The sequence below is a fragment of the Pelodiscus sinensis genome, chromosome 2, assembly GCF_052426305.1.
Source record: "Pelodiscus sinensis isolate ZL-2025 chromosome 2, ASM5242630v1, whole genome shotgun sequence".
Classification (NCBI taxonomy): Eukaryota; Metazoa; Chordata; order Testudines; family Trionychidae; genus Pelodiscus; species Pelodiscus sinensis.
Window position 1 is genome coordinate 251,969,683 of NC_143053.1, and position 286,872 is coordinate 252,256,554.

Sequence of the window (286,872 nt, forward strand, 5' to 3'; positions counted from 1 at the left end):
GGAGGCCCTCACGGCCCTTCCCATCAGGGCAAACCTCAGTTTTGACGCCTCGCTCGAGAGTCTCGTACCAATCTCCTACCCTGGGCCCCTGTTTGGGGCCAGGCTATCCCTTTTTGCCCATGCATGGGCCATTATAACGTCGAATGCCTGGGTACTCAACATAGTAAAGGGAGGGTATTCTATCCCGTTCCTAGGCCCACCGCCCTCAAAACCCCCTTCTCCGTCCTTTGTAAGGGACACCCCTCACGAACACATCCTGTGCCAGGAGGTGTCTGCGCTCCTCGAAAAAGGAGCGATAGAGGAGGTTCCACCGCAGCTGCGAGGAAGGGGTTTTTACTCCCGTTATTTTGTTGTCCCCAAACCAAAGGGGGGGGTCTGTCCCATCTTGGACCTCCGAGATCTAAACAGGGCGGTGGTAAAACACAAATTCAGAATGGTGACCCTGGCATCGGTCATCCCAGTGCTGCAATTAGGAGACTGGTATGCGACTCTCAACCTCAGGGACGCGTACTTCCACGTGGCAATCAGACCCAGCCACAGGAGGTTCCTCAGGTTTATGGTGGGACAACACCATTTTCAGTTTACGGTGCTCCCCTTTGGTTAATGTACAGCACCAAGGGTATTCACAAAATGCAGGGCGGTGATTGCTGCTTATCTCCGCAAACAAGGGGTGCCCGTGTTTCCGTACCTCAACGATTGGCTGATCCGAGGTCGCTCGTACGGCCAGGTAGAAGCTCATGTGGCACTCACAAGAGCCCTTTTCCTAAGGTTGGGACTCCTCATAAATATCGAAAAGTCGTCCCTAACCCCTCGCAACACATAGAGTTCGTGGGGGCCCTCCTCAATTCAAGGGTGGCCAGGGCGTTCCTGCCCAAAAGCAGGTTTCTCTCCATAGTGGAGCTGATCTCAGGGCTAAATCGGTCCCCTATCATGACCCTGGGCCATATGGTGGTGTGTACGTACATGGTCCGCCATGCCCAGTTGCGGATGAGACCCATGCAGGCGTGGTTGGCGAAGGCCTTCAGCCAGTCCAGGGGTCTTTGGGACTCGGTAATTACGGTGCCCAAAGCAATTCTGGACTCCCTCCTGTGGTGGACCCAGGAACCCATGGTTCGCAGTGGGGTCCCGTTCAATACCCTTCCCTCCTCCCTGACGCTGGTCACCGATGCGTCCGATCTGGGATGGGGAGCACACGTGGAACGCAACAGGACGCAGGGCCTTTGGTCCCCCTCAGAGCGAGCCCTGCACATAAACGTTCGGGAATTGCGGGCGGTGAGGCGAGCCTGCGAAGCCTTCCTGCCAAGGCTCGCCCACTGCTCGATCCTGGTCCGTATGGACAACACAGCGGCGGTCTTTTACCTCAACAAGCAGGGTGGGGCGCGTTCACTTCCCCTCTGCAAAGAGGCCCTGCAACTTTGGCATTTGTGTGTCACACACGACATCACATCTCAAGCGGAATACCTCCCGGGGTGCAAAAACCTGCTAGCAGACACTCTGAGCAGATCCTCTGGAGCCCACGAATGGACCCTCAAGGACTCTGCTCTCCGCCAGGTTTTCTGCAGGTGGGGTTATCCCCACCTAGACCTGTTCGCCTCGGCAAGCAATGCCAAGTGCAGGAACTGCTGTTCCCTGCTGGGGCAATATTCTCGGGGGGATGCCCTGACGACCGTGTGGCCAAAGGGCATACTCTACGCCTTTCCCCCATTTCCCTTGATCTCCAGGGTACTGACCAGGGCGAGGACATTTCGGTCCTCGATCATCCTCATAGCCCCCAGGTGGCCCAGACAGTTCTGGTTCCCCATCCTGGTGGACATGCTGGTCCAGGACCCAATAGCACTCCCTCTAGTCTGGGATCTGCTAACTCAACCCTGGGGTGAGGGAGTCATGGTTCACCCGGATCTCCGGTCTCTCCATCTAACGGCATGGTTTATCCGTGGTTGAACCAACCGGAAAGGGAATGTTCCCGAGAGGTTCAGATGGTTCTCCTCAGTAGTAGGAAACCCTCTACTAGACGGTCGTACGCGGCCAAGTGGCGGCCCTTCTTGTCTTGGGCGTCCCGAAGAGGAGTGCACCCGTCTTCAGCTCCTATCCCAACTATCCTTGACTATCTTTTCCAACTTCGGTCTAGTGGCCTATCTTTCTCTTCTATCAAAGTCCATGTGGCATCTCTTTCCACCTTCCATGTTGGTACGGCAGGAGTCTCCCTTTTTTCTAACCCAGTGGTTAAACGGTTTCTTACTGGCCTGGAGAAGCTGTACCCCTCGGTGAGGGCCCCACTTCCTGCCTGGGACCTTAACGTGGTCCTCCACAGGCTTATGCTACCGCCCTTTGAACCGCTGGCCACGTGTTCCCTGCTGCACCTTTCATTGAAGGTTGCCTTTATCGTGGCCATTACATCGGCTTGAAGGGTGTCGGAACTAAGGGCGTTAACTATAGACCCGCCCTACCTTGTGTTTTCCAGTAACAATGTAAGGCTACGACCTCACCCAGCCTTCCTTCCGAAGGTAGTATCACCATTCCACCTGTCCCAGGAGATCTATCTCCCGGTTTTTTTCCCAAAGCCCCACGCCTCCTCTAAGGAGCGGGCTCTGCACTCCTTGGATGCTAAGCGGGCGCTGGCATTCTACATTGATAGGACTAGACCATTCCGCAAATCACAACAGTTGTTTATTGCATTCGGGGACAGGGTGAAAGGGTCGCCTATTTCCACGCAAAGGCTATCAAGATGGGTGGTGCAATGCATCACAGAATGCTATCACCTGGCTGGTAAAACCCCACCCAGGGTGAAGGCACACTCCACCAGGGCGCAGGCGTCCTCGGTGGCCTTTGGTGCCCAGGTCCCGATCACAGAAATTTGCAGGGCAGCCACCTGGTCTTCCCTCCACACATTTGCAACACATTATGCGCTACCTCAATAGGCCAGGGAGGATGTAAGGGTGGGTTCTGCAGTCCTTGAATCTGTAATGTAAAATATGTAAAGATATACATCTGGTTGTCTTGTTCTGGGTTGGTGACTTGGCTCTGCTTATTGTTCAAATAAATCTGTTTACTGTTCACCTTCCTTTATGACTCTGGTGCAGTGACTGTTCCAACCCCTCATCCTTGGGGTTAGCTTGGTAGTCACCTACTTCGAATGGACATGAGCAACCACTCGAAGAAGAAAAGAACGGTTACTTACCTGTAACTGTTGTTCTTCGAGATGTGTTGCTCATGTCCATTCGACTCCCACCCTACCTCCCCTTCGTCGGAATATCCGGCAAAAATGAACTGAGGTGGGGCAGCACCGGCAGGGGTACTTATGCCCCGCCATGGCGGCGCCACTCCAGAGGGCGCCCTGCCGGCGCTACAGGTACCGCTAGGGAAAACGCTCCAGAAGACACGGTGCACGCGGTGCGCACACCTACTTCGAATGGACATGAGCAACACATCTCGAAGAACAACAGTTACAGGTAAGTAACCGTTCTTATAGACCAGTTAAAAAAATGGGATATTTTTATATCTGGATGCAGTAAAGTAAAACTTTGAGAAAATATGACACACAAAAAAGAAAAAAATATGTTCAAACCAGTGACCGGATTAACATATTGACAGTAATTAATAACTTAGGATTTGCATTTAAACGTGTTGGTCGTAACATAATCAGCATTTAATTTAGCTTTATTGATTTTTCAGAAAGCATGGAGGACTACTGCATATACTGCAACCTTGTCAGTTGTGAAAAGGAAAGTGAGAATTGCACAATGGAAGGAACATAGAATTGTATCTAATGAAAGGGCTTCGTCTCCCCAGAAGCACGTGTATTTTCATGCAGCCAAACTTGTGTCATTGGTTTTCCTGTCACGTGATACAGCAGCCTCAGCTTGTTTCTGCACAGTGGTGCATGTCCTCTTAGGTTAACTGCTTAAGCTTTCTTCATTTATTTTCAATAACATACCCTCTCATTTTCATCTTCAATATGGATAAATGGCTGAAGAATGTGACTGTAAATACAACTAAAAAATGTTTGAATGATGTGCAGACTACTACCAGTGTGCAGCCTAGTACAAGTGAGAATAAGAAGATAAAACTCCTTGGACCCACAATTATTCTGATGAAAGTATTTGAAATTTGGTTTTATAAGTGCTGGTAGTGATAATCACTTGCCATTATGCCTAATCTGTCAAACAGAACTATCCAACGAGTGCATGAAACCATCAAAACTGAAACGCCATTTGGAATGCAAACATCAAGAATATGCGAGTAAGCCCATAGATTTTTTCATAAATAAGAGAAATGAATTAGCTTTTGCTAAAAAAAGCATGAAAAGTGCACTTTCAATGGCTCTTCAAATTAAAACTTTGCGTTGGCTTCATATGAGGTTTCAAAACTAATAGCCGAGACAGGTTACCCGCATACTGTTGGTGAAAGGTTAATACTTTCTGCATTGACTGCTCTACAGCCAAAATGCTTCTGAAATAAATGTAGTCAAACTTTACCAATTCTGGGTCACTGAGAACGAAAATGAAGATTAAAATTGTTGATTGGCTCTAGTTTTCAAGATATGCTATTGGGTCAGTATATGCGACCCTTGACTTGCGAATGGCGGAGGACAAGTGAATTATAAAGGGAAGGGATCTCAGTTTAAACCAGAAATGACTAAAATATATCTTTGACTGGATTTATGAATAAATCTATGACTGGGTTTGGACAGTACTTGCTTTTTAGGCAAAACAATGAATGATGCAATCTGAAGCTGGTATTGCATCATACATGATATGAATTGCATCATGTTATTCCTAGAAGTCATGGATGATGCAATTATAACGAAGCTTACATCACTCTGCTGAACAAATTGCCCTATACCAGCTATAGAAATCATACAGGCTGTGTCTAGACTGGCAAGATTTTCCACAAAATCAGCCGCTTTTCCGGAAAAAGCTTGCCAGCTGTCTACACTGGCTGCTTGATTTTCCGCAAAAGCAATGACGATCTACTGTGCCGAATCAGCTGCTTTTCCAGAAAAGCTTTGCTGCTCCCATTCAGGCAAAAGTCCTTTTTCTGAAAAACTGTTGTGCAAAAGGGCCAGTGTAGACAGCTAGCTAACACGTTTCCAAAAAAGCAGAATAAACGGAAAAAAGCGGTTTGGACGCCTGGAGACCCCGTAGGAGCCCTGGACTTCCTGGTAATCCGAGCTCTTAACACGCAGGCTGCTGAGAGCATGTGGCAGGACAGTGCCTCAGACCTGTGACTGAGGTCTGCCACGTTGCCCCTGCTGTGCCCAGCAGCAATCACAGCTCAGCCATGGCAGCTCTGGGTGGTGAGCCACCTGCACCCCCAGCTCAGGAGGCCCCCAGGGACAGCAAAAGACGGGCTCCGTCCTGGATCCCCAGGGAGCTGGAGACCCTCCTTGACCTCTGGCAGGAGGAGGAGGGCCTCCACGATACACGGTCCCGGCGCCGCAACGCCGATATCTTCGGCCGAATGGCCGAAGCACTAGCCCAGAGTGGACACCCTGCCCCGAACATTGACCAAGTCCGGGCAAAGGTCAAGGAGCTGCAGCTCGGGTACGTGCGGGCCAGCAAGGGCAGGTAGGCAGGACCAGACACCTGCCCACACTATGACCAGCTGCATGCCATCCTTGGCCAGCCAGCCCCGCAAAGCCCAGACGTGCCGGTAGACACCTGCCAGCGCCCCCCTCCCCCCCCCCGGTCATCTGAACCACCGAGGCAGGGGAGGGAGAGGACAGCAGCGGTGCTTCGGGGGAGGAGGCCAGCATTGCCACCCAGAAGGCCCCCTCCAGCAGCTCCTCCGAGGCCGGGGAATGATCCACCGGTGAGTCTTGCATTTTGCACTCACAAGGGCAGGGGGCAGGGAAGGGAGAGCATGTCACTCAGGCCACGTGAGCTGCACGCTGTGTAGCATTAGGCAGCAAGCAGCACGTGCAACCACATGCAGCCTGGTGACCAAGTGGCACGTGGCCGTGGCAGGCAGCTGCAGTGCATGCCTGGGACAATGCTGCTCACACACGTCGGCGGGACCAGGGGGAAGGGTGGATGCCGGCTGGAACCGGCCAGAGCACCAGGGACTCAGCCCAGAGCACACATCTCCGCTAAGGGTGCAGCATGGAGAACGGCACATTGTCCCATGCTTGGCTGTGAGGTACAGCCAGCTGCTCTTGGGTAAACCGCAGCGTCACAGCCCTGTGACCATGGCCCCCACCGAGCCCCTCGCCTGCTCCCGGTGCCTTGGCTGGCTCCCCGAGGGAAGTCCCACTGTGGCCACACATGTCCCTGGGCTACCAGGGTTGTGGGAGGGATAGTGGTAGGGAGAAGGGGGGGGAAGTGCTCGGGCCGCCCTTAGGGCCGCCCTGAGTTTTGCTGCAAGGATGGGACGCCTTCCCCCCCCCCCCAGTCACTCTTCTGGTTCCGTCCAGGAGATATCCCACGCGATGGGGATCTGAGAGCCCAGACCACCTCTGCCAGATGTGCTCCCAGGCACTGTGTGGGGATGCATCTCGCTCCCTGTCAAACACCAGTGATTAGCCCAAGGCTTCACAGTCTCCACCGGCAGGGAGTTCCACAGGTGAACACAACACAAGCACCCTCCCGCCCTCCATGGGGCCAGGACACAGACCGGTGGTTACAATACATGGAGGAGGACCCTACTCCAGGGGCGGTCCTCCTTGCAAACATACAACATGGGGGGCAGGAGGGGAACCGAGTGGGCCCAAGCCACACAACTGTGGGGTCACCTGGGCTCAGGGGTGGAGGGCATGAGGTGTGGGGACAGCGGCCGGCCTGCCTGACTGACCCATCCTTTCTTCTCTTTCCTGCAGGGGGACCAAGCACAAGCCGGGGACCCTCCAGTCCGGCAGCAGCGGCACCCCCAGCTGGCCAACCACGCAAACGCAGGCTCCGCCAGCAGGACCAGCTCCTTCGCCGGCACGTCCAGGCGGTGGAGGCAATACAGGGCTCCATTCGGGAGCACGTCCAGGGGAACCTACAATGGCGGCAGGAGGCCTGGGGCGCCTTCCAGGCCCAGTGCACGAAGATGGCTGACTCCATGGCCATCCTCACATCACACATCACGCACGCAATCCACTACGGCATGGCCGTACCCCATGCCCCCGCCATCCCTCCCGACTATAGCAGTGGAATCTCCTGGCAGGTGATGTTGGGACTTATAACCAGACATCAGCAAATACAGCAACTATAACTGTCCCATCCTAACCCAAGAAAAGAGAAGATAGTGCAGTCCCACACACACAAGGTTATACATTACATAGAACGGCGATTGATGTCCGTGACCTACAACCTCTCAGCTAATTTTAAGCTTTAAGGGAGGACTAACGGAGCGATCCTTTGATATTCGTTGTTTGTCCGGATCCTGGAGCTGCGCGGGTCCTCGCCCTCGTCTGATCTACTGCTCAGGATAAGCACCGGATCTTGTCCGAATGTTAATGTCCAAAGAGCTAGACGTCTGGTTATAAGTCCCAAGTCTCGAGTTATAGTAGAAGGCTTCCCCTACTCTTTAAAATAATATCCCTAAGAAATGGGCAGTCTCAATTCAATCGTAGGCTGGAACCTTGGCCTCCTCAGGAAACACCGACGACACACATATACGGACATAGAAGAGCCAAAGAACATGAATGTTCTTCAAAGGGAGCTTATAAAGAACTTAAGGCGGGAAAATAACCTAGCGAGTGGTGTGCAAAGATAGTGGGCCGGGTGCATAAGGAAAAGGGCCGTGTGCATAAGGAGGGGTGCGCACACAGGGCATAGTGAGGAGTGCAAAGGCTTCTTCCTTCAGGTTTTTGGCGGGAAAGATAATGAGACTCCTCAGACTCCATTTTGAATCTGCAGACCCAGGGTAACAAGCTAATCAATGATTTTATTATTCAAAGCGATATTGAATGGAAAAAGTGTGTTGGACAGAGCAGTGATGGGGCTCAAGTAATGGCAGGGTCTTGCACTGGGTTTGTCTCGCAGATTCGAGATGTAGCGCCTGACTGTGTATGGGTGCACTGCAGTATTCACAGAGAGGCATTAGCTGTGAAAACTATGCCATCACTTTTGAGTTCCACTCTTCAAGAATGTGTGAAAAGTTTATAAATTATATAAAAGCTCGTCCTTTGAATTCCAGAATCTTTACTGCTTTGTGCAACAAATTAGGCAGTGAACATGAGCATCTCTTACTACACTGTGAGATTCGATGGCTGTCGAAAGGAAACATTTTGAAACAAATCTTTGAAATGAAGGATGAAGTTTTATTGTTCTTTGAGCGACACCCTCCATTGGCAAAAGATGTTATATTTACATTTAAAGACAGGTTTTATGAGTTTGATTGGTTAACAATGGTGGCTTACTTATGTGACATATTTTGTCTTTTAAATTATTTAAGTTTGAATTTACAAGACACTAAAATTAATATTTTCAAAGTTCACGAAAAAGTTGAGGCAACAATTAAAAAACTTTGTTGATGGTCACAGCGAGTTAACAAGAGAAACTTTAAGTATTTTTGTACTTTAACTGAATTACAAGAAAAATATGCTGAAACTAGTATCTCAGATGCAATTTCTGCAGCAATCCAAGAACACCTTTTGGGGCTAACATCAAGTTTAAATGAATATTTTCCTCCAATTGATGCCAGTAAAATGTGGATTAAGAACCCGTTTACTATTTACACCGAAAATGAAGAACTGAGTGCATCAGAAGTGGATTCATTAATTGAACTTTCCTGTGACTCTGCCTTAAAAGAGAACGTTGATAAACTCTCCTTGATTGATTTTTGGTTGAGCTGCAGAAATGAATATTCACATTTATCTGAGAAAGCAGTCAAATTCTTAATGCCTTTCGTCACGACATATAAGTGTGAATCTAGTTTCTCGTCTTTGGTTTTCTTCAAAAAAAAATATAGAAATAGATTGAATGTTGAACCAGATTTGAGGATAAAACTTTCTTCTTTTGCTCCTGACAAAGTTGCTATGTGATGCAAAACAACATCACTCTTCCCATTAGTTCTCTTTTTAGTTATTTAAAAGTTATAAAGTGCACACAAATGACTTATATTCAACTCATTCAATTATAAATAAACAAACTTTACAACTGTTAAAATTCTACTGGTTAAATTTTAATTAAGATTTGTGTTATGTACTGTTATTATTGTGAATAAATAATACAAAGTGAAAATGTATTCATTTTTCATTCTTTTTCTTAATATGCATTTATATTTTTGAGCTGCAAAAAACAGTACTAAAAAAATGGATTTCAACTAAAGTAAAAAGTTTGGGAAACCCTGGTCTAGCCAGCTTTCTATCCATCTTACAGTCCACTTATCCAATCCATATTCCCTTAACTTTCTGGCAAGAATATTGTGGGTGACCGTATCAAAAGTTTTGCTAAAGCTGGCACTGATGGCTTCAGGAGGACCAGAAACGTATTTACATATTCATCATTTGCTTAATGAATATGCAGATATGCAAATGAATGTTACCGGTCCTCCAAAAGCTCGTGAATGGATTTACTGGTCCTCATCTCAAAAAGTTTGGGAACCCCTGTTTTATAGGGGAAAAGGCAGTACGCCGCATTTATTGAGAATACAACAGTTGCATATGCTTTTCAATCACTCACACACACAAACACCATGCATACACAGTCCCACCAGATGATGTCATAGTTACCAGTCCAGAGTTTGTATCAATCTAGTGGTCAGCTAGATCAAACGCAGCTACATCAAGGGCCTTTGTCAGTCGATCGATCCGATGCTCCTCTGGAGTTGCGGGGCAAGACGAACTCACAGTTCCATAGCAAAGCACCCTACTTTTATAATCCTTTTCTCTGTTGAAGTCTATGGATTCCGCTGTGTCAGCCTGTGACTGCAGTGTTATCTTTTTGATGTCAGTGTTCCCAAAAACATTTTCCAAAGCTTATCCTGTAATCAATCATCTTTCAGGGACGCTAGCTCCGCTTTAAGGCTATCAATCTGTCAATACTCCAAACATCTTGTGAATAGGGGTACACATTGATGATTATAGATGGTTCTTCCTTGACTCCGGGTTGTCTAGTTTTCACCCATGCTCACCCCTCCTTTTTTGGCCATCTGTTTCTGAGCAATAACTTGCACCTTTATCTCGACACATACATGCTACATTCACACATAAGTAATTGTAACCCCCTTTTTCCTCCCCGGGTTACTCGGGAGCAGGTCACACACACAGGTTTTAACATAAAAGGAGCTCCTGAGCACTCCAGTGGTGGTGTTGTTTAGTTGGGAAAAACCCTATCCACCCCCTTGCTGCAATCCCTTGCTCATAAAGAACATACAATGGCGGTGCTTCCATGTGGCTGGCCTTGTACACACTTACTGGTATGCCTTGAGAGCCTCCAGGAATAAACTCATTCCAGCAATAATCTGGATCTAATTCCAGAACAACAGCTACAAATCATATACATCTAATAGATTACATTAAAATAAACAATCTTTACTTAACTTAAATAAACAGGGTTTAGCAGATTAACAATGAATAACATTAACAAAGTGCACAACAATAATTGAACGTATATATCTAGCATTTGCACTGCCAATATTGATCCCACCCCAGAGTGGTGTGCACACCTCTGGATTCAGAGTCCCAGACTCTTGCTTGCGTGGGCGCGCGTGAAGAACTGCAGCTGTAATGGAGATTCTCGGTAGGCAGTGTGTATGAGGGTCCAAGCTAGGCAGCAGCTCTGTCCCAGGCAGCACTTTCCCAAAAAGGCCCAATTACTTACAGTCTCATGCTGTGCCTATCAGAAGCAGCCTGCTAGATCCCAGTTCCAAAGGCATCTAGTCCCAGTCTGTAGCAGCACTCTAACAGCTCTGGACTCGATCAAACTTCTCCACAGCAGCCTGGCTCCCCTTCTGTTCCAAAATCCAAGGGCAGAGTCCCAGACTGCTAGGCCTCTCTTCTCGTGCACGTGGAGAGACCCCCGATCTCCCACACAAGAGTCACTTCCTTCCTGTTTTTCCCAAGGGCTCGTGGGAATTGTAGTCTGTGAGGCTGAATTGCAGCACACGGGGTCTTCTCATTAAATAAGCAGAGGCACCTTTAGTAAGGGGACTACAGAATCTTTTACAAGGACTCTCGAGGAAGGGCATAACATCAATATCTGCACTGGGCAAAGCAAAGAGGCATTGTAAAGCAAACAAGTAAGGCCTTAGCCTTCAACATTCCTCTAGTCCAGTGTTGCCCAATTTTATTTGGCCACGGAACCCTTTTAAACTCGAAAGAATTTTACAGAACCCCCAATAACAGTCTAATATATGAAGCTGAAAAAGTAGACCACAAATAAGTAAGAATAATAATAAACAAATGCTAAACAAGGTCATGAGATCAACATTTATAGTTTAATTGCATGTATTTAAAAACAAAAATCACATAATATTAATGATTATTTTATTTAATCATAAAATGTTACTGTAATGGAATTTTCTCATGGAAAGCTTATTTTCACTTCACAGAACCCCAGGGTTCTGCGGAACACCACTTGGGAAACACTGCTCTGGTCTCATTAACACAGACATAAGACCAAAACTCTCTCTCTTTACTCACTACACTTTAGAACAAGGAAATATAGGAGATATATACTTAACTAAAAGATTTAACTTACTACAATATTAAATATGATTATATACTACCTTACGTTACTACATTACTAAACCTAAACTCCAAACATAAAAAAAATAAATAAAACTTTCAATCCAAAAGTGGGTTCCATTTTGTGTGACCATGAAAACAGGGAGAAGAGTGTTCCCACCAAAGCCAGTGTTTGCACTCATTCCTCAGCTTTGCACCCTGCTCAAATATTGTGCACTTGCCCCCCAGAAACTGCACATAGCCCTTTTTAGGTGCACATCACCCTGTTGAATCTATTCACACGTCACCAAATTATGCACTCAACACCCATGAACCTTTTACCGTCCAAATGTTAATAAAACCTCTCTGTTCCATTCTGTTCTGATTCTTTGTTCATTTTGTCTCGTTCGCTGGAGTGTTTGGTTCATTTGTCCATTTGGTTCGTCTACCCTGTCTTGTCTGCGTCTATGTACGTATGAGTGAGTGAGATTGGTTAAGTTTTATCATCATCGTGAGTGTAGTAGTTTGGGCTCAGCTGTATAGCTATCCTGTGGGCCACCTGCGTGTGGAAAAGTCCCACATTTGGGAATTGAAGCCGGGGACAATGGCAGTTGAATATTTGTGTCACCGCCATTTGGACTAAGTGAATGTACTGAAGAGTCATTCGCCCCTGGATCCAGTGGAGAACTATATTCCGAGAGGTCAAGGATTCCTGGACGGTCCTGTGTCGGAAAGGCCTGAATACCGGTTTCCAGGGATCTCCTCAGTGATCCTCCGCTAAGGCTTAACATTAGCTGCGGCGTTGCAGGTTGTGAGCAACAACTGTACATCAACCATTTGTAATGTATACTTCCTTCTGTTTGAGGGATTTCCTGTCTCCTTTCTTCTAAGGCTAGGGTGGGTTTGTATTTCTGTTAATCATTTCCCGTTGTCAAAGCAAACGCCTCAGGGTGTGTCTAGACTACATGCCTCCTTCGACGGAGGCATGTAGATTAGCCAGATCGGAAGAGGGAAATGAAGCCGTGATTAAAATAATCGCGGCTTCATTTAAATTTAAATAGCTGCCCCGATCTGCCGATCAGCTGTTTGTCGGCAGATCGGGGGAGTCTGGACGCGATGCCCCGACAAAGAAGCCTTTCTTCATCGACACAGGTAAGCCTCGTGAAACCAGGCTTACCTGTGTCGATGAAGAAAGGCTTCTTTGTCGGGGCATCGCGTCCAGACTCCCCCGATCTGCCGACAAACAGCTGATCGGCAGATCGGGGCAGCTATTTAAATTTAAATGAAGCCGCGATTATTTTAATCGCGGCTTCATTTCCCTCTTCCGATCTGGCTAATCTACATGCCTCCGTCGAAGGAGGCATGTAGTCTAGACACACCCTCACTCAGTTTAGGCGGCTAAACAGACAGTTTTATTGGCCAATAAAAGCAAAGTGAGCCAAACGTGGTCCCAGCAAAGTCGGGCCCAGTAAGGCTGGCTAATACAATCAATCCTAGTATTTTATACCCTTAACCAAACAAGTCTGACGTCAGGGCAAGAAATCAAAGAGAACTTCAAAGAGGAATTATTATCAGCATAGAAAGAAACAGGTTAAAAGGGAGTTCGAGCTTCAGCTCAAAATAGTTCATTAACACATTCCAACAGCGCATCCCTCTGGTCTCTCTTCACCTCGGTGAAGGCCAGTTCACTCCCTCGTGCAGACACAAGAAACTGAAATGGCTTTTGTTATACAGAATGGCTTCTAGCTAAATATGAAGTGGTTTCTACACCGTGTATACTGTTTTTGAACAATTCTGACAATATATGGTTTGGCCCTGCCTTATTTGGCGTCTGCCTGTTTATTAAAGAAATCACCGGTGATTGATACAGATTTATCAGGCGTTCCTCACTTCTGAATCCAGGGACATTTAACAACTTTTAGTCAGAGTGGCCTATTTTAGTCTTAATTAGGTTAAAATTAAACGTTGCAGCATTCCCTGTGCAACACTACCTGGCAAGGTCAGGTGCACTCAGCAGGTACTTTGTTACGAACCACGAGTGGGAACTAAACCCCCGGGTGCTGCATGAAGTCTTTTGCCTCTGGGGCGTACCCTCCATAGATCTATTCGCCACACACCAGAATGAGAAGTGCCAATATTACTGTTTGAGAGCGACGTTGGTTGAGGCTGCCTGGGGACACATTCCTCCTGGACTGAAGCATTCATCTGTTGTATGCCTTTCCCCGACTCCCATGATACCAAGAGTCTTGGAAAAGATCTCCAGGCACAAGGCAACAGTAATCCTCATAGCCCCATTTTGGCCGAGTCAGACTTGATTGCTTTACCTTCTTCGCATGTCACCGCATACACCCTATCACTTTCCCAGACGCCACAACCTGCTGACCTAGGAGTAAGGAACAGTACTGCATCCTCAACCCGACCACCTTTATCTAACAGCATGGTTCTTAGCTGGTTCCGGGACTCGGAGATGATGTGCTCCCAACAGGTGAAACAGATCCTGCTCCAGAGTAGAAAGCCCACCAATGGGTCTACTTACATCCACAAATGGGCGAGGTTCTGCTCTTGGTGCGTGCATAATAGTTTGGATCCGACCTCGGCCCCCATCCACCGCATTCTCGACTACATCCTGCATTTAAGGAATTCCAGTCTGGTGTTATCTTCGCTCACGGTTTACCTTGCTGCGATCACTGCCTTTCGATAGCTAAGACAGGTATTCCGTATTCACTCATCCAATGTCCAGGAGGTTTATGAAAGGAGTAGCAAATCTTTACCCGCCACACAGAGATCCACCTCACCCATGGAACTTAGAACTTGTCCTGGATGTCCTGATGCAACCTCCCTTCGAGCACTTGATGACCTGTCCTCTGTCGCTACTGACCACCGAGGTTGCCTTTTTCTTAGCAATAACATCTGCACAATGGGTGGGAAATCTCACCTCACTCTCTGCCACTCCTCCATATATAATATTTACGAGCCAATGAGTTATACTCCAACCCCAACCATCCTTTGTACTGAAAATTAAGTTGGACTTTCACATCAACGAGCCTATCCTATCATCCTTCCAACTTCTACCCCCAACCACACTCCTCCCAGTGGGACACCACATTTCACACATTAGGGGTATGTCTAGACTACAGGCTTCCATCCACAGAATTTTTGTCGACAGATTCTGTCGACAAAACTTCTGTCGACAAAGAGCATCCAGACTACATCGCTTTGTCGACAAAGCGATCAGCTTTGTCGATAAAGAGAGTCCAGACTGTGGGACGCTCTATCGACAGAAGGCGGCACCTGGAAGTGCTTCTGGAAGGTCACAAGAGCAGCCTTAAAGCCCAGGCACTGCTGCATGGTCTCTGCAGAGATGCGTGCTTAAAGGGATCCTCCTGGACAGCCATTGCTTTGCTCCTGCTTCTGGCTTGCCTATCTCAGAGGGAAAGCAAAGCTGCTGCAGTTTTTTTGGCTCTTGTTGCCCTGCTTTCTCGGACACCACAGCAGTTTATTTTCTGGTTTGTCTGTTTGTTTGGTTTGGTTTTTTGTTTGTATTTTTGTTTTTTTGTTCTTTTGTTTGAGTGTTATTTTGGCTTATTTGGCCATGGAGCCTGAGCTGCCCCTGGTCAGGCGATGGCCCCACACCGTCATGCTGGAAGTTCTGCTGCATGCTCAGGAGAACATGATGACCTTGCCGGCAGAGCTGGATTCTGAGCCCAGCTTTGAGCCCCTCGCTCAGGCTGCAGCTCTGCTGCCCTTAGCCCTGAACTTATTTATGGAAAGGCAAGTTTGGAGGCTGGACACCAGTTCGGACTGGTGGGACCGGCTAGTTATGCAGCAGTGGGACGACGACCAGTGGCTCCGAAACTTCCGGATGCAGAAGGCCACCTTCCAGGAGCTCTGTGTATGGCTCGCCTCTGCCCTGCAACACCAGACTCCCACTTGCGGACTGCCATCCCCCTGGAGAAGTGCATCGCTATTGCGCTGTGGAAGCTGGCCACCCCCGACAGCTACCGCGCCATGGGGCATCAGTTTGTCGTGGGGAAGTCTACCGTCGGGGCTGTCTTGATGGAGGTAAGTCACTCTCAGGGGACAGTCCAGGAGGGCAGTCAGGACCAGGCACAGGGAATTGGTGATGGGGTGGCAGAGATAGAAGCCCTCTCAGCCTCAACCTGCCATGGTGCGGGGGTTGGGGGAGGGGTTGTCTGGGGGGGGGGGGACTCTTGGGTGCGGGGGGGGAGCACCTCTCATCAGCTGAGCCAACCCCTCTAATGTCCTGTTCTGTGTGTTTCTATTTGTCCCTTTCTGCAGGTGGTCACGGCCATCAACTCAGAGCTGCTTCACAGGTCTGTCTGCCTGGGAAACCTGGATGCCATCGTGGCTGGATTTGCGACACTGGGATTCCCCAATTGTGGTGGAGCACTCGACGGGACGCACATCCCCATCCATGCACCGCCCCATCAAGCAGCCCAGTATATTAATAGAAAGGGCTACTTTTTGATGGTGCTGCAGGCCTTGGTTGACCACCGGGGACAATTCACAGACATTTGTGTCGGGTGCTCAGGCCAGGCACATGATACCTGCATATTCCGAAACTCCTACCTGTACTGCAGGTTTCACGCTGGGGCATTTTTCCCAGACAGAAACTTGGCAGTGGGGGATGTGCAGATGCCTATATGCATCGTGGCCGACACGGCCTACCCCCTTATGCCCTGGCTCATGAAACCCTACACCAGTCACCTGGATGCAAGCAGGGAACTCTTTAACTCCTGCCTGAATCGGGCTCGCTTCCAGGTGGAGTGCACCTTTGGGCATCTGAAGGGCAGGTTTAGATGCCTTCTCACTCAGCTGGATGTGGGGAATCACAACATCCCTGATGTGGTTGCAGCATGCTGCGTGCTGCACAACCTTGTGGAGAGGAAAGGGGAGGCCTTTCTCCCTGCATAGAGGACACAGGCTGAGATGGAGGGGAGGCAGTTTGAGCAGCCTCGGACAGCTGCCATCCGGTAAGCCCACCAGTCAGGACTGCAAATCCGAGAAGCCTTAAGGGAGAAATTCTCCCAAGGAGGCCGCTGAGTTTCCCCAGGGCCTTCAAAATGTGGGATTTCCCCATGCCCCCGGTGCCTTCCTCCCCAAAATCCCTCCTGGCCCCACAGTCACACTTTGTACTCATTCCTCACATACTGAGAACGGAGACAGGTGATGGTGAAAACTTTTGTCCAGTTTATTTCACTGTTGTTTTTGGCACAAAATAAAATAAAATAACTCTCTTGTTCAGAGAAAATAAAAAACTTTTTTTCTTAGAAAATAAACTGTGTGCAAACAAAATAAAGTGTGTCCCTCAGTTACTGTCACTGGTGGGAAAGGGGAATGTCAACCAGGAAAGGGGGAGGAAAGCTCAGGGCTGAGGGGGCTGTCTGGAGGAAGAGCCCCTGGCTCTCTGGCTCCGGAGGCCTTACTGCATCCGGCTGTGCGTGCGGGCTGCCACAGCAGGGGGCTGGGCAGGAGGTGGGGCTGGACCTGGTTGTGGGATGGCAGAGGCTGAGGGGGGGCAGGCTGAGGAGGGGGCACAGGACCGGGGAAGGCCATGGCCTCCTGGATTGCAGCGCAGCTGTCCCTGCACTGCTGGGCGAATTCATCCAGCAAGTGCCGGCGCCACTCGGCCTCTGCCTCCAGCCTCCTCTCCATTGAGTCCTGCATCCTTTGCAGAATTCCAACATGCTGGCGCACCAGGTCTAAGTAGGTGTGCCAGTGCCAACAGGTTCCCTGCGGCCATCTGGGTGGTGGGGCAGGTATGGCGCCCCCCTCCTGGTCAGCTGGTCCGGCTGTGGAGGAGAAGAGGGAAAAGCTGTCAGTCATGCATGCTCACCCTTTCCCTGAGAGGGCATGCCTCCTCTTGTCAGCAGGCAGTGCTTGTCCTAGGTTCAGAGGCTGCTCATGTGTGTCTCAGTAAGGCATGGTGTGGCCCGGCCCACAGCCACAACCACCCTGGAGCCCAGAAGGTGTGCAGGCCACCATCCTGCCCCCCAAACACAGCCCATGGCCGAGCAGCACAGACAAGTGTCAGGCCCCGGTTGGGGTTCCCGCAGAGTACTGAGAGCCCTGCAGCTGTGAGGCAATCCCGGCATCCCCGACCCATGCCTGCACCTGGCATCACTGCCTGCAGGAGCAGGTGGTGCCTAGCAGCCCTGAGGGTGCAGGGGTAGGATGGCCCTCCCTGGGTGTGTCCCCTTTCCCCCCCAGCTTTGATCAACCTGACATGTCACAGCACTGCACCCTCCCTTTTGCTCCCGCCTGCCCTGCGTTGAGGCGGACCCTCACAGCAATCACATCCTGATGTTCCTTCCCCGGTGTCCGAAGTTGCCTGGGAGGCCTCCTGGTTTTGGGCATCTGGGTCTGGGTCGCTGTGCTTCTACTGGTGATGGTGTCTTCCTCCTCCTCCTGTTGGGAGCTGCTGGTGTTGTGCTGGGGTGTCACCCTAGAGTTGTGGCCCCTGCTGACTAGGAGTCTCCAGCCCAGACTCACTAGCCGTTCAGGAGGCAGGGGTTCCCCTTTCAGTCTTTCCTCATGGGTCATGCTTTCTAGACCTTTAATCATTTTTGTTCCTCTTCTGTGCTGTGGACCATCTCTAATTTGTCCACATCTTTCCTGACATGTGGTGTCCAGAACTGGACACAAGACACCCTCCTGAACCCTCTCCAAAAATGCAATCAGCGGGATTACTCATCACTGACAATTTTTAAATCAAGATTGAATTTTTTTCTAAAATATATACTCTTGGTGAAGTCCCATGTTCTGTTTTATACAAAAGGTCAGACAACATGATCACAATCCTCCCTTCTGGCCTTGGTATTAAACTTTTCCTTTAGGATGCCTCCAAGAACTTTAAACGTTTCTTCTATTCATAAGTAAAAACCTTACCTCCACGCTCTAATGCCAATGTTGACTTTTAAATGTGGACCTGGAAAAGGTAAGTGAATAGGCAAATTCTCATTGAATACATTAGTAAATTATTTAGAAAATGTTGGGTAAACAGAGATTTGAGTATTATGATATACAGTGAAAAACAGCTTACTTGGAACCTGATGTTTACAATATATTGAACTTTAATAGAAATAGAAATATTATGCACACTGGTGCATGCTGAGCGTTAACATAAGAGTTCTTTTCAGCTGCACGAAAAAATCTGCTTTTGCAGAGGGGAGGAGTTCTCTGGCCTGCTCTGATGACACATCGTCTCCATGGCAACACATCCATGACAACGCAACAGACCAGGGTACTGCAGGCTGCAATTTGAGCTGACTGCCTCAGGAATGCAGTGGTTAAAGGCTGGATGGCGGCTACGGAAGAGCTAGGAAGTCAGCAAATTTTAATAGCTAATGTTGATCAAGTAAGGAATACCCCTGTATGTCTTGGAATAAAATGGATAACTCTTTTGTAGAAGAGGTGGCTGCATCTTTGGTTAGAGAATTTCTCAGCAGAAAGGTAATTTATCTCATTTTGCTCCAGTCAATGCATGTGAATAACCCTAGCAAAGCATTATATGAATAGCTGAAAGAGTTTAAGGGATGTTTGGGGAGAAGAGAGACTTTTCCTAGTTTTCGGGTACTTATATCTAAACTGTAACACGCTATTAGAATACAAACAGTAGACTACATTTCCCATAAGGCATGTCTGTAACAGTAACACTTCCGAATATGTAAGTTGGTTTTTATCTAACTTAAGAAACATGAGTGTGCATAAAAAAATCTGTTTTGTTATAGAATATTTCTGTGGGTTACTGGAAAGTGTCCATTTTGATATTGTCAAAATATTAAGTGTATGGTGTACACTTTCCAAACCTACTAGGTATCAAGCAATAAGAATGGATGTGAAGAACAGGAGAAAACAGAGAAAGAGCACAATCATGCCTAGCAGACTAATCTCATAGCTTTTAAAAAAATCCTATTCTAAATATATGTAGTTTTCAAACATTCATTCAGATCTCCCTGGACAGTTTCAGAAAGGAAAATCTGAAATGTTGATACAGGTTTATTGAAAAAAATTTTTTTTTCTGGAAGCTCCATTTTAAAAATCTACTTCATGTAAGGCATAAAGCTGCCATCTAAATAATGTTCTTGGTGTTAAGACCAAACCTAGGAATAGTAATAAAAAAGGCCCATTTCAGAATCACAGTTAAGGCCTAGTTGGTAGGGATTATAGAAAGCCCCACCTTCATATCTTTCTAGAGTATTCATGTCATAATATTGTCCATGTACACTCATGCATATTAGAGCTATAATTCTACTGTATGGATTGAGATATTTAGGATTTAGGAACCCAAACAGTATTCCCGTCCATGGGAATTAGTTTAAAACAAGTTCTCTATTTGCCTTATGCTATGCAGAAGATATCTGCTAGGATGACAATATACTAAGATGTTTAGATAAAAATATTACATTGCTTTTTAGATTTGATGTGTACAGAACACATAGTAAACCACTATTAAAATGATCAGTTTAAACTGAGCAGGGGAAGAGTGGCAGCATAGACAAACACAGGACTTGCTTCAAGGTCCTTAACATCCAAAACCCAACACCTGTGCCAAATTTATTTCCCTGAATTTATTCTGCCATTTAGGGATGCATTGCAGTTGAGAATCTGCTTTTATTTCATTTCTGCCATAGTGCTTTTTTTGTGTTCATGTGATTTTCCATAAGCTACTTCATAGCTCAGAAGCATGTCAGCAGCACAGAATCATTCATTAGCAGTTTTACCACATGTCTTAGTCCCTTGAAGCAGTCTGAGTGTAACAATCAAGTAGGAATCACATGTTTGGTGAGGACAACGTACTTTGTTTTGCTGGATTTTACCTTCAACCTATTGTTTATACTAAAATTGGGATTCTCCAAACCTAACATTTTAGTGTAACTTTGTGCAGAGTCTTCATAAATTTGGGTGCAGATCTAATATTTGAATCTTTCCCGGGGACTGCTGTTAATCTTTGAGTAACCTTTCAACTTAACCTGATTTATAAGCTCACTAAGTAACTAGTTTAGAAAGTGACTTCATATGAGTAAAAGTGGTGCTTTGATTCTCTTAACAGGAAAAAACCCGTAAAAGTACTTTAGAAGTGTACAGTTTGACATTCTGAATTGTTTTTTAGCCTGCTTTAAAGTAGTTTTGAAAACCCATGTTTTGAAATACACGGTTAAGGTTCCTTCAGATCAAGTGAAACATTTTGTGTTTAACAAAAGATAATACCATACAAAGCAGATTCAAGTTAACATGATTTACTGTAATGACCAAATCCTTTCAAAATACACAACAGCTTGTGCAACACAGGAGGAAAAAGAGGACTTCTAGTCATTACGTGCATACCTGATTGACCTTTGAACATACAATACAGCTTGTTTGCTACAGCTGAGACCTGATCAGTGGAAATGTTTAGACTATAAAAACATGAGCTTCAGTTTCAGACACAGAGTATGAACTCCTAACATCCTCTTGATTTTCAACTAGTACCTAATTACAGTATTCATATTCATACTCACAACAGGCATTCATATTCACAACAGACCCAGCTTCCACTGGGGCTATCAGTTGTTCCATCAGATAGCAATGAAATTCTGAATTCAGTATCTATGGAAAAAGTCAAGCCACTGGTCTACATATTTCATATTTTAAGCTTTATTCGTTTTTTAAATAGTGTGAGCATATAGATTTTTTCCCTGAGGTAAAGTTAACATAGTAGCACCGTAGTCATGCTTTAAGCATCACTTTGGATAATGTAACCATTGTATTTGCAGGCTTCCCTTAGCTAATTATAAAAGAAGTTTAGATAATACAACAGTAATTAAATTATCAAAGACAATAATAGGAAGCTTGAGCACTCTAGCAATATGTGCTCTAGTATTTATAACAAGCTTCCAATTAGGTATGACCATTAAATAAAAATGTAAACTTAAAAGTGTTATTAGGATTCCTGCACTATGTCTAAAATTGAAATTTCTTTCCTCGAGGGTTTAAAAAAGACAAGTGCCATCATGGACAGAGAATTTCCACGTTCTGAATTTAGCATCAACAATAGAAATGAACTGAGAAATGTTTTGCATCTACAATCTTTGTACAAACAAAACAAGGTAAGGAAATTTTCAGTTTTGTACTCTGACCAGAAGTCAGCATCACACGAAGAATTGTATGTTATTACATGTTAAAAGCAATCTTTAAAAAACAAACAAACAAACCTCCCCAAAAAACAGATCAGACAAGAATCATCATTAAGTTGTTACTTTAAAATACAAAGAGCGAATAGTTGGTTTTACTACATGTATCATTTCCTATTAATGGCTATAAAGAATAGATCTGATCTACATTTTTTACTTTAAGGAGGGTCTGAAGTAACAAGATGTTGTGCAAGTTGCTTGCATAAGGTTAAGGGCTGGATGGAACCATGTCTTATTACAACTTCTGTGTATATAAATGTTATTTGAAGAATGGAGTGCAGTTAATTTTCATCAAAGCTAATTCACTTTCTACCTTCTGCAAAAGTCACATATTATGACATCTGGTGATTAATTTTCAGGCACTTTATTATTTATTATATCCATTTTCCAAAAGGAGTTATTTGTAGACCAGAAACTAAGCACAGATAGAATGGAAAGCGAGCATAATCTTGAGTCAGAAGTGGACAATAATGCAACATTATCTGGTGTTAGAGTCACTGTTATCAGATTATGCTTTCAAAACAAGCCTTTTTTTTGTAAGAGTAGGTGCATTAGCATGGCTGCCCTAACTATATTTCAGTTCAAGTAATTTTATGTGCCCAAGATTATCCTAAATGTTATATATCTATCATGTTCAGCTACTTCACTTCTCCCAAAATATTTTGCTTTTGTGTATTTTGCTTCCAGACTTACTAAACTACAGGTATTGCTGGAAGCAGTAAATGGTACACAAGCACATTGGTTTATATTGGTAATAATACATATACTATGTAAAATGAGCAGCAATTATCTTCGTATTAGCATAGTTGCTTGAGGTCTGGTTTTGCTTTTAATGCACATCTTTGTATGGTGACACAATATAGTTTTTCACTGGTTTCAAAGAATAAAAGTTTCTTTCAGTACTGTTTCCTTGTTACATTTACACAGAAGTGGCTGACATCCAGTATTTTTTTTAAATCACCACTTGAGAAATGTAGTTTAATATGCATGATTGCATTTACTTATATCTAACTGTATAGCTAATACTAGCTGCAAAATTCAGACTTTTTTTGAGAAAAACAACAGAATCAAAAGTTGAGTTTTTATTGCACATATTTTATAGTTACAAAATACATCATGGTCATTTTCAAGTATATATGGATATTATAGTAAGAAATATTTCGAAATATGAAGCCAAGAAAAAAGGACTGAAAAAAGAATATTTTGTTTCACTGTCCACCTATTCTGTTTAAAGCTTCTGAGTCTTTAAGAATCTTTAAGGTGATGTCTGGCTACTCAATATTCCCGAGTCATACTTTTTATGAAATAACATGATTTTATATCTACAAAACCCTTCAGTGCATCCTAAAAGACCATGAGCAGATTTAAATCAGTACACTGTAGAACTACAATTTTTTTTGTTCTGTTTTAATTGAAGTAGGTTGAAGACTTTCAGTAGTTGTAAACTAAGGCACTTCCTCCTCTCTTTTCCAGGCAAAGGAGAATCCACTGAAAACAATTCTTGAAGTTATCACCAACTACTTTCTTGAACATTTTGGGACTACCAGATGCATCACAAGTTCTGCATATTCAACTCCACAAGCTAAGAGCTCACAGTCTAGGTGTGTAGAAACATCACTAAATAATGACTACTCAGATGAAGACATGCATGGCAGAACAGCAGCATCTCATACAAGTAAAATTGAGGCTTACAGGTACAGTCTCATTTAACTTTACCTAAATATATATGCACTCTAATCCTTACATTCAAAATTACTTGTATGAAGAGGTTTTAGTTCTTACATTATTTTATCTTTTCATAGTTTAGCTTGCCATGCTATTGAAAGGCTACTATATGATCAATATTCTTTACTGTGACCATCCTTTTAATTGTGTGCTCCTCAAGAAACCTCCACTCTCATACTTTATGTTTGACAATCTCATTTCTAGCCTACATCTTCATTCTTCTGTACAAACTAGCCTGAGCTATAGTGTTCTCTGTAAATTGAGAGCTTGGATGGTTATCCAAGAGAGATTCAAATCCCCGCCACCCACCCACCCAGCTGATTAGCAGTGTCCCCACAGCACCCACAGCCAGCAGCATGAGTTTCTATTAGTGATATACATCCACACATGCCTTGTGCACATAACATTTATTCCTCATATTAATGGAAAAAAACAGAGGGAATATTGCTGAGCTATTAGACCAGATGCGTAAGAAAGTTCAAAGAAGTTCAGATATGAATGCATGCCTTTAAGAAGAGATAATTATCTAGAGAACAAATTTTCATATGTATGTAATAGAAAAATAATACATGGAATCAAAAACAAAAGAGTATTTTTCACCCCCTAACAACAGAGCAGTCTGAAGTATTTGGAACCCCTTTCTACTCATGTTTTGCAGAGTGGAAATTTATACAAATCTTCTGTGACCTATTTTTCTGTAAAGGTTGAAACTCTCTAGTCTGGCACACACTGGTCTGGAATGATTGTAGTTATAGAATAACAGAATACTAGGACTGGAAGGGACCGCGAGAGGTCCAACCTAAACCTGGCTTGCTGCAGTTTAAGCCCATTGCTTTTTGTTCTATCCTCAGAGGCCAAGATGAACAAGTTTTCTCCCTCTTGCTTATGACACCCTTTTAGATACCTGAAAACTGCTATCGTGTCTCCCCTTAATCTTCTCTTTTCTAAACTAAACAAACCCAATTCTTTCAGCCTTCTTTCATAGGTCATGTTCTCTAGACCTTTAATCATTCTTTGTTGCTCTTCCCTGGACCCCCTCCAATTTCTCCACATCTTTCCTGAAATGCAGTACTCCAATTTAGGGCTAACCAGCGCAGAGTAGAGTGGAAGAATGACTTTTCATGTCTTGCTCACAACACACCTGTTAATGCATCCCAGAATCATGTTTGCTTTTTTTGCAACAGCATCACACTGTTGACTCATATTTAGCTTGTGGTCCACCAGAACCCCTGGATCCCTTTCGGCTGTACTCCTTCCTAGACAGTCGCTTCCCAGTCTGTATGTGTGAAACTGATTGTTCTTTCCTAAGTGGAGCACTTTTCATTTGTCTTTATTAAACTTCATCCTGTTTGCCTCAAACCATTTCTCCAATTTGTCCAGGTCATTTTGAATTATGACTGTATCCTCCAAAGCAGTCACAACCCCTCCCAGCTTGGCATCATCTGCAAACTTAATAAGTGTACTTTCTATGCCAATATCTAAATCGTTGATGAAGATATTGAACAGAGCCGGTCCCAAAATAGACCCCTGCAGAACCCTACTTGTTATAACTTTCCAGCAGGATTGAGAACCATTAATTACTCTCTGAGTTATGCACCCACCTTATAGTAGCCCCATCTAAGTTGTATTTGCCTAGAGTATTGATAAGAATATCATGCGAGACCATATCAAATACCTTACTAAAGGCTAGGTATACCACATCCACCGCTTCTCTCTTATCCACAAGACTAGTTATCCTATCAAAGGAAAGCTATGAGATTGGTTTGACATGATTTGTTCTTTACAAATCCATGCTGGCTGTTCCCTATCACCTTACCACCTTCCAAGTGTTTGTAGATGATTTCCTTAATTACTTGCTCCATTATCTTCCCTGGCACAGAAGTTAAACTAACTGGTCTATAGTTTCCTGGGTTGTTCTTATTTCCCTTTTTATAGATGGGCACTATATTTGCCCTTTTCCAGTCTTCTGGAATCTCTCCTGTCTCCCATGATTTTCCAAAGATAATAGCTGGAGGCTCTATCAGCTCCTTGAGTATTCTAGGATGCTTTTCATCAGGCCCTGGTGACTTGCAGGCATCTAACTTTTCTAAGAGATTTTTAACTTGTTCTTTATCTCATCTTCTAAACCTACCCCCTTTCCACTAGCATTCACTTTTAGGCATTCCTTCATCAGACTTCTCGGTGAAGACCGAAACAAAGAAGTCATTAAGCATCTCTGCCATTTCCAAGTTTCCTGTTACTATTTCTCCCTCCACACTGAACAGTGGGCCTACCCTGTCCTTGGTTTTCCTCTTGCTTCTAATATATTTATAAAAAGTTGTCTTTTCTCTTTATTCCTGTAGCTAGTTTGAGCTCATTTTTGTTGCCTTTGCCTTTCTAATCTTGCTCCTGCATTGCTGTGTTGTTTGCCTATAGTCATCCTGTGTAATTTGTCTTAAATTCCATTTTTTACATGACTCCTTTTTTTATTTTTAGATCATGCAAGATCTCGTGGTTAAGCCAAGGTGGTCTTTTGCCATATTTTCTATCTTGCCTACACAGTGGAATAGCTTGGTTTTGGGCCCTTAATGTTCCTTTTGAAAAACAGCCAACTCTCCTCAGTTATTTTCCCCCCTCAGTCTTGATTCCCATGGGACTACTCAGGATGGATGTGGCCAAGTTTCCCATAGCTCCATACAGTGGGTTTTCAAGCACCAATCCTGGGTCTCACTGTTCTGCAGTTATTTAGCTCCGATTTACCCCTAAATGTCTTCTAAGAGCCCAGTAAAGCAGTGGAAATGTTGGCAATGCTGCTAAGCACTCCCAGACCGTGGGAGGTCGGTAAATTCTCTAGCGTGGCACCAATCAGGTCGTGAAGGTGCCAGACTAGACAAGCGCAACCTGTGTGAATGCCCCTTTGTTGGAAAGCTACCTTAGCATCTACTAGACCCTGAGCCTCCACTGAACACTTTTAGCATAAGCTCTTCTATGGGCTGGCTCAATGGAGGGTGCCTGAGACTCTGCCCATTGCAATCCTGCTCGCCCCCTGGCTCCAGTGGCTTTCTAGGCTCCTGCAGCTGCCAGCCATTTAATGGTGGCTCTTTTTGCTAGGTTCATAAGCAGGCAGGCTGAACAAGTGTGTGTGGGGGGGGGTTAAGTGTGTAACCCCCCCCTCCAAGCCCTGGGGGCTCCCTGTGCCGCGGCCCCTCCTACACCCACTCCTGCTTTCAGCCCCGCGAGGGACACCCTTGGCCCGCAGGCAGCACAGAACGCCACGCGCCAGAGCGCCCAGCCCCAGCACGCGCCACGCGAGCGACCGAACGCGCTCCGCCCGCTTCCGTCGCGCAGCGTTCGCCCGCTCTTTCGCGCCCCGCCCCGCGCAGGAGGAAGGAATGATTGACGGGTCAGAGCGCTCTCCGCTCCCGACTCAGGGCGGTCCGGAGCGGCCGGAAGTGGCTCTCGAAGAGTTACTCTCTGTCCTGCGCCGCGCCCGGACTCTATGATCCCCACCCTCCAAAGGCTGACTGCTCTCCGGACATGCGCAGTGTGTGTTCCCCTAGCGGAGGGGGGGAGGAGCGGCCGGCTGTTTTTAAAGGGACACACACGTGTTCTTCCCTCCCCCAGTGGTGGGGGCTGAGGGTGCAGCGTGGGGAGGGGTGACCCCAGTGACATGCCTGGTCTCACCCCCCTGTGGCTAACATAGCAGCCTGAAGTATTTGGAACCCCTTTCTATTTATTGCAGTATGGAAATTGATACAAATCCTCTGTGACCTATTTTTGTGTAAAGGTTGAAGCTCTCTAGTCTGGCACACAGTGGTCCGGCATGATTTCAAAGTATTTCAAAGGGACGTTGTTAAGGGCCCAAAAGCAAACAATTCCGCTGTGTAGGAAAGATAGAAAATATGGCAAAAGACCAGCTTGGCTTAACAAGGAGATCTTGCACAATCTCAAAATAAAAAAGGAGTCTCATAAAAAATGGAAACTAGGACAAATAACAAAGGATGAATATAGGCAAGCAACACGGGAATGCAGGGGCAAGATTAGAAAGGCAAAGGCACAAAATGAGATCAAATTAGCTACAGGCATAAAGGGAAACAAGAAGACCTTTTATAAATACATTAAAAGCAAGAGGAAGACCAAGGACAGGGTAGGCCCACTGCTTAGTGAGGAGGGAGAAGCAGTAACAGGAAACTTGGAAATGGCGGAGATGCTCAATGACTTCTTTGTTTCGGTCTTCACCGAGAAGTCTGGAGGTGTGCCTAACGTAGTGAATACAAGCAGAGAGAGGGTAAGTTTAGAAGATAGGATACACAAAGAACAAGTTAAAAATCACTTAGGAAAGTTAGATGTCAGCAAGTCACCAGGTCCTGATGAAATGCATCCCAGGATACTCAAGGAGCTGATAGAGGAGGTATCTGAGCCTTTAGCTATGATCTTTGAAAAATCATGGCAGACAGGGGAGATTCCAGAAGACTGGAAAAGGGCAAATATTGTGCCCATCTATAAAAAGGGGAATAAGAACAACCCAGGAAACTATAGACCGGTCAGTTTAACGTCTGTCCCAGGGAAGATAATGGAGCAGGTAATTAAGGAAATCATATGCAAACACTTGGAAGGTAATAAAGTGATAGGGAATAGCCAGCATGGGTTTGTGAAGAACAAGTCATGCCAAACTAATCTGATAGCTTTCTTTGATAAGATAACGAGCCTTGTGGATAAGGGAGAAGCGGTGGATGTCATATACCTAGACTTTAGTAAGGCATTTGATACGGTCTCGCATGATATTCTTATTGATAAACTAGGCAAATATAACTTAGATAGGGCCACGATAAGGTGGGTGCATAATTGGCTGGATAACCGTAGTCAGAGAGTGGTTGTTAACGGTTCTAAATCCTGCTGGAAAGGGATAACAAGTGGAGTTCCTCAAGGGTCTGTTTTGGGACCCATACTGTTCAATATCTTCATCAATGATGTAGATATTGGGATAGAGAGTACGCTTATTAAGTTTGCAGATGATACCAAACTGGGTGGGGTTGCGACTTCTTTGGAGGATAGGGACATAATTCAGAATGACCTTAGCAAGTTAGAGAAATGGTCGGAGGTAAACAGGATGAGGTTTAATAAAGAGAAATGCAAAGTGCTCCACTTAGGAAGGAACAATCCGTTCCATACATACAAGATGGGAAGCGACTGTCTAGGAAGGAGCATGGCGGAAAGGGATCTAGGGGTCATAGTGGACCACAAGTTGAATATGTCAACAGTGTGATGCTGTTGCAAAAAAAGCAAATATGATTCTAGGTTGTATCAACAGGTGTGTTGTAAGCAAAACTCGTGAAGTCATTCTGCCGCTCTACTCTGCACTAGTTAGGCCTCAGCTGGAGTACTGTGTCCAGTTCTGGGCGCCACATTTCAAGAAAGATGTGGAGAAATTGGAAAGGGTACAGAGAAGAGCGACAAGAATGATTAAAGGTTTAGAGAACATGACCTATGAAGCCAGGCTTCATGAACTGGGCTTGTTTAGTTTGGAAAAAAGAAGATTAAGGGGGGACATGATAGCGGCTTTCAAATATCTAAAAGGGTGTCACAAGGAGGAAGGAGAAAATTTGTTCCTCTTGGTTTCTGAGGACAGGACAAGGAGTAATGGGCTTAAAGTGCAGCAGGGGAGGTTTAGATTGGACATTAGGAAAAAATTCCTAACTGTCAGGGTGGTCAAATATTGGAATAAATTGCCAAGGGAGGTGGTGGAATCTCCCTCTCTGGAGATATTTAAGAACAGGTTAGATAGACATCTGTCAGGGATGGTGTAGACGGAGCTTGATCCTGCCTTGAGGGCGGGGGGCTGGACTCGATGACCTCTCGAGGTCCCTTCCAGTCCTATTATTCTATTATTCTATGATTCTATGATTCTATGATTGCAGTTATCTGGACAGCCACTCAGCAGGGATGTGGCCAAGTTTCCCATAACCGCATAAAGTGTGTTTACAAGCACCAGTCCCGGCTCTCAGTGTTCCCAAGGCAGCATGAGCAAGGGCTGAGTATGGGGGGTGGGGGGCGGGGGGGTGCGCGGGGCAGGAGCTAGGGTTGCCAGATGGTTTCAACAAAAAATACCGGACACACTTGACATGACATCACAATCTACATTACATCTTATTTAGAAAATACCAGACATTTATATTTTCTAATTTATATTTTCTCAGTTTGTTTCCCGAACAGAAAGCTCAAGTACTGGACTGTTCAGTTCAAAACTGGACACCTGGCAACCCTAGCAGGAGCCCAACACAAACCAGGGGCATGAGCATGGGCATGGGAACCCAAACAGGAGAGAATGGCTGAGCACACTGCCTGCTCTGACTGTGTCAGATGCTTTTTGTAAAGCCCCAACTCTAGGAGTCGTGAGGTTGCCCGAGATGCTCAGAGACTCTCTAGCAGCTGTGGGTGTGAATGACACGGCCCCCGTGTGCTCGTAAGCCTCAGAAACCAGACAGCAAAGACAAAAGTACACAAGCAATGTACTAGTTAAAAATAACAATGAAAATTTGGGGGCATGATTTAGGGCTCATGGTTCTTGCTCGCTCCAGGTTGCTGATGCTGAACGTGGATGCATCTGGGGCTCAAAGCCAATTGGGTGGATGTGCAATGGAAACATAACTTGTGGGTATATTTTCAGCTGGTATAAATCAGTCTAGCTGTACTGACTACAGTGGAGCTGTGCCAATTTACACCAGCTGAGAACCTGCCCATTCAGACTTGACAACAGACTTTGCTGGGCCCTGGCCAAGGGAATGGGTGTTTGGCTCCAGGGCCCCTAAAAGGTTGCAGCATGTTGGGCAGAAGTGGTGAGGCCGGGGGATAGCTCATGTCTCCAGCAGCAATTTAAAAGGCCTGGAGTTCTGTCCACAGCTATTGCTGCAGTAGCGCCAGTGGTAGCCCAGAGCCTCAGGCCCTTTAAAATTACCGGGCCCCAGGGGAGCTGACCCCCCTTTCTCATTGGATACCTTGTGTCTATTTGATTGTTCATCTAATTTCTACTTGACTTCAATGTGACTACTCATACATAAAGATAAGCACCTGCATAAGCCATTGCAGGATGGGAGCCATACAGTGTTCTTAAACATCCTATCGTTAAATATGGAATCAGAACTTTTGGCAATGTGACACTGGCAAAACATGAAAATCTAAACCTCACAGAAACACAATGTGAAATGCAAATCATAAGAATAAAATATTGTAAAGATATTCTTAACTTTAATCCAAAATTCGTTAGTCATTCCATATGAGCGACTCTTGTCAAGCTGCAAAGAAATGGAAATATAATCAGATACTTGTTTGCTGAGACTCCTGTCTACTTTCATGCTGACCAATTTTCACTTTTTCTTGGTATTCCTCCTCTGGTTGGATCTGTCTTGTTTTATACTCAAATTGTAAACTCTTTGTGGCAGGGACTGCCTTTTTCTTCACTGTTAATACAACACATTACACAATGAGGTGTTAGTTCCTGGATGTGACAATAATCCAAATAAGAATAATAAATTCTCAATGATGACAACTAATGGTTTAAAAGCTATTTAGAATTGTATACCTTCTTTCCCCATTAGGATATGATATGTAGTGCATTAAGTAATCCTAACATTAAAATGATCGATTTAATTTATAATTCATTCCAGAAAAATAGACATCATATTAATATATCTTTCCTACCTAATTCACAAGTAGTTCAACCATGTTAGTATTCAATTTTTATTGATAATATTTGTGTATAATTTCATTTTTAAAAATATGCTTCTTCCCCTATAGATATGACATTGATGAGCCACTAGATAAAGTTATTTCATCAAAAAGACACCAACATAAAAGTGAGAAATCCAAGACTGTGGTAGTACCCAATAGTGGCCCATCCACTGAAGGAGATAAAAAGTTAAAAAACAGAGATGATTTGAAAACAACAGAAATGCCTGAGGAGATGAAAACCACAGTGAGAGAGAAGCAAAGGTCCAAGTCTGGTCTCATTGTCAGAGGAATGATGGCTGGACCCACTGCAAGTTCACAAGAGGTGCTTTTCTGTATTTCTAAAGAGATTAAAAAGAGGGTTAAAGTTATAGATTTCTACATTAGCTTTTCTAGTAAAGACATTTGAATATAACATGAGGTTGATTTTGTATATCAAATTATTATTATTATAGTTAGAGTTTTTATCAATGCAGTAATTTAAGGAAGCATTTGTAGTTAGTAATTAAAATAATTTAGATGATTCAGAACAATCAGCCATCATAGAGTTGTGTAATAACTAACCTATGCAATGATCAGGAGCTTCAGGGAGTAGCCAAGTTAGTCTTTTACAGAAAAAAACAACAAATGGTCTGGTAGCACTTTATAGACTAACGAAACGTGTAGATGGTATCATGAGCTTTTGTGGGCATAGCCCACTTCTTCAGATTTACTCCCGTCTTCTGAAGAAGTGGGTTTTGCCCACGAAAGCTCATGATACCATCTACATGTTTCGTTTGTCTTTAAAGTGCTACCAGACCATCTGTTGTTTTTTTCTATGCAATGATGTGATTTTTGATTACCCTGTGTATAGTTATTGTTTCTTTTCCATTCCCATTCTCATTAATCTCTTCAAGGGTTGAATTTTCAAAAGTACTGAAGGAAGTTAGGCATTTAAATCCCAGTGAATTTCTTTAAAAACTCCAACCTAAATCAACACCAGTTCTGAGATCAAGAAATTAAATTTCTGCTAACATTCCCCTGTGTTTTGTACTGTGCTCTTACAGTGAGTATTCTTGAAACCAACACTGAGATTCATGTTTTTGGTTTCTTTCCCTATTCTATTTTTATGTCATTGGGAATTTTGCCTGAGTAAAGAGTTCGAAGTTGGATCCATGATCCCTAACAATGGAGAAATCTCAGAGGGTCAATTTGAATACTTTATGAGATCAGGTAAAATGTGCCTGTGTGTCTGAACTTTCCTATACCACTTTGGTCTGGAAATAGGATTGGATACTTTCCTGTACTTCCTGGTTTCATCTGAGCTGTATAAAATCACAACAACATTTAATGAGCTTTTTAATTTCTGACCCAGGATGAAAAGAAAATGCATGAAAATGCACGACAAGAGAACAAAAATATTTTTATATTGTAGTACCTGGGAACCCTAGTCATAGGCCAGGTAGTCCCTGTCCCAACTGGCTTACCATAAAGTTCTGGCTTAATACTGTTCAAAATTTCAGGTGGATGTGCAAGTTAGTTCTTACTATTATTATCTAAACAGGTTTTCTCCCATGCCTAATAACAGATTAAATGGCACACCTCGGTAGTTAGGACCTTCTGCTTTCTTGTGTGTTTTTTAGAAAGGCTGGAAATCTAATCTGGTTCGTTCTTTTATTGCCAACTTATTCTAGGATTTGGTAAAAAGAAGGCTTCTTAAACGATCCTCTGACATAACCAGCACAATACAATTCAAAGGGGAAGATCATGAGGAAAATTCTTCAGGTGTGCCAGCAAGTGATTTTCAAGAGATTAAAGGAATTTCTGCAGAGTCCAGGAGTTACCTCTCATCACAAAGTGACAGTGCTCTGAAACTAGATATGGAATTTCCATCAAAAATTTTATCAACCCCACACACAAGTTCAGTCAGTGAGAAGCTAAAACATGTACCCAAAGATGCAGCTGACCCAGTTGCCAAACTGCTATCTGAAAGAGAAAGAACCAAGGTTGAAGAAAGGAAATTAATGGCAAGCTTTGATACAGAGACCAATGAAAAAACCTTCAAACTAAACATTCTTCGCAGACATTCAGGAACTGGAAGAGAGAAGAGAGAAAGATCTCCCAAAAACAATGAGATTCGGTTACCAGACCACAGGTAAGATTTTTGAATATCTCTGAAGAATGTCTGTAAGAATTCAGCACTGAAGGGTTCAGGAAGTCTTGTAGTAAATTAACATTGATTGGTGCAGGAACCCTAGATATGATTTCTGTTTACCTCAGAGTCACAAGAAGAGGTGCTCAAGAAAGACACCATGTATGCTTTAAGAACTAGCACGATGAGCTCTAGATGCTGTGAAGAAAGTAATTAAGGCAGTGTTATTTATCCCTTCACATGACCCAAGAACCATGGTTTACCTTACCCAATGAAATTAATAGACTGCAGATTTAACACAAACAAAAAGAAGTACTTCCTAACACAGCAAACAGTGAACCTATGGAATGCATTGCTGTTGGGGATGGTCTAGACAGTACTGGGTCCTGCCATGAGGGCAGGGGACTGGACTCGACCTCCTGACGTCACTTCCAGTCCTAGTATTCTATGATTCTGTGGGATGCTGTGAAGGCCAAAAGTATAACTGGGTTAAAAAAATAGTTAGATAAGCTCATAAAAGAAGGTCTACCCAGTGAGGAATCCAACCTCATTCTCTGAGTATCCCTAAGCCTCTGTTTGCCAGATGCTGTACAAGACAACAAGGGATGGATGGATTGATAATTGCTTTGTTCTCCTGGGCTAGTAAGTCCTTTGCTTTGGCTCAGTAAGGCTGTTCTTGTGTTCTTATGAACTAAGTCCTGTTGCATCTGTGAAGTCCAGGGGCGGCCTGTCCATATAGGCAAACTAGGCGGTCGCCTAGGGTGCCAAGCTAAGTGGGGCGCCAAATGGTGGCGCAATATCATTGAGGGGTTTGGAGCGGGGGTGCTAATTGCATGGTTCGCCTAGGGCGCCAGTTGCTGGCAGCTAGTCTAGGGCCACCTCTGGTGAAGTCTGAGAATATGGCCTCAGAGTGCTCATGAAAATGAGGCAATATAGAAAGTGATCTTCAAGTCTCAATCTAAGTGGAAGGGAGTGTTTCCTTAATCCCATGATCCCCAAATCATTTTGATGGCTTTCCCTCGTCTTCTATTCTCATATGTCACTATCTTCACATGGATTGTAAACTCCTCAGTTCAGGATTTGAGGTGTTTTATTTCTTTGTATATCTCCTAGTGTAATCCACACACCTTCCGGATGTGGTGTGGTATCCCATTTAGTGGCACCGAGACTACTTACAGAGGGAATAATTAGTCTGATATGCAGCCTTAGCTAAGTCAGCTGACTTTTAGCTCACATGGTGGGGGTTCATGTTCTAAGCTCCAGAGGTCCCAGGTGTTATTCCACCCACAGATGACTGTGGTCTGCCAGCATTACACTAGCACTTTGGGACCCTGAGCTGATCAGCACTTCAGGCTGCTAATCTACTATATATTTTAGAAATGTGCATTGTCTGTCTGTCTGTGAGTCCATTTGTTCAAGAAGTCCTCCTAAATGATAAGAACTAGGATTGCCAAATTCAGTATGCAGCTTCCTCTTATCATAACTTAAAGCAAAGTAAGGGTTTGGTTGTGCCAGGACAATCGGATGTGCCTGAAATCAAATTGTTTTCCATAATACAGAAAGGGAGGGGTCTGATAGGCGGAACAGTTATGTTCTGCATTGACCACAGGGGAGCAGTGAGTGTGGGGGGCAGTTAAACTGCAAAATGACCACAAGGAGCAGCCACACCAGTAAGAGAAGGGCCAGCTGGGACTGGGATTCTGCATGTTGCAGGTCACCAACCCGGGCAAGTTGCCCCCTACCCCAAGGCTTCAGGCCAAACCCCTTCCCTTGGCCCTTGGCCTCAGTACCAGATCTGCGGGGGGGGGAGGGGGGGAGACTACATTTCCCAGCAGTCCCACCAACCAATGGCCCCCCTGGAAAGCAGCCGCCAGCCAGGGCCAGGCAGTGCAGCCCCCATTGCCACAGGCCACCCTTCTGGGGGGAACCACCAGCACGTCAATGTAGTCCCAGCCCCCAGGGAGGAGCTGCTGGCTGGGTAGCACAGAATCTGGTACATCTGCTAGTGTACATCTGCAATGCTGGGTACATCTCCTAGTGCAGTGGTCACCAACCAGTAGATCAGGATCTACTGGTAGATCTTGGAGCCTCTGACAGCTGATCCTGATGGGTTTGGCCAAGAGGTTATGAAGTGCCAGCACTTCAGCTGCCCCTTACCCGCACTGCTGCACAGCTCCTGCCCTTTGCCTTGGAGCTGCCCCTCCCCCTGAGAGTCTCCTGCTTTCTGTGCAGGGCAGGGGAGGGAAAAGAGGGGTGCTGATGTCAGGGTTCCCCATTCTTTATCCTTTCTCCACAGAGCAGAGAGGAGGCACAACAAGACTAGGGATGGAGTTTGCTGGCTGCTTTAGAGAGTGGTTCAGGGCCAGGGCACAGGTGAGCCTGCCTTAGCCCCACTGCACCACCACCCAGGAGCCACCAGCAGTGTCCAGATGGAGCCCACATCCCAAACTCCTACCCCAGTCATGAACCCCCTCCTGTACCCAAGCCCTTATCCTAGCTTTAAGCACCCCTGCATCCAAATACCCTCCCAAAGCCTGCACCTAGAACCCCCTCCTACGTCCACCTGCCTATCCCAAGAGCAGCTCAGAGCCCTTCTCACACTACAGATCCCTTCATCCAAGACCAAAGCCTGCACCCCCAACCCTCTGTCCCAGGCTGATGAAAGTGAGTGAGTTTAGGCAAGAGAGGGAGGATAGAGGGAGCAGGGGCGGGGTCTTGGAGAAGGGGTACGAAGGAGGCGGGGCAAGGGTATTTATATATGAGTTAGATCTTGGGTTGCACTTAAATTCAAAAAGTGATCTCGTGCTTAAAAAGGTTGGAGACTCCTGCTCTGAGGACTCTGCCCCATATCCCTATTGCCCCTATGAGAGCCCACAAAAGGTTAACCTGTTTGGGGCGCAGGCTCTGAGATGGAGTTTGGGTGCAGGAGGGGTGCAGACTAGGGCAGTTTGGGGGACGGATGCAGGCTCTGCCCTGGGGCAGGGGATTGCCATACAGGAGGGATTGTGGATGTGTGGGCTCTGGGAGTTTAGCACCTCAGCACAGTACATAAGAGAAAGGAGCTGCAGTGACTTCATGTCGACATAGAAACTAAGGCTATGTCTAGACTGCAGGCTTCTTTCGAAAGATGCTCTTTCGAAAGCATCTTTCGAAAGAGCATCTTTCAAAAGATCGCGTCTAGACTGCAGGCGGATCTTTCGAAAGAAAAATCCGCTTTTTCGAAAGAGAGCACCCAGCGAGTCTGGATGCTCTCTTTCGAAGACGGCCTCTTTACATTGAAGAACGCCTTCCTTCGAAAGAGGAACTTTCGAAGGAAGGCGTTCTTCCTCGTGAAACGAGGTTTACCGCCATCGAAAGAAAAGCCGCGTTCTTTCGAAATAATTTCGAAAGAACGCGGCTTGAGTCTGGACGCAGGGGAAGTTTTTTCGGGAAAAGGCTACTTTTCCCGAAAAAAACCCTGAGTCTGGACACGGCCTAAGAGAAGATGCTTAAATACTCCAAACGTGAGAGGCAGAGTTTGAGGCAGGAACTGGCTGTACAATATTTCACACTTGTACACAGAGAGAGGAACTGTGGTATCTAAGCATTGACGTCTAGGAATTGGGAGGCCTGTGCCTTTAAGAACTCAAGCCCAGGAGCCAGTCCCCTGCTCCGGGGCTGACATGCAGCATCCAGGGAAGAGAAAGAAAAAAAGCCTTTGCACCCCTTGCAACGCAGTATTTACAAAGACATCAGGTGGCTCGTCCTGCGGAGTAACTGTTCCCCCGTCTCCCCCATCCCTAAACGGGAATTTTGTCCACGAAAAGGGTCTGGTAGTGTCAGCCCTCCCCCCCCCGACTTAACCCTGGCTCCCACCCCCCGATTTTTCCCCTTTAGCCCCTCTTCTGACGCTACCTACAGTAGCTTGATCCCCCCAGCCAGTAAATTTCTGCCCCTTGCTCAGACCATGACACCCCCCGCTGCAATTTGCCCCCCTTAATCATTTTAAACCCCTCCAAAGAGGAGGAAGCAAATTCTACGAAGCAGTGAGGGCAGAGAGAGGGCAGCGGCAACAGCGAAGGCTACTGAGTTTGCTCAGTTCGGATGCGCATGCTCAGTGCACCCAAATTCGCAGATTTGGAGAAGTTGGTGTTTCTGTTGTTACACCGGGCCGGGCCATGGGAGGGGGGTTTGGCCCTGGGGCAGAGGGTTGGCCTTGCTGTGGGAGGGGGTTGGCCACGCCGTGCCATGGGAGAGGGCGTTTGGCCCCAGAGCAGGCGCCCGTGGAGGTTTGGCCCTGCCGTGGGAGCGGGGGGTTGGCCCCGGGGCAGGCAAGCGCCGGGTTTCCCTGAGCCACGGGCTGGGGGAGAGTCGGGCCTGGAGGAGGCACATTCTGGCTTCCCTCTGGTGGGAGAATCCTGGGAGGAGGAAGATGCAGGGGATTCTCTGCTGACACTGTCACCTCGCCGCCTGTCCGCACTCCCCGCTCCCCAGACCCCACTCCCCCGTCCCTAGCTACAGAACTCTGTCCCCATTTCCGTCCCCACTCCCCAAACTCTGTCCCCACTCACATCCTGTCCCCAGCTGCAGAAACCTGTCCCCACTGGCACTATGTCCCCTGCTGCAGAACTCTGTCCTCTGCCCTCCCAGCACCCTGTTCCCTCTCCCCTGCCCCCCCGCCGCAGAACTCTGTCCCCACAAAATGTATAATTATAAATGCTTCATTTTAGATTTAAATAGCATGAATAAAAAACAGACCATTTATTTCATAACTATAAACACGTGATTTTAATTGTATATATTGCATAATTTAAAAATAAACTGTTTATCAGAGTGTGTAAGTAAGGGCTGGGGATAGCAAGTGATGGACAGGAGGAGAATAGAGAGGGCGGGGCTTCAAGGCAGGGACGGGGCGGTAGATCTTTGTCTGTTCTGAGATTTAAAAGTGATCTTGGATGTAAAAAAGTTGGAGACCACTGTCCTAGTGTAATATAAATGCACATTGTCTGAATGGGGCGGTGGTCTTGATTAGACCTTGACATAACTCAGGGTTATAGTGCATCAGTTTTAAGCAGGCTGATTTCTGAACGTGTTAGGATATTCTGTATCTGAGCATCAGAAGTAAAAAAGGCTGGATATAGTGTTGTTTGTTCCCTTTTAATGATACTAGGACAGGTTGTTTTTACGCGTTATCTTGCCCGAAGTTAAGATGAAGTTGTCAGTACTTGGTTAAATGTTTCTAGTTTTTTTGTGTCCATTTTCTTTGGCTCATTGCCTATAGCAGTCTATAATTAGGTGCAAAAATAGATGGGCTGAGTTGCAAAGGAATTTTAGTCTACAAAAATTGAGGGTGGTCTGTATGTCTTAATATTAAGAGATTTGGCTAGGTTCATTATTGTGGGTACTGAAGAGTGGCACTAGGCATCTGGGTTTGAAAATATTAGAGTGAATGTAATACTGATCATTGTAATAGTAGATGGGTTTAAAAACACGCTGACCTCATCACTATTCCAAACTGCTAACTTAAATTCTTTCTTTTGGTTTACTGGGTTAGTATGTTTACATTCTGTGGTCTAATGAGCATGGGACATTCTTGACCTCCATTGTAATGCGTTAGGTCCTTCCACCTTCCTTTTCACTGGATTTAAGGAACAGCAAGCAAGAATATGGTAAAAAAAAAAAAACTTTGTCATAATAAGTAAAAATAAAAGTGTTTTGACACTAAAAAAATAATTGCTTTAGGGAATAGAGAGTGTTTTACAGGTTCCCGGAGAAGGCTACAAGTATGGTCCCAGTATTGATTAAATAAAGAGAGTATAGCAGATTATTTATCATGGCTTTGTATTGTAGCAAAGGGCTGACTAAAGCCCATTAGCAGGTTTTGTTCAACAACAAATCAGCTGTAACACCTCCCTGCAGCTGCTGCTGGGCCTGGTGGCACTTACTCTGCTGAATGAGCACCAGAGGGACAGAGATGAAAAGTGGTTGCTGTGCTGAAAGGAACTGGCCATTCTATGCCTAATCCTGCACAATGTATGTATGTCACTGAGCTAAAACAGCTGTTTCCTCCCATAGAAAAAAACGGTTACTTTCCTCATAAGAAAAGATGTTGTCGAGATGTGTTGCTCATAGCCATTCCAGTTAGGTGTGCACGTGCTGTGTGCAGAGATCCCCGAGTATTCTTCCCTTAGCAGTACACATTGGGCCAGCCAGGGAGCCCTCTACAGTGGCACCTCTATATTGGTGCATATTAAGGATGTTAAAGACTAGTCGACTATCTGATAAGCATTTGCTTATCGGATAGTTTTTTGACTAGTCAACTCGTCTATAGTAACTTCCGCATTCCTCCTTTGAAATGTATTCTGAGTCCTCCGCTCCTCCCGGGCTCCATGGCTTTGAAATGCACAAGAGCGCCTGCTGGGGCTCTTGTACATTTCAAAAAAGGAATGCGGAATTCTGTGTACAGCTAGGGGCCAGCGGGCAGTCCCGCTGACTCCGGGCTGCATGCAGGTGCCTTTTTTGAAATGCACAAGAGTCCCCAGCGGGGGATCTTGTGCATTTCAAAGCCATGGAGCCTGGGATCAGCAGGGGACTCAGAGTATCCCACTGACCCTGGGCTCCATGCTATGCTGCAGGCTACTAGGAGCCCGGGGTCAGCTGAGGAGTCCCTAGTTGATCTCGGGCTCCCCACAGCTGCCCCTTTGAATCAAGCAGATGCGTGGTTCAAAGGGACAGCTGATCCGTGGATCAACTGTTTGGCAGCTGTCTCTTTAAACCACGCATCCACATGATTCAAAGGGGCAGCTGCCTGGAGTCTGGGGTCCGCTGGGGATTCCCCAGCAGATCCCAGGCTCCTGCAGTATTTTGCGTTCTGGGGATCCAGAGGGGAATGGGGATCCTGTTTGTTGATATAATTCATTGCTGCTGTGTTGTCTGTCAGTCCTGAGACCACTTTATATCTCAAGTGGAGTAGGAACACCTGACAAGAGGATTTGGAGGCTGGAGCCCTTGACAGGAGCGTGGCATAGGGAGTGGCCACCAACATAGACCTCGACGGTGGCAGACCCTGAGCCTGATGATACGCCCATGGCGTCCAAAATGGCCACTGGGCAGGCAGCTGCCATGTTTGTGCACTGTCGGGCTGTGATGCCGGGATTGGTGTTGAGAATGTGATCGATGCCACAATCTTGATCTATAGGAGGAGGCATTGGAACATACAGACGTGGCCTCTGATTCAGATGAATAGTCTGAGGCAGATCATGGTTGTGCTGACGAATGGCGTGCCTGTCTATGCTGGGCCATTGCCGCTGGCTTTCCCCTGTGGGCTGGTGCTAGTGGGGGCCTCAATAGTACAAGCATGTGGTCAGCAGATATGCGGCCGGTGGTGTGGGTATGGTACTGGAGGCACCACCTGCACTGATATTGTTGAGGCAGAGGAGTATAACGGTGCCGTAGAGGTAGAGAGCCTGACAGAAGAGGATGCCCGCTGTGTTGGACCATTGCTGTTGTTGTACTGGTGGCAGTGTTGAGGCTGGTGCCAACATACATGCCGGTGCCGGTGGTGGCAGTACCAGTGCCACTGTCAGCAGTACCGTTGTCAGTAGCGGTGCTGCTGGATGTCACAGTACCAATTGTTGGGCCTGTTGTAACACTAAGACAGGCTCGGGGCATCTGGTGCCAACCCCTGGTTCAGGCCCGGAGATGATGTGAGCTCAATGAGCTCTCGCTCAATGTCAGAAGTCTCAAGGGTTGATGGTTGCTGGACCGCCTCCACCCTAAGGTCCAGCACTAGACTCTCCTTATGCGTCGAGCTCACCCATTGCTTAGCCACATGACACACCTTGTGGCCGCACCTATCAGGACCGCGCTGTGTGCTGTCTCTTCTTTCTCTGCACCAGACACTGAGAACAGTGCCTCTGGGCCGAACACTTGGCTGTTGCCACCATCAGAGCCGCATTTGCTTCCCACACTGAGGCAGGTGTGCTCCGCACCACTGGTGCAGAGTCTGGTGCCACAGGCTGAAGAACGGACTCCATTAAGATGAACTTCAAACGGGACTCACATTCCCGCTTGGTTCTTGGCTTAAAGTTCCTACAAATCTGTGAGATGACCCACTCCAAGACACTTTAAACATGAGTTGTGCAGATCGCTGCAGGGCATAGGTTTCCAGCACTTGACACACTGCTTGAAACCCTGCAGCCCAGGCATCCCCTCTCTGGGAGTGGAGAGATAAAGGTGAAAACTCTCCTCAGGCTATCTAACAACTATTTACTATTAACTATTTACACTACAAACAACTTAAACAACACTAACACTATATACAAAAGGCTAAGAGTTAGAAATGTAGCCGTGTTAGTCTGGTGTAGCTGAAACAAAATACAGGACTATGTAGCACTTTAAAGACTAACAGGATGGTTTATTAGATGATGAGCTTTCGTGGGCCAGACCCACTTCCTCAGATCAAATAGTGGATTTGATCTGAGGAAGTGGGTCTGGCCCACGAAAGCTCATCATCTAATAAACCATCCTGTTAGTCTTTAAAGTGCTACATAGTCCTGTATTTTGTTTCAGTTAAGGGTTAGACACCCTCCAGCTACCATCACAGGTGGTAAGAAGGAACTAAGGGGTGGAGGGCCAGCAGAGATATATATGCATGGATTTAGCAGCACCACTCCAGGGAGCTCTCTGGCTGGCCCAACAGGTACTGCTAAAGGGAAAAAGCTCCAGGATCTGTGTATGCGGCACACACACACCAGACTGGAATAGCCATGAGGAAGCACTGGAAGAAAAATGAGCAGAAAGAACACTAGAGGGAGTTGTTCCATAAAGAATCTGTTCAATCCTTGCATTGCTATATTAATATAAGACTGCCTGATACAGGGCTCACTGCTACCAGGAGCTTAGAACTCGGCCAAACCCACGTAAGTGCTTGAATGCTTTGAGCACACCAGCTTTCTTTCTGAAGTCAGGAGAACTGCTCATTTGTTTCAAGTTAATCATACGCTTTAAGTGCTTCGCTGGATTTGGACAGAGAGCTTAGCCCTTCAGCTGTGAACTCTGTTAGACAGGGACTGTCTTTTTGTTCGAGGTTTGTACAGTGCTTAGCATGACTGGCTTCTGGTTCATGTTAGAATAACACAGATAATAAATAATAATAACTTTGCAGGATCCAGCTCAGAAAGTATAACAGTCCCAATTTATGTGGGACCAATCTCTGCACCTCTCACACAGTCCCATTGACATCAGTGTCAACAATAACAGTATGTGACCTTTCTCGATTATGATTTGAAATGTAGTTTAGGACTGACTGATGTGAGCTCACTCACATGGGTTTTGTAGTCTATTCTTTTCATTCGTTAGAAAAGTAAAGACATTCCTGCCTTATTTTTCATTCCTATTTTCTTTTCCTTTTTACCCTGGCTTGCCATTTTCAAAAGTTCCCATCATTATTCACCACCCCAGGCATCTTTTGTCTATATATGCACTTGGCAAAAAAAAAAAAGAGAGAGAGAGAGAGAGAGAGAGAAAACCAGTGCTACATCAAAGGACTATCTGAATATCAATGAATAATGGCTGCTGACAGGGCAGACAAAAATACTTGTTTATAAAAATCTACTGGAGAAATATGGATTCCTCAGTATTTGGACTCCCACACTTAAGTATAGGGGAAAGATGAGTACAGTGCTGTGTTCGTTATTTTCTTCCAGCCATTATATAATTAATTAATCTTAGACAAAGGCAAGAATAGGGGGCATAGAAATTAATTAACTTCAGTTTAATAATGTTAATAGTATTACTGATCTCTTATCCTTTTAATCGGGAGGTTTCAAACACATTTACCGAGGTGATGACTATCATTTTACCTTTTCAGATGGAGAAACTGAGGCATAGAGTGATGATGTGACTTGCCCATGCTCACCTAGCAGGCCCATGAATGAGCTGGGACTCTGAGGCAGATTAGGGGTTTGTGGGATCCTGGGCCAGAGAAAGTAGAGGACCCTCCCCACCACTTCCACCTGCAGCCCTTCCCACCTATCCGCCCCCACACTCCTGCCAGGAAAATGGGGTCAAGACATGGGGCTTTGCCCCACCCCCCTTCTCCCCCTCAGCACTCCTGCCAGGGAGCTAGGTCCGGGGACAGGGCGGGAATTCTCTCAGGATCTCTGGAGGGAATGGAATATGCCAGAGCTTGAGGACACCCATTTTTCATTAGGAAAAAGTTCCTAACTGTCAGGATGGTCAAACACTGGAATAAATTGCCCAGAGAGGTTGTGGAATCTCCATCTCTGGAGATATTTAAGAGTAGGTTAGATAAACATCTATCAGGGATGGTCTAGACAGTATTTGGTTGTGCCATGAGGGCAAGGGACTGGACTAGATGACCTCTCGAGGTCCCTTCCAGTCCTAGTATTCTATGATTCTATGATCTGTACCAAGGCCAAAGTTGCATTAGCTTTATCAGGAGTTTGTCTTGAATAAGAACTGCAGGATTTAAAATTATTTTTATAGGCACATTTTAGGCAGGGAGACAAACCAAGTAGACATTTGGATTTCTCTTAAAACCAAAATTAAATGCTCAGCCATTTTGGATGTACGTATAAAGAGGAATGATGAAAGAGGAATGATGAACTTATTAGTCAGTGGAATCCTTCCAAAAATGATCACCTGTAGTTAAAAAAAAAGCACATCTCCAAATATACTTTAAAAAGCAAACTTTGTTTCTATTGGTTTTTATTAGGTAGTTTTTCACAAAATAGTTAACTGAATGTAGGAAAATCAATTAGAAACAAAGGTTATGGATATAACTTGTGGCATTTATCTGATTATTTAAAGGACACCATGTGGGTTCTCTGGATTAAATCTGTTTTATTTACCTTAACAGGTATTCTCCATTTTCTAGGTCTTACAAAGATTCCACCAAATAAAAAGTCTACATTTAATTACATTTTATTACACAGCCACTAGTAATCGTGGTTGACTTCTTAATAGAGACCTCTCTATTTTTCAATACGCTTCTGCTTTGCCATGCATTTCTTTGCATATATATTGCATCTACTGCCATATAATGACTTTTAAAACATCCCTTCAGTCACAGAAGTTAGAGATGGACAAATATCTATCTTAGGATATGTCTACACTACAGCACTAGTTCGAACTAACTTAATTCGAATTAGTTAATTCGAACTAAGCTAATTTGAACTAGTGCATCTAGACCTAAAAACTAGTTTGAATTAGCATTTTGCTAATTCGAACTAGCATGTCCACATTGAGTGGACCCTGAACTGAGGTTAAGGATGGCCGGAAGCAGTGCCGGCAGGGCATCAGATTAGGACTTAGAGCGTGAAGCTGCTGTCTCAGGCTAGCCAAGGGTTGTGCTTAAAGGGACCCGACCCCCACCCCGGACAGACAGTTCTCAGGGGTTTCCCGCTTGCAAAGCAGTCCTGGCTTGGAGTGCCCTCAGTGCCCACACTCGGCACATCACAGCACTCGGCCATCAGCCTGGCTGCACTTGCCGCAGGCTGCCATTCGGCGGAGGGGGGGGTCAATCAGGGGGCTGCAGGAGAGCTTCAACTCCGAGGAGCCCGCAGAGCCACCCCAGTCCTCCCTATCGGGGGCTCATACCCCATTCCTCCCTCACCTCCTTCCACTTATCCCTCCCTAGCCCCCCTTTCTGATGTACAAAATAAAGTACACGTGTGTTCAAAAATAGAAACTCTCTTTATTGAACAAAACTCGGGGAGACTGGGAAAAGGAGGTGGGAGAGAGGGTGGGAGAGGGGAGGGCAACTAAAATGATCAGGGGTTTGGAACAGGTCCCATATGAAGAGAGGCTAAAGAGACTGGGACTTTTCAGTTTAGAAAAGAGGAGACTGAGGGGGGATATGATAGAGGTCTATAAAAGCATGAGTGGTGTGGAGAGGGTGCATAAAGAAAAGTTCTTCATTAGTTCCCATAATAGAAGGACTAGAGGACACCAAATGAAATGAATGGGTAGCAGGCTTCAAATTAATAACAAAGTTCTTCTTCACAAAGTAAATAGTCAACCTGTGGAACTCCTTGCTGCAGGAGGCTGTGAAGGCTACGACTAGAGAAGTTAGATAAATTCATGGAGGTTGGGTCCATGGAGTGCTATTAGCCAGGGGGTAGAAATGGTGTCCCTGGCCTCTGTTTGTGGAAGGCTGGAGATGGCTGGCACGAGACAAATGGCTTTGTCATTGTCTTCGGTCCATCCCCTCCAGGGTTCCTAGTGTTGGCCGCTGTCGGCAGACAGGCTACTGGGCTAGATTGACCCTTGGTCTGACCCAGTACGGCCATTCTAAGCTCAGGGCTCACGGTCGGGGGTCTCACTGGACCACCCTGATTTCCATTCACACCTGCTCCTGGGTGGCCAGGCTGGCAGCTCTCCTGCCCTAGACGGCCACTTTCCTGTGCCTAGTGCGGAGATCGTGGATGAGGTCCACGATCTCCGCACTAGACCAGGTGGGCGCCCGCCTCTTGCAGACCTGGGCAGGCTCCCGGGAAGAGGCGGAGCGCTGGGTGGGAGCGCATGGCTGGTTCGTCCCGTGCCAGGTGCAGGGTCTGCTGGCTGGGTGCTGGCAGGCTTCCACCTGGCACGGGCACCGTAGCCAGACCGTGCCCCTTTAAGAGCTCTGGGGCCGGGAGGGGGGCAGACGAGTTTCCCTGGTGGTGCCCAGAGTGGCCACCAGGGAAAGCTGGGGAGGGCTAGCCTCCCACTAGGTCAAATTAAGTGGCTACACAGCCCTTAATTCTAACTACTTAATTCGAACTAGGCGTTAATCCTCGTAGAATGAGGTTTACCTAGTTCGAATTAAGCGCTCCGCTAGTTTGAATTAAGTTTGAACTAGCAGTTTGCCTGTGTAGCGCCTATCAAAGTTAATTCGAACTAACGTCTGTTAGTTCGAATTAACTTTTTAGTGTAGACATATCCTTATATAGTACCTATCCCTATGGTGACTTGGTGCTTTTGCCCAGCATTAAGGAATTCAAATGAAAACAACAAAGGTGTTATTTTCTCTGTGTGTTCCTCAAGAGTTAGAACTTGCCCAGTTCATATGGTATCTCCCATGCCACTTCACATTTGTTCCAAAAATAGTGTTAGATGCCTTCTAGAGCTTTATACAATGTATGCATTCACTCATGGCAATTTCATGCACAAAATACATGCCTTTACTTCGAAGTTCTGTCCCTTATTTTTAATATAACCTTACAAAAGAGGAGAAATTATAGGTAGGTGGCAGCAAATCTTCATGAATCCTGAGGTATAAATAATTGACAGCTAATCAAATTCCTTAACTCATCCTCTTCTAACTATGTACTATACCATATAGGATATGTGCCCCTAGCCTCTGTTTACAGAAGCTGGGAGTGTGACATACAAGATGCATGCCTTATTCTTTTCCTCTGAACCACATGGCACTAGCCACTACAGGCACATCTATACTGCACACTTATTTTGGAATAAGATATGCTAGACGAAAACTTTCAAAACAGCTTATTTCGAAATAGCGCATCTACACAGCAAATGCCAATCGATACAGTGCTGAGCTATTTCTAAATAGAGCATCCACATTCATTGGATGCTGAATCGCATTTAAGGACACCTGGAAACACTTCAGGCAGGGCACCAGGACAGCAATCACTTCCCGGAACTACTGCCTGAGGCTGTCTGAAGCAGGAACTTAAAGGGACCCTCCCTGTACAGCCATGTCTCAGGTTCTTCGCCTTTGCCTACCTCATTGAGGGACAGCAAAGCCTTTCCTTTGCCTGCTGTGGTTGCCCTTGCAGACACCTCAGCACTCCTTGCCATGGAGCCAGACCAGCCTCTGAGCAGTCAACGGCTCTTACAGGTTGTGTTGTACCTCCTGCACCTCTGTCTGCAGCCTGCCTTCCAGGCCCTGCAGGAACACAACCCCCGGCTCATTGTGGGAAACTTCCTCCTTGCTCTGTGGGCACTGCTCAAGCAGTACAAAATCCACCCACACTCCCCTGCACACCGTGCACTGCAGCTTCTGGCGTCTGGACACCAGTGTGGCCTGGTGGCACCAGATCATTATGGAGCAGTGGGGCAACCAGCAATAGCTCCAGAATTTCTGTATCTGGAGGGACACCTTTCTGGAGCTGTGTGAGTGGCTCCCCCTTGCCCTCACATGATGGAACTCCCACATGCATCCCACCATCCCCCTCCAGAAGCAGGTCGCCACTGCCATCTGGAAGCTCACCGCGCCAGACAGCTACCAATCCTTCAGGGACCAGTTCGGTGTCGGGAGATCGACCGTCAGGGCTGTGCTCATGCAGGTATGGCGCTCTTGGGCTATTGTCCCAGGAGCAGGGAGAACTGCTGGAATGGGATTCCCTAGGGAAGACAGGTGGGAGTGGTGGAAGCCCTCTCCTGAGGGGTTTTTAGTCTTATCTTCACAAAGTCCTGATGGGGGATGAGGTAAATAGGGGGTTGCTCCTGGTGTGTGGAGGGAAGGGAAGGGGGCTTGTGGGCCTTTCAAGGGCCCTGGCACCCCTGTGATTCTCTGTTTGTTTTCTTCCACAGGTGGTGTGGGCCATCAACACCTGGGCGACCTGGACCCCATCATCGCCGGCTTTGCCACCATGGGCCTCCCCAACGGGGTGGGGTCCATTAATGGCATCTATATCCCCATCCAGGCTCCTGACCACCGGGCAGACAACCACGTCAACCAAAAAGGGTACTTTTCAATGGTGCTGCAGGAAGTCACAGACCACCGCGAGCAGTTCATGGACATCTACATTGGGTCGTCGGGGAAGGTGCATGACGCCTGCGTCTTCCACAACTCCAGCCTCTACCAGAAGGTGCACGCCTGCATTTTTTTCCCTAACTGCACTATCAGGGTCGGGCACGTGGACATGCCAGTCTGTACTGTGAGGGATGCAGCCTACCCTCTGCTCCCTTGGCTAATGAAGCCCTACGTAGGACACCTGGACAACAGCAAGGGGTGCTTCAATGCCAGGTTCAGCTGGGCCTGTAATGTGGTGGAGGCCGCCTTCAGGCGTCTGAAGGGGAGGTTCTGCTGCCTCCTCAGCCGCCTAGATGTGGGGGAGCAGAACATCCCCCAAGTGGTGGCGGTGTGTTGTGCCCTTCACAATATTTGTGAAAGCAGGGGGAAGATGTTCCTCCCAGGGTGGGGGCAGAGGCTGACCAGATCAGCAAGGCCTTTGAGCAGCCGTGCACGGCTGCTATCCAGCAAGCCCATCAGGGGGCTGTGTGCATCCAGGAGGCCCTGAGAGAGTTTCACACAAGGACCCTAGTGACACCCTCCCCTGGGCCTCCACATAAGGGGCCTGTGCATTGCCCCTCTTTGTCTTTCTTTCCTCTCCCCCTCTTCCCTCCCTCCCCCACAGAGACAATAAATTTCACTGTTTGCTTGCAAAAATAAACTCTTTGTTCTTATTTGGGGTCAATGTAACTGGGGAGGGACTGGGGAAAGAAGCTTGGAGGGGAGAGGAGGGAGTTGGAAGGTGGAGGATGGGGGAGGAGAGCCTCAGGGCTAGCGCTGGGAGTCTTGTTTCCTCACCCCAGACCTCAGTGAGGTCCAGGATCTCTGTTCCAGGTGTGTGTCTTTTTTGGACCCTGTCAGGGTCCTGGGAGCTGCCTAAGGCAGTGCCAGCAGCTGTGGGGGGCTCGTCCAGAGTGGTGGGCTCAGCCATGGCAGCAGGGAAGGCCGTGCAGGGTCCTGCTGTGTGGGACGATGTGAGCAGGGCCAGCTTCGTGCCACGAGCCCTTTCACGTCTGTAGATTTAAGGGCTGCAGGGGAAGGGAAGTTATAGAGTGGTGATAAGTGTGGACAGAGCAGCCAGCAGAGCACCTGTGGGATTTCCTGAAGGCCCCTTAGTTTAAAATTTTGAAAATAACTCCAGCCACCATCTCTCCACATGCACTATTCTGAAATAGATATTTCTATTTTTGACATCTGTGTTTTGCCTGCCAAGACCTATGGACCTGACAGAAAATAATTCCCTAGGAAAACCGAGTAGTGGCTAAAATCTCATCAGTAAAGGAAGCATGACAAAACCTATGACTGGAATGACATGGAAAACCAGGAGGCCAAACAAAGATATCAGACTCAGTTCAAGATCATCATGCCTATACCATAGCTACTAAGCTAGAAGGAGAAGGGAAGACAGCACCACAAAAAGAGGCAGAACTGTTTAACACTAGAATACTTTCCTTCCTTCATAGCTATAGGGTGGGGTATGGGTTGCCTGTGATAAAAGAGGACTAAAGTCAGTGAATCAGTAGATCCCTTATGCTCATGTGTTCCTATAATATCACAGAATATCCCATCATCCAAAGGAAGGGGTTTTGTAACACAGGATCAGGAGTAAGGCACTTAATTGGGTCTTTACTCATTCCTTCATTGTGAACAGTCATCCCTACCCGCCCTGTTCCTCTAATTACTCCTTCTGTAGTGTCCTCTTTGCTGCCTTCGGTCTTGACTATAAATGGAATGTGAGCTAGTGATTTCCTTTCAAGACTCTGCCAATGTAGCTGGGTAATTTGAACAGTAGACACTGTTTTATGACCGTGTGGGTTGGCTTCAGCCATCTCCTTCCAATCAAAACCTTAGCATATCTGTGATGTGTCCAGTCCTCACTACTGGGGAGTAAGTGCCAAGTGAATCTGCTGCCAGAATTCTTTTCCGACATGGCGATGCAGTCAACCAAAATTCTCCAGATGGGAACTTTTTAATTGTTCCAAAAATATCACGGCAAAGACTCATTATTCGGTTATGAATTCTTTCCAAGATGTACTATGCATCCAAACACAAACAGGGCAAGGGTAGTGAATTGCCATAGATACTAATGCCTTCATTGGAACATTAGTCATATTTCATAGAATCTTTGAAATTAGAGATGGAAAAGACTTTTTGAGGTTACTTGGTTCTACAGTATATTATTCAGTATATATAGGCGTGTGTATTTGCTATGGCACATTTTCCACGGCTTTGTCCAATCTAGTCTTTAAATGACTCAAGTGACAGAACTTCCACCACTTCCTTTGGGACTCTATTCCAAAGTCTGGTAGCTCTCAGTCTTAGGATTCTTCTCCTTATATTCATCATACATTTTCTTTTGTTTAATTCTGACCCATTATATGTAGTTATAGCTGCTTTTACCAACCTGATCACTCCACTCTGCTTTTTGTTTATACCTTCTAAGTACCCACAGAAGTTACCATATTCTGTTAGTGATCATTTGATTTATGTGTATATAAAATTATTTTAATATTTGTTCACAAATCTATCCCTCCAAACTCTGATTATTTATTTGTTTGTTTATGTTGTTCTTCTTTGATTTCCTCCTATTTCTTTCTAGTGCTCAAGGCTCCCATAATGGTAGTGGCATGTCTCACCTGTGCTACATGGAGACCAAAATACCTCTGTTGATGTTATGCTTCTTAGTATGCAATGAAAAATCATGTTGGCGTGTTTTACCACTACATTGCATTCCAAAACTTATTAGTTTTAATTTTGAAAGGTGATGCAAACATAATCTTTCCTCGGTGTCTTCCTCTGAACCAGTCTTTAGGAGTCGGTGTTAATGTAGAACACTGAGTTAAATGAATCTTTTGTGGTACTGCACTTCTGCATCCCTATGTCCAGGCGCTTCCCGCGTGCTTTGCAATACTGCACTTCCACATGACTGCTGGTCGTATCTCTGAATCACTTTGCTTTGTCTTCTGAATGAACACTCAGTTTCTGCAGCCTTAACTGAGATTAATACAGGTGGATGTTTATATTATGTTATTGACAGTTGTTTCTTAGAGAGGATGAAAAATTCTGGGCTAAAACATGATTTCCCATTTTTATACATTTCTGTAAAAATAATAACCCCTTCTCCCAATAGCCTGAAAAAATGTTATGGAGTAGGAGTAGAACTGGGTAGGAAATGGGTTATTTCCTTATTCCACAAATATTTTCAAGAATTTGACATATTTTACCATCTTTAATCAAGGGAAAATACCAAAAATCTCAAAACTATTCACAAACTGGAAGAACCCTTTTTTTCATTTTATGTCAATCAAAACATTAATTTTTATAATTTTGAAATATTGTGTTTCAAATGTGATGTTTGTTCCTTGTTTTATACTTTTTTATTTTAGTTATCTTACCATTTTGAAATTGATTGGATTGCAAAATTGGAATTTATCATTTTTTGAAAATATTGCAATGAAATATTTTTCTCCAGAGAAATCGGGAGATTTGTTGAATATACCCCAGTTTTGTTAACAGTTTCAGTATCAAAAAATTAACTTTAAAAAATTGTCCAAATCTTTCTGACCAACTCTAGACAGAAGATTATTAAAACATACTAATATACGTCTTACCCCACCCAAGAAATCCCAGAAATCAAGGTGACCAGTTTTAAAATTCAAATGTTATTTCTTAGTATTTTTCCAGTTATCTGAAAAAAACAAAAATTACCTACAAAAATGACTGAGCCCTTTAAATGATCAGTGTTCTTGCTTTAAATGACTGAGTTTTAAAACTGGAGTAAAGCATCTTAATTGCATATAAGAGGACTCAAGCCCACACTTGTCAATTCTCTATGCTTAATTAGTTTTAGAACTGCCTTAAACTTCAGGATTTCCCCCCCCTAGTAAACTGTTGCATCTTTTCCACCCACAAGCCAGCTGTGCTGGCATGCATTAACATATAAGCACAGCAGAGGCTGAATATTAATTTCTGAAGGACCTAACCCAAAGATGGAATAATATTCTGATCTTCAAATCATGAGAGAAGGAAAGAAGAAATAACAGACCTGATGGGGCCAAATGGGAAGAGAGTGGTCAATGTCACACAGAGATACTCTCGGTCTCTCTCCCTCCCTCCCCCTCTCTTTCTCTAGATACAGCTACACTGTAGGGGATTTTTTTAAGAAGGTATGCAAATTGCACTCGCATTTGCATATCTTTTTCCATTTTTTTTTCTGGAAGAGGATTTTCCTATATTTGGCCTGTCTACAAAGGGCCAAATGTCGGAAAAAAAACCCTCTTTTGAAAGCCCCCTTATTCCTCATAAAACTGTGTAGACGGGCCAAATATTGGTAAATCCTCTTATGGAAAAAAATGGAAGAAGATATGCAAATGTGAGCACAATTTGCATACCTTCTTCGCGAAAACCCCCACAGTGTAGCCGTACCCTCCCTCTCTCTCTCTTCCTCTCACACCCTTTGCTCGAAGTGAGCAATGAACCTGGAGGAAGTCTGCTGTGCTGCAGCTGGAACAGTTGTATCCCTCATTTAAATGCATTATGGACGGGGCTCCTTCTGAGAGCATTCCCATGAAGATGGACTGTACATTTCCTTACACTAATTCATTATGAATCTTGATGTTGGTAATTTCCTTCCATTTATTTTCAGTTGCTGGAAATAGCCAAGCCTCTATGCTTACATTTTCTCTTTGTCTCAAAGGAAAATAAAAGCTAATACATAAAGCACTTCACTTCAGAGCTTCAATGAAATAAGGAATTCTTTTGCTAAAATGTGTTCATATGGCATACTCTGGGCCTGATTCCCTCTTCTCCCAGGGTGTGTCTAGACTACACGCCTCTGCCGACAGAGGGATGTAAACTAGGCTACCCGACACAGTCATAGAAGCCGGGATTTAAATATCCCCGGCTTCATTAAAATAAACATGGCTGCCGCATTGTGCCGGCTCAACTGATCATTGGCACAGCGCACAAGTCAAGAAGTGGATCGGTCAACAGGGGAAGCCTTTGTCGACCTCTCTCTTATGCCTCGTGAAACGAGGTTTATAGGAGCGGTCGACAAAAGCTTCCCCTGTCGACTGATCCGCATCTTGTCGGCAGAGGCACATAGTCTAGACATACTCCCCAGGTTTACAATGGTGTGGATGAAATCAGAATCAAGCCATTTATCCAAAGCCTTTCTAATACTCTACCTAATCTAAGTGACACTGGTTAGAATGAGAATCTGTTTTGGTTTTTCAGATACATGTCTTTTTAAATTTTTTTCACAGCTCTTTTTTTTAAGCATCAACTGTAGGGGAGAAAATTGTAAATCCAGAAGTGAATTATTCCACTTGCAGTAACCGATGTATTTGGCTTTATGACAATACTTAACAGATCACGGCAAAATGACTTTTCAGCAGCCTAGGAAAATGCAATAGCTGACTGCAAAGGAAAAAGGCTTATCAGAATTGTAACTTGGTTTTAGTCTTCTTAAACATTTATCAGAATAATAAAGTGTAGTATCTGAGGCAAAGAAGTTCCCCCAGAGAGCATAAAATAAACATCCATAGAAATTCACTTCCAGCGTAAAGCCAAGCCTTCTTGTCCTTCACCAAGGAAAACTCCCATTGACTTCCATGAGGATTTTGACTGAGGGTGGACTACAACAGTGTTTCTCAACCTTTTTTTTTTAGAAAGTACTCCTTTAAAAAAAAAAAAGTACCCCCAGTACCTATAGTTTTCAGACAAACAAACAGTTTTTCTACCGTTGCAACACATTTGTTTAAACAACTTAATAGTTGCTGGGCAGGTGATGAAATTTTGGTGGGTAAAAAGTACAAACATAATAAAGCGCTGTAGAACTTAAAACAAAAATTCAGTTTTCTCTAAATTTCAGTTGTGTTGATGTACCTCCCAGACTTACCTGGACCACTGGTTGAGAAACACTGGACTGCAAGATTTAACCCCCGGGAGGGAGAAATCAATGCTGATGTGATTTTATGAACATATCATGAATTAGTTTTGAGGCAGGGTAAGGGCAAGCAGGTGGAAGGTGTTGGATCAGCGATGGGCAACCTAATCTAATGAGTGGGCCACATGAGTGGCCTGCCTTAATCTCAGTGGGCCTCAAGATTGTTGTAATTGAGTTGGTTTTGCAGCATAGGGTACTTTAGCCGATTGTGGTGTACTAACTGAACCGTAGCAGCACTTTGGGCAGACACAGAGGGATCACACGGCTCTCACAGTCAATGTTGTGTGCAATCAGTACGCACCTCACTTCACGTGCCCTGGCTTTACATGTATGTCACTTTAGTAATATTGGTAGGAAAAAATTACACAGATGGAAAGCAGTGGATTCTGGCAACCCTGCACATGGGCAAAAGTTAATTAAATGTCTCATGGGCCATACATAGAACCCCAATGGGCCAGGGGTTACCCATCCCTGTGTTGCACTTTGCTTTATCCCTAACATTACTCAACCCTTGTGGAGTTTCCCCATTTTAGTTTTGCATCCATGATGTTATTGTTATGTCAGTGTAACAGTGACAGGAGGAACCAAACCTGGGACCTTTGTGCATGAGCCTCTACAGCTTGAGCTCTAAAGCCAGCTGCCTCTCAGCTAAAGCTGTGGAGGAAACTCATTCTTCTCTCTGTAAGTGGCCTAAGTGCCACGACGTGGGACAGTGCACCACACGCAGGAGGTGTGTGAGTTACACCGGCACTTACCAGTAATATTTATAAAACAAGTTAAATATCACAAAGGCCAGCAACTGGATTCATCTGTTTGAAATAACTTTTCAAGCCAAATGTTCTGTCCATCAGTTTTCTAATTTGTGCTTCACAAGGAGCTTTGTGTGCATGGGAGCATTAAAACTTGAGTTGCCACATGAGTTTGCTTCTTGAAATTATATGTAATTAGTACAGCAAAAGATGGGAAAATATTCCAGGATGGGAAAAGTCATGGTATTACCAAAAATGATGATATTGACAAATCCTAGTAGATTCAGAGCTTGTGTCATCCTTCTCTTAGCCTCATTTGGTGCTGTTAATTCCGTGGAAATCAGCAGAGATGCATGAGAGCACAAGTGGTATAAAAGCTTGGTGAATCAGGACCTCAGAGTTAAAATGACTGTTCCTTCTTTAACATATATTGTAATTTAAGAGGATAAGTTTTCATCTTTAACTTTTGATTTCCTTGATTCATTGATCAGTGTTTCAGGTTTAAGGATACATTTTAAAAATTGAATTTAATTTCCTGGTTAAAAACAATAAAAAATCTTTCCAGGAAGATTATACTGCATAATGCATCATTTAACCAAGAACTATGATTGGTTCCAGTCCTTTTTGACGGCAACCCTGTGGAACTCCTTGCCAGAGGATGTGGTCAAGACCGGGTCTTTAACAGGGTTCAAAAAAGAGCTAGATAGATTCATGGAGGTTAGGTCCATTAATGGCTATTACCCAGGAAGGGTAGGAATGGTTACCCTAGTCTCTGTTTGTCTGTAAATGGGTGTCAGGAGAGGGATCGCATAGGGTAAATCTACACTACATGCTTCTTGCGCAAGAAGCCTTTTGCGCAAGAGTTTTTGTGCAAAAACTTCTTGTACAAGAGCACATCCACATCTCAAAGCACATGGCAAAAGTGATGTGCTTTTGTGCAGGAGAGCGTCCACACTGCATAGATGCTCTTACAAAAGAAATCTCTGATGGCCATTCACAGAATGGCCTTCAGAGCACCTGTGCTTTTTCCCATAAGGGTTTCTTCCACAAGAAACCCCTCTGGAGCATCCATACTTGCCTTTTTACACAAAAACTTTTGCGCAAAAGGGAGTTATGCCTCGTAAAAGGAGGTTTTCCCTACGGCAGAAAAAGTCCTCTTTTCTGCTGTTTTACTCTAGTTTTCCTTGCGCAACAGCACATTTGAGGTGTGGATGCTCCACAGGTTTTTATGCAAAAACAACTGTTTTTGAGCAAAAACCTTGCAGTGTAGGCATAGCCATAAGGATTACCTGTTGTATTCCCTCCCTCTGGGGCATCTGGTATTGGACACTTTCGACAGACAGGATACTGGGCTAGATGGATCTTTGGTCTGACCCAGTATGGCCTTTCTTATGTTCTTATGATAAATAGTTTTTCTAAGGCCAGGTCTAGACTTGACCAGGAAGGTCAGGTTAAGGTACGCAACTCCGGCTATGTAAAATACATAGCTTGAGTCAGTTTACATTAAGCCGAGTTTGGCGCCAAGTTCACAGAGGGAGCAAATGCTAGTGTCAGCTTCCCAGACTCCCTGCGACTGCCAACCAGAGCTGCCCTCAGCATTTGATTTAGAGGGTCTTAACTAGACCCATAAACCAAATGCCAGAAGATCGATCTCTAAATATAATAAACATTTTGACCTGGTAGGCTGTAACACTCTCTTCTGATTTAATTTATCAGCTAGGGCTGTTTTATCTAAAATAACTAAACTTGTGAATTAGGCAAATATTAATGCTATTATCCTACATGCTATTGAGCAATGACTGATGGGGCTCAAATCATGTTCTGAGAGAGCATGGTCTGGTATGAATGACTGTGTAGTGCGGTCTAATCCAGATCCCACAGAAACCCAGTTTGTTTCACTGGGTATTAGATCAGGTCCTAGGTCCACACCAGCAGGACCATGGATGTTCCTGGACCAACGAGCCCCCAAGGCTAGGAGTGGGAACCAGCTGGGAGTCCAGCCCCGGGGAATCCCAGCCCAGTGCAACCCAGTGGTCACCAGGGAGCCCCAGTCCTAGCCGGTAATTCCTGGTGGCAGTGGGCTGACAGAGTCCAAGGAGCCCTAGCACCAGCCGGGAACCCCTGGTGGCAGCAGGGCCAGCAGTGGCTGGGAAGCCCTGGTCAGGAACCCTGGAGGCATCAGGAGCCAACAGCAGGGTAGGGAGCCCTGGCTTCCAGGAGCCCCTGTCAGATCAGCGGCAGCAGGACCTGCAGCAGGGAGAAGATCACTGGCCTGGGGAACCCAACAGCTTGGAGATAAGCCCGGGAGTGGGGCCAGCGGCCAGTTGGGGAGCATTGACCCCCCCCAGTCTGGCAAACTTTGATCCCAAAGGTGTCAGACCAGGGAGGTCCAACCTGCAGTAGTGTTTGCAGAAGAGATCAGTTTAGTCTGGGTTCAGTGTTCGACATTAAAGCATTGCAGTTAATGTAATTATCTGTACATGCTTCCTTTCCATCCTCTCCGAATTCCCAACCCAGCTCGTCTGCGTGGCCCCATGCTGTCCCCTTTGCCATTGGAGTAGGCGTGTGACTTGATCCACCGCTGACGTCAATGCTGCTGTGTGATTCTACAGACAGGAAGCGTTGTAAGAATAGGGCAGCCAGCACCTCCCCACAGAGACTAAACATATCCCCTCTACGGTACAGTCAGCCTTGAGCCTGGAAATACGTCTCTACTTGACTCTTTTAACTGGCAACAAAATGAGTGGCCGTCAAACAGGATCGGGTCCAATCAGTTCTCTCAAGTTGCATAACACCTTTCATAACAGGGAGTCTGGATGGGTAAGGTGCTAAAGGAAAGGTTAGTAATCTTTTGTGGCCTTTTGCTTTGTGGCGGTGGATTCATAGCAGCAGATATGTCAACACACCGTCTGTGCATGTTGCCTTCTGTCCTTTCAATATTTTCCCAAAACTTTGTAGGAAGAGGCAGTGTGCAATTACTGGAAACGGTGAATTGTTTCTGCATCATATTTTATTTTTGGAAAGCACATTGGACTGGAAGGGGACATCCCCATGGACTAAAATCTGATCAGCCAACAAGACAAAATCCTTAATTAGAGCACTGGAAACATATAGAATCTCTAGAGCATACTGTGTGTAAAGCAGGAATGTGGTACATCTTAATATATGCATTTAGGGCATTACACATTTCCTTCTCAGTGTGTCTGCTTCGGATCATTTGCTGTAACACATTAGAAAGGAGACTTAGCACAAGAAATCACGGTCCCACAGGAGCAACTGGGTGAATGGCAGTTGCTTAAGGAGTGTGTTCTCCCACCATTTTACATCCTTTCTGATTGCTTTATTTAATACGAGGTTATCACTACAAGACCTGTTCTCAGCAAACCACTGTCATATTTGTTACATCAAACAGAGATAAGAGAGCTTCTCCAGCATTCAGTGTAAGCTGTCTTTGGGTGTGTCTACACTGCAGGGCTTAACTTGAAATAAGCTAAGCAAATTGAGCTACGTCAATTGTGTATCTTATTTTGAAATAGCTTATTTAGAAATAGGGAGCATCTACACAGCACTTATTTCAAAATACAGCACTCTTTTTCCAATTTCCCTTATTCCTTGTACAATTAGGGTTACAGGAGTCAGAGTAAGAAGTCCTCCAGCTGGACAGTATTTTAATACTATTTTGAAATAACTGCCTGCTGTATAAGGGTATGTCTAGACTGCATTCCTCTGTTGGCAGAGGGATGCAGATTAGGCAGGTCGATATTTGCATAAAAATGGCCACCCCGTTTTGCTGACTCAGCACTTTGTCGTCAAAAAGTGGCAGTCTAGAGGGGGCTCTGTCAAGAAAGAAAGTCTTTTTTGACAGATCCTGTAAACCTCCTTGCAGGAGGCATAAGGGATCTGTCGAAAAAGGCATTCTTTCTCAACAGATCTCCCTCTAGACTGCCATTTTTTGCCGACAAAGTGTTGAGTCGGCAAAACATGGTGGCCATTTTTATACAAATTAGGCACGGGATATTTAAATCCCTGCCTCATTTGCAATGTCGACCTGCCTAATCTTCAACCCTCTGCCAACAGAGGGATGCAGTCTAGACATACCCTAAGGGTGTGTCTAGACTACACGGTTTTGTTGACAAAAGTGGACTTTTGTCGACAAAACTATACCTGCGTCCACACTGCCTTTGAGTTTTGTCGACATATGTAAACCTCATTCTACGAGGAATAATGCCTTTTATCGACAGAGTTCTGTCGATAGAAGGCATTATTGCATCTACACTGTCCTTTGCGTCCACACTATTATGTCGACAAAGCAGCTTGATTTGTCGACAGAACTGGCTGTAGTCTAGACGCTTTGTCGACAGAAGCTTTGTCGACAGTATCTGTTGACAAAACTTCTGTTGACAAAACCCTGTAGTCTAGACACACCCTTAAGTGACTAAGTTATTTTGGAATAGTGCTAGTTATTTTGAAATAGTATTGCAGTGTAGACGTACCCTAAGTGTTCCCATTTCAGGTTTGCATTATTTTTCAGGCAGATAATTTATTTGGTTAGAAGCTGATAGGCTAGAATATTTCTTACAGGAAATGTTACATCTGACACTTTCCACGCCCTGAAAAATAATTGAATTCCCTACCAGTTGAAGGTCAAAAACTGAAGAAGTGGCTACTTTCGTTTAGACAAGCAAAAGAGAGAGCTCTGAAACCACTTACATTGAGGGGGCTCATGTGACTCTTAAATGCTTGGACCCTGATTTTTATATGGGTCCTGTATTATTTAGGATTTCCCTTGCCACATGTACAATGGACAGTGTCTTGAATGTGCCTTCGATTAACATAAATTGACTTACCTCCCTTAGCTCTTATATTGATTGCTACCAACAACATTTGAGTGTCTTAAGGTATGTCTGCACTGCAACTGGGAGCAAGCCTTAATCAGCACACTAACAGGTCTCAATCTGCATGCTGAATGTAGTCATGTGGACATTGCAGCTCAGGCTGCAGCTTGAGATCACAATCATACCTGACCCAGTAGGCTTCAGAACCCGAGAAGCAGCCTAAGCCATGACATGTACACTGCTAATTACAGGTGGAACCTCTCTAGACTGGCATGCTATGGTCCAGCAACATCTGTGATCCAGCATGATTTTAGTTAGCCAGATGTCCACTTATCCTGGGTGTGGCTGTGGTCCTATAAATTTTGTTTACAGTCATCAGTCCTGGCTCTCAGTCTTCTGTGTGGTTATTTAGCTATAATTCACTTATTTAGCTATAGTTTACCCCTAAGTGTCTTCTAAGAGCCCAGTAAGCAGTGGAAATGTAGGTAAAGATAATATTAACCTTCTATGTTTCAGCAAATTCTCTGGTTCAGCAGTGGTCAGGTCCCTAGGCTGCCAGACTAGAGATGTTCAGCCTATACCATGCCCTAGCTCAGTCCATACTAGTATGAGTCTCTCTGTCCGGGCTGGGAGGCTCTCTCTTGGTGGAAGTGTAACCCTTAATATTATACACCCATTCCTGTTGTATGTGGTGTGGGGATGCAAGGAAGTTCCCATGCAGAAGTTTCTATTTGGAATTCTTGATTAAAAGTAGACTATATAACTGAATTGCACCCTCATCGTGTTAACTCCTTGCCCATATACAATGATAATTGTAGTTATTGTTTGTACTATTGTTACTAAATGTAATTTGTTATCTGCATTAAAACACATGTTATTTAAGCGAGCCCAGCATACCGTGAAATACACATTGCTCTATAGAACAGATCTGTCTTCATTATTCACCACTTCTCCAATTTTTTGACATTGGCAAATGTTGCCAACAATTATTTAGTTTTTTTCTAGATCATTGATGAAGATAATGAGCTACATTGGACCTAGAACAGATCCCTGTGGACCACTGGAAAGACCCCATTAGATGATGATTCCCAATTACAATAACTTTTTGAGCTCTATCAGCTAGCTTATTTTAATTCACTTCATGTGTTCTATGTTGACTTTGTATAAGGCTAATTTTTAATCTGAATTTCATGCTGTACTTAGATGACTTTCACAAATATATTATCTTAATAGAGTTGCTGTTGTCAACAAAACCTGCAATTTCATTAAAAAAAAACCCTATCTTGAATTTGTCTAACAAAACCTGTTTTCCATAACACCCCATTGACTGGCATCAATTATGCTGCCATCCTTTAACTTGTTACAGATTGCATTCTGTATAAATCTTTCCATGATTTTGCTCAGAATCAATGTCACACTAACCCACCTATTTATATGTGAGTCATCCCCTGTATCTTTTTATTAAATATCTGCACAAAATATTCATTTTCCTCAGTCCTCTGTAGTGACTTGTTGCCCAACCTATTGATTATGAAATGTTATTGATTCCTTAAGAGTTCCCCGTTATCAGCTTGAGGGCTGACAGGTTCTTGTTCCAAGAGCAAGCTCAGTGTTATTAAAATTACTGTATAGGTGGGAACATCATGTGCAGAGTCACAATACTCACACAGTAGGGTTTCTTCTGTATTTCCAAATATTTTAATGATATATTTAGCAAAGTCCCAAATGAACATTCTAACTAAGTAAGGTAGATAGAGACACTATAGAATGTACATCTGCCCCCCCCCCCCCTGTTGTGGGATGATCTGAAATGTTAGCCTCATTATGTTCCTCATCACTATCATCTTCTTCCTCATCACCAACGGCCTTCATTCTGGCCTCTTCCAAGGGCTATGTGTTTCTCTCCTACCCCCTCATGCTGGGATACCACTTCTATATTTTGAACTGATGTCACTATATCTAGTACATATTCAGTAACAGTTTTACCCCTTGTCTTTATTTGTATTCCCTCATCCTTCTAAGGTGGAGGAGTCCTTTTTCTCTAGATTAGTACAGTAAACTTCCGATAATCCGGCCCCTTTAGGACCCAGGGGGTGCTGGATTATCAAATATGCCAGACTATCGGAAGGGGACTATTAGGGGTCTCCTGTGATGAAGATTCCACAATCTCCCTAGGCAATTTATCCCAGTGTTTAACCATCCTGACAGACAGGAAGATTTTCCTAATGTCCAACCTGAACCTCCTTTGCTGCAGTTTAAGCCCATTTTTTTCTTGTGCTCTCATCTGACACCAAGGAGAACAATTCCTGCCCCCTCTCCCTGTGACACCATTTTAGAATACCATTATCATGTCCGCTCTCAGTCTTCTCCTTTCCAAACAAAACAAGGCTAATTCCTTCAGCCTTCCCTCATAGCTCATGTTTTCTAACACTTTAATCATTTTGTTGCTCTTCTCTGGACCTTCTCCAATTTCTCCCCATCTTTCTTGAAATGCAGTGCCCAGAACTGGACACAATACTCAAAATGAGGCCTAATCAGTGCAGAGTAGAGTGGAAGAATGACTTCTTGTGTCTTGTGCACACCACTCCTTTTAATGTATCCCAGAATCATGTTTGCTTATTTTGCAACAGCGTCACACTGTTGACTCATATTTAGCTTGTGGTCACTATGACTCCGAGATCCCTTCTGCACTACGCCTTCCTAGACAGTCACTTCCCATTCTGTACGTATGAAACGGAGTGTTCCTTCCTAAGTGGAGTACTTTAAATTTGTCTTTATTAAACTTTATCCTCTTTACCTCTGACCATTTCTCTAATTTGTATAGATCATTTTGAATTATGACCCTATCCTCCAAAGCAGCTGCAGCCCCCCCCCAGCTTGGTATCATCTGCAGAATTAATAAGCGTACTCTCTGTTCCATCATCTAAATCAGGGGTCTCCAAACTTTTCAGCCCGAGGGCCGCATTAACTATCAAACAGCAGTTCGGGGGCCGACTACACACTTGAGGTCCAAATAAAAAACAATCAAAACATGGATGTTGTTTTTAATTATTTATTTAATATTATTTTATTCAGTTATTATTTAATAACACATTCATACACTACACATGAACACCTGTATTAGTGTGAATGGTGAAATTGTTTCCTGGATGCCAAAATAGCAGACATTTCTGGCTTTAGATTTGTTGTCCCTAACATCAACAGTGACCTGAGATTATCATCGGACAAGTTTGTTCTCAAATTGTTCTTCACGTATTTCATTCTTGAAAATGTTTGTTCACACAGGTATGTTGTTCCACAGATTGAAAGGTACCTTGATGCAAAAGTTTTGACATTAGGAAAGTCTTCCTTGGGCAAAAACTGGTAAAAACCCACCAGTCCTATTTTGAACTTGTCCCTAAGGAGGTCATTTGCTTGCAACTCAGTGACTTCCAGCTGCAGTTCATCTGGGCAACTGGCCACATCTGCTTCAAATGGGTTTTAAAACAATCTCACTTCTTCTGCCTTTGAATCCAAAAAGGTCTCCACGGGCCGGATGAGAGGGCCTCGCGGGCCGCATCCGGCCCCCGGGCCGTAGTTTGGAGACCCCTGATCTAAATCATTGATGAAGATATTGAACAGAACCAGTCCCAAAACAGAACCCTGTGGAATCCCATTTGTTATGCCCTTCCAGCATGACTGTGAACCATTAACTCTCTGAGAACAGTTATTCAGCCAGTTATGCATGCACCTTATAGTAGCCCCATCTAAGTTGTATTAGCCTTGTTTATTGATAAGAAGTTCATGCAAGACCATATCAAATGCTTTACTAAAGTCTAGGCATACCACGTCCATGCTTCTCTCTTATCCACAAGATTTTATATCCTATCAAAGAAAGCTACTAGATTGGTTTGACACGATTTGTTCTTTGCAAATCTGTGCTGGCTGTTACCTATCACCTTATTTTCTTCCAGATGTTTGCAGATGAATTTCTTAATTACCTGTGCCATCATCTTTCCTGGCACAGAAGTTTAACTGACCGGTCTGTAATTTCCTGGATTGTTCTTATTTCCCTTTTTATAGATGGGCACAATATTTGCCCTTTTCCAGTCTTTTGGAATCTCACCCAACTTCCATGATTTTTCAAAGATGTTAGCTAAAGGCTCAGGTACCTCCTCTATCAGCTCCTTGAGTATTCTAGGATGCATTTCATCAGGCCCTGGAGGCTTGAAGACATCTAACTTTCCTAAGTAATGTTTTAACTTGTTCTTTTTAATTTTAACTTCTAAACCTACCCCATTTCCACTTGCATTCACTATGTGAGGCATCCTATCACCATCTTCTTGACAAAAAACAAAACAAAACAAAACAAAACAAAAAAGTCATTAAGCACCTCTGCCATTTCAAAGTTTCCTGTTATTGTTTCTCCCTCTTCATTGAGCAGTGGGCCTACCCTATCCTTGGTCTTCCTCTTGCTTCCAATACATTTATAGAATGTATGTCTCTAGCTAGATTGAGCTTATTTTGTGGATTATACCCTTCACCTCCTGTTTAAATGGTTTGCAGTTATTACTTCCACGTTCCTTGAAGCAGCATTTGCTGGAACATTCTGCCTCCTACTATTGAGGAAGCTTTCCTTACTCCCTAAAGCAGTGGTCCCCAACCTTTTGGTGGCTTCTGGACGCCCGGGGGTGGGGCCACGCATGCTCCACGCGCCCGGGGAGGGCAGGGTCGGCACATGCGCCACGCGTCCGGGGCCAGCACCAGCATGTACTGCGACCCCGGAGTAGGGGCCCCCATGCGCCAGGGGCCGCTCATGCGCCAGGAGCCGGCACCGCTCATGTGCCACACGCCCGGGGATGGGCCAGCCCAGATTGTTCGGCGGGCGCACATAAACAGCCAGGCAGGTGCCATGGCGCCCGCGGCCACAGCATTGGGGACCACTGCCCTAAGGAATAACTACACTACAGCGTTATTTCGAAATATCACACAAAATGCATTTTGAAATAGCGTTTTGCTATTTCGAAATAGCGCGTCCACTCTGAGTGGACACTGAATTGCATTAAAGGACAGCCAGAACCAGGTCCAGCAAGGCATCAGGTCAGGAGTTACTTTGTGTGGCTGCTGCCTGAGGCTATCTGAGGCCTGTGCTTAAAGGGACCCCCCCGGACAGCCGGTTCTCAGGTTTCCCTGCTTGCTTGCCTACCTTGATGAGGGACAGCAAAGCATTTTGTCTCTGCATGCTCTGGTTCCCCTCACTCGGGACACCGCAGCACTCTGCAACATGGAGCCGGAGCTGCCCCTGGGCACTCTGGTGCTTCTCTTGGACGCGTTGCTGTGAGCCTGACTGCACTTTCTGCAGGCTGCCATCTGGGAGGTCCAATGGGGGGGCTGTCAGTATCCAAGAGGCCCTGTGGGAGAGCTTCCACCCTGAGGAGCACTAAGAGCCTCCCTGGTCTGCCCCATTGGGGGCTTATGCCTCATTCCTCCCTCACGTCCTTCCACTTACCCCACCCTAACCCCCCTTCCTGATGTCAAATAAAATACTCATATTTTCATGAACACAAAACTGGACAGGATGGGAATGAAACTCTGGTGAGACTGGGGAAAGGAGGTGGGAGAGAGCAGAAAAGAGTGTGGGAAAGGGGAGGGGGAAACATGGGAGGAGGGAGCTGGAAGGGGGAAACAAGGGGAATAAGGGGGAAGGGAAGCTCAGGGCTCAGTGTTGGGGGTCTCGCCGCACCAATCTGATTGTCATGCAGATCTGCTCCTGGGTTCGCATGTAGCCTTTGGTGGCCAGGCTGGCAGCTATTCTGCCATAGACATCCGCATTCCTCTGTCTAGGGCGGAGATCATAGACGTTGGGGGCATCCCTTCCAAACCTGAATAAGGTCCATGATCTCCACCCTGGACCAGGAATGTGCCCACCTTCTCCAGGCCCTGCCAGGCTCCTGGGAGCTGGCAGACTGCTCCTGGGGAGCAGTGGAGGGCTGGCTGCCAGTGGCTTGCTGGCTCATGTTTTGGGGCCACTGGGTCAGGTGCACGGACTGCTGGCTCTGGGCTGGAAGGCTTGAAGCTGGCACAGGCACTGTGGCCAGAATCTACCCCTTTAAAGGCTCCGGGGAGGGGGGAGGGAGAGAAGTGTTCTTGCTTGAGGCTGCAATGTCCGCCAGGGCACCCTGGGAAGGCTGGAGGCCCCCTATTTCGAAATAAGTGTCTACGCAGTACTTATTTAGAAATAGCTATTTCAAATTTGTTGTTATTCTTCGTAGAATGAGGTTTACCAAATTCGAAATAAGCGCTCCGCTATTTTGAATTTTTTTTGAAATAGCAGTTTGGCTGTGTAGACACTAGGAAAGCTATTTCGAAATAAGGGCTGTTATTTCAAAATAACTTTGCTGTGTAGATATACCCTAACATCTAAAGGTAACCATTGATCTATACCTTTGGCTATGACCTATTTAGTCACACTTATGTTAACTTATGCTTCCATCTTATGTCTTATAGGACACAGGATACTGTAGGTTTCTTGTGTTATAGCTGAATATAATGAAAGCCCCTAAATATAAAGAAGGCAAGGAAGTGAATATAGTCAAGGCAGGCTAGCCATAAGGGGTACAGTCTCCAGTATCACAGAAATGGAATAAGGGCCATATACTTCTACTAAGTGTACAGCAACAGAATGATAGAAAGCAAGACAACACTAAGATTATTTAAGAACATATACTAATTAGTCAGAATCACTAAATTATTTCCGAGGCAAGATGTAAGTTCCAAGTGAGAACTTTGGGGTATAGTACATTGACAAAGAAACCATGATTTTCAAGCCCAGTCGGTTACTCACAAGTAGCTGATGGCCACTGCTTATTCTATAAGCATTTTTGTTTGTTTGACCTGCGGTGTAGGTTAATGTAAATAGGAAACCATAGAAAACACATGCAGTTTTGTGCAAAGGGAAGAACTTTATTCTATGTAAACAACATTTTCTATGCATGGAGATGAGATAGGAATGTTCAAATATTTGAAGAAAGTACAGTATGGTATATTTATAATAAAACATATTTTTTCCTGCCCTATTTTTCTGACATGATAAATGACTTCCTCCTTGCAAATTGCTTTAATTGCATGAATTTGTATGCCCAATAAATATTCCTTGAATAGTAGCCATCTGTTGAAGTGAAAATAGCAGTAAAAGTTCAAACGACGTTTTAAGCAACTTCACAAGGGAGCGCATGGATAAACTCCATCTACAAAAATACCCTTCTGCAAAGGATAATATACAATGTGGATCTTTGCATTTGGTGTTTTCCTCTATGATATATGTCTTGGAAGATCTCTGAAATCATCTGTTTAGACTTGGTTCTTTCAGTGGTGGAACTAGAGTCTGGATCCCTAGGGTTTTGCAGAAAGCTGTAGTAGGCAGTATACCAAAAGAATGTGTGTGTTTTTTTTTTCATTTGCAATTGATTTCAGGTTGAGGATTTTTTTTGTGAGAAGGGAAGTTATAGAGATGAAAGAGCCAGAATATTAATTTAACCTGTTTCCATTCCTTTCTGCTTCAAAAGGCAGTCAGACACTGAGGTAACTGGATATGTTATAAGAGCCTAGATGGAAAGATGGTCCTGTTCTTAGACACTGAGTGGAGATGTGGGCTCATTTCCTAGTGCCGCAACTCACATCTTGTGCGGCCTTGGGCAAGTCTCTTAACTTTTCTGTGCTATAGTTTCCCATCTATAAAAATACGGATAATAATACTTTCATATCTTAGAGTACTTGGAAACTTTCATATCTTAGTTAAAGAAGCTAAATTCACTATAGTTTGTGAGGTGTTTAGATACTATGGTTATGGGGCCCATAAAAACTATGTAGAGAGAGGCAGAGATGTACATACTAATGCAAGGATGAATGATGAGCTCCATCTAAAGGGGGAAAAGAACATGGCTGGTATATGCTATCCTTCATTCCAGACTGCATTTGGTAGTCATATTCTGCAACCAAGCCTAGTGTGTAATCTCTATAATATGTCTTTGTGGTAGAATTCATGATCAAATCTTGGGCCTGGTGGAGTCCAATGTAATGTAGAAGAGGGTGAGTTGCTTTTTTGGTGACTTTCACACTCTTTTCAGCATAAGCAATGCTGCTGTAGATGGGAACAATGATTTGTTCTCCGAAAATTTTAATAAATTATGTCTGTTGTCACTTTCCTTTCTAGATAGATCCTATGTGTATTGCAATCTAAGCTTTCTGAGTTATTGCACATCTAAGACTGGCCCCAAAGGGGTTACTCCGAAAAAAACCCTCACATTCTTATTCTAGGAAGCCAGACGGAATAGTCTGCAATCTCAGAAATAAGAAAATAAAACCATGTTATTGCTCTAAGTGTAGCGCAATATTCAGTATTCAGTTGAAACACAATCTATGTACAAACATCCATTTTATTGGGGTCCTCCGTCAGACCAGTAAGTATGAAAATATTAGCAAGTTACAGCAAAATTAACACTGTACTGAAAAGAATGATGAAAACCAATATTAGTCAAATCTGTTAAAACTTTCTGTGATTTATTTGACAACAGTTAGTCTGCTGGTGGCTGGGACTGTTGTGTGTCCTGATTACCAATAGGCTGTGTCTAGACTGGCAAGTTTATCTGCAAATGCAGTCGCTTTTGCGGAAAAACTTGCCAGCTGTCTACACTGGCGGCTTGATTTTGCACAAAAGCACTGACTTTCTACTGTCTGAAATCAGTGCTTCTTGCGCAAATACTGTGCTGCTCCCGTTCAGGCAAAAGCCCTTTTCTGGAAATGCTTTTGCGCAAAAGGGCTAGTGTAGACAGCTGAAAACTGTTTTGCGCAAAAAAGCCCCGATGGCGAAAATGGCGATCGAGGCTTTCTTGCGCAAAACCGCGTCTAGATTGACATGGACGCTTTTCCGCAAAAAGTGTTTTTGCAGAAAAGCGTCCATGCCAATCTAGACGCTCTTTTCCGCAAATGCTTTTAACAGAAAAACTTTTCCGTTAAAAGCATTTGCGGAAAATCATGCCACTCTAGACGTAGCCATACTGTTTCATTGGTTCTTTGTACTCCCCTGCCCTTCTGTATCCATCTGGGATCTCTTGTCGTATTCTCTGATTTTAATCTCATTGAGGTAGGGTCTGTGGTGGTGTTCTGTTTCTACCAAACACCCGGCACAGTGGGGTTCTGTTCCATGATGATGACTTCTAAGTGCTACAGTAAGAAGTGTAATAAAATACTATTACTACTATCAACTGTATTTTAAAATTCCATGTAGTAAAAGGTATTGCTGTTTTCCATTGTAGCTCAGAATCTTTCATTATGTTGCTGTGCATGTTTCTTCTCAGCTTACCTACTTAGATCTCAGGACTGATCTCAGACACATTAATCCAAATATATTTCTTTTACCTTGACTTACTAATACTACGAGTGATGCATTTCCAACTGTCGAGTGTCTGTTTGTTGTGGTTCAGTGCATGCCGCCACATTTAGTTGAATCAAGCCAGTAATGCTTTTATGGAGAAAAACAGCATGGTAGTTCCTACTTTTATGTTCTAGAAAAACTCGTAAGGGGAAAAGATGCCAAAAAGTTTTCAGACTGGAAAAGTCCTCAGTGTGGCGTGTCTGTGTGCTCTGCTTCCATTCATCTACTTTCACACAGTGAAAAAAGGAAATTAAGTTAATGGAAAGTATGTGATAAGGCAGCAACTGTTGCTATAATAATAACGTGCCTACAAAGAGGGTTTCTGAGCAAATAATTCCGTACAGTTCTTGAAAGGATTGTCATTTGCAGCACAGTTTTCCAAACAAAAGATGGATGAAAAATGATTCAGTGTTATTATTTTGAAAAAAAAATGCCCTTTACCAGTGACTGTAGGAAACTTTTCCTTTGGCTGTGTTAATTTTTGTATGAATTCGTGGTAGCTCAAAGCCCGTGCTACCTCTAAAAATCTGGTTGTGTATTTACATGTCTAACTTCAAATCTGACAAAATTAGTCTTTATCATTACTTACTTATTTCTATAAACATTTAACTTGTTGATGATGCAATTTACTAATAAGGCCAGTATGGGAGCCAGCACAACTTAGAACCCACTTCAATTGTGTGTTAAAGGTTTAAATTGGATTTACATGGTCCGTAGCCTCATGCAAAAGTGAATTGCATGCCATGGATTCCACTACTGCAAGCTCAGCTGTGGGTACCTGAACACAGAATTCATGCAGAGCTCCCCCAAATGTCAGATGCGACTCCGTGAGGGAGTACAATCCTGCCCATGCATATGCACTTGCAGAATCTGAGCCACATGACACAAATTGACTGCATTTTGTTGCAATGTGCAGACTGCTATTCCAGCTTTAGTGATCATGTATACACCATACAGCAAACTTTTTGGCCCGAGGATCACATCGGGTACGGAAATTGTGTGGAGGGCCATGTGGGGAAGACTGGAAGAGGCCGTGTCCCCTGCCCTCTCTGCAACATCTCCTGCTCCTTGTCTCTTGACTGTGCTGGCTGGAACACTGGGGCTAGCAATGCTGTAGCCATGCCACCAGGAGCATCGGGGCTGGTGGTGTGGTAATCAGGCTGTCCTGGTGCTGGGGTAGCTGAGGCTGTGGGAAAGGGCTAGGAGATAACCTCCTTTGCTTCTCGCACTGCCTCTGGGCAAGACTGTCCCTGTCCCGCTACCCGGCGGGAACTCAGGGATTGGATTGAAGGGTCCAAAGGGCTAGAGGTGGCTCATGGATTGTAGTTTGCCCCCTCTGCCATATAGGTTGCCAGCTACTTCTTTGAAAACATTGATTTTGCCTTAATAAGGTTTGATTGCTTCTACATTGCTTAGCTTGATCTTCTGTTTCATTAAATGTGAACCTTCGATAATGTTTTAATCTAGAAAGACTCCATCATCAATATCGAATAAAAGTGACCAGAAGAAAGGTGTCCTAGAACTAGGTATGTCACATCATGCTTTGTTTTGGTCTTCGTCTCACATGGTTCGTTTTTGATCAAGTCAAGTTCCTTACAGTTTGTGTTTTCATTTCCCAGATGAGACTGTGTGCTTACTTACTCCCGTCCCAGGTCAACTTTTAGATGGTAGGCCAAGAAAGTGGAACTAAGCAGTTAGGACATTTAAACACACACACACACACACACACACACACACACACACACACACATTCTCTGTCTCTCTAAAGAACTGTCCCAGATGACAGAATGATGTGATCATGTCATCAGCCTCGGCAGAGTGAGAAGGGGGAGCAGTCTTGATGGCTTGGGGCAGAATGGGAACCTTTCACTGCTGGAAATGGGATGATTTCTCCCCTTCCCCCTGGAGCTAGGAACAAGGCTGAGGCTGGGCATGGGTGCGACGTAGGGGCAGGGCCCCAGGGGCTCTGGCAGGCAGGAGCCTCAGCCTAGTCCAGTCCAGTCATTCTCCCAACCTCTCCTCGGGGGATGCCCTGGACTCCCCACTGGCTCCCAGCTCTCCTGCAGGAGGGTCAGAGGGCAGCAGCAGCTCTTCGCTGTGGTCTAGGAGCCCCAGGGCTCCAGCTCCCTGCTCCACCACCTGCTGCCAGGCTCTGGCTCCTGTAGCCTGGCCACCTCCAGCCCCAGGTCCTGGGTCCTTGGTGGGGAAAAGCTACAGGGCGCTCAGTGAGCTCTGCTGATCCCCCATCCCTGCTGCTTCTCATCCAGTCACCTCTGGCCCTGTTTCTACTTCCAGGTCCCCGGCCTTGCTGCCCCACGACCCAGTGGGGAACTGCTACCACTGCCTGCCCCAGGCTATCGGCCACACTGGTCAACACTGCCCAAGATCCTGCTGCAGAGTCCCCAAGCCAGGGCATAGTGGCCGGAGGGAGGGGGGTTGGTGAGGTAGCGAGCAGGAGGCACGGCCCCCTAGTTGGGACATAACAAACAGTGGCTCTCATGATCTAATTTGTATCATCACTTTTCAGAGTAGAATCCTACTTGTAACTTGTAAAGATCAGAGCAATTAAAGTTGTATCAGTCATGATGATAAATCAGTAGCAGTAGGTGGCATGGGGATACTGGAGGACAGAATTTGGTTCACCAGATAATATTCTACATATTAAAAGATTTCTTCTCTTTCAGTTGATTTTGATGATGAAGCAATGATTGGAGAACTTAATAGGATCCCAGAGCTTTCAACACGGGATACACCTGAAGTAATATCAAAGGCAATTGATATTTCCCTAGCAAAAGTAAGTCAAATATATGATGATAAACAAAGAATGATACATGAAAACATGTTATTTCTATTGAGTAAGCCAAAGTTGCAATGGGTTTTACATTTAGTGCATGTGTGATTGGGAATCCATGAAATCCTAACAATCACTATGCAATTGCATTTTACATTCCTTTGTTAATGGTTCCAGACAGTTGTGTGCATCTTTGATGTGTTGTTTTTAATCAGTTGTTTCAAAAGCAGTATTTGAGGAAGGGGGGCTAGAAAGAGGAGGGAGGGCTACTAAGGTCTCTCACTGACATTCCACTGACTTGTGTGATCTTGGGAAACTCACTTTTCCATCCTTCATTTTATACTTTTGTAAAATGCTAATAATTATATTTACCCTCCTCACCATTATATTGTGAGGTTTCATTCATCTGTTATTTTCGGTAGAGTGTTTCAGAATTCTTGGATGAAGTGCACTCTATAGATGTAAGATATTATTATTTTGTTATTATTTCATAGAATATGCTTAGAACTGAGAAACCTCACAAATAAGTATAAAAGTAAAAAGTATATATTTTCCCGACATCACTCAGAGCCTAATTCAGTGCCATTGAAGTCAATGGAAAGACTCCTAATTGTCTGACTTCAGTTCAAGATGAATCAAGTGTTTGGTGCATTGGCATTGCATGTTTATGAATGGAAAGAAATGGACTTATTCATTAGCAACTTGGGTTGTGACAACTGGTTTGGACAAAATAAGAATTAATCTGTCCTTTCACTTCTTTCTCTAAGGCTGTGTCTACATTGGCATGCTACCTGTCTGGGCGGGGAGTTCTTGCGCAAGAACACTGACGTTCTAATGTGTGAAATCAGTGCTTCTTGCACAAGAACTATGCTGCTCCCACTCAGGAAAAAGCCCTCTTGCGCAACTGTTCTTGTGCAAGAGGCCAGTGTAGACAGGCAACTTAAATTTCTTGCGCAAGAAAGCCCAGTGGCTAAAATGGCCATCAGAGCTTTCTTGCGCAAGAGAGCGTCTACACTGGCATGGATACTTTTGCGCAAAAGCACATCTCTTTCGCAAAAGCACATGCCAGTGAAGACGCTCTTTTGCGCAAATACTTTAACGCAAAAACTCTTGCGTTAAAAGTATTTGCACAAAATCTTGCCAATGTAGCCGTAGCTTAAGGGTACATCTACACTAGCATTATTTTGAAATAACTTAGTCTGCGTCTACACAGCTGGCAGTTATTTCAAAATGCTTTCAAGCTAGAGGACTTCTTACTCCGACTCCTGTAACCCTGATTGTATGAGGAATAAGGCAAGTCAGAGGAAGAGTGCTCTATTTTGAAATAAGTGCTGTGTAAATGTGCCCAATTTCAAAATAAGCTACGCAATTGACGTAGCTCAATTTGTGTAGCTGATTTCAAGTTAAGCTCTGCTGTTTAGATGCATCCTAACTGAAACATATTTACAGGTACGTCTAGACTACATGCCTCCGTCGACGGAGGCATGTAGATTAGCCAGATCGGCAGAGGGAAATGAAGCCGCGATTAAAATAATTGTGGCTTCATTTAAATTTAAATGGCTGCCCCGCTCTGCCGATCAGCTGTTTGTCGGCAGATCGGGGCAGTCTGGACGCGACGCGCCGACAAAGAAGCCTTTCTTGATCGGCACAGGTATGCCTCGTGAAACCAGGTTTACCTGTGCCGATCAAGAAAGGCTTCTTTGTCGGCGCGTCGCGTCCAGACTGCCCCGATCTGCCGACAAACAGCTGATCGGCAGAGCGGGGCAGCCATTTAAATTTAAATGAAGCCGCGATTATTTTAATCGCGGCTTCATTTCCCTCTGCCGATCTGGCTAATCTACATGCCTCCGTCGACGGAGGCATGTAGTCTAGACACAACCTACATGTTTACTTACCTCCAAATCAAACCTTTCAGATGTATCCAGTTATTTGATTAATTTCATTCCCTAGTGCTCCCTTTCAGGTAGGAGTATCTAAATACCCATGCCAAGGGCTATTTTCATAGTGCTTCCCACTCAGCCAGAACTGTAATATACCACAAAGCTCATGATTCCCAACCTGATTTCTAGACCAGAGTAATCCGATTAAGTATCCAAACACAAGCACTGAAGGAGTCTGATTAGCATAACTCCATTAACTTTAATTAATCTGTTCCTGACTGGGGTCAACAGTCTGAATTTGACAGTTTGTTGCGTGCCCTAATACTAGTATTATTCAAAACTTTGAATAGCAACTGTCTCATAATCATCACCTTTGATAGGTAAAACAGACTGTCTGTTCTACATGATATGCCAGCAAAGGTCCTTCTTTTACAGCTTATATTTTATCCCATTGGAAAATACCTTTTACTGGTGTGTGGGAAACAGAAAACTCATCAGTCAGTAGTACAAACTATTGATCTGATACGTAAGTTTGAGGCTGTCTTCTATGAACCTTTCAAGAAGCACATTTCATCCAATTATGTACAAAAAAAAAGCTCATAATGCTGAGCAACACATAGCATTATGCACTGAAGGAACATAATGTGCTGAAGGAACATTGCAGGAAAAGGAAAAAATGACTCCTTTTGAGTGGAAGTGCCCTGCTATTTGCAGTATTTATAAAACAGAAATTAAAAGGGTGGATATATAGAGTTGGTCATTATCCTGCCACGTCTCCTTTCTGATTTTAAATTCTGGAAAGAAAATATACCTATGTTTCGAATTCGTTTATAAAATGAGAGCTTTCAACCCCCCCTTTTTTTTTAGGAAATAAAAAATCTTTTGTTTGGCTCGAGCCTTTGTTGCTTCAGTGAAGAATGGAAAATACAGAACTTTACTTTTAATAGTATACCACAGCTAAAATACGGCATGGTGCAAAAAAAGGTACAGTAAATTACTTCCTTAAAAGCCCAATGACCTTTGCCTTTAAACTACAGTTTCCAGAAGTTGTGTATTACCTTAATAAAAGAAACTAACTTTCTTTAACAGATATTCCTTTTTACTTTTACCTTACTGGTTCATGAATATAATTTTACTACAGAAATCTGCAAAATAGTTAAATCTTGTAAGGAAAGTTGGGCCAGAAGGAAAATGTCAGAAAAAAATGCAGGCTGCTCCAGGAAATCTTATGGAATCTGTAGGTGACGTCTACTCTTTTAAGTCAATCCTGGACCAGTGCTCTAGAAATATTTTAGGAAACCCTTTGCTATAAAAGATGGCATTATCCAGATGAGATTTAAAATATCTTTGGTCTCTTTAATTCTTGTGGAGACCAAGAGAAGAGGAGTAAGTCCTGGTATTCTGATCCCATTGGGAAATTTCAAAATGGCTGCTGTATTTTTCTCTTCACTTTCTAAATTCAAGTCAGTTAACTGATTGTGTAGTGATGCTTTCCAGTATTTGTGTGTTTCACTCCAGTTGTTAAAACTTAGTGGTTTGGAGTGATATTAAACTGTTGCATCTAAACTTTTAATATTAAGAACATTCCTTAACAGACTGGAAAAAAACCCAGACTGGACCCTGCTTTTTCCATGGGTCAGTTTTTCTAATAATCTTTAATTATGTAAATGGTTTATTGAGAGAGAGAAGAAAAAAAGGTTTTTCTGCTGAATATTTGTTCAGGATTAAATGAATTTATTATCTATTATTCATATTGTGGGAGCACCTACAGGCCCCATACAGAGGTTGGGGCCCTATTGTGCTAGGCGCTGTACATACCTATGCCAAGCAACAAAATGAAATTGCTAACTAGATACAAATAACATACCTGGAGCCCTTCAACATAGGAGCTTGTGTCTATAGCTAGGCTACGTCTAGACTACAAGTTTCTTTTGGAAGAAACTTTTTTCAGAAGAGATCTTCCGAAAAAACTTCTTCCGAAAGAGAGCATCCACGCTGCAAAAGTGCATTGAAGAAGCGATTTGCTTTATTGAAAGAGAGCATCCAGACTGAATGGACACTCTCTCTCATTTAAGCTGTGATTGCTATGGACGAAATGGCCACCTGGGCACCTGCGCTTTTTCGTCTTTCCTCTTCTTCCAAAAGAACTCCCTCCTCCCCGTCCACACGCGCCTTTTTGTGAAAGAGCTCTTTCAAAAAACAGCTTCTTCCTTGTAGAATGAGGATTATCAATGCTGGAAAAACGCCTCTATTCTTTCAATTTTCTTGTGGAAGAATGCAATTGCAGTGTGGACGTTCCTCATGTTTTGGACCGTTTTTCCGACAAAACTCTGTAGTGTAGACATACTCTAGCGCATGGACAGAAAAGGGGATTCAAGCCCCTTTCATATTTAAAGAGTCATGCAGCTGACCTGTTTTGATAATGCTCCAAGATGGCAGATCACGTTAATGCATAAATAAGCGAAGGTTTGGCTCATATATTTAAATATGATCCTGGACATCAAAACAATAACAGAGAAAGGGGCTTTTCATCTTCTTGTGATACTGGCTGAATGAAGACCATTTAGCACACAAGTCCTTCTCTCTCTGTTATTTGCTGTGGGTGAAATTCTTGTTGTGCAGACATATACACCTCTGAAACCCTATTTTGAAGATCTGAGTGAGGACTTAATTCAATCATGGGCTGTATGCGTGGGGGCAGGGCTTTGTAAATTTCACCCAGTAGGAATGTAAACCATTTTTTTCATCTTCAGGCTAGGTGCATGTTCAAGGGGCGCTAGGAGGAATATTTTTGCTTGATGGAGGAGGAGATAAAACTTCCTTTGACATAGATGTCTGTACGGTATGTTCTAGGCACTTCCAGACAGAACACAGAGGAGACAGAACCCCCATTAGTAATGCTGACTTTTCAGTTGCTTGAAAAAGCCGCATAACACTGCACATTCAGTAAGCAAAACAGATAGATCAAAGGTTGGCTTAAACTTGAATGAGAACACATGGGTTGTGAAAAGTTCTCACCAGCATCAAACGGTGCTAGTTGTTTTGTTCATCCAGTGTATTATTCACTGTAGGGAGGCCCATGTGGAGTATTGGCAGCCGTTCAAGCTTGTGTCCTACAGCAACTTCTCTTTGGAGACAGAAACAGAAATAGCGATGTGTGGTAAGTCAGCAGCTGACACCAGAAATATTTTCCATTCTAAATCAAACTACAACTTTATCTTAGTAGCCAGAAAGAAGCCTTTCTGAGTTTGACCCTGTTCACTATGTATTTGGATTCAAAAGACAGAAAGTCTCATCTCATGAAGTTATGCTTTTTGAGGCTAACAGAAGTTGCCTTTTAACAGTGGATTTAAAAGGCTCGCTTTTCATTAACATACTAATTTCTTGTGATTAACCAAGAACATTAAAAAAAAAACCTTGAATTATGGCCAACATCAGTTAACAAACCTGCAAAGTCCCATGGTGAAGCAGGGATTTCAAAGAGAATGAAATCAAGTATTGTAAGATCATCCTTTGCATGGCAAGAGAATCTCAATGAACTTGCAAAAAGTTAGTTACACAGTTCTTTTCCTTGATGACGTTACACAGTTAAAGCCCCTAATGGGATTTTTAAACTGTGCACGCCTTTTAATTTCTTTACAGAAAAATGACAAGATATTCATAGCATTAAGGAAAATTACTTATGTTCTGATAAACTCAGCATTCGTGGTGTTTGTGCAAAAGAGACAAATATTATTCACTGTGGGTTTTATCCCAGTGGAATTTTCAAACACACATAGGCACCTAATTTCCTTTCATTTCATTGGGATTTCTATACCTAGACACTTTTTAAAATGCTTCTGTGACAATATACATCTTTAGGCTCCTAAATAACTTTTAAATCTGTCCCTAAGCCCAATTATTTACCTGTGGAGTAAAATCTCACCCTATTGCCTTCAGTGGCTCTAGGTTTTCTCTCTGGGGCTAAGTCTACACTATGTTTTTTTGCGGAAGAGGCAATGCAAATGAAGAACTCATTAGCATTTTCTCGTGCTTCATTTGCATAATATCTTCCGATCCATTTTGTGGAAGAGGTTTTTGCACAAAAAAAGCAGTGTAGACAGGTCCGTTTTCTGCAAAAAAAAACCTTTTCTCAAGATCATGTATACCTTCTTTTTGAGGCATAAGGGATCTTGCGCAAAAAGGTTTTGTTTTTGCATGAAACAGACCTGTCTAGATTGCTTGTTTTTGTGCAAAAACCTCTTCCGCAAAATGGATCGGAAGAGATTATGCAAATGAAGCACGAGAAAATGCTAATGAGTGCTTCATTTGCATTGCCTCTTCCTCAAAAAAACCCTGTAGTGTAGAAAAAAGCCTGGCAGTATAAATGGGCCTTAAAGTGAGTAAATGTAATTTACTTCTGCTTTAAGTTTCATTTTCCTGCCAGAATAATGTAAAAGGACAAATGACTGTTTGCATGAGAAGTAGACTTTGCAGATTCTTATGGAAGTGCTTATCGACTAGTCGAGTAGTCAATGGAAATTCCATCGACTAGTAAATTAATCACTAGTTAACATCCTTATTCAAAATAATTCTCTAGTGTAGACCAGGGCTTAAAGACTATGGCTACATCTAGACTGCAGAGTTAAATCAGAAAAAGTTACACAATTTGCGGTACACGAATTGTGTATCTTTTTCTGATTTACTTTTGAAAGAGGCTTTTCTGAAATTTGGCACATCTACATTGTTGCACAGGGATCTCTGCAACAGATTAATTTAGAATGATTTGAAATATTGTAGGGTTTGTTTCCAATAAAGATGTTAAACGTCCCTGAAACGAGAAGCTAGGTCCGCTGACGACCTACTGTATCTCTATCACCAGTGATTTTACCCTTAAACAAATAACACTCAGACTCCAATTTAAGGCCAAACCATATATTGTAAATTTTGAAACAGCAACGCATGAAATTTACAACAACCAATACCCCAATCCAACCCTAACTCGAAAAGAAAGAAGATAGGAAAGCCCCTAAAACAAGGTAGGAATATACATTACACACTCGCAGTAAGTGGAGGGGATTGTGGAATGATGACGTTGCTCGTAACCTTAAACTCATCAGCTAATTGAAAGCCACGGAGGATGAACAACGAGGAGATCCCTTGAAGCAAAATTCCAGGCCTTCGGCACAGGATGGAGAGGGAGCCCAAAGTCAATAAGTTGGTGGCTTCTCCTTGGAATGGAGATGATTAACCCTTCGGTATAATCACGCAAACCAGAGGGCAGTCCAGACGGTGGTACATGAAAGGAAGGCTGCAGTCTGTTCAAATGCCAAGTCCTTATCCTGAGCCTTCGCTACAGGCAGCTGGCAGCAATGAGGCAGCAACGCACCCTTGGACCAGATCCAAAGAGCCAACATGCACTCTCTTCACAGGAAGCTTTTATTACCTTCAATGCGGGAAAACTAGTTGCGAACTGGGTGCATCAATTTAGTACTGTGTGCATAGATCCAGTGTGATGAGTGCATAGATCTAGCGGGTTGTGTGCATAGATTTTGGGCTGGGTGCACAATTTAGACATGAGTGCAACTCCATGTGTAATGAGTGCAAAACACTTTGAGCGGGAAAACCCAGATTTTACTGGATTTCATCCCTTCCCTTCAGCTTCATGGAGGCCCTCAGACTCCATTTTGAATCACTGATTGTGCACATTAAGTATTCAAGCACACTCCTTATCTAGTACACATCCTTGATTATCGATATCATTTCCATATCACATGCAACAACATGGCACCAATTTTTGGGAAAAAGTGCGCTTTTGACATCCCTTATGCCTCGTAGAACAAGGTTTACAGGGATGGCAAAGAGCGCATCTGCTTTTTCAAATTTGTTTTTGAAAAGTGGATGTGTTCCTTGGACATGGCATTGCTTTTCCATGATACCACCGGACTCCAGGAAAAGCAATGCAGTCTAGATGTAGGCTATGTCTTTAAGGTGCCACATAAATCCTCAAATATTACAGTGATGGTGGCCATATAAATTCCTAAAATATATTTTTTTTCTTTAATGTTACTTCTCCCAGCCCTGTTTATCTGGACATTGTTCTCTTCTTCTCTTTTTCCTCATCCTCATAATTCAAAAATATTTTATTTTTTCCATATTTCGTCTATGAGAAGGGCTATTGAAGTATGCAAAATTTCCCAAAAGAATTCTGGTTAACAGGCAAACTCTTTGTCTTCCTGGGCACTAACACAAGGGCCTTCAGGCATGTAAAACTTGTATAGCAAGGTGGGTTGTTTTATTCAGAAGAGGCATATTTTTCTTCGGATATATCTGCCCAGGGTGGAAGCTGGTTCTTAATCAGAAAAGGACAAGTGTTTATATGGTTGAGCTGTGTAATTTAGCATCTTTTTTCTATCATACCTGGTTTTCCATCGTATTGATTGCTTCACATTAAGCATTAGGCTTCAGATTTCTTCATGTGAAGAACAGATTTTTTTCTTGCTCATTTATCTCATTCACAGAATTTAATTTGGTACTGCCTACAAATACCTGAACAACTCAATTAGAGTACAAGAACAGATGTGGAGGCTAGAGGCATTTATTTTTGAAGCTGAGTTTCCTCTTCTTTTAGTTCAGATGCTCCACATCTGTCAGTGCAGGAAGAGTTTTTCCTCACTAAACATTATATTCCAGGAAGAAGTAGAGCATAACAATCTGTTATTTAATTTTTGAGGGTCAATGTTTAGTGTTTTGAATTATTAGATTTTTTAATTCAAGTGCTGCACATGTTATTCGACCTTATCTGTGAGCTTGTAAGTGCTGTAAGACTGATATTGTTTAAAACTCAAACAAGTCAAGACTCAAACAAGGAACTCATTAAACTAGTGAAGAACAATTCTCATTTTCCCATGTGGAAAGATGTATAATCTAGTGGGTAGAGCAAGAGGCTAGGAATCAGGAGGGCTGGGATCTAATCTCAGATCTGCCAGTTTCTCTCTCTAAGCTGTTTTGGTCCTATAATTGCTTAACGTCACCGTGCCTCAGTTGAATTAATCTGTATAACTGGAATAATGTTGCTTACCTATCTCATGGGGTATTGTGAAACTTAGCAACTTAATTTTTGTAAAGAGCTTTGGTGACAGGTACGACACAACTGCAATGTGTTGCACTTACAGCTCATGATTTAATATATAAAGGAAAGTAGTAGTTAAGGAATTTAAGGTTTGACAACCTTTATCATGATTTCCTTGCTCAGTCATTGCGTCACTAGCCTCCACATGCTAATTTATGTGAATCCTGCCTTACAAGTGAATTGTGTTAAAAGAAAAAAAAGTAAAGGCAGTTCTTTAAAATCAGACCCCTGGAATTAAAGATGTCAGTGTGTAACATGTACAGTGGCTTTGGCATGTTCTATCAACAGTGGTGATAGAATATTCAACAAGAGGCAACTTCAATCATTTAGGCTCAGATTCTCATTCAAGTGCATAACTCTCATCGGTTCCAATGAGTATTAAGATGCCTAAATACATTTGAGGATCTGGTCCTTTGTATGTGCCAAACCTGCTGTCAAGCTGTGCACACTGAAATGGAGGCTGTTCACCTTTTCAGGGCTGCCTCACTAACAGTGTCCATTTTTGCTTGTTTCTCATATACCCAAAACCAACAGGTGTCTGCAGCCTTCAGATGCTCATAGGACCAAATGCCTCGTCATGGCTTTTGCAGATATTTTATGGCGTGCCGGAGGCAATGAAAAAGCTGTGGTTGCACTGTAAGTGGGAGTATCATTTTTTAAAATTATCATGTAAGATTTCTATATATGAAGGTCAGTATGTATCTGTGTAGTCTTATTGCTAATGGGTACATACTCATTGCAGTTACCTGTCCTAATAGAGAAATCTTAGGGTGAAATTCTGGCCCAATTGAATTCAATGGTATAGTCTTTGCTGAGAATTCCTTCATATTAATCTGGAAGAGCAACTTTCCAAAAGAAGCTCACTGACTGTTGTAATTATATTTTTAATTTCTTTAACTAATGTATGACTTTGCAATTCTGTTCTACTTCTGTTATTACTTCTGTATTGTCTTTATATTTTATTGTACTGAAAAATTTCAGTAAGTCCTTAAATTTATACATTTCTCCTTTGTAGATTCAGGAGCATGAACAGATTAATCATAAACAATACTAATCACTATTAAAACAAAGATAAAGTAATGTTAAAAGCTTATTTTTCTTTCAACATTAACTTTCCATGTGAAAGGTCTTTCATTTAATGCCACTTTTTTTGGTTTAGTCTTCCAGTTCATTACAGCCGGTGGATTTCTCTTTGTTGTACTGTTGGTTCTTCTGAAGTGCACTGCTAATTCATTTAATTATTCTCTTTAGATGTTCAGGAAGGCAGCAGTTCACTCCAGTAGGAAAATACAAAGCAGATGGAATCTTTGAAACCGTAAGATTTTATATATACTCTTACTGTGACATTTTATATATATCTATATAGTAACGTCACTTGTATAAGGGCTATGGGCCTGAATCGCCCCTCTCTCACCAAGATTTAACTCTATGGATACCACTGTAATTACTATGATTTGCTCCAGTGTCAAAGCATAAAATCAAGGAGGGAGTGACATAATTGGCTCACAAATTGCTGCAGCCTCTACTCAGAATCGGGCATTCTCCTTTTTCCTTTCCTTTTAGTCCCTCTCCTCTCCAAGGCCCAAGCAAAAGCAGCTTTTCCTCTAGTACAAGAGATCTGGACCTGGGTCCTTCTGTAATTCCTCACAACATTGAGAGCGTCAGTGGAAGAAACCTACATTTTACCTGCTTGTCTCTCCTGCAATATTCCTTGCCATTTGTTTTTCTGATTAATACATAATAATAAATTGTAAACATTATACTTTCTACTTACACATTTGTTTTCTTCAGAAGATCTCAACTTGCTTTACAAGCAATGATGAATTAAGCCTTGTAAATAATACCTTTGTGAATTAGGGAAATACTTTTATCCCTTCAAACTGAGATGGAGTGGGAAGAAGGGCTTTCTCACAATCACACAAGAAGCCCATGGCAAAGCCAGAAATATAACCCTCTCTCTTGATCGTGAGCGTCATGTCTGGGCTACAAGACCATTATTCTCCTCAAAATCAAAGGGTGTAAATCTGGGATAAAGAAGAATCAGATACTGTTGAAATTATAGAATCATTGGACAGAAAGGGACCTCTTGAGGGCATCTAATGCAGTTGCCTACACTCATGGCAACACAAAGCATTAGAGAATTCCTGACGTGTGTTTGTTTAACCTGCACTTACAAATTTCCAATGATTTGGTATTCCTAAACTGTCTGCAAAAATTGCCCTTCCTTCCAAGGTTTTTTCTTACATTAATAATGAACTTCTATGCAATACATTTCACATATTAGGAACTAGTATTTTCAAGAAAGCTCTCAGATCATATACATTTTGTATCTAAAATAGGATTGAAATGCATTATTTTTATGTGTTCTTTTAGCTATGTTGGTTCCAGGATATGAGCAAGACAAGACAGATAAAATAATATCTCATCAGATATTCCTCCCCATTATTTCTCTCATTTTAGTAAAACTGCTGAAAAAGTGAGTATTGTGAATGAACATTGTGGACTTCAATGGATCTAATCCAATTTACACCAGCTCAGAAAGAGTATGTCTACACAGCAGAGTTATTTCAAAATAATTTTGAAATAACAGGCGACTTATTCCAGATTCTGTAAACCTCATTCCATGAGAAATAACGCGTCTTCTGAAATAGCTATTTCGGAACAGTGGTAGTGTGGACGCTCCACTGCTGCTATTTCAAAATAGCTCCTCCTTAAGGGCAATTCAAAGTAATCACTCTCCAGTGCTTCCTGGGGCTCTAAATCGAAGTAGCATGTCCACATTCAGGAAGTTTGCCTTGGACTACTTTTGAGGTTTCCCTGTAGTGTAGACATGCTATTTTGAAATAAGCTATTTTGGAGTATTTCTTCTGGAATAGCTTATTCTGAAATAAGTGTGCAGTGTAGACATACCCAGACTGTCCAGACATACATATTTTGGTTGCTTTAATTCAGGCTTTATTTATACCAGATTTTTGTTCTCTATTTTAATTGAATTGTTTTACATTTCATTCTAGTTAATACTACATAGTGTCACAAAGTATGAAGATCTGACCATTTTTCTTCAACAGAATATTCATCAGGTATGAAATAGAGATGAAATTATACTTGTCGTGGTTCTGCTGATACTTATTTCAGTATTTTACATCTCAGTAGAAAACTTTATAAACAACATTTTGGATTTGACACTGCTATGCCCCATGTTTGAAAAAAAGATGAAGGACCAAATTCAGATAATAATATAAATAGGAATGAGTCGTACTGACCCCAGTTGGAGGTGCATCTCCTTATGCTAGGGCTAAAAAGCATATTCAATAAACAAATGTAAATATAGTGCAATTTTTTTCCAGTTTGAAAATGGTCCATTTGGATGCATTCTTCTTACCCTGTCAGTTATCTTTACAAGAACCATCGATCTGTGAGTATTTTTATATGCCTGTTTCATAAACATCAGAGCTGCCTAAGCCAGGAGATAGTGATAACACAGATATGGAATGTCAGAGGGGTAGCCATGTTAGTCTGTAACTTAAAAAAAAGTTAAAAAGCGAGTGGTCCTGTAGCAGCTTAAAGACTAACACAAATATAGATAGTGTCATGAGCTTTTGTTAAAACAAAAGGAAAAACTATGTAGCACTTTAAAGACTAACAAGATGGTTTAATTGGTGATGAGCTTTCGTGGACCAGACCCACTTCCTCAGATCATATTCTGGAAGGGTATGTCTACACTAGCCCCCTAGTTCGACATAGGGAGGCTAATGAAGGCGACCGAAATTGCAAATGAAGTGTGGGATTTAAATATCCCATGCTTCATTAGCATGTTCCTGGGTGGTCGCCATTTTGGAAATTGACTGGCCCAAAAGAACTGCCCGCGTCTACACGTCACAGAGAAGGGCGATTCCAAAATAAACTCCTTACTTTGAATTACCAGTGAAACCTCATTCCATGGTTTAACTGGTAATTCGAAATAAGGGGTTTATTTCGGAATCGTCCGTCTCTGTCGTGTGTAGACGCGGGCAGTTCTTCCAGACCAGTCAATTTCCAAAATGGCGACTGCCCGGGAACATGCTAATGAAGCGCGGGATATTTAAATCCTGCACTTCATTTGCAATTTCAGTCGCCCACATTAGCCTCTCTAGTTCAAACTAGGGGGCTAGTGTAGACATACCCGAAGAGAATTGGCATGACCATATATACCAAAGGAATACAATGAAAAAAATGAACACATTATTAAACTGACAGATCAGATTTAGACAGAAGGTGGGGTAAGGGAGAGGGAGAATGACCTAACCTCAGGAAGATTCTTACCAACAACCACAGGACATATCACATTAATACCAACCCTGGAACTTTCCCTTGCAACAAATCCCATTGCCAATTTTGTATTTACTCTGGTGACACCATCACTGGACCTAACCATGTCAGTTATATGATCAACAACACATATTCCTGTTCATCCAGAAATATAATTTATGCCATCATGTGCCAACAGTGTCCTTCTGCTATGTATATTGGACAGCCTTCTCAGACACTTCGCCAAAGAATTAATGCCCACAAATCAGACATCTTCACAAGGAAAAACCAGTTTCTTTTCATTTCAACCTGCCTGGACATAGTCTTAAGGACCTTATTACATGCATCTTACTTCAAAGAGACTTTAACACCAGATTACAGAGGGAAACTTCAGAACTTTCTTTCATGCTTACATTTGACACTTTACAAATGGGCCTTAACAAATATGTTAATTACCTTAACCATTACAAAGATAGCTTCCCACTTATCATCCTTGATTAGCCATTCATTGACTCAAATAGCTATTCCCTCCCTCCCTTCCCCTCACCTCACCTTCTGTACTAAATCTGGTTTGTCAGTTTAATACTGTGTTCACTTTTTTCATTGCATTCCTTTGGTATATATGGTTATGCCAATTCTCTTCCAGAATATGATCTGAGGAAGTGGGTCTGACCCATGAAAGCTCATCACCTATTAAACCATCTTCTTAGTCTTTAAAGTGCTACCAAGTTTTTCCTTTTGTTTTAGCAAGACCAGACTAACACAGCTACCTCTCTATTACTAATGAGCTTTTGTGGGCACAATCCATTTCTTCAGATGGCAGATAAGGAGCAAGAGGCATAGAGGGTGTGGAAGCCCGGAGGCATAAAGCAGACGAAAGGAAGGAGGAAAAAAACTCTGTTAATTAAAGTGTCCCTGCTAAATGAGGCTAATAAAAATGTGCTATAAGCATCTGATGCTTACCAAGTGACTGGTTAACTGGTTTCCAATTCACATCCCTAGTTTACAGAATGTCCACACAATAAATCCAGCCAACAGATGAGGCGTACTGTGCGAAGTAGTTTAATCTAATGTCTCTCTGCCACTTTGCCACATAACACATACAACAGAAATTACAGGCTGGGTGGAATATGGAATATTTCCCTCATCATTACTGCTCTACTCATCTTTTTTGTTCCTGGCTCTTCAGTTCTGGTGGAATTTCTGATAGTCCAAGCGGTTTTATTTGATGTCAGTGGTGATTCTATTTTATATGATCAGGTGTCACTTAGGAGACAATGACTTAGTATACAGTGGCTTAGGTACTCCCAAAACTGGGACTCACTTGTACTGCAATATCCATGGTCTGAAAGGACCACAGGGCTACGTCTACACTGGCCCCTTTTCCGAAAGGGACATGCTAATCTTAAACTTCAGAATAGGGAAATCCGTGGGGGATTTAAATATCCCCCGCGGGATTTAAATAAAGATGTCCGCCGCTTTTTTCCGGCTTGTTCCTACTTTGAAGTAGAAATAAGAGATCCTCCGGAATAGGGCTTTATTCCGGAGGATCGGGCCAGTCTAGACGCTTTTTTCCGGCTTATCTACAAGCCGGAAAAAAGCGGCGGACATCTTTATTTAAATCCCGCGGGGGATATTTAAATCCCCCACGGATTTCCCTATTCTGAAGTTTAAGATTAGCATGCCCCTTTCGGAAAAGGGGCCAGTGTAGACGTAGCCCAGATGTTCCTGAACAAGAGAGCCCCTGGACAGGAGGGCCAGCAGCTGAGCACCCCATGCATAGTGAGGCTGGTGGTAGTGGGATCAGGACCTCAGCAGCCCGGCGGTGGTAGCAGGGGCTGTGGTAGCGGGACAAGGGCCGCCTGGCAACCCAGCTGTGGCTGGAGCAGCCCATGCGTGCTAGTCCAGCAGCTAGGCTTTGTGCCACGGTAGCTCAATCAGGGTGGTGTGTTGACCTGGGAGCAGGGGCAGAGCCATGGAAGCCTGGCTGGCAGTAAGGCCGGGCCACGGCAACCTAGCTGGGGCCAAGGCAGGCCAGCAACCCAATCAGGACTGCGTGTTGGCTGGCAGTGGAGCTAGCGCTGCCATGGCAATGTGGCTGGAACCAGGGCAGCTCAGCAAGGGCTACATGCCACCCACCAGCAGGACTGTTGCCACAGCAGCAGGGCCAGATGTGGGATTGGGGCAGCAGTTCCGGCACTGGGGCCCAGGCAGCCATTTCACCCACTGGCAGCGTGGCCGAAGAAGCTGGCGGCAGGGAGGGGCAACAGGCTGAGGGGAGGCAGTAGCAGGGGACCTTCTCTGGTCCAGAAAATTCCCTCACCCAGGACCACTCAGGTTGATTGACTGATTTCATTCTATGAGCCAGTCTCTAAACGGTACCTATTTACAAAGCAGTGAGATTGTAGCTCCTGATATTTTTTGAAATCCTAACAGAAGGATTAAGCCATGTCTACTCATTTGTAATTGATCTCAGTGGGAGTTAAGTGTCTAAGGGTATGTCTACACTACAAAGTTAATTCGAACTCACAGCCGTTAGTTCGAATTAACTTTCATAAGCGCTACACAGGCAAACCGCTAGTTCGAACATAATTCGAACTAGTGGAGCACTTAATTCGAACTAGGTAAACCTCATTCTACGAGGACTAACGCCTAGTTCGAATTAAGTAGTTCGAATTAAGGGCCGTGTAGCTACTTAATTTGAACTAGTGGGAGGCTAGCCCTTCCCAGCTTGCCCTGGTGGCCACTCTGAGCCAAGCCAGGGAAACTCTTCTGCCCCCCTCTTGGCCCTGGAGCCCTTAAAGGGCCACGGTCTGGTTACGGTGCCCATGCCAGGTGTAAGCCTGCCAGCACCCAGCCAGCAGACCCTACACCAGGCACGGCATGAGCCAGCCACCCACTGCCACCCAGCCCTCCACCTCTTCCTGGGACCAGGCTGGCAGCTCCCAGGAGCCTGCCCGGGGCCGTAAGAGGCGGGAACCTGCCTGGTCTAGTGCAGAGATCGTGGACCTCATCCAGGTTTGGGGGAGGCCTCCAACGTCCTCGACCTCCGCACTAGGCACAGGAAAATGGCCGTCGAGGGCAGGTTAGCTGCCATCCTGGCCACCAAAGGCCACATGAAAACCCAGGAGCAGGTTTGCATGAAAATCAAGGTGGTCCAGTGAGACCCCCGACCCTGAGCCCTGAGCTGAGAACATAAGAACGGCCGTACTGGGTCAGACCAAAGGTCCATCTAGCCCAGTAGCCTGTCTGCCGACAGCAGCCAACACCAGCTACCCTGGAGGTGATGGACCAAAGACAATGACCAAGCCATTTGTCTCGTGCCATCCCTCTCCAGCCTTCCACAAACAGAGGCCAGGGACACCATTTCTACTCCCTGGCTAATAGCACTCCATGGACCCACCCTCCATGACTTTATCTAACTTCTCTTTAAACTCTGTTATAGTTGTAGCCTTCACAGCCTCCTGCAGCAAGGAGTTCCATAGGTTGACTATTGGCTTTGTGAAAAAGAACTTTCTGTTATTAGTTTGATGCCTGCTACCCGTTCATTTCATTTGGTGTCCTCTAGTCTTTCTATTCTGGGAACTAATGAAGAACTTTTCTTTATGCACCCTCTCCACACCACTCATGCTTTTATAGACCTCTATCATATCCCCCCTCAGTCTCCTCTTTTCTAAGCTGAGGAGTCCCAGTCTCTTTAGCCTCTCTTCATATGGGACCTGTTCCAAACCCCTGATCATTTTAGTTGCCCTCCCCTCTCCCACCCTCTCTCTTCCCCCTCCCACCTCCTTTTCCCACTCTCCCCGAGTTTTGTTCAGTAAAGAGAGTTTCTATTTTTGAACACACGTGTCCTTTATTTTTTACATCAGGAAGGGGGGTTAGGGAGGGGTAAGTGGAAGGAGGTGAGGGAGGAATGGGGTACGAGCCCCTGATGGGGAGGACTGGGGTGGCTCTGTGGGCTCCTCGGGGTGGAAGCTCTCCTCCAGGGTCTCCTGGATCCTGACAGCCCCCCGATTGACCCCCTCGGATGGCAGCCTGCGGCAAATGCAGTCGGGCTGATGGCCGAATGCTGTGATGTGCCGAGTGCGGGCACTCAGGGCACTCCAAGCCAGGACTGCTTTGCTGTCCCTCATCGAGGTAGACAAGCAAGCGGGGAACCCTGAGAACTGTCTGTCCGGGGTGGGGGTCAGGTCCCTTTAAGCACAGCCCTCGGCTAGCCTGAGACATCTGCTCCATGCTCTAAGTCCTAACCTGATGCCCTGCTGGCACCTGTTCCGGCCAGCCTTAACTTCGGTTCAGGGTTCACTCAATGTGGACATGCTAGTTCGAATTAGCAAAACGCTAATTTGAATTAGTTTTTAGGTCTAGATGCACTAGTTCAAATTAGCTTAGTTCGAATTAATTAATTTGAATTAAGTTAGTTCGAATTAGTGCTATAGTGTAGACATACCCTAAGATACTTTAAAAAAAATCCCACTGGGCACCAATCTGCATTTTCAGGTGTCTAAATGCCTTTACAAATCTGACCCACCACCGCAGTCCTGGGGATAGACTCCAGCTCTCCTAAATGCCAGATCTGTCACCATCCCATTGGACCACTTTCAGAAGCAGTGTTGCTTCCTGGCCTTGAATGAGGCAGTGAAAGTATATAGCACCGTACCTTTTGTTTGTGAGAAACAGGAATTAATCACTAAAGACAGCGAAATGTGCACTCAGGCTCTGTACAGCCTTTAAATAGCAAACTAAATCTTCTTATGTATATTTCAACTACACGTGCGTGGAGATGCATTAATCATATGGCTAGGACTGGAAAAATAACAGGAGATATGGTCTCACTACTCCAATCGTTCAGAAATATGTGCCGCTTAGTGGCTGGTACACAGATGTAGTGAGTGGTTGTTATTTATATAACTGACATAGTTCTAGTCAGACTTGGAGGATTGTTATACTTACGGGGGTTCTAGTCTGGCAATAATGCTGACCAGGAATTTTTTGTCAAAATGTTTTTTTCCACAGAAAATGAAAGTTTTCCCATGGAAAACTTTTAATTTTGTCAACATTTTTCAATTTTCCATTGAGAAAATCAAAACAAAATATTTTGTTTCAGGTCATGTCAACCCCAAAGCAAAATATTTTGGTTCCTCTAACTGAATGTAAATGTTTCCTTTTAGATCAGCTTGATATTAAACTGTGTCCACCTGAGTGACCAATTTGCCTTGTGGAAATTGTAGTTTGGGCACCTCACACCACAGTCCCCTATAAGATAGAATCCTGGATAATAGCTCCAAGAATGCAGTACAGTCTCCCATCTTGTTGAACTGACGCTGCAGCCCAGCTGATAGTAAGGAATGGGGGCAAAAGGCATTTGAACTACAACTCCCATGAGTTCTGTGTAGCTCAGTGTTAGGTAGGTGAGTGTCTAACCAAATGAAATAACTGGATCTTTGAAGCTTGGGACGCACTTCCTCGCCTGGGGGAAGTAGATAATCCACACATCTGCTGGATGTGGTTCACTGTCCCATCTTGTGGCACTTAGGCTATGTGTACACAACCAGCCTATTTCAAAATAAGATATTTCAAATTAACAATTCCCCAAATAACTATTTTGGAGTAAGCCTGTTCCTCTTCACAAGCAGGAGTTATTATTTCAAAATAACAAGCCCCTTATTTCAAAATAACGGGCTTGGTAGTGTGGAGGCTTACTTTGTTATTTCGAAATAAGGGGAGTTATTTCAAAATAACTCTCTTGTGTAGACATGCCCTTAGACCATTTGGCTGTGTCTAGACTGGCAAGTTTTTCCACAAAATCATCTGCTTTTGCAGAAAAACTTGCCAGCTGTCTATACTGGCCGCTTGAATTTCCGCAAGAACACTGACGATCTCATGTAAGTTCGTCAGTGTTCTTGCGGAAATACTGTGCTGCTCCCATTCGGGCAAAAGCCCTCTTGAGCAAATCATTTGTGCAAGAGGGCCAGTGTAGACAGCACTGTACTGTTTTGCGCAAAAATGCCCCGATGGCTAAAATGGCGATCGGGGCTTTTTTGCGCAAAACCGCTTCTAGATTGGCACGGACGCTTTTCCGCAAAAAATGCTTTTGAGGAAAAGCGTCTGTGCTAATTTAGATGTTCTTTTCCAAAAATGCTTTTAACGGAAAACTTTTCCATTAAAAGCATTTCCGGAAAATCATGCCAGTGTAGACGTAGGCTTTATGTAGAGAAAGAATTAGTTTGCTCTATAATCTTAGTCACTCAAGCTATGGAGGCTCATGCTCATAGGTCCCAGGTTCAGTTCCATCTGTCCATTTTATACACATAGCAGTGTTTATTTGAACCTTTTACCGCTTATATGTTTCTGTGTGAATGAAGAAAACACTCATTTGATCTCGGAAGATCCCCTTCCCTAAGAAGTTAGAAGTCAAGAGACGGCCGCGAAGGTCATTAACGATGACATATTATAAACCCAGGAAAACGTGAGTCAACCAATGCCTCCTTATTATTATGACCCCCAAACTCTAGTAACTGTGTCTTTGTAGCCTCTCCTCTTCTACAGATGTACCAAGCTCCTTCTTATGTTGACTTATGCAGTTCTTCTTTGAGCACTTGTACATATACATTCTGCTGTGTGTGCGTGTGCGTGCTTGTCTCGTGATCAGTTATTCAAGTAATTTTTCCTTACTCCTTATGCCACTGATCACTGGCATAGAAGGACAGAGCTGCTGACAACCCCTCTCAGTTCCTTCTTACTACCAGCAATGGTTCTTAGAGTGATCTTAGACTAGTTATCACATGTTACCATTTCTAAAAGGGTTTTCATACTGTACAATGTGAAAACACAGAACATTAATACAAAAAGCCATTCCATACATCCTGTCATTTTTTCATATCCCCTTTATCATTATTTGAGATTGTTGCAATTCGAAGAGGAGTTTTTCTCATTCCTAACACACATTGCTCAGTTGAAGAGGGAAAAATAACAACAGGAAACTTGGAAATGGCAGAAGTGTTTAATAACTTCTTAACTAAGAAGTCTGATGATGAAGGAATGCCTAACATAGTGAACTAGCCGATTAGCCCGTCATAAGACGGGATTTTCAGGTTTTCTCTCCTGAGCTCTCTGGCTCTGTCTCTCTCTCTCTCCTCCTACTGCCTCCCCCTCCCTTAGTTCTCCTCCACCTCCTGCCTCTCTCTCCATCTCTTTCTTTCTCTTCTCCTCCTCCTCCTGCCTCTCTCTCCCCTCCATCTCTCCCCATCCCTCTTCCCCTTCCCTCCCGCCGTGGCGCTTGGCTGAGTGCTGCCTGCTCAGCCAGGCTGCCGTGAGGGAGTGGGGTGGGAGGTGACGTACACGGCCAGGGGGCGGGGCCATGTACATCACCGCCCTCACTTCCCTTCCCACCCCGGGGGAGCCCAAACAGCCGCTTGCGCTGCTGGCTCCCCTGGCGGCCTGGCTCAGTGCTGCAGCACTCAGCTGAGTGCCACAGCGGGAGGAGAAGGGGGGCGGTGATGTACACGGCTCGCCCCCGGCCATGTACGTCACCGCCCCGCCCCCTTCTCCTCCCTCCATGGCGGCTTGGCTGAGTGTTGCGCGCTCAGCCAGGCCGCCATGGGGGAGGAGAGGCTGGGCTCTGCTTCCTGCCCCCCTTCCGGCCAGCTCCGCCTCCCTTCCCCTCCCTGCGTGCTGCCGCGCCCCCCTTCCCCTTCCTCTCCCTCCGTGGCGCGCTGTGCTGCTCAGCTGGGCCCAGATGAGTGGTGCTCCTGCCGGGCCCAACTGAGCAGCGCTCAGCTGGACCCCGGTAGGGGAGCAAGCATTGGCAAGTGGCCGTTAGGGGTCCGCGCTCCCCACGCGTGAGGAGAAGGGGGGTGCGGTGATGTACACAAGGACTCCGGCTGCGGGTTTGTTCAGTTTAGAAAGGAGAAGACTGAGAGGGGACATGATAGCGGTTTTCAAGTATCTAAAAGGGTGTCACAAGGAGGAGGGAGAGAAATTGTTTTCCTTGGCCTGAGGATAGAACAAGAAGCAATGGGCTTAAACTGCAGCAAGAGAGGTTTAGGTTGGACATGAGGAAAAACTTCCTGCCTCTCAGGGTGGTTGAACACTGGAATAAATTGCCTAGGGAGGTTGTGGAATCTCCATCTCTGGAGAGATTGAAGAGCAGGTTAGATAGACATCCATCAAGGATGGTCTAGACCGTGCTTGGTCCTGCCAGGAGGGCAGGAAACTGGACTCGATGACCTCTCAACGTCCCTTCCAGTTCTAGTATTATATGATTCTATGATTCTATTTCAGCAGTGGACTCATAATTATGTGTTTGTTAATGTAGCAGTCTGTTGCCATGAAAATGGGCGTGATGTCATCAATTTACTATTACAGCTTCACCACAGGACTAAGAAACCAAAACACACAAGACTTTTTTGTAGAAAGCAAAAACAGAAGGAAAATCTAAGATAAATAAAGAACTGGTTTTATGCTTGTTTTGCTATGTCAGCATTTCCCCGATATTAAATGTATGCCTGTTTTTTTGATTTAATATTCAGTGCTCAGCTGTTTTCCATTAAAGACATGGCATAGATTTTTCTGCGAGCTTGCAGGTCTTTGCAATCAACAGAATAAGAGCATTATGGAGCATTGTTATTTTAACATGAGAGTCACTCATCTGATGGCCATCTGAATAAGTTTTTCAAATAATCATATCTGATATCAACAATAAAAGAATGGCCAGACTGGGGCAGACTAAATTCCACCTTGCCCAGAATCCTGTCTTCTCGCAGTGGTCAATGCCAGGTGCCCCAGAAGGAATGAACAGAACAGAACAGAACAGAACAGAATCCATTCCCTGTCCCTCGTTCCCAGCTAAATCAAGTATTTTTGTTTCTTTACATTGTTTGTAGTTGTACATGTTCATTCTTAAAAATTGGATAGAACCCATACAGCTCACTAGAAGGCATTTAACACTAGCATCCACATTCCCACTACTGTTTCAGATAAATATATTTTTTCTTTAATTTGCCTAAACTCTTGTTTGATTTGTTTGTATTTTCTATATCTGGGAATGGCTGCATTGTGCTGGTGGATTCAATAGGAGGGGTACATAGGTCTGGATGAATGGATACAACTCTTTTTTTTAGGGCAGCTAGTAAGCTGATACAAACTGCCATCGCTCCATTGATTTCAAAGGAGCAATTCAATGGAGTGATGAGAATTTGTATCAGCGTATGCTCTTACCCATAGAGTTTGTATAGCTCTTTGAGATTAATGACACAGAATAAATGCTATATATCACTTTCTTGCAATGTAGTATTTATCATTCCAACAGGACTTAAGGTTAATATAATGCAGCTGAGCCCAAGCAAAATGAGAGAAATTATATGTGATATTCTTTCATGTGTATTTTAATGAGTTCTGCCTCTACAAGCAGCTTTTGAGATGTTGTTAATAAGTGTTATTAAGGTTCTTTTGAAAATTTATTACCAGCAAATCTAAATTAATGACATTTCCACAAACTGTATGTCTTCAATGTACTGCATTGCAATCTGACAAAAATATACAATGCAATATCATTATCTATATTTATTTGCTGACTATACAGTACTTAGAAGCAGTTTCCCCTTTCTTGCTACTCACCTCTCCCCATTAACTGCTGTGAATGAGCCACATCCACCCTGACTTAGCCTCATTAACAACGGTCCTACCCTGCCTCTGTAATTTCCACTCCAACTCATCTGATGATGTGTGTTTTACCCACAAAAGCTTGTGCCCTAATAGATCTGTTAGTCTGCAGGGTGACACAGGACTCCTCATTGTTTTGGCAGATACAGATTAGCATGGCTACACCTCTGAGATTAGAGTGTAGTATGCCCATGAAATACTATACCTCTTATTGTATTGTAATTAGATGCTCCAGGTCACATGCTCACTTCTTGGGATTGGGGAATCTTAGTGACAGTATGATTTATAATTGTAAGTCTTGTGGCTATATGTTTGGTGGTTGTTTCCTCCCTAACAAAAATGATTTGAAATGCAGATGTGTTTTTTCTTGCAAATCTGAAATACGCCTCTAAAGTCCCATATTGTTTGCACCTAAAGAAGCAATTAGAACTTCCTTCCATTGTCCTGCTTGTATGTCCCATCGCCCCTAACTGACGTATATTGTATATGCTGCTCATTTCAAACAAGGCTATGGCATTTTCAAGATGCAACTATTTCTAAAACTAAAAGGTGGCCAAAGTTCAGAGATGATTATCGTTCCATTCATGTCTTGTAAGGTTGTGATCTCTTTATACAAGACTTTTCCACAACACATACACAGAGTTCATGGATTCTTCTTCATCCTTTCGATTCAGCACAAGTAATATTAGCTAATATGGCACGTAGACCTCACTGGAACAGGCTTTTGGATCTCATCTCATTTAAACACAATGGGTGAACTTCAGATATAGTGACTCTAAGGACATCTTCAGTCCTGAAAGCGGGCTAGAAATTGTAGTAGTTTTACAATATATCCTGCTTTTGGCACTATGAGTAATACCAGAAAAAATATCCCTCTTTTAATATATGGTATACAACCAAGAATGAAATTTAGACATGCCCCAACTTTATTATTCTTGGAACCACATTTTTAAACTGAAAATACGTGTTAAATTGGAGTTTTGGATGAAATGTTAGGCTTAATACTATTTTATACATACCAAGTCGCCTATAATATTTGTCTCATTTTCACAGACATATTATACCACAATTTACATTTTTAAAAGTTGAAATTTAAGAGGTCTAAAGGTAAGCAAAAAAAAAAAAAAATTAGATGCACAGAAAGACTTACATATACATATCAAGAGTGAGTGAAAAGTATAAGATTGTTCAATTTAGAAAGGAGACAAATAAGAGGGAACATGCAATAGGTATATAAAACAATGAAATATATAGAGAAAGTCAGTCAGACAATCCCTTTACTTTTTTTACTAATATGAGAATAAAGGGAAAATCAATGCAATTGAAATGAGCACATTTAAAACTGAAAGAAGAAATACTTCTAAGACAGCACATAGTCAATTATGCCATAAATTATTGCCATAAACTTGTAATTAGGGTCCAATTGTTTGGATAGATTCAGAAAAGGATCAGACATGTATATGTATAATAAGAATATTCAAATTACACTGGATAAGAACACAAGAACATAACATAAGAACATAAGAATGGCCGTACTGGGTCAGACCAAAGGTCCATCTAGCCCAGTATCCTGTCTACCGAAAGTGGCCAGCACCAGGTGCCCCAGAGAGGGTGGACCGAAGATAATGATCAAGCGATTTGTCTCCTGCCATCCCTCTCCAGCCTCTGACAAACAGAGGCCAAGGACACCATTTTATCCCCTGGCTAATAGCCTTTTATGGACCTAACCTCCATGAATTTATCCAGCTTCTCTTTAAACTCTATTATAGTCCTAGCCTTCACAGCCTCCTCTGGCAAGGAGTTCCACAGGTTGACTACACGCTGTGTGATGAAGAACTTTCTTTTATTAGTTTTAAACCTGCTACCCATTTATTTCATTTGGTGTCCTCTAGTTCTTCTATTATGGGAACTAATAAATAACTTTTCTTTATCAGCCCTCTCCACACCACTCATGATTTTATAGACCTCTATCATATCCCCCCTCAGTCTCCTCTTTTCTAAACTGAAAAGTCCCACTCGCTTTAACCTCTCCTCATATGGGACCCGTTCCAAACCCCTAATCATTTTAGTTGCCCTTTTCTGAACCCTTTCCAAGGCCAAAATATCTTTTTTGAGGTGAGGAGACCACATCTGTACACAGTATTCAAGATATGGGCATACCATAGTTTTATACAGGGGCAGTAAGATATTCTGGGTCTTATTTTCTATCCCTTTCCTAATAATTCCTAGCATCCTTTTTGCCTTTTTGACCGCCGCTGCTCTCTGTGTGGAAGTTTTCAGAGAACTGTCCATGATAACTCCAAGATCTCTTTCCTGATTTGTCGTAGCCAAATTAGCCCCCATCATACTGTACGTATAGTTGGGGTTATTTTTCCCGATGTGCATTACTTTACACTTATCCACATTAAATTTCATTTGCCATTTTGTTGCCCAGTCACTCAGTTTGGTGAGATCTTCTTGGAGTCCCTCACAGTCTGCTTCTGTCTTGACTATCCTAAACAGTTTGGTATCATCTGCAAACTTTACTACCTCACTGCTTACCCCTTTCTCCAGATCATTTATGAATAAGTTGAAAAGGATTGGTCCCAGGACTGACCCTTGGGGTACACCACTAGTTACCCCTCTCCAATCTGAAAATTTACCATTTATTCCTACCCTTTGTTTCCTGTCTTTTAACCAGTTCTCAATCCAAGAAAGGACCTTCCCTCTTATCCCACGGCCATGTAATTTACACAAGAGCCTTTGGTGAGGGACCTTGTCAAAGGCTTTCTGAAAATCCAAGTATACTATATCTACTGGATCCCTCTTGTCCGCATGTTTGTTAACCCCTTCAAAGAACTCTAACAGATTAGTAAGACAGGATTTCCCTTTACAGAAACCATGTTGACTTTTGTCCAACAAATTATGTTCTTCTACATGCTTCACAATTTTATTCTTTATTATTGTTTCGACTAATTTGCCCGGTACTGAAGTTAGACTTACCGGTCTGTAATTGCCAGGATCGCCTCTAGAGCCTTTTTAAAATATTGGTGTCACGTTGGCTACCTTCCAGTCATTAGGTACGGAAGCCGATTTAAAGGATAGGTTACAAACCACAGATAATAGCTCAGCAATTTCCCATTTAAGTTCTTTTAGAACCCTTGGATGAATGCCATCTGGTCCTGGAGATTTGTTAACATTAAGTTTTTCTATTTGTTCCAAAACCTCCTCTAATGACACTTCAATCCAGGACAGTTCCTCAGATTCATCACCCACAAAGGACGGTGCAGATTCAGGAATTTCCCCAACGTCCTCAGCCGTGAAGACTGAAGCAAAGAAATCATTTAGTTTCTCCGCAATGGTTTTATCATCCTTGATTGCTCCTTTTATAGCTCGATCATCTAGGGGACCCACAGGCTTTTTAGCAGGCTTCCTGCTTCTAATGTACTTAAAAAACATTTTGTTATTTCTTTTTGAGTTTTTGGCTAGCTGATCCTCAAAATCTTTTTTTGCTTTTCTTATTAAAGTTTAAAAATAATAAGGGATAGAAACCTTTATGGCCCAAGCCATAAACCAACCACAGAGGGTACATCTACATTGCAATACTATTTCCAAATAACTAGCACACTATTCCAAAATAACTTAGTTCACGTCTACACAGCAGGCAGTTATTGTCAAAATAGTGTCAAAATACCGTCAAGCTGGAGGACTTCTTACTCTGACTCCTGTAATCTTCATTGTATAAGGAGTAAGGGAAGTTGGAGGAAGAGTGCTCTATTTCAATTTCAAAATAAGAAATTGACGTAGCTTAATTTACATAACTTATTTCAAGTTAAGCCTTTCAGTGCAGATGCACCCAAACTGATGGGATTTAGGAAAAGAGCATCCTCTTTAGGGAGGATTCCATAATTGTCCACTGGGATGTTTCTTGATTTGTCTTCTGCATCATCTGATGCTGACCACTATCTGAGAGAGAGTATCAGAGTAGCTGAACCAGTTGTTGTGAGTTTTGTAGCTTTAACTGTTCCCTTTCTCTTTCCTGCTGTAGTTTAGCATGTAATTACTAATATCTTGTAAAAGAACTTATGCTGTGTTCAGCAAGTTTTAGGTTACTCCACATAAATAGGCGTATTTTTTTCATAAAGAAATGTACCCAAAACAAATACAAGTAAGAGCCATATTTGCAACTTTCCAAGCCTTAGAAGTATTAAATCCTGTGAAATTATGATTAAATCTTCCCAAACCTTTTTTTCAGGGTGCGCAGTGATTTTGATGTTCTCACAAACCGATTGATTGGCACCCATGGATACTGTACACAAGTAAGTAGGGGAGGACACTGAGAGCTAAAGACAGCAAATGCAAAAAGCTGTCATGATATGAACTATATTCCATGAAGAATCAACACTCTTGACTGTCAAGTTCCTCACGTTTTCCCTCTCTCAAGAATCTTCCTCCTTTTTTTCTTTTGTGACACATTTGCTTTCTCTTCATTGTTCTGAGAATCTCTTGCTTTTTGAATATTGTCCTTACCTGCCTGAAACAATGTTTTATTATTTTCTACTTTTCTAATTTTACTTTTTTTTCCATTTCTTTATTTTTGCAAGCTCAGTTGTGACTTATTGAAAGCCTGCTGAAGTCAGTAGGCTTTTAATCAATATCTGAGTTGGGTTCCTGGTGTATCTTTCTCCCACTCCCATTTAACAAAATGGATGCTCACTTTCTGGGTTCTTGGGGGAGGAGAGAATCTAACAATATATGCACTGAGTTACATGTAAGCATTAATAATTCAGGAAGCAGTGTCTATTTCTGAGAAGTTAATGTTCTTCCTTCCTAGTTAGTATTGAACTAATGCTGCAGGACTGACAGAGTTCCTCTCTTCCAATGAGAAATAAAATTGAGGTCCGGAAAACTTCAATTGGTATAATTCAATTGGTATAGAATCACAGAACTTGTAGGAACCTCAAGTGGTCATCAGCTCCAGTCCTCTGCACTCAAGGCAGGACTCAGCACCATCTAGACCATCCCTGGAAGTTGTTTATCTAACCTGCTCTTAAAAATCTCCATTGATGGAGATTCCACAACTTTCCCAGACAATTTATTCGAGTACTTAACCACCCTGACAGTTACGATGTTTTTCCTCATGTCCAAGCTAAAGCTCATAAAACAAGTAGTTGTAATCTTATTGCCACAATCAAACCTATATTGAAGGCATTCTCTGTACAGTACCAAAATTATTCCTACAGGAAAAAGGGAATTCTTCACTTCTTTTCTCAGTCCTTTCCACTCTACTCTGCGCTAGTTAGGCCTCAGTTAGAGTATTGTGTCCAGTTCTGGGCACCGCATTTCAAGAAAGATGTGGAGAAATTGGAGAGGGTCCAGAGAAGAGCAACAAGAATGATTAAAGGTCTAGAGAACATGACCTATGAAGGAAGGCTGAAAGAATTGAGTTTGTTTAGTTTAGTAAAGAGAAGACTGAGGGGGGACATGATAGTCGTTTTCAGGTATCTAAAAGGGTGTCATAAGGAGGAGGGAGAAAACTTGTTCATCTTGGCCTCTTAGGATAGAACAAGAAGCAATGGGCTTAAACTGCAGCAAGGGAGGTTTAAGTTGGACATTAGGAAAAAGTTCCTAACTGTCAGGGTACTTAAACACTGGAATAAATTGCCCAGGGAGGTTGTGGAATCCCCATCTCTGGAGATATTTAAGAGTAGGTTAGATAAATGTCTATCAGGGATGGTCTAGACAGTATTTGGTCCTGCCATGGGGGCAGGGGACTGGATTCGATGACCTCTCGAGGTCCCTTCCAGTCCTAGTATTCTATGGTTCAGTCTTGTTTTGCAGAATGGCTGTATGGTGTTAAACATCTTTGGTGCTTCCCTGGTGGATTAAAAGCTCCCTTTATGTAGTTTGTACAGCAGGGCAAGTCTATAAAACTCTTTGGCTCTTTTGGGATGAAAGATGGCTGTAAATATATACATGTATTATTGGTATCATAAATCAAATCTAAACTGGCAGTTTCTTAATTCTTTCTGCCTTCAAGCTCTGGCAACTTGAATCTTTTTTCCTGAAAATTCTCTTTGCATTCTGTTTTTCTCTCTGGAACTTCACATGTGTTGTATATTAATGCTCAGCAATAATATACAATTTCTTTTTTGTGTGTGGTGTAATCCACTTCTGTGTATTGCCATGTGCCATTAGTGTCAATGGGTTTTATGGACGCCTTATGAAAAGTGAGATGTACGTGGTGTCCCATTCTGTTCCATAAGCTTTATATACACATGCCACACTAATTCCATGGACACCCATAGTAATATTAGAGGGGATAGAATCAGCAGAGGCTGGCAGATGTTGTACGTATGCCGTACGGGGTGCAGATGGCATCTAACTAAGCCCACCACTGACTATTGTAAAAGGCTAATGAGGGTGTTTCTGAGTTGCGCTGGATTCATTTACTACATTGTTAAAGCATGCAAGGATATTTTCCATAAGCAAGATTTCATCTAATCTTTTTCCTTAGAAAAATGAATGCACCCATAGGACACTTGGTTTTTGGCCTTTCTTTATGAAAAAAAAATGGTAGGAATCTATCCTGCCTGAATTTGAATTTCAATGAGACTAGATAAAATTCTTTCCATGGATAGCCACCCATTGGCTTTATGAATTTCGGCGGTTTCAGTTCACAGGAGAACGATTTTCTTTGGCTTAGAGACACATGACATTCCATGCTTTGAGATGTGCTTTGGAATTCAAATTATCAAAGCACAGAGCAGGTCAAACCCCAAACGACTCAAGTCACTGACACAGTCACAGTCTTCTGAGATCCTTGTAGGATTTTAATTCTGTCCTTCCATGGTGGAGCCATCTCTTTGCAGTGTTCTCTGCTATGATCTTCAATGGTAAATCCCAGTGCAGTGGAAGGCCTGGAGTTCAGACTGGCTTTCCAAGCCATGGTGACACAGGCCCTATGAATAGGTAGTACCTCTCCTGGCATCTAGAAGGTAAATCCATCTCTGAGTGAATGCAGGTTCACAAACATTAGTAAACCTTTTGGCAAACCTGATCTGATAGAAAAAAATAAGCGCGTGTGCACACACACACACAGAAATATCAGGAAAGTACTATAAAATGCTTGTATCCCCCACTCTTTCTTAACTGTACCTTGATAATGCCTTTTGATGTGGCAATGTTTCTCAATCAGTGGGTTTGGGTAATGGGAATGGGGGAACTTCAGGGGAATTAGTAATGAAAGGCAATCGGGCGAGGCGGGGGGAGGTTCACAAGCCAAATGAAAATATGATTACAATGTAAAGTGAAGAAAATCACGCTCCCCCACTTCTTTTATACCCTCATCTTTCAAATTCAAGTATTCTCTATTACTGTCTCGCGTACAAGCACATATTGATTACATAGGCTTTGCATTATTGTTGATACTTTTTTGTAATTCTTATTGTTATAGTAATGTCAGGAGATAGTGAAAATGATTGACTTGGAAAAAGGAGGCTCCAACCTAGAAAGGTTGTGTGTAATATTGGATGTAAGGTTGTATTGGATGTGAGGAGTCTTCCCTGCCCTAATCTGGCTGGCTTTTTTAATCCAGTTGATGTTTTGGGATAGGAACCCTGAAGCATACCCTTTGAAAAGTCATCTGCTTAGCTGACCCCTTTATTCCAGATAGGGGAAACACCCCCACTTAAATAAAAGCTGTGGTGCAGCCTTAAACACATGGAAAAATATCCACATACTATATATTATGATGATCCTCAGTGATCCGGTGAGATGCACAGATCATGACTTTTTATATATATATATATATATATATTATAAACAGGAACTTGTCAACTTGCTGCTGACTGGTAAAGCTGTGTCCAATGTGTTCAATGATGTAATAGAGCTGGACTCCGGAAATGGAAATATCACAGTTTTGAAAGGTATCACTAACCGCAGTGACATCGGCTTGCTGTCTCTCTTTGAGCACTATGATGTTTGCCAGGTATGTAGCATGTGCTTTTAGTAGCATGTAGCATGAGTTTAGTTAAAAAAAAGAAGCAACTGACAAATGTGGAATTTGACATATGGACTGAACGCTTGCAGTCAGACATAATATTGCACTGACTGTGTGATTGCACAATGGGAGCCGGCCTGGGAGAATCCTCCAGGTGATGCCACCATACAACTTTGCTCTTACTACTGATAACAACAGGAACCTAGGACTGGAAGGGACCTCCTGGTTCACTGAATCTCGTCCCTGCTACTGCCAGTAACCTCATCATATAATCATATATATAAACTTAATAAGCTCCGTTTTGAACTTAGATTGTTTGTTCCCACTTCTGCTTTTGGGAGACTGTTGCAAAACCCTTCTCAATGGTTAGAAACCTTCTAACCTTCAGCCTAAATATCTTCATGACCAGACTGTGCTTATTTGTTCTTCTGCCGACAGTACTGTTTATCATAAATAGCTCTTTCCTTTCCTGGTGTTTACCTCTCTGATGCATTTATAGTGAGGCATCAAATTGATTCTAAGTCTTTGTTTTGCTAGTTTAGTAAAAGACAATGACAATACCAGGTATAAAGGGTAACATAAAAGGACGTGTTTCTTTTCAGCATTTTATATTGACATTCATATTTTAGTTTCACTTCAAATGAAAATGCAAAATTAGATTGAAATTAAAAAAAAAACAACACAGTGATCCTGTTCCCCGTGCCACTGAAACTACTTAAGTACAACTGCAGCTGATTATCATCAGGGTTTCTAGCACAGCCAGAAGTAATTGGGCTTGACGCTGGATTATGTTTGGAAGTTCTATAGCCTCCTATACAGGAGATCAGACTAGATCTGATCTGATCAGGAGATCTGGGGTGGGGCTGGGGATGATGGGTTCAGTATGCAGGCTGGAGGAAGGAGTACGACCCCAGCCTTCTCTCACTGCAGCAGCTTGGAGCCAGGTGAGAAGCTGCATGTCCCCTGGTTGGGTCAGGTCCAGGTTTGTCTGCCCCCTGCACTTCCCACCAGAGTGAAGAATGCAGCAAACTGTTCACTTTCTCCCCTGATGAAGTTGAACAACCAGCAATGTCCCTGTATGAATCCTGTGACTGAGAAGCAATCCCATTTCAGGCACATCCCATTTTCCTGGCACAATGAAACCCTGACCTTTGTTTAAGTTATAATAAGAGGAATCTGTATAGTGAATATGGTGGTCCTAGCTCTTACCACTTAGGAGGCATTCTTGAACAAACACGCACATTCACAGACAGACAAATGCTCTCAAATATACAATAAACTAGCAGAGTTACCTGGCATTGCCCAGGTCCTTCAGGGCAGGGAGCTGGCAGTGTGGAGGGTGCAGGAGTCAGGGCAGAGCCTTGGGAATGTGGGGGAGGGAAGTGCAGGAGGTGGAGGGTAGGAGGGGTGTGAGTGATGTTTGGGGGCTCAGGGTGTGGGGTCCCACCCTTTTATCTCCCCTCAGCTCTCTTGTCCACCAAGGGCCTTTTTTCTCCCCCCCAATTCTCCCAGCTGCTGCCCCCCTCATCACTGTGGCCAAGGGCCATGAGGTGGGGTGGGGGAAGAGTTTGTGGCAGGGGGGGGCTACTTACCAGTGTGCTGGCAAGCAAGATGGTGGAGCCCCAGCCCTGCTGGCCATACCCTTAGTGGTGGTACGGCTGTCCCCAGTGGATACTCTCATATCGTGTCCCTCCAAACAGCAGCTCCTCCCTTTGCATGTTATGGAAAGCTGACCTCTTTCTGCAGCTTCCTGTTGTCCTGGCGTAACCAGACCCTGACCTTGCTTTAAGTTATGATAAGAAGAAGCTGTATAACAAATTTGGTGGTCCTAGCCCTTATTGTTTTGGAGTTCTTGAACAAACAGACAGACGGTGCACACACACATACAGACAAACTCTCTCAAATATATAGGAGATGAAAAGACACCTATCAAGTAATTATCTAATAATTTGTTTTTACTGATGTAAGGCAAATACATGTATCTGAAAACAAATCTTTGCTTCAAATGTTTCCCACATGGCTTAAAATAGTGGGATTTTCTTAGCACTAATAAATTCTAGTGTTTCATATTTGTAATGGAAAAAGAGCACTACACTCTTCATACGACTAAACCAATACAGTCAAGAAAACATTCCAATATGGAATGTCCGAATTTGATGAATACTGATCAAAACAAAGCAAACATTTGCTGCATCTGGTTCATGTTTCTTATCCTTCTTTAGTATCATTATAAGGAATATATCTCTTCCTTGACTTGAGCCTCAAAAAGATTAGCACCTTTTACAGATGTTTTCTATGTTCCAGAGTGGAAAATGTGTTATGTTAACACAACATTAAGTGAGATTAGTATAGAGAATAACTCACCTACTCCACCTCCTCAAAAATTCTATGTTAAGAAATTTCAAAACATCTGGAAAACCAAACATCTTCACCTTATTCTGAAGATACTAAACTTAAGGTATGTGAGGCCTTCTATTAATATCCAGTTGCTTTGAGAATTGGAATCATGATCAGCAATACATTTTCTCAAGTCCAAGCATCTAATGCAAACTTTTTTAGGTTTTATTTACAACATCTGTCATGACTATACATTTGAGTTCTTAGAGTGTACCACAATATATGCCAAAAGGAATGTAACAAAAATTAGATTCCAGAGGACTTATGTCCCCAGGCCTGGAACTCATTGTCGTGGTTTCAAAATTAAGGTCCAAATTCTACTCTCAGTTACACCGATGTGAATCTAAAATAGCTCCAGGAAAGTCGGTGAGGTTACACTATATTTATTTTGGTGTAAGTGAGAACAGAATTGGGATGAAAGTGTTTAGAATTGACTGTTTTCTTCTTCCCTGCATTTCAGTAAATAGGTTCTGCATGACATTACAGTGTGGCAAAGAGCAAGGTAACTGGAACCAGAAATGGAATAGAACAGTAATTATTTTTTGAGAGTTAGAGGCTCATGTATGTGATCTATAATGAATCACAGCATCATAGAACTTAGGGATGGAAAGGTACTTTGAGGTCACACCTAGTCAACCACCCAAGCATCAGCATAAGATTGTGCCCATTTTCTAGTTTTTTATAAAATCCATTTTGAAAAGTTTAAAACATTGGAGTTTGAGCCTCTTTTCTGGGATGGCTACTCTATAGTTGAATACAGTTACAACTTTAAAAACTTAATGTTATCCTCCCTGCTGTAGTCCAGGCATTATCCTGTCTTTAAATTTCATTGTCTTTCCTGTTAAGTACTTGATCAATTTAGCACCTCATTTTCACACTCTTTCCTAATGAGTTAAATGTCATGTGCCCTAACAGGAGGTATGGGAATCAAGATATAATCTTTATTCTGTCTATGGATCACACTGTGGTGGAAATGGGCATGTTATTACATTTTCCTACCTACATTTCTTGACAATGACAGTTATGTTTACACAACTTATTCATTAAAATGCCACATATGGGAACTATTAGCTGCAGTCCTTTTGATGCAGCCAGTACACTGTGTACAGCAGCAAGACCTACTTTACATTAACTCACAAATTCACTGCACATCCTCTGTCTTCTGGCACTTCACCTGTTTATCTGCCCTGTGCAACACTCTTCCCATAATCTTTTGCAGCTAGGAAATTTGTCTGCTTCACAGTCACCTCTTGACTGCGTCTAGACTGGCATGATTTTCCGCAAATGCTTTTAACAAAAAAGTTTTCCGTTAAAAGCATTTGTGGAAAAGAGCATCTAGATTGTCACGGATGCTTTTCTGCAAAAGCACTTTTTGCGGAAAAGCATCCATGCCAATCTAGATGCGCTTTTCCGCAAAAAAGCTCTGATCACCATTTTCGCGATTGGGGCTTTTTTGCGCAAAACAAATCTGAGCTGTCTACGCTGGCCCTTTTGCGCAAAAGGACTTTTGCCCGAATGGGAGCAACATAGTATTTCCGCAAGAAGCACTGATTTCAGATAGTAGGAAGTCAGTGTTCTTGCGGAAATTCAAGCGGCCAGTGTAGACAGCTGGCAAGTTTTTCTGCAAAAGCAGCTGCTTTTGCAGAAAAACTTGCCAGTCTAGACACACCCCTTGTGCTTACATGTATTGGATTAGAAACAACTCATGTTGGGGAATAAAAACATCTTAGCTAAGAAACAAATGATGAAAATATGTATGCACAAAATGGGATCTGGTGGGCAAGCTTTTTTAGCAATCAGTTCAGCTTTTTTAATTGTTAATGTGCATGTAGTAGAGACTGTACTTCATAGATGGGTTTTGCAAAGGCACTCTAATAGCTCTATAAATTACTGGTGAGGTCCATTATGGAGAAAAATGTGTGTTCCACACAGATATCTTAGGATATTCATCATTTTAAAAAATTGTTTTTGACTCGTTGTTTATTCAAATCCCTTTCCAGCTTGGAACTGAAATGTGATTTCTAATAGAAATTTTTTTTCTTCCATCTCATCTGTGAATTTGTTTTCACAGGGTTTGTTGTTACTGCTGGGATGATATTTATTTCCAACTTGGTAAAGACAAAACTGCAAGATTGCAGCATTGGTTGAAATAAATCCAAGATTTTAATGAGTTTTAACAGATTTTGCAAGCATATATAGCAGAAAGAGATTGGTCAAATACAGCCCAAAACTTCTCTAGCATTGAACTGTCTCTGAGACCACTGCAAGTAAATCTTGACCTCTTGAAAGTGAAATGATCATTTTTATGCATGGAATGGTCTAACAACTCTACTTCTCAAAGCCACCGCTGGTATTTTGACATATATTATTTATGTTGCAGTAGCACCTAAAGGTCTTAGTTAGGATGGGGACTCATTGAATTAAATACTGTGACCCCATATAATGAAAAGAACCAGAGCTTACAATCACCATCCTTTGGACCTTCCACTGGCAAATTATAACTGGTGAAGCCTGTAATCTGGGATGGGGAACCTGTGGCCCCCAGCTTGCCTGGATCTGGTCCCCAAGGCTCGGGGCTGTGCCCCCAGCATTAGGGAACGTTCACTGGCACTCCAGCCTTCCCCCCCTCTCCCCTCTGCTCTCTCATCGTAAGGCTGGAGCACACAAAATCTACTAGCCAGGGGCTCAGCAGCTCCTGACCCCAAAAGAAAGGCCCCCACCCCGCTGTAATCCATTATTATTACCTATCTGTCTTGGACAATACATTTCACTGAGTGCCGTGATGTCTGCATGCCTGTTAGAGCATGACTAGCACATGGCTCATGCCCTGCGGCCAACACTTCATTTGCTATAGATCTCTTTAGTCTGATCTGCATAAGGCACTACTGATAGACATTTGTAATAATTGCATGCTGTGGCTGCACATAGGGCTTTGTTCAAAGCCCTGTCAGTTTTGTCAGGGATTTCAGTGAGGTTTGCATTGGGCCTATTATTATGTCCATTCCTCTCTATTACGTTTCCTATTTCATCACATAAAATGTTTTTTTTTCTATATCAAAAGTATTCAATGCTATATGTTCCTGTGCTGAGCACTGCTCAGCACAGGGAGGTCCTGGACCATAACTAGGACTCTTAAGAGCTACTGCTATACAAATACAGGTTGAACCTCTCTAATCTGGCACTCTCTGGTCTGGCAGCATCCATAGGCTGGAATGATTTTAGTTAGCTAGATGTCCACTTATCACAGGAGTGGCCAAGTTTCCCACAGTCCCATAAAATGCGTTTACAGTCACCAGTCCTGGCTTTCAGGCTATGTCTATACTGCTTATTGTTGCGCAAGAAGATATGCAAATGTGGCACGGGGGTAAATATTGCCGTGCCTCATTTGCATACCGAATGAGCCGCCATTTTGCAGCAGGGCGTTTTGCGCAAGAAGGAGCTGTCTACACTACTCCTTCTTGCGCAAAAAAGCCCTCTTGTACAGGAGCTATTCTTCTTGAAAATAAGCTGCAGAACAGCTCCTACGCAAGAGGGGTTTTTTGCGCAAGAAGGAGCAGTGTAGACAGCTCCTTCTTGTGCAAAACCACCTTCCACAAAAATAGTGGCTCACTAGGTATGCAAATGAGGCATGGCGATATTCACCCCGTGCCTCATTTGCATATCTTCTTGCATAACAATGCGCTGTATAAATGTAGCTTCAGTGTTCTGTGCTCTCATTTAGCCCTAATTTACCCCTAAATCTCTCTAAGAACCCAGTAAACAATGGGGCTGTGTCTAGACTGGCCAGTTTTTCCGGAAAATCAGCCACTTTTCTGGAAAAACTTGCCAGCTATCTACACTGGCCACTTGAATTTCTACAAAATCACTGACTTCCTACTGTAAGAAATAAGTGCTTCTTGCAGAAATACTATGCTGCTCCTGTTCGCGCAAAAGTCCCTTTTGCACAAAACTTTTGCGCAAAAGGGCCAGTGTAGACAGTTGAGATTTGTTTTCCGCAAAAAAGCCCCGATCGCAAAAATGGCGATCGGGGCTTTTTTGCGGAAAAGCATGTCTAGATTGGCCACGGATGCTTTTCTGCAAAAAGTTCTTTTGAGGAAAAGCATCCATGCCAATCTAGACACTCTGTTCCCAAAATGCTTTTAACGGAAAACTTTTCCGTTAAAAGTATTTCCGGAAAATCATGCCAGTCTAGACATAGCCTGGAAGTGTTGGAAATATTGCTAGACAATATTGACTTCCCGTGGTTAAGCAAATTCTCTGATCAGGTTCCAAGACTTCTAGTCTAGAGATTTTCAACCTATAATAATATTAATAAATTATATACTGCTTCTGTTATACTCATAACTGTCTATTTCTATTTTAACTGAAAGTTTTGTTGAAAACTTTTTTATTTCTGGATGGGATGGCGTGTTCTGCTATTTATCAATAATACCAAATACTGTAATTGAATTTAGTTTCCCTTAATCTGCTTGAAATCTGCTCCATTTTAAAGGCCACAACTGCTCTACCTCCATAACATTCCTAAACTGGAAAAAAAAAATTATTGCAATTACACAGACTAGATATAACCCAGGGGGAGGAGCTAATATTTTATTGCAGGAGGACCAGGTGTGCTGAGGCTGTGATATTCTAGATATCCCAAGGTATATCTTCTTTTATGGTATTGAGTTCTCAGACTTATGTTGTGGAAACATCATTTAATATTAATTCCTGCCAGTAAAGGTCATTGCAATAGAAAAAAACCCACTATTGCTGGAAAAGTGTGGAGTGTCCTGTAAATATTTAAGCAGCGAGCATTTATATCCATTTGTAGTAGCACATCTGCACCTTGTGGATGGCCCCTTGTCTCTGATCACAGCATTGCATGGGAGTATTTGTCTCTGTGCTCTCCTATTGGGCTTTCCCTTGCATCTACAATTGCCTTTCTCAGCGCCTGCCTCTTCTCCCATTTTCCCCCTAGGTATTCTGTGGCTCGGCCCTCCCAGCAAGTCACATAAGCTCCATCTGGAATAGCACAAAGAAGTCCAAACAAAAGTCCAAACAAATCTGCAATCTGTCCGTCTCAGGCTTCATGATAGCTTCCTTGCTGGCCCTATCACTGGGCTCCCACTGTCAGAGCCTGACCTGTTCCTGCAGAGGTCTTTCTCCATTGTTTCCTGTTGACTAAACCCTCCTCCAGGACTTCTATTTGCCAGAGACCTGTCTCTGCAGTCTGTCCCCATCTGAGCTCTCTCAGTTTACTTATACGGCCTAGATCTGCTCCTCAGACCAGGAGGCAATAAGCAATCACCCCTGAGGCGCAGAGCATGATTAATTGGAATTCTTTCCCTTGCCTTGCAGATAACGGTGTTATGCTTATAAGGAGCACACAGGATCTTTTTAGGAGAAAAGGCAATACACTACATTTATTATGAATGCAATAGTAAAGCAGCTAACATATGCTTAAATAGACAAACACACACATACATATTCTCTGTCCCACCAATCAATGTTATATTTACCCAGTCCATGATCCAGATCTTTCTGGTGGCCAGCCAAATTGATCATGGACAAGGAGGAGTGGGATGCTATTGGTCCCAGCTGATGCTTCAGTCTTAGCAGGATGGGACCCAAAAACTTTGGCAAAACACCCCAATTTATAGCAGTTTTCCTTCATCGAGATTAGCAAATTTTAGATTATTATGGTCTAATTAATTGATGTTTGATGAGAGCTTTTGTAAGTTTTTTTTTATATTACAGCTATTTTGTTTTAATTGATAGGTGCTTGCCATATTTTTGAAAGCTGTTCATTTGCCCTTTATTCGCATTTCGCTAGGGGTATACAGCAAAATCCTCGAGTCCGTTTGTCTGTTCTTGGCTCCTCCCTAGAACATTTGGTCCAGTGAAGGCCTTTACACTGATTTTCTAACACACATTCCTTATAGTTGCTTCTGCAAAAACAAATTTAGTACAAAAAACATTCTTACACTCTTAAATTAAAATAGAAAACCATCCTAATGGTAAAATAGTAACGATAGTAACAAATAGAACCGTTTAGACTATGCCTTCTTTAACATGAATAAGAAACACAGCCTGCTTAACGCATCTTTACCAACATCACTAGACTGTTCCTTTCTGCACGTTAGTGAGGTTGGCTGGTGAGGTACACTGAGGCACATTATAATGCATAAAGATACATTTTAGTGACCTGGTTAAGCCCCATCACACCCTTACATTCATTTTATTTAGGGAGGACAAGAAGTATGGGTACATCTAGAGTAGACTATGTTCTTTTTTTGAAAGGAGATATGCAAATTTGATGCTAATACATATCTTCTTGCGATTGCTTTTTTTAAAGTGGTTTTTTTCGAAAGTGAAAGCAATTTAGATGGGAGGGTTCAAAAGAACCTTCCCTTTTTCGAAAGAACCCTGTACACCTCATTTTTTAAGGAAGAAGTGTTCTTTTAAAAAATGGGGATTCTTTCAAATCACCCTTTCTAAATTGCTTTCACTTTAAAAAAACGCTTTTGAAAAAGCAATTGGAAGAAGATATGCAAATTAGTGCTGAATTTGCATATCTCCTTTCGAAAAAAGAATGTAGTCTAGATGTACCCGTAATGGGCTTAATCTTCAGCTAGAGACTTAGGTTGGATAATAGGAAAAGCTTTCCAGCTACAAGGGCAGCTAAATCTACAATAGACTTCCAAAGGGCTTTGAGGAATATCCATCACTGCAGGTTTTTAAGAACAGGTTGGACATAGGGATGATCCGGGGTTACTTGGTCCTGCTTTTGCACAAGGGACTGGACTTGTGGACCTCTCAAGGTGCTTTCCAGCCATGTGTGTCCATAATTCTGTGCAAATCAACCCATTGAATTCAATAGGATTGGGGAGTTTTTAAAAGGGAGTATTAATGAATGAGCAAACGACTCCCTTGATCCCAGAAAGCGACCTATGTATCCAGGCCTTTGCACCCACATAGGAACCTATTGACATCAGCAGGAGTGCTGGATGGGATTTTAATATTTGCTGAAAAATGCAGTTTTGGTTGACCCAAAACTATTTGTAAATTCATCTTGAGTTCAGTGAGTAGTTTTGACTGATCGAAAAAAAAAAAACAGAAAAAAAAAATATTTTGATGTCAAAATAAAACTTTTTTTCCTACCCAGACTTTTCAGTTCACTGGAAATTTTGAAAACTTTTGTTTTGTTTGTCCAAAATGAAATTCTCACCCCCTCCCTCCCCAAATTACCAGTGAATTATTTTGTTTTTGCCCGGCTCTATTCTGTGGGACAATGGGCAGGAAATGGCAGGATTGTTATAATAAATAAATACAATTTAAATTTAAATAGTGTAAAACACAGCAAGCAAAAAAAATCTGTGCTAAATAAAATGGAACTGAAAACACATCCCTGCTTTTTTGACTATTGCATCCTCTACCCATCTGAATCATAAACATTGCAAGGAATGATGACAAAATTAATTTATTTCTGGTCAAGCTGTGTGGCTGTCTAAATAACCAAGAATAGAGAAAAACAGCTCCTTTTTATATGTATTGCTTTTGAAAAAAAACTTCAAGAATACAGTTGTCGTGTCCCATAAGAAGGTAAAATATGTATTGTGAAATATGTGCAAGTTCAGGAACTTTCACACTGGCACACACACTGGAAATGATTCTGCCACAGAAGGTGTTAGAGGAGGAGAGTTAACTTTGCCATTGTGTGAGTATGAAATTAAGTCCGATGTGTAAAAAGACCACCCACAGAGTTGGAAATGAGTCCTTCTTTGCAGGTGCTCCCTTTTGAAAGGTCGACATTTTCCAAAGATGAAAATTTGCCTCAGTGAAATTTATGAGACTACTTAAGGGATTTGTACGGGAGGAGCAACATGGTGGGGAAGTCTCTGTAGGACTGTAAATATACAGCATAAGCAGGGCCAAACAGAGCAGAGTGGGGGCAGGAGGGCTGTTTGGCCTGGGCCTCAAGCTCAAAGGGGCCTCAAATTTAGACACTTGTTAATTTTTTGGCATTTAATAAGTTTTGCAACTTGTATTTATGGCCCTCCTTAGCAGACCAAAATGTGACCTACCTTCTCAGCTTTCCTTACACAGAAACAGGCTAGAAAGCCATTCGTTAAGTTAAAAAAAAATCAAACGATGTCTCTCTCTTTTTTTGGTGCCTTATTTTGTTTTCATGTGTTGATTTTTTATTTTTTATTATGGCTGGGGCATCAAAAGCTGGAGTGGCCAAGGCCTCTCTGGACCTCTGGGAGGGCCTGAAGAAGATACCTAACTCCCTCTATCCACGCTCCCCCCCACACACTGACACACACCCTTTTGTGCCTACAGTAGATTAATACGCATTCTCTCAAAAGTATTGAAATATTTAAAACTGATGCATTATACAGTTTGTCCTCCACCCCACCCCCCGCTCCAGCACCCTTGGGACCTGATGGTCCTGAATGAGAGAATTTGCCAAATCAGGGAAAGTCTCCTGCCACCAGCTCTCCAGCCTTTCACCCCTCAGTGCTCCTGGCTCCACTACTGTCCTAGCCGGCCCCACCTGACTCCGAGCCCCCTTCCACTGGCTCATGGTGGACTGCCAAGTTCACTACTGCCAGACCCCAGCCTCTGACTCCCGTCCAAGCGGGCTGCCAACCCCATTACTGGCAATTCCCAGCCCTGGGCTGGTGGGCCATGGGTTCCGGCTGCCACAGACTGAAGGGAGCTCTGTCCCCAGCCCCACACTGCCCTGAGCTGTTGCAGGCTCCGACACCAGCCCTCTGCTGCCAGCCCTCCTGCCGCTAGGCTCCCCGGGCTCCCAGATCCAGGAACATACATGGTGCTACTGGATAACGGATGTTGCCAAATTAGAGAGTGCCAGTTTTGGGAAGTGCAACTTGTAGTACTTAAAATTTGTTTGGGATACGAATATAAGCACTCTTCTTAGACTTGTCTCCTGTAAACCTATAAAGCACAACACATATGGCTGGCCCATAACAAAAATAATAATTGTTAAATAACAATAAGTCAAAAGCCAAAGCTCTGTGCAAACTCTAAGTAAATAAGACTTGCTTAGTTGTTCTCAGTAGGAGAGAATGGAATCTTCGGATTTTTATTTATAAACTGAATTCTTCATGCATCTCATGTGATTTCAGCAAAGATGAATGAGTCTCCTGAATGTGAGACATCAGGAAAATATGCAAGTTCTTGCTAGAGGGTGAGGCTGAGGCAAACAATTGGCTTCTTTGCCCAGTGAGGGGCATGGGTAGAACAGTCATCTACTCTGGCAGCAGATTTAGGGTGTCTGACTTCCATGGTAGTTATGTCAGACATTAGTAATAGTATCTGGGGAAGGGCGGAGTTTCAAAAGCCCCAAGTGTTGGCTTAAGTTTGAAGTTTGACCTTTGACTTCAATGGAAGCAAGGTAGCCAGCAGGGACTGCACATGCAAATTCCACCATTCATGTAGTATTCCTCTTCTCACCGTACTCTGGCTCTCTGGTCTCAAATCTTGGGGAGAGCTGTTGTTATTTTGCTTCATTAAAGTGCTTGATTATCATTCCTACTCACAGCACTGTTTTATGATGTAGTGAGGGCCAGTGCTTTCTCTAGCGTAATTGTCATAACCCCAGGCTGTGTCTACACTGGCCACTTATTCCGGAAAATCAGCCGCTTTTCCGGAATAACTTGCCAGCTGTCTACACTGGCCCCTTGAATTTCCGGAAAAGCACTGACGATCTACTGTAAAATCATCAGTACTTTTCCGGAAAAACTATGCTGCTCCCATTCGGGCAAAAGTCCTTTTCCGGAAAAGTGTTCTGGAAAAGGGCCAGTATAGACAGCACAGATTTCTTTTCCGCAAAAAAGCCCCAATCGCGAAAATGACAATTGGGGCTTTTTTGTGGAAAAGCACGTCTACATTGGCACGGACGCTTTTCCGGAAAAAGTGCTTTTCCGGAAAAGCATCCTGCCAATGTAGATGCGCTTTTTCCGGAAATACTTATAATGGAAAACTGTTCCGTTTTAAGTATTTCCGGAAAAGGGTGCCAGTGTAGACGTAGCCCCATTGTTTACAGCAGCTGAGAATTTGACATGCAGTGTTGTAAACACTGGTAGAACCCTTATTATATTAACGCATTCTGTGCTTTTTTTAGTTCTTTGTGCAATATGCATCTCTGAGCCAAGCCTTACTACTCCACACCTTACTCCCATGAGCCGCTCCGTTGACTTCATTGGTACTGTTTGAGTGAATAAGAACTAGAGTGGAACCTTGGATGGAAACCTTTTTTATATTTCCTTCATCTCACATCAGCACATATTGTTTGAAGCCTTTTGGCCATAATTTTAACAGACATTTATGGGAAGAGGGCATTGCGACAAGGAAGTCACTGACTGTTCACTTTTGTCTTTGATTTACATAAATACTAAAATAAGCGTCTTTGTCAAGTGAAATCTTTTCATCAATTTTCCTCTAGTTTGAAATCTTTTGTTGCATCTGCACGCTTCTCTTATTGTTACTCCTGCTATGATGTTCTGACTTTTTTTTTAAACTTTTTAACTTTTGAAAAATGTTTTCTGTACGTCTGAGCCAGGAATTTACAAGCCCTGCCCCCTCCCAACTATTGACTAAAAGGATGTGTTTTATAGACATTCACACAGTAATGAATCAGAAAACAGTTACTTACTAATCTAGAGAATTGTTACCTAACATCACAAGGCGCTTTGCTTCAGGAAATGATTAATTTATATTTGTACAACAGACTTACCCAGTGTTTCCCGGGTCCTTCAGGGCTGGGGCTGGCACTGTGAGGGGGAGGGGCGCAGGAGTCAGGGCAGGGCCTTAGAGATGTGGGGTGGCAAGAATGCAGGAGGCTAGGAGTGGGAGGGTGCGAGAGTGAGGGTTGCGGAGAGTGAGGAGTGAGCAGGGAATTCCATACAGCACAGGCCTTTCCTCTTCCCCTACCGTTCCCAGGACATCAGAGGCCCCTTTTCTCCCTCAGCACCACCCCTTGGCAGCCAGGGGCCTTTCACCAGCCTCCGGCACTGTAACCAAGGGTTGGGGGGAGGGAAGGATTTGGGGTAGGAGTGTTACTTATCGGTGTGCTGACAAGCCAGAGGGCAAAGGCCCATCCCTGCTGGCCACTGGCTTGGTGATGCGGCTGGACACTCTGCAGGTTAGTTCTCTCCTGGGATCTCACTGCCCCTAGTGGCCATTCTCATATCACATTCCTCTTTTCTGTGCCCCCCATTTGCATGTTATGGAAAACTATCCTTTTCCTGGGGCTTCCGGTCGCCTTGGCAGAACCAAGCCCTGCCCTTGCATTAAGTTCTAAGAGGAAGTTGCCTACCAAAGTTGATGGTCCTAGCTTTTACTGTTTAGGAGGAGTTCTAGGACAAACGGATTCACAGACAGACACGAAGACAGATAGACAGACAGACATGCTCTGATAGATAGATAGATAGATAGATAGATAGATAGATAGATAGATAGATAGATAGATAGATAGATAATATTTCAGACGTAAAATACATAAACATCCATTTCTCACAAGGCTGAGAACTTTTAGATTTTTATAACACAACAGGCTATATAATATATGCTCTCTTTTATCCTCTGATTATCTCACTTTGGTATCTATAGGCAATCTGCCAGAGAATGAGAAGCAGTATTATATATACAATATATATTTTAATATCCACACTAGCAAATGTACCTGCTAGAACCCTCTCCTGACATCCTTATGAGTCCTAGGAACACCAGACCAAAGATCAGATCTAGAACAGCAGTCCACCAAGTCCAAAATCTTTCCTCTGACAGTGGCCAATACTTGAAGCTTTAGAGAAAGTTGCAAGCCACATAATGAACAATTATTATGGAATAACTAGCCCAAAGAGAAGATTTATTTTTTAGTTAGTGGATGAAGATTTTGAACCTTTTTACTATATTTTTAATCAGCCTAATGTAACCGTGGATAGTCACATTATTTATATATATATATCACATTGTCTTTTTAAACTTACTGAGCCTTAGAACACACAGTTCTGTGTTGTAGGGATGAAAATTGATCTTTCATTTCTTTGTAGAATCATGGTCCGACCCTTTATACCAATGACAACAGTTTTGTAGAGAGTATAAGTGGCATAAAGAAGTATGGCTAAATGGAAGGCTTATATTTCAAGCCACTGGAGATTTAAAAGTAATGGTCATTCAAATTAGTAATGGGTCTGAAAGTAGGGTCCTAAGTGCACTTCATACTTTTTTCCATAAAGAATGCTTATGTCTATATTGTGCCTTTATTCTGTGGGTGGAACTTCCATAGGACAGCAATAGCAGTTACAAATCTGACTTCAGAACATGACAAGACCCTTACAACTGAGGCTATGTCTAGCCTGAAGGCTTCTTTAGGAAGAAGCTTTTCCGGAAGAGATCTTCTGATAAAACTTCTTCCAAAAGAGAGCGTCCACACAGCAAAAGCGCATCAAAGAAGCATTCTGGATGCTATCTCTTAAATGGACTCTATCTTGCATTTAAGTTGTGATTACTATGGACAGAGTGGCCACCAGGGCACCAGTGCTTTTTCCTCTTTCCTCTTCTTTTGAAAGAACTCCCTTTTCCTCATCCACACACACCTTTTTCTGGAAGAGCTCTTTCAGAAAAAGGCTTCTTCCTCATGGAAAGAAGTTTACCAGTGTCAGAAAAACCCCTCTGTTATTTCAATTTTTTTTAAAAGAACATGATTTCAGTGTGGACATAAGTGAAGTTTTTTGGGAAAATGGCCATTTTTCCAAAAAAACCTCTGCAATGTAGACAGACCCTGAAAGTTAAAATAAGGACAGAGATTAATTAGTGGCAGCCAATAATAATGCAAGGATTTTCCCCATCTGAGATTCACTGTTTTAGTAATAATGGAAAAGACTCAAAGTAAAGAGATTTGTATTGTTTTACTCTATTCATTGAAAAGGAAAGAAAACCCAATACCCTGAATTTGAGATGCCAATGAAAAATGTGTGTCAATGAAGGGATTGTATTAAATTAAACTCTTTGGAGTAAGGATTTTGTCTTCCAATATGGAATAGCTAAATAATAATAATCATATTACTCTGCACATTTCAGTGCAGATTAGTAGCTACTGCACGTAACTGGATTCTCCTTGCTTCTGAATTCCAGGGATGAAATCCTGGGCCCGTTGAAGCTAATGGAAGTTATGCCATTGACTTTGCAGCTCTTTGAAAATGGGATGTTCTTAACTGTAGTTAGCTAACTTGAGTTAAAATAACAGTGAATATATACTACCTTGGCTTTTAACTTAGGTTAGTTGCTTGAGCTTAACCCCCAGGATCCCCAAGCTGCTATCCTGAGTTAAAAAATGAAATTGTAGTGTCTTCAGTGCTAATTTAACCCCTGTTAATTAACCCAAGCTAAGAACACACCTTTGTTGCAATGAAAACATATCCTTGGGCAAGATTCTCACCCTAACCGTGCATTAGTTTACTTAAATGTAAAAATAGGGGAGATAATCGATACTGCTTTAGTAGAGTGTTATGAGCCTTAATTAATGTTTGTTGAAGGTTGTACATAAGTGAAAAGTACTATTACTAGTATTGTACACTACAAGTTGTTTTTTTAATTTTTTATGCTCTCTTTCTTCGTCCAGGTTGGCTGCTACTTGAAGACCCCAAGGTACCCAATTTGGGTTGTGTGTAGTGAAAGCCATTTCAGTGTGCTTTTTTGTTTGCGAAAGGACTTACTAGGTGACTGGAAAACAGAACGGAGATTTGATCTCTATTACTATGATGGCCTGGCCAACCAGGAAGAGGAAATACGGTTAACAGTTGGTATGTACAGGAGAGCCTTTACATTTCCTTCCCAGTGATAGTAACAAAACCCCAACCCAAAGAAAAATTCTGATCATATAAACCCAATCAAATCAGCTGCTGATGATATTGGCCTATTAAAGTTTGGTTTGGTGCCCATTTCCTACGTTTCCATAATTAGTTACAATAAATAGTGGATTGTTTGTGAAAATGTTGAGGTTAAGTTAAAGGTCCTTAAATGTTTAAAAGTGAGCATGCACTATTTTCCAAGACCTGTTACATACTTACACAAAGCTGATTTCCAAGGTCTAGATTGTGATCCGGTCTATCCAGAGTAACATGGCCATAAACCAGATATGAATTTGTATAGGCCCCACATTTTTGCAGGTGCAGGGGACAAAGTAGATGCTACAGGCTCATATTTCCCCTTCCCCATGTAGGATCAGCAGGAAAAGGGCAGAGATGGTGGGAAATGGTTATAGCCTTCGCTCCAAGCTTAATGCTTCTTTGGGGAGCACTGGGTTGGTTCAGGAAATATAATAATATGCTGCTAATCAAGTCCAATTCTTTCCTTGGGCTACTTGTGAGACAGCACACTTTTACACAGCCTTTAGTCATGGCTAGTTATAAATGGACAATCTGGCCACTCATTAAACAAAGCTAGGCTATGTCTAAACTACATCCCTCTTTCGAAAGAAGGATGTAGTTTAGTCATGCCCCTAATGTGCGCAACACTTGAGAGTTGCAGTGGGGAGCTAAGGGTGCTGAGGAGTACCTTTCAAGATTTGGTCTTTGGTATGTGAAATTGTAGCAGCACCATTGTTTGTTTCTTCTTACTCAATTTCATGGAGAGCCCATTGTATTGGGATGATTATAATAATTGCTCATTATCTCCATAAATAACCTCCAGGGATGCAGAACTGCAAATGATTTATTATGTGGTCCAATCTAGAAGTGAGAAAACTTACTAACATATTTCATACCAAGAATGACTAGGAGGGAGCATTTATTGTGATTAGCCCCTGCTGACCTTAAAATAGCTACTGCAATTACTTATTAAGCTCTTGACCTTTTCCATGATTTTTCCAGTGTTTTTCTAAGTTTGAAAAACAATGTTTGAATTGGTTTTGTGTTGTTGAAGAGCAACAACTTACCTTTTTAGTTCAATCCAATCTTATTAGTTGTCTGTGGTCAAGGAAAACGCCTACTTATTATTTGTGGCCCGAAGGCCCTTTGTCTGCATAGTAGCAGAGCATAGCAAATCTAGGTTCTACCAGGGGTGGGGAACCTTTTCTGGGCCAGGAGCTGCTGTCCCACAGAACAATCAATCGGGGATTGCACACAAGTGACAAGCAAAAACCCTCCAAAACAACAACAAAACCCTCAGTGATGTGGCCCCCAACTGAGAAGGAGAAAGACACTCCCCACATACCCCTTATCCACCAGGGCCTAGGCGGTAGGAGGCAGGCTAGTATTTTGTGTGTTTCAGCCCCACAATGGGGCAGTGAGGGGCGGAGCGCAAACATGGGCTCCCCTACACTGTGGGGGAGCCCTTGAGCCTCTGGGGCCAGACCTAGGCATGCCAGGGGCCACAACTTGTCCCCCAGGCCTTAGATTCCCCACTTCTGATTTACACCAATGCCACTCACATTTGTATCAACTTGAGTAAATCTCTTCACCTAAGTTGTCCTTAGTTTCTGTATCAGTCGAAAAGGAATAATAATACTTGCTCACATTTATAAAGGACTTTGAGAGGACTTTCTGTGTATGAGAAAGTACTAATTATTATTTGTCATTGATTCCCTTTACCATTCACCCAAGTCTTATCACTTCAGTTTATTTCTCTTTCGGAATTAGGCTTGGATTCAGAAATATGTTTTAAATTTAAGGCATCACAACCCCAAATGGTTTGCAGTACTAAATCTTTTCTTATCTTTGGAATTTTGCAGTACAGCATTAGCTCCAAATCGTTTCACCATTCCGACTAGAAAAATCTCTCCAACAGCCCTTTGAGTCTGCTGTCTATGAATGGAGATAAGCATCCTGCCAAACTTTGTTCAGTCTAAAGAAACACTGGATTTCTCTAACAGCTCCTAAAAATTAGAACTGAGTTTTCTGCACCCTCATGTGCTGTGCTTTCTTTGACCAGATGCACAAAAGTTATGTTCCTTGAACCCTTTACCAGGGCTGTAGTTTGTAACTAAAGACTGATAAAGGTTTTTGAAAAAACAGATAATTAAGAAGCAAGAGCAAAATTTTCTTCATTCAGAGTGAAATTTGTTCCTGCGGAAGGGACTAGATCACACAGAATTTGTGGAGGACTCAATTTATGAATAGTCTCATGCTAGTCCTTTGCATAGGAGCAGATTTTATCTACGGTGCTCACTCATAAAGACCCATGTGGCACAAGATAGAGAGGTATCCCAGTAGCTCTTTCCAAAAAATAGAGCAGATCTATGGTGGCAGAACTTGACTCTGCTTTCACAGGGCAAAAAGGGCCTTTTTCCATTTTACCACTTCCACAGAAAGTCCTAGTAAAACATGGGAGGCAAATGGATAAATTTGTTTGGAGGAAATGATTTCTTTGACTCCTGGAGAAATGTTGCTGATTTTTGTAATGGTTACAGCTGATGAACATCTGTGTATCTTTCCCCCATTTGAATATCCTTTAAACTCAGTACTCTTTAAAATGGGATCTCAGAATCCTACGCTCATTTGCTAATTGCTGGGGAAACATAACTGTAGCCAGAATTATTTGAAGGTGGCAATTTCTCCAAAAGTACATTCACTACCCACAACGCCAGTGCAGCCACCACAGGTTAAAATAGATAGTTTGATTGACTAACCTGTAAAAGGTGCTGGTTGAGGCTATTAGGTGTTGAATTTATATTGATTGCTGTAATTCCTAAAAGGTTTTGTCCCATATTTAAGAACAGAGGTTTTGTGTGTGCCATTTCAGGCTTTGTGGGATAATGACTGGTAAAACACAAGTGGTTCTTGGAATGGCAGCATAACATTTTGAAATAATATAATAAAAACCACTTAGGAGGTTTTCAGGCTATCACACTTCTTTTTAAACTATACCTTTGCTCATATTACAATGTCAAACTCTTCCTGAATGAAATCTGCTCTTTGTGATATTTGATCTGCCATTCCATGCTAATATTTGGTGTTTGCAGGATTTGGGAAGAGGATTTATCACTTAGGGTACATCTACACTATGCAACTTTTAGCAAAAAGCATCGACAGAACCTGGTTGCTTAATGTCATCTTGTGTGCGCTCTGTTTGTCAGCACTTTTGCCAACAAAGTACTTCCAGCCCCTACAAGGAGGTTTCACTTTATAGGCAGGAGAGTGCTTTCACTTGCTGCAACAAAACTTTGTCCTTCATGGATTGTTGTGTTTTAAGCACCTGTGAATGACAAAAGTCTTGTAGATCAAGTGCAAGTGTAGAAACACCCTTAAATTGTAAAGTCTTTGGGGCAGGGACAATCTTCTTGTTGTGTGCTTGCACAGTGCCTAGCACAACGAGGCTCTGATCCATAAAATTAACTCCCGGGCATGATGATGGTGATGATAAATATCTATAATGTCTCCACAGATACAGTTCAGCCTTACATTGAAGATAAAGAAAATGACCTTATTCCACCACTTGAGCACTGTATTAGGACAAAGTAAGTAGACCTCATCTAAAATTTCACATTGCAGATAGTTTCAGTTCTCTAATTTTTTTTCTCAGAAGGAGGTTTCAGCTTGTCATGAAATTAAATATGTTCTGCTGAGTCATACGGGGTATGTCTACACTACCCCGCTAGTTCGAACTAGCGGGGGGTAATGTAATCATCCGCAGTTGCAAATGAAGCCCGGGATTTGAATTTCCTGGGCTTCATTTGCATGAAGCCGGCCGGCGCCATTTTTAAATGCCGGCTAGGTCGAACCCCGTGCCGCGGCACACACGGCACGGAGTAGCTAGTTCGGATTAGGCTTCCTAATCCGAACTAGCTGTACTCCTCGTTCCACGTGCGTGGCACGGGGTTCGAACTAGCCGGCATTTAAAAATGGCGCCGGCCGGCTTCATGCAAATGAAGCCCAGGAAATTCAAATCCCGGGCTTCATTTGCAACTGCGGATGACTACATTACCCCCGCTAGTTCGGACTAGTGGAGTAGTGTAGACATACCCACAGAGTTGTTGGTTAACAAACAAAAAGGACTACAATGGGCCAGGGCTGGAAATATAAAATAAGAGTCTGTTCTTATATGTTATTATCATGACCACATTAATGGAGTGGGATGTTCAATTTAGTGCTTAAAGCAACCATCAGTAAATCACTAAGAACTGACCATATTACAGTAATTCCCCTTGACTTCCATAGGAAGAGAATTTGGCCCCTACAAGGAACTTATTAAAAGAGCACAAAATGTGTGAACATAAGAATGGCCATATTGGGTCAGACCAAAAGACAATCTAGTGCCATATCCTGTCTTCTGGGAGGGGCCAGTACCAGAGACTGGAAAAGGAACGTTTAATCATCCAGTGATCCATCCCCTGTCGCCCATTCCCAACTTCTTGTGAACAAAGTAAAAAGGATAAGAAAAGCTCTTTCAAACATCCAAATTGAAATCACAGAGAAGCACAAGCAACTGTAGTATGAATTGGATTTAAACATGAATGAGGGAAAAACAACCAGTAACAAAACAGATAATGCTGCGATCTTAACAGAGCAATCATTACAGGTTGAAACTCTCAAGTCCGGCACTCTTTGTTCTGGCAACATCCATGGTCCAGTATGATTTATTTAGCTGGATGTCCGTTTATCATGGGTATGGCCAAATTTTCTGCGGTCCCCTAAAATTTGTTTACAGCCACCAGTCCTGGCGCTCAGTGTGCTATGCTGTTATTTAGCTCTAAATTACCCTTAAATGTCTTCTCAGAGCCCAGCAATCAAGTGTGGGTAATGCTGCTAGACAATACTGACCTCCCATCTTTTGGCAAATTCTCTGGTTCTGTACTGGTCAGTTGTAATTATAACAACAAATTTAACTTTGCCTGTATTGCCCAACCTGTGTATCCTTTGGGTACAGGTTTCACATTCTAACCTCACTTGTTAGGCTACATGTTTAGCCAGGACAGGAGAATAGAAGCACCTCATGCAATGTAGCTCTGCTAACGCATCCGTGGTAGTGTTATGTTGTGCCTTTTCCAAGTTTTTGTGATGTTAACAGTGTAATATCGACATCGCATTGCAATGATGTGTGACAGATAATGTCCCAGTTTGCTTTTCAAAAGAAAACCGGGCAGAAGAAGATAACAATAGGAAATGGTCATCATCTTCCTCCCCCAGCTGTTCATTTGCAGATTTAACAAATTCTACAGGCTTCACCAATGGGCTGTGTGTGCATCTTGCTTCAGAGTTAATGGACTTTCCAAATTCTGCTAGTGGAAATGAAACATTTCTTTGTGTAGCTAGTTGCACACATAAGCCCCAACCCACTCTGTTGACATAATTGGGAATCTTCCCATCCACTTCAATGTGTGAATTGGATTAAGTTGTTAAGTTGCACAACCAATGCCACCACATTTATATTTACATATCAATATCTGGCCTCTAAATTTCAATTGCAGTGGGAGTTGGGTGCATATTTGAGGGCAGAATTTGGCTTACCTAACAAAAAAAAAAAAAAACAATTTCTGCTGTGCAAGTTCAGTCTCATTTTTTTTCAATCAGAACATTGTGTAGAAACTTGCTCTTTTGCAATCTTAGAAAATCACATACTCCTCACAGACATCTCATTGAAAAGCCAGGACTGAAGTTTCAAATAGCAGTGGATTTTTATAGTTATCACCATCAAAGAAAGAGTGATCACAATTTATTTACTATGGAAATATTTGAGGGGTTTTTTCACCATCACCAAAGATAAAAAAGATTTTACTCAAACTGCAATAAAAACAATAAATCAATAAACAAAAGCATAATCAGGTGGACACTAAGCGTGGAACATTTTGGATTTAAAGACTGAATATTTTAGAAAGATATGAACACTACATTTATGAATAACTATTTAAATATCCTATTCTGCCCCCATGCTCATGTTTTATTTAAAGCATTGCACGTTTATTTTACAGTACATGTTGAACCTCTCTAATCCGGCACTCATGGGACCTGACTGGTGCAAAACCAGAGAATTTGCCAGACCATGGGAGGTCAACATTGTCTAGCAGCATTACCAGCCCTTCCACTGTTTACTCGACTCTTAGAGAATATTTAGGGGTAAATTAGAACTAAATAACAGCACAGAACTCTGAAAGCCAGCACTAATGCCTGTAAGCAAATTTTATGGAACCACAGGAAACTTGACCACACTCATGATAAATGGACATCCATCTAACTAAAATCATGCTGAACCATGGATGTTACTGGAACCGAGAGTGATGGACAAGAGAGGTTCAACCTGCAGTATGTGTTCATATGTGTAACAGAAAATCTATATGCCAATTATGTTCAGGAAACAAAGGTAATTATAAAGCAGACTCTGAGCTATATCTACACTACTGGCTTCTTGCACAAGAAGCTTTTTGTGGAAGAGATCTTCCGCAAAAACTTCTTGTGCAAGAGAGCATCCACACTGCAAAAATGCATCGAAAAAGCGATGTGCTTTTGCACAAGAAAGTGTCCAGACTGCATGGATGCTCTCTCGAAAGAAAGTGCTGATAGCTATTCACAGAATGGCCACCAGGGCACCTGTGTTTTTTTCAATAGGGGTTTTTTGTGCAAAAAGAGGCAGTTCCCTGTCCACACAAGCCTTTTTGCTCAAGAGCTTTTGCACAAAAAGGAGTTATTCCTTGTAGAAAGAGGAATAACTCTTCCACAACCCGCCCACCCCCATTCTGTTGATTTACTTGTGAAAAAACGTGCCTGAGGTGTGGATGCTTTGCGAGTTTTTGCGCAAAAATGGCCGTTTTGGTGCCAAAACTCTGCAGACTAGATGTAGCCTGAAGTGTACATGCAAAGTGAGAGAGAGAGAGAAAGAGAAGAAAAATACTTTAGAGGTACAAGCAGAGGAAATTTGCCAAAAAGAAAAACTAGTATGTATTAAAGAAAAACAATTCCTAGTCCCTACTTGATCCCTGTTGCCATAAGATTACTTATCAGCAGCCTCTCTCTGTGAGAGCAAGAATCACTGCAAGATTTTGGGAAGTCTTTTTGTTTGCCCCTCTTGATTCTCAAAACCAAGTACGTTTGCTGAGGGCTCCATTTCTATATTTCAGTGTTTCTCAAAGTGGTCCACATGGCCACTCCGAGAAAGCTGCTACCGGGCCACTCCAGTTTGTTTACTTACCGGCTCCTTAGCCACGGAGCCTCGTGGCTCCCATTGGTTGTGGTTCGCCATTTGCAAAACACTGCTATATTGGGATTTTCACGTGAACTCGGGTTTTTTCCCTTTCTTCCCCACTGTTCAATTCTGTTCTATTCAAAGTTCTTAAATCAAGACCGGCATCATAGCAACTGAGCTCCTTCCAGAACAATTTCGACTAACATCTGTCACATGTGCTTCGTTCTTTCCTCCTCTCCTTAGGGGGATATATGTGTGTGCAGTGTAGGGTTTTTATGTTTTAGGTTTTTTTTCAGGGGCATTTTGAGCGGGATGATTTTTAAAAACGTATTTTAATGTCCCTGTTCCTCTGAGAAGACAAGGTCGGAGAAGTGCACGTTTGCATTTAGAGCAAAAGGCAACATGGTCTCAACAATGCCTCCTGCTTCACTTCTAAGTGCAGACTCTCCACCAATGAGTGAGAGTCACCCCATGTCCTTCCGTTGCGCCTCCCAGCTCCAGACATCTGGGGAAGCTGTTAAATTCTGACCAGAAAACGCCTGGAATGCGCATCCTTGGGTTGTTTTGGCCATGCCGTGCAGACTTCAGTAGAACATGCTTATATCATAGCCCCCATCCTCAGTTGTTTGCTGTCTGCAGCAGTGAAAATAACATCTGTCGGCTCTGCCTGAGGGGAGAAAACTTTGATCTTACTTTATCATCTAAATTCAGCAATATATTTTATAAGCCCTTAGCGTCTACCTTAGTCTGCAGTTTCCGGGCTCAGCAGAGCACAGCTGTTGTCCTTTGAAATGACACACACCATTGGGACAAAAAGGCTGTACTTAGAACCTTATTCAGGACACACTGCAGATACATTTTCGCCCCATGTTACTCACACATTATGAAACAGCCAAATAATTACTACAGCAGCAGCTTTATGAACTTTATTCTATCAAGACAGACACTCCACAAGGGGTTAAATCGCTCCCATTGGAGAAAATGGAAATCCTCCTATTAACTTCAATGGGCTTTGGAGGAGGCCTCATGTGAATAGCAGGAGTTAGATTTTCTATTCATTGTTTGTTATAATTGAATCAGAAGCAAAAATGCTTGGGTAGAGTTGAGGTATATTGCAGCAGGGTAGTGGGGGAGGGGACTTTGAACTGCTATCTCTATGTTGGAGGTGGGCAAAATCCATCCCAAGGGCCAGATTTGGCCAGCCAACCATTTCTCTCTGGCCTGCCAGCTGATTAGCAGAGCATGTTCCGCTGCCCCTTCCCCCACTTTGCTCCCTCCTGCAGCCACGCTGCTCCCAGGAATTCTCTTGCTAGCTGTGCAGAGAGGAGGGAGGAGGGGAGCGCTGAAGTCGAGGTGTCCCCATCTCTGCAGAGCAAGGGTAGGAGAGGGGGAGACACACAGCCGAGCTGCTTCAGTCCAAGGACGATAAGTAACTCAGAGGAGTGCCTGTCTTCAGAGGCAGTGTCCTGTTCCTAAGGGTATGTCTACACTACAGACATTAGTTCGAATTAACTTTGATAGGCACTACACATACAAACCGCTAGTTCGAACTTAATTCGAACTAGTGGAGCGCTTAATTCGAACTAGGTAAACCTCATTCTACGAGGACTAACGCCTAGTTCGAATTAAGCAGTTCGAATTAAGGGCTGTATAGCCACTTAATTCAAACTAGTGGGAGGCTAGCCCTCCCCAGCTTGCCCTGGTGGCCACTCTGGGCGCCACCAGGTAAACTCTATTGCCCCCCTCCCGGCCCCGGAGCCCTTAAAGGGGCACGGACTGGCTACGGTGCCCGTGCCAGGTGCAAGCCTGCCAGCACCCAGCCAGCAGACCCTGCACCTGGCACAGCTCGAGGCAGCCACCCACTCCCACCCAGCCCTCCGCCTCTTCCCGGGACTAGGTTGGCGGCTCCCGGGAGCCTGCCCGGGTCCGCAAGAGGCGGGCGCCCACCTGGTCTAGTGCAGAGATCGTGGACCTCATCCATGACCTCCGCACTAGGCACAGGAAAGTGGCCGTCTAGGGCAGGAGAGCTGCCAGCCTGGCCACCCAGGAGCAGGTTTGAAAATCAGGGTGGTCCAATGAGACCCCCGACCCTGAGCCCTGAGCTTAGAATGTCCGTACTGGGTCAGACCAAAGGTCCATCTAGCCCAGTAGCCTGACTGCCAACAGCGGCCAACACTAGGGACCCTGGAGGGGATGGACCGAAACAATGACCAAGCCATTTGTCTCGTGCCATCCATCTCCAGCCTTCCACAAACAGAGGCCAGGGACACCATTTCTACCCCCTGGCTAATAGCACTCCATGGACCCAAACTCCATGACTTTATCTAACTTCTCTTTAAACTCTGTTCTAGTTGTAGCCTTCACAGCCTCCTGCAGCAAGGAGTTCTGCAGGTTGACTATTTGCTTTGTGAAGAAGAACTTTCTTTTATTAGTTGAAGCCTGCTACCCATTCATTTCATTTGGTATCCTCTAGTCCTTCTATTCTGGGAACTAATGAAGAACTTTTCTTTATGCACCCTCTTCACACCACTCATGCTTTTATAGACCTCTATCATATCCCCCCTCCATCTCCTCTTTTCTAAGCTGAAAAGTCACAATCTCTTTAACCTCTCTTCATATGGGACCTGTTCCAAACCCCTGATCATTTTAGTTGCCCTCCCCTCTCCCACCCTCACTCTTCCCCCTCCCACCTCCTTTTCCCAGTCTCCCCCAGTTTTGTTCAATAAAGAGAGTTTCTGTTTTTGAACACACGTGTCCTTTATTTTGTGCATCAGGAAGGGGGGCTAGGGAGGAGGAGTTGAGGGAGGTGATGGAGGAATGGGGTACCAGCCCCGAATGGGAAGGACTGAGGTGGCTCTGTGGGCTCCTTGGGGTGGAAGCTCTCCTGCAGCCCCCCGATTGACCCTGCCCAGATGGCAGCCTGCGGCAAGTGCAGCCGGGCTGATGTCCGAGTGCTGTGATGTACCAAGTGTGGGCACTCAGGACACTCCAAGCCAGGACTGCTTGCAAGCGGGGAACCCCTGAGAACTGTCTGTCCGGGGTGGGGGTCGGGACCCTTTAAGCACAGCCCTCGGCTAGCCTGAGACAGCAGCTCCACACTCTAAGTCCTAATCTGATGCCCTGCCGGCACTGCTTCCGGCCATCCTTAACCTCGGTTCAGGATCCACTCAATGTGGACATGCTAGTTCGAATTAGCAAAATGCTAATTCGAACTAGTTTTTAGGTCTAGATGCACTAGTTCGAAATAGCTTAGTTCGAATTAACTAATTCGAATTAAGTTAGTTCGAATTAATGCTGTAGTGTAGACATACCCTAAGATATTAGCGCTCCTGCTCTGACTCTCTTTCTCGCTCTCTCAGGATAGTGCGAGACAGCGCATGGCTTCTCTCAGAAACTTACCCAGCAGCAGTCAGTTCACATGGTCTCTGTGCTGCACACTCAATCTGTGTCACAAAGTTTGTCTCACAGAGTGTCTCTCTCTCACACATACACTCTCTTTCTCTCTGTAAGCCCCAGTCCCTTCTGCCCAAGGCCCTACCTGTTCTTATGGGTGACCACGTACCAAAATTCATGAACTGGCCCCCCTGAGAAAATTATTGCCCATCCTTGCTCTACGCCAGAACTCTTCTGCCAGTAAGTGAAGAACTTGTGTCACACCTGACAGTTTAACACCACGTGTGCACTCCTGGCCAGAAAAATGCTGACATCCCATTCGACCCAAGCTTTTTTGGGATGTGACCAAGAAAGGAATTTTTTTCCATCTACAGATAGCTTGAGGGAAGTGGTCTGCACATCAGTAATGAAAACCACTGTTGTTATGCGAGTTGCCCTGACTTTTGCTACAGAATATGTTTTTCTACTTATGTTTTTGCTGAAGACTCAATTAGAAAAAAAAATTTGTCAATGTAACATAACCAGTGTTGGATAGTTGGGTGCTGTTTCTGCCCCTCTCTCTAGTCCCATTTCCTGCCCCTCCCCCCCACACACACTCCCTTACACACACTAGTCTCTCCAGCATCCATAAAGTGTCCCCACAAAGCAGGTTACTGTTTGCTGTCAGTGAAAAGTTCAAATCAGAGAATTAACTCAAACCTGCATGGCAAGTTTATTCAGAAGGAATTATACCAGCAGTAAAAGGGTTACATCAAGCACATAGCTCCTATGTTAGTACAGCAATACATTAGAAAATGAGGGTCATAGTCAATTCTTCATCATTGACAATTTTTAAATCAGGCTTGGCTATTTCTCTAAGGCTATGTTTCCACAGTGGTGCTATTTTGGGATACTTCTGGTATCCCGAAATAGCTATTCCTTGTCTTTTGAACAAGCCCGCTATTTCTAAAAATCTTTCAAAATAACAGGTGCACTATTCCGATGTCCCTGTAAACCTCCTTCCATGAGGATTAAGCGACATTTTGGAATAGGAGTTTATTTTGAAATTCGGCACTGTGTAGACAGCGCCAAAATATGAAATAAGCTATTTCAAAATTCACTTGAAATAAGCTACTCAGTAGCTCAAATTGCATAGCTTATTTCAAACTAGGGGTGCACTGTAGACGCACCCTAATGGATCTGCTCCAGTATTATTTTGGGGAAGTTGCATGGCCTGTGATAAACAGAACGTCAAACTGGATTAACATAATGGTCGCTTCTGACCTTAGAATCCATTAATCACTTTCTGAACTTTTTGCAGTGATTCCAATATGCTCCATAAGACCTTCAAGAAAAATCAAAGTAGCTGGTGGCAAGAATATATTAGGGTATGTCTAGACTACATGCCTCTGACAACAGAGGCATATAGATTAGACTACCCGGCATAGGAAAATGAAGCGGTGATTTAAATAATCACCACTTCATTTAAATTTAAATGGCTGCCGCGCTGAGCCGATCAGCTGTTTGTCCTGGGATGAGGCATACCTGGGAGGTCAACAAATGTCTTTGATGTCGACCGCGGAGCGTCCAGACTACTGCGCTGAGCCGACAAACAGCTGATCGGTCAGCGCGGCAGCCATTTAAATGTAAATGAAGCGGCAATTATTTAAATCGACGCTTCATTTTCCTATGCCGGGTAGTCTAATCGACATGCCTCTGTCGCCAGAGTGGGAAGCCATTTCTGGCCCCCTTTCTGCTGGCCTCTCTCTGTCTTGCCTCCCCACCACTGGGATTCCTGGCTTCCCCACATTCCAGCTGAGCCTCCTCCCCCCACAGCCCAGCTGAACTGCATGCTGGCTCCTAGATCCTGCAGCCCAGCAGAGCCGCACGCTGGCTCCTCCCTCCCCCCCAGCCCAGCTGAGCTGCCCGAGCTCCCACTCCCCACCTGCAGCCCAGCTTGGCCGCGCATTGCCTCCCTCCCCCCCCCCACACACATAATGCCCAGCTCCTGCCTCACCCCCATTCTCCAGCAGCGTGCAGGGACTCTCTGATCCTGGAACATCCAATGTTGCCTGATCAGAGAGTTCCGGTTTCTAGAGGTGCAACCTGTATATTTTCTTAGACTTAGGCTTACAAGCAGAAATCACCTCTGCAGAGGCCTGTCTATTTAGGAATGTGCTAATTGCCTAGTGGCATTTGTGAGTTTAGAGCAGTAATAGTTGCTTAGAGTTAATCGTTATAGAGCTCCGTAAGAGACTGCAGGAAAGATGATATGTCAGATCGTTTTTTGTTCCCCAGGGGCGGGGACAGGTCAGGGCAAAAAGCAGTATATAACAGGAACAACTATTTGGTCTAAGTGTGTGCCTCTAATGACAGTAGAGGAGGAAGATAAGGGGGTTTCAAGTGTGGTCCCCTTTGTTTTATCTGATACTTGGCCGTAACAAAGTTTAAATAAGATTAGTAATATTATCCCCAGAAAACAAATTAAGAAGCCTGGGATTTAGACTGTAAACTAGGATTTGAAAGGGAGTCTAAGGGTGGGGACAGCGCTAAATCCCATTGAAATTAAATCAGAATTGGGAACCTAACTCCCTCAGGTGCCTCTGAAGTCACACACTTGAATATTAAGGTCAGAAATCAAGTAAGAGATGGCTCAGCCTCCAGGCCAATTCAATTTGAGGCCCTCTTTGCCAGTGGAGTCCACTTGAAGCAGTTGTTTCAGAGAAGTAGATTCCTGTGCAATACATGAAGCGAGTGGCTGTCATTAATGGGCCCACACCAGTTATTCACTCTTTGGGAAGACACCACTCCAGGTAGAACATTAACCTATTAGAATAAAATTATCTCTTCTGTCCGTAGGTGGAAAGGGGCTGCTATTGACTGGAATGGCACAGAACCCATCTTGTGACTGAACTGAAATAAAGGAAAACCGCAAGCGCAGCACCTTCCTACTCTGACCAGTAAGAAAAGCAGGGTGAAAACGCCTGGCCACTTTTGCAGTTCACGGTGAAGCCAAGTGACATGCTGCCTGCAGGCAGGAAGAATTTCACCTGGCACTTCAGATATTTCATCCATTATGTAAATGCCATTTGCCTAAATTCTTTGTCATTTTCTTTTATGCACAATCCATGAAAACAGAAAGAACCTCCACTGCCAAACCAAGCTTTCGGACCAAGCAGTAATGCTGTCCACTTCTTGAGTTACATTGTTCGATCCATTTTGCATCTCATCAGTTTCTCCAAAGATCAGACAAATGAAGCTGCTCCCAGATGTCTTTGGTATTGGCTTTTCTTTCCTCCCCCTGACTTTGTTCTTTACCAAGTTGCAAAAGTGCAGCCTTGCTAGAGAAAAAAGTTATCTTCTTCTCACTCATTTTTGTAGTTCACACTTTCAGCAAATTGGTTATTAACATTTGAGTCATGTGCTATATGGCCTGGTCTACACACTCTGTATATTAGTGTTACTATCTAGAGATACAATATTCACTGATATCATTAAAAAGGTGGAAGCAAGTTATATGAATAGAAGGGTCACTATACCCATTGAATTTATTCTGATTCCTGTACAGAAAGCTGTGTCTATGCTATAGACATCTGCCACCTTAGCTATGCCAGTTTTTGGAGAGGTGGAATCCCTAACCAACATAGCTGGTCCAGGAGAAGCTCTGAGAGTGGATATAGCCATACAGACAACACTTTGCTTTTACAGCTCTAGCTTGTTTCACCAATGGGAATGCTTTTACTATATCAGGACAAAGCGCAGCATTGCTAGCATGGCTTTGTCCACACCAGAGATATTGTTACACTACAGCGGCTATGTTTGTAGAGCTTTGTTGATGTTCCTGTGCCACCATAGCCATGGTAATGTAGACACAGGCTATGTTGACAGAACTTCTGTTGGTGTAGGAACAGAATTAGTTATGTTGGTGGAGTCCCTCTTTCTTCATCATAACTGCATCTCGCCTTTCCCTGGGTGGGTGGGTATGAGGGAATAGAACCCACCACCCTGCTCTCCTCAGGGAATCCCAGCCATGCCAGAATCCACCCCACCACCTTGCTTTCAGGGTGCTCTATATCTCGCCTCCCGCTGGGTGTGAGGGACTAGAACCCGCCACCCTGCCCTCTCCAGGTGAATACCCTAGCCTGAGCATAATTATCTGTCTTGGTGGAATCTCTCTTTCCTCATCATAACTGCATCTATACTGGAATGATGTTGCCATAGAGATGTCCATCAGGTGGGCAAACATAGCTTTGCTGATATCATTTTTCAGTATAGACCAGGCTACTTTGTTTGTATAGTATACTGGCATTCCTATACAGGTAAGTGGTTCTAGTGTAGACATGGGTGGAATATGCTATGCTGGTATAAGCGTTTCTATACTGTTCTAACAGCATCCACACCAGGAACATTGCACCATGTGAAATATTCTGATCTAGCTAAAGCTGTACAACTTTTCTGGGTAGATAAAGTCTAAGGGTATGTCTAGACTGCATTCCTCTTTCGAGAGAGGGATGCAAATGCAGCCAAGCAAAATTGCAAATGAAGCGCGGATTTGAATTTCCCGTGCTTCATTTGCATAATGGCGTTCGGGCTCTTTTTCGAAATACCGTATTTCAAAAGAAAAAACTCAGTCTAGATGGGGTTATTTTGAAAAAAAAACCTTTTTTTGAAAAAACCCTTACTTCTTAAAAATGGGGTTTAAGGGTTATTTCAAAAGAAGAGATTTTTCAAAATACCCCATTTAGAAAGAAAAAACGCTGTCTAGACAGGATTATTTCGAAAAAACCCCGTCTTTCGATATAACCCTTAAACTTCATTTTTTAAGCAGTAAGGGTAATTTCAAAAGAAAGGGTTTTTTTTTAAATAACCCCATCTAGACTGTGTTTTTTCTTTTGAAATAGGGTATTTCAAAAAAGCACCCGGACGCTATTATGCAAATGAAGCACAGAAAATTCAAATCCGCGCTTCATTTGCAATTTCACTTGACTGCATTTGCATTCCTCTCTCGAAAGAGGAATGCAGTGTAAACATACCCTCTGATACTAAGCCTCATCACTATTGTTTAAAAAAAACACACAGAGGAGCCCTAATGTTCTACATTTAAGATGCATATATCTGTGATATGTAATGTTCCTGATAATTAAATAAAATGCATGTGCGAAAACATATTCTTGCAATGTATAGAGAGGCTGTTAAGCCCAGGGTTAGGGGTTCATGAATGAACTGTGTGAGGGTTACATTATCAATGAAATGTGCAGAACTGGGACAGATCAATCACAGGAACTATGGAACAAAAACTTTAAAAGAAACTAACAATACTATTTACTAATGAAAAGGCAACAGGGAAATGGTGGTGACTTTATAATTTATTGATATACCTTTGGAAGCAACTATCATAAAATAAGTTCTGATGAGGGATTTTTAATATCTGTTTTTACGTTCAAAATGGAAACCTAGGAATATCCATTTTTTTCCACTTATTCACTTCATCAACATTTAATATTTACTGCCTGCTTTTCAGTCAGTAATAAACAGTAGAATTTTTCAGATTGAATTTTCAGATTAAAACTTAATTTCATATTTGCATGTACTCAGACAAGTTATAGCAGAAGAGACAACTACACAGAAATATCTACACTCCTAGGGAAATTATCATTAGCAATAGATTGAGGGGCTTGTCTGAATGCGAGCCAGGACATCAAACCAAAATAGAAACTTTTTTAGTTTAAAAAATCTTTGGCTATGTACCCTCTTCCTCCCTTGCTTCCAATTCCCAAGAGGCCTTCTGCCGTTACATATCAGGATCTCTGCTGGTCTGATGAGGTGGGTTAGGATATTTAAACATTGTGAGATCAAAATCTTCCATTAAAGTAAAGATCATCTGGAATTGGCAGACCTGGTTTCTATTCCTGGCTCTGCTACATGTATATGGCCTTTGCCAAGTCACTTAACCCCATGTGCTTAGGTTTCCTAATCTACAAAATGGGGATAATAATATCTACCTCATAGGTGTGTTGCGAGGCTTGATCAATTGCTGTTTTTTAAGGGATTATAGAAATGCAAAGAAGCTGGTGATGAATCTCTGGGATCAGCTATCATAGAGAAAATCTCTTTGTTAGCCCTTGATGCTGGAAAACCTCACATGCATGTGAGATTTCAAATAACACCTGATTGGACCCTTGTAGAAAGAGTGTCAACCCCAAGAACACCTTCTATAAAAGTAGAAGGTCTGTTGGACATCGGAGAGCTATTTAGTATCAGGAAAGATGTAGGGAATCTTCAGGTTGTAAGAGAGAGGAAGTTGGGATCCAAGACAAAGGGAGCTTAGAACCAGGGAAGGAGGGAATGTTTTGGTTAGGCCTGAAAGGGTAAAAGGAGAACAGTTGAGGAATGTAGGTAAGAATATGAACTTCTGAGTCTTTCTCCAAACCTGACTGTACAGCGCTTTGAATCTCTTCTGTGACTGGGAAGTATTTTCACTTAAATTTGTTTTTCATTGCAGCAAAATCCTATAGACCCAACTCCCTCTGATTCAAGGAGATCTGTTATTTGTAATTGTTATGTCCACCCACACGTACCATTTGCTGTGACAAGTCCCTTGTTTATCTGAAATCCATTTACCTGAATAAAATCCAAGTCCTGGTTCATCCAGATAGAAGAGACAGGCAAATGAATGAAATGTAATGAAAAAGCCAGAAATAAATGGGCTAAGTACAATTCCACAAAGCTGCTGCATGTATATATTGATTAACCTTCACTCCTACAGCATGGTGCTTCATGACCTGCCTGAGGCTCTGAGTTTCTGGGCACTGTTAACATCCATCTATCCCCCTCAGGGCTCACACAACAGCCACCAACCTGGATAAAAGACACTGGAAGGTTCAATTTCCAGAGCTTAGAGATACCTCTCCAGGGAGAGCAATCACTGATGAAAGATGTTAAGTAATCCTTCTCCTAAATTTGATGAAGGATTATCTTGAGCCTGGGACCAAGGTGCTGAGACATTTAGATCTAATTCTTCTGCACCTTACAAGGCGTTCCCATTATCGCTGATCATACCACGCACAGGCCCTAGGCTATGATCCACCCACTTGAGTGGTTCTATTTCATTAATATTACAAGTGAATACTGACCATTGCAAATGGATGAATCTCTCTCTCTCTCCTTCTCTCTCTCTTTTTTGTATCAGACAAGCAGAAAGGGCTCCCAGATGTTGCTTGTTCTAGGGGTTCAGTAACAATATAGAAACACAATTCCATGCAGAATCACATCTTGTTCCAGCAAATTGCCTGTTTTTTAAACTACATTTTCCTTTTCATTGTTTTCCCTTTTGGTTTTCATTGTCCTGCAAACGTGACTTCCTGAATCTAACAAAGCAGCAACTGCTTGCAAAACTGCATAAAAAAACCTGTAATATTCCTGAACTGCAGTATATGTATGCCTTAATTTCGTGTTCATTGCGTCTATAATGTTACAAATGTACCCTCTGCTGAAAACAGACCTCTTAGTGGATGACAAAAGTGATATATTGCATATTCAGATGAGAAGTTGATCAGAGATTGTGTAAATGGTTGTATATATTCTGTTACCTTTATGGGAAATATATCTTTCAAATGTATATTTAATTTAGCTTTGGACAGAATGTCCTGCATAAATAAAACACTCAAACCAATAGCAATATTAACATCTTTCATCCCTCGCCCTCTTTGAATAATGAATGTATTAATGGGAATTAAACAGAGATTTGAAAATGAACATTTCATGAGACTACCTGACCTGTGAAAGTTACCTTCTCATAAGTCTTTGGAGACATTTGGGAAATTAATTTGATGGCCTTTATTTTGTTTTCAGTGTAAAGGTGTCCATACTACAAAAGATACCACTTGTTAGCAGTTTCAGCCAGGATAAGCATGGACACTAAATTGTTTTCTCACCCAACCAGGCCTTTCTAACTAGAAAAATGAGTGCAACTTTCATTAATGGTGCAGCTGCTGCCTTAGCACTAGTAACAAGTGATAGTGTTGATAGGTCTCCGGTTTTTTTCGTTCACATCATGAAAATCTGGTAAAATCACTGGAGCCCTATCTATGGGTGTGTCTAGACTACAGGGTTTTGTCAACAAAAGTCCACTTTTGTCGACAAAACTAAACCTGCATCTACACTACTGCTGAGTTCTGTCGATATAACGTCGACAGAACTCAGCAGTTTTGTCGACGCTGGTAAACCTCATTTTACGAGGAATAACTCCTTTTGTCGACAGAGTTCTGTTGACAGAAGGCATTATTGCATCTAAACTGTCCTTTGCGTCCACACTGTTATGTCGACAAAGCAGCTTGCTTTGTCGACAGAACTGAATGTAGTCTAGACGCTCTTTGTCGACAGAAGCTTTGTCGACATTATCTGTCGACAAAGCTTCTGTCGCCAAAACCCTGTAGTCTAGATGTACCCTATGTTAATGGCTTAGTACAAGTGCAGCTACTCCATTGTTTTCTATTGCTGTGATATGTGTATTAGTGTTTCTAGTGCAGACCTGCTCCTAAGGTGATAGGCATATCTAGGAACAGGTTGAGGTACTCTATGGGGAAGATTGTCCTATAGCACTATTTGCATTGTCCCCATTCTAGGCAAATAATGGCAACTTTCATCTCCCCTGTTGTCAAACCAGCATCTTCCAGGAACGAGCCATTCAAATTAATTATTTTTTAAAGGACGTAATAGGCTCAATGTAATTGGGATGAGGCATGTAGAAAGCAGGAAGGTATGTAGTGTGGTAAAAATTACACAGCCTTAGATCAAGATTTTCAAAAGCGACTAGTGATTTTTGGGTGTCTACAGGGTTTGATTGACTAAACCGAGACATTTTAAGGAGGCCTGATTTTAAGGAGGCATGTGCACGGCCACTGAGAGTTCCTTGTAAAATATCTCAAGTTGGGAATCCCCAAATTGAGAAACCCTAAATCTCTAGTCAAATACCTTGGCCTTAATTTCTGAACCAATAAAATGGATAATTTTGAAAAATGCCTAAGCAATTAAGTGGCTTAAATCTCTCTTGATTTTCAATAGGATGTAGGGCCTCAAAGTCACCCTGATGACTGTTGTCTGTTATTTTTGGTTTTTGTTAGTAAGGGCTGAGAACTGAAGAGGTTAATACACAACAAGAGAATAATTAGCCCCACTCTCTTAAATAATGCCAGTGTTCACTTTCCTTTGTAAATTGTGGAAGCTAGTCTCAGCAGGCTTCCATTAAATTGACTTCCTATATATTAGGACATTTTATTTATTTGTTTTCATTGGCTGGAAGATAATAAACCCAACTGTGAGAGCTGAATTGAGGAAATTGTTTTCTCCCTAGCAGCCTAGTTTATAACTGGGAAGTGAGAAAAGAAGGTTTCACTTCCAATATTTTTTGTTGTTTCAACCAGCCTGGAGTGGGATCATAGCTCTTGTAGACTACACCTTATTTGAATGAGGTTGTAAGTTAACAAAAAGCTGCCAAATCAATATGAAAGCAAGTGCTGTATTAGAAAGAGAACTGTAAGCAACTTCATGGATAGTTCTTTTGTGATACCTATTCCCAGAATCATTTGCCAGCCTGCTTCATTTATTTCACAGAATGATCATTAATTACAGCCCTACGTTGTAACTAATATGTTTTGCTTAACCCTACTGCTTCAGGAAAGTTGATTATTAATGGTATATGGAACCACCACCAGGCAGATTTGAACCTGGGACTTCTGGAGCTTAATATAGGAGCAGCTACAGCTTGAGCTATTAAGCCAGCTGCCTTATATTTTAGGCCAGTGTTTCCCAATTTTATTTGGTCATGGAACCCTTTTCAGCTTAAAAGAATTTCAAGGAACCCCTAGGGTTGTAAGAGTAAAATTTTTCAAGCCAAAAAAAAAAAAAAAAGCTGAAAAATAGACTTTGTCTCTTTAGGGGGGGGGGGGGGAGTGCCGCATTCTCGCAGAACCCTACTTTTGCTTCACAGAACCCCAGAGTTCTGCGGAGCACCAATTGGGAAACACTGACTTAGGCTATAGATCTCCCTTGTTCTTAGCTCTTGCTGTATGTGGTCTAAGTGCCATTCCATGGTTCAGTGAACCACACTAGGGTGTGTGGGTTAATATACTGTGCATTGGATATTGAAGGTAGGACTCAAAACTATGCACAAGAGCAGCAGAATGTCCTTGCACCAGTAAATTCAGCATTACTGGACCCTAAGCATAGGTCTCACCTAGGAACGGAGCTCATTCCACATGCAGTTCCATTACTTTGTAGCTAATGAACACGCCACATTGTGATCCAATTCATTTAAGTGGCAGAGCCTAGTTACATATAGGCAGGTCTGCCAACAGGGTAGGGCCAAGAGAGCAGTTGCCCTGTGGCCTGGTGATTCAAAGGAGCCTGAGGTTCTGTGTGGCTCTGAGGGCTGCAGGGGGGGAGCCAGCACTGTGCTCTGGGTGGCACTAAGGGCTGGTTGCCTCTGCTCCTGCCCCTTCTTCCTGAGGCCCCTCCCCTTCCAGGGTGCAGCACCGCCCCCTTGCTTGGGTACCTGCGGAAGCTGTCAGCCTCCCTGCCTGCAGGCCAAGATTTCCAAGAGCAACCAATGATTTTTGATGCTTCAGTTTTTGGGTGCCCACTTGGGACACCTTACTGGGAGCTGAATTTCAGAAAGTTCTCAACACCCAGCTATGAAAATCAGGGGCCTTTAAGGTGCCTGAAGTTGAGCATCCAAAAATGAGGCCCTTATGCTGATTAGTTGTTTCTGAAGATCTCATCTGAAATGGATATTTCATAGTGGAAGAGTAAGCCTGCTCAAGTGGCTTCCTGCTGCAGGAGCTTTGCTCTCACCTGTGAAAACTCAGGTTGCGTCTAGACTGTCTACACTGGCTGCAAGTATTTGCGCAAGAATACTGACATTGTACTGTACAAAATCAGTGGTTCTTGCGCAAATACTCCGATGCTCCCGCTCAGGGATAAGTCCTCTTGCACAAGTATTCTTGCGCAAGAGGGCCAGTGTAGACAGCCACATTAATTTCTTGTTCAAGAAAGCCCGATGGCTAAAATGGGCATCGGAGCTTTCTTGCGCAAGAGACCGTGTACACTGGCACGGATGCTTTTGCGCAAAAGATGTCATTTGCACAAAAGCATCCATGCCAGTGTAGACACTCTCTTGCGCAAATACTTTTAACGGAAAAACTTTTCGGTTAAAAGTATTTGCGCAAAATCTTGCCAGTCTAGACGCAGCCTCAGTGAATGGTACAGTTGTTAACAGATTCATGTAAGTGACGAAATCAACAGAGAGTCTGATTGGTGGGAGAAACCTCCTTGTAGGTATGCCATTCCCAACTCTGCTGTGTGTATCCTGATTCGCCTTCCATAAGTGAGCCCAAGAAAACTCCCAGTCAGTTCAGGAGCTAGTTAAGGGGCTTTATGGAAAGAGGTCAAGAGACTTTTGACAGCGGGAAAACTTGCTAATGTGCTGGGAGTGGGTTGGTAGTGAGGTTAGATAATTCAGACCAAGAAACTGGACTTTTATCAAGGTTGGGATGAAGAGGAAGTCCTGGGGCCTTGTCTTAGGTCTTGTCTCCACTTACTGGGAGATTGATGCTGCAGAGATCAATCTCCTGGGGGTCAATTTAGCAGGTCTAATAAGGATCCACTAAATCAACCTCTGGTAGCACTCCCATCGACTCTGGTACTCTACTGAGCCGTGAGGAGTAAGGGATGTCAACAGGAGAGTTTCTCCCATCGATCCCTGGCAGTGGGCATGGGGAATTTTGAACTAAGGTACATTGACTCCTGCTTTGCTATTCATGTAACTGGAGTTGCATACCTTGGTTCAACTTTTTCCCCTAGTGTAGACCTGGCCTTAGGGAGAATGATGTAGAGGGAGTAGATTATGTTGTATTGCCACAATAAGATTGCATACAATCCCAAAGCCTCTAAAATAGCTTTAGATTCAGTGATCTTTCACATGTGAGTTCTGTTTATTTCCTAATTATTATCTTAAACCCATTTGAGATGGAGCTCTGAGTCACCCGGAAAAAAAATGCCAAGTATTCAGCACAGTGATATTTAGCAAATATTTGTTAGTTAACAGAATAATAGCAAAAAATGTGCAGAAGAAAAGTTTCCCACATCAGTCTTTCCTTTGTCTGCTACATAAACTACCAGGTTAAAAGTTACATTCAGCAAACGGATTTCTCACGGAGATGTATTTGGTTTGTTGTGGCTTCTATCTCATAGATATGGCATACTGCCGTCAATGAGCAACATTTTAGGTTATGGTTAGGCAGGCGTGTGATCCCAGCTCTCCATGTGTGCAGATGTATGGGGCATGACCTGTTTGAGAGCAGGCAGGTTTTCTGCAAGGTTACTTTCAAAGAGAAGTTGGTAACCCAAATGAGGAAATTGGAGGAACTGAGCAGCAGTGGATTCAACTGTGCTATTGACATGATTCATCTGAGTTTCTCCAGGGGATGAAGGAGGTTCAAATGCCATTCCATAAAACAATGCACCACGATAGATGCAAAAAGATGCAATGGCAAAGGCTTGTTAAGAATCCTAGGTTTAAAATTGCAAATACACCTTAAATACCAGGCAGTGAAACTAGAACAAAATGTTTCATCCTAGTAATGCAGCACATCATAAAATGTGGACTTGATAAATGCTCTCCTTTTTTGAATCAATGAGAAACAGCCTTCCACCTGCATTTGCTTCTCTCTTGCTTCTATTAATGAACTTAAATGTGGAGGTTACCACACTTAAAGCCAAATTAATTCTCAGTATAATTCCAATGAGTCCTGCTGTTTCCATGATATGGAAATACATAGCTCAGTTAGAAAATGAAGACCTTACAAAATTATGTTTTTTTCTGGGTAATAAAAGGATAATCTGTCTGTCTTTCTGTCATTTTCAGCCTAGAGATCTCTATTCATATGTTCTGTTCTTTGTATTCTTTTCTGTTTATTTAAAAAAAAAATCGGTATCATGAGCATTTGATCTATAAAATAAAACAAACCAATAGGAACACAAGAAATCACCATGTTCGAAACCACTTGTGTTCTAAACTTCAAGACTAATTTTAACCCTTTAAAGGTTGAAATAATGCTTTATTATGGTTTATTAGGTTTATTATGTTGTGCAGAGCTTATTATCTGCAGGGTTACAGTGCCTGAGAGAGTATATTTCTTCCCCGAACACAAAGCAAATTTGCTGCAAGTGCCTGATAAAAGAAGAAAGTTTTACAAGGGACGGGAGGAAACAGATGACTGTTGTTTAAAGGGGAAAAAATACTGTTCTTTGCTTTAAAACAAAAACAATATCAAGCCCAGGCCATCCAAAAGCAGTCACGAGGAGGGTATATGTTATCTACAACTGTTCCAAAAAGAGCATCCTACAGAACAACCATTGCAGGTTTGTGTAAATCCCTTGGGAACAGCAGTCAAAAACATCAGCGATTAATTATTAGAATTTCCTATAATCAACCTTCCTTGGCATGACATGAAGTGAATGAAAGCAATAAAGGCGAGGAAGTCCATTGTGCTTTGTCCTGCCTAACTCCTGTTCGGACAGGCGTGGGCTGCGAGCACAAATGTAGCCAGCCATGAATTGTTTTTTTAAATTTTATTATTTATTTTCATTCGTGGCCTTGAGTTGCATTAAACAAGCACACAAGAAAGGCCCAGGTAAAATACAAGGCCAGATCCTCAGCTGGCATAAGTCAGCATGGCTCCACTTACACCCGACAAAGGATATGGCACACATCCTTAACATTCCCCATAGGGTGTAGATTATCCAGGGGATTATACTCTACTGCATTGAGCCCTGGAAATTCCCAGGAATGGAAGGGTATTTATTTTATAAGAGCAAGTAAAAACAACAGATACGTGCAGGAAGCCATTCTCTTTAGGGTCTGATTTTGCAAGCAAATGTTCAGTCTTGGAAAGACACGCTAGAGGCTATTTTTTTAAAAATCTTCATTATGCAATTGTCACGATCCCAGGTTTCCTATGACCCGCTGTCAGTTCCCGGCTATCATCATTAACCTTCTCACTTGGAAATCTTATCTCAGATCACCCTTTCTCTGCTCCCATGTTATGCAGGGAGCACAAGACAGGTATGGTGAGAATTCTTCAAAAGCCACTGCGGAAATGCCCATTCAGCACAGCTCTACGCCCCGTGGAATCAATGAACGTGGAATTTTTTATTTTACAGTTAAAACCTATGGATGGATTCTGGGATTGGGCGGTGCCTTTTTCAAGCCTCAGAAAGTCTTATGCAGTTCATGTTTTCTTTCCACAAGTCATAGGATCTGATGCTCTCCCATCATGGCTCACCACCAACCACTTGGCAATCTGGACATTGATCACCCCAGTGGACCAGTCTCTGGAGCAGAGATGGGCAAGAGGCTGCCAATGGGCCAGATGTGGCCCGCCAAGCCACCGGGGCTGCCTCGCTAGGACTCCTAAGCACAGTGCAGTAGCAGCTGCTTTAAATGTGGTTTCTCTGTTCTGGGAGCGAGGAAGGAGGCTTTGTGCTCTGCCCCACCCCTCGGCAACATCTCTCAGCTCCCATTGGCCAGTTTCCAAACCAATAGCAGCTGAGATATTTTGCTGGTGGCAGGGGCAGCCAATAAAGCCTCCTTCCTCTTTCCCTCCTCCGCCCCACTCCTTCACCCTGCTAGGGTTGCCAGGTGTCCAGTTTTCACCCGGACAGTCCGGTTTTCTCCGCCTCTGTCCGGTAAAAAAACCCAGAAAATACCAGTATTTTCTGTTTTTCTCGGATGGAAGGCTGGTGGTGGAGGGGGATGACAAAATAGCATGCCCGTTATTTCAAAAAATATGTTGAAATAATAGGCAGGGTAGACCTTTGGTATCCCGAAATAGCCGTACAGTGTAGATGTACCCAAAGTAACAGTAGATATATGTAAAGGGAGAATTTTTTGCATATAAACAAATCACAATGATTTCTTTTCTTTAAATGAATTTTTCCAACTTGGGGAAATAGATACACTTAGGATAAGACATGGTTTTCCATTAAAAAAATGGTCAAAAGTAAATTCTCTTCCTAATGTCTTCTGTCTTCTCCATCTAGTGTTTACTAATATGTACTTCATTCACTCATGTCTTCACTATTCAGCTGGCATGAGCTACAATCTATACTACCCCAGCATTTATCTCTAAGCATTGGAGTAAACAGCATCTAAGATATGCTTATGCTGTCCAAGCAATGAAGCAGCTAATACTATATTTTTTAACAAATCTCACTTTGGGTAATTGCATAAGCACAGTATATTTGTTGCAGTGCCTGCTCATCGTGCCCTCTTTGAAAGGTGAATGCCTTTCCAGGGAGAACTTCTCAGTTCAGATTCATGAATGGGGAGTGAAATTAGGGGAAGAGACATGTTCTGCCTGTCACACCTCTTAGGCAAAGATTGGCTTAGACAATTTGTTGGAATAAAGCTTTACACTGGGCATGCTCAGCTACTTACATAAAACAAGAGCATCTTGTCTTTTCCTATGGCTAAGTCCCTGGGCCATCCCTTGGTCATCTCTCACCTGGACTCTCTCCCCTTGGTGTCCTTGGGCATATCTACACTACAGCATTATTTCAAAATAACAAGGTGAGCGTCCACACAGCAAGCCCATTATTTTGAAATAATTTTGAAATAACAGGTTTCTTATTCCAGAATAATAAATTCTCATTCCACGAAGGAATAACGCCTAACTTGAAATATCTATTTTGGAATAGCAATAGTGTGGACGCTCCACTGCTGTTATTTTGAAATAGTTTCTCCCCAGCGCCATTCAAAGTAATGACTTCCCAGTGCTGCCGGGGACTCTAAGTCGAGGTAGCACGTCCACATTAGGAGAGCCTGCCTTGGACTAATTTTGAGGCTACCTCATAGTGTGGGTGTGCTATTTCAAAATAGTTATTTCGGGAATTGTTATTATTCCGAAATAACTAATTTTGAAATCCCCTTGTGGTGTAGTCATACCCCTTGGCTGTGTCTAGACTGGCCAGTTTTTCCGTAAAATCAGCCGCTTTTCCAGAAAAACTTGCCAACTGTCTACACTGGCCGCTTGAATTTCCGCAAAAGCACTGACTTCCTTCTGTAAGAAATCAGTGCTTTTTGCGGAAATACTATGCTGGTCCCGTTCAGGCAAAAGTCCTTTTGTGCAAAAGGGCCAGTGTAGACAGCTCAGATTTGTTTTGCGCAAAAAAGCCCCGATCGCAAAAATGGCGATTGGGGCTTTTTTGCAGAAAAGCACGTCTAGATTGGCACAGACGCTTTTCCGCAAAAAGTGCTTTTACAGAAAAGCGTCTGTGCCGACGCCCTTTTCCGAAAATGCTTTTAATGGAAAACTTTTCCGTTAAAAGCATTTCCGGAAAATCATGCCAGTCTAGATGTAGCCGTTGTCTCTACCTCTCTCCATCCCCTTCACAGACCAGGGCTGCACAGTGCCCTAAAGGGGCAGGGAATATTTTGCTTTCTGCCACAGTCAGGCATCTGAGAGTATCTTCTTTGTGACAACGCTGCAGCCCCTGCATTTCTGGAACCCAGAGTGAGACCAGGCATACACAGTCTATCCCCCAATTGTCTTTGGTAGATTCATGCTGAGATAGCTTGTACAGACTCCAAGCAAGACAACCCTGACTCTGCCTGAATCGCATGAGCGACCCCTCACATGGGGAAGCATTTAAAGGATGACACATGACTAATTTTAAAAGGATAGTACTGCCCTATAGTACTGGGAGGAGAGCAAACCACAGTCTCCCCCTCTCATCCACACAAGGCTGCAGAGTGCTTGAAGTACAGTGCTGCTTTTGTTGCCTTTGTATAGATCATGCTCGGGATGGCCTGTTTCCACGCGGCCCCAAATGCAAGCGAGTTAAAGCTGGCAGGATTTGGCCCTGTACAGTTTTCTTCTCCTGTCTCTAGTCCAAAGGATGGATCCTGCCAACCTCTCCTCGTGTGAATAGTGCTGCCTGTTTTCTTTGTTTACTCAGACATCACGAGGTCCTGTGGCAGTTGGCTGATGCTTTCCTCAGCATTGGCCAAATAGCTGGGAACACGACGGCTTCTCCAGGAGCCCTGGGAGTGGCCGTGGGGACAGCGCTGCAGCGTTAGTGTCAGGCCAGGCGATGATACCTGGGCGCAGATAATAAATCTATGCAGGGCAATAATGGTAACATTCAAACCTAGCTGGGCAGGCTTTTTTCCGGTTGCTGCTCTGTGTTCGCAGAGGGTTGGTAACTGTTTGTTCCAGCATTGGGACAAGTGTCAATGAGGCCGAAGAAGCACAGTATGATCCCAGGCCTCAGTCGGTTGCCTTCCTGCTGAGATTTTTGAGCACTCCCAGTTCAGTGTGTAGGAAACGGCCCCTGGTGACATTATTCTGCTTTCAATGGCAGCGCTGGAATGTGCCCAGAGAACGACTACCATAAAAACTAAACGGAGCCTCATTCCCGTTCCCCTTTGTCAACAAGGCATGTGGAATTTGAATGCTCCAAAAATTCCACAGCCCTCCCCCCAAATCATTAAATCGCCTCTTTATCCAGCAGGGACTGTGTGTGCTGCCCCGGTGTTCGGAGTGTGTGTAAACTCTGACGCGATGCATTATTCACTCACTATTGATATGCACTGAACAGGTTTTGCTGCTTGAACCCACGTTGAAAGGAAACGTAGAAGAGGATCTGAAATTAAAACATCCCACCTTAATGCCATAAATAATTACCACTCAGAAATTACAGTAATACAATAAATACACATAATAAACCTCCTAAACTTTAGCCCATCCTCACCTTAAGAACCCAAGAGAGTTGGTGGTCTTTTTAAGATGCCTGGAAGGGTAACGAGTTTGAACATGGAGCTTAATAATTTAATAAACAGGATTATAGAATGGATTGGCTGCACAAGGAACCAGGGCTCTGAACTTGACTGATGAGGTGCATTCCGGTCCTATCTCCCTGCTGTACCAAATCTGTAGGGGCTATGTCTACATTGGCATGATCTTGCACAAAGACTCTTTAACCCAAGAGTTCTTGCATTAAATTATTTGTGCAAGAGAGCATCTACACTGGCATGTGCCTTTGCGCAAGAGATGTGCTTTTGCACAAGAGTATCCGTGCCAGTGTAGACGCTCTCTTGCGCAAGAAAGCTTCGATGGCCATTTTAGCCATCGGGCTTTCTTGCACAGGAAATTCATGTTGCCTGTCTACACTGGCCTCTTGTGCAAGAACAGTTGCGCAAGAGGGCTTTTTCCTGAGCGGGAGCATCATAGTTCTTGCACAAGAAGCACTGATTTCACACATAAAAACGTCAGTTTTCTTGTGCAAGAACTCCCCGCCAGTGTAGACAGGCAGCATGTTTTTGCGCAAAAGCGGCTGCTTTGGTGCAAGATCGCGCCAATGAAGACACAGCTTAGGTGTGGCCCATTAAAGGATGTAGTCACAAATTTCCATCATGGAAAATGGTCTCTCAGCAGCCTGGACTCATTTATATTAAGGGTGCTCTGGTGTGGGCACCTCTGCTGATCACGACTGCAGTGCAATTGCACAGAGAGAAAGAGAGTTTCATAGTAATGTATCAGATAGCCTCCCAGTTTTCAAAAAGGGTGCAATTTTCTCACCTCCAGTGCTCACCTAAGTCTGTTCCTACTAAATCCAACAGTGACATTCACACTGACGTGAACAGGAGGAGCTAACATTGAGCCCTTTTGAGAACCCTACTCACAGTTGGTTGGTTTGTTTTTTAACATTAAAAGTCAAAGAATCAAGATCATCTATTTATTCTTCATTTTGTCCGAAAGGCAAACAAGTTTTAAAGCAAAGGCCGCGGTACAGATGGTAGCTTGAAAGCAAAATGAAATCCAAGGACAACAGAATGTGGACACAATCCCATTATTGCCATTGAATTATTTTATTTCTGCTTTTGTGTAATAAAACAGTTAAAAAGATGCAGAATAATCAAAATCAAGCAAGTTATATTTCTGTCAAATCTACTGCCACAAAGTGTTAAATCGTGGAAACCAGACTTGTGAGAGTTTGTGTAGATTTTTTTAGTTTAGGAAATATATTCATGTTTACAGTCAGAACACCATGCTTGAAGTCCATGGTTCCTTACTGCAAATGACATGCCTTTTAAAAATGATCAAAGCCAGTATTGCCTTTTAAAAATGATCAAAGTATTTGTATAAATCAGCTCCGATACAGTTGTTTTCATTATTACAGAAGAGCAACAAGAATGATTAAAGGTCTAGAGAATATGACCTATGAAGGAAGACTGAAAGATTTGGGCTTGTTTATAGTTTGGAAAGGAGAAGACTGAGAGGGGACATGATAGCAGTTTTCAGGTATCTAAACATGTGTCACAAGGAGGAGGGAGAAAAATTGTTCTCCTTAGCTTCTGAGGATAGGACAAGAAGCAATGGGCTTAAACTGCAGCAAGAGAGGTTTAGGTTGGACATTAGGAAAAACTTCCTGCTTGTCAGGGTGGTTAAACACTGGAATAAGTTGCGTAGGGAGACATTTAAGATATTTAAGAGCAGGTTAGATAGACATCTATCAGGGATGGTCTAGACAGTACTGGGTCCTGCTATAAGGGCAGGGGACTGGACTCGAAGACCTCTCGAGGTCCCTTCCAGTTCTAGTGTTCTATGATTCTATGATTACTGGTTGTGCTACTCCCTCATGAATCCAGAAGAAATTGTTTTGCGATATAGAATGAAGGAAACTAGCCCTTTAAATAGATGCAAAAGAATATTTAAGAATAGTTAATATTTTAAAGGAGAGTTTTATCATTGATTTAATAGGGTCAGAATGCCACCCAGAGAATTTACTGTTGAATATTTAGAACCATGGATAGAACCCTGTATTTGAAAAGCTTCCCATTACATGGTATTTAGGCACCAGACAGAATTAGCATTTAGAGATTATTAGGTACCCAGCAAAATGGTGAGTAAACATGGACAATCAGATCCAAATACAGAGGGATGAAAGGATACATCTTACACCTTGAGGAATGAATATAAGAAAGCATAATTTAGCTTAAGGAGGTCAAAGCAAATACCAAGGGGTCTAATGCTGATAGAGTTGGAAAAAGGTGTAAATTACAGTATCTTACATGCCTTTAGGTTTACCTCCAAATTTGTCCCATGTTCTGTGCTCCAAAAAGTTTACACTCTGAGACCCCAATCTCACAATCAAACCTATGGAGTGATATCTAATTGTATCAAATCCAAAGAAGTGGGGTTTATATCTACCATCACAGCTGTTACATCTAGACCCTTAAATATATATTTTAAGACTACATTGTGTTATACGTCACCATGAACATATAGATTCCTTTTCCAAAATATAAGAAAATTGATTCAGTTCATGTCTTTCATAATCAGTCCCACCTAGTGAAGAATAACTGAGTTTGAAGTGCATTTGGTTGAAAACTTTTAAAACTTTTGGATTTGTGAATAAACTGGTAATGGAGTCTCTGTTGGTTTTCTTGGAGACAGGGAAATCCTGGGAAGATTCAAGCGATTGTCAGGAAACAGTCTGGTTGCTTTTGTGAAAGTGATTGGTTGTGTCCTAACTACAGAGTACAAAACAAGAGACCTATTTACCAAATAGTCATAGTAAAAGAATAGATGAAATGGAGAAATCTGGAACCAAAACAACCAACCCACTGATTGAAAAGAAAATAGGGGAGTGACAAAACTACCATTATCAAAGCTGAGTAGCTGGAAAATTAGAACAGGCCAGACCAAGAGAGACCTTTTTCTACACAAAAAGATGTGAGTCATTACTAGATAGCTGCTCACTGTTAGAATCCCCTGGGGAACAATTCATACACTACCCCGGTTGCTTTTCTTTTAAAGGAACAAGGTGGACTGGATAATTCTTTGGCATTTTGAAACCAAGGAGCAAGAAGAGTCACAATTTTGCATATGCTCTATTTAAGTAACCTACTTCCCTGACCATATTCTCTACTTAAGACTGTGTTAGGATGAATTCTGAGAAGCACAGAATATAAACCAGGCACAAAGAATTCCTGGTCATGTTCACGTTTGCCTGAGAGCTTTGGAGGCAGAAGAAAGCACATTAGAACCTGACAGCGTTCCAGGAGAATTAATAACAATTCTGAAGGCTGTTCAACATTTTACAGCTGTCAAGGTAATTACGGAGATTGGTTCTGGTTTCACAATGATACGACTCCCCCGCTCTGTATGTTGCCTTCATCACTAGAAACATTAATGTTTGCAAAGGCATGAAGGGCAAGATTTAGCACTCAGCAAAATGGGTATAAATCCACTGATATCAACAGGGGTTACACCTATTCACCAATCAGTGAAGAATGTTGAAATCTTTGGTTTTAATCCATTACAGAAGGGGGTGCTCTCTCTGCCCAGTGTTGGGCATAGGAAGGATAAGAATCTGCTACTGCTAGCACTTAATGAATTAGGGCGGGAGTCACAAAAGTATTTAGGAACATAAGTCCCATTTTTGAACATCACTGTGTTTGACCCCCTGCATGGTTGCCGCCTAACCTGGTAGGTGCCAGCATTCCCTCACTGCCTACATTCCTCCACTAATGTTTCTCTAGATACCTATGTTTCTCCTACTGAGCAAGTGCCTGGTTGTCTCATTCTAGGTGTCAGGATGCTCATGTCCTGTTTATGCCTCAAGTGAGTCTTTAAGCAGAGGAAGACAGATGCTCCACTGCCTAACCCACATGTGGGAGCCAGTCTGGTAGGCATGCTCCGAAGCTGCCTAACTAACTTCACACAAAACAAGTAGGTGTGTGTGGCTGCAGGTGTCTTTACCCTATCCCCCTGGTTAGAGCACTAATCCCTGCTCTGGAATGCCACAAGTTTGAGTCCTCCTTTTACCTGATGAACACAGAGATTCTTGCTCCTTCAGGTATGAGCTATAACCAGTGGATTCTATTGAGTCATTCTCACTCTTTCCCTGGCCCAGTAAATATTTAACTATTTGTGTGCTGAATTAAAGTAGAACAGCTGCAAGAGGATTGATTGAGGGAGACCCCCCCCACCAAAATATTCCAGAATTCAATGGGTCAGGCACCTATGACCTGATTTTTAAAGGCACTGGGTGCCTATAAAGAGGTTCCTGAATATGGATTTAGGCCCCTCACATTAAACACCCAAGTGTGAAAATGTGAACTTACATTTCCTTAGCATCTTTAAATGTAAAAAGTAGTCGAATCATATATATGGGGCTAAGGCAACCCCAATGAAAGTCTAGAGAACAGCAAACCCCAGTACATATGTTGACATCACAGTCTTGAAACCTTACCTACTGGGCATATAGGGGTAGGCACTTCTGACAGGCCAACTAATAGCCTACTAAGGGTGTGTCTACACTGCACCTGTAGCTTGAAATAAGCTACATAATTTGAACTATGGAAATTGCATAGCTTATTTTGAGTCAATTTTGAAATAGCTTGTTCTGTAATTTGGCACTGTCTACTCAGTGCCAAATTTAGAAATAACCTGCTATTCCGAAACATCCCTTACTCCTTGTGGAATGAGGTTTACAGGGACATCAGAATAGCAAGCCTGTTATATTTTGAAATAATGGGCTTGCTGTGAAGACATGATATAGTTATTTCAGGGTACTTCTGGTATCCTGAAATAGCGCTGCAGTGTAGACATATCCCAACAGGCTAGAAGTTGACCTCTGACAGAGGCCTCAAATCATGGGATCCAAGTGGTGAAACACTGGAGGACTTGTTTAGTTCCATGCTTTTACTTAAACCAAGCACAAGGAACAGGAAATTATTCATATAACTATATTCCTGCTGCTTAGGACAGCTTCCCTTGTAACATCTGCTCCTGATTGCCTGATAACTTCACTCCTGGTTTGCCCTCTGGTCTGTCTTGGTCTCTGATCTGGCATCCTGCCCTCGTGCACAGCCGAAAATACCAGACTGTGGACAAACTGCTAAAAAACAGGACAGAGTCACTCCAGAACTGGTGGTTATTTTATCATCTGTTATACCAAGACAGAACCAAAAGTAAACTTCTGTCTTACCACACTAGTTAACAAGAAATCCAAACTGCAATCTCTTTAGGCGTTCTGGTATCGATTACGTCACCCACACACTGGATTTTATGAAGAGTGGTTATGGAAAATCAATTTAATCTAACAAAGAGTCTTTCTACTTCAAAGAGACTAGATACATAGCCAGGTTAATATGTAACTCATATTGGACCTAATAATCACACTGTTGCCCTTATCTAATATCTAAAGGTAAATTTATAAGAGAGAGGAGAATGTTAAAATGGTTAAGGAAGTTATATACATACAGTCATTGCAAAGTTCTTGGACTGGCTTTGTAGCAATGAAATACCAGACTGTTGGCTTTTAAAGTCTCTGATAGATTTCAAAAAATTGGAAGGTCCTGAGTCTGTTGCTTTGAATGCTCCTTTTAGTGTAAGTTCAAAGTCCAGAAGTCAGAGCAAGAAAGAGACAAAATTAAGAAGCTTCCAAGGCCCTTTATAGTTTCTCCCAAATGGAGGGAATTCTAGCAGTCTTAGGCTATGTCTATACTGCACACTTATTTTGAAATAACTCACTTTATTTAAAATAACAGAGTGCATGTCGACACATCAAGCCCATTATTTCAAAATAACTTCAAAATAACGGGCTGCTTACTCCAACTTCTGTAACCCTCATTTAATGAGGAGTAAGAGAAGTCGAAGGAAGAATGTTCTTCCTTCAACTTCCTGCTTCCAACAGCACCAAAAGCCGAACTACGCTACTTTGACTTGAGCTACACAATTAGTTGAAGTTGCATATCTTGACTCGACTTTAGCCTGCAGTGTAGACTTGCCCTTAGTTTGTGGAAAATTACAGACACAGGATGGAATCCAGGGTCACATGAGCAAGTCACATGCTCTTGCATGCTTTGATGACTCACAGGAGCAACCATTTTGTCTAGAGGCCACACGATGGCTCATCAGGTAGGGACAAGATTTTTTTATGACCCACTAATATTCTTTAATGGGCCAGCAAATTGAATGGTCCATTTACAATGTGCAGGCTGCCGTGGATGTAAACCACCTTGTGGGTCTTACTCGGGAAGCAAACACATTTGAAATACTGGTACATCCTCAATATTCATAATGTTAGATACAAAGCCAGTACATGCATATAACAGGATAATCATATTTGGTATATTGTAACTTTTTCATTAATGCCTTACATGACATACATTGTACAAGTTTTGTCACAATTGTTAAACTGTGGTGATATTATTGATACAATTGGCTTGTTGGTCTAGGGGCATGATTCTCACTTTGAGTATGAGAGATGTTGGGATTAAATCCTGGAGAAGCTCTGTCCTTTCTTTTTTCTAATAGGTAGCAGGTTTAAAAGAAACACAAGGACGTTTTTCTTCATGCCAGAGGTTGTTGTGAAGATTAAAAAAGAACTAGATAAATTCATGGAGGTTAGGTCCATCAACACTTATTAGCCAGGATGGGTAGGAATGGTGTCCCTAGTCTCTGTTTCTCTGGAGGTGGGTGACAGGGGAGGGATCACTTGAGGATTACCTGTTGTGTCCCCTCCCTCTGGGGCATCTGGCATTGGCCACTGTCGGCAGACAAGATACTGGGCTGGATGGACCTTTGGTCTAACCCAGTATGGCCATTCTTACTGGTCATGTTCTACTCATACAACATCACTCCCAGCCTGCCACCTGATTCTTAGTTTACCTTCAGGTCTGTCTCAGAACCTGACCACCGGCCATCTGATCTGGCCTGGCTTCCCAAATCCCGCTCTAACCAGCAGGTAAGACTGTGCACATCGAAGTGATGCCACATCATCTATCCTACACATTTTTGTCTAATTATCATAAAATTGAAACACCACATCCAATGGGTATTAACGATGTACCTGACTTAAATTCTTATCACTGTTGATTCAACATTTATAGCGATAATGTACAAATTACTTCCTTTTTTTCTTCTTCTTTGTTCCTAATTTAAATTCCTTTATCAGTGAGTCATAGCATTGCCCGAGAACAACAAGGGTATATCTAGACTACAGGGCTTTGTCGACAGAAGTTTTGTCGACAGATACTGTCAACAAAGCTTCTGTCGACAAAGAGCGTCTAGACTACATCCAGTTCTGTTGACAAAGCAAGCCGCTTTGTCGACATAGCAGTGTGGACGCAAAGGACAGTGTAGATGCAATAAAGCCTTCTATCGACAGAACTCTGTCAACAAAAGGCGTTATTCCTTGTAGAATGAGGTTTACATACATCGACAAAACTGAGTTTTGTCGACGTTATGTCAACATAACTCAAAGGCAGTGTGGACGCAGGTATAGTTTTGTCGACAAAAGTCCACTTTTGTCAACAAAACCCTGTAGTCTAGACACACCCCAAGATAGAACTGAGGGTATGTCTACACTACAAAGTTAATTTGAACTAACAAACGTTAGTTCGAATTAACTTTGATAGGCGCTACACATACAAACCGCTAGTTCGAACTTAATTCGAACTAGCGGAGCGCTTAGTTCGAACTAGGTAAACCTCATTCTACGAGGACTAACGCCTAGTTCGAATTAAGCAGTTCGAATTAAGGGCTGTGTGGCCATTTAATTCGAACCAGTGGGAGGCTAGCCCTCCCCCGCTTTCCCTGGTGGCCACTCTGGGCACCACCAGGGAAACTCGTATGCCCCCCTCCCGGCCCCGGACCCCTTAAAGGGGCACGGGCTGGCTACGCTGCCTGTGCCAGGTGCAAGCCTGCCAGCACCCAGCCAGCAGACCCTGCACCTGGCACGGCACGAACCAGTGACCCGCTGCCACCCAGCCCTCTGCCTCTTCCCGGGAACAGGCTGGCTGCTCCCGGGAGCCTGCCCAGGTCCGCAAGAGGTGGGTGCCCACCTGGTCTAGTGCAGACATTGTGGACCTCATCCACAACGTCCGCACTAGGCACAGGAAAGTGGCCGTCTAGGGCAGGATAGCTGCCAGCCTGGCCACCCAGGAGCAGGTGTTCATGAAAATCGGGGTGGTCCACTGAGACCCCTGACCCTGAGCCATGAGCTTACAATGGCCATACTGGGTCAGACCAAAGGTCCATCTAGCCCAGTAGTCTGTCTGCCGACAGCGGCCAACACTAGGGACCCTGGAGGGGATGGACCGAAGACAATGACCAAGCCATTTGTCTCATGCCATCCATCTCCAGCCTTCCACAAACAGAGGCCAGGGACACCATTTCTACCCCCTGGCTAATAGCACTTCATGGATCCAACCTCCATGACTTTATCTAACTTCTCTTTAAACTCTGTTCTAGTTCTAGCGTTCACAGCCTCCTGCAGCAAGGAGTTCTGCAGGTTGATTATTTGCTTTGTGAAGAGGAACTTTCTGTTATTAGTTTGAAGCCTACTACCCATTCATTTCATTTGGTGTCCTCTAGTCCTTCTATTATGGGAACTAATGAAGAACTTTTCTTTATGCACTCTCTCCACACCACTCATGCTTTTATAGACCTCTATCATATCCCCCCTCAGTCTCCTCTTTTCTAAGCTGAGAAGTCCCAGTCTCTTTAGCTTCTCTTCATATGGGACCTGTTCCAAACCTCTGATCATTTTAGTTGCCCTCCCCTCTCCCACCCTCTCTCTTCCCCAGTCCCACCTCCTTTTCCCAGTCTCCCGAGTTTTGTTCAATAAAGAGAGTTTCTATTTTTGAACACACGTGTCCTTTATTTTGTACATCAGGAAGGGGGTCTAGGGAGGAGGAGGTGAGGGAGGAATGGGGTCAGAGCCCCCGATGGGGAGGACTGGGGTGGCTCTGCGGGCTCCTCGGGGTGGAAGCTCTCCTGCAGCCCCCTGATTGACACCCCCCCCCGGATAGCAGCCTGCGGCAAGTGCAGCTAGGCTGATGGCTGAGTGCTGTGGCGTGCTGAGTGTGGGCACTCTGGGCACTCCATGCCAGGACTACTTTGCAAGCGGGGAACCCCTGAGAACTGTCTGTCCGGGGCGAGGGCGGGACCCTTTAAGCACAGCCCTCGGCTAGCCTGAGACAGCAGCTCCATGCTCTAAGTCCTAGTCTGTTGCCCTGCCGGCACTGCTTCCGGCCATCCTTAACCTTGGTTCAGGATCCACTCAATGTGGACATGCTAGTTCGAATTAGCAAAATGCTAATTCGAACTAGGTTTTAGGTCTAGATGCACTAGTTCGAATTAGCTTAGTTCGAATTAACTAATTCGAATTAAGTTAGTTCAAATTAGTGCTGTAGTGTAAACATACCCTGAGATACTAAAATGCACATAATTCCATACAACATTTCATGCGTATTAGATTTTGTTTGCATCTGGTAATATTCAGACCCACCTTGCATTCACTCCCATGGATAAATCCTGGTACATCAGGTCAGAAATGGTCAGAGGTAAACAGGATGAAGTTTAAAAAAGAGAAATGCAAAGTGCTCCACTTAGGAAGGAACAATCAGTTCCATACATACAAGATGGGAAGCGACTGTCTAGGAAGGAGCATGGCGGAAAGGGATCTAGGTGTCATAGTGGACCACAAGTTGAATATGAGTCAACAGTGTGATGCTGTTGCAAAAAAAGCAAATATGATTCTAGGTTGTATCAACAGGTGTGTTGTAAGCAAAACTCGTGAAGTCATTCTGCCGCTCTACTCTGCACTAGTTAGGCCTCAGCTGGAGTACTGTGTCCAGTTCTGGGCGCCACATTTCAAGAAAGATGTGGAGAAATTGGAAAGGGTAGAGAGAAGAGTGACAAGAATGATTAAAGGTCTAGAGAACATGACCTATGAAGCCAGGCTTCATGAACTGGGCTTGTTTAGTTTGGAAAAAAGAAGATTAAGGGGGGACATGATAGCGGTTTTCAAATATCTAAAAGGGTGTCACAAGGAGGAAGGAGAAAATTTGTTCCTCTTGGTTTCTGAGGACAGGCCAAGAAGTAATGGGCTTAAAGTGCAGCAGGGGAGGTTTAGATTGAACATTAGGAAAAAATTCCTAACTGTCAGGGTGGTCAAATATTGGAATAAATTGCCGAGGGAGGTGGTGGAATCTCCCTCTCTGGAGATATTTAAGAACAGGTTAGATAGACATCCATCAGGGATGGTGTAGACGGAGCTTGGTCCTGCCTTGAGGGGAGGATATTGACCTCCTCTGTAAAGCAGTCTGAAATCTGCTGATGAAAAGCAGTAAATAAAGGGGCTTTTTTGTTTGTTTCCTTTCATAGAAAAGGAAGATATGTCAGTATGACCTAAAATTAACCAAGATTCTGGATCAATCTGATCTCTTGTAGAGGAAATGTCTGATTATTCATGATAGGTGAATCTCATGTTCTCAGATGCTCAGTACACATGATTATGCAAAAAGCCATGTGTTTATCTGAACTTCTTCATCTGGAAGAATTTCATCTTCATCTCAGGCTGGAACACTCATGAAAAAAAATTTCAACTTGACATTTCTGGCCCACATTCACCAGAGGGATGGGCATGGTGTATGAAGCCAAAAGAGAAAGGGCCATATTCATGGTGCTGGCTGAACTGGAAATATCAGGATGATGTACCAAGGCAGTAAATATGAAAAAGAACACAAATCAAAATGAGTTAACTATTTTTTCTAAAAAAGTTAAAGGTTATGTTTAAATTTTATCAAAAGTAGTTTACCTGGGTGTCCACCTCTGCTTGTGATATTTGCAAATACCGCCCTCCCCCCCCCCCCAATTTGAATGCATGTCTTGTGAATACAAAGTTCCCTGTAGCTTCTGGTCTGTTTTAAGGATAATCAAATGTTGTGTCCCCGTTTAGCAGAGACCAAGAAATTCTGGACTTCAGAAACAGGTTATGTTCCATTTTTAGACAGAAATCGGTTGATAAAGAAAGAGTACAATTTATGATACTGTGTATAAACATATTATTTATATAGAATTTTGAATGAGTTGGAGAGGGATTCCAGTGATGGTTTTGTCAGTGGGGTTTATTAAGTTTTCACTATATTCATGTTGCAGCAGGTGTTATCTGTGCGTAATTGCTGGCATCTGTCAGCATATAAATGTATTATTAAGAGGGTTTCAAAATACTCATGATAGTCCTTTATGAAGTATAATAAAATGTAGGGCAGAAATAGGTAGGAAAAAGAAAAGGCTGATTGTAAGATTTAGCTAGAGATGTAACATAACATAACTCTTGCACACATTTCTGTATTCAAGTGACAGTGCTCTGTATCCAAGTGAGTTTTAACTCCTGCCGAAGCATGACTTTCGCATGAACAAATGCCTGAACCCATCTCTTAAGACCACAGCTCTTAGACATCTGAGTCGGGTGTCAGCCAAAACCAGACCAGATTTGGGGACTCAGTTCTCTGGGTATGCCCTGCAGATATGTGGGTTTACCTATATAAGGCACTTTAAGTTAAAGGGGTTAAAGTTGTTTCATTAGTAATTACTGGTGCGGCAGGCAGTTTTGCAGAGCTGTAGGAAAGCTCTTTATTAAGGATGCTTAGTGGTCTGTGTTACATGCTGAGTTCTGCAGTTTGAGGAAAACCACATTGGCCTCTTTTTGCATTCCTGAGGTCCCTCCTGAAAATCAGCCCCTTTCTCCAGCATTCTGCTCTCCATAGAACACATGTGAGAAGGTTGTTAATGATCCTATTTTGAATACAAGTGTATTTTAATTAATACATCCTGGGCTGCAATCTGTTTCCAATTATATTGGGAGCAAAAGTCCCTTTAACTTCAAAAGCAGCAGGATCGAGGAGTATTTTTAGGTTCTTCTTAGTAACATGTATACCAAGGCCTCGTGAATTCATACCAAACAAAATATCTTTCTGTCACCACCTGTTTGTCCTTCTTGAACCTTGAAGATGCATCTCATCCTGTTCAGAATATCTTATTTCTGGAGATTGTGTATGGCACAAAAAAAAATGAACTCTGATAATAGAATCATAGAACACTAGAACTGGAAGGGACCTCGAGAGGTCATCGTGTCCAGTCCCCTGCCCTCACAACAGGACCCAGTACTGTCTAGACCATCCCTGATAGATGTCTATCTAACCTGCTCTTAAATATCTGCAGAGATGGAGATTCCACAACCTCCCTAGGCTCCTTATTCCAGTATTTAACAACCCTGTCAGGCAGCAAGTTTTTCCTAATGTCCAAACTAAACCTCCCTTGCTGCAGTTTAAGCCCATTGCTTCTTGTCTTTTCCTTAGAGGCCAAAGAGAATATTTTTTCTCCTTCCTTCTTGTAACACCCTTTTAGGTACTTGTCCCCCCTCCATCTTTTCCTTTCTAAACTAAACACGCCCAGTTCTTTCCGTCTTCCCTCATAGCTCATGATGAGCAGTTACATTTTCTTTACAAAGTCAGAACATAAAAATTAAATGATGAAAATCTTTCCTTTGTCTATGAAGCCTGATATTTCCCTCCCTAAGCTGTGGGAAAGCCTTTTCACTACTTCTCCTGACACAGCCGTACATTTCTCACATGCTCCTGCAATGCACTATGGCCAATCAAAACACCGCACATAACTTCACTCCTAATACTGTGTCAGGAGAGTTGGGTCCACGAAAGGCATTTTCCTTCTCAAGCATTGGGCTAACATATTGTATTCATTTTCTCTAGCTGAACCACTGGAGGAAAGAAAGTGGGCTATTAACCTGTTCTGGGAATGCATGCTGCTGACATGATTCAGTAGGGAAAAAAACAGAGAAGCAGTAAAGGATTTTTCCTCAGGCAATAATCTCCATGCCTAGACAGTGAAACAAACTAGCAAGCAAAAAAGAGCAGCAGAAAAGGCCTCCGACATTGTCATTATGGGGATACCTAGCTCCAGCGAAGATGAGGGCTCCTTTGTGCTACGGGTTGCACAGGTATATTACAAGGAGTAATCCCTGCCTTGAAGGACTTACAATCTAGATAGAAATAACAGATAAAAGGAGGGGAGAAAGGAAACATGAATTGCAAAGGATACAGAGCGATTAAGTGGTTAACCAAGGTCGCACAGTGAGAGAGCTTGTGGTGGATTTGCCTCATTGGCGACAGTCTCTGATTTGTTGTCAGAGACAGCAGACTGGTTCTTGAACACAGAGCAGCAACAGAGCAGCAGCTGCTGGAAGCATTCACTTGTGGTCCCAGGTAAATTGTCTCTGGCCCTCAGCTCTGATCTTTAGCTTTCCCTGTAGTGTTTGGTCTCTGACATAGTTTGTTACCTCCCCCTCTAACCACTGGGCATGGCCACCTTCATCAGACTGACCGACAATCAGGTAATTCAAGGAGGCAACAAAACACGTTGATATCTACATTGATTCAATCACCTGTAAAGATTTTGACTGGAAAATTCATTGTTGAGTAGTGTGGATGTTCAAATGCTTTAGCCTCAAGGGCTGCACTGAAGTTGTTGGACTTATGGATGGATAAAAGCATTGGTTGGTACCAAAGTTAAAATTTGTAATACCAATGTAATAGCAGCATTACTCTGTGATCTGGAAGCAGCTGCACTTTGTGAAAGAGACAGAAGATCATAGGGTGAGAAGTGACACAAAGTGTGAGACAATCTATCACCCCCTTGTCACGATGCAGCAGTTGTTGTATCTAAACCACCCAAGACAGATGACTGTCCAGCTGTATTTTGAAAACCTCCAGTGAAGGAGATTCCATCACTTCTCTAGACAGTCTGTTCCATTGTCTTACTGTTCTTATAGGTAGGGCTTTTTCCTGAAATTTAATTTAAACCCTCTTTGCTGCAGTTTGAACCCATTGCCTCTTGTCCTGCCCTCTGTGGCAAGACAGGACAATTTTTCTTTGTCTTTTTTATGACGGCCTTTAGAGAATTTCAAGAGAGCTGCCACGTCTCCTTCTACCCCTTAGTATCCTCTTTTCCAAACTAGTCAGAAGGCAGGAGGCCAGTAGAGGTGAGAGTTCTTTAAAGGCTGGCAAGTGCAAAGTGGAATGATTTTAAGACAAATGAAGAGAGTAGAAGACAAACAGGATGTGAGCTCCAGCTGTTGGATTGGCTATAATTGAAGAGATTACAGTGGTGGGGACACTGCAGAAGACACATGTAATGCTAAATGAGGCATATGAGTGACAGGCGAGGGATCACATGAGGATAACCTGTTGTGTTCCCTCCCTCCGGGGCATCTGGTATTGGCCACTGTCGGCACACAGAATACTGGGCTAGATGGACCATTGATCTCACCCAGTATGGCCGTTCTTGTGTTCTTATGTTCTTAATCATGGCCAAGGTCAATCTAGTTTTGAGGCCAACCACTGAATGGATGAAATTGTCCACAGAGACATGACCAACCTGGCTGGGCTTAATAGAGGAACAAGGCATGGACATGAATGAACATAAGAATGGCCATACTGGGTCAGACCAAAGGTCCATCTAGCCCAGTATCTTGTCTGCCCACAGTGGCCAATGCCAGATGCCCCAGAGGGAAAGAACACAACAGATAATCCTCACGCGATCCCCCTCCTATCATCCATTTCCAAAAAAACAGAGGCTAGGGACACCATTCCTATCCATCCTGGCTAATAGCCATTGATGGAACTACCTTCCATGAATCTATCTAGCTCTTTTTTTGTTTTTTGTTTCAGCTACACCAGACTAACATGGCTACATTTCTATCACTTTTTTGAACCCTGTTACAGTTCTAGTCTTCACCACATCTTCTGGCAAGGAGTTCCACAAGCTGCACTATGTGCTGAGTGAAGAAAAGCTTCCTTTGTTTGGTTTAAACCTGCTAGCTATTAATTTCATTTGGTGACCCCTAGTTCTTTTATTGTGGGAACAAGTAAATAATTTTTCCTTATTCACTTTTTCCACACCAGTCATGACTTTATAGACTCTATTCAACAGAGCTGTTGTTCTTATTTAACAGAGTTATTTTTGTTGATTCAAAGAGGTGTCTACTGAACATGTGCTGCTAATGAGCATGTGCTGCTTTTCGCTGCTCTCAGCTCCGCAGGAGCCAAAACTGCAATGGGGTAGCCAACTGGATTCTATCCCTTCTGGTGCAACATCAACACAACTATTGACTAACCTGCAATTCAATGGGATCTGTGGAAAGGCACCGAGGATTACAGCATTGCAGAGAGGACATCACCGGAAAGCAATGGTGTTGCAAAAATGGAGTGAGGGTCTCACTTGACTTGTGGAACCTGTCGTATGCATGATGATACTCAAGATGGATGGGAAAGCCTCCACACGACTGTCAAGGTCCAGGCTGAACGTGTGTATGAAAGGTTTCCCTATGCAACCAGTCTGTAGGGCTATGCCTACACTTGCAGCCTATTTCGGAATAGGGCTGCAAATGTAGGCATTCGGAATTGCAAATCAAGCCTGGGATTTAAATATCCTGTTCTTGATTTGCATCTTCTCAGCCGGGTGCCATTTTTTGAATTTTATAAGCCTGGAATAACTGCCCGCATCTACACGCGGCAGTGAAACGGGCATTCGAAATAAAGCCCTCTTTTGAATTACCTGTTAAACCTCATTGCAGGAGGAATAACAGGTAGTTCGGACGAGGGCTTTATTTCAAACGCCTGTTTCACTGCCGTGTGTAGTTATTCCAGGCTTGTAAATTTCAAAAAATGGCACCCGGCCAGGAAGATGCAAATCAAGCGCAGGATATTTAAATCCCGGGCTTGATTTGCAATTCCAAATGCCTACATTTGCAGCCCTATTCCGAAATAGGCTGCAAGTGTAGACATACACTAGGGGATCTGTCTGTGAAAACCCCAGCTAAGGACACTTGGTTCTTTTGCTCAAGCTGTAGCAGCTCATGCTTGTAGCTCATCAGGTCCCTGGTTGACTCCATAATGAGCTGGCCAAGAGTGTGGCCCACACATTTACAGGGTCAGCAGTGAGACTAAAGCAAAGCCCATTTCACCTGGGGGTCATTGTGAGAGAAGCAATGCAGGATGCCCAATGCCATGGATATGCACGAACCCTTCATACCAGAACTTTAGCCATTCTGTGTTGCAGTTCTCTCCTCTATAAAAAGGGGATAATAAACCTGCCCCATTCCCTAGGGGGGCTAAGACAGCCAGTGGCTATCCGGCATTTTGAAAGTAAAAGGGGCTACTGCCCCCATTCACGACTCACCTATTGATCCCACATGACTCACCTATTGATCCCAATGGGACTATTCATCGGAGTAGCTGCTCTCGTCACACTGTCTCGTGTAGGCACTCCTCTGGCCTGCCTTACCTGAGCACCTCTCAGTCTGTAATGTATTCACCCTCTTAGAGCAGTGGTTCTGAAAGGTCGGGTGGGACCCTACAGTGGGCTAGGACCCCATTTTAATAGGGTTGCTAGGGCTGGCTTAGACTTGGTGGGGCCTGGGGCCATACATGAAGCACAAGACTGGGACATGGGGATCAGGTTACAGGCCCTCGGCCTGAAGCTGAAACCCTTGGGTTTCAGTTTTGGCCTCTCCCCATAGGACAGTGGGGCTCAGGCTTTGGCCCCTTCACCCTAGGCCATGGTGCTCAATGTGGCTCAGACTTCAGTGCCCCTTCCTGGTGTAATTTTTGTTGTTAGAAGGGGTCATAATGCAAGGATGTTTGAGAATTCCTGCGTTAGAGCTGCCTGTTATCCCCATTTTACAGGTGGGAAACTTAAGGCACAGAGGGAGAAAGTGATCTGCCCAAGATCCCACAGGAAATCTGCAGTAGAGCAGGAACTCAGATCCTAGCTCCCCAAGCCCTAACCATTGGGCAATCCTTCCTCTGCTGAGTATGGGATTCACAACCTGGTCCTGTAAAAGTGCCAGTTATTTACTGCATTTCCTTTGACTTTTACTCTTTTCGCCATGAGCACTTTGGCTACGTCTAGACTGCATCCTTCTGTCGACAGAGAGATGTAGATTAGGCATGTTGAAATTGCTAGTGAAGCTGGGATTTAAATATCCCGTGCCTCATTAGCATAAACATGGCCACTGTTTTTTTTCGAAACGGAGTTTTTCCGAAAAAAATGGCAGTCTAGACATGGCTCTGTCGAAAATAAAGCCTTTTTTGACAGATCCTGTATTCCTCAAAAAATAAAGTTTACAGGATCTGTCGAAAAAGGCTTTAGTTTCGACAGATCCGCATCTAGAATGCTCTTTTTTTTTTCAAAAAAACTCCGTTTCAAAAAACGCGGCGGCCATGTTTATGCTAATGAGGCATGGGATATTTAAATCCTTGCTTCATTAGCAATTTCGATGTGTCTAATCTACATCTCTCTATCGACAGAGAGGTGTAGTCTAGACACACCCTTTGAGTCTTCTCAAAAATGGCCATGAACAAATATTTGCCCTCACCCTCTGTCACCCAGCACTCCTGGCACACTTTTCCCTCAACGGCGCACACGCGTGACTATATTTATCCACCTTTCATCTTGGTTTTAACTTGCTTTTAGCGTGTGAGGATTGCTTATCTCAGACAAGAGAAAGGAAAAAGGAAGGAGTCTATTTCTACCCTCTCTTTCCTTCTGCAACAAATTTCCCCTGCCCCTGCTCTCTAAAGCTTTTGTGTCTTTAAAATTAGCCCTTTGAGGTGTTCTTGGGAAAGTTAAGCTACACACGATGGAACAGTCACAGGGGAGCTGGTTGTTTATATATAAACACTAGGTGGAGTTGAGAGAGTCGCCTGGCTGGTGTTCTCTAACTGTGCCACGGCCAATGCCATAGGAAGTGCCTAAAGAAACATGCCACCGCCACTAGGGACTGTGCGGGATATTTCAGAGAGAATTGTTTTCCATCCCATCCGGACCTAAATCTAGCTATTCCCTGCAAGCATAAGGCCAGGCAGTCATTAAGGAGTACCTTACACTTGATTCTGATCTCACTACAATTGTTTGACCAAAGGCAGGATTCAAATCAAGGCTCAGAGCCAAAAAAAAAAACAGCTCTACAAAGTTATTTTTAATATTCAGGCTCTGTAGCCATTTTTTTTTAACAATTTTGCTCAGGGCTACTATTTAGCAACACCCACTGGCAGAGGCACAGCTCTGACATAACGTTACAGGGCTCTCCAGCGAATGTTTTGGTTAGAATATACTGAAGAGCCATTTGAGTGCTTCAGTATTGCTCCGTAGACTATGTAGACGGCGCGGAATGTACCTGATCGAACGGGTGTGTTCCAGCGGAATGCTGATACTTATTCCTCCTTCCCAGCCTGTTCTGGCAAAGCAGGTGCAGCGAAATGCAGCCGAAAAGCCACTGGATATTGGCCGTTATGTCTGGAAGCGAAAAGACGGAGCGATTGATTTTGAACTTATGTCCATCCGCATTTTGTAATGTCGATGGAGGAACACAAGAAAAATAAACAGGCAGGAATGGTACTGTGCCTCTTTACTGTTTGTAGGAATATATGTTGAATATATGCATGGGTTAGGCCCGGGTATTTTGGGTCAAAGAAAGGGGTCTGTTGGCTCCTTACTAAAACCCAGTGGAGGGGTTTTTGGCTGGCTAGCTCCAGGTACCAAAAGGAAGGGGATGGGTCAATGAAAAAAATCAGGACCTGGAGACTGACAATCCCCAGGAACAACGGGAAGACTTCTGTGCTCCAGGTCAGACTGATTGATGGGGTGGGGGGGGGGAAGCTATTGAGGGAGTCAGGAGGCTGGAGGGTCCCGTCCTCCGTGCGAATTGGATTTGCCTGGATCAGACAGGAGGGGGGCTAGCTAAGGAGAGAGCAGGGGCCCAATCTGAGCCTGGGAGCAGAGCCGGGCCAGCCAGAGAGAACCAGAAACACAGTGCAGAGAACAGACCCTGTGCGGGGGAGCAGGGCTGCAGCCACAGAGCTAGAGGGGACCAGCAAAGCAGACCAGGAGCTGGAGAGCGTGGAGCTGGGGCTTGAGCAGTCTGAAGCTGGGTGCAGTGAGTATCTGGGGACAGCGAGGAGGGACTCTGAGCAGTGGGCTCAGTGCAGGAAGATGCCCCCAGCCAAGGGGCCTTGCAGGCCAGATTTGGAGGGGGATTGTGACCCGAGCAAGGGTGTTGATGCTGGGGAGATGAGTGCTGCCACCTTGAGCCTGAAGCAAGTGTCTGACCCACAGCATCCCTGCAGCACAGCCAGGGCCTGTGAAAGGGGCCTGGGACCCACGAGGAACAGATTGCGAACTGACCTCACAATCAGGGGCATGGAGTGTGATGTCCCTGTGCCACAGAGTGGGGTGATCGCGTTGAACTTTTCCCGTTATTTCCTCATGATTTTTAATTGATTGCTGTGTAAGAAATTGTATTTGCTTTGAACGGTATGTAATGATCAGTGGGTCAGAGAAGCATGCCGTTTGGAGAGAGCAGCCCAGAGTGAAAACACCCTATTCCCTGCCCTAGCTGGGGGGGGGGGGGACCCCAGAGATCCTGAGCCCAGCCTTGTTGGGGTTATGGAGACAGAGTCCTTGTAGTGCAGTTACCTTTTATTGTCCAGACCCAGATTGTACAACCCTGTGTAAGGGAACAGAGCAATCAGTCCATGGGAGGGCCACAACTCTCAGCGTCTCTGGCCTTTAAAGGGCAGAACCCCATGACCGACAGGCCTTTGTTACAAGCAGCACCAGTCTGACTGCTGTCAGAGGTCTAGCCTGGGGCGGGGAACCTTTTTCCCATCGGAGGCCACTGACCCACAGAAAAATCAGTCATGGGCCACACACAAGTGAGAAAAAAACAACTCCTCACTCGCCAAAAGAGAGAAAGAGACACTCATGTCACTCACACTCAACTCGGGCTGCTGGGGCTCCATTTGTCCTCTAGCCCCGGGGGGGGAGGGGTGCAGAGGCTCGGGGCTACCCTCACAGGGTGTGGGGGGGGGAGGGTGCCGAGGCTCAGAGGGGAGCCAGCGCTCATAGTCCAGCTCAGAGGGGAGCACTGAGGCTCAGAGACTTGCTGCTGCACTGGAACACGAGTGTCAGAGTGTCCCCAGCTCCTTGCTGCTGGCCGGGTCAAGGTAAGCCAGGGACCAGCTCTGACTCACAGGCTGTAGGTTCCCCATCCTTGTTCTAGGCGGTGCTTATCATTAGATGGCGGTGGGAGTCACAAGGGGTCACCGGCATGTCAAAAATATAACCAAGGCAGTCCCTGAGGGGAACACTTTAAGCACCGATTTACCAAAGCTGCTGCTGCTCCTAGATTACACTTGACCGCTCTTCTGCTCCCCAGCTCCACTTTTTCAGATCACTAGAAGCACTGGCGAGAGCTGTGTGCATGTTTGTGGTGGGGTGGTATGTTTAAAGGCTCTGGTTAAAGCTTTATTTTGTGATCAAGTCAGTTTCTAGGTTCAGGGCAGAATGCAATGTATTTACATTGGTAAACAACATGACTCTTGGCAACTTGGCTGCAAGCGGAGCCTAGACAAATTCAGACCAGAAATAAGGTAGACATTTCCATTGCTGGCAGTTTTAAAATCATGATTTTTTTTAAAGATAGGCTGTAACTGAAAGAGGAATTATATTGGGGAAGCTTTATGACCTATATTGTACAGGAGATCAGCAGGGCTGCATTATGCCTTTCGTGGGCCCTAGGCACTTTTGCCTTCATGGGCCCCTCCCACCATAATAATGTCAATATTAAAAATTATTTTTGATATAACTTTAAATATTTCATTTTTTTTTCTGTTTTAGGCAAAATTTAATAGATTTTTGTGGGCTCTAAAAGTTTAATTTTTTTCTGATCTGAGAAAAAAATGAAAACATTTTCTTCTACCCTAAAAGTTCATTTTTTTTCCTTCTGATTTTAAAAGAAATTAAAACATTTTTGTGGGTCCCTAAAAGTATCGTGGGCCCTAGGCACTGTGCCTACTGTGCCTATTGGATAAGTCGGCCCTGGAGATCAGACTAGATTGGGGCGGGCAATAAATGGCCCATGGGCTGGATGCACTTCTCCAGGGTTCAATGAGATGCCAGACATTTTATTTAACTGAGCGTTTCCAGGTATGGCCACTCACCGCTCTTGTTGGCTGCGGTTCACCACTCCCAGCCAATGGGAGATGTTGGAAGTGGTGAGGGCCGGACCACCACTTCCCGCATCTTCCATTGGCTGGAAATGGTGAACTGTGGCCAATGGGAGCTGTGGGCAGCCATACCTGTGGACACACAGGTAAATAAACCATCTGGCGATCCCGCCACGGTCCAACCTCTGACCTTGGACTCTACGTATTTGTGTGGGAGAGCAGCAACAAAGGCAGGAACTGTTCAGTCTGAAAACCCACTGCTTTGTGCCACCCTCATAGTTTATATTCAGTGTGTTTTCCCTGGCACAGAGATAGAAGGGCATGATAGACTGAAGGATCACAAAAAGTTCATTTGGATTGCCTTAAGAAGGCTAGCAAATTTTATTCAACACGATATATTCAAAGAAGTGCTCTACCCTGATTTCACGAACCATGCTGCTTTTCCAGTGTGGACTTTGTTTCTAGGTGACATACCTGGCTGCCAGTGCAGAATGGGACATTAATTGTAACAATGTATTATCACATTCTCTCAGATATTTTTAGTCAATACGCATATATAAATTCACATAGATTTGCAGTTTATACCATGTGCATATTTTCATGCACAATATCCAGTGCACACGGGCAAATAGCATTTGTGCAGCATCCTACTCGCCATTTTTCAAAATTGTCATGGGCATTTTGCAGGCATAAATCATACAGAGACAAAAAATCTGTGGACACATTAGAAAATTTTGCTCACACTGCAAAACTCTTATTTCTTGTGTTATTTGGACTACACGGATTGGTAATTGATAAGGAGGGGGATATGGACAATGCTTTTAGAGTAAGCCAGTTTCTTTTTACTTTAAGAGATCCTCACAAAACAGCTCTGAAATTACAGGTAGGCTGTGTCTACACTGGCCACTTATTCTGGAAAATCAGCCGCTTTTCCGGAATAACTTGCCAGCTGTCTACACTGGTCCCTTGAATTTCCGGAAAAGCACTGACGATCTACTGTAAGAAATCAGCCGCTTTTCCGGAAATACTATGCTGCTCCCGTTCAGGCAAAAGTCCTTTTTCCAGAAAATTGTTCCAGAAAAGGGCCAGTGTAGACAGCACAGTAGTGTTTTCCGCAAAAAAAGCCCAGATCGCGAAAATGACGATCGGGGCTTTTTTGTGGAAAAGCGCGTCTAGATTGGCCATGGACGCTTTTCCGGAAAAAGCATCCTGCCAATGTAGACGCGCTTTTTCCGGAAATACTTATAACGGAAAACTGTTCCGTTTTAAGCATTTCCGGAAAAGGGTGCCAGTGTAGACGTAACTGTAATGTTTACTTCTGTATTTTTGCAATGTCACTACGGGTGTTCAACAATTCACTGTCTTCTCCGATATAAGAATCATAATGAAACAAAAACACTTATCAGTGAAGCCTGATGAGGTATCTGTTTTTGTCTTACAAAGAACATTTTTAAAGGTTTAAATTTATTCACTTTATTGTTAGGTAAGTTTCCCCCAGATCCATCAGTGCATGTCCAGAAACTACAGTGCTAAGCAAAGTGCATAATCCTGAAAGAGATGGAGGGAAACAGGAGTGCTAACCCCAAGTGATTGGATGCAAAACAATAACGAGATTGGCTTACACACACTGAAAATGATACATTTGAGGTTCTTTTAATCTGCCTTTCATTTGTTTAATCTTTAGGTTTCAAGCTTTGCTCTGTAAACACGAGGGCTATAAGCTTACTTTGTTTATAAAAAGGAAGCTGAGTGTGTCAAAAAATCACTATTGCAGGAGCTAGAGCTTTAAGAAAAAACACAAGAGATGGTGAGACATGGCAGCACTGTTATATAACACTAGTTATATAGCTACACAAAAGATATATTCCTTTTCAAAGCCCCAAAGGATCATTTTGATCAGCTAGACTGATCTCCTGCATGACTCAGGTCATAGAACTGAATCCAGGAATTCCTACATGAAGTGCAAGAGTGAGCTAACACGTGGGATTCTCAGTCAGGGATTGTGACCCCTGAGATGGTCACACAAATGTCCAGGGTCCGCTGCCCTTCACATATTCCTAAATGTGAGGAGAATCTTGGTTAGATGGCAGGGGAGGTTCTAGGCTGGTCTCATTATGGAGAAGGTTAAAAGCCCCTGCACTAGAGCACACAGATCGAGATCAGTCTTAAGAGGCGCAGAAGCACGAAGAATTTATAAATAACAAGTCCTTGGAATGTCCAACCTAAAAGATGAGGAGGAGGGTGATCTCCTTTGGCAGACTGGGAGTAGCCTAACGCTGACTCAAGAGCTCGGAAGTTTCCCTATCTGGGGTCAACTGGTGAGGTCATAGTTTAATTACTAAATGATTAACTACCTGAGTGACTCAGCTTCTCACCTGGAAACAGATAAAAGAGAGGCAGAAAGATAGAATCAATGGGGAGGGAGGGAGCTATAAGGAAGGTCTAGAGCAGTGGTTCCTAAGCTTTTTGGCATCATGCCCGCTTTTTGATTTTTGAGAAACCCTCACGCCTCCCCACTCCCAGCAAAACTTGTTGAGCAAAAAAAAAAAAAAAAAAGTGGGAACTGATTGGGGCCGAAAAACAAAAATAGCAGCAAAACTTGGGAGAGGGGATTTATCGGGGGAGGGGGTTGGGTTGCCTTGTGCCCCCCCTGGAATTTCTTCATGTCCCCCCCAGTTTGGGAACCCATGGTCTAGAGACTCCCAAGAGCTCAGGCAATGCTCTCCTGCCTGCCCTCCTAGGGTATGTCTAGACTACAGGGTTTTGTCGACAGAAGTTTTGTCTACAGATACTGTCGACAAAGCTTCTGTCGACAAAGAGTGTCTAGACTACATCCAGTTCTGTCAACAAAGCAAGCCGCTTTGTTGACATAACAGTGTGGACGCAAAGGACAGTGTAGATGCAATAATACCTTCTATCAACAGAACTCTGTCGATAAAAGGCGTTATTCCTCGTAGAATGAGGTTTACATACGTCGACAAAACTGCTGAGTTTTGTCGACGTTATGTCGACATAACTCAAAGGCAGTGTGGACGCAGGTATAGTTTTGTCGACAAAAGTCCGCTTTTGTTGACAAAACCCTGTAGTCTAGACACACCCCTAGAGTCCTGAGAGTAGGTAACAACTTGGAGAAAAAATTGTATGCTGATGGGAACAAACATTCATAAAGCACATTGTAAATCAACACCAGGTTGTTGAACTTATCAAGGTGAGCATGGGTGCTGTTTGCAGTGAGAATACAGGCAGTCCCCGACTTACGTGGATCCGACTTATGTCGGATCCGCACTTACGAACGGGGCTTTCTCGCCCCGGAGGTCGAGGTAGCAGATTGCTACCTGCGAGCTCCGGGGCCAGAAAGCCCCGTTCGTAAGCTGCTCTGGTGCCCCTGGTCTGCTGGAGACCGCCAGAGCAAAGCCTCAGAAGCGCGGGAACCCGCCGCTGCTGCCACTTCAGTCCAGGTGCCTGTGGTCTGCTGGGGACCGTCCCCAGCAGACCACAGGCACCGGGACTGAAGCCGCAGCCGCGGGGGGGTCCCGCGCCTCTGAGATTTTGCCAGAGCAAAGCCTCAGAGGCGCGGCACCCACTGCCGCTGCGGCTCTGCTCCCCGTGTCCCTGGTCTGCTGGGGGGGGGGGGCGCGGCTAGTGTGCCCCCCCCAGTAGACCAGGCTTTTGTTTTGGACCCTGAAGCAGAGCAGCTGGGGCGCTCCCGATTGGTCCTGCAGCGCCCCTCTGGGCACTACTGGACCAACCCGGCAGCACCCCAGCTGCTCTGCCCCAGGTCCTGATTCAGCCGCTGCTGGTCAGTTTCAGCAGTGGCTGAATCAGGACGCCTGGGGCAGAGCAGCTGGGGTGCTGCTGGGTTGGTCCAGTAGTGCCGAGGAGCGGTGCTGCTGGAGTAACCCAGCAGCACCCCAGTTGCTCTGCCCCAGGCGTCCCCAAGTCAGCCGCTGCTGAAACTGACCAGCGCTGACTACAGGAAGCCCCAGGCAGAGTTGCTCTGCCCCAGGCTTCCTGGAATCAGCTGCTGATCAGTTTCAGCAGCAGCTGACTTGGGGACGCCTGGGGTTCTTAAGTTGATTCTGTATGTAAGTCAGAACTGGCGGTCAGTTTCAGCAGTGTCTGAATCTGGACGCCAGTTCTGACTTGCATACAGATTCAACTTAAGAACAAACCTACAGTCCCTATCTTGTACGTAACCCGGGGACTGCCTGTACAGGCGGAGGGACCCCTACCCTAGACACAATCTCTTCAGCCTTTGGACTCTGTCCTGGACACTCAGGCTATGTCTACACTGCGGAGTTATTTCAGGATACCGGAAGTATCCCAAAATAGCTATTCTCTGTCTATTGAAGCATCCTGTTTTTTTGAAATAGATTTTGAAATAAGGTATGGCTTATTCCAACATCCACGAGGGTTAAGGGACCTTTCCAAATAGCGCTTTATTTCGAAATTTGGTGTTGTGTAAACATTTTTATTATGGAAGTGCTGAAAACCTCTGAAAACAACGGCAGACCCTGTATCTGATGGAAACCATTCATCCAGGTGTGATCATATTAACACAATTTTAGTAAAAAGTCATCACCAAATTTCAAAATAAGCTATTTCGAAATGAACTTGAAATAAGCTAAGCAATTTGAATAACACAAATTGCGTAGCTTATTTTGAGGTAAGGGTGTTGTGTAGACACCTTTAGGGTGCGTCTACACAGCAGGGCTTAACTCGAAATAATTTAAACAAATTGAGCTATGTCAATTGCATAGCTTATTTTAAAATAGCTTATTTCGAGTTTTGGTGCTGTCTACACAGTACTTATTTCGAAAAACCCTCTCCTTCTGACTTCCCTTACGCCTCATAAATTGAGAGTTATAGGAGTTGGAGTAAGAAGTCCTCCAGCTTGACAGTAGTCTGACATTATGTCAAAATAACTGCCAGCTATGTAGACACAGACTATGTTATTTCAAAATAATGTTGCAGTGTAGACATAGCCTCGTTTCCTATCCTTCTAACCACATCCCAAGATCCTAAATCCTAAAAAAAAAGTCAACCTGGCTTGGAAAGAGGGAATGCTTTGTTCCCAGCCAAAATGCTGTATAATAACATTCCGTATCTTTGCTTTGTATCATCAGCACAGTGACTTTGATTTCAGCAAGCTTGAAACCAACAATTCTTATGCAAGTTTTCAAAGGTGGAGGGAGAAGGTCCGTGAAAGGTATATATGACAGGTATACATTATGTGGTAAAGTAAAGAGTTTCCAAGTAGCTGTGAAGACTCACAGATTGCAAAATATCTCAAGAATAAACCTCGTTGTTTAAACAAATGGATATAGGATAAATTCCAGGTTGCACTGTGCATGGTTGGGGCTGTGGAAACATTTTTACTGTGGAAGTGCTGAAAGCCTCTGAAAACAACTGCAGACCCTCTATCTGATGGAAACCATTCATCCAGGTGTGATTATATTAACACAATTTTAGTAAAAAGTCATCAGCATCAACATATTTATCTACATAGGTAAAAATAATTTAACCACAGGCCTTGTAACAGTGTTTACAACATACTAAACATAAGACATCTCGAGCAAACACATTGGAAAGCCAGGTATAATTGCTGGTAACTTGCAATTTAGAAGCATCTTTATTATTTGTAAAGAAAATGCAAGCTGAACAGGTGTAATTCACTTAACCCAGTCATTGTCTGAAAACTCCAAAGATTGACTTAGAATCATGAAAGCATAGAACACTAGAACTAGAAGGGACCTTGAGAGGTCATCAGGTCTAGTCCCCTGCCCTCACGGCAGGACCAAGCACCATCTAATCATCGTTGACAGGTGTCTGTCTAACCTACTCCTACATATCTATCTGGCTGATGTTCACCTTTCATCCAAAGATGTAAATGCTGAGCACTATTAAAAATAATAATATTTTGCAGTTTCTTATTTCAATCCATCCAAAATGGATTTATACGTCTGTAAATTTCATGTCCATTTTACAGAAATGACTGAATGAATCCTTGCTACATTACTTTCAGTAGTTTTTTTCACCTCTTACACAGGTGAGAGGGAAGGTAAAGCATGGGGCAAGTAAAAACCTGATTTGCAGAGAGCTGGAGTATACACTACTCTAGTGGAACCAAAAAGAGTTTAAAAATGAGTGTGTAGGTTGCCAAAACCTCTGAAAACCAGATCCTACTTTCTATTCTTTAAGGTCTCAAGTGGAATGGATAGCACAGCCAGGAACAGAAACCATAAAGTTTGGTATCATGGTGGATAATCAGCTCAACATGAACTCTCAGGCTATATCTAGACTGCAGGCTTCTTGCACAAGAAGCTGTTTGCGGATGAGATTTTCCTCAAAAACTTCTTGCGCAAGAGGGCGTCCACACAGCAAAAGCGCATTGGAAAAGCCATGCGCTTTTGTGCAAGAGAGCGTCCAGACTGCTTGGATGCTCTCGCACAAGAAAGCTCTGATTGCCATTAACAGAATGGCCACCAGGACACTTTGTGCTTCTTTCGATAGGCTGTTTTTGTGCAATCTCCCCCCCCCCCCCCCCGTTTCCTGTCCACACACATCTTTTTGCGCAATAACTCTTCCGCAAAAAGGAGTTACTCCTCATAGAAAGAGGAATACCTATACTGCAAAAACCCCTCTGTTCTGCCGATTGACTGTACATTTTCTTGCGCAAAAACACGCTTGAGGTGTTTGTGAGCTTTTGTGCAAAAAGGGATGTTTTTGCACAAAAACTCTGCAGTGTAGACATAACTTCAGTGTAATCCAAGGATGCATACGCAGAGGAACCTTGAGTAGGAGTAGAGAGGTTCTTTTACTTTTGGGTTTGGCACTGGTGGGGCCACTGCTGTAATGGCAGGGTCTGGCATTCACAGTTCAAGAAGAATATTGAAAAAGTGGAGAAGGGTCACAGAAGAGCCACAAGACTGATGAAAGGATTAGAAAATCTGCCCGATAGGGCCAGACTCAAGGAGCTCAATCTATTTAGTTTAACCAACAGAAGATTAAGGGATGACTTGATCATGGTCTATAACAACCTACATAGGGAACAAATATTTAATAATGGTCTCTGACCTAGCAGAGGAAGACATAACATGATCCAATTGTTTGAATCTGAAGCTAGACATACTGGCTGTGTCTACATTGGCATGATTTTGCGCAAAAGCACTCGCTTTTGCACAAAAACATGCTGGCTGTCTACACTGGCAGGGAGTTCTTGCACAAGAACGCTGACGTTCTAATGTGTGAAATCAGTGCTTCTTGCACAAGAACTATGATGCTCCTGCTCAGGCATAAGCCCTCTTGTGCAACTGTTCTTGCGCAAGAGGCCAGTGTAGACAGACAACATGAATTTCTTGCACAAGAAAGCCCTTTGGTTAAAATGGCCATCGAAGCTTTCTTGTGCAAGAGAGCGTCTACACTGGCACGGATGCTTTTGCACAAAAGCACATCTCTTGTGCAAAAGCACATGCTAGTGTAGACGCTCTCTTGCGCAAATACTTTATCACAAAAACTCTTGCGTTAGAAGTATTTGCGCAAAATCTTGCCAATGTCGACGTCGCCACTCAGATTGGTAATCGGGCACACGATTTTAACAGTGACAGTAAGAAAACCCCTGGAACAAGTCACAAGGGCCAGGGGAGATTCTCCATCACTGGTAAGTTTTAAAATCCAGATGGGAATTTTTTTAAACAAGTCTCTTCTAGAAATTATACAGAAGTTCAAACGAGATGATCACAATGGTTCCTTCTGGCCTTGGAATTTATTCATGTAGGAATCTCCACGCCTCTGCAAAGCTCTCTTCATATTATTATTTATACTCTGTCTACCTCGCGCCCCATCTATCTGTTTTGTCCTCCAACTGGCACACAAACAACAAAGTTCTTGGTGACCTATGTGTACAGCACCTGGCACAATGTGACTCTGGTTCTTGACTGGGATTATAGGCTTATGACAAACAATAATATTGCCTCCCGTTTTGGATCATAACCTAAGCCCCCAATTCTGATTATAACCTAAAATTTCAAACCTAAAGCGAGGCTTCCCACAGCCAGTTTACCAGAGGTGCTGTCAATGGGAGCTGCTGTGGCTCATCACTTCTGAAAATCAGACCACTCTGATTGAAATGCCTACAATGTGTCTGGACCTTACTTCTATGGAAGTGAAGGACAAAACATTATTGATCTCAGTGGTAATAGTGTTGACCCTTTAGGGAGCTTAGGAAAATGCTCAGAACTGTATGAGTAGATTAAGGGGAATGAACAGACTGGATGGTATCTGTTACTAGCTGTGGTTGCTAATGCCAGCTAGTAAAATTCGAACCACACTGTGAATTTTCCAACTCGGAAAATGTGCTTCTATGCACTGTGACTCAGCCTTCCATGCCTTAAATGGCATTTGCAAGCTCTCCTTTTGTGGTTGTGGTGCCCTGATGGAAGAATCTTAATGATGGCCTACCTCGGTGTCTGGAATATCTTTAACAGCTCTGCTTCTCCATGGTCTGCCAGTTTGTTTTGTAAGGAAAATGCTTTGAAAAGGAAATAGAATATGAGATGATGAATATGGAAAGTGAGGTTTTTGCAAAGGTTACTCTCATTAGAGCAATGAATCCCACCTTTTTTGTCTTTGGGGCATGGCTTTTTTTCCTTGGGTTTCTTGTTGTGGGTCATTTGAGATGACGGGGCCCCAGTAGGCCTGGCTAAAAGGATATTGCAAAAAATGCTGGGGAATGAAACCACATCTTGTTCTGTGCTTCTGTCTCTGTCACACACACACACACACACGTCTTCCCTGAGCTCAATACTCACAACTTAGTGCAAAAGTTCCAAAAGGGCTTCTTGACCATCACATCCTCGTCAACCTGGCCAGGGTTGCAGCATCTCCATTTGGGTTCATGATTGAGCTGCATGTTCACCCCCGGGGACTGTAGTGTATGTAGCTCCACAGCAGCACAATTAGGCCTGGTGGGCCAAATCTAGCCTGGGCATACGTGGGCGTCACTCTCATGGAAGTCAGTTCACCAGCGTGTACCAGGGCTGAATTTGGATCTGTGCTGTGGGATGCTGCTTCAGGCCGTTCAAAGATTTCTATCGCTGAAATGCTGGAAACAAACACACCTTCCACTGCCATATGAACCCCACACTTGAGTCAAAGTCATTTAGCCCAACTTGCAGCAAGATTTCCTTCTCCCTGCATTAAGCACTTTATTTTAACCATCAGTGACTGGCTAAGGGAGCACTAGGCCTCTGTCCGTCTGGAGTAACTCCCTTTGGTAAATGCATGAGGCCAGGTGGTGCAGGCTTTGGAAGGAGCTGTGACTCAGCTGGTTTCAACCATGAAGCAGGATCGTAGACAGTTGTATATAGAGAGAGGAAGAATTAGAAGAGAGGAGGAACCCTCCATGTCCAGTGCAGCTGGTGCTATTACGATGAGTTCCTGAGGGCTCCATTGTTTTGACCTATGCACATAGACCCAGCACCCAAGCAAAATAACTTCCCTGTAACGGGCCATCAGACATTTCTATCTCAGAGGTGTAGTCTTCTCTATGCCTGCTCCTTCAACAGCCATTTCAACCCCTGGTCTGGAGCCTCCTTCAGTCCTTATTGAAACCAACAGGAGACTTTTATTTGGCTTTAACAGGAGCTGTAATGGCCTCCATAGGCAAGTGGCAACTTTGAATGAAGACTAGATCCATCAGTAGCTTGGAGCGAAGCACTGGGAAGGTATTTATTTCACATAGAAAATTGGCACTGATGTGAGCACCCCACATATTTATGTCTCACGGCACATGAGAACTAATTTGGAAAAGGTTTGTCTGAACTTCCCTGCAGGATTTCCAGGAGCGAAACACAAATCCTGTGGAAATGTGCTCCTATTTTAGGAGATGATAATGTGTAAAAATATCTCATCTGTGCGGTTCCCTCAGTGGGATGAATCCAGAAACAATTTGACATGAAATTATAGCTTCTCATACTAAGGAAGCTCTGTTCTGATGTGTGTTCCATTCTCAGAATGTTTCTTTGTAATAATACATGTACTGAAATGAACTAAAACATTTGAAGGTGATTCCCAGGGAAAAACAAACTGGGTGCCAGCTACAAACACACTCCTGATAGTACAACAGAGCAGCTGCCTTTCCATGGACAGCTGTAGGACATGCCACAGACCAAGTGCTTACTGTAAGGTGTGTTGCATGGCAGTCCATTTGAGAAAGAACCTGGGTAAAATAAGAAACAAAGTTTTGATTACTCATTGCTAGGGCCCTACCAAATTCACTGTCCATTTTGATTAATTTCATGTTATACGACTTGAAAATTTAAATTTAAACTTGAAAATCATAAATTTCATGATTGCATTTATTTAAGTCTGAAATGTCACGGTGTTGCACTGCACCCTGGACTACTGGGTGCATGAAGACCTGCAGCTCCGGCGGGACTGGATGTACAAGTAGAGAAAGCGCTATGGAATTTTGTCGCTATGGACAGCTTCAGCTATAGGCCATCATTTGAGATCAGACCCAGGTTATTAGCAAATGAATGGGCGATTTGATTTCCTATTAAAATGGGGGTGGAATCTCATTATAACTGCGAGTGGAAAGGTGTCTAAACTAGATGAATGAGCACATTAAAATGGACCTTCTTGTGAGCAATCTCACGAGACAGGGCTAGCAAGTGAAAGATGGCCCTTGCTCGGGGTGTCTGATGAATTTCAAGGCTGTCGGTGAAATTCCATAATATGTCATCAATTTTAAGTCCAGAGGGGATCATTAAACGATCGAGTCTGGCCTCCTGCATAATACAGGTCTTAGAATTCTGCTCTGGATTTTGCTACTCTTTTACTATTGTTCCAGGAGGCCATATTAGCAAGTACTTAAAAAAAAGAATTGTGGCTCCTTTTGTCTGCTGAATAGTGCAGTAAGCACAAGGTGGAATGTTTCCTTTCCCTCCACACTGCCGCAAGCTAAAACAGCCCCGTTAGTCAGGGCTAGCCTGATAAACCACAGACATGAACTCATCAGGCATCTAGACTTTTGAACTTACTACCTTATTTTGAACTTTTATTTTCAGACACCCTGAAGAAAGAGCAACGGATGGAAATGGGCTCACCCGCTATGAAGAGGATTATTGCAGCGCATCACTGACCCATCTCACCTCTGGTTCCAGTAGTTTAAGTGAGAGCAAGAACTCCATCGCCTGCCTTCTTTTTGAGGAGGAAAGAGTTCACTCGTGCATGAAGTGTCTGTACTTTAGATGGCCACACTTTTTCTTTTTTTACAGACTTTATCCTGTGATTGTAGCTGGAAGCAGCAACTCTGACTACACCTCCTGCTTGCCTCTTTCGGCTTCTTTTGCTTTGCTCAAGGAGTCAGGGAAGAGTTAGAGAGAATGAACCTCTCCGGCATTCTCACTCGTGGCTCTGAGGAGACAGACATCACTCATCGTAGGGCACAGCACGGTGCTATAAAGAAGCCAGACTTCATCCCATCACCGTGTGGGTGGGCAACATGGGAGTGTCCGGAGCTCCCCTATGCCCGTGATGCTGCTCAAGGACAATCAGAACGTCACAAGAGAGTGTAGACCCTAATTCCCTCCTCCAATAGTGTCAGAGAGAACAGCAACTCCACGGGAGGCCAGGCCTGAAAGGGGCAGGACAATGCACCTTCTCTCCAAGGGTAGTGTACCTGCCCTGCCATATCTGGATGTCACCAAGACCAGTTGTGGCAGAATTCCTCTCGGGTGCCTGTGTTGCAACATGGTCCCTTCTCATCTCCTTTGCATGCCTACAACACATCACGTCAGAGGGGGTGTCTGCACTTCATGAGAGAAAAACCCATGGCTGGTCCATGCCAGCTGACTCAGCTTGCAGGGCTTGGGCTAAGGGGATGTTTAAATGCAGTAGAGAAGTTCAGCCTCAGCTAGAGCCCTCAAAGACCCGGCAAGGGGAAATGGTCCCAGAGCTCGGGCTGCAGGACATCTATACTGCAATTCTACATCCACTTTGCCTGGCCCCTGAAAGTTGAAGTCAGGTGGCGCAGGCTAGTCACAGTGCAGCAATCCCCTCAGTCACACGGTGTTTGCTAATCTCCCTTTCAATGTGTCTGAGTCGGTTCAAAAGCTTCTAGTAGAGAGGCCTGAAACCATTTTTCTGTTGCAAATAAGTGTCGCAGTACGGAAAAGTTCAGAACCATTGATGTCCTGTCCGAGGTCGTCTGAAACTATCCAACTGCTACATGCCTCATTCCAGATACTTTCAACTCACCCAGCAACATTGTCAACCTATCTAACCACTCTCTCAGCCCAGATGAGGATCTGTCCTATCTCCAGGACTCTCCTTCTGCCCCAATTCCCCTACGAAAATGATTCTGTTCTGTGGATGTCTGGAATCCTATTTTTGCCGCTTCCGCCTGAAGGAATATGTCCAACACACTGATGTACAACACACTGACCTTGCTGCTCCCCCCCACCAATCCCACAAGAGGAAAGCTTCTATGTAGACCCCTAATAACGGTCGCAACAAGAGCCCTTGATTTCTACATCAGCTGTTTCCGCAAACGTGCTTGAGCTGACATTGTCAGCAAACAACATATAACATATAACCTGAGTCTTGCAGAACGCAATGCTATACACACCCTCAAAAACAATTCTATTATCATAATCGAAGCGGCTCACAAAGGGAGCGCTGTAGTCATCATGAACAGATTATGAACAGGAGGAGACCAGACAACTCACCAACACCAGATGCTACAAGCCTCTCTCCTGTGATCCTGCTAAACAAGCTGGTCATCTGAAGAAGTGGGCTGTGCCCACGAAAGCTCATGATACCATCCACATGTTTTGTTAGTCTTTAAAGAGCTACTAGCCTATCTGTGGTTTTTTGAGGTAGTAATGCCACTGATTAAAAATAGTATCAAATTGTGTATCATGCTCTCTCCTAAAATAGAAAATTAGGGCCTTTCCAAAACAGACTTTCTTTTTATGAGCAGCTTGCAAAATATTGTATTTCCCGTCAGATATATTTGCATACATACTCTAGACTATAATCTCTGAATATATTCTCTGTTAATAGTTCCTATGCCATATGCGTGTTGCTTAGTAAACTGAGCTGGTAGAGTCTGTTTGCTTTATAGGCACTTGTCAGCACAGTGGATAAAAGATTGCCAATTCTGCAAGTATTTGCAGTATGTGTGGGTCTCTTTTTTAGATGAGTAAGCATTTGCAGGGCCAAAACTCTCCATTCGTTGTTGAGCCATTTGTTTCTTTTCAGAGAGACGGGCGCTGAACCAGTCCAAGGCAGAAGTGAGTGTTCCAACTGTCAGTTAAATTATAGCCCAGGGTCTGTCTCTTCTCCCCTCCCCCTTTGGATTCAGAGCATTCACACCCAAATCTGTTTTCACTCTGCCTCCTCCGTGGGTGCATCTTCCCTCTTTCCCGGCTCAATTTCCCATTTGCATTTTGTAGGACTTTTATGTATCTCTTCTATGCTCTTCTTGTTCCATGCATCAATCATCACCAATTCTTCCACTCCACACACACACACACACACACACACACACACACACACACACACACACACACACACACACACACACACACACAAAGGTGCTTCACAGGACACACAAGAAAATATTGTCTTTGCATCTCAGATTGCAGACTAAGGCCCTGTAGTTTGTCACACAGGGATGAAGGGCTGCACTCAGATGGAAGCTCATTGAAGTCTGCTGGGTAATTAATACTAGGAGTGGGCCGTACACATTAGACCTGATGCAATGGAGGAAAATAAGAAACAGTAGCAATAGGATGGGGCATGGATGTATGTTATTCTCTAGCAATCTATTAATGCAATAGTAATGTTAGAACAGTTATTAATGGGATCATAAATAACTACATTTTCAGGAGAGGCAACCTGATTATATAATAAAATAATAACAACACTTAGCTATTGGAAAGCATATTATGTCTGTCGATGTCAAAGCATTTTTCAAAGTCGGTATCATTATTCCCTTTTTGGAAATTGAGGCACAGAAAGGACAAGTAACTTGGCTAAACTTGGCAACAATGTGAGACTAAAATTCTCTGTTTTCTGAACTGCAGTCCAGTGTTCTAGCCAATAGGCAACACTATCACTCGCTTAACTGTTAGCTCATTTAATCAAATCCTTATCAAGACTGGGACCTTGGGCACTGGGGCATCTCAGACTGTGTCTACCCTTGCACTTGCTCAACAAAACTTTTGTCGTTCATGCATGCTTAACTCTTCCCCCACCTCTGACCTTGAACAAAAAAGTTTTGCCATGGCAAGTGCACATCTGTATGTTGCTTTGTCAGCAGCAGCACTCTTTTGTAGGGAAAAGTGCCGACAAATAGCGCTTACACACACTGACTGTTAGAGAAAGGGCTGTGTTGACATAGCCTTGTCACTAAAAGCTGTGTAGTCTAGACATACCTTTACTCTCTCCTGTTCTTTGTCTGTGACACACAAGGGAATTCTTTGGTTTAACTATGGTTGTTGGACTTGCTGGGGAGTTGGTCTGGCTTGTGAAATATTGGAAAATTGATTAGCTGATCAGATGGTCCCTTCTGGCTTTAAACACTATGGCCTGGCCTACACTACAGCGGAAGGTCAACTTAAAATATGCCTTTCCAGGTATGTTAATTACATAGCTGGAGTCGACGTATCTTAAAACGTGTTTCTGTGCCATCCACAGGGAGTTGAGGAGCAGAAGTACCAGCACCAACAGGGGCATCCTCTGAGTTCGATTTAGCAGGTCTATACAAGACCTGCTACATTGAACCCCAGAAGATTGACTCTGGTAGCATCTGTCCTCCACGTGATGTAGACTTGGCCTATGATTGTATCTGCTGCTGCTTTCTTCAAGCCACTGAAAACCAGTTGGTGTCATATATGTATATATGTATGGTTACACTATTCACAACTGCACTGTTCACTTCTATTTATACCATTTACATATATTGTGCTGGAAAATTCCATGTTATTAAATTTGATTGCATTGGAGGCCTCATTCCAATCTCATAACAGTTTTGCAGTGGTGTAAAAGAGCTGATTACATCAGAAGTGCCACTTTTTAAGTTTTAGCATTAGTACCATACAATTTAGCAGTATATTTTCATTCGGTGGATGGCAAGGGAAAAATGCACGTAGGCACTGGGAGTTCATAGCATTTATTTCTGCCTGATTATTTTATTCTAATGCATGTGGTAAAAATTAAAAAAAAACAGAATAGGAATTTTGAGTTCACAAAGATTTAATTACTATGAATAGCTTGAATTCCACGTTAGCAGTGGCACTGTAAAACCATGAAAACGTTATATAGGACTTCTCATTTCCCTTCCAGGGACCTTGCAGCACAAAGCATTTGATAATCTATAGCTGCCAGAACCTGATGCTGATGCACTTGGCTTTCTGTGTTTAGGAGTGGTTCTAGGAGTTCAGAATTGCTGTGATGTCTGAGTGCAGGCTGATGACTCAGCTGAAAAGGAATTAATGTCTAAATATGGCATGTGGGAGAGAACGTGTCCACTGTTTTAAATTCATGCTTCTAAAGCAAGAGCATCAATAAGATGTAGACAAACTGGAAGGAGTTCAGCGAGGAAGCGCAAAAAATCAAGGATGAAGGCAAACGATAAATGTTCAGTTGTATGAAAAATAGCTAAATAACAGCTAAAAGGGCTGCTGATGCAGGGGGAGGGCAGCAAAGGGGGCCGCTGTGCTGCGATCTGTTGATTTAAAAGAGCCTGGAGGTTCTGGGCAGCCATCGCTGTTACCATGGTGATAGCTAGATCCAGAACCCCGGACCCTTCAAATCGCCGCTGGAACCCTATGTGGTGAGGTCTGGATGGCGCTGAAGGTTGGGTAGGAGTGGCTAATCCCCTAGCCATGCCATTTCCACCATTGCCCCTTCTCGGGGAGGGTGTCCAAGAGCCAAATCCCCCTTCTTGCTCAGGGCCCAGCAGAATCTGTCACCAGCTGAGACAACCAAGAATGGGACATGACAACCAACTTTCAAGTAATGGGAAGTGTATGTACTATTTGTATATGCTTATGCAGGGAGGTGGAGATAGGTGGAGGGAGGGTATGACTAGGAACATGGAATGAAGTTGTGGGGGAAACAAACTTCAATTTAACAATGAGTGATAACTCTATTTAACATTAGATCTATCAAGCTGTGGAATAGTCTTTTGAGGGAAGTAGTGGAAATTTTATCACTTGAGACACTGAAATTGGATTGGGCAAAATATTCAGAAATGTATTGTAGGTAAGTACCCTGCAATGTTTAAATGACACAAGTAAACCGGGTGCATATATGAGCTAGAACTAAGGGTATGTCTACACCGCATCCCTAGTTCGAACTAGGGATGCAAATGGAGACAATCGAAGTAGCTAATGAAGCGGGGATTTAAATATCCCGCGCTCCATTAACATGATCTCGCCGGCGCGCTAGTTCGAATCACAGCTGATTCGAACCAGGAAGTGCGCGCCGGGACGCGTTAGTTCGGACTAAAGCCCTTAGTCCGAACTAATGTTACTCCTCAAAAAATGAGACATTCGATTGTCTCCCTAACATATTTACTTCTTTGATGCTTTTGTCCAAAGACTCTTTCAGATGTATGCACTTCTTCAAACCATCCTCTCCCTCTTCTAACTACATTAAGTTTCATAAATAATCATGATCCTGAATAACATTAGGCTGTTAAACAAAAAGCAAAATATGTTTATTCCATCACCCTCCCTCTTCTCTGGTTCTTCTCATATGAATAGAGAATAGCAAAACCCGGAGTCCGGAGGTGCAAACAATTCAATGTTTGTTGGGATTAGCTTCCAGCAAGCATGAATCCAGTTTTCGGTCCTTTTTCCCAAGCTTTTTCGCACTTGACTTCCTGTTTGCCCCCAATGTATGCAGTAATATTCTCAGGTCTATCCTAATCAATCAGTGTACTGAAATTAAACTAATCAATCTTAACATATTGTAACAGGATTATCTAACCAATTATACCCAGTGGCATAATGAGAGGGGACGGGGAAGGGCAGTTGCTACGCTAGAAGGGCGCCAATTTAGCAGCAGAGGAAGGACGGAGCTTGGAGTCCTTGGACCTCGAGGGCACCAGCTGGACAGAGGAGGAAAGGACGGTGCTAGGACCCCGCAGGCACCGGTTGCTTCCGCACCTGCAGGAAATTGAAACTGAATACGAAGCGCCCGGTGGGGGTGGCGCACATGGAGGGGGTTTAGGCTGAGCATGTGCAGAATGCATCTGGTGCACAAGCCCTGTCTACAACTACAACGCCCATAATCCCCTTTGCTGCTAGTCAGTCAAAGGTGCTGCCCACTGGGCCTGTAGCCTGCCCCTCCAAGAAACCACAGCTGCTGATTGGCCAGAGGGCGCGTCAATCTGGCTGGAAGTGGAATGGCCCCATGCGCTGGAGGGAGCCCCACATGGCGGCGGGAAAGGCAAGGGGAGGGTCTGGCTGGGGGTCGGGGGCACATACTTTGCCTTTGCCCCCGGACGCATAACACCCTCCCTACGTTACTGATTATATACCACCACCTTAATTAATTTATAGCAAAATGAATTATACAGCAGACAGAAACAGAGAACCAGTGGCAATACAGAGAAACAATAGAGAGATGGAGAGCATAATAACAAAAGAATAAAAAAAATAAAATTTAATTGCCCCAAGTATTGATAAGTGGGTTCTTGCCAGATTAAAGCTACCAACCTAAATTTCCTTTAAAATGTCTAGGCTCTTCTCTTTATCTGGAGGCAACAGATTGGATCTCCTTTCTAGCAGCCCCAAATTATCTTATTTCAATGGGACTGGTTTGCGATGTGTCTAGACGTGACTGAAAATGCAGTTTATGGCTGCCCCTGCTGTTTAGCCAAAGGCTTTAGATTAAGAACGAGGCCTCAGACTGTCACACACACAGATGGACTGTGATTTTGATTCTTTGTTTTTCTATCCCTGTGAGAATGCAATTAAATACTTAAAATATGGGCCATAACAGTCAGGCCTGAATATCTATATCCTAACATATGTGGATTACACTTCCTCTTGGATAGTCTCCAAACCCTCCATTCTTCTGATGAAAATAAAATTTCATTTCACCAGTGTGAGAGGCAAACAGTTAGCATTTCCCAGTTCACTTTGAGAAGCATCTTGGTTTTTTAGTCATGATTTGCAAATGTTTCCCACCATAGAACATAATAAGATTCAGATGTCATTTTGGGGCATAGAGGATCTAGAAACATACTTTCCTGTTCCCAAGGGAAACCAGCCAGAAATCTCCATAGGGTTGATCTCATGGGATATTCTAGATTTTTCTATGGCAGGTCACTTAATTCCAAGTGGAATGGGAAAGACTTTGGCTCTCCCAACTGGCTGATGGTCTACAATCTGTGTGGATTTCCTATGACTCTCAAGCCAGTCACAGAAATGTGTTTTTTCCTAATTGGTCTTTTCCAATGGAAAACCATTATTCTACTGGGTTTCTATTAGTGGTGGCCGCACACTCCACCTACCAGGGGACATGAATCTAGCAGAGCAAATATTTTTATGGTGAACTATCTTTGGAGTATTAAGGGGGGTGGTCTATGCTGCAGAAAACAGTGATCTTTCTAACGATGACCCTCCCAAGTCTCCCATCAAACCATGGAACCCCAACTCTGAGAGAAAAGGAACATTCTGGTGAGCTTCTGCTTTCCTGACATAACCTTCACCTCAGTCCAGATCTATCCTAAAGTACTTATCTCCTCACCGCCAGCAGAACTGGAGGTGAGCCTAATTTTGCTCCTGGAGTTCTCAAAACAGGAAAAAACTCATTTACACGTCATCTCAGGCCCTGTGAGAATATCCCCCGCTGAAGAAATCTGAGAATCCAATTAATGCAGTAAGCTTTGTAGGGTTGATGGGGCTCCCTTGGAAATACATTGAGGTCAGATGTTTTTATGGGCATGTAGGGGAGATTGAATAATACAGCAGCCCAGGGTGTATCTTTGGGAGGCGGGCTTGGTGGGGGGGTGAGGCCTTAGTGTTCTCTTCAGGGACACAAAGATTTCAGTGACTTAAGAGAGCAAAGGAAGAAAACCACCCTCTGATGGAATAATGTGCAATATTCTCCGCCACTATTCACAAGAGAACAACCTCTCAAGGGCAAAAGGAAATAAATTAAGAAGGCAGCTTAAGGAAGCCGTGAAATTTCACATATAATCACTGTACTCTTAGTCCTTTCCCCCAAATGGCCACTCTGTACTCACTCCCTTTCTGGGAAACATATTCCACACCCCATACCGTATCAGATCAACATTAATGTGCCTCAGTGGACTCATTTTCCTCAGGTTGTGTGCCAGCACTGACCCTCTCAAATGTGTAGCTGAGTAAAAATAAAATAGGCGATATTTGTCCCCTGTACACAGTAACCGAGCCTGCACCTCAGCCTTGCGCAGATAGCGCCCCGTTAACCATGAGGGACAACCTCAAATCCTACCAGCAGTTAAGGGATAGATTTTAAACTCTGCAGGTGGTTTGCAGTTCAAAATTCACCTCCTAGTGTACAGAGCATGAGTCCAAGCCTACACACTACTGAAATTCCTTTTAAGGTCCCAAATGGAACTTAAATGATACATAGGGCTCCTGTCCAGGACTGAATTCCACCCTCAACTATTAATGGAGGAGCCAGAGGGTGAGCTTCCTAGAATAAGACATATTGGGTCACTGACATGATGCTGCCCATTCCCGGTTACTATCTTCATATCGTCTGCAGCTAGATCGCCTGCACAATTTCGGTATGTCTACACTACAGCGTTATTTCAAAATAAGCTATTTTGTAATAGTTAATTTGAAATAGCTTATTTTGAAATAACACATCTACACACAAAATACATTTCAAAATAGCACATCCACACTGAGTGGATGCCGAATAGCATTTAAGGTCGGCTGGAACCAGGTCGGCAGGACATCAGGTCAGGAGTTACTTTGTGTGGCAGTTGCCTGAGGCTATCTAAAGCCTCTGCTTAAAGGGACCCCCCCAGACAGCCAGTTCTCAGCTTTCCCTGCTTGCTTACCTACCTCAATGAAGGGCAGCAAAACATTTTGTCACTGCGTGCTCTGGTTGCCCTCACTTGGGACACCACAGAACTCTGCAACATGGAGCCAGAGCTGCCCCTGGGCACTCTGGTGCTTCTCATGGACGTGTTGCTGCGAGCCTGGCTGCACTTTCTGCAGGCTGCCATCCGGGAAGTCCATCGGGGACTGTCAGTATCCAGGAGGCCCTGCAGGAGAGCTTCCACCCTGAGGAGCACTAACAGTCTCCCTAGTCTTCCCCACTAGGGGCTTGTGCCTCATTCCTCCCTCACGTCCTTCCACTTACCCCTGCCAGCCCCCCTTCCTGATTAAAAATAAAAGACACTATTTTCATAAACATAAACTGTCTTTATTTAACAAAACTGGAGGGTGGGTGGAATGAAACTCTGGCAAGACTGGGAAAAGGAGGAGGGAGAGAGGAGGAGAGAAGGTGGGAGAAGAGTGGGGAAAAATTGGGAGGAGGGAGCTGGAAGGGGGAAGCAAGGGGAAGAAGTGAGAGGGGAAGCTCAGGGCTCAGGGTTGGGGGTCTCGCTGGACCAACTTGATTTTCATGCGAAACTGCTCCTGGGTTCGCATGTGGCCTTTGGTGGCCAGGCTGGCAGCTATCCTGCCATAGATGGACGCGTTCCTGAATCTAGTCCTGAGATCATGGATGTTGGGGGCATCCCCCCCAAACCTGAATAAGGTCCATGATTTCCACCCTGGACCAGGAAGGCGCCCACCTTCTTCAGGCCCTGGCAGGCTCCTGGGAGCTGGCAGACTGCTCCTGGGGAGCGGTGGAGGGCTGGGCTGCCAGTGGCTTGCTAGCTCATGTTTTGGGGTCACTGAGTCAGGGGCAGTGACTGCTGGCTCTGAGCTGGCAGGCTTGGAGCTGGCACAGGCACTGTGGCCAGAGTCCACTCCTTTAAGGGCTCTGGGGAAGGGCGGAGGGAGAGGAGTGTTCTTGGTTGAGGCTGGAGTGGCCACCAGGGCACCCTGGGAAGGCTGGAGGCCCCCTATTTCGAAATAAGTGTCTACACAGCACTTATTTTGAAATAGCTATTTCAAATTTGGTGTTATTCCTCATAGAAAGGGGTTTACCAAATTTGAAATAAGCGCTCCGCTATTTCAAATTAATTTCAAAATAGTGGTTTGGCTGTGTAGACACTAGGGCTATGTCTAGACTGCAAGCCTCTTTCGAAAGAGCCTCTTTCGAAAGAGAGCGTCTAGACTGCATGTTGAACTTTCGAAAAAGCGGCTTGCTTTTTCGAAAGAAAGCATCCAGTGAGTCTGGATGCTCTCTTTTGAAGAAGCCCTATTTACATTGAAGAACGCCTTCTTTCGAAAGAGGAACTTTCGAAAGAAGGCATTCTTCCTCGTGAAATGAGGTTTACCGCCATCGAAAGAAAAGCTGCGTTCTTTCGATTTAATTTCGAAAGAACGCGGCTGCAGTCTAGATGCAGGTGAGGTTTTTTCGAAAAAAGACTACTTTTTTCGAAAAAACCCCTGAGTCTGGACACAGCCTAGGAAAGTTATTTTGAAATAAGGGCTGTTATTTCGAAATAACTTTGTTGTGTAGACATACCCTTTGATTAGCTGGGCAAGGTTACTCCAGAGTTGTCTTCCTTTGCATTATGATATCTTTTTTTAGATAGCCATCTCCTGCAGGCAATTACCTGTTCTACAGAAATCCCAAACCTTGGCTGTGGCACTGAATAGACAGCAGCTTTATCTACTGTGCCACATACACAGCCCTGATTCAGTGTAAAAGGGGGAGAAAGGTACAAAGTAGAGCTTAAAAGCATGTTTTTTTCTTGTATTGAGCACTGCGAATGGGAAAAAGAAGTTGCTGCCGTGTCAGACTTCCACACTTAATATCAATGGGCATGATGGGGGCAAAAGAACATTTTATCCCAGTGGAGATATTAACTGGGACGCCTGAGAAAGATATTGAGAATTTAGGAATAAGCTGCATTATTGCTGGCTATGCAACTTAGGCCAAATTGTGCCTTTGTTGCTCCGGATTGACTGTGCACATTATTAGTCAGCTGGCCTCTATTGTAACCTGTCTTTTTTTTCATAGTTGTTAAGGCCAGTACAGATCACTAAACTGGAGGCCTGCACTGCACAGCCCTTATAATCTCCCTCTGTGTTTCCTGCTTCAAGCCACATAATTGTGGTTAAGCTAAAATGCAGCTGTTAGACAGTTTAAAGGCTTCACGTGTTGGACAATTCATTTACCACACCCCTTTGCAACCTATTCCAGTGGTTCTAAGTCAAACCTTTGGTTTCTTCCCCCTTTTCAGGGTAGGTCTCTGTAGCCCAGTGGGCTCAGGGAGGGGCTCTTCCCCCTTGGCATCAGTGGTCGGCCAGTCCGCCCCACCACAGTCTCCCAGTTAATGTTGAGAACTCAGCAAAGGGACCGTCAGATAATGAAAACATGAGGCAAAAGTGAACACAGAGGTCCAGTAAATGTTTGTCCCAAGCAAAACCGAGGCTGCTGATCAGTGACAAAGCAGATGCTAAGCTCTGATGGTTCTTCTTTCCTTCAAATTTCCTTTCTCTTACCACGTTACCCCTCATGCCCCCCATTCCTCCCCTCATTGTTCTTATCCAGGGGAGCCGACAGCCTTCTCGGGTCTCTAGAAAAGGGGAGGGGCAGCTCTGCACTCCAGAAGGGACTGAGCATCAGGCAGAAGAGGCATGGCAGGGGAAGCCAGATCTCAGCGCCACCTGGACCATTGTGCACCCCTCCAGCCCTCAGTACTGCCTGCAGTGTGCTGCAGAGCACTCCGGAGGCAATTTAAAGGGCCCAGGTCCTTTTAAATTGCCAGGCTCCTGGGCAACTTTTTCCTTTGCTTCTCCCTACCCGTCAGTGGGCCTTTTCCTATCCCAACATCAGCAACACCAAAGCATATAGCTAGCTCACCTCCCCACTGTGAATGAGATGCCTAAAGGAGGACAGGGGCCCTGTGTCCTTATCTGCGTTTGTGTCATGCACAACACAATGAGCCGGGACCCTGCCTGGGCAATATGCTAAACAAGCTGTTATCTAATAGTTCTATTAATAATCACCTAACTCTGAGGTTTGCCACTTGGGATGCACTCTACTGTCGACTGAGGAACCCGAGAAGCAGGCTGGGCCAGTATTTGCATTCCGATAGCTGACTCTTTTCTCTGAGGCATCTGGTGGAGTTTATGCGAGTCGGCTCAATCCTATTATCTGGATCATCTTTCCAAATACAGCCAGTCAGCCAGCGAGCATTTCATCGGCTCTTCCCATGGACAATCCAGGCATTATGGTGAGGCCCATCACTTAGTGGGACAGACTCCATTATTCTGGGTGTTTGCAGAGCACAGGTTAATCCTGGATGGTGAGCTGCGTCTCAGACAACCGGCCTAGCTAAAGTAGAGCATTTGCTTACAGAACCAAAGCCTGAAGCATTTGCTTACAGAACTCAGCGCCTGTAAGATCACCTCTGCTAGCTCCTTCCTTTTTCTCCTCCCAAAGGGAGAGGGCAGGGGAACTACCTCTCTCTGCCCCCATCCCCTGCTCTGCTACCCCACCCCTGGAGACCTTCCCAATCCCCTGCACACAGGCCAACAGAGGGGGGTCATGGAGATTTCCCTGATTCCTCACCAGGGCCGGCTTTAGGCTGATTCCCCTGAATCGGGCCCTGCGCTTAAGAGGAGGTCCCCGCACCTAAGAGGGCCCCGCTCCCGGGCGTGTGGTGCATGCGTGGGGCCCCAGGTGCACGGCGCATGCATGGCCCCGCCCCTGCGAATTGGGCCCCACGCTTCCTAAAGCCGGCCCTGTTCCTCACTAGCTGTGGCAGTTGGGGACAGATTCAGTAGTGGCCTGCTGGAGTGCATCATGGGTCATACTGTTCCTTGTGGGCCTGATCCCTCCCTCATGGAAGCCATTGGCAGCCTCTTCATTTTCTCCAATGGGGTCAAGAGCAAGCCCTGTTGGTACACCCCTCTTTCTTCGCTTAGTGTCCTATGGGTCCCATACACACGGCAACGATCTTGTCAGCAGCTGGTGTGTCTAATGAGGACAAGGGAAGGGCCCATCCTGAGGCCAATTTGTATACTAATGCCAGGTTCTGCCATCAGTGATTTGCTTCATTGTTCGTTTTTTCTATAACATTTGAGCAGGAAACTCTTTTGGGGACCCCTCTCATTTAGATCACCCCCACAATGTTACTCAATGTACTTGAATGTATATGGCAGGTCTCAGAGGCAGGGCTGGGCCTAGATTACACAACTCCCTGGCTCCTTCTCCTGTACTTACCCCACCACTGCTCCAGATAATGATATCCCAATGAAACTTGCATTGCTGTGCGTTGATTTTACCTCAGGTTTGTTCTGCGTAGGCTTGCTTTTCCGGATGGATTCGCCTTCTTTAAGATACTTGTTTCACTTAAAAAACCCCACAAAGCTGCTACCAGTAAGTGATTTCACCCTAAAACCCAGGAGGGAACACTTGAATTCCTTCCCCAGGGGGACCCGAAGCTCTTTTGCCCCCAAAGAGCTTGAAAAAAGAGAAGAGAGAAACAAGCTGCGGTCTCTTGTGGCTGACCGCCCAGTCTTAGGATCTATCCTTATTAATCACAGACCCCCTGTTGCTTTCCAGGACACAAGAATCAAATCATCACCTTAAAAAAAGTGATTTTTATTAACAAACAAAAAACATACTTGATAAAGCATACTTGGCTGCTAGGTGTACATAGCAACTAAGTAAAACAAATTAAAACACAGAGAAAGTCTCTTAGGGTATGTCTACACTGCCACCCTAGTTCGACCTAGGGTGGCTAATGTAGGCATTCGAACTTGCAAATGAAGCCCGGAATTTAAATATCCCGGGCTTCATTTGCATGTTCTCAGGCGGTTGCCATTTTTAAATGCCCATAGGTCGAACTACCTGCCCGCAACTACACGCGGCACGGACTAGGGAGTTCGAATTAAAGCTCCTAATTCGAACTACCGTTATTCCTCCTGCAAGGAGGTTTAACAGTAGTTTGAATTAGGAGCTTTAATTCGAACTACCTAGACCCTGCCGCACGTAGCTGTGAGCAGGTAGTTCGAACTACGACATTTAAAAATGGCGCCCACCCAGGAACATGCAAATGAAGCTTGGGATATTTAAATCCCGGGCTTCATTTGCAAGTTCGAATGACTACATTAGCCACCCTAGTTTGAACTAGGGTGGCAGTGCAGACATACTCTAAGGCAGTAAATGAGAGAAGGAAGGCATGGATTCACACAGAGAAGTTTAAACCAAAAAACCAAAATAAAGAAAAAATACCCTAATCATGACTAGATACACTCTTTAGTCTAGTCACAATACATGCTGATCTATACTTCAAGGTTCAGTTCACTCCATGTCCAATATTTCTTGGCATGGTAACTCGGAAACCTGCTCTCTCCAGCCCTTTTCTTAGAAATCCCCACCAAGGAAGAGCAGACCAGGTATCTCTATCTAATTCAAATTTCAGTGCTGTATCCTCCTTGGTTCTTTTGGCCCCCTGCCAACAGCCTTGCTAGCTACCTAAGTTTAACCCCTTAGTCACCGGGTGCTGGCCACCACTCCTCCTATCAATCAGAATACTAAACCCCCTAGATTTAGGTACGCGTGAATCGCATCACTAGGGTCAGTGTAGATTACATCATGGCCCTTTTAGAAGGCTAACTTATGTGTCTTGCCCACTTGCATTGGATCTCCTCATCAAGATGAGGGAGACAGGGAAAAATGGAAGGGACTGTGTAGGAAAACCTTTCTTAGTGGTGAGGTTAAGACAGAAGAGTGAATATAAGAATGGCCATACTGAGGCAGGCCAATGGTCCATCTAGCTCAGTATCCTGTCTCCCAAAAGAGTCCAGTGCCAGAAGCTTCAGAAGGAATGAACACAACATGGAAATTATAGAGTAATTCATCCCTGTTGTTCAGTCCCAGCATCTGGCAGTTAGAAGTTTAGGAACACTTAGAATATGGGGTGCATCCCTGACTATCCTAATAGGCACTGAAAGATCTATCCTCCATTCATTTATCTAGTACTTTCTATGAACTCATTTATACTTCTGACCTTCATAACACCACAGGCAACAAGTACTGTGGATTGACTGTGGATTGTGTGAAGAAGAATTTTCTTATACTTGTTTTAAACCTGCTGCCTATTAAATGCATCAGGTGATCTCTAAGGCTGTGTCTAGACTACAGGGTTTTGTCAACAAAAGTGGACTTTTGTCGACAAAACTATACCTGCGTCCACACTGTCTTTGAGTTATGTCGACATAACGTCGACAAAACTCAGCAGTTTTGTCGACGTATGTAAACCTCATTCTACGAGGAATAACGCCTTTTATCGACAGAGTTCTGTCGACAGAAGGCATTATTGCATCTACACTGTCCTTTGTGTCCACACTGTTATGTCGACAAAGCGGCTTGCTTTGTCGACAGAACTGGATGTAGTCTAGATGCTCTCTGTCGACAAAGCTTCTGTCGACAAAACCCTATAGTCTAGACATACCCTAATAGTTTAATTTGAAGTGATAAAGAACACTTCTGTATTCACTTCCTCCACATGAGGCATGTTAGGGTACGTCTAGACTACCGGGTTATCTGTCGACAAAGAGCGTCCAGACACATTGAGTTCTGTCGACAAAGCAAGCTGCTTTGTCGACAGAACCCTGTAGTCTAGATGCAACCCTACAGGCAATAACACCTTCTGTCGACAGAACTCAGTGGTAGTGTCTGTCGACAGACAGAACTCTGTCGACAGAAGGTGTTATGCCTCGTAAAATGAGGTATACCAGCGTTGACAAAACTGCTGAGTTCTGTCGACGTTATGTTGACAGAACTCAGCGGTAGTGTAGACGCTGGTATAGTTTTGTCGACAAAAGTCCACTTTTGCTGACAAAACTCAGTAGTCTAGACACACCCTTAGTGTGGACCTCTGTCATATCCCTCTTTACTCATGTCTCCTTTAAGTCCCAATTTTTTAAATCTCTCCTATGAAAGCTGCTCCGTACCTCTCACCATTTTTATTACCCCCTTTTGCATCTTTTCCAATTTTATTATATCTTTTTTTGAGATGAGGTGACCAAACCTGCATTCAGTATTCAAGGTGTTGGCATACCATGGCTTTACAGAGTGGCGTTGCAGCATTTTCTATTTTATTATCTATCCCTTTCTTAATGGCTCCTAATATTCTGTCAGCTTGTTTTATTGCCACTGGCTATTGAGTAGATGTTTTTAAGGAACTATCCAGGATCTTTTTTTTGGCGTAGTAATAGACATCACCATTTTGTATGTACAGGCAGTCCCCGGGTTACTTACAAGATAGGGACTGTAGGTTTGTTCTTAAGTTGAATTTGTATGTAAGTCGGAACTGGTACATATTGTAGGGGAAACTCTAGCCAAACTTTTCTCCAGAGCTCAGTTTTATTCTCCCACACCTCACTTCCCTCAGTCCTTTATTCTCAAGCTGAGGTGTCTGCTGAGAAAAGCCGCTCCGCATCTCCCTGGTCTGCTGAGGGGGCGCTAGCTTCGCGTCTCCCTGGTCTGCTGGGGGGAAGCAGCTAGTGTGGGGTTGCCTCACCCCGTTTGTAAGTAGGGATCCGATGTAAGTCGGATCCATGTAACCCGGGGACTGCCTGTATAGTTGGAATTGTTTTTTCCATTGTACATTACTCTGCAGTGTGGATGTAAGTGAAGTTTTTTCAGAAAAACAGCCATTTTTCCAAAAAACTCTGCAGTGTAGATATACCCTCAAGCTCCAGTGACTTCTAGAAAGTTTTTGTTGACTGGTGTCATCTAGTTAGGGGGAGCTGGTTACAGTGTTTATCACACATTTAATGAATTGGCTTCTATGCTGATGGCTTTCCTGGTGTCATCGCATTCTCATTATGAGACACAGAAAAACAATATTAAAGTGGCCCCCCTCTTGTGGAATGTGCTATTGGCTTGTAATGAATAGGACTCTGAAGACATGAAGGGGATTGAAAGAGAGAGAGAGAGGAGCTGTCAGAGGCAAAAGAAGAAGACAGGGACTGAGGGATGAGAGGGAAAGAGACAGGAAAAGGGATTTGGGGAACTGTAGGAATGGCAACAAAAGGGCCCGGTCCTGCAAGGGGCTGGAAGCGCCCAAGGAAGCTGAAAGAAATTGAGATTGAGACTTTTGCAGGATTGTGTTCAAAGTGAATGAAAAAATCCCAAATGGTATGGGAACTGCAGCAAGCCGTGTGTCTCCCAACAGAGCTCCCTCTACCACACACTGTCGAGACAGTCTGCCGAGGCCACAAAATACCTGTGACTGGGACTGTTGTATGTTCACAGCCACGCTGCACAGGCAAGATGAAAAGGGAAGGGAAGCAACCAGGCAGTTCAGGATTCCTTCCCCTGAATAGACAGTGTGGGAAGACAGAAAGAACACAGAAGAACTGGTGAACTAGGGCAGATCATGGAAGTGGTCACAAGGAGCAGCTGGCATGGGTGATATCGTGTGATGGCCATACCATGGCTCTCCCTTTCACTCTGCCTAGAGCAGGAGAACCCTGAACTATGACTCAACAGGGCCGGGTTCAGTTCCCAGCTCTGCTACATACTTACCGTGTGCTACTTGGCAAGTCACTTAGCCTCTCTGTGCTTCAATTCAGTTCCCAGTTTGTAGTACCAGTCCAAAAGCTTCTGCCCTTTATCTGTCTTGTCCACTGAGATGGCAAGTTCCTTCAGGCAAGATCTAGTTATGCCTTTGTACAGCTTCTAGCACAACAGAGCCTGCTTTTGGTTGGGACTTCCATTTTACTAGACGTAAGAAATAACCAATAATTACTTGCCCACAACTGGTGCCGGTGATTGTTCATAACCAATAATAAATTGTTCATAACTGGTTCCAGTGAACTGGTTCTTCTGGCTTGCGGAACCTTGAAACAGTCGCTCTGAGGGTGGCAACCTCTATTCACGTCAGGGAGGGCTAGGTCAGAGGCCTGATCACAACACTTCGAATGTCCACATGAGTTTCACTCGCCCATTGATGCACATCAGATAGGCAAGAGGAAGGGGTGTTGTGAAGACCTCCATACCTTGCGGTGAGGGACAGCTCATTTTGTGCTTCTGGATGACCTGCCACATTTTTCTCCTGCGCGTCCTCTCCCCAGTCAAGGCAGAGACGAACTTAAGGAGCTCGGTAGAGCCAAGCTGGACATTTGAACGTCCCTGTGCAAGCCAAGCTCAAGGAGCCCAACAGGACAGATGAGCCCTATAAGGGGGTATCACCAGAGCCCAAGTGTGTATTCAGACCCAAAGAGAGCACACATGGTTATATTTTGAACATCTGTATGATCTGCTGTGATCGGTGAGTCAGGTAGGTGAATTTTATTTTGCAGGGGGAGCTTGGGACAGTAGCACCACCCTTTTCAATCGCACCTCTGCCCCAAAGTAATGTTAACCACAGTGCACGTCTTTTGTCTTTATCATTACACCATACTCTTTATTTTCCCTTCCCAGGCCACCCTATCCCTTGAAGATCAGGGCATTTTTGTCCTTACAGAAGGTGCTACCGATGAGGTTCTGTGGCTTACATCTCCTGCATAAAGCCTCAGGGCTGTTGCATTAGAGGGAGCCACAGAGACAGGGGCCCCTGTACAGGGCTGCATGCATCTCTGCATTACAAGTTGCTTGTCCTATTCTACATCTGTTGTAACACGGTCCCCACCCTGCCACCTGAGCCCTCAGGGCACTGTTGCACACAGGCACAATGTGAGGAAATCAGAGGATGTAAGATGCTTGGCAAAAGGCCATGCCCCTTTTTGCTGAAGCCATGCATCCTGCAAAGCTGCTGGTGTGCAGCTCTTTTTGCATCCTTGGAACCACAGCCCAAGGTGTATCTTGCCTGGCTTTGTCAAAGGCAGCAGCTTTCTCTTCATTTGTCCTGGGCTTGCAGTGGACCAATCCAGTCCACACCAGATGTGTGTGTGTGTGTGTGTGTGTGTGCGTGCGTGTGCGTTTGTGCATGCACATTTTGATTACTCCTGTGGCTAAGCACAGTGCTTGCTATTGACATGTGGTTGCCAGGAAACTGATTCAACCGGGTAATAGCACATAGCCACAAGACAGTAACCAATTGCAACATCGGCCTCTGTCAAACCCGCAGAGTGCAATGCTGGCTCGCCTAGTTACCACTTCCCCTCTCCCTGCCCACACCCAGTTCCGTCTGTGCCAAGGGAAATATGACAAGGTTTTACCAATCTTTCACATCACATACGTGTTCAAAGGCCTAGTTTAAGCATCACTTGGAATGTGCCATTATGCTACCTAAATACACCAATCTGTCATTGATGTAAGTCACTATAGCTCCCGGCATAGGCCTTAGTGGCATCCGTAGGCCTTAGTGCCTGCTTGTCCTAAGAGCTCGGGTGTATTCATTTAAATGGGTCCAAAGAGTAGGGTCAAAAAAATACCGGACACGCTTGATCACAGATGGGGGTGGGGCCAGCCGGAGGGGAGCAGGGCTGGGTGGGAGGAGGTCGGGAGGAGTAGGGCTGACCAGGGGAGATCGGAGGCAGGGAGGGGGAGAACGGCCGGTAGAAAGCAGAGCTGGCCTGGAGGGGATTGGGGGAAGCGGGGCTGGCCCAGGTAGAACAGGGGAAGGAACCGGCCGGTGGGAAGCAGGGCTGGACAGGAGTGGGTTTGGGGGATCGGGGCTGGCTGGGAGGGAACTGGCCGGCAAAGAGCAGGGCTGGCCCAGGTGCACATAGATCCCGGGGTGCACGGTCCCGGCGGGATGCACAGACGAGTCCAGCCCCAGGGATTTCATCCCACCACAGCCCTGCCCCCACCCTCCTCTTCTCTACTGTGTCATTGTGTACTGCCTGGCTGGTAGACACACTCATGCAGTGTGAGCGTGTCTACCAGCCAGGCAGTACGCATGTACGTACTGAGACTCATGATAATAATAAAACTTACTTAATTAGAAAATACCGGACATTTATATGTCTGGTATTTTCTCAATTTGTTTCCCAGACAGAAAACTCAAATACTGGACTGTTCGGTTCAAAACCGGACACCAGGCAACCCTACCAAAGAGTCAAAGACATTAACATAACTACATCATTGTTCAACATTAAACAGTTTTAAACAAGGTTTGGCATTTTATATACAGACACTTCTGCCTGCAAAGCACCATGGCAAACACAACTTTAAAAATCCCTTTTAACCTTGTATTAAAGATACGGAAAAGAGGGGGGATAAATTAAAGCATTTGAAATGTAAACTATTAGTTAAAGGTTTTATTTTAACAACTTTCCTTTTCATTTAACTGGAAAGAGTTTTTGGAAGGAAAAAAAATGTCTAAAGTCATTTAAATAATGCCCGAGATAGTATTGTAACACCTGTCCTTTTGGGGGAAAAGAAAAGAAATTATTGGAGGTGGGCTGAAGCAGTGGTTGTTGCTCTTTTTAAAGTCAGATCTCATTGTCTGGAAGAGAAACACACACACAAAAGAGGAAAAAAAGCAAAGAGAAAATACTGTTTTTGGCTCTGGTGTTGACTTTCACTTGCAGCTGCATTGATTGAGAACCACAGAACAAGACACCATCTTATCAGCCACTCTGAGATCTGACAAACTTTTACCAGCATTGGGTTGTTTAGGGCACTGCTTTCAGTTGTTTCTCACTGGGCTCATCTTCACTTACCCGGAGATGGATGCTCTGGAGATTGAACTCTCTGGGTTTGATTTAGCAGGTCTGACTTTGCACTCTCTCCCTGCCCCCAAGCCCTAATTTGCCTAGGGGTGGGCGGGGGGGAATGCGTGAAGTTTCCTCCTGTCCTGTGAGGGGCGCGATGCTTCTAAGTGCTGCACACTCCTTGCAGGATGGTGTCAGGGTGGGAGGAGACTGTGTGTGAGCCTCTTGCCTCCAGATCAATCAGGGCTTGGGGGCAGGGAGAGCCCCACCTCTTCTGCCTGATGCCCTGCCCCTTCTGGGGTGGCCCAGGACCACGTCAAAAATTTCTCAAGTAGCCCCAGGTCAAAAATGATTTCCCACCCTTGCTCTAAATTGACCGCTTATAGTGCCCTGTCAATCCCCAGTATTCCATTGGGTTGCAAAGAGTAAGGAAAGTTGATGGGAGAGTTTCTCCAATCAATCTTCTACAGTGGGGATTCAACCTCTGATATATTGACCCCAGCTAAATTATTCTCATAGCTGAACTTGTGTACGTAAGGTCAGTGTTCTCTGGTAGAGTAGACTTCACCTCTGATTCAGTCTGGTTAGGACATCCTTTCCAGATTAGGATGAGAAAGGCTTGGGATCACATGAGATGGTGGGGTAAGCAGCTTCATACCAGCAGTCATTTTTTCTCCCCAAAACTCTTTCTTTAAGGACCCACAAAAGGAGTGGGGGAGGGGGAAGCCTAGCCTTTCATTATTTTCTCCACCAGTGAGGAGTAGTTTCTGACACAATTGGCCAGAACTGATTCCTAGATGCACACTTTTCTCTCGCTTACCAAGCATGATCTCCACACAATCCTTGAGTTATATTAGGAGGCCCCATTTGGATGAATTCAATCTTTCATTCTCCCTTTTGCGACTTTTCCCCATCAGCATGTGCTGTTGTGGGTTACTGTGACATTATATGAACTTTCATTTACTTTGTACAAGTGAACTCACAATTAAGGTAAATTTGTAGGCCCAGCTATTATAACAGTAAACAACGCATAAGAATCACTGTACTGGGATTGTTTGTTTTCTTCAGCTATTTAATTGGGATCTTTTTTTAACCTCTTCATTGTAGGTATGTAAATATCAGGTAAAATAGTTAATTGGTTATATGATTAAAATTATATTATTTAACCAGTTAACCATTAACTGAGGTCGTTCTGATGGGCCAGCACAGAGCAGCCAGTGCTGGGGTTGCACCGAGACTGTGGGGTTGGGTTTCCACCAGTCAGGTGCGTCGGGAGCATCTCCAGGACAGCCTGCCTACCATGGATGGGAACGGGGCTGCTTCTGCTTGTAGCCTCTCTACTCACCAGGGTGACTCCAGCCTACTTGGCTGGTTAACTGGTTACCAAGTAAGCATTCTGGTAAGTCTAATGCTTACCGGCCAACTGGTTAACCTTGTACATCCCTACTTCATTGTTGCTGCATGGACGAGGTTGGTGGATCAAAATCAATGCTACTCTACATACCTGCCATGTCAAATTGAGACTTCAAAGAATGCTGCCACTTTCTAGTACCACACAGGAGTTGCACTGGAAAATGGAAATCAAAGGCTGAATTTTGTGGCATCAACTTTATTTTGATATTGGTATGAATTCCAGCATTGGCCAATCACTTGAATTTTAGAGGAAACTCAATGGTATGAGTTGAGATCCTGACCACACTTTGGACATTGAGTCCCAAATAAGTGCTCCTAGTCAGGCCTGTGTCAAACTGGGTGAGAAAACCTGTAGAAATCAGCATAGCTCTAATGTTCTCAGTGGAGGTATTGAGGATTTACAAGTGGCAAGGACCAGCCCTTCATCTGTTCATGGGGCATATGGGTCCAAAAAAATTAAATCCCTATTTAAAACTTTCCTAAAGAAAATAACAATGGCTTATTCACCTCCTGGTTTTCTTTTTACAATGAATGAACTAGGATTTCATTAGTACGGTCACTGGTGTGTCATGCCCGGCATTCCTGGCTGAAATGTGTCACCTTACACATTACAATGTGTGTGAGAAATTGGTCAGCTTCCTTATAATGCACTGCACACAGGAAATTCACAAGGATAATTGTTGTTAAAATACAATTGCTTTTAGGGCAGTGTGTGTGTGTGTGTGTGTGTGTGTGTGTGTGTGTGTGTGTGTGTGTGACCCTTTGAATGCTGGCCTCTTCCAGCTTGCTGAAGAAACTGAAAGCTTTGAAAGACATCTCTTTATAAGTAATGCACATACGCGCAGGAACTGCCTGTGTTATGTAGAGCACCTGACACACCCAGTCCATGACTGGGACTTGTAGGTGTTACTACAATAAAGAAAAATAAAATTTCAAGGTGGAGGGGGAGCTTTAGAAAGGAGAATTGGGCTGTTTCCAATAGGTTCTTGTTCCCATTCTCTGTCTCTTGCCAGAACTGCTCACCACGGAAGCCTGCCCCCATGTCTTTTGTTAATCCTGGCAGTGAACGTAACAATGGATATCAGTCAGGACATAGGCGTTCTTGTCAGTTTCCTGTAGTCTCCATGCAAGCAACAGGTCATGTGGTCCACTTTCCACACTGCATGAGGTGGCGTAGGACATCTTGTGTCTCCCCTGGGCTTGTCCACTCCTTGAGTTTTCCTGAATAGAGGCAAGGATCTGCCTCCAGACAAAGGACGGATATCCAGGCACTGTACAGGCCACTATGCCCTTTCTACCCCATTTCCTCAGGTGGAGAGGTGTCTGTCAGGAGGACTGGCTGAGTGCTGAAGCTTTCATTGCTGACCCCAGCTCCAGCATAGCTCCTTACTCAGTTTAGGGGGGTCCAAGAGACATGCCACCACCCCTCCCTTTCCATTTTATGAGAAACAATCACATTCCAGGCATATCATAGCAACACCAAACCCTGACCTTGCTTCACGTTAGGAGAAGTGGAAGTGGCACAGCAAATTTGGCGGTTCTAGCTCTTACCGTTGAGGAGGAGTTCTTGAACAAATGGACTCACAGACAGATGGACACAGAAAGAGAGAGAGAGAGAGAGAGACAAACTCTCTCAAATACATAAAATATTACAAGCAAAGCTATTAGCACCGATTAAGGATGCCTGATGCTTTCCAGCATAATACTGCATTCTACGACTTTGCCAGCTGAATCATTGGGGCTGAAATTCTCCATGCTGGATGTCTGACCCAGGCTGTTTTTTCCCCAAAAATGTACAGCATAAAATGGTTTTGCCCTTTCTGAGAAACAAGACAATGGCTGTTTCACAGAGACTCTTCAGCATCTCTGTGCTTTAGGGCAGTGTCTTGACATTTGGCAAAGAGATGGGGGAACACTCTAATCCGTCAATCAGCCTTTGCCGTCCCTGTGAAAAATCAGCCTGCCAACTCTGGCCATACTAAAAGCCTTTGAAAAAAACTCATAGTTTGCCTACGTTCAGTAGAGATGCACCAGAGTTTGGTAGCTAAATGCTTAGAGAACTCTCTGTGTACCGGATATGCTCCATCTGGAAAAGGAGAGGGTCAGGAGCTGAGCAAGTTCCTGAAATTGTTCTTGGCAGCCATCGGCTTATGTGGCACCAGAAGTGGAACCTCTTGAACTCTAAATACTGCCTCTGTGGGTGCCAAAGTAGCATGAAGAAAGAGGTATAGCAAAGGTCAGGCTCTCTGTGTGCATGACCTTACATGAAAGGTCCACAGATCTCTCTTGTGCAGAAATTGCAGGGCATCAATAAACGGCCATAGTTACTGCATATATGTGTGGTTAATCAATGGGAGAGGGACACAGGGCCAGCAACCCGATCTCATTCAGAGGGGTGTAAATCTGGATTTACACTTGAAACCAGTGGATAAGCTGCAGCTAAACACTGGGGTAACTGAATATTTGGAGTGCCTGTTCCAAAGCACAGCTTGCGTTTATACGAAAAAACACATGGTGAACTCCCAGACTGAAGACCAACTCTGCGTCCACTGACTTAGGACAGAAGGGAGGAGTCAACAGTGGCTCCAATGCTCTGTGGAGTAAAATCGCCAGAGCAATTGCCAGTTAATCACAGTAGCAGTCCCTGTCAGGTCGGGGGGTGGGGGTGGGGGGGAAAGTGGGCTCAGTTTCTCCCCAAGAGCTTCCCAAACACATGCTTTCATTTGCCAGGAAACACCATTGCGTGGGGCCTAGTGGACCCTAAGAGTGGACCCAGAACTTCAGGATGAAGAAGGACACCTTCCCGGAGCTCTGCGAGTGGCTTGCTCCTGCTCTGCGGCAATGGGACACACGCGTGAGGCCCACCATTCCCCTTCACAAGCGGGTGGCCATCGCCCTCTGGAAGCTCTCCATTCCGGATGGCTACCGATCCATCAGGAACCAATTCAGTGTGGGGAGATCCACCATTGGAGCAGTGCTCATGCAGGTACAGCATTCACCGGTCACTTGGCCAGGATGGGGGGGCTGCAAGGAGGACGTGGGCTGCCCCAAAACGGGGGGGAGGTGGTGTAAGTGCCCTCACTGGGTGGGGTCTGTCCATCCCGGCCACGCTACAGACCACCAGCGGTGGCCAGGATTGCATCGGGGGTTGCTCCTGTGAGTGGGGCACGGGGCAGTGGTGGGCAAAGAATATTCCCAATCATATGGGCATCCCAGTGACCCTCGGTTTTGTGTGTTTCTCTGCAGGTGGTGAAGGCCATCAACAGTGGCCGCAGAGTCGTCCACCTCACCGACATGGATGTGGTCATCCAGAGGTTCAGCACCCGCGGCTTCCCCAACTGTGGGGGGACAATCGATGGGACGCACATCCCCATCCGTGCCCCGGACCACCAGTCCTCCCTCTACATTAACCGCAAGGGGTATTTCTCCGTGATCCTGCAGTCTGTGTCTGACCACCAGGGCCAGTTCACGGACATCAATGTGAGCTGGTCCAGCAAGGCACACAACACGCGGGTGTACTATAACTCCTCTGTGTGCCAGAGGCTGCACACCGGGACTTTCTTTCCCAACCACCACATCAGGGTAAGGGACGTGGACATGCCAGTGTGCCTGCTGGGGGATGCAGCCTACCTGCTACAACCCTGGTTGATGAAGCCCTACACGGGGACATCTCAACACCTCCTGGCAGGCCTTCAATGCCAGGCTCAGCAGGGCCCGCATTGTGGTTGAGGGGACCTTTGGCTGACAGAAAGCACAGTTTAGGTGCCTCCTCACCTGCCTCGACCTCTCCCAGCAAAATATTCCACACGTGGTGGCAGCATGTTGTGTGCTGCACAATTTGTGTGAGAGGAAGGGGGAGGCTTTCCTGTCAGCCTGGATGGCAGAGGCTGCCCGCTGGGCTGGCCAGTACACACAGCCCCACATGGCTGCCAGCCAGGAGGCCCTTTGGCGTGCTGGCCGCATCCAGGAATCCCTGCGGGAGAGCTTCCAGGAGGACGAGGACTGAAGTCCCCTGGCATGCCCCACTGGGGCCTGGGGCCTTACATTCCTCCCCTACCGCCTTCCCCTTTCCCCTCCCTAGCCCCCCTTCCTGATCTACAATAAAAACACCTGTGTCGCCACAAAAAACTCTCTTTATTTCACAATACTGGGGTGAGGGAGAGTAAAAATGAGGGTTGGAGAGGGGAGGGGGAAACCTGGGAGGAGGGAGCTGGAAGGGGGAGGAAGGGGAGGAAGAGAGGGGAAGCTCAGGGTTGGGGGGTCTTGCTGGCTCTCCCGTCTTGCAGCACTGTGGGTGCAGAAGCGTCGGGGGGAGTGGGTGTGGAGGGTGGGGCAGGAGGGACGGGGGGTGCGGAAGAAGCAAGAGGGGGAGCAGGGGTGGGAGGAGGAGCAATAGGTGGGGTGGCCACAAGGGCTGGAGCAGCAGGAGGCAGCAATCATTCCACCAGGGCCTGCAGGTGCTCGCGGAGTGCATGGCCCTGCTCCTGTAGCTTCCTCAAGCTCTCCCGCCGTAGCTGCAGGTCCTCTTGCACCCACCGCTCCTGGCTGTGGAGCTGCCGTCCCTACAACTGCAGCTGCTGCCTCTGGAACTCCTCCAGGTTGCGGGTGCGCCTGCCGGCCCAGGTTTGGGTGGATGGTCCAGGCAGGGTGGTGGGTCCTGCACTCGCAGGTGCTGCAGCTGCGGTGAAACAAGAGAAGTGGTCAGTTCTCCCTGGGGACACAGTGGGTGAAACCCAGCCCTCCTCTGCAAAGTGAGGACGGCAGGTCTCCGCCCCTGCTATCCCCGGGACTGTGAGCTGGCCCAGGACTGCACCCCAGCCCCTGTGCTGCCTACAGTGTGGTGTGTGTGAGGGAGGGGGAGAGAAGATGTGCCCTGCCTCTGTTTAGAGGGGGTGTCTGGAGGGAGGGCAGTGTGCAGTGTCTCTCTCCGGGGTAAGGTCCCTGGGCTTCCCCCCGCAAGGGGACCGTGATGTCACTCACATGTGGAGTCCTCCCCGGCCTCGGATGAGGCTGCTGACGGGCTCTCTGGGATGGCTCGGGATTCCTGAGTGCAGGGCAGGCTCCCTGCGGGCTCCTGGCTGCCGTTGTCCTCCTCCTCCTCTTCCCCTGTGTCAGGGGCAGGGCCCTCTGCCCCAGGGTCTATGATGACCAGGGGGGCACGGACTGTCTGACCCCCCAGGATGCGGTCCAGGGCCTCATAGTAGGGGCAGGCCTCCGGGTCAGCCCCTGGTTGGGAGGCCCTGGAATAGGCCTGCTGCAGCTCCTTGATTTTGCTGTGCACCTGCTCCTGGCTGCGCATGTGGCCTCTGGTGGCCAAGCTGGCAGCCATGCAGCTGTGGACGGCCACATTCCTGTACCTAATGTGGAGATCGTGGGCATTGGAGGCCTCCCCCAAATCTCAATGAGGCCCACGATCTCCGCACTTGACCAGAAAGGCACCTGCCTTTTGCGGCCCCTGACAGGTTCTTGGAAGCTGCCAGCCTGGTCCTGGGGAGCGGTGTAGGGCTGGGTGTCAGCGGGTGGCTGGCTCATGCTGTGCCAGGTGCACGGTCTGCTGGCTGTGTGCTGTCAGGCTGGCAACTGGCACAGGCACTGTGGCCAGAGTCTGCCCCTTTAAGGGCTCTGTGGCTAGGGCGGGAGCAGAAAAGTTTGCCTGGTTTGACCCAGAGTGGCATCAGGGGGAACTGGGAAGGGCTGGAGGCCCCCTAATTCGAAATAAGTGTCTACACAACACTTATTTTGAATTAGCTATTTCGAATTAGGTGTTCTTCGTCGTAGAATGAGGTTTACCTAATTCAAAATAAGGGCTCCGCTCTTTCGAATTTATTTTGAAATAGCAGTTTGTATGTGTAGACAGCTATTAAAGTTAATTCGAAATAAAGTCTGTTATTTTGAATTAACTCTGTAGTGTAGACATACTTAGACTCCCAGGATAGCGCACATCTCTTATCCTTTGACTTTTAAACTCCCTTCACATCAGTGGAAAACTCCCGGAGATGAGATGTTTGCTCTGTTGACAGCAGAAAACACATTTCAAAGGAGAACCCAGTATTGTGTGTCTCATTCAAATGGTAGGGAAATCTGAGCAATTAGGCATATCAGGAAGGGTAGAATAAACTCCTTGCATAAAGCTAATGAACTAAAGTATTTTATGAGGGTTTGTCCACTTGATGCATTAATGCTGACTGTGGGTTGTGATTTCTAAAGCATACTGACATGTTGCACACTGATCAGCCTGTGGACCCTGCTGGTGCACTCTGAAGGTGACCTGGGCTATGTCTACACAGCAGCGTTATTTTGGAATAACTAACGTTAGTCTTTAAAATTTAAAAAATATACGGAGATATACCTATCTCATAGAACTGGAAGGGACCTTGAAAGATCATCTAGTCCAGACCCCTGCCCTCATGTAGGACCAAGTGGCATCCCTTACAGATTTGCCCCAGATCCCTAAATGGCTCCCTCAAGGATTGAACTCACAACCCTGGGTTTGAGTGAAATAACAAAGAGCATATCTACACTGCAAGCCATTATTTCAAAATAATAACAAGCTGGAGGACTTCTTACTCTGACTCTTGGTAACCCTCATTTCATGAGGAGTAAGGGAAGTCAAAGGAAAAGCACTCTTCCTCCAACTTCCTGCCGTGTAGACGTGCCAAAAGCCGAGTTAAGCTACTCTGACTCAAGCTATGCAATTGACGTAGCTCAAGTTGTGTAGCTTATTTTGGCTTTAGCCCTGCTGTGTGGACGTACCCCAGTGAGCTCTAACAGCATACTGCATTAATCATTTGGCATGAGACATAGGGTTGCTTGCTAGGGTGATCTGAAGATATCTCAGCAAATCAATTCCCTGCCATTGCAGAGGGCTGGGGCCCTGGTACACCAGAGAACCTGAAGATCTCTGCTTGTGGCACACACTATTTTAGTCCTGTGAGGGCTCTAATACTTGAGTCTAATTCAGCTGGTTGGGTTTGCTGCTGGGGTGGTGAGGGACATTCAGTAGCCTGTTGTGTAGAGGAAGTCTGACTGATGTGCTGGTCCCTTTTAGCCTTAAACCGTATGGCTGTGTCTAGACCGGCCGCTTGAATTTCCACAAGAACACTGACTTCCTACTGTCTGAAATCAGTGCTTCTTGCGGAAATACTATGCTGCTCCCGTTTGGGCAAAAGTCCTTTTGCACAAAGCTTTTGCACAAAAGGGCCAGTGTAAACAGCTCAGATTTGCTTTGCGCAAAAAAGCCCCGATGGCGAAAATGGCGATCGGGGCTTTTTTTGCGGAAAAGCGCGTCTAGATTGGCACGGATGCTTTTCCGCAAAAAGTGCTTTTGTGGAAAAGTGTCCGTGCCAATCTAGACGCTCTTTTCCTCAAATGCTTTTAATGGAAAATTTTCCGTTAAAAGCATTTGCGGAAAATCATGCCCGTCTAGATGTAGCCTGTGACTTTTATGCACATGGAAGCTGATGCAGATAAGATAGGATGATATATCATAGTATTACAGAGGGATCATTGGCAAACATAGATTTCTGCCTGTATCTCATGCATTCTTTCTCTGATTGCCACCAGTTTTTCTACTCTACCTCTGTATTATTATTATACTGAGGGGACTGACAGAATTGCCCCTGAGCAAGGTGGGGAGTGCCTGGCTCTTTGCTCCTGGAAAGGGCAGGGCTTTGGGCAGAAAGGGTGGAGTTGGGGCATGCAGTGTTTTGAGGGCCATTTAAAGATCTCGGGGTTCTGGCCTCCATTGTGGTAGCAGTCCTTTTTCTTTGTTGTTGCTGTTTTGTTTCACTGGTGCAGATATATTTTGTAGGTGTATAAAGCCTGTCGTAAAGAAAACCAAGCACATCTGCTGAACGGAAAGTATAAGAACATAGCACAATAGATTGCAAACAGGTTAGCACCTGGATTTTGATTTTACATGAAATTAAATTGAAAAGAACTGAATATCTTTATAAAAATCTCCGTGACTTCATAACATTAGCTCTGTGTGTATCTGTCAGATTTTTTTTCTTTTTTCATACCCATAGTACATGCTGTGTGAATTTAAAATCTCAAATGGCAAGTAGGTAGAATTATAAATTCATAGCAATACATAATAATAATGGTAAACTTTTTTTTTCGTCTCCAAGAAGAAGGAAAAAATCAGGCTGATTTTAAATTTATTCATGCTCTAAGAACTGTTTCCCCACCCCTGAATTTGGATCAGCTCACATAGGAACTTTGAAGCCAGTGTTTGAAAAATGAAGATACTTTGACTTAGAGAACAATGAATTGCCAGCCTTTAAAGTGCACACAGATCTGATAACACAGGGGAGGTAAGCCAATGAAATTGCACGGGTTTTAAGGCGGCAACAACTGAGGCTCTTAGACCTTTGGCACTTAAAGATGTTTTGGCACCTTTGCAAGATTAATTTTGCATGCAAAATAAAGCACATCGTTTTCATCTTCCTCTCTGGCCAGTACTGTTTATCTGCAACAGCAGAAGCCAGTCGCCGTGGTGACAACCAGCACAGCTGCCCTCTGGAAGACGGAGGTTAAAGAAAAGTTTGCATACAACTTTCACTGCAGGATTTGGGCAAGTACTCCAGCGTTGTGCTTATTTACTGAGAATAGGGGTGTTAACAGGGGAAGACTTGAGAGACCCTAATAGTTGTTACAAGAACATAATAAAATGGGTGCATAGTATATAGGCTATTTGTAAATATATATGAATGGCACATGCACATAAATGACAAGTGCAACACACACACACACATATTTTATTTGGGGCCAGATTCTAATCTCAATTACACCGGTAAAAACCAGAATAGCTCCACTGTCTGCAGTAGAATTATTTCTGATCATATAGTTATGCATTATAAATTCTACAATTTATAATATATATAAATATATACATAAATGTGTAATATCTGGGTTTCTATTATTCCTCTCCAGCTCACCTGATGAAGTGGATTTTGCCCATGAAAGCTCGTGATACTATATATATCTTTGTTAGTTTTTAGGGTGCCACAGGACTACTCGTTGTTTTTAAAGTTACAGACTAACGCAGCTATCCCTCTGAGACTTTCTGATCATAATTAGACATGTATAAAGCCTCCAAATTACTTCAGTGAAGTTCTTCCAGATTGACACCATAAAACCCCCTTGGGATCTGAAACAAACTATAGAGTCTTTATAGATTGACACCAGTGCCTGATTTAAAATGAAATACAGTGTGATCTTTACAGTCTCTAGAGAGCACTTTTAGCTGTCAGTTTTATTATTTATCCACTTTCGCAGCCTGCCTCTGCTGTAACTGAGAGCAATTAAAACACAATCCTGCACAGATACCTTTTGGTTGAGTCCAAAGAGAGAGAGAAATCCTGTAAAACCTTGAAGCCCAATCTGCATGCTCAATGACCACATAGAGGGTAACCAAATGATGGTAAAACTTCTGGGGCACCCCCTACACATTCTTTTATAAGGATTTTAAAAAGCCTCTTAAAAACAGCAGCAGAGATCGGAGTTTCTGAGGGGAGGGGAAAAGAGGAAAAAAAAAGTAGAGAAGAAAAAACTTTGGCACGCATGTACTGCCTTACATCAATCTATGTAGATGTTCTTTCCTCCTTTTGTGTAACACCCCTTTCCTCCTACAGACCACCCAAAGCCCTATAAATAATCCAAGCACTCTGTTTTTTCTTCAGCTTTCTCCTCAGACCTCAAAAGAAAAATATCAAGCAGGGGAAGGGAGGGTGTGTGAGAGAGAGAGAGAAGATGGCTAGTGAATTCAAAAAGAAAATGTTTTGGAGGGCAGTAGTGGCTGAGTTCTTAGCCATGAGCCTCTTTATTTTTATCAGCATCGGCTCAGCACTGGGCTTCAATTTTCCTGTAGTCGGCAACAAAACAGCAACAGCCACTCAAGACAATGTAAAAGTCTCTCTGGCTTTTGGGATCGCTATTGCCACCATGGCACAAAGTGTGGGTCACATCAGCGGTGCGCACCTGAACCCGGCGGTGACCCTGGGTCTTCTGCTGAGCTGTCAGATCAGCCTCTTTAAGGCTTTCATGTACATTGTTGCACAGTGCCTAGGGGCCGTGGTGGCCACGGCGATTCTTTCGGGAGTCACTTCGTCTCTTCCAAACAACTCCCTTGGACTCAATGCGGTAAGCAGATAAGCTTTTCTCTTTCACTTTCAAGAAGTGCAAAAAACTGTGTTTAAAAGAGGTTTAATCCAAAACCCACTGAAGTCAATGGACACCTTTGCCTTGACTTCAGTTGCCATAGGATCAACTGTTTAAGGCTTATACGGTCACTTGGTAGCACAGCTACTCCTATAATCCTAAGGATAGCTAAACCATCTTCTATAAACTCCAGTCATCTGAAGAAGTGGGCTGTGCCCACAAAAGCTGATGATACCATCTATATGTTTTGTTAGTCTATAAAGTGCTACCAGACCATGTGTTGTTTTTCTGTTTATCCTGTACAGACTAACTCGGTTAGTTAGCATCTTCTGTAAGACAGAGATCAAAGAATGGTCCTCTTTCCCCTGAATCAAGGTTGTGTGTTTGTGATTACTGGAATCACATTATGTTTGTGTTTGCTTTTCTGTGTCAAGCATGAGATAATCAATGCTACCTAATGATTTTTAGATGCCCGATTCTCATTTAGAATGATTGGTAACTGGGTGTTCGAATTCCTTAGCAGACTTTGAAAATCTCAGGCTACGTGCCTGGTTCTGGTGATGGATGTACATTTGTATTGTGTTCAGGTTACTCTGGGAGGCTGTCAGATTAGGGGTTCAGATAAGGCCAGCTAGGATGCTGTGTAAGAACATTGGTACAAATCTAAGTAACCACAGAGAGAAAAAGAGGGAAAAGGGGTAGGGGCAGGAGAGATCGGTAGCAAATGAAACCCTGTGGTCAAAACTCTACAATGAAATGCTCTTGGTGCAGATTTGCTCTCTGATATAGAGTCATAGCTGCCACTTGTGTTTTTGTTTATTCATAAACAGACATATGGAAATGTCGAATTGTGAATTGCACTGTTCGTGAGGCGGGGAGGCAACTGTCTATGAAGGCACCCTGGATTCAACACTTTTACAACCAGATGTTTTTTTGGCTGTGTGACTGTGGACAGGCATTTCATTAAAGCTGCTCCGATCATTTAAATGCAGCTGTTCCTCCTTAAAAGGTTGGCATTTGGCCAGAGTGGCATCTAAATGGATACACATATCTTTAAGCATTTGTCTGGCTTAGAAGGAACCTATTTTCAGTTTCAGTCACATAACCACAAATACCTTGTTAGTGCTACCTATAAGAATATTAAAGCTGGGATTTCCCTTATGGCTAGTTACTCGATCTGGTTGTATAAAGTGCATTTATTTCACATCTTCTGGCTGTTCCCGCCCATATAAAAAAATTAAGCTGCAGTTTGTGACATTAATATTCAGCATCCAGTTTAATTGAGGGAGCATATTTGCAAGTGAAGAGTTTGATCAGAATGTGATTTTACTATAAGTAACTCCTTTAGAAGAAAGAGAAACAAACAAAAAAGTCAGGGAGTATGAAATGAACAAACAATGTAGAGTGGTTTAACATACTGTGGAGTCATAGGCAACTACAATTAATATTATGAAAAATATAGTGAACGTTGATATTTAATTCATTACTCCAGACTAAAATTGGGTGTCGTCAGTCTTCATGTTCTATTCCAATATAGGTTGCTTGTTTACCTTTCTGGAATCTGTGGATACAGGAATTTGATAATCCATCTATCCACTCAGCTTCTAAATTTGGATAATAATTATGGGTCTGACTCAAAGCCCAGGGGAAACAATGAGAGTCTTTCCATGGACTTCAGTGGGCTTTGGATCAGGATTTAAAAAATGGTATGTACTCATTCCCTGTGAAACCAGTGCCAGGGGGAACTAGACCATGCAGGAGTGAAACACATGGGACATGAAGTAACCAAAGAAGGCTCCTGCAAACACCTAGCTGCCAGCTGCCATTAAATGCGGGTGGTCTGTTTCCCAGAGTTTTAGAATTTGGATTTCCTCATCTGCACACTGGGCAGCCATAAAACTCTTGCACATTGGTTCACCCTAAAATTCAGAGCCCTGAATCTGGACTTCTGTAGAGTGGGTACGTGACACTAGTCAAAACCCCTCTTGTTTCTTTGACTACCTCCAAGTTACAAGGATTATATACACTGGGTGCAGGCAAGGGGTCTATGGACCTTGAAGAGAAGGTGTCAGGGAGGCGGGGGGAAATTCAGAAGATGGTGCAGAAATGACAAGAAGGCAGGGAAGAAAATCATACAGGGCTAATAAAGCAAATACGGGCTGTCTGGGAAAGCAACCATCCCTTTAGAAAAAGTGTGTCCTCCACTTGGGCATGTGGCCTCAGCTTTTAAACAGACCACAAAATCAGGAACTACTGTATTTTCCGGCGTATAAGATGACTGGGCGTATAAGACGACCCCCTAATTTTCCAGTTAAAACATAGGTTTTGGCCTATACTCGCCGTGTAAGACTACCCCCCTTCCGAGGCAACACCATTTAATAACATCAGATTTGATTTATCGTACTTGCACGCCCGGGGGCGGCCCCCCCCATAGCCATGCGCCCGAGGCCGGTGCCCCCTCCGAGGGCTGCACGCCCGGGGCCGGTGCCCCCACCCGCTAGTGCCACGCGCCCAGGGCCAGCGCTCCCCCCGCCAAGCGCCACGCGCCCAGGGCCGGTGCTCCCCGTGCCAAGCACCGACGCTCCCCCCGCCAAACGCTGTGCGCCCGGGGCCGGCGCTCCCCCCGCCAAGCGCAGCGCGCCCGGGGCCGGCGCTCCCCCCGCCGGTGCTCACCGTGCGCCATGTGCCCGGGGCCAGCCCCGAGCACCGTGTTGGGGACCAGTATCAGCACAGGTACGTTCTATACCCGGCGTATAAGACGACCCCCGATTTTTGGGGGATGTTTTTTAGTGTAAAAAGTCGTCTTATACGCCGGAAAATACGGTATATATTTTTCCTACATAAGCCAATATTTTACTCCTATAGCTCTCCCAGCCAGCCAAATCTAATTACATATGTAAAGTACCCAGGTGGAATCAATGGTAGTTTTGCCATTGGCTTCCTTGGGAGTTGCTTTTATCCCAAGAGCCTTAAAAATTCCATCTGGCCAGCAGGAAGGAAGTCTTTTGAAACTTTACAGGAACTCAGTGGAATTCAATGGAATTTGTGCTTTTAGGGGAAACAATGATATTTCATGTCTCTAGACTCGTATATGACCATGTCCCCCAGGACATTGGTCAACACCCGCATTCTGCAGTTAGTGGACTTCCGTAAGATGATGCCCGAGTATCATCCCAAACATGGGTATCAGTGGTCTTCATTGTCAAATGCTCAGAAAAAAAATGATTTTTTTCATTCGGTGCTAAATGTTTTGGCCAGAGTTTCAGTGGAGGCATCTCCCTGGAGATGGGGGAGAGCAGCAGCTGTTGTTTTCCCTGTGAAAGAAATAGAAAGGAAAAAGGGTTTATTCACTTCCCACTGGCAAGCCCAGATTGGCTGGGCAGCGAAATTCTGTGCAGGGAAAAAGAACACAGCAGCTGCCCTGACCAGAAGGTTTTCAGAACCGGTCACATGGGAAAAACATACCTCAAACCTCAGAGTAATAATAGGAAACAGTATACATCTGCTTCTGTACAGTCCTGTCCCCTTTAACTGCAGTACAATAGGGAAGGGACAGAACTCATAATATACCCAGCTTTCAGAGGGAAAGAAAGAGCACATGAATGTGACTGTGTAGAAACAAGAGACGGGACTTTTAGGGCTGCAGTTTCAGGAGGAGTCGTTTTTGTTGTAACCTCATCACATTATATTAGGGTCAAATTTTCATTTTTTATGAGCCTCCTCTAAAAAAAGCACAGATGTAACACCAACAGGTGGAATTGAACCTGGGATCACTGGAGCTCAGTGTCTGAGCCTCTAATGTAGAAACTAAAAGCCAACTGGCTATTAGATAAGGTTGTAGAGCAGACTTATTCTTCTCTCTCTAAGGGCATGTCTGCACTACAGCGCTATTTTGAAATAGGAAGGGTAGCATCCACACAGCAAGCCCGTTATTTCAAAATTATTTCAAAATAACAGGCTTCTTATGCCAGAATAATAAATCCTCATTTCACAAGGAATAACACCTATTTCAAAATTGCTATTTCGAAATAGCAGTAGTGTAGATGCTCCCCTGCTGCTATTTGAAAATAGCTCCTCCCCAGGGCCATTGGAAGTAACTACTTCCCAGTGCTTCCTGGGACTCTAGATCAAAATAGAGCATCCACATTAGGGGAGCCTGCCTCCGACTAATTTTGTAGCTTCCCTATAGTGTGGACGTGTTATTTCAAAATAGTTATTTTGGGAGTTTTTATTCCAAAATATCTTATTCTGAAATAAACGTACAGTGTAGACATACCCAAGTGGGTAACAACTGTAACAAAATATCCCAAGAGCAATACAAGGGTACAGAGAAAGTGAGTGGAGAGTGCAGGGGAAAGTATTGACCTTCTTTGAAAAGCCTTACTTTTAGCCCTGGTCTACATTAGGGAGTTATTTCAAAATAGCCACCCCTTATTTCAAAATAATAAGCATCCACACTACCAAGCTGCTTATTTTGAAATAACAGGCTGGTTATTTTGAAATCTGTACTCCTCCTTAGTCAACCTGTGGAACTCCTTGACAGAGGAGGCTATGAAGGCTAGAACTATAACAGAATTTAAAGAGAAGCTAGATAAATTCGTGGAGGTTAGGTCCATAAAAGGCTATTAGCCAGGGGGTAGGAATGGTGTCCCTGGCCTCTGTTTTTCAGAGGCTGGAGAAGGATGGCAGGAGAAAAATCGCTTGATCATTGTCTTCGGTCCACCCTCTCCAGGCACCTGGCCCTGGCCACTGTCAGCAAACAGGCTACTGGGCTAAATGGACCTTTGGTCTGACCCAATATGGCCATTCTTATGTTCTTATGTTCTTTCCTCAGGGAATAAACTTATTTCGAAATAGTTATTTCAGGAGTTATTTTGAAAAAAGTTATTTTGAAATAATTTCCTTGTGTAGACATGCCCTTAGGGACTGCATGGCGTTAAAGGGAACCAACATCATAACCACATTAAAAAGACCTAATACAAAAGCCACTGACCTCAAGGGAAATACATGTATTTCATTTTTCAGGAATTCACCCAGACACTAATGCTGAGAGACAGTAAGAGAAAAGGTGTGTGTGCAATTCTAAATATCAGGCCCACCCGTGTCAGTCCTTAACCAGGACACAGTGCTAACACAGGAAATGTAACAGCTTGCAATTGGAAGGAGGCTTCTTTTCCCATCATATTGCTTCTTTTTTTATTGGATAATTTCTGATTTTTACTCCGTAGTAGTTTCCACATAGTAAAACTGTAAGAGTTGAGTCAACGGCTTGGCCTTCGAATGTACCTGACTATGCTGTTTGAAGCAGATGTGTAGATTGTTAACATGTAATTTAGTTCCACTAAACAGATATTCATGGCCAATAACGTGCTTGAGTTAATGGAAAGCAGGCAAGAGGCAACTGATATGTGGTAAGATGACTGCTGAAGCAAAGATATTTTCTGCCTTGCAGTGATTATCTCAACACTTCTATCAGATTGTAGTAAAATATGTTAAACCCATTTTAGGCCCATTTCCCCTATTGCTGAAATTATAAGATTGTGCACTGCTTCGAGAATTCATAATTTACTCCCCTTTATGTGGCTCTATATACTTAGCACAGCTTCTGAAAACACCACTGTGAAGCTTAGCAAGCAAGCTCCTTGCTTGTTCTGAAAGACCTTTCATCAAGTTTGGAAAACTAGAGATAATTCTGCCTTAAAGTAAATGGGGGAAAAAAAGAATTTAAAGCAAGGAAAACAAACATGAGTACTAGAGGAGATGAATCTAGTGGAGGAGAAAAAACAAGAACAATAAGTACAGTAAGTACAATGGTTTAAGGGAGCATGCAGTAGACTGACACAAATTGACTATATAAAGGCAATTTTTTTCCAAAGCCAGAACAGAATTGGATTCAATGTATTTGGAGATATTGTGGAGCACATTAATAAAGATGTTCTTTTGTGTGGACTTCACTGCTTGGTGATCCTGGAATGAGCCTTGGACTTTTTCCTCTAATGGGTAGTCCCTCTGCCACACCCCTAGACAAGTAAGCCATGCTCCACAGAAGAATCAGCAATAGCAGAAGCACAAATGTACAAAGTAGGATGCAAAAATGCTCGATATTGTCTGGTTAACTAGGCTTAGAAATGAATACAAAACCTGCCCAAAAAAGGAAGGCGGGTGCTTCACCACAACATTAGCTCTTCACCACAGCAAGATCTGTGTTTGACAGTAACCACTGTTTTCATACCCTCCCCAGGACTTTGGCATTACAGAACAAATCTATCCACACATGCTCGGTGCAAGTAACTCTCAGATGGGAATAAATGGTGGTGTCTTGATGCTACACTGATTTGCCGAGGCTGACAGTTGTTTTGACTTTTTCTAAACAAATTGTTCCAGTTTTTCAATGTCAAATGACTTTTTGGGTTGAATTTTACTTCACTTGTCTTTTTTGAAGAGTTTTAAAAAATACACTTCCTTGAAAATGAAATGAAATGGTTTGATTTGCACCAAACTTTAGTTGCATTTTTCTTCATCAAAAATATTTATTTTTGGTGGACCAGAAACAATTTTTGGGGGGGTTCTATCACCAAACCCCCCCAAAACAAAACCCCAATCTAATAGCATTCACACAGCTCTAACCATAGATTTGAGAAAGCCTCAGAAAGATCAGAGCTATGCTATAACCAATGTGCCAAGAGTGGCTTCTGTGTATAGTAGAAAGATTCATATGTTTTGCTGTGGTGATTCAGTTTTTCCTGTTTCCCTCTTTCATTATAACCGCACCCTCAGACTGTGATCTCATCCAATCTGAAAAGAAATAAAATCAGACTGGGTCAAAAATTGGGTTGGTGGGACTAACAAAAAAACCCCCAGTGTTTTTGAAAGTTGATGAATATGATTAAATAGGCAACACTTTTTCCGCTGAGCTAGCATCATATTATGGAATATTGGACTCCTAGACATGCCAATGGGAGAAATAACACATTCGTCTAAGGTCTTGACTTCTTACAGGTATTATAGAGGGCATAACACTGTTTATAAGACAAAGACTTTAGTCTTTTGGCCCTGGTCAAATTTCAAGATAAGTCATTACATTCTGCCTATTAAATTCCCCCAGTGGTTTCACACAGTGTTCTTTTCCTCTTGCTGCCCTAGCCTGCTGTGTTGTTATATTATATTAATAGTTATATTCATTTAATATAACTATTAAACATACACTGTAGTTTCTGTATTGCGCTCCAGAGGTAGCTGTGTTTCAGTGAAGGACAAAATGATCCTTACATTCAATATATCATTTGTAGAGCTCTTTGAGATTTACAGGGGGATGAAGAGAACTATGGACTCATCCTTCGCATTCAGGCATAAGGGATCGGCCGACAAAAGCTTTCTTTGTTGCCCAATCCCCATCTTGACAGCCCCTTTTTGCTGACAAACTGCTGACTCGGCAAAACGCAGCAGCCCTTTTTATTCAAATGAAGCGTGGGAGATTTAAATCCCCGCTTCATTTGCAATGTCGGTATGTCTAATTTACATCCCTCTGGCTACAGAGGGATGTAGTCTAGACATACCCTCAGTCTTTTAATTGACCTTTATACTAGAATAGTAGCTAAAAGCATTCCATCCAAGAGGTGGGGGTGACTTTAAGATAGAGAACAAGAACAATTATTTGTTTTAAAACTATACTGTTGCTATGTTGGTAATTTGTTTCCATAGTGAGAAAAGAGCCATATTTTGAACGAGACATACAACCGGGGTAAATGTTATAGTTAATTTAGGAAGAACACAAAAATGAGCCATTATTTCCTGGCTATGTTACTTTTTTGGAGTCCAGTTGTAGCTCCACTTGGAGAAGTTATTTTTTTCTTCCCCACCTAAAAATTATTGATGAGTGTTTCTGAATCAACAGAACTGCTCCCTCCTGACACAAAAGTCATGTACTCTCTGTGATGGGCAAGTCATAGAATCACAGAATCACAGAATACTAGAACTGGAAGGGCTCTGTAATATAACAACACAGATCATGGGAGAATAATTTTTGTTGGTCTTCTCTGGACCTTCTCCAATTTTTCCACATCTTTCCTGTAATGTGGTGCCCAGAACTGGACACAATACTCCAGCTGAGGCCTAATCAATGCAGAATAGAGGGGAAGAAAGATTTCTTGTGTCTTGCTCACAACACTCCTGTTAACACATCCCAGAATCATGTTTCCTTTTTCTGACACAGGGTCACACTATTGACTCATATTTTTCTTGTGGTCCCCTGTAATCCCTAGATCCCTTTATGCAGTACTCCTTCCTAGACAGTCACTTCCCATTCTGTATGTGGAGCACTTTGCATTTGTCCTTATTGAACTTCATCCTATTTACCTCAGACCATTTCTCCAGTCACACTCAGTATATGTATTTTGAAACCCCTTTTGGTAAAAGACACTACACTTATAATTTTTTGGAGTGATGTTATAGCTGTGTTGGTCCCAGATGTTAGAGAAACATAGTGGGTGAGGGAATATCTTTATTGGGACTAACTTCTGTTGGTGAAAGAGGCAAGATGTAGAGATTACAGAGAGCTCTTTTTCAAGTGTGGAAAAGATGTGCGGAGTGTCACAACTAAATACAAGATGGAACAGAATATATTCTAGCATCTGAATTTCTTTCCCAGATCTGCAGAAGAGCTCCGAGTTAGATTGAAAGCTTGCCTCTTTCACTGACAGAAGTTGGTTCAATAAAAGTTGTTACCTCACCTAGCTTTTCTCTCTACCTTACTTATGAAATAGTCTTATCACTACATCTATACTGCACATTTAAGAACATAAGAACGGCCATACTGGGTCAGACTAAAGGTCCATCTAGCCCAGTATCCTGTCTGCCGACAGTGGCCAATGCCAGATGCCCCAGAGGGAGGGAACACCACAGGCAAGCCTCACGTGATCCCTCTCCTGTCACCCATTTCCTGATAAACAGAGGCTAGGAACACCATTCCTACCCATCCTGGCTAATAGCCATTGATGGACCTAACCTTCATAAATCTAACTCTTTTTTGAACCCTTTTTTGAATCCACTTATTTCAGAATAAGCTATGCTGAAAAAAATACTCTGAAATACCTTATTTTGAAATAGCACATCTACACTACAGGGAAGCCTCAAAATTAGTCTGAGGCAGGCTCTCCTAATGTGGATGTGCTACCTCAATTAGAGTCCAGAAAACTCTAGGGAGTAATTAGTTTGAATGGCCCTGGGGAGGAGCTATTTAGAAATAGCAGCAGTGGAGCGGAGTTTTTTCAGGCTATTAAGAGGAAATATATAATCTTTTTAAGCCCTTGAAGAAGTCACTGCAAGTTAAGAGTGAGTAGAATTGTCTAGCACATAGTTGATGATTATTTGCCCTCAGTGAAAAACCAGGACTTTCTCCTCTTGACCCCAATCTCCATCATTAACATTTTGGTGGAATTTGTTTTCTGTTCTAGTTTTTTATTCTAAAGTTGAGATGGGTCCGATAGGATTCGTAAGGAAAATGTCTCTGCCACTACCCTTCCCATTTTGTCAATAAGGAATTAATGTCCCTTTCTAGAATTCTTGGTTTGGCATCTTTCACTAGGCATGAAAAGTGGCTGTCGGTATCGATCCTGAGTGAATCAGAGTTGTAGAAGAACAAAACTATGGCAATCTCTCTTCCCAGCCTTACCCTCCCCTGAAGCACTGAATTAGTTCACAAATTTTAAAGAAGGAAAAAACAGCTCTAGAAAATTTCCTGTTCTCATCTAGAAGCTTCCTGATTTTTTTTCACAGTGATTCATAATGAATGAGTGTTTGCATTCCCACTTTCTAGCATAACTGGAAACACTAGATAACAATAGGCCATACCGAGAGGCTGATAAAAAGCTGAAAAAAAATCCAAAATGTAAAAGTGATCTTCACTAGCCATTTTAGGAATCTGTCATGCCAGAATTTTTTTTTTTAAAAAGTCATGGTACGAATTTCATTTTTGATCAAGGACATTTATTTTAAAAATTCAAAATTGACTCTTTGTTTCTTTGTGCTGCCCTATTGGACTATCTCTACCTGTTTCTCTTGCTTTCCATCTTGATTATAAGCTCCCTGGGATTGGTTTCATAATTGAGGTTCTGTGTTTGTACAGCCCCTAGCACAATAGGATCTGGGTCTGTGACAAGCACACCAAGGTGCTGCCACCACACGAACAGGAATAATAATATGACAGCAAGAGCAACAAGAACTCAGAAGATCCCCTCTGGGTTTACACAAGTGGGAATGGGAGCAAAACTTTAGTACCAGGTCTTTTAAAAAGAAAATCCTAACAAAAAATAAATCATCACATTGAAATTCAGAACTGAGCTGATGGTAAGTGGGTGGCATTCACTGAAGACAATCAAATGTGAGTTGAGGACAACCTATGATTCCATTAAATCAAATACATAGAGCCTGTCCTCTATCTCCAACAGGAAAACGAATAGACAAGTCAGTACAGTGAGTGGGAGGGGAAAAACTCAACAAAGTTATACTTCCTGAAAGAGGTGATGGTCTCTGCTCTACCACTTGGGTTGGGGGATGTGGCCTAGAAATCCTACCAGGAAAATAATGTATGCCTGCAGGAATCACTGGTTTACACCTCAGACACCCAGCCTCCTGGATTCCCCCAACTAGCAACACAGCTACCTTATTACTGCTGCTGCTCATCTTCCCTCCCATGCTCCCTTCCTGATCCCTTTCTGATTAATCTAAAGATAATATACAGGGATGAGGGCCAAATGAGAACCTGAATAGAATAGCCAGGGATGGCATGGCGGTAATGGAGAAAGCATTTGGTCCTTAGCCCTTTTGTCTGGTGTCACTTCTCTCTTGATGATCAGTCAGAGAGAGCAGAAGTTACTGCCTTCACTCCAGAGGCCTAGTCTGAATGTTGATGGACACTTTTTACCTTCAGAAAGTGCAGTTTAAATGTATAAACTACTTCAGGCTTGAAAAGTCTCTGAAGAACCCCTTAGTTCTGTGAAAGTTTTCACCGTTTCATTGGAGTTTGGGTTTAGAAATGTAAAACTGCTGGTACGTCAAGGCAATCCTCAAGTAACCACACTGTGGTGTTTGTACAAAGCTAGATCATTATTCTAGGGTCAACATACAGGAGGAGATCGTCACAGGCACAAAGAGTACGTTGAGACCCAATTCTCATTTCAAGTCAATCTCTCCCATGGTTGCCTATGAAAGAGGTAACAAATAATGTATCTGTATGATTAAGTGCTCCAAACGTGTTTCTAAAAAGGATTTGTTTACTCAGGTTTAATTCAGTTAAAAAAAAAGACAACCCTCCTCATTTATTTCCAAATACAAAATCAAAAATCATTTCACAAGGAAACTTTCCCACAGGGACTATACAAAGGTTAAATGTAAATGAGATGCTTTGCCTCCATCTGGTGATGCTTAATGAAAGACCTGTGGATACATTGACATTTACTGTCTGTCACTGGCCACATACATTAGATTTATATACGTTGGTTAATATAAACATAGCCATCATTCTTTTCTTTATAGCATGTCTGGCCCTGTAACACAAAAGGAGTGGCTAGTTTCTCACCATAGCGTGGAGAGGGTGATTGGGTTTTATTAGCTGAAGTTGTCTATTAGCCAAAGAATGGAAGATGGCTGTTTTGCTTAGAGAACCACCTAGGCTAGTGTCTAGAATTCTTTCATCTGTATTTAGTGGGAGAGAGGGTCTGGCAGAGGACAGAAAGTTATGCCCTCAAATTCTTCTCCAGGTTCCATCACTGAATGACACCCTGATCCCAAGCCAAATGAAGTCTCTGCAACGGCTTTGATTGACTTTAGTGGTCTTTGGTGCATATTCCAGTTGTGTGGAGTTAGACAAAAAACCCACTTAAACCCATCTGGGTGCACCTAGACTGGCAAGATATTGCGTAAAAGCAGCTACTTTTGCGCAAAAACTTGCCAGCTGACTATACTGGCTGCTTGAATTTGCGCAAGAGCACTGACTTTGTAATGTACAAAATCAGTGCTTCTTGCACAAATACTTTGACGCTCCCGCTCAGGAAAAAGCCCTCTTGCACAAGTGTTCTTGAGCAAGAGGGCCAGTGTAGACAGGGAAGGATTTTTTTGTGTAAGAAAGTCCCAATGGCGAAAATGGCTGCTGGAGCTTTCTTGCGCAAAATCGCATCTAGACTGGCCACGGATGCTTTTGCACAAAAGCACTTTTTGCACAAAAGCATCCATGCCAATCTAGATGCTCTTTTGCGGAAATACTTTTAATTGAAAAACTTTTCCGTTAAAAGTATTTCCGCAAAATCACACCAGTCTAGACACAGCCATCTATGTCTCACTTTACCCATAGATTTGTAACAACGTGCACTAGATAAACCAAATCCAGCCATGTAATGGGTGTCTCCCAGGGATGCTGTAAATGAATTTGTGCTTGTCAAGTGGTTTGAGCTCTTTCCCAGAAGTGCATAGAGAAGCCAATTATTAACATAATTATCCAACTGCTTGGGATTTAATATCATTAAATACTCAACTCATGGTGACTCACCACTTTTTCTGTTTAAAATCTCAGAGGGGAGCCGTGCAAGTCTGTAATTTAAAAAAAAACAACCCAGCAAGTAGTTCTGTAGCACTGTAGAGACTAACAATATCTATATCTATACAGTATCATGAGCTTTTGTGAGCAAAATCCACTCTCAGATTGAAAACTCATGATACTATATATATATATATATATATATTTTGTCTCATCTGAGGAAGTGGGTTTTGCCCATGAAAGCTCATGATACTATCTCTGTCTATCTATAGATATATATAATGTTTGTCTCTAAAGTGCTACAGGACTACTCATTTTTTTCACTTTTTCTGTTGTTTATCAAACAAAGCTAAATGTGAATTGTTATGTAAAGGACAACTTTATAATATGAATAACTTTTTAACAACTTACCGTGTTTGATTTATAAAGCATTTAAGCACATTCAATTTTATGCATGCAACTCATCCCACTGATTTCAATGGGCCTGAAGTTGTGCACATACATAGGTGTTTTGCTGGATTGTGGCACTAATGCACTTCAATCCCGACTCAGCAAAGCACTAGGCAACAAAGCACATCCTTAACTTCAGTCATGTGAGCAGCCCCATTGAATTCAGAGCTGTGATTCCGCAGTATCCCAGAGTCTTAAAAATAAGTCTCACACAGAGGGATTGATTAATCCACAACCCATGCCCTAAACTGCCAACACTACCGGGATAAAATGCTGTCATAGTTTCACAGTGCATAGAAACCCTAAGTACAGTCTAAGACAGGGAGTAGTGCTGCTGATATCCAATTGGAACAGCAACATGAATTGTTGTAGTTGGGACATAGTTACCTGAGTTAGTGGAGAAAACAGATGTGCCACTCTGAGGAAAATTATCCTCTATCAGCAAAATAACTGAGGGGCTTTGGAGAAGAGCAACAGAAATGGTTGTGCAGGGGAACAGTAGTGATTGATTTATAGAGCTTCACGTAGTTTATACGTAGTTCACGTAGTTGGTTGGCTAAATAATGACTAACAACGCTAACAGTGTATTGATATTTGAAGGGCATGAATAAAAAGGAGGGAGATGAATCACCACCACCAAAAGGTGGTGGCACAAAGGGTTATCAGTAGAAAGAACTGGTTAAGATTATGGAGGGATGTGTCTAGTCTCCATAGTAAAGGACACTCACAGGGTATGTCTACACTACCCCGCTAGTTCGAACTAGCGGGGTAATGTATGCATACCGCACTTGCTAATGAAGCCCGGGATTTGAATTTCCCGGGCTTCATTAGCATAAGCGGGGAGCCGCCATTTTTAAATCCCCGCTGCTTCGAACCCCGTGTAGCGCGGCTACACGGGGCTCGAACTAGGTAGTTCGGACTAGGGTGCCTATTCCGAACTACCGGTACACCTCGTTTCACGAGGAGTACCGGTAGTTCGGAATAGGACCCTAGTCCGAACTACCTAGTTCGAGCCCCGTGTAGCCGCGCTACACGGGGTTCGAAGCAGCGGGGATTTAAAAATGGCGGCTCCCCGCTTATGCTAATGAAGCCCGGGAAATTCAAATCCCGGGCTTCATTAGCAAGTGCGGTATGCATACATTACCCCGCTAGTTCGAACTAGCGGGGTAGTGTAGACATACCCAGAGAGAGTTAATGTCTGTGAAACAGTCTCCTGAGAGAAGTAGAGAGAGCTCTATGTCACTTGGAATATTTCAAACAAGGCTGGAGAAAGCAGCAGAAAAGGTTCACTAGGGAACAGACCTACAGTGGGAGGGAGAGGAATGGGGTGAGCTAATGTGTATGGTGACAAACATGGGGATGTGTACTGCTAGTTACCAGAAGCTTCTTGAACTTAACTTACTAAAGAATGAATTCACTGTAGGGCAAAGAAACTATGAATTATTATTTATGAATTTGCTGTAGTACTGCCGCAAAGGCACTAGGTTCTGGGCACACAGAACTTACAGTCTAAAACATATTAAAAGAAAGTTTGGGAGAATTATTAAGGATTTCAGCAAACCCAGCACAATAGAAGAATATAGTAACTCTCATAGTCCTATATAGTTATTTTGCAAGCTATATTTTATGTGGGGTACTTGAGGATTTAAGAATAAACATTCATTATGTGTAAGTGGAAGAAGGGATAAATAATTGTTAAGGATGGTCTAGGGGGGTCTAGCAGTGAAGATGGGAGAATAGGAAAATAAGTCGTGGTACACAGGTTAGTCTCTTAAGACTACAGTGCTTTGGCCTAACTAAAGACTTTGGGCTTAAGATAGGAGTAAATAGAGAAAAATTAATTACCTGTGATACAAGGAAGGTCAGACTGTAACATCTAAGATGACTTCAAGCCTTAAACTCTATGGCTGTGTCTAGACTGGCAAGATTTTGTGCAAAAGCACTTGCTTTTGCGCAAAAACTTGCCAGCTGTCTACACTGGCTGCTTGAATTTGCTCAAGAACACTGACGATCTAATGTAAGATTGTCGGTGTTCTTGCGCAAATACTATGATGCTCCCGCTCAGGAAAAAGCCCTCTTGCGCAAATGCTTTTGTTGAAGGGGGCCAGTGTAGACAGGTAAAAAAGTGTTTTGCACAAAAAAGCCCCGATGGAGAAAATGGTGATCGGGGCTTTCTTGCGCAAAAGTGTGTCTATATTGGCCACAGGTGCTTTTGCGCAAATTAACGCGTCTACACACAAAATGCAGTTCGAATTAGCATTTTGCTAATTCAAAATACTGCATCCACACTGACTGGACACAGAATTGGATTTAAGGCCAGCCAGAACCAGGTCAGGCTGGGCATCAGGTCAGGAGTGTCTCTGTGTGGCTGCTGCCTGTGCTTAAAGGGACAACCGCCCCACCCCTGAGGGCAGCCGGTTCTCAGGTGTCCCTGCTTGCTTGCTTGCCTTGATGAGGGACAGAAAAGCATTTGTGTCTCTACGTGCTCTGGTTCCCCGCACTCTGCAACACAGAGCCAGAGCTGCCCCTGGGCACGCTGGTGCTTCTCATGGACGTGTTGCTGTGAGCTTGGCTGCACTTTCTGCAGGCTGCCATCTGGGAGGTCCATCGGGCGGCTGTCAGTATCCAGGAGGCCCTGCGGGAGAGCTTTCACCCTGAGGAGCACTAAGAGCCTCCCTGGTGGGGGCTTGGGCCTCATTCCTCCCTCCTTCCACTTACCCTTCCCTAACCCCCCTTCCTGATGTAAAATAAAAACACATTTCTTGTAAAAAACAAACTCTCTTTATTGACCGAAACTGGGGTAGAAATGAGGTTGGGAGAGGGGAGGGGGAAACCTGGGAGAAGGGAGCTGGAAGCGGGAAGCAAGGGGAGGAAGCGGGAGGAGAAGCTCAGGGTTGTGGGTCTTGCCAGACCAACTTGATTTTCATGAAAACCTGCTCCTGGGTTCTCATGTGGCCTTTGGTAGCCAGGCTGGCAGCTTTCTGCCATAGACGGCTGCATTCCCCTGTCTAGTGCTGAGATCATGGACGTTGGGGGCATCCCCTCAAACCTGAGTTCGGTCCACCCTGATCTCTGCCCTGGACCAGGTAGGCAGTCACCTTCTCTGGGAGCTGGCAGACTGCTTCTGGGGTGCAGTGGAGGGCTGGCTGCCAGTGGCTTGCTGGCTCATGTTTTGGGGCAGTTTGCTTGTGTAGACACTATGGAAGTTAATTCGGAATAACTGCTGTTATTCTGAATTAACTTTGATGTGTAGACATACCCTATGAAACTATGCAACAGTTCCTTACAGAAATTATGGAAATCCCATTCCTTAAAAGCAGACAAGATAAGTCATGCTGTCAGAAAAATTCAAGTACTGCTTATGGGAAGATCTCACAGGTCTTTGCTATGTGTAATTTCTAGAACTGAATGACACTAAAAGTGATATTGTCAATGAAATTCTACCATCCATATTGCTTAATTTTCACTGTAGGACAGTGGTGGGCAAACTGCTGATCGAGGGGTCTGTGTGTCCCCCGTGAGACATTTTGTTTAGCATTGCCCATGTACAGGGTTGCCAGATTCCGCTGGAGGAATTACTAGTATTGCTAAAGTGACATGTACGTAAAGCAAGAACACAACATTGCACTGACATGAAGGGCTGATTGCACACAACATTGACAGTGAGAGCCGTGTGTTCCCTCTGCATCCAATCAAATTGCTACTACAATTTATTTGTCACCCCCCACAAATTCTAGGTACACAAGCATAGTTAGCACAGCTACCCTATCCTGGGAGTCCATCTTGGTTACAACAATCTTGGGGCCCACTACAATGATGGAAGCCCACTCATGCAGCCCACTCCCAGACCTAGGTTGCCCATTACTGCTCTAAGAGAAAACACATAAATATGGCACAAAGAGAAGGCTTGGAAGATGAAGATAAGCCCCTCTGCAAGAGGTCATTTGCACATTTGAAAAAAATTGCATATTTTTAAGGAATAGGAGAAATTAACCAATCCCCTGTTATATAAAAGTGTATTGAACCCCATAAAATTCATTGCATAGCTGGAAGGGCACTGGATAATATGGGACATATTTCCACATGATAAAACCACCTTAGGTAACAAATGATCATTTCCTTTCTATTGTCTTGTCCATGTCATTGCAATCATGTTTTGACCTGATGTACTTTTGCTCCTAATGCAAGAAATATGAAGCCCCCAGAAAAGTACAGTCAGGTTTACCTTGGGAAAGTTTAATTTCCTGTTACCTGTTTCTGTTTTGAAGTCAGACTCCTAATAAATATCAGACCCCGATAGAACAGAACAAAAGAAAACATGCCATTAATTGCCCACATTCCTGCTCAAAGTGAAAGAGAAATGGATCAGGTAAATATGCCCATCAAGAGGAACAGCAAGAAGTCTGCTTCCGTAACTCCGTTTGGGGCCAATCAAAGAGCAAACATTTTGACACCTCTCATCACTATGAGCGAAGTGGCTGTCGTACATTTCCCACACATACATAGGGAGGGAATTCTGCTCGCTCCACTAGCAGTTCTAGTAATCATGGTTTGAACAATAAATGTGCATTGAACTTTGCAGGGCTGTTTAACCAACCTGTCGGATTACATCACCTGCTGGCCTTTACCAAGGCTTAATATGGGCTTTGTGAACTGAACGGTGGGGGAGGTAATCCCAAGTGTATATTAAAATAGATCTGCAAAAACAAACAGCTGTCTCTGGACATTATCTACATTAAGCTGGGAGTGCCCAGAGCTGCCTGTAGCTCTGCATGTGAATGCCAAGACGGATTTATTTAGAGTCCACCCTCTCCTACCCGGCCAGGGAGTAAATGAAGGGTTGTCAGTATTATAGAGATCATGATATAGATCAGAAAGGGAGAGGTGTGTTGTCCCTGAGCAACACATAATAATGCTCAAGAAACAAAGTTCAGGGCATTCAGCAAAGCCATTGTGTCAATGGGTAATGGTGAGGCTTATAGGGTCGAAGGTTTTGGTAGGAAGAGGTAAGTGTGTTGTGTCTGAACAATATTGCTCCTTCCCCTGGATATCACTCCCTAATGAAAACAAGAGGGCTGTAACGTGAGGCTACCACTTCCTCTGTATGACTTCAGTTTTAAAGAGCTAAAATTATTAACCGCTTACTGTATGTTTTTTGGGAGTGATGCTTGTCCCCAGAATGGTCAATTCATGCTCCTGGAATGGCACCAAGTGACCTTAACGCTGCCCTAACGTGGCAATGGAGGGCTCTCTGAATGTGGGGGAATCCTGCACCCCTGTCCCGGAGGAGCTGTGTTGGAGCCATCCCTGGGATATGGAAGGTGCCCCCTAGAGGACTGTTCTAGTCACTGTAAGTTAGAACAGGTCTGTGGCTGCTACAACTTGTGCCACAGGCCAGTTCAGGGCAGTGTGAGGTGAAAAGGGGGCTCAGAACATCCTTTGCCTCTCCCCACCTGCTCAGAAGATTGAGTTTATTCTTATAACAATAGTGATAGAAATGTAGCCATGTTAGTCTGGTGTAGCTGAAACAAAAAACAGGACTATCCATCTTGTTAGTCTTTAAAGTGCTACATAGTCCTGTTTTTTGTTTCTTTTAACAAGTGCAGCATAGTGCTCAGAATGTCTATAGGCCCAGAATCCATCGAAGCCAAAGACATCCTGCCATGTACAGCATAAGCAATGGCACCACAAGCCCCCTGATGACTTATCCCAACTTTGAGGAGCTACCTGCCAGCAAAAGGGGCTCGCTGAATTTCCATCTTCTCCCAGTTCTTGGCCTCTCTGCTGAGACTGCCAGTCTGTATGTGGGACCGTGTGGGTGGTATTTATGATGTGGAACTGCCTTTGCTGAGTTCCAAGAAGTTCGACGTTCAGCTTAAGATGCCACAAGCTCTTCACATTGTTACCACCTCCTCAGACCCATCCAGCTCCCTTTCTTCCTAATTTTCTTTGTAGCATATTAGCTTAAAAGACCAAAGGAAACTTACCTGCCAAAAACTGTCAAGGGTCTGAGTAGAAACCACAAAAAGCCTTAGCTAAAGGGGACACATGGGCTGTTCTTCTCCTCACCACAGAGATTATCATATTTCAGAGCATAAGCTGACCACTACAAAGTCCAGGAAGGAATACTTCATAATAAAAGCATGTCATACGTGGGCTCTGATGCTGTAGAAATCCCATGCAGTCCAACCACAATATCAACACTCGGGTCAGGTGTGTGGTGGGTGACGCTGGCTGTGGGATAGCAGACATGCGTAATTGAATGTCACAACCCTATGTTCCTATGAAAACAATGATGTTTCTCATTGCATGCGTCCTGATGGTTAAATCTGGGGTGACCCTTTTTCCTTATGCTGAATATCTGACACTTAGTAAAATTACTTTCTTTCAAGCAAGTTCAATGGCAATCAGAACTATGAGGTGCAAATGTTCAAATGAACATCAAGGTCGCTGTGCCCCTGGTAAAAGGAACGACTGTGTAGTTGGATTCTTTTCATTATCTGTAAGGCTTTCGGGTTCACATGGGGATAGGGCACACAGACATATGTTCCCATACATCTCCCTCATCAGCGTGTGTGTGTGTGTGTGTGTGTGTGTGTGTGTGTGTGTGTGATTGACTCAACTCTCCCTGTCTGCTGCTCTCTGCCCTCCATGCCCAATTGGGACCCCAGGGACAGACCTGACACCCACAGTACCTGGCGCCCTGACTTCCTGAGACAACATCAGGGGTGGCAATCAGGGTCACATGTCCCTCCCCCAGATTTCTGCCAGGCTTCAGAGCAGAATGTGGCCAGCAGCGGCCTTTTGGCACTGAGCAGGAGGGAAGGGATAGGAAGGGAGCTGTTCCTAGCAACAGGGAAAGAGGAAGATATGGCCTGTATCTTTGCAGAACACATCCCTTCCTTCCCATGCAGTATCGAATGGCAGCTAATATCCCCAGACTGCTTCAGGCAACCAACATAGCCTATCTCCTTAAGCCCTAAAGATTCACAGTGTCACAGGGCCCAGGGAACCTGACTGCAGGAGTTTCAGAGGGGTTTCATGGAGCCTGGACAGAGCGGTGTCTCAGCAGGGGAGGTTGCCTAGGAGACAGAGCAGTTCCAGGATTCTGGGAGGTAGCAGGTGAAGAGGATGATAAATCCCTGTCCAGGGGACTTCTGTGGCATTTACAGGGTTGGGGAGGGAGGGGGAATCAGGCTGGAAATCACCTCCCTACCCCACTCCAGAGTTTAAATTAGGGGCAAAGAGTCTTTCCCAAGCCAGCACAGCAAGGGGCTTTGGCACAGGCAGGGCTTGGCTCCTCCTGGCCAGTCCTTTAGGCCAGAAGATCTCGGGCTTTCCTGGGACCCCAGCCCAGCAAAAGGCAGTGCAGGAAGGAAGGGGCCTGCTGGCCAGAATGTTGGTGAGCTCAGTGCACCAGCCAGGGATTGGTTCTTTGCAGAGCGTTGGGAGTGGGATGTACCCCACTGGGGGAGCAAGGCAGACTGGGGGGAAGTGAAGGGGAAAAGCAGAGGGGACAGAGAAAGGGAGCAAGTAAAGGGCTGATGGGTGGGCAGCAGAAGCGACATGTAACTTGGCTGCCACTGGTGCCTGCCTGTCATCATCAGCCATCTTAGCCCAGAGTGCACAGCCAATAGCAGCTGGAAACGGGATGGAGGGGGGTGGCCCTGCTGGCCCAGATCCAGCACACAAATGGGCTGCACCGATGGACCGGTAGGGGGAGTGCCTGGCCTTGTATGCTGCATTTTCGCCTTGCCACCAGCCTTGCACACCCACCCCTATCGCTGGTCCCTGGAGGTAAGCCCAAGAAGGGTGACTTGCTGTCTCTGCTCCAAAGTAATAGAGATGTAGTCGTGTTAGTCTGGTCTTGCTGAAACAAAAGACAAGACTATACAGCACTTTAAAGACTAACAAGATGGTTTATTAGGTGATGAGTGCTAATAAACCATCTTGTTAGTCTTTAAAGTGCTGCATAGTCCTGTCTTTTGTGTCTGCTCTAAAGGTGCAATGTGGCTTTTAGGATGCAACCACCGATTGCTTCATGTCGTGGTGCCCACAGGGCCCGAGTTTGCCTTACCACAGCTTTGTCTATGACTGCAATGACTCGTCAGGAAATGGCAGACAGATCTCCATTGCACCATATTTACTGACATCTGACCCACAGAGCAGAGCAAAAACAGGGCAGACCAGCCAATGTTTGGTTCTGGTGTGCAAAGCTTTGGGCACATGGCCCTGCACACCTTGCTATTCCAATGAAAATTTATGTCCCTCTCAGACCATATGTAACTGCATCTGACAAACACATGCTAAAGGAAAAGCCAAAGGTTTCCTATGACATTTCCAGGTTTTCTTTGATTACACAGAGCCCATCAATAAGTGTTGATTAACATGGAGAATGACCTCAACATCGCTTTGAACACGGGCCCTCTTTTGTTCTGCGGAAGGGGGGGGGAAAGGAAGAATATTATTTCCGCCTCCCACAGATAACGATTAAAGATGTTTTTCAAGGTGCCATTTATTTAAAAATATCTTTTGATGTGAAGGTCATATCTAGTTGTGGCTATGACATTAATGACTTCAGTGATCTTACACCAGCAAAGAATTTGTCCCCACAGCTGTAGTTGGGGACCTATGTATCATTATCCAGATTGTGTCACTTAAAGGTTTAGTATGGATGCTTGGGAAATGTAGGTTTTCATTTCTGAGCCATCAGTTCTTACCAATTTAAGATGAGTAGCTCCCAAATGATATTAATGTTCATATGGATGTTTGGTTGTCTCCATCCATTTCCCAGAGAACTGGTGTCCACATCATGCAATAATGTCATTGAAACCGACATTACTCAGCAGGTGTGAATAGCCTGCTGTGAATACACAGATATTTCTAACTGTAGGGCTTTCAATCCAACTCTTTTCATGAGGAACATGTAAAACTGTGTTAATAAGCCTCAACTAGTGTAAACTGAGGTAATTCCATTGACTTTCATGGAGTTGTGTGCTGGTTTTTGCCAGCTGAGGCTCCTGCCTAGTCATTTTACTGTTTCTCTGGAGAAATGGAGAAAGCCCTATAGCCAAGGCAAAACTAGGAAAGTTTCCAGTGAGGAGTGAACATCAAAGGATTTTGTTAAGCATCCAAAAGTCTGGGTACTTGTCTGAAGTTATCCAAATGTTTCTCTTAAGGAAATTAGGCTGGAAATCTCATGAGAACAGATTTTCAAATATGATTTCCTGTTCTTTCCTTGTTCCAGATGGGTCACAGTGTCATCATCATATGTTATTGTCATGTATGGCCTTGCACTTTTTAATCCAGATACTATGACAGATGGGATAACCTATGGATAATAGTGACATTGGATTTAATCTTCGCAAAGCGGGCTTGTTTCTCATTTACATTGGCCTGATTCCAATTTCAGTGTCATTTTACAGTGAGTTCAGTGGAGTTACTCCTGCGTTAAACCAGTGTAGCAGAGACCAGAAACAGGCCCATTTTAGCAAGCAATGAGCAGAACTAGGACAAAGATCCTACACGTATTCTGCATGACACATGTGTGTGCTAAGCACAAGTTTTCTCACAACTAATGAGCAACTTTCTTTTGTTTTTTCTTTAAACAAACCTACAAATTTTGCTGCTCAGGGATGTTCTAGCTATTGTGGGCCTGATCTGATACATGCCAACTTTGTGGGGGCTGTAACACCATTGATGTCAATAGTTGGTTCTGCTTATTGGCATGGAAACAAGATTGCTGTGTCTATGGCTGTCTTTGCTGGTCCATCCCTACAACTTGCTTCGCTTTAGATTAAGGATTCAGCAACAATTGTGTGGCAGTTTTGTCTTGCAAGAATTCTGTTCCTCCCCCCCCCCAACAGAGATCAGGGGCCTCCACAAAGCCAGACATTTTACAAACTGGTAGAAATAGATAGCCCTTGTCCTACAGAATTAATTTAAGCAGATGAGATAAAAAGAGGGGAAAGAAAAGCAGAGAGAAATTATGGCACTTGCCAAATTTCCCACAGTAAATCAGTGTCAGAATAAAGAACAGAACTTAGGTCTGCTGCCTTCCAGACCTGTGCTGTTACCCAATAGACCTCACCGCTTCTCTTTCTTCCTATATTTCTTTCCATGGTATTTATTGAAGATTTGGTGCTGTCTGACAACAGAGCCACGTGTCATCTGTTTCTACAGTGTCTAACTTTGGGGAAAACAATTCAGTTCAATGAGTAGGATATGTATAACTTTAAACCTACAGAGCTTATAACAGGGGCATTTGAGTACAGCAGCTGGTATTTCAACTGTACATTTTCTCTTTTTGGTCAATTAAAAATAATATGAGGAATCCTATTGCCTGACTGGCCTAGAGATTTTCACTGAGGAACTAATATCATGTGAGTTTTTAACTTTACATTTGAAATGAATGTGGTTCAGAATGTCTCATGAAATTCTTCTTCTTGTCTCCCTACAGCTTGCAGAGGGAATCAATTTAGGCCAAGGGCTGGGCATTGAAATCATCGCCACCTTCCAGCTGGTGCTGTGTGTCCTGGCCACCACAGACAGGAGAAGAAATGATATCTCGGGATCAGCACCCCTGGCTATTGGGCTCTCTGTTGCCTTAGGGCATCTTCTTGCTGTAAGTTTTCACTCTCATTGTAGATACTTTGCCCTTTCCCACGGAATGGTACTTGGAAGGATTTTCTAAGTGCGAGCTTACTCTGTTCATAACCAGAAAGCCAGAAATTCCAGCCTGCCTACCAAAATACCTTTGCTTGCCATCACCCTATCTTCCCTTAAACAGCCATTATCTTGCTGGTCCATCACCCTGCAATGCTCACAAGCCCTGCCAATTGAAAACTGAATGGCTGATCTTTGCACCCACTGTGGCAAAGGCCCTTCTTACCCGTGCCAGATTCAGCCCTTCTCCCTTTGGCGAGAAGGGCTTCAGGCAAAGGACCCCCTGTCTGTTGTGTCGGGGAAAGGAGCCTTTCCCTCAGAAGCACCTTACTCCTGTTTCTTGCTCTGTAACTATGATCATGGCTGTATGTATCTTTCTTTCTTTCCTCACTACCTAACAGGAGGGGCTTTTAAAAGATCTCTAGCATGCCTGAAGTGGAGTCAGCTGGCCCTAATTGATTCAAGGTAGCTCTGTCTCAGCTGACCCCTAATCTGCCTGAAACAGCTCTTTGTCAGCTGCTCCTAATTTGCCCACTCCTTGTTAACAAGGGAGTTGGCTTTTTTTCTCCCTCCTGGGGCTGCCTTTCTCCCACTCTATTGCAGCCCTCTGATCTGACCTTGTCACACCTTAGGGACATTGTTATACAATGATAATGATATGGATCACACAATACCTTTATTTCCCAGTGCAACAGCCTTCACCTAGGCTATGTCTAGAATGGCATGATTTTCCGGAAATGCTTTTAATGGAAAAGTTTTCCGTTAAAAGCATTTTCGGAAAAGAGCATCTAGTTTGGCACAGACGCTTTTCCGCAAAAGCACTTTTTGCGGAAAAGCGTCTGTGCCAATCTAGATGTACTTTTCTGCAAAAAAGCTCCAATCACCATTTTCGCGATCGGGGCTTTTTTGCGCAAAACCAATCTGGGCTGTCTACACTGGCCCTTTTGTGCAAAAGTTTTGCGCAAAAGGACTTTTGCCCGAATGGGAGCAGCATACATGAGATCGTCAGTGCTTTTGTGGAAATTCAAGCGGCCAGTGTAGACAGCTGGCAAGTTTTTCCAGAAAAGTGGCTGATTTTCCAGAAAAAGTGGCCAGTCTAGACACAGCTCTAGACTCACCAAGGACTGACCCTAGAACCAGCAGAGGTGAATGTCACAGTATGCCCACCAAGAACTGAATTACACCAGCTCTGCTGCTCTCCAGACAAATTTCTTTCCTTTTCCCATGAACTGCATACTCCTCCCCTGCTGCTCCTGAAATATCTTCCCAGTTCCTGCATTCTATGCAGCCCTTTGTTCCTTCAAAACCTTGCTCCACAATGACTTGGCTTGAGTCATCAATGCTCAATATTCTACATTTTGAAAAGAATTATAACAAAATAAGATAAAACAAAGAATTAGCTTTTTTTGAAGATAAGGAACTTCATCACCTTGTTTGATGAATGCCTCCCCATTCTCCAGCTTGGTCTCATGTGTCTCATATAAGCTCAATGTTAAGTTCTTGGGGATATGAACCGTGCCTATTGTGGCCTTTGTAAGGTAGCATGGACTCATGGGATATACACAAATATTGACAGTAAGAGAGATTACTGAAACTACACAACCTCCGATTTTAAGAGATGATTTTAAAGCATATACAGATGCACCAAGTTGATGCACTAGGATGAATACTGGCATAACTCTATTAAAAGTGAAGCTACATTGATTCACAACAGTTATGAACCTTAGGTGAAATCTTGGTCCCATTAAAACAATGGCAACGTTTCCGTTAACTTCAATGGGTGGGGCTCATTGAAGACAATTCTGTTCACCCCCCACAGAAGCTCCCTTCTTATTATTTTCCATTCCATTCCCTATAATGCTCCATAGATGTCTCCATTAAGAATCAAATTGGGTTGGTCACAAACCTCCTAGGTGATAAGTAAGGATAGATTTTACTGCATTTAAGAGACATATATTTTGTTGTTGTGCAACTCCTTACATTCCAAATCACTTTTATTCTCTTTCTCTCTTCTAGATTGATTACACTGGTTGTGGAATTAATCCTGCCAGGTCTTTAGGTTCAGCTTTGGTTGCCAGAAACTTTACTAATCACTGGGTAAGTCCAAATCATTTGTTCCACAGGAATTTATTCTAGGGACAAAAACTGAAGATGAAGTTAATAAGGATTATTAAGCATCGATGTGTATACCTATAGCTAAGATTTTTGGACAAGAAGTATTGTAAAAGTATGTTTGCAGCACAAACATACAAACTTTAAAAGCTATTGAGCCAATAATATAATACATCATTCAATAAACATAGCATTGTTTCAGTGCATGAAATAATTGCATGCAAATCACAAACTTCTCAATATTATCCCTTATTCAGTATTATCCCATTTATCTTACTCTGAACATTCTTTTAGATTTGAACTGACTTGTTGCAAAGTTCTGGCCAAGTACTCAATAGTCAAGTTGTGTTTCTGAGCTGTGATTGGTCAACCACAGTAGGAGCACCCCTAGACTTAGTAGATCCTTCAAGGTATTTATGCACCTAAATCCCATTGAAAAAAATGGCAACCAGTCATCTAAATACCTATGAATACATGAAGGCTTTGACCCCATTCAGGAAAGCACTTTAAGCTCATGAATAACTTTAAGCACATGAGTAGTTGTTTTGAAGTCAATGGGACTATTCATGTGGTCCAGGTTAAGCATCTACTTACATGCTGTCCTGGATCAGGGTATTGGAGAGTAAGGGTTATTTTGAGGGAAGGGTTTTATCTTGAAATAACCCCATTTTTTTCTCTCAAAATAGAGCTATTTCGAATTAGTGTCATAACGCGATTATGCAAGTGAAGTGCAGGATATTTAAATCCCCGCTTCATTTGCAGTTTCGGGTGTCTGCATTTGCATTCCTTGAGAGAGGAATGAAATGTAGACATACCCTTTGAAAATAGTTATTTCGAAATAGAGGTAGTGTGGAAGCTCCGTTGCTGCTATTTTGAAATAACTACTCCCCAGAGTCATTCAGAGTAATTACTCCCCAGTGCTTCCTGGGTCTCTAATTCAAGGCAATGCATCCACATAAGGAAGCCTGGCTTGGACTAATTTTGAGGCTTCTCTGTAGTTGGGACAGGCTATTTTGAAATAGTTATTCTGGGAGTTATTATTTCAAAATAAATTATTTTGAAATAATTTCCTAGTGTAGATATGCTCTAAGTATGTCCATTTTAAGGCACAGGATAAGCTGTTAGGGTATGTCTACACTACCCCGCTAGTTTGAACTAGCGGGGTAATGTAGGCATACCGCACTTGCAAATGAAGCCCGGGATTTGAATTTCCATGGGTTCCCAAACTGGGGGGCATGAAGAAATTCCAGGGGAGGCATGAGGCAACCCAGCCCACCTCCCCAAGTTGTGCTGCTATTTTTGTTACTTTTGTTTTTTGTCCCCTCTTTTTTTTTTTTTTTTTTTTTTTTTGGCTCAACAAGTTTTGCTGCTATTTGGGAGTGAGGGTTTCTCAAAAATCAAAAAGGGTGGTATGATGCCAAAAAGTTTGGAAACCACTGGTCTAGACGTTCTCTTTCGAAAAATCATAGTTTGCATTCAATAGCACCTTTTTTCGTAAAATGAGGTTTATCGCGATCGAAAAAACTGCCACGTACTTTCGATTTATTTTCAAAAGAACGTGGAATCAGTCTAGATGCAGGTGAAGTTTTTTTTTAAAAAAAGTAGTCTAGACACACCCTTACTGAGAAACATCCAAAATGTTTTACCAGAATGTGCCTAATTTTAGATATTCAACCACCCTGGCAATATTACCCTAAATGACTGCTCAAAATGCACAGCAAGTCATCATCAGAACCAAGATTAAAACTCTGGAGTTCCTGGTTCCTGGGTCCCCCACAAAATCCATTATATGACTATTTCTAGGTCTAATCCAAACACAGGTTGTTTCCAACCACAGGGAGGAGGGATAGTTCAGTGGGTTGAGCATTAGCCTGCTAAACCCCAGCCTCTGAGTTCAATCCTTATGGAGGACACTGAAGGAATTTGAGACAAACATTTGTTAGGGATGGTACTTGGTTCTGCTGTGAATGCAGAGGTCTAGACTTACTGACCTTTCAAGGTCCCTTCCAGAGATAGGCAATCTCCATTAATTTATTTCCAAGAATGGCCCTCTAGAGCAAATGGGTATTTTGGGAAGCACTGAAAGAATTACCCGCCTTGCATGTTGTATTTCAGATCTTTTGGGTGGGCCCAATCCTGGGAGGTGCAAGTGCCTCCTTGATCTACGACTTCATCCTGGCTCCTAGAAGCAGTGACCTGACTGATCGTATGAAGGTCTGGACCAGTGGCCAAGTGGAAGAATATGAACTGGATGGCGATGACATTAACACAAGGGTGGAGATGAAGCCAAAATAAAGAAGAATGCAGGGAATGGAACAAGTGTTTCTGGAGATGTTATCACTATTATAGACTCTTTGTAAACAAATAAGCAGTACTTCCGGGAGGTTTTTAATTCACTAGGGTTTTCCATTTCCTTGCCCCCTTTCATGCTAGCCTTTTCTATCTGGCTTTTAAGTACAAAGGAGATGAAGCCAAAATCATTAGACACGTGCGTGTGAGCTAGTGGGTGAAGTTAAAATTCTGAATCCCCAGATTTATGGCACTGTATTGAAAGGAATCGGTCCCCCAATGTCTACAGTTATGATGCTAAAGTTCAAATGACCAGTGTAAATCCTGTGACAGTGGAATGCTAAAACACATGATCTTGCTCTGCCCATAATGGGATTTTTACTAGACAGAACGCTTTACCATAAAGTATGAGGCATAATAAGCACAAGAAAAAATTCTCTCCAACTGTGGGTCCAAAAGAATCATTTAGAAATAAATGCATCTAAATGAGTTATTAGTTATATGGAACGTGACTGAGCTTGCTAGACTTCATGCAATCTCTAAAACACTGTACCACACCTGCTCTCAGCAAACGTCAAATTTGCAAGGGCCAGAAACGTTACATCTTTCAATCTTATATTCTCCCTGCACAATCTCAACTGCAGCCAGCAGATTTAAAACAAAATCTGAATTTTCTGATTCCAGGGAACTAATAACAACAAGTCAAATTGGAGAAAAATTACAATGGCCACCAGAACAACAAATTGCCAATATGAAATCAGGATTTGCCTATTCCTGTGGCTAGTCTGCTTTTGTTAATCTTGCATTGATAACTGTGCATCTTAAATAAAACAGAAAAAAATAAAACCCACCCCACTTTGTTTTAGTAGCTTATACTGGGAAATTCAGGGACAATGTAACACAAGGTATGAGTATATTCTAAGTGGGAACAAATAAATATTTTTTGAACCTAAATACATTTTGGGGTTATTTCCTCTTTATATATATATATATATATGTTTTATATTAAAAGACTAATAAACTGTTTTGTAAGAAAATAAGAGAAGAAAACAGGAAAAGGATTGTGGTAAAATGTTATGCAAAATAAATGACACTGGACATGCAGGGAAAACTAACACAAAAATCTATAAGACTATTTTCTGTTTTTATTTTTGTGCTACTTATTATTGCCTAAGTAATACCCAGTTGTAGATGGTTGTGTGTACTAACTGCAGACTATATTCAAAGCAGATACATTTTAATATACCTTTCTTCACTTAGATTATCACCTTTAAATAAGACATTAGCCCTGGGGGTATCTATATAAAAGATTGCACACTTTGAATTCACCCAGCCCATCAATTGATATTGCTATGGATCTATTTTCATGTCAATGAAACAGCATTGATTGGGTAGGCAGCCAAAACAGGATTGCAATTGATAGGAAATTGCAGGCAATTCATTTCACGTACAGCACATAAAACTAAAAATGCCAAGAAAATTTGGAATACATTCTCCTTTCTTGCATTCACATTTGGTATATTATCCCATGTATTATCTACGTAAATATGGCATGGTTGGATTTTGGACCAGTTTAGAAATAAATGAAATCAGTTGTATTGATACACTAACTGATCATGACTCTTGATTTTTAACCTGCTATGCACTGCAGTGTAACTTCAGTTTGTAGTCCAATATTCAGTACCCTCCATTTTCCCCCTGGAAAGTGGGAAGAGGGAAAGAGGGAAGGTCCTTTCTTGGATTGAGAACTGGTTAAAAGACAGGAAACAAAGGGTAGGAATAAATGGTAAATTTTCAGAATTGACAGGGGTAACTAGTGCTGTCCTAGGACCAATACTATTCAACTTATTCATAAATGGTCTAGAGAAAGGGACAAGCAATGAGGTAGTAAAGTTTGTGGATGACACTAAACTATTTAAGATAGTCAAGACAGAAACAGACTCTGAAGAACTTCAAAAAGATCTCACAAAACTGAGTGATTGGGCAACAAAATCGCAAATGAAGTTCAGTAAACTTCCGATAATCCGGCACCTTTAGGACCCAGGGGGTTCCGGAATATCAGATATGCCGGACTATCGGAAGGTGGGGGCTATGAGGGGTCTGACGCCAGACCCCTCATAGCCCCCCCTTCTGATAGTCCAGCTCTGCCCCAGGCATTCCTGATTCAGCCGCTGCTGGTCAGTTTCAGCAACGGCTGAATCCCTGCAGCATAGCAGCTGGAGTGCTGCTGGGTTGGTCCAATAGCGCCGACCCTCTCCGCTACTGGACCATCCCGACAGCACCCCAGCTGCTCTGCCCCAGGTGTCCCCAAGTCAGCTGCTGCTGATACTGATCAGCGGCTGACTCCAGGAAGCCCGAAGCAGAGCTGATCTGCCCCGGGCTTCCTGGAGTCAGCCGCTGGTCAATTTCAACAGCAGCTGAATCGGGATGCCTGGGACAGAGCAGCTGGGGCGCTGAGGGGTTGGTCCCCACAGTGCCGCACCTCGGCGCTACTGGACCAATCCAGCAGCACCCCAGCTGCTCTGTCCCAGGTGTACCCAAGTCAGCTGCTGCTGAAACTGATCAGCGGCTGATTCCAGGAAGCCAGGGCAGAGCAGCTCTGTCCCGGGCTTCCTGGAGTCAGCTGCTGGTCAGTTTCAGCAGCGGCTGAATCGGGGACAGCTGGGGTGCTGCCCGGTTGGTCCCACAGCCCCGAGGGGCAGCGCTACGGTACCTACCCAGCAGCACTCCAGCTGCTCTGCCCCAGGCTTCCCCGATTCAGCCACTGGTCAGTTTTAGCAGCGGCTGAATCAGGGAAGCTGGGGGCAGAGCAGCTCCAATGGTCCGGCTGCCCAGAGCACTTCCGGGTTCCTGATGGTGCCAGACAATCAGATGCCAGACCATCGGAGTTTTACTGTTTAATGTGGATAAGTGTAAAGTAATGCACGTTGGAAAAAGTAACCCCAACTATACATATAATATGATGGGGGCTAATTTGGCTACGACAAATCAGGAAAGAGATCTTGGAGTTATCGTGGATAGTTCTCTGAAAACGTCCACACACTGTGCTGCGGCGGTCAAAAAGGCAAATAGAATATTAGGAATTATTAAGAAAGGGATAGAAAATAAGACCCAGAATATCTTACTGACCCTGTATAAAACTATGGTACGCCCACATCTTGAGTACTTTGTAAAGATGTGGTCTCCTCACCTCAAAAAAGATATTTTGGCCTTGGAAAGGGTTCAGAAAAGGGCAACTAAAATGATCAGGGGTTTGGAACAGATCCCATATGAGGAGAGGCTAAAGCATCTGGGACTTTTCAGTTTAGAAAAGAGGAGACTGAGGGGGGATATGATAGAGGTCTATAAAATCATGAGTGGTGTGGAGAGGGTGAATAAAGAAAAGTTCTTTGTTAGTTCCCATAATATAAAGACTAGAGGACACCAAATGAAATGAATGGGTAGCAGGTTTAAAACTAATAAGTGAAAGTTCTGCTTCACACAGCATGTAGTCAACCTGTGGAACTCTTTGCCAGAGGAGGCTGTGAAGGCTAGGACTATAACAGAGTTTAAAGAGAAGCTAGATAATTTCATGGAGGTCCATAAAAGGCTATTAGCCTGGGGATAGAAATGGTGTCCCTGGCCTCTGTTTGTCAGAGGCTAGAGACGGATGGCATGAGACAAACTGCTTGATCATTGTCTTCGGTCCACCCCCTCTGGGGAACCTGGTGCTGGCCACTGTCGGCAGACAGGCTCCTGGGCTAAATGGACCTTTGGTCTGGCCCAGTACGGCTGTTCTTATGTTCTAAAGTGTGGTGATAGTTATGTTTGCCAATTCTTGGAGGAATTGTCTCATAGTCAGAGTTTGCACTGCACATAAGACAGTGGAGACTTGAGTTGGATTGGGGCCTTACATGCTACAGAATAATAAATAATAATAATTAATAATGTATCAGAGTAAAACATTATAAAGTTTCATATGTCGTGTCAGAGGGACAGAGGCATTAATTGCTAGAGGCATCTGTGGGAAACGAGACAGAGAAAAGCAGGAAGTTAGATCAATATCACCTTTAACCTCCAGGATTCATTGGCCAGATTAGCCGGGTAGATGCACAGAGGTGGGATAAGCTGTTCAAACAGGACTGAAGAAACTTATTCATGACTCAGAGCAAGGGGTAGCTGAGGATGAATTCTAACTCCATGAGTCACAATTTGTTTTCTGGTCTGCTGGTTGCTTAGCACAGGATGCAAAGTACTGCCTGGGCCCTGAATATATAAAACTAGGCTGCAAAGCCCACATCCCTGCAGATATTTACTCCCATTGGCCTTCTCCACTTTGAGACAAGGACTTTCTCTTTCTATTTGGTGTACAGCGTGCCTAGCACACATTGGGTGCCAGATCTTGGGAAGGATTCCTAATATTATCATATGAATACAAGACTTTTTAGTAGGAAAAATACCCATTTCACCAATGCAAATCTTGGCACCTTCTCCTGATGAGTTTCCTGGCATAGGGTTCATTGCTGGCACATCAGTGTACATGAATCTGTGTTCTATGATCTGAGGAAGTGGGTCTGGCCCACAAAAGCCCGTCACCTATTAAACCATCTTGTTAGTCTTTAAAGTGCTACATAGTTTTTCCTTCTGTTCTTTATTGTTACTAGTGTTATGAATGTCTTCATTCCATGCAACAGATTTTGCATGTATTGCAAATCCTCAGAACAGCCCCTTGCATGGTATGGCGAGGGTTGCCACCTGGCTGGGTTTTGTACTCCCTTTTTAGTTAACAGATTAACACACAAGGGATGTTCTGCCCTGTGCCTCCCTGAGGGTGAAGTGGGAAGAGAAACTTCCAAGACCCCAGCCTGCTTGGGAAGGCCTGGCTGCTTTCCCCTCCCTCCCAGCATGCTCTGGGGTCAGGTAGGCCTTCTTGTCCCTGTGTTGGCAGCAGGTGGGTGAGTTTTTTGTGACTGGGCCACCCGCATTGCCAGCAGTTGATGAGTTTGACAGGGCCCCAGGGTGCAGTGGTGAGTAGCAGGAGGTAACAGGCAAAGAGGCCTACAGATACCCCAGCTCCTCATGTGCTGTTTATGATGGAGGGTTGGTTATGCTGCTGGGGTGCGGGGTAGAGTCTGCTGGGGGACAGCTAGGAGAGGAAGAAAGAGCAGGCTGCTGCTGCCGCTGCCGCTGGTGGGGATACAACGGCTGCTTTTTCTGCTTCTCAGAGAAGGCAACACTACTAAGCCCCAGAGGGATGCACAAAAGAGGGAGCAATCTCTGCCTGATCCAGTGAGCATGATCAGACCTCACCTCCTGGCCTGGGGCCCCATGGCACAAAAGGACAACAGGAGGAGCCCTGGGTTAGGACTTTTAGCTCAGTGATCAGGGTACTCTGCTGGGATGTAGGAAGCCCCAGGTTCAAATCTCCACTGTGAGGGGAAACGGGATTTGAGGAGGGATTTGATGTCTCTTGGGTGAGTGCCCTGACTAAGGCCAACCTTAAGACTGAGGGGGCCCTAGACAAAACTATTAAACGGGTGCCCCTGTGCCCATTGGCAGCCCAGAACAGCAGCAGGATGACTTTTGTAGAGATCTGATTTTATAATCTTCAGCAACACACTCTTGAAATATTTTAAAGCAAATTTTAAATGAATGTCCTGTGAACTAACACGGTAAATTCGGAAACCGACAGGATTGGGAAATGCCTGTTCAATGGCTTCATTACCACTGGAATGGCTCTGTCACAGGTTCCATGTCCTGCTAATAGGCCTGGCAGGCTTTTTCACTTTTAAGTTCAGTAGATCCTCTCTGGAGGAAGCAGAGTCACAGACCAGGGACAGGAACAGAGATTGGTGGTTGGACAGTGGCACCCCAAATTTTCAGTCGCCCTATGCAGCTGCGCATTCTGTGTATGAGTAAGGAGGGTTCTGGCCCTGGCCGATGGACTGTGGATCCATGTTGGGGGAGGAGAGGCTCCCTTTGGCTCTCCTGTTGAAGCTTTTAATTTGTGGGGAAATACTTTTTAAAAGTCACTGCCACCGTGGAGCAAACCCAGATGCTGCCAGGAGTGCTATCCCTGTCCAGCTATACAATCATTCTCACTCTCTTGTTCAATGGTTTACCCCTCAATGCGACAGCTTCAGCAAGACACAATGAGAGAGCTGAGTCTCCCCAAACCCAGCAATGGGGCATACACCTGCAAAGTGGAAGAGCCCAATGCACATCCCTTCTCGTCTCCTGCCCAGATGGAGGGGACACTTGAACCAGGGATCTCCTAAGCCCTAACTAAAGGCTCTAACCACTAGGCAGAAAGTTCTGAGGCAGCTGCTCTGCCTCCTCCCCCTTCCCGCAAAAATGGCACTGGCACCTCACACGAGAGACTTTGCAGCTGGGAATTCCAAGCGGAGGGAGGCGCCTTCCTGCAGCTGGGAGCTTGGCGCCTCTCTCTGTGAGAAGGGCAGGGCTTCGGGCCCACTTGTCTCCTTGGCATCCCCCATTGGCTAGCTCAGGCATGGAGCTGCCTAGAGTGCTGGCTTTTGTGGATCCCATTGTGAGGCGTCTGTCTCCCCCACTATTAATTGCACAGGAAGCCTAGGTGCAGAACTCAGACCTAGTTTTCTAGGCGCCTAGAATTTAGGTGGGGTGACACTAAGCACTGCCATGACCAGGGCTATTTGTGGCTCTATATAGCTAAATAAAGCGCCCAAGTTCCATGGTGCTGAAAAGGAAAAGCTTAATGATGTATTCAAAGTACTTGGATCATGCACTGGGAACGTCAGTTTCTAAACAATACAAGTCAAGACCATAATTACTAATAATTTCCTTTTCCATTCATACTACAAGTCGTTTGGACTGCGCTGGACAAAGGCCCTTATAGTATTCAGTTTCCAAATAAAATAACATAGTAGGGGGATGCACCATAAACAAATTCAAAGTCTGCCATGCAGTAGTAGGTACTGGTACAAGGACAAACATCAGATACACCACACACACAGGCATGAGGATATCGGCACCCATTGAAGTCAATGAAATCTTTTGGTTGCTGGTGGCTCCAGTCCTGACAGAGGGGCAGTTGATAAACCATCTTTCTGCTCTGCATGTAACAGGTCTCAAATAGGCTACATCTAGACTGCAGGCATCTTGCACAAGAAGCTTTTATTGGAAGAGATCTTCCGCAAAAACTTCTTGTGCAAGAGCGCATCCGCACTGCAAAAGCGCTTTGAAAAAGCCATGCGCTTTTGCGAAAGAGAGCATCCACATGGCATGGATGGTCTCTCAAAAGTAAGCTCTGATTTCTAGGCACAGAATGGCTACCGGGACACCTGTGCTTTTTTCCTTCTTTCCTCTTTTTGCTCAAAAAAAACCCTCTTCCCCGTCCACACACACTTTTTTGCGAAAGAGCTCTTTCGCAAAAAGGCGTTCTTCCTCATAGAATGAGGAATACCTTTGCCAGAAAAACCCCTCGGTTCTTTCAATTTTTTTGTGCAAAAATATGCTTGAGGTGTGGACATGCTGTGAGTTTTTTCTGAAAAATGGCCGTTTTTCCGAAAAAAAAACTCTGTAGTGTAGACATAGCCATAGAAATGAATTGGACAAGTTTAAAAACCTCCCATTATGATTAGGAATGCAGGGTATACCTGACCCACAAAAAGCATCTGTCAGTCCCCATATGAGAAGCCAACTAAACCAGCGTTTCTCAATCTCTTAAAATTGGTGACCCCTTTTTTGAAGACAAATGGTTTTGCAACTTCTTTGCATTTACTCTCAAAGTAAGGGCTTGTCTACAGCAGTGGTGGTGCTTCAGTTTAGATATTAGCTAAGCTGATGGGAGGGGGTCTCCCATTGTTATAGTTAAAATCCACTTTCTGGAGAACTGGTAGCTAGGTCGACGGAATAATTCTTCTCTCAACTTAGTACTGTCTGCAGCAGGGACTAGGCCCACTTTACTCTGCTGAAGAGTGTGCAGGTTTCTCATCTCTGTGCAGCATAGCTATGATGATATAAGTTCCCAGTGTAGGCCAACCCTAAGAGTTAAAAAAGCCCATGTAACTGATGTGCATGTGTAGGTCAAGAGGTTGATGGAGAAAATTTGACTTGGAATGTTAAGGGCATGTGGGGAGTGGTAGAGTGAGCTATTTTTTGCTTTACATTTTAACAACATGTTCAACACTTCACAACCCTCCCAATGGCCTTTCATAGCCTCTGGAGGTAGTGACCTAATGGTTGACAATCACCAAAACTGGACCATTAGCCTAGTGTTTGAGAATTCTCCATTACTCCTGGTTGCCATTGTTATGCTGTATCAGAATCAAGAACATGTGTGATCTTTTTAGAGAGCTGTTCCATCACTCCCAGAAAATGATGCCTTTCTATTACTCACCTATCAAAGAAACAGCTGCCATTCTTTGTATGGTCTAGGTACTCCTATTTCCAGAGCCCTGCATAGATATAACCTTGGTATCCACATGTGCAAAAATGATCTGAAGAAATTTGCATCTACATCCATAGATAGATTTGCAGATATAATGTAAATATCCACAAATGGGGACTGACTGGCTCAGCAGCAGTTCTACAGAAAAGGACCTGGGGATTACAGTGGATGAGAAGCTGGATAGGAGTCAACAGTGTGCCCTTGTAGCCAAGAAGGCTAATGGCATATTAGGTTGCATTAGGAGGACCATTTCCAGCAGATCCAGAGAAGTGATTATTCCACTTTATTTGGCACTGGTAAGGCCACATCTGGAGTATTGTGTCCAATTCTGGGCCCCCACTGCAGAAAGGATGTGGACGCATTGGAGAGAGTCAGAGGAAAGCAACCAAAATGATGAGGGGGCTGGAGCCTATGAGGAAAAGGCTGAGGGATTTGGGGGTATTCAGTATGCAGAAGAAAAAAATGAGGGGGGATTTGATAGCAGCCTTCGTCTACCTGGAGGGATGTTCCAAAGAGGATGGAGAGAGGCTCTTCTCAGTAGTGACAGATGGTAGAACAAGGAGCAATGGTCTCAAGTTACAGTGGGAGAGGTGTAGGTTGGATATTAGGAAAATCTATTGCACTAGGAGAGTGGGAAAGCACTAGAATGGGTTCCCTAGGGAGGTGGTAGATTCTCCATCTCTGGAGGTTTTTAAGTCCTGGCTTGACAAAGCCCTGGATGGGTTGATTTAGTTGGGGTTGGTCCTGCTTTGGGCAGGGGGAGGGACTCAACGACCTCCTAAGTTCTCTTCCAGCTCTATGATTCTATTAAATGTGCAGGGTTCCGCATGTATATTCACAGAAATGAGCTGTGGATATTCATGGATTTGCAGGGCTCTACTCAATACTAGCTTCCAAATTTACTTCCTTTATATCTCTTTATGCTCAAAGTGCTTTATAAGTCTTAACTATTTACATCATACAACAGCCTTATCATGGAGGTAAATATTATTATCCCCATTTTATAAAATGGTAAACTAGAGGCATCTCTTTATTAACTGTCTTGCCTAAGGCTAGAGGGAATATCCGTGGCAGAGCCAGTGTGAAATCCCCAGGTTGGTCTTGGACACAGAGACAACTAATGTGGGCTTTGTCTGCATGAGAATATTGCACTACTTTAACCTAAGAAGTGAATTTAAAGGAACATGCAATCCCTTGTGTGGACATTGTTATTTCAGTTTAAAAGTAGCATTTGCAGTTTATCATAAGTCAATGCGGGAAAAAGTTAAAACTAATTCACAATGAACCAAAAATAGAGCATCCTCACAAGGGGTTTGCAGCATTTAATTAAATCAGATTGAAAACTGACTTCAATTAAACTGGTGTAACTTTCTTGTGTAGACATGGCCACCTTCAGAGGTACAACCCAGTTTGTTCCAATAAATAGATCTTCACTACAGATTGCTTAGAGGTCATTCTGCATGAACTATGTCCAGACCCAGCCTGGTGGGACTCTATCACTGGGTCTCCAAGGGTACGTCTAGACTACAGGCTTTTGTCGACAGAAGTTTTGTTGACAGATACTGTCGACAAAGCTTCTGTCGACAAAGAGTGTCTAGACTACATTCAGTTCTGTCGACAAAGCAAGCTGCTTTGTCGACATGGCAGTGTAGACGCAAAGGACAGTTTAGATGCAATAATGCCTTCTGTCAACAGAACTCTGTTGACAAAAGGCGTTATTCCTCGTAAAATGAGGTTTACCAGCGTCGACAAAACTGCTGAGTTCTGTTGACGTTATGTCGACAGAACTCAGCGGTAGTGTAGACACAGGTTTAGTTTTGTCGACAAAAGTCCACTTTTGTCAACAAAACCCTGTAGTCTAGACACACCCTAAAAGGCATGCTCTACTAAAACTTGGAATAGAAATGATTTTTCCTTAGGCTATGAGGTCAGGTCTACACTAGACCTGGAAGATTGGCTTGAGGTACGCAATTCCAGCTATGTAAAATATGTAACTGGAGTTGGCTTACCTTAAGTGGAGCTTAGTGCCGTCTTCACAGAGGGCGACTAACAGGAGCAAATGCTCCTGTCAGTTTCCCTTACTCCTTGCAACTGCCACCCTCAGCATTCATTTAAGCAGGTCTTGACTAGCCCCACTAAATCAAATGCCAGAAGATCCATCTCCAGCATGGCAAGTGGAGACAGCAACTTATTGCTTCCATATATGTGTCTCATTGTTACATCTTACAGCAAGTTAATTTTAGATTTTTATTCAGTTGGGTTCACAAATCCTTAAAACAAGAAAGAAAGGCAATTGGAAAATGGTATGAAGAGAGCCAGCAGGACAGGAAGTTGCTATTGTATTCACATATATACAAACTGTACCCACTGTCCAATAACTACAATTCATGGATTCGTATTTTTTTTAGGTAAAAAAACCCACAACGAAACTAGTAATCAGCTCCCAAATTAGCTTGGCATTTTCACTTCCAGTCCCAACTGAAACTGGGAAGTGCACAGAGACACATGGGAATATGACAATAAAAGCCCAAACTTTTGGACTTCAAAAAAAATTGGGTCGGGTTCAAGTTTTCAACGAAGATTCGAATTGAGTATTGTTTCATCTGTGCTTTTTGACCTAGCCCTATTTATTCATAAATTGATTTGTGTTATGGAAAGAACCTATGCCACATATAAATGCTCCTTGATAGGGACGAATTAGGTATTTCACAAATATACAAATGGCATATTGTAAAATGCAACCCATATTTTGACAGATTGCATGGCCACTGAATCTGAATCATACCACTTGAGGCTGTGTGCTTATTTATTTGGCTGTGTCCAAAATCTAAGGAGGATGGTGACATAGTGAAAGCATTAACTAAGACTCACGAAGGGTGGGTTCGGTTATTGCCTTTGTCACAAATTTCTAGGAGATATGCAATTCTAGCTATGTTAATTAAGTCGCTGAAGTCGACATACTTTGTTTTGCATTGTCCTGTAGTCTCCATAGCAGGAGGCCGAAGGGAGCAAAATTTTGCGTTGGCTTCCCTTACTCCTTGCATCAGCAACAGTCCCAGCAGCCAGCAGGGGCAACCTCTGAGTTCGATTTAGCAAATCTTAACTAGACTCACTAAATCAAACTCCGGATGATCGATTGTGGCTGTGCCGATCTTCCGTAGAGTGAAGACATGGCCTCACTCTCCCTGTGTGCAGTCTTGGCCTACCGGAAGCCCATGGGAGTTTATTTGCTTCACTGAGGAAAAGATTTCACTCTCTATGCCTCAGTTTCTCATCTGTAAAATGGAATCTCTACGAGGAGAACTGCCTGTTTCTACATGTATATACGGAACACTGTAATAGCTTGAACAGAAAAAAATTGAAACACAAATTCTCAATCTCTGGGAGTTCTGAGGGCTGTTCCAGATCAGTGAGGCCAATAGATATTCTCATTGACCTCAATTTAATCTGGAGCAGGCCATTATTGAACTGCCCTGCACTTTCCTTTTAAAAAAATATAAGGGACTAGAGGATTTACCTGGTGTTGTTTGGGTCCTTAACTCATTTAGTTTTTATTTTCATATTTTTATTTTTCTTCATTTAAATCATTGCTCTGGGGTGGGGCTGGGAAGGAGGGGTTCAGTCTGCAGGCTGCCCCGGGGAGAGGACAACCGCAGCTCTCTCTCACTGCAGCTGATCGGGGCCAGGTGAGAAGCACCTCTCCATGGCCGCTACAGCTTCAGCGGGAAAGCAGGAGTCAAGAGGCACATGAAAACTGCTCAGCAATGGGACCGCCCCCCATCTGTCTTCTTTGATCTCGCATCTTGCTCAGGCATCGTCTTCTGTTCCCTTCTTTTTCCATACTCCTTCCTTTGTGGATCCTGTCCCAAGCTAGTTCATGATACCATCTATGTTTTGTTAGTTTATAAAGTGCTACCAGACCATTTGTTGTTTTTTAAGTTTATCTAAAAAAGAGACTCCCACAAATTTTGCCCCCTCCTTATCTGTAATGAGCTCCCTGTACTAGGGGTGTGTGAGCCCTCACAGGCTACCAGGCAGAGGCCCCAGAGAATTGATTCATGTGCTTTTGCCATTGAAAACAGACACAAAAAAATGTTTCTTCATAATCCAGGAGTCGGGCAGATAGGCTCAGGTTAAGACCCATGGCTGGAAATGTTAATGCTTTTTTCCCCCCTGAAAAGCATCTGGGACCTTAGCAGTAGCAGGCTGATCCCTGGGCTGACGTGCCTCTAAACAGGCTGCAGCAGACAATCGCTTGCCTTTAGGGCAGCCTTGACTTTGCCATATTGTGCCGTTTCACGGGTTTTCAGCTGTGTGTGAGATCTTAATGAGTGGTGGGAAGGGAATGAATTTCACCATTTCTCCACCCTATGGAAAACAAGGGGACATTTGTATCACAAGAACGCAATGTGGTTTGCGCCTGATCCCAAGCTGTGGAAGCTTCGTATCATCACCGTGTGCAAGAGAGGCTGCTTGCCCCATGCCGATATTTTATTGCTTGAGGCCCGATTCATGCCTATACTAATGCCCCTTACCACTGCCCTGGCAACCAAAAGAGCCTTAAAGTCCCCATGTTATGTCTCAGTGTAGATATCTGCCTGGGAGCATGTGACCCTAGCGACATCCCAGTGCAAGAGAGGAAGAGACTCACAGGCATGGAAGAGGGTGAGGGCAGGCATAGCTCAATTTACATTTTAGCAAACACCTTCCCCTCCAGTCTCCTTCCTCACGGCTGTCATGGGGACTTTACTTTGGGGAGCTGCCAGCAGAGGAAGCTGTGTCAAAGTGTCACTGGATTATCAAAGAAAGGGGTAAAGTACCTCAAGTAAGCTTTCACCTGAAAAGAGCCAAGCACTTTGTCTGTGGGGAGAGATCCTGACCAGGGTATTGGGCAGCCATCTTGCTGGAAGGAAATGTGATAAGAACCTTAAATCTTAGTTTCTCAAAAGTATTTTTCACTTTTATTTGCTTGTTACTGTTTCTAACACTTGATACTTGGAAATCTCTTAAAATCTGATCTCCTTTCGTTGAGAAATTTGCTTTACTTTTAATCTAAACCAATGCATGACTGTTTCTGAATGATTAAAGTGACTACCGGTATTGACCTTAGTCCAACTTAAAAGAGGCTACAGACATTATTACTCCTCTGCATGGTTCAGGAAAGGGCTGGATTTTACAGAAGACAGACATTTTGTGAAAATTCAGAGCTGGGAGCCTGTTAGGACTGCTTGGGGAGTAGTATCCCGTGCTGGTGGATAACAGTGTGCTTCTGGGATGTAAGAAGCAGGCCATTGGATCAGCATGCTAAGACCAAGCTACTTAAGATGCTGATACTCAGAACATACATAATCCACACTCCATCTGGGCGTGGTTCACTATCCCATACAGTGGCACTTGGACTACTTCCAGAGAGAGAGAATGAGTCTGCTCTAAAGTTTTAGCTGAGCAGCAGCTGGCTTTTAGCTCAGTCTATAGAAACTCATGTACTAAGCTCTAGAGGTCCCAGGTTTGGTTCTGCCTGTCAACCTCACACGTGCTTGTCTGTCAGCTATTGGGCTCCACATTGTGAGAAACAACAATTCAGTATTTAAAGTACCCAGTGTTACAGGCGAGGCAGTGACACAATCACACACTAGTTTGTGCTGCATCCAGGATGTGACAGGCCCCTCCAGTGTTGGAATTCTCTCCCTGTAGTGGTGAAAAGCAGCCATTTCTGTAAACCAGCAATGCATGCTGCAAAGCTTCTCTCTTCACCTTGGCTTTTGAAGAGGAAGGGGTATGTTGAGGGCTGGAATTTATGTATGAAGGGCTGGTATTTTGGGACTGGGGTAATTTTAAAAATTTATTCTATGGCTTTGAAGAGGCAGATGGATTTACTCCTTTTTGCCTCTGTATTTTTAAAAGTGGCAAGTGCTTTAGGAATCCTGAATAGATGCTTTTATATGTGGGATTTGTATGAAATAAAACTGTTGTGCTTCTAAAGGCCACCACTGTACTTGAGAACCTCTTCAGTCTTGTGAAAACCTGTTATCATTTCAGCATGTCACTGAGGAGCAGTGGTATTAGCCAAAGACTAGTCAAAGTGCTATGCCCTGTGAAATCTCAAGGACTCGTTTGCTATTGGTTTAAAATAAATCAACATAACACAGATGCAATAGAAAATCCTATCAATTAAGGCTAATCTGAAAGCGAAGGCAGTGGACTGGCATTCAGAACAGAGGTTGAACCTCTCCCATCCGGCACTCTCTGGTCTGGCAATATCTATTGGCCAGCATTTTAGTAAACTGGATTCACTTATCATGGGTGTGGCCAAATTCCTCACAGCCCCACAATGTTTGTTTACAGCCACCAATTCTGGGTCTCAGTGTTCTGTGCTGTTAAATATCTCTCATTTATCCTTAAATATCTTCTCAGAGCCCAGCAAGCAGTGGAAGTGCTGGCAATGCTGCTAGACAATATTGACCTCCCGTAGTCTGGCAAATTTTCTGGTTCAGCGCCGGTCAGGTCATGAGGGTGCTGGACTCGAGAGGTTCAACGTGTACTTGTATTCTACACTTAGCTCTGCTACTGATTTCCAAGATAGCACTGGACATGCCACTCAATGTACTCCTTGATTTAATTTCCTGGGCTGTAAGATCAGGAATAATGCTACTTCACAAGGGTGCTATGAAAATTAATTCAATAATCATTATGAGGTCATGGGACACTACAGGAATGAACACCATAGAGAATTCTATACATTAATACAAACAAGTGGTGATCATATTGTTCTAGGCCTTTTTGCTGCAGTCCCATTAGAGATAGAACATCCTTCTCAATGAAGTGATAACTAATATGTATTCAGCTTGCAAATCCATGCCTTATTTGTTGAACTTTGCATATTTCTGATTGCTTGGATGTCTAATTTAATTATTCTGTAACAACCCATCTAAGGCAACATATGCAAGGTACTGTTTAATCTCATTAATTGAAACAAACCAAGGCTTTCCAGGTAAATTATGAATATTGCAAAACTGAGATGACTACTCAATAAGGTGAAAAAACCCACCAATGGCTCAAGTCCTAAATTATATATCTGGGGTAATAGGAGAAGATTTCAAATGTCCCAGTCAAAATCTTTATTTTGGTTAATTATTATGATAGAATTTTCTTGGTATTAACGATAACCTTTTCTTTCCTAAAGGAGTTGTTTGTCCTATTAATCATTTATGTCTTATATTGTTAAAAAGCCTTGACTTTGGTTTCATGATAATAATCGTTGTTTCCTGTCTCAGTTTAAACAGTGAAATCATTGTTATATTTCAGCACTGTCAACATGCAATGGCACACATTTATTCCAAATCTAACCCATGTGATACGATTTTGCCACCAAGAGGCCAATTCCTGCCAGAAGTAGAATTCCCATTGCCTTCAGTGGGAGTTTTGCCTGGGTAATGAACAGGCATCTGAAATGAAGTGTTGCAATGTCTGGAATATTTAAAGGAATGAGCAATTTCTGTGAATAACCAATGGGTGCGGCATGGTAGACAAGGTGCAAACACATCCTGTCATTGTCAAAATGTTGTGCATAGAGGTCCAAATTGCCTGGAGAGATGCCCATGAAACTTGCACTGAACTCTGTGTGTGTGTGTGTGTGTGTGTGTGTGTGTGTGTGTGTGTGTGTGTGTGTGTAAATATGTATCTGAGGACTCAACTTTGGTCAGAACTGTATGAAATTAGCAACTGTGGTCTCGGGCAGTGTTCCTTCTAAGGTGGGCTTCAGCACAGCTTCACAGGTGATTACGTTGCCCCACCCAGTCAGAGGCTCAGGGCTCCTTGCACAGAGCTGACTGACTGGGTGGTGTTGATTAATCAGCTGTGCTTCCGCGCAGCTTAGGGGGAACACTGGTCTCCGGGACAGACTGTGCCCTTGTCTTTCTCAGTACAGATGGGAGAAAACTTTCTCTGATCCTCCTGCTCTGCTAACTAAGACTTACACCCGTCTTGGATCCGGATCTGGTGGAACACAACTCTTACTCACTAGATATCTACGCTAGTTAATTATTTTAGGGTTCTTTTTCCTTTTTTCCTTCTAATCTTGGTGCCTTTTAGGGGCAACGTTGGGGAATGTGCCCTTTTCAAGCAGGGGTGCCATTTCAGATTTTGGTGTATGTGTGGGGGTGAAGCTGTACATTCCCTGATTGGGGGGGGGGGAGAGAATGAGAGCATGGGGGAGGGGAATGAGGACAGCGGGTCAGCAATGTTACTGAGCATGCTCAGTACAAGCCAAGCAGCAAATGGGGGACAGAGAGAACTGATTCCATTTGCTCTCCCCCCACACACATATCACCTCTTTCTCGGGCTACTAAGGCACTGGAAAATTCAATTTGTTGACAGGAGCATCATCTGGAGTGTGCTGCTCACAGTCCTGCTGCCAGCCAACTCTTAGCGCTGCCTAAAGCATGTCATGGAGGGCGCTGGCAGTGATTTAATGGGCCCTGAACTCCAGCCACCGCCACCAGCTAGGAGTCCTGGTCCCTTTTCAAGCCCCAGGCCTGCCCCATTTGGCCCTCTCTGTCCTTCCCCCGTCGGCAGGCCTGGTTCCCTCTACTATTCATTATTGCAACTCCTTTCATTATTGCACAGAGCGATCACTGAAGTTCACGTGGGCAGAAAAGTGTGGCCCTTCAACCTTCACTTTCAGAGTCCTCCTCTGGCTCCTGAGCCATTGCAACCCGAGGCAGGGAAGCATTTGAGCATACGCTTTGCTTGAACTATGGCCTGCGATGAACGTTGCAGAATGGAGACCTCAGTCTGGGATTCAGGAGGAGGTTGGAGTCCAGTCTTGAGGACAAATGTGGAGGGAAGCAGCAGCACGGGATGGGGGTCCAGTGAGGAGTTAAGGGCTGCTCAGCAGAGGACAGAAGCAGCAATTGGGAAAGGGGGAATCTCCAGCTGGATTCTGTCAGGGTATGAAAAGGCAGCAGTTGGCAATAGGAGGCAGTGGGATTAATGTTCTAGATCCAGTCAGTGTCTTGTTCTACTGGTAGTGGGCAACCTGAGGCCCATGGCCTTTCAGGGTTCCATGTATGTTCTGTTTTGTTTACTGTTGCCCACAAGCAGAGTTGCCAGAATCGGCTGGTTTCTGACTTTGTCGGGTTTTTTCCTACCGGTATTACTAAAGGGCCACACACGTAAAGCCAGGACACGTGAAGTGAAGTGCATGCTGGTTGCATACCACAGTGACTGTGAGGATAAATGTGGATGGAATGTGTGCTCCCTCTGCAGTGAAACCCATATTTCCCTCTCTTGGGGTATGTCTACACTACAAAGTTAATTCGAATTAACAGCCGTTAGTTCGAATTAACTTTCATAGGCGCTACACATGCAAACAGCTAGTTCAAATTTAATTCGAACTAGCGGAGCGCTTAATTCGAACTAGGTAAACCTCATTCCACGAGGACTAACGTCTAGTTGGAATTAAACAGTTCGAATTAAGGGCTGTGTAGCCACTTAACTCAAACTAGTGGGAGGCTAGCCCTCCCCAGCTTGCCCTGGTGGCCACTCTGGGCACAACCAGGGAAACTTGTCTGCCCCCCTCCCAGCCCCGGAGCCCTTAAAGGGGTACGGTCTGGCTATGGTGCCAGTGCCAGGTGCAAGCCTGCCAGCACCCAGCCAGCAAACCCTGCACCTGGCACGGCACAAGCCAGCCACCCGCTGCCACCCAGCCCTCTACCTCTTCCTGGGACCAGGCAGGCGGCTCACAGGAGCCTGCCCGGGGCCACAAGAGGCGGGGGCCCATCTAGTCTAGTGCGGAGATCGTGGACCTCATCCAGGTTTGGGGGAAGCCCTCCAACGTCCACAGCCTCCACACTAGGCACAGGAAAGCGGCCATCTAGGGCAGGATAGCTGCCAGCCTGGCCACCAAAGGCTTCATGCGAACTCAGGAGCAGGTTTGCATGAAAATCAAGGTGGTCCAATGAGACCCCCCGACCCTGAGACCTATGCTTAGAACATAAGAACATAAGAACGACCGTACTGAGTCAGACCAAAGGTCCATCTAGCCCAGTAGCCTGTCTGCCGACAGCGGCCAACACCAGCTACCCCAGAGAGGATGGACCAAAGACAATGATCAAGCCATTTTTCTGGTGCCATCCATCTCCAGCCTTCCACAAACAGAGACCAGGGACACTGTTCCTACCCCCTGGCTAATAGCACTCCATGGACCCAACCTCCATGACTTTATCTAACTTCTCTTTAAACTCTGTTATAGTTCTAGCCTTCACAGCCTCCTGTGGCAAGGAGTTCCACAGGTTGACTATTTGCTTTGTGAAGAAGAACTTTCTGTTATTAGTTTGAAGCCTGCTACCCATTCCTTTCCTTGGTGTCCTCTAGTCCTCCTATTATGGGAACTAATGAAGAACTTTTCTTTATGCATCCTCTCCACACCACTCATGCTTTTATAGACCTCTATCATATCCTTCTCTTTTCTAAGCTGAAAAGTCCCAGTCTCTTTAGCCTCTCTTCATATGGGACCTGTTCCAAACCTCTCATCATTTTAGTTGCCCTTTTCTGAACCCTTTCCAAGCCAAAATATCTTTTCTGGGGTGAGGAGATCACATCTGTACACAGTACTGAAGATATGGCGTACTATAGTTTGATACTTCCCCTCATCCTTCTTCCCCTGGCTTCCCCCTTCCAGCTCCCTCATCCCAGGTTTCCCCCTCCCCTCTCCCACCCTCTCTCTTACCCTCGCCCATCTCCTTTTCCCAGTCTCCCCAGAGGTTAATTCCCCCCCCCCAATTTTATTAAATAAAGAGAGTTTCTATTTTTGAACACACGTGTCCTTTATTTTGTACATCAGGAAGGGGGGCTAGGCAGGGGTAAGTGGAAAGAGGTGAGGGAGGAATGGGGTACGAGCCCCTGATGGGGAGGACTGGGGTGACTCTGCGGGCTCCTTGGGGTGGAAGCTCGCCTGCAGCCCTCCGATTGACCCCCCCCCCCCCCCGGATGGCAGCCTGCAGCAAGTGCAGCTGGGCTGATGGCCAAGTGCTGTGATGTGCCGAGTGCAGGCATTCAGGGCACTCCAAGCCAGGACTGCTTTGCTGTCCCTCATCGAGGTAGGCAAGCAAGCGGGGAACCCTGAGAACTGTCTGTCCGGGGTGGGGGTCGGGTCCCTTTAAGCACAGCCCTCGGCTAGCCTGCGGCAGCAGCTCCACGCTCTAAGTCCTAACCTGATGCCCTGCCAGCACTGCTTCCGGCCAGCCTTAACTTTGGTTCAGGATCCACTCAATGTGGACATGCTGGTTCGAATTAGCAAAATGCTAATTCAAACTAGTTTTTAGGTCTAGATGCACTAGTTTGAATTAGCTTAGTTTGAATTAACTAATTCGAATTAAGTTAGTTCGAATTAGCACTGTAGTGTAGACATACCCTTGGTTTGAACATCTCCAGGCATTGCCAATCAGGCCGCAACTGAGCATCATTAAACACGTGGCCAAGTGCGTTGCTGAATCGGGGCCATAGCAATCCAGAGCAATGGCAATGACAACCCCTGAAATATGCCTCCAGTATGATAAGGGGAAGGGACATGAAAAATGAGATCAGTAGGAGACATGGGGGTAACTGGCTCACACCATTAAATCAGGTGTTTCACCCTGCGACTTTGCTCTGAGCAGAAGTTCTCTGTAACTGTAATTGCCATTTGCAATTTCAGTGCACTGACGCAACAGGAGACTTTCCTTCTTCTTCATGACAAGAGGGTGTTTCCATTCCCTCTGAGTCCCCGAGCTGCTCCTAGCAGTGTGTCCCATCTCTGTGAGGGAGAGAGGAGATGAGCCAAGCACACTGTGCCCTGATGCAGGAGAAATGCTCTTTTAAGACAGTGAAATGTACAGTTCTGTTTGTGTCGGTTACTCAGGCTTGGAAAGTGCATGGTAAGTCATGCCAGGCCAAAAGAAAATCACCCAGCCCAGGGCCAAATCCTCATCTGGCAAAACTCCATTGAAGTCAGTGGAGTTTTTCCTGCAGAAAAATTGGGCCCCAAATTTTACTGAGGGTGAAATGCAGGTTTAAATCTCCTAGGCTATGTGTCTACACTACAGGCTTCTTGCGCAAGAGAGCATCCACACTGCACGGATGCTCTCTTGAAAGAAAACTCTGATTGCTATTCACAAAATGGCCACCAGGGTACCTGGGCTTTTTCCGATTGCCTCTTTTTGTGGAAAAAAACCCTGCTCCCCATCCACACGCACCGTTTTGCACAGGAGCAAAAAGGAGTTATTCCTGTTAATAAGAGGAATACCTATTGCACAAAACCTCCTCTGCTCTTTCAATTTTGGGGGGCAAAAACATGCTTGAGGTGAGGACACTCCATGAGTTTTTTGGGAAAAAATGGCCATTTTTCCACAAAAGCTCTGTCGTATAGACATTGCCCTAATGTGGGAATCTCACAGAGATTCTTAGAAAAAAAAAGGATTCCCCTTCAGTTCTCCCCCTTGTTTCTTCTTTTAGAACTTGAGCCTGAAAGAGGACCTATCCACACGATACCCTGTGTGTGCCGTACACATGGAGCTGCCTGTTTGGCCCTTCCCCCACCTACATTGGAACAGGAGCCAACCTACGTCTTTTTAAGCTTTCTTTGACTCCCGTTTGGAACTCAGAAATGCTGCTCATCCCTCACCAGTAAAGAGGGTGAGGTTTGCCTTTTCAAAATGCCTCACAAACAAGTGGGGACAACACAATGAGGCGAGAGAGAGAGAGAAAGAGACTCAAGCAACTTTCTAGAATATTACAATGGAGTGTTCTCATATTTTGTCCTTTCCCCAAACCTGCTCCCCGGTGCCACACTGGGAAAGCAGAGATGCATCCATTTAAACAGCAGAGACTGAGGAGGAGGAAGGGAGTTGTCCTGGCAAAGAAGCTGGATTTTAGAAGTATGTATATTTTAATTTTCAAAGATCCGGAAGAACAAATCAGTGTCCTAAGGTTATTTCAGCAGGTGGTAGGCATAGGGTACTTTGTGCCTCTCAAGTTTTTTTGCCCCTTTTGTTTACCCTCCAGTCATTTCCCCATCCTCTGGGTTTATGCCCTATCTCAGTGCTGTAAGTTGTATATAAATACAGTTCCTGACAGGATAGGGAACACAGAGGCAAAGTGCACACATGCTGTCAAGCCAAACGTTATCTCACTGTGGCAAAACATATGTCAAGCACCACATTCCGTTTACGATAAGAGTTTAAGTTAAACACAACAAAAGCTGAGTCATCCAGAGTCAAAGCCAAAATATTCTGCTGAGCAGGAGCTGTGTGTAGCTACAATATTGCAGCATGGTTGGCATTGCAGGTAAGGTAGCTTTCAAGGAGCCAGTGTGAGCTAATGGCTGTAATATGGGACTGGAATAAGGATTCTTAAGTTCTGTTTCTGACTCAGTCACTAACTCTGTGTGTGTGTGACCCTGGGCAAGTCACTTAGGCCAACATTGTCCACCCCAGCTACATTTCAGGCTAGGCAACATGTGGGTAGCTAAATACAAATGATACAATTTTCAGAGCTCAGATCTTTCCAGATAATGAATATGAAGCCTAAATACCACTAAGTAGCTGAGTTTGCAACTTTTGGCATTAGGGTGGGATTTCCAAAAGCACCTCTGGGAATTAGGAACATCAATCCGAATGAATTGTGCTCCCAATTCACTTAGGCACTTTTAAAAGCCCCACCCTTCATGTCTCAGCTTCCCCATATGAGAAACGGAGCTAATGTCTCCCTCACTGTGGTTCAGTGGTACACCAATTAGACCATTCATAGCTACCTCTGCACAAAAATTGAAGCATTCAAGTGGCAACGAGATTCCTTGCCTGTACCACAGGAGTGCTATGAGCAGTAATTAATGTTGCTAATGGACTTAGTGTGGGGTTTTATTATTATTTCAGTGACTCTATTGGTGCACAGGAAGGGTTAAGGATGCAGATTCAATCTTTATTTTGGATCGCATCGCTTTTATGGATTGAAATGAGTTCCCTGATGTACTTTAGTGTTGCCTGTTTACTTAGAGTTTATTTTTAATCTACAAATTTCCTTTTTTTGTTTTGTTTTGTTTTGTTTTAAACAGGGATGTTTTTAACATTATGGGTTGCTATTCAGGTCAACAACTTATGGGAGTTTACAACAACCTAAGACACTGCTGATCCTATTAAAGGGACACTTTTGGGTCAGATTTGCCCCAACTTTAGTTTTCTTTTTTATTTGTTTGTTTTTTAATAAGCCCAGTGGAAAAAATGGTAACCCCTTCTTCTCCTCTCCTCTCCCCCCAAAACCCCGAAACAATCCCAATCTCCCCATCTGTTTGTAAACCAAATACCACAGCACCATTCTAGGAGGACACCCTGGTTAGTACGTTATAGTGAGTTATAGTACCAGTGAGTTATATTAGTGTATGAGAACATGAAAGGGAAAATGGGTTAAAACTGGTGACAGAGAAAAGTGAAACTGACTAGGCTGTTTTCAGTGTCCAGACTTGGGGAAGACAAAGGGCGAATAAACATACAAAGCAGTGGGACATAAATAAGATTTTTCAAAGACATGAAGATAATTTATGTGTCTAATTTGCAGTGAAAGTCAGCAGGGGTGGATGGCCTCACTCCCTTCCCCCTTTACATTTGTTCCTCTTAGTAACCTCAGGATTTATTACTGAAATTGATGAGAATGTGGTATCTTTTCAATACAATTTTTAACCTGACGGGGTCCATTTAAGACTGAACTGGCAGCGGTGTGATCTGAATGAATGTCCATAGTAAGCCTTAAGGTGTGAACAGTTCAATCCCTTTTCCTCACAGCTCTTCCCTTTCGCTCCCATTCCTGCTGACTCACCTCTCTTCTACGGCAACACGTTCTTCCGACTCCTCCTTCTCGCTGTCTCGGTCCAGCCAGAGTGGGCTGCTGATGGGTAAAGAACTAGCAGTTGGAAAGAGGTTCAGTTAATTCTGTGCCCCATCTAGAATCATAGAATCTGAGGGCTGGAAGAGACCCCAGGAGGTCATCGAGTCCAGCCCCCGGTCCAAGGCAGGACCAACCCCAACTCAATCAACCCAGCCAAGGCTTTGTCAAGCTGAGACTTAAAAACCTCTAGGGATGGAGATTCCACCTCCTCCCTAGATAACCCATTCTAGTACTTCACCACACTTCCTACCTAGTGACATAGTTTTTCCTTATATCCAACATAGACCTCCCCTACTGTAAGTTGAGCCGTTTGCTCCTTGTTCTGTCATCTGTCACCCCTGAGAACAGCATCTCCATCCTCTTTGGAACCTCCCTTCAGGAAGTTGAAAGTTGCTATCAAATCCCTCCTTACTCTTCTCTTCTGCAGACTAAATAAGCCCAAATCCCTCAGCCTCTCTTCGTAGGTCATGTGCTCCAGCCCCTTAATCTTTTTGGTCGCCCTTTGCTGGACCCTCTCTAATGCGTCCACATCCTTTCTGTAGTGGGGGGCCCAGAACTGGATGCAATACTCCAGATGTGGCCTTAACTACTGCAGGAACAAAGTGGAAGTGGCTTTACATGACCTTTGCATTCCACATTCCTAACCCTTCCAGGAACTCTGGAAAAACTAGAGTAGTCTTAGAGCTGGTCATACTTATAGGCGAGCTGCTCATGGCACCATCAAGGCTGAGAACAGCCAGAGCACAGAGTACCACGCCACCACCCTCTCTTCCCTACCCACCCCTAGTGGTTGAAGCCTAGAGCCATTTAAGCAGTCTTGTGCTAGCAAGGTATCCCCTTACATAGGGGAGTGGTACCTCTCAGCGGTGCAAGCATTCTGGCCCCATTAAGGTGCTAGGATATTGAGAAATCTGGCCCCATGTTTCAGAAAGTTTTACGGCAGGGCTACTCAACTTTGGAAGCCCCGGCCACAACGATACATGCAGCACGTGCCGAGGGCTGCAACTTAAGTGTGGTTGCATATACATGCAAATACATATGCAAATATATGCAAATAGCTTCTTTCACACGGACGGGCATGATGCAAAGTACTTCCCACAATGCCCCGGTGCTCCCAGCACCTTCTCCCTGGGAGCTAGAAATGCCAACACCCTGTACCAATCTGTTCCAGCCAGCCTGTCTGCTTGCGTCTTTCAATGCTCACCCCACCTGGGAAACGCCTCGCCATTGCGGAGGCCATGTTCAAAAGATCTCACCTGCAGGCCACATGTTGAGCCCTGTGTGACAGGGCGAGGCAGCCCCGCACTGAACCTACAGGGCCAAGCCAGGGTTACCTGGCTACAGAGGCCCCTCCCCCACAGCCCTACCGAGCATGCCCGGGCTGCAGCAGGGCTATAAAAGCCTGGGGAAAGACTCAGTCTGGAGAGACAGCCGGAGGAGAAGGACCGGGGCAGGGAGCTCCCACTCAGCTGTTGCCAGGGACACCAGGAGAGGCGGAAAGGGACGCGGAGGCGAGTTGGGGCAACCCCAGGACTACCGACTGAGGGGACGCCGGCACGGAGCTCACAGCCAGCTCGGCAGGTACAGGGGAAGGCACCCTTGGGGACTGGGTCGGAAGTGGCCCAGGGCAGGAGCGGGAGCCGCCTCTCCCGCCCAGAGAACCTCGGTGCTTTTCGGCCGGACTGCCCCACCGAGGGAGTGACCCGTTACCAGGTCGCTCACAGGGCCCTGGGCTGGGACCCAGTGGAGTAGAGTGCGCCCGGGTCCCCCTACCCGGAGGTGTGCCCCGCTATAACCCCTGAACTACATTGTGGACTCAGGCCAGAGGGCCTAGCCCTTGCTTAAAGAGCCAGCTATAAACTGTATCGTAGCAGTGTTGGGGACTCAGGAGGCAGGGGCCCGCCACACCCAGCATGAACCCAAATCTCACCACGGGCTGCAAACAAACAGGCTGCAGGCCTCATGTTGAGTAGCCCTGTTTTAGAGTATTCTATAGCTCCATCTCAGCCAGGGCAGTACCTGAGAGGTCAGCACATGACTCCCTGATCGCCCACCAGAATGTAGCAATGCAGGGCTATATGTGCTGTGGTAGGTGGCCCACGGAGCAATCAGGGCGTATGTATTATTTTCGCTAGGGTAATGCCCATAAGGAGCATAAGCAGAAGCAATGCCATCGTGTCATTTTAAAGCACTTGAGTGAAAATGTGGGATTTCCTGGTACAGTAAATAAATGATATTACAAACGTGGATGTATAGTGAAACAACATAAAACGGATTTTTTTTCCCACGACTGACTTCCATTTGTGCAGACCTAAGAGGGGGGGTTTTGCATGACCTAAGAGCGAGGAATGGGAGGACTTATAATGCCTCAATTACAACAAGCGTCAATGACATTAGTGCGGAACTGATATGTACCGGGGTGACTCAGAGCAGGGGTGCCCTGAGTACTTTAAAAAAATAAATAAATCAGGAGTCTTGTGACACCTTAAAGACTATGGGTATGTCTACACTAGCCCTCTAGTTTGAACTAGGGAGGCTAATGTAGGCATTCGAAGTTGCAAATGAAGCCCAGGATTTAAATATCCCGGGATTTATTTGAATGTTCCCATCCAGTCGCCATTTTTAAATTCCACTAGTCCGAAGTAACTGCCTGCAGTGAAACGATAATTTGAACTAAGTCCTTAGTTCGAATTAACTGTTACTCCTCATGGAATGAGGACCGGACGGGAACATACCCTAACAGATTTATTTGGGCATAAGTCCCAAATAAATCTGTTAGTCCTTAAGGTGCCACGGGACACCTCGTTGTTTTTTTACTTCTCGCAAATCCTTCCCCAAAACGGTTCTTGAAGCATTTAGACTGTGAATTGCAAGCTGTGCATGCATCATCTCTACAGGGTTTCTTAAACTTTTTAAGATTGAGGAACATCAAAGGGTTGAGAAAAAAACACACTCAGGCATTGCCCTTTTAAGGATGGCCATTTTGAACTCTGTTCTCCACTGCTCTACACTTCTCATACATGGTCTCTATTTCATTAGCAACTAGGGACAAGCAGGCAGAACTGTGGGAAACAGATATGCTGAGAGGCCTGTATAATCTGCTCATCATCTATAGTTTTGTAACAGTCTTGCTCCAGCCTGCATGTCCAAGCCCCTACTCTCTTATGGCTGGGTGCATTTATGTTAGATCAGACAGCCCGCCTTCCCCATGCCCCATGAGCTCTTTCACACGGAACTACGTCCCTCCTGAATCAATCATAGAATACATAGAATACTAGGACTGGAAGGGACCTCGAGAGGACATCGAGTCCAGTCCTCTGCCCTCATGGCATGAAACTTGCCTCTCTTTCTCCAGTTCCACACCACTCATCCTACTACAGTCATCTCTGGGGTGGAGAGCAATATTACATAGTAGATTTTTGGGGAGGCAGTGTAGAACAATTTCACTATCTGAAATGCCAGGAGGGACTGAGATAATGGCATTGCCAGAAATGGGAGAATCAATCTGGGAGATGAAGCCTGTTCTCTAGTAGCATCTATGGAGTCAAGTGAACAAGACATAATTTTCTCTGTATAATTCAATACAGAACAATGCATCTCTGCTGCACCACTCTCAGCCATCCCACATGCGGTATGTTGCCATGCAACAGTGCGGCATATGGACATCTCACGTTTCTGAACATGCCGCGTGAAAATGTGTTGTGCATTAGGTAGATGTGTGGTGGTGTTTACCAGCCCATTGGCTCCTATGCTAAGGACGTGCAAGCAGAGAGCTCGGCCTGGCCAAGAGACACACAAGTGCTGCCTTCTTGATGCCATATAACACCGACTTCCCAACAACGGGCAGGATTTCTAAAAGGTTTCCTGGCTCTGATGTGGCTTGACTGATGAGGTTAGAAGTCTGCTTCGTTTGTACTTTATTCTCTCCCCCGCCCCACCGCAACAAGTTTCTGTCTCCACCCAGGATTGGTATTGCTGATGTTGTTCTGTTGGGAACTTGTGTGCTTGTGTGCTAAGCGGTGACTGGGGAAAAGAGGCTTTTACCTCTTTCCACTGCCTTTCCCTGTTCCTGATAAGAGAATGAATCAGCAGGCTCCCTCCCTCCCTCCTTCTCTTTCCTCTCCCTTTGCTGCATTTCTCAGTGAAGTCCCCATCGGCACAGCTTGTTCCTCACTCCTAGAACCATAGAATCTGAGGACTGGAAGAGACCTTGGGAGTCACCGAGTCCAGCTCCCTGCCCAAAACAGGACCAATCCCAACTAAATCAACCCAGCCAGGCCTTTGCCAAGCCGGAACTTAAAAACCTTCAGGGATGGAGATTCCACCACCTCCCTAGGGACCCCATCCCAGTGCTTCACCACCCTCCTAGGGTGTGTCTAAACTACATGGCTCCATCGATGGAGCCATGTAGATTAGACTGATCAGCAGAGGGAAATGAAGCCGCGATTTAAATAATCGTAGCTTCATTTAAATTTAAATTGCTGCCGCGCTGAGATGACAAACAGCTAATCAGCTGTTTGTCGGCTCAGCGCGCTAGTCTGGACGCTCCCGTGCCGACCGGAAAGCCCTTTATCGACCTCCCCGTTATGCCTCGTAGGATGAGGTTTACCGGGGACATCGATAAAGGACTTTGATGTCGACAGGGGAGCGTCCAGACTGCCCCAATCTGCCGACAAACAGCTGATCGTCAGAGCAGGGCAGCCATTTAAATTTAAATGAAACCGCGATTATTTAAATCATGGCTTCATTTCCCTTTGCTGAACAGACAAATCTACATGGCTCCGTCGACGGAGCCATGTAGTCTAGACATACCTCTAGTGAAATAGTTTTTCCTAATATCCAACCTACACCTCCTCCACTGTAACTTGAGACCATTGCTCCTTGTTCTGCCATCTTCCAGCACTGAGAACAGCCTCTCTCCATCCTCTTTGGAACCTCCCTTCAGGAAGTTGAAAGCTGCTATCAAATCCCCTCTTACTCTTCTCTTTTGCAGACTAAATACGCCCAAATCCTTTAGCCTCTCCTCATAGGTCACGTGCTCCAGCCCCCTCATCATTTTGGTTGCCTTCTGCTGGACCTTCTCCAATGTGTCCACATCCTTTCTGTAGTATGGGGCCCAGAACTGGATGCAATACTACAGATGTGGCCTTACCAGTGCCAAATAAAGGGGAATAATCACTTCTCTAGATCTGCTGGCAATGCTCCTCCTAATGCACCCTAATATGCCATTAGCCTTCTTGGCTACAAGGGCACACTGTTGACTCATACCCAGCTTCTTAGCCACTGTAATCCCCAAGGGTATGTCTACACTACCCTCCTAGTTCGAACTAGGAGGGTAATGTAGGCATACCGCACTTGCAAATGAAGCCCGGGATTTGAATTTCCCGGGCTTCATTTGCATAAGCGGGGAGCCGCCATTTTTAAATCCCCGCTGGTTCGAACCCCGTGTAGTGTGGCTACACGGGGCTCGAACTAGGTAGTTCGGACTAGGTTCCTATTCCGAACTACCGTTACTCCTCGTGAAATGAGGTGTACCGGTAGTTCGGAATAGGCACCCTAGTCCGAACTACCCTAGTTCGAGCCCCGTGTAGCCGCGCTGCACGGGGTTCGAACCAGCTGGGTTTTAAAAATGGCGGCTCCCCGCTTATGCAAATGAAGCCCGGGAAATTCAAATCCCGGGCTTCATTTGCAAGTGCGGTATGCCTACATTACCCTCCTAGTTCGAACTAGGAGGGTAGTGTAGACATACCCCAGGTCCTTTTCTGCTGAGCTGCTACTTAGCCTATTGGCCCAATCCTCCAATTTGTCTGGACCCTATCCCTGCCCTCCAACATATCTACCTCTCCCCCTAGCTTAGTGTCATCTGCAAATCTGCTGAGGTGCAATCCATCCCCTCATCCAGGTCATTAATAAAGAAGTTGAACAAAAACAGCCCTAGAACTGATCCTTGGGGGCACTCTGCTTGAAACCAAGTGCCAGCCAGACATTGAACCATTGATGACTACCCACTGGGCCTGACAACCTAGCCAGCTTTCTATCCACCTTACAGTCCATTTATAATCTTTGTGAGGAAGATCAGGGCAAGCCTGAAAGGGGAAACCACAAAACCAAGATAACACCCACAACCTCATTCTCTGCAGGCTTCACTGCTGAGTCTGGGTCAGTGAGAGAAACATGGCATTACTCAGGAGTCATCAGTCTCACTTCCCCTCCTTCAGGCCTAATGGTGTCATCCTCCCAATCACCTCACTAACTCTAGAAGCCCCCAAATGAACTGCTGTGGTTTCTATGAACAAGGAAGACAGAGGGTCTGTCCTGAGAGACCTCAAAGTTCCCTGCCTGGGGAGGAACTAAGATCTGCAAGGCCTGGTCTACACAAGCCTAGGTAGGGCGGCTTAGGGTAGGCAATCCAGAGTTGGCTTACCTTAAGCTAAGCTGCCACAGCATCTTCACTGTGGAAAGCTGATGGGAGAACCCACTTCCGTCGGCTTCCCTTACATCACACAAAATGAGGACATCAGTAGGGGCTGCTCTCAATGTTTCATTTGGGGATCTACACTAGACCCACTAAATCAAATGCTAGAAGATTGACCTCCAGAAGGTCGATCTTCCCCGTAATGTAGACATGCCCCAAGAGTGGTAGATGTCTGACTAGTTGACTGGCAGACATAATGTATCCACCGGCCCCAATTCCCAGACATGTTGTTGGGGAGGGGAGGGTTCAGGGCCTTTGAGTTGTGGTGAAAAAACTGGGTTGCTCCCTCTAGGCCCTGCACTCCTCCTCCATATGAGGCCTACATTCCCAGGCTTTGCATGGAGGAGTGGGCTTTCGCTTTGAGTCTGTCATACTTTCTCAAATGACTCAAGAAAGTGAGTGCCAAGTGTAACCCACATACCTAGTGTAGTTCAGTGTCCCACATAGTGGCACGTAGACCACTTACAGCAAGAGATAAGAACAAGGGACCTCTACAGCCTAAGCTTAGTGCTAATTGGCTTTACAGCTCAAACCGTCGAGGCTCCTACACTGAGATCCCAGGTTCAAATCTGCCCAGTGGTAGTTACACAAGCTCAGAGCAGACTGCTAGCATTGCTGTGTTGATGTTAGAATCTCTCCCCCTGATCAAAGGATGACAAAGCATAAAATAGGCAGGCCACTTTTCCTTGTTCTTTTTGGAAGCACACAGCCCAGTTTAGATGCACCTAATCCATAGGTTTCGCTATTTCTCACCCACACTTAGGAAGTGCAACCTCAAAGGAAATGTATCTAGTATATTTTCCCATGCTACTCAGAGCCACGAGAGACACACGCCTCATACAGCTCGGCTGTGTCTACACCGCTTTTCCGGAATAAGCTACGAGCTGTTTACACTGGCCCCTTGAATTTCCGGAAAAGCACTGACGATCTACTGTAAGAAATCAGCTGCTTTTCCAGAAAAACTATGCTGCTCCCACTCGGGCAAAAGTCCTTTTTCCGGAAAACTGTTCCGGAAAAGGGCCAATGTAGACAGCACAGTAGTCTTTTCCGGAAAAAAGCCCCGATCGTCAAAATGATGATCAGGGCTTTTTTCCGGAAAAGCGCGTCTACATTGGCCACGAACGCTTCTCTGGAAAAAGGGCTTTTCTGGAAAAGCATCCTGCCAATGTAGACGCTCTTTTTCCGGAAATACTTATAACGGAAAACTGTTCTGTTTTAAGCATTTCCGGAAAAGGGTGCCAGTGTAGACGTAGCCCTCATGTCTCCCTTAGGTAGAGCAGCATTGTAGGATTTTCATGTTGAGTATGCGATCCCTGTTACAATGCATCAACATCTATCCACTACATTAATGAGTGGAGTACACAATGCCTCTTGGTACTGGTTTAGGTCTCTGGAACAGAATAGGATTTATCTATGGTCACCATAGAATCATAGGATTGGAAGAGACCTCAGGAGTTCGAGTCATATTTAAAGGGTCCCTATAAGGCTGCTGTGAAAAGTTTCCTTGAAAACCTGGATGCTTCTCTTGTCTGCTCAGATACTTTATAGTCTCATCAAGGGATTTGTCAGATTTTAACTAATTACTTTTCAAATAGAATAATAGAATACTAGGACTGGAAGGGACCTCGAGAGGTCATCGACTCCAGTCCCCTGCCCCCATGGCAGGACCAAATACTGTCTAGACCATCCCTGATAGACATTTATCTAACCTACTCTTAAATATCTCCAGAGATGGAGATCCCAGAACCTCCCTGGTCAATTTATTCCAGTGTTTGACCACCCTGAAAGTTAGGAACTTTTTCCTAATGTCCAACCTAAACCTCCCTTGCTGCAGTTTAAGCCCATTGCTTCTTGTTCTATCCTCAGAGGCCAATATGAACAAGTTTTCTCCCTCCTCCTTATGACACCCTTTTAGATACCTGAAAACCACTATCATGTCCCACCTCAATCTTCTCTTTTTTAACTAAACAAACCCAGTTCTTTCAGTCTTCCTTCATAGGTCATGTTCTCTAGACCTTTAATCATTCTTGTTGCTCTTCTCTGGACCCTCTCCAATTTCTCCACATCCTTCTTGAAATGCGGTGCCCAGAACTGGACACAATACTCCAACTAAGGCCTAACCAGCGCAGAGTAGAGTGGAAGAATGACTTCTCGTGTCTTGCTCACAACACATCTGTTAATACATCCCAGAATCATGTTTGCTTTTTTTGCAACAGCATCACACTGCTGATTCATATTCAGCTTGTGGTCCACTATAACGCCTAGATCCCTTTCTGCTGTACTTCTTCCTAGACAAATAGCTTTATGCTTTCTTCTTCTCTGGGGACCTTACAGCCTATTATTATCTGTGATGCTTTTTTAAAAATGTCATTGTGCCTTTAAAAAAGACAGACAGGCTGGAGAGAGTTCAGTGGAGAATGACAAGAATAGAAGCCTTGGAAAATAAGGTTTATGAGCTGAAACCTAAAAGAACCGTGTGTCTGCATCTGGGGAAAAACTGAGATGGCAATTAACTGGGAATGGTTACAGATGTTATAAAGGAGACAGGAATCAATTATTCCCTCTTGTTAGGGGCAGAATAAGAAGTGAGTTTCCAAGACAGCAGGGGGAAATTAAATTAAATATGAAGGGAAAACTTCATAAGAAAAATTAGGCAATGGAGCTAGCAGCCAAGGGAGGATGTGAATCAGCATCAGACCAGATATTCAATGCTAGACAGCCATCTGTTAAAGAATGATGAAATCAGGCCTGCCACAAAGCCAAGAAATGGGTTAAATGACCTAGCTGATGTTTCTTAGAAATTTGGCTAGTGTGAGGCTTGAGGAAATAGTTGCCAGAAGGACTAGTAACTTAACTTGATAGTTACTGGGTTATGCCATGTCTCCGGAGGTCCTGCTAGCAAGTCAGTAGCTACCAATAAGCTACCCAGAGTCACAAGTTAGCACCATTAGAAGGTCAGTGTTCCTTCAACCTGCTTCTCCACCACTGGAAGCACCAGGTAGGCATCTCACGACCTAGCTGATAGCGGGTAGTGGATGGCAAACACAGATCATTATGGGTTCCGTACCTTGTGCATCCCTCACCGTTTGGTGATTCTGGTCATCATTATAGCATTTGTCAACGGTTACCTCTCAGTTGGCGTCTGAATCATCACATTCGGCTGTGAAAATAGAATAGAAAAGGCCTGTGAAACGGTAAAGCACCAGGGCCCGATGGCTGATGTGCTGAATTGTAAGAGTCCTGCAAATAAAAATGTTCGTGCACATTACTTTAGACTTTTGCAACCATTTCTTGCCAAGGAGGTTCTCCTGGAACCACACAAAGAAATAGTTTCGAGGCCATGGCCCTGGACTGAGACTCAGAGGCAATCTGGTTTCAGTTATTTACAATTGCTGCTATAGCAATTCAGCGTTGACACTAGGGGAGACTGGGGTGGGGTCTCAGGCAGAAGAGGCTGCACTAGGGGCTGATCTCCCTCAGCCAGCCCTTCAATGCTACTGGAGCTGAAGGGCACATGCTGCCGGGGCACCATGAGTCATTTAAAGAGCCTGGGCCTCCAGCCACTGCCACAACTGAGGTAGCAACAGTGGCAACATTCAGGAGCCCCCAGGCCTTTTTAAATCACCAGGCCCCGGGGCAGCTGCTCTCTTTGCCCCTCCTGTCAGCAGTCTCCCATCCAGAGAAGGGGTAGATGGGTCAGTCAGAGAATTGTCATCTCAGCCTAGCACTGTTTACACTAGAGGTTAGGTCAGCTTAACTGTGTCGGTCATGGGTGTGGATTTCTCACAACGTAGTCATCGCAACCTAACTTGTTAGGGTAGTCGTGGCCTACAGGGTGGCCGACCGACTTCACTGGGTCCTCAGCTAGGTGGGGCCCGGAATGGGCAGGGCCTTGGTGGAGGGGGCAGGGCTAAGGGCAAACCTCCCACCTGGCCCATGCCTCCCGGAGCTCTGGCAGCAATTTAAGGGACTTGGCACTCCAGCTGCTGCCATTGCCACTCTAGCAGTGACAGCGGCTGGGAGCCCCGGGACCTTTTAAATTGCTGGGTCCTGGGGTAGCTGTCCCCTTTGGCCCCCCCTCCTGTTGGTGGGCCTGCTTTTATATGTCTACACTTAAAAATGCATACTAGTTGTGCAGGAGTACTTCTGTGTAGACACTTGCTACAGCAGTGGGAAGGGTTTTTCCATTGCTATAGATAATCCCCCTTCCCAGGAAGTGGTAACTAGGTATACTGATGAGTTCTTCCATTGACCTAGTGCTATATACGCTGGGGAGGGGAAAGGTGTTAGGTTGGAATAGCTGCATCTCCCAGGAATGTGGCTTTTTTACATCCCTCAGGGTATGTCTACACTACCCCGCTAGTTCGAACTAGCGGGGTAATGTATGCATACCGCACTTGCTAATGAAGCCCGGGATTTGAATTTCCCGGGCTTCATTAGCATAAAGCCGGTGCCGCCATTTTTAAAAGCCGGCTAGTGCGAACCCCGTGCCGCGCGGCTACACGCGGCACGGGCTAGATAGTTCGAACTACGTAGCCATTCCGAACTATCTGTACTCCTCACTAGCCGGCTTTTAAAAATGGCGGTGCCGGCTTTATGCTAATAAAGCCCGGGAAATTCAAATCCCGGGCTTCATTAGCAAGTTCGGTATGCATACATTACCCCGCTAGTTCGAACTAGCGGGGTAGTGTAGACATACCCTCAGAGATGTAACTATGGGTATGTCTACACTACAGCACTAATTCGAACTAACTTAGTTCGAATTAGTTAATTTGAACTAAGCTAATTTGAACTAGTGCATCTAGACTTAAAAATTAGTTCGAATTAGCATTTTGCTAATTCGAACTAGCATGTCCACACTGAGTGGACCCTGAACTAAGGTTAAGGATGGCCGGAAGCAGTGCCGGCAGGGCATCAGATGAGGACTTAGAGTGTGGAGCTGCTGCCTCAGGCTAGCTGAGGGCTGTGCTTAAAGGGACCCGACCCCCACCCCAGACAGACAGTTCTCAGGGGTGCCCCACTTGCAAAGCAGACCTGGCTTGGATTGCCCAGAGTACCCACACTGGGCACATCACAGCTCTCGGCCATCAGCCCGGCTGCACTTGCCGCAGGCTGCCATCTGGAGAGAGGGGGCAATTGGAGGGCTGCAGGAGAGGTTCCACCCCCAGAAGCCCGCAGAGCCAGCCCAGTCCTCCCCATCGGGGGCTCGTACCCCATTCCTCCCTCACCTCCTTCCACTTACCCCTCCCTAGACCCCCTTCCTGATATACAAAATAAAGGACATGTGTGTTCAAAAATAGAATCTCTCTTTATTGAACAAAACTGGGGGAGACTGGGAAAAGGAGGTGGGAGAGGCGAAGAGAGAGGCTGGGAGAGGGGAGGGCAACTAAAATGATCAGGGGTTTGGAACAGGTCCCATATGAAGAGAGGCTAAAGAGACTGGGACTTCTCAGCTTAGAGAAGAGGAGACGGAGGGGGGATATGGTAGAGGTCTCTAAAAGTATGAGTGGTGTGGAGAGGGTGCATAAAGAAAAGTTCTCCATTAGTTCCCATAATAGAAGGACTAGAGGACACCAAAGGAAAGGAATGGGTAGCAGGCTTCAAACTAGTAACAGAAAGTTATTCTTCAGAAAGCAAATAGTCAACCTGTGGAACTCCTTGCTGCAGGAGGCTGTGAAGGCTAGAACTAGAACAGAGTTTAAAGAGAAGTGAGATCAATTAATGGAGGTTGGGTCCATGGAGTGCTATTATCCAGGGGGTAGGAATGGTGTCCCTGGCCGAAGTTTGTGGAAGGCTGGAGAGGGATGGCACGAGACAAATGGCTTGGTCACTGTCTTTGGTCCATCCCCTCCAGGGTCCCTAGGGTTGGCCGCTGTCGGCAGACAGGCTACTGGGCTAGATGGACCTTTGGTCTGACCCAGTATGGCCATTCTAAGCTCAGGGCTCAGGGTCGGGGGTCTTAGTGGACCACCCTGATTTTCATGCAAACCTGCTCCTGGGTGACCAGGCTGGCAGCTATCCTGCCCTAGACGACCACTTTCCTGTGCCTAGTGTGGAGGTCGTGGATGAGGTCCACGATGTCTGCACTGGACCAGGCGGGTGCCCGCCTCTTGCGGCTCTGGGCAAGCTCCCGGGAGCCGCCATGCCTGGTCCCGGGAAGAGGGGGAGGGCTGGGGGGCATCGGGTGGCTGGCTCGAGCCGTGCCAGGTGCAGGGTCTGCTGGCTGGGTGCTGGCAGGCTTGCACCTGGCACGGGCACCGTAGCCAGCCCGTGCCCCTTTAAGGGGTCTGGGGCCGGCAGGGGGGCAATAGAGTTTCCCTGGTGTTGGCCAGAGTGGCCACCAGGGAAAGCTGGGGAGGGCTAGCCTCCCACTAGTTCGAATTAAGGGGCTACACACCCCTTAATTCGAACTAGTTAATTCGAACTAGGCTTAGTCCTCTTGGAATGAGGTTTACCTAGTTCGAACTAAGCGCTCCGCTAGTTCAAATTAATTTCGAACTAGCGGAGCGCTAGTGTAGCCTCTATCAATTGTCTTCCCAAACTTCTGTTTCACAAAAAGGTCATTTTCTGTTGAATAAATGTTTCCATGGAAAATTTCTGACCAGCGGTTATGGTCAGCAGTCCATTCCATGACTATTGACTCCAGACCATAACTTAGGGTATGTCTACACTACAGAGTTTTGTTGGAGAAATGTCCATTTTTCCTACAGAACTTGAGGAACGTCCACACTGCAATCATGTTCTTTCGCAAGTAAATTGAAAGAACAGAGGGGTTTTTCTAGGACTGGTAATCCTCATTCTAGGAGGAGGAATCCTTTTTGCGAAAGAGATCTTTTGCAAAAAGGTGTGTGTGGATGGGGAGGAGGGATTTTTTTGCAGAAGAAGAGGCCTCCAGGAAAAAGCACAGGTACTCTGGTGGCCACTCTGTACAAAGTAATCACAACTCTATAGTTCTTGACTCCTGGCCCCTCTTATAGCTGCAGGCATCCTGGACAAGCCTTGTGGCAGGAAGCTGGCCAGAGAGCACCCTTCACTGTGCAGCTCTCCCTGCTACAGGCTTGCTCAGATGGCTGAGTCTCTAGCCTCCTGTGATGCCCCGGCCCTCGCCGGGAGCAGTCCCAGGGATCCCAGGACCCACCCAGGTGGAGCAAGAGGCGTGCCCTGTCCTTGTCAGGCCTAGAGGTCCAGCCCTTTCTCAAACTGTGGGGCGAGGAGGAGGCCTTGAAGGATTCTCAGGCAAAGCGCCTCAATGAGGACATTTATGGCCGGATGGCCGAGTTCCTGGCAGAGTGCGGACACCCACCCTGGACCTTGGAACAGGTCCAGAGTAAGGTAAAATTGCTCCATCAGGGATATGGCCAGGCCAGAGAGCGCAGGTCACGCTCAGGGGCAAGACCCCACACCTGCCCCTATTACCAGGAGCTGCACCAGATCCTGGGGGATGGGGAAATGTCTTCCCCGCCCACTCTCGTCGACTCGGAGGAGCCGGAGGACCAGGGACAGCCGGAGGTGGAAGTGGAGGCAGAGGAGTCGGCGGCACCGTGACCGTCTCCCTGGAGCCGGTGAAAGGGAGCCAGGACATCAGGTGAGTGGTGTCACTTTGTCACACACACAAGGTGGGCAAGACAGGTGCACAGGGGGCGGGAGGTGAGCGTCACTCGGGCTGGACATCGTGCTGCGGTGCGTGCACGTGCAACCATGTGCTGTGTGACTGTGTGGCACGTGGATGCAGCAGGCAGCCCCTGCGCACGGGTGGGATCCTGCTCCCAGGCTCAGGGGAGGCCACACACATCCTGCCACTTGGGCGGAGGGGGTGCCCCGGCTGGAAGCAGGCTAGCCACAAGGACGCAGGCACGACCCCCCACAGACCTAGGAGTGCCGCTCACAGCACACGGGCATGCCTGCACGTGCGAGGCAGCAGCCGTTCCCACAGACAGCCCAGTGAGTCGCACCTTTATGTGCAGATCCCAGGGAGGCCAAGGCTGCTCCCAGCTCCTCTGCCGCCCATGAGGAAATCCCCTGTGGCCAGACACTTCTCTTGGCTGCTTGTCCATGGACTGGAGGTGTGGGGGGTGAGAAGCAGGCAGCACGGCCCTCTGCGCATCTTGAGGCCCCTGTGAGACAGGGCCTGCTGTGCAGGCCCCACATGGCCTTGCACCTGGGACAAAACCCTCTTCTGGGCTATGGACTGTTGGTCTCTGCTCACAGAGGAGCGCACGGCCTCAGGGACAGTGTCTGCAGGGATGACTGACCACCTCTCCCTCTTGTGTGTTCCCCACAGCCGGGACTGAGGGCCAAGACACACCACCGCAGCCACCCGCCAGAGCCCGGGGGACCCAAAAGCGCACCAGGGTGCACAAGGACCTGTTGCGCCAGAACATCAGTGTCCTTTGTGACATCCACCAGACCCTGGAACACAAGGCCCACACAGACTTGGAGTGGTGGGACCGTGCCCAGGAACAGTTGATACAGCAGCGTGACAACATGTGTGCCGCCATGTCCCGCATGACAGCACACCTGCCTGATGCTGCTGCTCCTGGCTTCCACTCTCCTGCCCCCCTGCTATGCCCATTCCCCATCCACCTGCCCCCTCTGCTATGCCACTGCTCCTTCCCCAGGTGATGCCCATGCTTCCTTCCCTAGCAATGCCAGTCCCCTTCCCTTTGCCCCCTCTACCAACCCTGACCCCGCTCCAGCCCCCACTCCTGTCCACCTGCCTGGGCTCCCCAGACCCACCCGACCACAACTCGGACGAGGTCCCCGCACCTGAGGTGGCACATTGAGCCACTCCTCTCCCCCTCCCCCTCCCCCTCCCCCTTCTCCTCCTCCTCCCTCTGCCCCTCCCAGTTATGAGCCCTTCTCTCCCTGCCCACCTTTTCAGAATCTTTCATTAATGCAGACTGCATTTAAAAAAAAAAACCTGATGTGTTTATTGGGAGGTCAGGGAAAGGGCGAAGGGAGGGGTTGTGGTGGGGAAGGGATAGGGCTGCAAGGCAGAGGCCCAGTGGGGAGGAGACCCTGGGGAGAGTTACTGGGGTCCTTGAGAGAACCTCTCCTTCAGGGCCTCCTGGATGTGCACCCTGGCCTGTTGGGCCTGGCGGATGGCAGCTGCCCGTGGCTGCTGGAAGGCTTGCCACTCATCAAGTGGCGTCTTTCCCCTCTCCCCCAGGAGGAAGGCCTCCCTCTTCCTCTCCACAATGTTGTGGAGGACAAAACATGCAGCCACCACCTCAGGGAGGTTCTGTTCCCCTACCTCGAGGCGGGTCAGCAGGCACCAGAAACGTGCCTTGAGGCAGCCGAAGTTGCAATGTACCTGGATCTGGGCCCAGTTCAGGTGGGCATTGAATTGGTCCCTGTTGGGATCCAGGTGGCTGGTGTATGGCTTCATCAGCCATGGCATCGGAGGTAAGCCGCATCCCCCATGATGCACAATGGCATCTGTACATCCCTAACCACAAAGTCATGGCGAGGGAAGAATGTGCCCACCTCCAGCTTCCTGTACAGGCTGGAGTTCCTGAAGACACAGGCATCGTGTGCCCTGCTCGACCACCTGACAAAAATGTCTGCAAAGTGTCCCCGGTGGTCGACCAGGGCCTGCAGCACCATTGAAAAGTAGCCCTTTTGATTAATATACTGGGCCGCTCAATGGTCCTGTGCACGGATCGGGATGTGAGTGCCATCTATGGCTCCATCGCAGTTTGGGAGCCACAGAGCAGCAAATCCGTCCACGGTCGTGTCCAGCTCTCCCGGACAGATGTCCCTCCGTAACAGAATTGAGTTGATGGCTCTCTCAACCTGCAGAAGGCAACAAAGAAACACACAAAATAGAGAATGAGAGAGGGGGTGCCTGAGTCCTTGGGAGGTGCTGGCCCTGCTCCCATCCCCTGCCTCCATGAAATACCCCAGGAGCCACCCCCTATGAGGTGCCCCCCCAGCAGCAGGGCTGTGTGAGGGCGGGACAGCACAAATCCCCAGGGATGGGGCTTCCCCCCCCACACTCCACCCCTCACAGTCCCTAGTCCCCCTTTCCTGAGGGTTCCCCTTATGCAACAGTCTCTCCCCACCCTCCCTTCAGGGACTGCAGTCTGAGAGCTCCCTACCTCCATGAGGAGGGCCCCGACGGTGGACTTCCGCACGCTGAACTGGTTGCCCACCGACCGGTAGCTGACTGGGGTGGTGACTTTCCAGAGGGCAATAGTGACCCACTTCTCCCGGGGGATGGCGGGCCGCAGGTAGGTGTCGCATTTCCAGAGGGCAGGGGGTGAGCCAGGCGCACAGCTCCAAAAAGGTGGCCTTCCGCATGCGGAAGTTTTGGAGCCACTGCTGGTCATCCCACCACTCCATGCCCAGCTGGTCCCACCAGTCTGAACTGGTGTCAAGCTTCCAGAAACCCCTCTCTACTGTGGGGTGCAGTTACCAGAGTGGAGCAGCCAGAGCCATGGAGACGGACCCCAGAATGAGCTCGGGGTCCAGGACATGCAAGACTAGGAAGGCATCTGGCAGAAAGTGCTGCAAAACCTGCAGCATGGCCATGTGGGGCCATCACATGCCCAGGGGCAGCTCCGGCTCCATGGCACAAAGGAAAAAGCAGTGGTGTCCAAAAAGAACAGGGCAACCACAGCAGGCAGTGTGAGAGCTTTGCTGTCCCTCGAAGAGATAGCAACCACGCAGCAGAAGCAGAGACACTGCTGTCAGGAAGGGTCCTTGTAAGTGCATGTCTCTGCAAGGCTCCGACACCAGCATTCGGAAGCAACTGATGCCCTAAAGCCCTGTCCGAAGTGGTTCCGGGTGGCCTTTTATGCAAGAGAGTGTCGAATGAGACTCTTTTTCGATGCGCTTTTGTGTGTGGACGCGCTCTTTTGCAAGAAGTTTTTTCAGAAGATCTCTTCCGAAAAAAACTTCTTGTGCAAAAATCCTGTAGTCTAGACGTAGCCTAAGTGGCATCTTGATCAATAGCAGTAGGGGATCAGGCTTAGATTTACAGAAGTACCACTGAAACTTAGAATCCTAAGGCTATGTCTACACTCGCAGCTTCTTGCGCAAGTATGGCCATTCTTGCGCAAGAATCCGCAGAGCGTCTATGCTGCCCGCTCGCTCTTGCGCAAGGAAATTTACAGTACGGCGTGGTAAGAGAGGGCTTCTTGCGCAAGAGCTATGCTCTTTTTTAACAGGTATAAGCCCTCTTGTGCAGGAGCTCTTGCTCAAGAGGATTGGCAGGGATTTCTTGCACAAGAAAGCCCTATGGCTAAAATGGCCATCGGAGCTTTCTTGCACAAGAGAGCATCGACACAGCCATGGGAGCTCTTGCGCAAAAGCACAGCATGCACATGGCAGTGTGGACGTTTTCTTGTGCAAGATTTCTTGCACAAGAACCCTTGCACAAGATGTTCTTGCACAAGAAGCCACGAGTGTAGACATAGCCTAGATGTCTTTGTGAGTCTGGGCCTGACATATTATCATGACCCCAAGGCACTGATAGAAGCAAATGAGCACGCTGAGGAGAATTGAGTGGATAACTGAGTTCAGTGACCAAATTGAAAAATAAAATTGAAAACAGTTAGTGTTGAGTTGACCCAGAATGGATTTTTTTGTACTTCTCATTAAAATGAAAAATTTCAAAGAAAACCAGAGTTCTGGGTTTTAAAAAATATTTTGTTCAAATGTAAATTTTTTTTAGTTCTATTTTGGTTTCGGATTTTGCTTGTACACGTTTGTTTATTTAAATCTAGCTACATTTTTAGATGAAACGTCATTTTAAAATGAAAGGTTAATGTGTTTCATATAGAAAATATTAAAGCATCCAGGGTACGTTTACATAGCAGCATTGGTTTGGAATAACTGATGTTGTTTCGAAGTAACAAAGAGTGTGTCTATACAGCAAGCCATTATTTTGAAATAATTTCGTGCTGAAGGACGTCTTACTCTGACTCCTGTAACCCTCATTTCACAAGGAGTAAGGGAAGTCCTTAGTTGGGATTGATCCTGCCTAGAGCAGGGGGCTGGACTTGATGACCTTCTGAGGTCTTTTCCAGCTCTATGGTTCTATGATTCTTTGATTCTATAAGTCAAAGGAAGAGCGTTCTGCCTTCGACTTCCTGCTACATAGACAGTGCCAAAAGCCGAATTAAGCTATTTCGACTTTAGCTACACAATTGACATATCTGACATTGAGTATCTGAATTCAACTTTTGCCCTGCTGTGTAGATGTGCACTTAGACTCCCTGTCCAAAAAGCTATTTGCCAAATTCGTCCTGAATTAATTAACGCTTTTAGTCAGATTGAAAACGGCATTTTTCCCATCAAATAAGCTCTTCCCCTGAAAAACTATGTCTCGTTCTAATCCTGAGGGAGGTCTATGATCTTTCCAGGGGAAAAACAGGCTGCTTAGCATTTAGAAAGAAATAACATTTTGTAAAAGAGCAAGTCATTCTCTTCAGACTAGGTTCAGTTGTTAAAATGTCTTCCTAGAAAATAGAAATAACAACTTTTAGTGGCTATTGGGGGGTTAGTAATGAAATTCTTATCCTCTTGGTTAATTAAAAGCAAATGTTCTTTCTCTAGTGCATTCCACATACTGTGTGATGAAGACAGTAGCAATTTATTAAACTATAGTAAGGAAAATAATATCTAACTAATGGCTTAAGTGGGTAAGGATATGAAGATGATGAACAGCTGTTTTTAATTAGGAACATCCTGATGCAATAAGTGATTATACATATTATATGTAACTGGATTATTTATTGGGCTATTTGTTATTCAGCTTCAGCCAAATGCCACTGACCAATTTTCTGTACTGAGTTGAATACTACAATTAAGCATCTGATAGACCCATAGTTACAATCTTGACTCCAGTGCTTTGGTACTAATGTTGGACCCACCCCCTAAACTGAGTGAATTAAAAATAAGTCTACCTTGAGTTCATGAGAAAGTTCTGCTATTGCCAGTTAGATTAGAAAGCCATTTTCTATTAAAAAAACATGTTTCATGGAAATTTTTTGACCTATGTAAATGTGTGATGTTGTACTTAGCGTAGGGAGTGTGCCTTTTTTGATATGCTGATGAGGGACTCTTTAAGATACTCTTTAGTAGGAAAAGCTTCTCATTACCTCATTAATATGAAAATTAACAACCTTGTCATTAAATTCCAACCTGAGCTATTTTTAATAGGGACAGAAGGGGAACATTTTTACATATATATATAAGCAAATCAAGTCAAATGTTGTTGATTTAGTCTTTGGCCATGTGAAACATAAATGAAATAAATCCATATGATAAACCCAATTAAATGTATATACTACCAGTAAACAAGCTACCATCGAGAAAGCTAACTAAGCAACTTGAAAAAAACAGCAAATGGTCTGGTAGCACTTTATAGACTAACAAAACATGTAGTTGGTATCATGAGCTTTCGTGGGCATAGCCCACTTCTTGAGTTATTCTTATGTAGACCATACACCTGTTTGTGCAGTCCTGTTTCTGCATTCACATATTTCCATTAGTATTTCTTTTAAGGACCGTACTCAGAAACCAATGTGCTTTCTGCAGACTTTGACTGGAGGTTCCATCAGCCTTTGCAGCATTGGACCTTGTCTACGTTAGAAAACCTGCCCCAAACAGAATTGTTGGTAGGGGATTGGTACAAGCCCCCAATGTAAACACTCTTAAACGGATTTAGCTTAATAGGTTTAAACACGATTTAATGCCTTTCACTTGGTGTTTCCTGAAGCAACTCTAGTGACTGCTCATTAAAATCCATCTACTCATTCCATATACAATCGAATTAAAATAATTTCAAACAATTATACTGTCTCTGTTTAGCAAAAAAAAAAAAAAAAAAAAAGCTAGCAGAATACAATTGGTCTGTGCTCTGTGCTTTTGAGTCTGCAGCTGCTGGCCAAAATGGCCTAAATATCCATACAATTCCATAATTGCCATTTTATTAGGATAACTCTCCAAATATCACAATGTATAACTTATTTGTACTGATGTAAATTTGCATTTGAAACCTTCCCCTTTTTCTTATAAACTGGACGTTTGACTCACTCTCGTAGCCCATGTCAATGGTCACAACCCTCAAACTTCCTCCCCAGACCTGCATTTCAAGTTCAAATAGGATTTGTGTATGTTTTAAGTCAGTGGTACTCCAACCTTTGCAGACCACGGTATCCCTTGCAGGCATCTGATTTGTTTTACACACTCAGTCTTCCCTTACTTAAAAGCTACTTGTTTACAAATCAGACATAACCCCTTCCTTCCCAGAGTGTCACAGCACAGTGTATTGCTTACTGTCTACTTTTTGCCATGTAATTATAAAATAAATCAATTGGAATATAAATACTGTACTTGGTTTCTGTGTATTGTATATAGAGCTGTATAAACAACTCACTGTCTGTATGAAATTTTAGTTTGTACTGGCTTCACAGGTGCTCTTTATGTAGCCCACTGTAAAACCAGGCGAATAGATAAATGGGCTGAGGTACCCCCCTCCATGGAAGACCTCTGTGTACACCTGGTATGTTGAGGAGTGAATGCTGCACCAGCGACAGGCGCAGTGCTGTTTCCTTCCTTGTCTGGAAAAGCAGAAGAACCAACAGACAGACTGTGACTCAGCAAATCAGAGTCAGCTTCCTAAACTGTTCTGGGTGCAGTGCCATGGTGCACTAGCCTGTATTCAGGGCGGATTACCTGAAGTCCTGCCTCTTCCAGGGCATGGAGCTGTCCCCAACACACACCTCACCCAGGTGTCTGCAGAAGCTGTTGGCTTCCCTGAATGAACATTAACAATCACCGTGTCTAGAGGGTTTGTCTCAGACATATTTCGTGTCTTTAAATGCACCATGCTCAACAGGAATAGACGTATTCATGCCTACTACATTCATTCTGTATTAAAGAGGCAGAAAGAGGAGTCTCATCCCAGCTGGGACTGCAAGCTACCATAATCTCAGGGACTGTCACACGATCCATCCTTTCCCATCTCAGTACATGCTGCAGGGTCCAAAAGGTGGAACACATGTCATTCCCAGCCTCGTCAACCACAGCCTCGAGAGTTGTTAATATTTAGTTTCCTCGTCATTTGAGTCTTACGTCACTCCTGGGCAAAAGGATAAATGCTTCAGATCAGCAGCTGATAGGAGAGGGGGAAGAGGAAAGGAAGGGAAAAGGGCTCCCGGAGGCTGAGGAAGTGGAGTATGACACCGCTTTCTTTGGAACATGAACCCCCGTTCGTTGTACCATTGTGCCTTTTACTCCCTGAGTCTTGCAGCTTTTGTAAGTAACTGCATTGAGCGGGTTTTCCCTCATTGTTTTCCCTAAGAAGCCAGGTTAGCACAGGGACAGCTGGTCCAGTGTGGTTCGGTTCATTGCATGCACATCTTTTTCTTTATTTCGCTTTGATCATATTAACACGTAGAAGATGCTCTGAAAGGTGCAGACTACAGCAGAAGGAAGGCACATGAAGCTGTAAGTACTGTATGCCTGTGCATTTCACTGCTTTAGTACTGCACTTTCATTATTGCTATGAAAGGGACACAGGACAGTTATCAGCACACGTTACTTTATATGTAAGCAGTAAAAGAGAGTATGAGAAATGCAATGGGGAAGAGAAGAGAGAAGAGTTGATGTTGTAGAGGCTGTGAATTTACATAATGTTTGCTTAGCCTTTGGAAGATACAGCATTAATAGAAGATGACATTTCATCTGCTTTCTTGGTAACATTTAAGATAATTTAGAATGTGAACTGTGTAGATAATAACGGAGCCAAGAACAAATTCATTGAATCAACTGTAGTTGCATCTGTAATTGCCAGGGCTTGATTTGGCTTCATAATTTCATGCATGTAAAAATACGACCTATCATGCTGATGTTTTGCTTCAGCCAATTGCTTGTGAGCCAGGTTGCATGACTGTACATGAGAAGAATAGTGCTTTGTATGATTGTTTAATTAAAATATATTGTGGTTTATTGCGTTTTGCGGTGGTATCATTTAATTTCCTTTGAGCCGAGTTTCTCATCCTTTTAAGGGTGGCAACCCCTTATTTTCAGGTTTAAAAAACTGCGCCTTCTTCACATTTCCAATACAAGTCAGAGTAAAAATTGTATCAATTATAACAATGAACCTCTGTGAGGTGTGGGAGATTGGCAGATAGACCTTGAATGAGGTTTTCTTCACTTTATAGTGTAATAACAATTTCAGTGCCTTTCGTAAGCCTGGGGTGGGGAGGTGAAGGTTTCAAACTGGGCTTTGAGAAACAGCGGTGTTGTTTTTGTGTGGGCAGCATGGTATTTTCTTTTGGTGTGTGGAAAGAGAACCAACACAGCGATGGGGAATGATTTGGGAGCATATACTTGATCTGTGTATGCACTTATAGATGTTTCTGCTTGCACCATGTAATCAAAACTCTGTGCTGCAGTGGCACTCGATGTGTAATTATTCTGCATGGACAGGATATATCTGAACTTAGACCTTAGTGATTAGTCATAATCAGCATTGTTGAAGAGCATCACAAAGATCTGGGTGTTACAGTACGTTCTACTGAGCTGGAGTCTGCCACCAATGCTCAAGTAGAGTAGCAATGTGCTTCACATCGATTTCCAAGGGCCAACTCATAAAATAAGATGTTACTCAAGACTCTGTAAAGGTGACACAATTAGGCTGTTACAGACCATTAATATTGCTTTATTATAACTGAGATTAATTATGAAAAAGTTTAACTTAGCTGGAAATTAATCGTCCCATCTCAGCCATCAGTATACCTGGATGATTAGGAATAACTTTCCAGAGTGGTTTGAAAGAAAATAATCAAAACACCTCTAAAGTTTGTGAATGTAAGATGTTTTTGTGGCTTGTATTTGTTGCTTCTATGTAATGTATTATGGTACAGTGTAAAAAAGAGCCCAGAGATTGAGCAATGATGAAATTCATGAGAGAAAACAATGATAGATCACAAGAAAAACAAAAATTCAAATAAAGGGAGGACAAGATCCAATAAAAACATATGAAATAATGACAATGAGACACATTCTATTCCCAGTGAGTAGCATGTTTAGTTGCTCTCCCAAGCCAGATCCTGCATTCGTTTCTCACCTGAGCATTTATTTCACCTGAGTAG

The 286,872-nt window shown here is 44.3% G+C and overlaps 2 protein-coding genes and 1 pseudogene across 4 annotated transcripts; 2 read left to right on the forward strand and 1 right to left on the reverse strand.

Moving 5' to 3' along the window:
* Nucleotides 1-18,842: 18,842 nt before the first annotated feature.
* MINDY4 (MINDY lysine 48 deubiquitinase 4) lies at nucleotides 18,843-137,312 on the forward strand. 3 transcript variants are annotated; one of them, XM_006120582.5, is made up of 18 exons: nucleotides 18,843-19,066; nucleotides 21,583-21,702; nucleotides 23,260-23,387; nucleotides 31,285-31,540; nucleotides 32,889-33,349; nucleotides 70,500-70,558; nucleotides 71,717-71,826; nucleotides 74,571-74,687; nucleotides 76,775-76,863; nucleotides 81,349-81,450; nucleotides 82,066-82,129; nucleotides 83,829-83,894; nucleotides 84,162-84,229; nucleotides 98,999-99,062; nucleotides 102,572-102,733; nucleotides 118,776-118,956; nucleotides 122,537-122,609; nucleotides 132,500-137,312. In XM_006120582.5, exons 1-18 carry the CDS (start codon nucleotides 18,989-18,991, stop codon nucleotides 132,546-132,548), a joined length of 2,247 nt encoding a protein of 748 aa, XP_006120644.3. In that variant the 5' UTR covers nucleotides 18,843-18,988; the 3' UTR covers nucleotides 132,549-137,312. The 3 variants fall into 3 exon arrangements, with proteins under 3 accessions (XP_006120644.3, XP_025039149.3, XP_006120643.3); XM_006120581.5 differs by having other exon boundaries at nucleotides 18,844-19,066; nucleotides 23,260-23,480; XM_025183364.3 differs by lacking the exon at nucleotides 102,572-102,733 and having other exon boundaries at nucleotides 23,260-23,480.
* Nucleotides 137,313-177,182: 39,870 nt separating this feature from the next.
* Nucleotides 177,183-211,323, reverse strand: LOC149525461 (uncharacterized; annotated as a pseudogene).
* AQP1 (aquaporin 1 (Colton blood group)) lies at nucleotides 211,287-240,917 on the forward strand. Its single transcript, XM_006120584.5, has 4 exons — nucleotides 211,287-211,900; nucleotides 235,357-235,521; nucleotides 237,579-237,659; nucleotides 239,790-240,917. Exons 1-4 carry the CDS (start codon nucleotides 211,511-211,513, stop codon nucleotides 239,967-239,969), a joined length of 816 nt encoding a protein of 271 aa, XP_006120646.1. The 5' UTR covers nucleotides 211,287-211,510; the 3' UTR covers nucleotides 239,970-240,917.
* The last annotated feature ends 45,955 nt before the right edge of the window (nucleotides 240,918-286,872 follow it).

What these genes read in the sequence shown, in the direction of transcription:
- MINDY4 (XM_006120581.5), top strand. Translation starts at nt 18,989, where the DNA reads ATGTCTTGGAATAAAATGGATAACTCTTTTGTAGAAGAGGTGGCTGCA. An exon ending in CCACTGCAAGTTCACAAGAG is followed by an intron (nt 31,541 to 32,888) that starts GTGCTTTTCTGT and finishes AACTTATTCTAG; the next exon opens with GATTTGGTAAAAAGAAGGCT. An exon ending in TTCAACAGAATATTCATCAG is followed by an intron (nt 83,895 to 84,161) that starts GTATGAAATAGA and finishes ATTTTTTTCCAG; the next exon opens with TTTGAAAATGGTCCATTTGG.
- AQP1 (XM_006120584.5), top strand. Translation starts at nt 211,511, where the DNA reads ATGGCTAGTGAATTCAAAAAGAAAATGTTTTGGAGGGCAGTAGTGGCT. An exon ending in ACTCCCTTGGACTCAATGCG is followed by an intron (nt 211,901 to 235,356) that starts GTAAGCAGATAA and finishes GTCTCCCTACAG; the next exon opens with CTTGCAGAGGGAATCAATTT. An exon ending in GAAACTTTACTAATCACTGG is followed by an intron (nt 237,660 to 239,789) that starts GTAAGTCCAAAT and finishes GTTGTATTTCAG; the next exon opens with ATCTTTTGGGTGGGCCCAAT.